Source organism: Dreissena polymorpha, chromosome 1 (assembly GCF_020536995.1).
Source record: "Dreissena polymorpha isolate Duluth1 chromosome 1, UMN_Dpol_1.0, whole genome shotgun sequence".
NCBI lineage: Eukaryota > Metazoa > Mollusca > Bivalvia > Myida > Dreissenidae > Dreissena > Dreissena polymorpha.
In genome coordinates this window covers 118,531,289-118,799,239 of record NC_068355.1, presented here as the reverse complement: position 1 = coordinate 118,799,239, position 267,951 = coordinate 118,531,289, and the positions used below count along the sequence as shown (strand labels likewise).

Genomic DNA, 267,951 nt, shown 5'->3' with positions numbered 1-267,951 from the left:
TTCTTAGCAATTCAACGCGGTAAAAAGAAATATATTGAGTGTACTTTAAAGGCAAATTACAACGCTCTTGTAGAGAAGAACAGAACAATTCTTGTAGGCATCGTGGACGAAAGGAGCGCCGTTTGGCTCTTTTATTTCTTGTGCAATGTAATGCATGTAATACAGGAGACTTTGCATTAATTAGAATGTATATTGTTTACGTGTATTGTTTTTAAAAGTATTTTGCTATAGGTAGAGAATACAAGACGAGATGTAAGTGACTAGAGTTATAGAGTAAATACGATAGACATAGTTGCTATCTAAAGGAGGGATATTTTGCTTTATTATGTCTCTTTTAATTGTGTTTTAACAATACACATTAAGCTTTAGTTACTTTAATCCAAAAGTATTATGTCCTATTTTATACCATACCATATCATGGTTTTATTTAGACATACAATAAATTTAATACCCCGACATATTTCTAGAAGATACATCTTAAAGGAAAATCACATGTTTTAAAATCGAAGATAAATGGTATCATATCCGAGTTTATCACGCCATATTTTGCACTATAATATTGTCTGAAACCTGAAATGCATCTACAGCTTTGTAGAGATAAAAAAAAAATCAGGGGAGAATGCCCCCAGACCCCGCTAGCATGCCGTTTGCGTACACTGAAAATCAGCCCAGCTACGCCCCTGAACTTAAGTCAATAAAGTGTGTTATTGTTGAATGTGTGTGCTTATGTATGGCTGATGTTAAAGTCAATAAAGTGTGTTATTGTTGTATTTGTATGCTTATGTATGGCTGATGTTAAATTCCTTCTATTTAATTCAGGTCATATTTAATGTTTCATTTTCAATATTAAGCGACATTTAAAACTCTGGCTTGGATTGTACCTCCTTTCTGATGACCATATCATTATCAGAGCTTGCTTGAATATGGTCAGGATATTTATTTTAACACTATTTAGGTTGAGTGTGTATCTAGGTTGCGTGCGTCCAAAATCAAGGTCAAACCGTAAAAAATAAGGGAAACAGTGTTACCACTCTAGAAACCACACTTATGAATCAATCTTGATGACATCGTGGTCAGTGTATCTTGACAATATCGAAGCCGGGTTTGAATCTGTGTCGCATGCATAAAATAACTGGACAACATGGTCGAATTGAAAACAAACTGTTTAACCTCTCTAAAGGCTTGATTTATAACTTAATCTTGGTGAAAATTGGTCAGAATGATTTTCTGGAAAGTATTTAGCCTCAGTTTAAATTTGTGTCACGTGATTCGAACATCTAGATCACCTGATAAAATCTCTTTTTTTTTAACTTGTCACCACCTTAGAAACCACATAAATCACACAATCTTAAAGATCCCAAACCGTTCACTATTCACAATGTCTGCAAAGATTGTTACGGAGTACATGAACCGCGCAAAGCCATGGTGCTGATCCATTAAACAGTATAAGTTACAGTTGTGGTAAGGTCAGACCATGTTGAAGACACGACGTTGGCCTGAGCAAACCAGTTGGGCGTCCGCAGGAATGATCCTAGGGGGAGTCAAGGGGGGTTCCCCCCCCCCCCCCCCTTTGCCGCCAGAGGCTTAGAAGAATAAGGCCAGATCATGCAGTGTTTTTTTCACCGTTTTGTGAGTGGGGCCGGGTTTCTTTGGATTGGGAAAATTCGCGGCGTTTTGACTAAAATTGGGAAATTAGTGTTGTTGTTGATTTGTTAAAAAATGCTTCAAAATCGAGGATACAAGCGTGTCCAGTATTATATTTACTAAGGTTGAACTTATATGGATGGGAGATGAACACAATATTGAGATCTAAAAAAAATAATTTTTTAAACCTTCCATTGTGAATTTCTAGCTCCCATTTTGGAAAAAAAATCCATTGGGAATGGGTCCGGTTACCGGACCCGATTATGAATGAAAAATAAACAACACACTGTCATGGTGCATCATGAAGTATATCTGGAAGGTTAAGAGTTAGGCTTTGGCATGTATAAATTGACTGTATCGGAGTGGATTACAAGTATACCTATTTTTCTCACCTTTGATAATAGTGACTGTTCTCATAAATACAGTTTCTGACGTTCGTTATACCATAGGAACTGTGAAAGCAATCATTTAAGTGATAGCCCTAAGAGGAGTCGGCTAGTTCCGAACACACCATTGTATTTAAAGCGAAACAAGGTGGACTGCAAAGTAAAAAAGCATACGAATCTTCGCTAACCATTTCATCGAAATATGCTGTCAGTTAGAATATTTAGCGCAAAATGAACAGAATACGAAAGGATGGCAGACCGCACATCAGCTATGGACGGCAAGTGGAAAGGTGACATTTGTGAAAAGCTCAATATAATAGCAAAATATTCATCCATTTTAGAGCCCATCACGCGAGCTCTGCAGGCTGTTCAATTAGAAATGATCGGTGTAAAAAAAAACACGTCGATAATCTGACATCGATGTTCAACGATCATCTAGAAAATGCGGATTCGATTTTTGCGGAGGATATATTCTGTTCTGCATTAAAAACAGCCACAGATATTGGTGTTTGTTACGATTGAACCAATTTCTATGTTATTTTACGTTAATTATCGGGCCTCATTTGTATAGAACTTTACATTTGTCAAGTTATGTAAGTTTGCAGATTTTTTTCTGTTTGGTGGTTATTATAGGGGTGTACCATAACACATACATAAACGTAGACAAAATCCATTTCTGATTACATTGCGTTTATTTCTGCTTATTAACACAACACAAGGTTTCCAATGTTCGCAAAATAATCTAAACTGTAAGTTCAATGTAATGGCCTTTTGGCCCCACGACGATAATAACTTGTGTGACCGAACTGACCGGCCGTCCCTTGCTCTCTAACTAACTTTTTTCTACTGACGAACCGTGTATTATATATAGATTGGAACACCCAATGCTGACGTGTCGACTTCCGACGGGATCTTGTGCACAACTACATGCCCAAATGTAGCGAAGTAACATGATATGCGAAAGACAAATACGGAAGGTAGTCCGCTATGATAATGAAATCATACAACATTCAATCTGCAGGTTGCATACCGCATACATGTTTAATTAACGTGATAAGCAATGATTAATTGATTTGGTGTGTTATTCGGGTCGGTTTTGACGTTATTTATAATTACCATCTGTGTTGGTCATATGATATCGTTCTGAAGCATGTATTCGCTAATTCATTAATTAGCTGGTCTCTTTGTATGTAAGATATTGCTTATAGTAGGAATTTAAGCCAATTGAATTGTTGTTGTTTACAATTTTCCAATGCGTATAATATTTTGTATACTAATATTTAATATATTATTTAACTTGTTACGTCACAAAGGGTTTAAAGCAAGTTTTTGTCATCCACATTATTCAATGTGCTAAAAGATACATTTTAAGCCAAACACGTTTAAATACGTTAAGTTTTAAGAAACTTCGATCTTCATATTTTTGTAAATTGTTATGTTTTTCTGTAAAGTTAGTCTTACGGGCCTCAGTAAATTACGCTTTTAGTCATTCGATATCGGGTGATGTGTACATGATCGATTTATGTCTAATTTTATTGGTCAGTGAATAAAAGTTGTTCATTTTGAGTTCATGGAGAGCATGTTCCTCGATTTTTCGGTAAACGCTGCTGGGAGGTTACACGTATAAATCGACAGGCTATTTGACATACACGGAGAGTTACAGCTTTGAGACTAGAGCACTAGCTGGGACGTAAGTGTCCATAACATACAGCATTTGGCCGTTTCAATGTGGGTAGTCGTTTGGTTGGTAGACGTCAGGTCGTCAACGCACCGTTAGCGTTACGCCAGTGCTACATGAGCATCCGCAAGTCTACAGGGCGTCATACTCGTTGACATTACCTACGACACCTCGTTATAAGGCGGAATACGGGGAACTGTTCGCACCGGTATACGGCCGGTCACGTAAACGTCATCATTACGTTCTACTTCCGGGCAAAGTCTGCTCGGCGTTTGACAACGTTCTACTTCCGGGCATCGTCTGCTCGGTGTTTGACAGAGCACATCTTCCGGGCTTGATACAGCTCGGGTGTCGCAGTCTTCTTCCGGGCATCGTCTGCTCGGGTATCTACAGACTACTTCCGGGCTCGATACAACTCGGGTATCTACAGTCTATTTCCGGGCTTGATACAGCTCGGGTTATATGCACTCTACTTTCGGGCTTGATACAGCTCGAAGTTTGCTACGTCGCAGAACACTTAACACCGGTACTCAGTTCCGGTTCTGATCATTGACGGCTGGACATAGGTTCAGGTCGTGACACTCGATAGTGCTCCACCACTACATCTAACATCTACAGTTGAACTACGTTAACTGGCCATTAACTTTGATACTTTGTTGGTTTATTTCTTTTGATAGTCATATCATATTGTAAATAGTTATTTTAATGTTGTAAATAAATTTATTTATTGTTCTTGTGTATTTGTATCTGGTTCTGGAGGGGTTATTGCACTGAGTTATCACAGCTTCTGCAATCCTGAAGGTTACAGTGTTACAATGACAATACCACTGCAATGTGGCCGTCAAGTACACCGAGCAAATGTTGGTTTAACCAGTAAAGAATACTATCGATGCACGATTTATATTCCATACATGGTAGGTGCGGATCCAGGATTTCTGGTTAGGGGGGGGGGGGGGGAGGATATTGAAAGATTTGCTGGGGGTCCAGGGGGGCGAAGCCCCCCGTAAGCTCCACGATTTTAGTGATTTTGAAGGCTTTGACAACCACTTCTCGAGCATGTAACGCATTATATACTTTCATCAAAGTACCTTCTTATAATGACAAAAAGTGCATGGTTTATCATTTAGGTGGTCCATGGGAGGGTGGGGGTGGCAAAGCCCCCCGGAAGCTTCTTATAATGCAAAAAGTGCATAGCTTATAGTTATGGGGGTCCAGGGGGCGAAGCCCTCCGTAAGCTCCGCGCTTTTAGTGATTTTGAAGGCTTTGACAAGTTTAAATTTGTGATTTTGATCTAATTAAGTGTAAAACATCAAATTAATTGACATTACTTTGGCTATTTTAGGAGGGGGGACGCCGCGTCAGCCCCCCTCCCCCCCCCCCCGTGGATCAAAAAACTTGGTCAAAAAACGGTTTTGTTTCCGGTCGTGCGTGAGGCGATGATCATATAACTAACCCTGCCCGCCACTACTTGTACGGTGGAACGATCATTTAGCACGCTGAGACCAGTCAAGACATGGCTAAGATCCAACATGTCCGACGACAACCTCTCAGTATTATACATGATGAGCGTTCACAGGGATCGGATCAACACCGACAAGAATATGTTTATTCAAAAAATCATTGAGAAATTCGAGAAAAACCAACGTCACCTTCACTTATTATATTCAGGGACTGCAAAAATGTTAATTGATTGACTTCTTCTCTCGATTTCGCACAAATGAATCTTGTTTAAAACAATGTTTTGAGAGTAAATAAATTGTGCAAAAACCGCATCAATGGCTTTCTGACCAAAATTGTTCAATTCAGGAATAATATTTGTACACGTTTAGATTTTTCCATATCCAACTATCATTTTCGCTCACTGATTTTCCAGTTGGGGTCAGCTGACTCTATTTGCCCCTATGCCTTAAATATTATATAGGCAACACACAGGCCGTTCATGTACGGTGCAAACTTGACATAGCGGTGATTTTGTGAGGTCCAGATGCTGTCTTGATTCTGTCGGCGGTAGTGGCTCGAGTAAGACCTCGACCTGTCTTTAGGTTAAGTGGTCGATGTGCCGGTCCCTGACACAAACAAAACATGCATTTGAATCAAGTAAAACTAGATAATCCGGTTTACGAATGGGAAAATTTTGTTTTAAGCTTGTTCTCATTTATATTTTAAACTCAGCAAACGACAAAAATACAGATCTTGGTCAAACTTGTTGTTCGTATATAACACAGAAAAATACTGTTTTCATCATACAGCTTATCAATGACTTACCAATTGTATACGCAGTATATGCGGTGTTACTAACGCAGGGCACTCACTAAAGACCAAATCCTAACCGCCACTCTCAAGTTCTCTGTGAGCGGTCTTTGTTCTGCTGGAATGGGACTGTACTATAAAATAAAATAATCACTTATTTCATGACATAAACTACATTTATATTGTGCATGTTTAAATTATGATAAAGTCATTGATTGTGAGGTCATTTGAAATAAATACATTCAGTATTTAAATTGACGCTTTAATTCATATTTGGCAAGTTTATCATGGAAGAATGGAAGATTGATGAACATACAGTTGGTGAAATATCTGGTAACCTGTATAATATACTACAAAAAATGGCCGTAAATCACATATATGCATGTGCATTTACAAAATTGTCTGCTCAACGCCTATTTATTGGCACGTTGTTTGAAGGGTTTGCCAGTTTAAATGAGGCATTCAGGATTCACAAAGCGATTCTTATAATCCAGCCAGAGCCAGAAAGATTTTTTTCTAAAAACTTACCTCTTCTAAAATTTCTTAACAATTATGTCTTTTTTTTTTAATACAAAGAATAGGTTGGTGAAAACGGGCCCAAACATTTGTTCTTCAAAAAAAAGAATGCGTGAAAATAACCTAAATGAATATGCACACGACCAATGAGGAATATACACTATATACCACTAAATAAAATATGATGTACAACGAAAGGTTTGGTCCGGCGTTGGGATCGACTGGCCACTTGATATTGGACGATCCACATTAAAGGTTTGCACAAAGATTTCTAGGCGCACAATTTTCTACATAAGTTTCCCCAGAAAGTCAGAATTCACATTTATGTCAAGAGTATTCACTGACCTTGAATGTTGTTCACTTGTTGGTAAGAAGAGGCTAGAGAGATTTATTACGCGCGTATCTGTGAAAGCAGGTCATTTATCTGAGCTTGATTGGCATTCGATGCGGCTTCTTTAACGTCAGTCAACTGAGCGTTTAGGGTGGCCAGTCCTGCATCAAAAGACGTCGCAGCATATTGGCATTATTCGAAGTGTCCTGAACATGAATGACTTGCGGTGGCTGCCGTGGCGGTGGAAGATCCATTGCTTCTTCATGCTGAGTTACACATATAGCGTCAATTATTTCGAATAAACTACCATGATTTCACTTTTTTCAGAGATGTTTATCTAACCCACGTAGTTCGAGAAATTCGTTGAGAAGTCAGGAATTGTATAACTGTTATACCCAAAATAAGTCTAGAGGTAGCCGACGGAAAGATGATGACATTCTATTGAACCGTAAACCATAAATCCTTAAAATTAACCACTAACATATTTTGTTTTCGTTTTTTGACTGAAGTATGACGTATATGTACCAGCCAATTAAATGTTATCGAAGCTATTAAACATAATTAAAAAAATTAACATAAAAACTACAGTAAAAAAAGCAAAATGTTTTATTAGGATAGAAATTTAGTCAAATTTATAGAGAATACATGGTTGGTGCCGAGATGGAGAAAGTTTAACTGGTGAGGCTTAGAAAAAGAAAATAAAGCGAGCTTTAGCGAGCCCTGTTTTCTTTTTCGGGCCGAACCCGATAAACTTTCTCCATCTCGGAACATACCATGAATTCGATTTATCCTGCTTCATCTTAAATTATGTCTTAAATGTATTTGATCGTTGAAGACAAACGATTAATTGACACACCAGAATAATTATTTAAGTCGGGCCTCCAACATGTACACAATATTCCTGACGACCGAATACCAATTGTGTCACACACAAAAATGTTCCACATTTAACTGTTCCTTTAAATGCTTTGAAAATATGAGAAGAAATAAAAAATGATTCGAAAATATGATAAGTTTAATGTTAGATATGGAAAAAATGCAACATCAAAATAAAAAAAAAATTTTGTTCAAGTTCAAGGTCGTGGACTGAAACGAGTGTCTGTGAAAACGGATGAAAAGTTAAAGGTCACACGATGAAATATTTCATAAAAATTGAGAATTTTTAAATATTAACAACTGCACCTGTAAATAATTATACGGATATTCATTCAAATATAATGTTATTTTTTCGATTTTATGATATTTCATAGAAAAATAAAATCAATTGCAGACGACCAAAAAATAAGTTTGTATTAGTGGAGTGTAACCCTTATTTTTATTTAAAGAACGCCGCATTCTATACATAAATGGTGACGTCACTACGTTATTGTCACCTCTATACTTAGACGCATCACGCACCTCCATTTGGAGGCATTTATGACTACGACACAAAGAAGTCCGCGGATGAATGAAGAATTTGCTTTATAAGTAAACTTTCATGTTATGATTTAAAAGTTAAGTATAATTTTGTTCAGTCTTACGGTCTTATGTTAGTATCAATTAAAATTTTCGTAAGTTTTCAACAATTTCGCTCTTTATTCATTTTTTTAAAACTGTACTTTCACTTCCGGTTGTATAACAACATGTATACTTTATTGACGAAAGTTTGCAATGAAATAGCGTTTTCAAAACCGCTTAAAAAGTTTCAGAAGGTGTATCTGGTGCATGTTATGAATAGACACAATGTCATAGCTATATTGCCGACTAGTATGGGAACAATTTGGTATTTCAAGTGGCTCCATTTGCATTACAAGAGAAGTTCAAATTGACTTGTTCAGTTTGTTAAATTTTGACACCCTAATTATATATTTTTTTATAAGTGCCTGATAGATTTTTTTCTTTAAATAATTGAGATCAATGAAAATTTTAGTAAAAGCACAGCATTGATGTTCTATGATGGTCATTTTTAGTGGAATAGTATGTTACAATAAAACAATTATAGCTATTGTATTAATGAATTTAGATTAGGTGTCATCTTTAAATGGGGTAGTAATTCATTATATGAGATTAGCACATTATATAGTTGAAAAATAAATAACATTTTAATGACTTACCATAGTAAAATAAAGCAGCATAGAATGTGTTGCAGGTCATAAAATGTAAAACTGAAATTGAAGAAGCTTTACAAATATTTTACACTGACAACACTGTTGGTTTTAAAAAAAAAATCCTTCCTATCTACCTGCCCTAGTTTTTTGGGGCAAATTTAAATATTATTAATATCATTGAGTTAAATTATTAAAATATCAATATGTTTTTATTACATTAGCTTATTTTATTATTAATAATAAATACTTTGCAAGGAAAGTCCAATTCTGTTTTAATTAGTCTTAATTAGGTACTAGTTAAATTGAAAATATCAGTGACATCCAAAACTTGGCTTAAATGCGTATGAATGCATATTTTCTTTGACGGTTACATAGTACCCTATTTAATTGGATTAAAAACAACAAATAACTATAGTTCCACAACCCAGCCCAAGTTGACTCAAACTGAATTAATTCATCAATTGATCATATTTAATTATATTAAAAACAACATGTGTAAGATTTTGAGAATATCCCATGTATTCCTCTAGTATTCCTCTAGTACACCAACATGCACGTCTTACTGATTTACATGCACTCCTTAAACAGTTTAACAAAAATAATGAATGATTAATCCAAAGAAAACAACAAACAAGCTGCTTCATATAAAAAGTTAATTACATAAGATTACATAAGCAAAAAAATCATTTTGATAATAAATCAAGATTTTACTTCAACCAAACCATTATAAATTTATTGTGAGGGGGGGGGGGGTAATGTAAGCACTAAAACTAAAATGGGGGAAATGTCTGGTGAGGGAACATCTTAGGGGGGGCGTCCGGAATTCCTGCTAAGGGCGACATTGTTGTTAATGTGTCTTTAGAGGAAATAACTGAAGGAAAGTACTCATTGGTGTATGCCCATCCAGAAGCATTTCTGAGCATATCAATTGGAACAGCAATATTGAGTGCATTTGAAAGAGATATAACTGTTTCATGCATTGCTTTTGATGAAGCCCACAAGTCATGGTCCTTTAATGGTAGCTTTCCTATTAGCGAATTTTATACTTATTTTTTACTCTACAATCTAGCTCTTTTGTCATAAAATGAGAAGTTTTATTATCCAACAGGTTTTGTGTTTGAACCTCACACATTTTATAATACCAAAGTCCCATCATACAATCATCATCACAATCAGCAGCAGCATTATCATATTCATCATCATCATTGTTAGCAGCAGCATCATTGTGTTGTATTATCAGAATTCAATACAAATACAAACACAACCATTACAACTCTTACTACTTCTACTACTAATTAATTAATTATCTACTACTACAACAAGAACAACAACTACGACTACTACTACTGATCTTACTTCTACTACTACTAGTCTACTACTATTACTACTACTACTACTACTACTACTACTACTACTTCTACTACTACTACTACTACTACTACTACTACTACTACTTCTACTACTACTACTACTACTACTACTACTACTACTACTACTACTACTACTACCACCACCACCACAACCACCACCACCACAACCACCACCACTACCACTACTACTACTACTACTACTACTTGGTACACCAGAACTTGTTGTCCATGGAGACGATAAGGAGAACTCCCAGAGTATTGATCGAACCCACGCCCAGCGGACATCATTCTCTACACCATAGCGACCATGAATTAATATTTGACGCCATGTACAACATAATTCACCTTATTACAAAAAACATGGAAATCACAAAGTGACTGAAAATGCTTTAAAATAAATGCAAATTTGAAATTTGAAACAAAACAACCTAAGCAATACATAATAAGAAACACTACATTATTGAAACACTGATACCATGAACAATTTAGGGTGTAACACCTTATGTACATGTACCAGACCTTTAATGTACTACCGGTACTTTGAAACTTTATGTACCACCTACATAAAATATAGGTGTTATTGTCCATTCATTCATAGCAGTCCTGATGAATTAAGGTCATTCTCTAAACATGATTAAAGTCTAAAGAAGGAAATAATTTTTATTTTTTTTACAGTTTGAACATTAAGGTCATTCTCTCTTCTCTTCAAAGTATCACATTTCAATTATACAATATAATACAAACATTTTAGACTTTATAGTCCTTAGTCAGGATAAGATAAGAGACAAATGAATTTTTATAATTTACTTCAATTTCAGGTAAGACTAATAAATCATTTATTAAGTACTACATGTACTTGGGCTAATAAATTAAACTAAGACACTCAGTGACACTTAGACAATCTGACAAAATATAAAATCTATGGCCAATATATAAGTCTAAAATCATAAATACTATCACACAAAATACATTTCATCAATAACACACATTCATATTAAATTAGTTATCTCTTTATATTATAAATATGGTACATAAAGTGTCAGATAGTGGTACATAAAGTGTCGGTATATAAACGGACTGGTACGTAATGTGTGACATTCAACATTTTAAAAATCAGTTAACAATATATGGACTTCATTGTTTTGCATATACGCAATCAAAGCATATTTATTAAAAATTAAAACACACTGTTCATGGCTGTATCGTTTTATTTATACATGTATAAACTATTCTGGTTATTAATACATTTTTAAAATTATATATAAACAAGAGCACCACAACGCCATGATGGAAAAAAGTCCGTTTCCCACAATGCTTAGCGCGCATTCACACAGGTCAGTAAGACCGGTGTGACACAATGAAGAACGCCGTATATTAAAGGTTATGAGTTAATAAATTTACTGGCAAAATTGATTACTAGATTGCCATATGTTTGCTTGAATTTAATACACATTTATAACTTTTACTATCATTTTTTTGACAAAACATTTGCCAGGAACTTCGCATGTATCTTTTGTTAAAGGCAAAATATTAGAACATGTTAATCGGCGCGTAGGAATTCGTACTTACGGTTGCCGGATATCAACTAGATTATTCGACCCTGCTTTATTTGGTCACTGTTTGCAACAGAGTCAGGATAACATTATTTATTTCACACAAATGCCTGTAATGAAACCTGCTCTCAATATCACTTAAGTTGGTCTTGATTTCATCATGTAGACGAATAAAATGTAATGCTACCTTTGTAATACATATCAAATTTAACGGGCGATCGGTCTATATAGAGGATATTAAAGGGGCCGTCCAACAGATTGGTTAATTGATAAAATTAAAAAAAAAGTTGTTTCAGATTGGCCAATTTGCGTGATATATATTTGAGGAAATAGTAATACTGACCATTTGCCATGCTCTTAAATATCAATTATATGCATCTTTTGATGATTTGAAAACCTGAAAATTATTAAGCGTCGTGTGACGCGAAATTATTGAATAATTTGGAAAGCTCTGTTGTTGTAGTTATATTTTGGGAATCTACGAGGATTTCTTATATATGTCAAAAATACATCCGCTCTAAGCATGAGCATGGATGGTCGGGTGGTCTAGGCGGGAGACTTTTTACTCCAGAACTCCAGGGGTCAGTGGTTCGAGCCCTGTTGAGGATGACTTTTTTCCTTTTTTAAAATTGTATTCTTGTGTTTTTTTTACTAGAGATTTTTAGGTCAAATGTTTAAATTTATCTATATAAAGCATTTAATGACATGCTTCAATACATGCCAAAATCTGTTGGGCGGCCCCTTTAAATGAGTGTGCTTTGGAGTTGTAAAACATATGAAGGATATTGAATGAGTGTAAGTTTCATACAAATTAATTGAATGAGTTTAATAAAATCATATTATGCGAGCCTCTTGCTATCAAAATATTATTTTATTCAACGAGTTAAATAAATTTAGTATGGAACACGAATTTAATGTTCTAAAACATTTGTTCATGATTATTAAATACATAATATGAGTTCTTGTTTGTTTGTTTAAAATAGTTGTTTGCTGATGTAAAGCTATTGACCGACAATATAATATCGGACATAGAGGATATTACATGATCGTCTTTTGATATTGAATTATAAATTGCTTATAAATACCCATACACAAAAAAACAAGGAATGAAGCACTACAACAAATCACTAATGTATCACAGTACTTTATTAATGAGCGATTATAGTGATACAAATAAGCTAATGGCTCACTATTAATGAATCACTAATGAATCACCCTTTCTGTGCTGGCTGTTAATAATTCACTAATGTATTACTATCAATGGAGTACTAATGGCTCACTCTGCTTTAATAAATCACTAATTTATCACTATCAATGGAGTACTAATGGCTCACTCTGCTTTAATAAATCACTAATGTATCACTATCAATGGAGTACTAATGGCTCACTCTGCTTTAATGACTAACTTATGTATCACTATCAATGGAGTACTAATGGCTCATTCTGCTTTAATAAATCACTAATGTATCGCTATCAATGGAGTACAAATGCCTCACTCTGCTTTAATAAATCACTTATGTATCACTGTCAAAGGAGTACTAATGCCTCACTCTGCTTTAATAAATCACTAATGTATCACTATCTATGTATTACTAATATACTTCTGCACTTTAAATTAACCACTAATGTGGGACTGAATTGTATAAAAAAAAATATGCAAAAAGGTTTACTATTTGTCAAGACGTTTTATCAATTGTTTCCTCGCATAGAAATTTCTCTCTGTTACTGCATTATTTAGGTCAACAATCGGAAATGTACGGAATACCGTTAAGGCCATCGTGGTTACACATTAAAATCCAGAGGACGAGAATGCGAAAACGGGAGAGTATCATGACGAGAATGCGACAATACGATGATGACAGTGCGATAATACGATGGCGAGAATGTGAGAATGCGATGGCGAGAATGCGAGAACGCGATAGTACGATGACGACAATGCGACAGTGCGACAATACGATGGCGACAGTGCGATAGTACGATTGCAAAGTTCTCGCAAACTTCATTTGCATACGGGACTTAGCGGTAACTTTGCAGCAAAGTTCTTGCAAAGTTGCCAAAACGTTCTTGCAAAGTTGCCAAAACGTTCTTGCAAAGTTGTCACATGGTGAATTTTCTGTAAATTAAATTGCAAGCATACACATATAGCCTTTCTTTTGTAAATGTTACAAATGTCATATAAATGCATGCAACAAACATAAAACTAAAATTCTCTGAAATTAATTATTAACAAGGAACGATTTCCAGCCTGCATGGAAAAAAAGCCTGGAACATTTTCGATGGTTTTCCAGATTACATGGAGTATTCGGATGGTATTTTTTCCATGCTACTTGATAAACTTCCAATTCTACATTCAACCTTATTACTTCCTTTCTCAAGCTGCAAACTGCTTTTAAACTAATATTTGTCATACTATTTCCTCAAGTATCACATAAAAAAAGGTCTGCAATGATGACATAAGAAGCATAAATTTAAAGGAATATTTAGAAATAATGAAAAGCACAAACCTTCAGTTCTTGTTCTTGTTCATTTGCTAGACAGACTGCTTAAACACTGTATGCATCATTACTCTTTAACAACACTTCATGTCACTTTCCAAATGATATCAATACATTATTATTTTAAGAAATTGTTGGTAATAGAAAAACTCATTAATTCTACTGTTTGTGAAATTACTTTAACTTCATTTTAACAACAAGTTTAACCTGTATATTTTCTACCATGTTTATAAATTACTCCAGTATTTTAATCTAAGAGGTAAACTGTCTGCATTTGAATTCAGCCAATCAAAAAAGGCTGTTATATGTTTATAACCATAGATTAGCAGCAGACCAAACCGGCCAACATCTAGCCTGGCGCGCAAACAAGGGGCTTATCAGATAATTTGTTAAATGGAAACCTGGACTGTAGTTTGATATTGAGAGAAATCAGAGTGTACTGTATACAACTTGAACAGGGTTAAGGAATTTCAACTTGTAGAAATTGCTTTGAAAGTTACTACTACTACTACTACTACTTCTACTACTACTACTACTACTACTACTACTACTACTACTACTACTACTACTACTACTACTACTACTACTACTACAACTACTACTACTACTACTACTACTACTACTTCTACTACTACAACTACTGCTACTACTACTACTACTACTACTCTTACTACTACACTACTACTACTACTACTACTACTACTACTACTACTACTACTACTACTACTACTACTACTACTACTACTACTACTACTACTACTACTACTACTACTTCTACTACTACTACAACTACTACTACGACTACTACTACTACTACTACTACTACTACTACTACTACTACTACTACTACTACTACTACTACTACTACTACTACTACTACTTCTACTACTACTACCACCACCACTACTACTACTACTACTACTACTATTACTACTACTACTACTACTACTACTACTACTACTACTACTACTACTACTACTACTACTACTACTACGACTACTACTACTACTACTACTACTACTCTACTACTACTACTACTACTACTACCACCACCACCACTACTACTACTACTACTACTACTATTATTACTACTACTACTACTACTACTACTACTACTACTACTACTACTACTACTACTACTACTACTACTACTACTTCTACTACTACTACTACTACTACTACTACTACTACTACTACTACTACTACTACTACTACTACTACTACTACTACTAACTACTACTAACTACTACTTACTACTACTACTACTATATACTACTACTACTACTACTACAACTAGTACTACTACTCCTACCTCTACTACTACAACTACTACTACTACTACTTACTACTACTGCTACTACTACTTCTACTTCTTCTACTACTACTACTACTTCTACTTCTACTACTACTACCACCACCACCACCACCGCAACTGATACAACAAAAACTACAACTGCTACTGCTACTACAACAACAACTACAACAACAGCTACTACTGAAACAACAACAATCACTACTACAAAAACTACTACTACTACTACTTCTACAGCTGCTGCTACTACTACTACTACTACTACTACTACTACTACTATACTACTACTACTACTACTACTACTACTACTACTACTACTACTACTACTACTACTACTACTACTACTTCTACGACAACTACTACTACTACTACTTCTACTACTACTTCTACTACTATTACCACTACTACTACTACTACTACTACTACTACTACTACTACTACTACTACTACTACTACTACTACTACTACTACTACTACAACTACTACTACTACTACTACTACTACTACTACTACTACTACTACTACTACTACTACTACTACTACTACTACTACTACTACTTCTACTACTAATACAACTTTCACTATCTATAACAGATCACTAATAAATCACTAAGTGAGAACGTTAAGTGTAATGAATCAATAATTGATCACTATCTGAGAATTGTAAGTGTAATGAAGCACTAATAGATCACTATCTAAAAGTGTAAGTATAATGGATCACTAATGTATCACTTTTACATGGGGAACAGAAGAGTGATTCATTAGTGATTCATTTAATGTACTACCAATGTACCACTGCAATGTGCTACTAAACAGTGATACATTGATGATACATTAGTGATTTATTAAATTTTTTTTTGCTTGGTATTGAAATTTCGTCTTTCTTTTCCCTTTATTAACGCGGAAATTGAATCGACGTCCGTACACTGAAAGCGACGTCATGTAAAAGTGTTATTACACTAGTGTATTATGAAAATAAACGTTATGACTTTATTATACTTCCACGACGTCAAACATGTGATAAAATATAATATCGGAGACGTAACGAAATGATGAAGGTTTATTTAGAATAAGATACTGTTTTATCAATAAAAAGATAAAAGCTAGCACCTTTTAATAAGATTTTAATTATTTTTTGCAGTGAAGACATGCTTCATTTCTTTTCACTACCGTAACAACCGGTCACTACCGTTACATTAACTTCACTACCGTAACAGCATCATTTTTCCTTAATAGTGACAAATGATTGCATAAAACACATCGACTTTAAAAAAAACATAGCCATATGTAAGTATATGCCAAAGTATGATCGGTGCTTGAAATATATGGAATTTTTAAGAAAAGTATACAGACAAACATTTTCACAAATTTTACATTGTTGTCATTAAATGGTTAGATTTTCCAGTTTTAATAATAATTTGGTTGAAGTTAGGTTTGACAAAAAAACTACTTTAGACGTTTATTCGACTGAAATCAAACATCGATATGAAAAATATTATTATTTTAAATTAATATGAATTTTAATTAATGTAACGGTAGTGAAAAAATGTTGAAAAAATGTAAAGATTAATGTGAATTTATTTGATAGCAATAAATATTGAAATGTTATTGTTGCAGTTGTTATTATCCACTAAAAAAGAGCATACGTATTTAATAACACAAATAAATGTATCACTTCTAAAACTTGGAGTTATCTTTTTTATGTTTTAAAAAAGAACATTTTCTGTAGAATGGCTCGTACAATGATATGTCAATTATTGCTTTTAGTTATGTATATATATATATATATATATATATATATATATATATATATATATATATATATATATATATATATATATATATATATCTATATATATATATATATATATATAATAAAAGTAAAAACACGTATATGGGATTTTAAATATATATTGATATAGCCAACGCGTTTTGCATAGCTCATCAGGGCATAATACAATATATTACAACGTCAAAATGTCATGGAGATAACGTCATATCAATTATGACGTCATAACGTCAATAAATATTAAATGAAATTTAATTTGGGTTTAAAAACATGTATAAAATGTTGTTCTTTTGCTAACCTAGCTGAAATATTGTTCGAAAATAGCTTATAAAATGGAAATATTTTAAATTTTGGTTCATTATGTGAACATTCATCTAAATGTTTACTTAAAGGCATCTGTCTTGTTGAGGGGTCTCGCATTTGTTGTTCATGGACAGATCGCCTATTTCTAAGTTTATCGCCAGTTTGGCCTATATAATATTGTTTGCATCCATTGCATACTAATACATAAATCACATTTTGTATATCACATGACATATTAGTTTTTATTTTGAACATTTTGCCATTAAAATCAAAAGAATTACCTTCAATAATAATCCCACACAGGGCGCATCTAGGGTCATTACATTTGGATACTCTTGGTTCTTGAGATGAAAAGTAAGATTTGGTTAACAGACGTTTTAAATTAGGTGGCTGTCGCTTACATTTTATTATCTTCTGGTTTGAAATTATTTTATTCATAACCGGGTCTGTTTGTAAATGTCAATGTTGTTTTTTAATACGCCAAACAGTTCTTTATTTTTTGGATTTTGTGTTGAAATAAATGGAATTATATTACTCTTGTCTTTTTGTGTTGATTTTGAAAGTAATTCATGTTTAGGGATGGAAAGTGCTTTTTTAATACCTGTATTTATAATAGATTGTGGATATTTTCTTTGAATAAGGGAATGCTTAAGTTCATTTAAACGTTTTAGTTTAAGTTTATCATTCGAAACTATGGTGCAGATCCGTTTCGCTAAAGTGAAAGGAATATTTATCTTTGTGTGTTTATTATGACACGAGGTAAAATTAAGATATTGTTTAGAATCAGTTTCTTTGTAATATATATCAGTATTAATTTCAGTATTGTTTTTTATAATCAATATATCAAGAAATGGTAACTCGAGTGTGCTTGTTTGCATTGTAAACTTGATATCCGAATGTAAGTTGTTTAAAATAGTATAAAAGTTTTGAAGTTCATGGGGAAATTTTGTCCAGAAAATAAAGCAATCGTCTAGAAATCTTTTCCATAATGTTTTTATAAAAGAAAGAAATTCATCATTATAAATTGATCCAATTCTTGCATATAGTTTTTGTTCTAAAAATCCCATTACCAATGTAGCGTATGTTGGCGCGAATTTAGTACCCATTGCAGTCCCTTTAGATTGGTTGTAGTACTTATCATCAAAATTGAAGTTATTATTTTCAAGTATTATATTTATGCCTTCTTTTATAAACCGTTGCGAAAACCTTTCATTAACCGAATCTGGATATTTTTGAAGTCAATAATCAATAGCTTCTAAACCAAGAGTATGCGGTATATTAGAATATAAATTAATTACATCAAATGATACTAATGTACTTGACTTTGGAACTTGTGAAGGTATATGTTTTAGGAAATCTATGTTATTTGTTATATTGCTATTGACATATTTTACAAACGGTTTTAACAAGATATCCAATAAAGAACTTAAACGACTTGTTTCACAGTTAGTTCCAGCGACTATTGGGCGAAACTTTAAATCGTCTGGATCCATTAACTCTATATATTCTGAATTGCTATGTTTAATTGCATCCTGAATGATTTTACTTTTATGAATTTTTGGAAGACCATAAAATAGACTTGTTTTCCATTCGAATTTTTCTAAGAAATCATTTTCCTGTTTAGTTAGTTTATTATTTTCCTTTAGTAAATTGCGTATTTTTGAAAGTGTTATTTGACTACCATTATCAGGGATTTGTTTATAATATTCAACGTCATTTAACATTGCTAATAATTTTCTTCTATAAAAATCTGTATTCATTATAACAATTCCGCCATCCTTATCTGCTTCTTTAATAGTTATGGATTTGTCTTCTGCTAATAAATCTATAGCTTTTCTTTCTTTTAATGATATGTTATGTTTAGTGTCATTTTCCATTTGAGAATGTTGAAGGCAAAGTGTTCGAGTAACATTTATATAATGGTCTAGTGTATTATTTCTATGTTTAGGTGGATAAAAGGACGTTTGATTTTTTACAATAGAATTGTTTGTATTATTATGATCACTATTATTAAAAAACTCTTTAAGTCTAAGGGATTTATGGAAATCATCCACATCTTTTATTTGATCATAAGAATCATTTTTATATTTAGGTGTTGGTGTAAATTTAAAACCCCTCAATAAGACGTCAATTTCAGTTTGAGATAATGATCTTTTTGAAAAATTGTAAATTTTTGTAAATAATTTTGAATTTTTAGCTAGGTTACCTAAAGTTTCTATGTCGGACTGCTCCACTCCCTGCCTCCTTCTAAAAAATCAACGTTAAATTCACTTGGTTTGTCGTCGTTATCTTGCAATATGTCGCTCGTATTGTTGTTGTTTCTATAGTTTCTTCTGTATGAAGACCTTGTGTTATCTCTTATATTGCTTCTGTTTGAAGTGAAATTGTTTCTTTGGAAATTGTTATGTAATTCGATGTTGGTATTATTAATTTTTAAAAGAACTTCTCTTACAATACTTTCCACATCTATATTTTGTAAACAGCTTTTTTGATTTTGTTGCAGGTTTCTTCTTTGCGAATGTTGTTTATTGGTGTTTCTTTCTTGACTGTTGTCATGGAGATCCATTTTGACGTTGTAATATATTGTATTATGCCCTGATGAGCTATGCGAAACGCGTTGGCTAAATCAATATATATTTAAAATCCAAGACACGTGTTTTTACTTTTATTATATAATATTCACAATCTGGATTATTACATTTTACTTATTTAACTATATAACTATATATATCCAGTTAGTGATATACTGGTCTCGCAATCTGTTTTTGAACAATGAGATAAATTGATCATAGCTTACTAGTTCAGGGAATAGCAATACTAATAATAATTAAAAAAAACAACAAAAAAACGGGTTTGTTAAGAATGTCCCGTACGTTCGATGGCCATTTGTTTGCATTATTTTAACGTCCAATTTTTAGCCTCTGTTATATTGCAACTTGTTAAACAACATTTCCCTGTTTTACATTATGTATTTTAAAAGAATATTTAACGATCTTGACATGGCTGTCTATATTAAAGGGTAATTGATCAACTTCGGCTTATAGCGATCATGAATTTGTTGACATTTTTGTGTTCAAAATGTAGGAAAAAAACAACAATTAAAAATCGAAACCATTTTTATCCTTTGATGAAAAATCCTCAGAAAAAAATATGTTCTGCAGATTGGACAATAAATTTGTCTTTTTGGGTGTTAACAACGTTTAATTATAGCTGCATAACTAAAACCGCCCCGCTCCGGGGCGGTCATGATTAGGACACACAAACGACGGACCCTTTTCCAACTCGGCAAATATCATTGTATCAAATGTTTTAACGACAAACAAAAGACGATCTCAAAAGATCACCAAGTGTACATTATGCTCAGTTGAGCTAAATAACTTGTAGCCAAATGAAAAACACTCAAACGCTTTGGAGTGTTTATTCTGTGTTGGTTCATTTTTGTGAGCTACCCCCGTTTAACAAAAGAATGAAGTATTTAAACACATGTCAAAATACATAATTCTTAAAGAATGATGTGAGCCTTTAAAACAGGCATTCCATAATGTATTGTCTACATGTACCTGGGTGTTGAAACATTTGCAACTAAAGCGGGAACCAAACCCGAGACTTTGAGCTCATCCCAAATTATGATGAAGTTTGATTCACTCACTGCGATCTACATGTTGTACACTAACATACCCTCCAGAACAGCGACACAGCATCCTCTCAAAGGGCAAGTGCACAACCAGATCGATTTCACACTGGCGCCGCATCTGTTTGAGTTAAGCATCAACAAGGCGAACGTTTGACAACTTTTAACAGTGACCACAACTTAGCACTCACCAACATAAAGCCAACGTTAAGCAAAATCATTTAGAATTATTAAAAACGCAGGGATCCATATATAAAAGAGGCTTTTCAAGCACAGACAAATAGCAAATGCGAAGCCCTGAACATCCTAAACAGTGATATCGATACAATCACCAACACCATTTAAAAAGTCCTGATTTCATCGGTCAAATAAGTTTTTGGGAGAAAGAGGAGGAAGAACATGCAATCGGTACGCCCGAAAAGAATACATCACTTTTAATGTACGTATATATTCGTAAAGTTCGATGTCAGTGTTTTGGTTATTATGTTTCCATGCGTTTTCTTGTAAATGAATGTTTATAAATGTTGTGAATATACTAAATACATTTATATGTTTATGCTAGAGGCTCCGCATGGACAGTTGATATTTGACAGATAAATAAGCCTACATATTTATGATAACCATTGTGTATATACCTTCGTAGTATGTGTTATATGATTGTACAAATCAAGAAATATGATTGATATAACTTAACGTTTGTTTGCATTCAATTTGTTATAATGCAGTTACAATCTATGTATATGCAATGTAGACAATGGTTTATAAATTGTTTGCCAATGGCTTTTTTTTTCGGGTGGCGACCATCGGGTATTAGTTCTCAAACTCAGACGATGTTACAGCAGGCGTTACCGAGGGCTCTGTCCTCAGATCACTCTTTTGGATATACAAAAATTACCTATAAGGCATTGTAACCTCATATCTTTGAGAAAACTTATGATCATGGAATTGTTTCAATGCATCGTATTTCTTTTTATAACTAAAATCATGTCTTTTTAAGGCAGCTGTGTTGCTGTCTTACTGACGTATCAGCTAAATCGGAAGCTAGTAGGGAATGTTTAAAATGCACACATGACATCTACGCGGAACACATTGAGAACAGCAATTATTTCTATTTGAGAATTCTATATTCAAATCATAAGATCCTCCAAAATAACAACATTGCCAAATTTACTTCCAATCAACATATTACGAAACGTCATAATTAAACAAAATCATTATTTTCAAATGTCTATGGGATTGTTCTCGACTTCAATATATATTTTGGGTATTGAACAGTTATGTTATTGAGAATTGTGGACTTTCAAATAATGTTAACGATTATAAGAACAAATATGCCATAAATATAATATCCCAAATAAGTTCATTATAAAGATATTTTGCATTACACTGACTGTTAATGTACGTTATGGAACGGAGTTGACCTTCTAGCAGTTCTAAATCTCCGCTATGATATGCGTTGTAACTTCGTCCGAATTTTTTGCCAACAATGTGTAGTTCAATGTGTGTATGCCATCCTTTGTAATTCTTGTTTTAGCAGTCACCAATAATTTCCATCTGAAAAATTGACACATTACAGTTACCTTTACTGGTAAGTTTCACAGTATACAAATACTTATTCGTCTGCATACTGTTTTTATATCATTTTAACTGGCATCATGTTCTACCACTTGTTCATGCTTGAGAGCCTTGTAGCGCCCAACAGTTATAGATGGTCGCATGATCTTCAGTCCGGCTGATTTTATTCTAAATATAAACAATTCTGTTATTAAGGCTGAGTAAAACGCGAAAAAAAAACAATTGTATTGTACATTTTCAACACTCAATTTACACTATATTTCTAATTGAAAAGATAAATTTTGCTTTATAGAAATATTTGTTGGTCTTAGTTTGTTGTTAAACAACAAACGACCGAAAGGTTGGGTATGTATGTGTTAAAATCATGAGCGAAAGAAGGACAGGTAATATGAAACTATGCATCTTAACTTGTGGCAGTGAGTGATTTCACATTAAACTATGATCTACGACTATTATTTCGAATCTACTTTTTTTCTCTACTTTTTTTCCAAATCACGCTCTTAAATTGTAATTATTATTTATTTTGAATCTCTGCCAATAATCGTCGCTATGGTAGTTCCAATGATGAATTGTACTCAATTGACAAATTGTACAGCAATACACAATCATTGATCTTCATCACAATGTAAAATGTATATGTCACGTGAAAATTAACGGGTTGTACGATATGTGCATATGTATCCTTAATGAAAACGATTTTTTTGACTGAATATCAAGATAAACTTTTGGCATTAATTTCGACCATACATTATATAGATATGATTAATAAATAAATTTCAAGTGTGGATAAGAAATACGTTGCTAATAATATTTACTATCTACTATTTACTATATTGAATTCCAATTTATGAAGCATATATATCATACAAACCTTATGTTCATATCATCGTCTTTCCCTCCCCAGCGAAAATAAACATTTGCGAAACCGTTCATTTTCAGAAAACTCTCCTTAGTCATTGCTAAAACACCACCAACGTAGTCGACATATGGTAATCTAAAAGGTGGATACAAACTTTAAGCATGTATGTTATATTACAAATAAATAATTACATACGGAAGCAATACAATGAAGTCCTTTGAAAGTTTAATGAAATAGATGTAAAGCAGAATTATAGATACATATTGCAATTTTGTCTTGACTGTTTAGTTTAAAATACACTTGGGGTATTAACATTTTATTTTTATTTAAGCATAATCTTATTTAGACACAGCCAAGATGAGATAAACGTATACTTCTCAATTTCCTTTCGGAGACAGGCAATACAACAAATGTAGTCACGAAATCAAACAATCCGATCTTTATATATTTTAATTAATCTGCAATGATATATTTTATTTGACATCTTAAACACACTAAGGTCTGAACGGATCTGTTGTCTGGTGTATGACAACATTTTGCATCAAAAAAGGTTTCCCTTTCATAATAGATATCAAGTATCTTGTATGATGTGTTGCATACGTGAAATTGTATTCTTCATTACCGACGGCCATGTGTTTTGGGTTACGTTCACAGCAACAGTAATTGTCTGCATATGCAGGGATAAGGTCAACATCGTGGAAAATGAAGCATTTAAAGTTGTCCACTGAATGCGGCTCGTTGTAACCAATATTGAGCAGCTTTGCGCGATTAAACGCTGCTTTTCGACTCTAAAACACGAGTTGAATGTTGCGACTACATGATGCATAGGTTGCAATGGAATCAAACATATAAATGTAAAACATTTAATAGGATCGATTGCAGTCTGGAGTAGTCTGTTAATTGCTACGGTAGAGATTTAACAAAAAAACACACACACAACAACACATAATACCTAGCAAACACTCCTAAAAATTAAAAAATTGCTTCTCTTTTAGAAATGCATGGTATGGTATCTATGGTTGAAAGCACTGTGTACCCTAATGCACATGCAAAATAATTTCAGAGAGGACAACATCCATCGCTTACAGAAGATCAACATGCTCAAATTAAACTTTAACTACAGTCTTCGTAAAGTTTGGAATATCGTTGCGTAATTAAAATATGCTAAACAATGCCCAAATTGTAAATGACCTCATGCAAAAAAGTCAAAACGACAATAAATATATTAATTGAAGATTCAACAATTACTCGATTGATTCGATTTCGATACGAATTATCGTAAAGTTAAATACTTCAATTTGATTGAATTACCTATGTACTTCCTGGCTTCAGTGCGTATTTATGCGTCATGACTGTGTTGTTGCATACTGTTATGTAAAATCATGTACATTTAAAATTATTTAAGTTCATTGTTTTTGGAAGCCGGTCAGCTAAGCTGGTAGATCGCTTGACTAGAAATTTCATGACCGTTTTTCCGACAAAATAACATATGAAGACATTTGTCATGATATTATAGGCATTTTTCACTGTTGAATACAATTGTGTCATTGTGTCGTATGAACAAATCTGCATGAATACTACATTATAGGCATTTTTTACTGTTGAATAAAATTGTGTCATTGTGTCGTATGAACAAATCTGCATGTAAACTACATTTGGACTCAAATCGTACATCAAATCATTTCTGTCTTCAGTTGTCAAAACATCTATATACTGTTTGATTCCAATAATGTCGCTTTAATGGAATTACCATTTTTATTCATTTGCTTCTTAATATTAAATCACCTAAACTTGTTTTATTAGTAGCACAGCCCCATTAATATTTTTATTTAGTACTGCCCTTGGAATTTGTTCACGTCATTATGTCATTATGGATTTTTGTGACGTCATACGACCGACTTTCCCAGTTGTAATCTACATGCATAGGTCATTGGGTTTATAACGTTCCATTTTATTTATATTTTCTCTCTGATAGGCGTTTCTTGTTTGATTTAATTATTTTTAATTTGTTTAGCAGTCACATAAACAACCAAGCTATGTAATATGGAATTTTTACACCCATTATTGCTGCTTCTTCCTGTATTTGCGCGATGATTATCTGAGATATTAACTATATGATTCTATATTCTCAAATCTTTTTTATAAAGAAGGAATGTAGTTGACAATTGTTAATAGTTTTATTTGATCGTTCGTCAAAAAGTTGTAATTCTGTTACTCTTGTATCTTCAATGCAATTGAGTAATTAAATAGTAATTAAATTGAATGCGTTTTATTTCCTTTTATTATTGTTTAATTTGAGTTACAATGCTATGACGTTAAATTTTATTTACACTTGCATGTATTATGAATATTGCTGGGCCAAGTGTGAGGTTGAGCGCTCTAAAACCAGGTTTAAACCCCCAATGCTTTGCATTGACCGTTCCAAGGCGGTGACCCCAGCTTTATTCATATTTTGTGTTTATGTTGGTTTGTATTGTGCTGTATTGTGCTGTTTTGTACTGTTTGGGCAATCGGTCACTTGCCTTAAATAAAGGACCAACTAATTGTTTTTAATGAAAATTCAATACTGCTCCAGCAGCTGGAGTTTCACTTCTTTATAATGAATTCTTTTCTACGGCCAAATTTCTACTCTCTACCAATTATTTAAGTGTGGCAGTATGGTATTTACATAATTATAGTTACTAGTTACTGAACAACTGTTTCAAAGAGCGACAAATTGAACTATTGAAAACACTAAATAAACATATGATTATAATACCAATATGAGTATGAAAACTAAAAATTGTCAATAACAAGCCGCTTCGTAAATCAACAAACATTATGTCATATAAAGTTACTATTACTAAATATATGTAAATGCAATAATAACATTCCTGTACATATATATTTATGAAAAGTATTTGGAGAACTTCATTATAATTTATGGTCATTAATATTCTGCTAATTTCTTGAAAATCAAATCACAATTTGCTTGTTTATTATCGATAACGAATTCAATTTCCCATAGAAGTAACAATCCACAACAATAGTGGTTACAATGTTTGCAAAGTAATACAGCCTAAGTATTCCAAAGGTTAACTTTCTAACCATGTTTCATCAAGTCTTGATTGAATAAACAAATGGCCTCTAGATTGGCAACGAGTTTTTTTTAAACGTTGATATTGTTTCGGAAACATGTGCCCAAGATTCGAAAACAACCAAAATAAGTCAAGATAAACATTTTAATGTTTAATTAAGTTTCATAAAGATAGAGTCATTAATTATTTTGAATGGTAACTATGTTGTTCAAAGATTTGACTTGGTGAATTAGTTGTCAAAGTATATATTCTGACCAATTTTCATCATGATAAATGTAGCCTCTAGAGTGATTACATAGACTTGACCTAGTTGTTTTACGCTTTTTACAAATATTCTTACTTGGCCTAGAAAGAGAAAGTCAAGGTAAACATTCCCGCCAGGTGTTATTAAGATTAAGTCATACATGTGGCCTCTATAATGGTTACAATGGTTTTCTAAGATCGTTGTAATATTTGACTTCGTGACATAGTTTATGGACGCACTTGATCTAAATTTGAATTCAACCTTTATTTAGTAAACATAAACATTCTAATAAAGTATCATTGTCAGAGATTGAGTCATTAAAGTGGCATCGAGAGTGGTTATAATGTTTTCCAAGATTTGACCCGGTGACCTTGATTTTTAAACGCACGTTACCCATATTCAAATTTGGCATAAAATTCTGTCTTAATAACCATAATGATCTAGCTTCATCATCAGGATTTAGTTAACAATGCGATCTCTAGAATGGTAACAAGGATTTTTTTTTATAAAATGACATCGGCTAAGATATTGTCTATAAACAATCTGATTAATTTTCATCAAGATTGGATTATAAATGTGTTCTTTATAGTGGAAGCTAGCTATTAGCTAGCTAGCTAGCAAACAATTGACGACGCAAGCCACATCCAGCACACCGTACACTGGACACAGCACACCGCATGACAACAGCCACCGGACCGTGCTAGGGTGAGCTACATAATTAAACATATTACTAAATATTTCACGCAAAGGAAATCTTCATTTAAGAAACAATATATTGGTTCATGATACAAAGTCGCATACCTGTTGAACAATGAAGATATGGAAAGATATATTCTGGAGTTGTATGAAAGGAACTATTTCTTTAATAAAACCCTCAAGTGCTCTTCTCTGTCCCTATATGGAACAACGATTGTCACACCTTCTTTGGAAAGACATGGTGACTAGTCTGAAAATATACAAATAAAAATGCTTATGAGCAACTATAACTGATTTGATTTGAATGTTTAACAAACGTAAATTATCATCCAAACCGAGAAGCGAATCGTATTGTGTGAAAAAATGCATGCAAATATAATTTCGAAAATTTGATTAATAAAAGTTATAAAATACTTTATACCATTTTATTCGTATTACCCAAACAAAGGATTATCAGAATGTTTTATTGTTTGTACATAATTTAAACGCAATGAACGTTATTGTTTATCAGACAGAAGGAATAATTATACCAATTCATAAAAAAGGGTCCATTAATGACGTCAATAACTATCAAGGCATTACTCTAGTAAGTTGTTTATAAAAAATATTTACAACATTATCAATAAGCGTATCGAGAAAGTCTGTAATGACAAAAACATTATTTCGGACGCACAATTCGGATTTCAGAAAGGGCGATCTCCTATAATCTAGTAATACAAAGGGGCAGGTAACCCAGATTAGATTTTCTATTGATGCGGCGTGTATTGTCATGTCTTTAATTCAACATTATTTGTAAAAAAACAACAACAAGCGCTTGTATGTTATTTTCGTCGATATGATGAAATGCTTCGATGCTATTTATAGAAACGGTCTGTGGCTTAAATTGTACAAATCTGGAATTTCCGGTTAAATTCTTAGAATTGTGCGCGATATGTATAGTAAAGTAAAATCGTGCGTAAAACATTGTTCCACATATTCTGATTTCTTTTCATATGCAGTAGGGCTTCGTCAAGGGGCGGTAATGTCACCTTTGGTATTTTCTATATTTGTGGAGGACCTAGAGCTGTTTCTACAACATGACATAGAATCTGGCATACAAATCGATGATTGTGCTTATACTTCTACTTTTTGCCGATGACATGGCTATTGTTGGTTTATTACAGAGTGAAATTCAGACTCAATTGGATAATTTATACGAGTATAGCAAAATGTGGGGTTAGAAGTTTTTCGTAAGAGAGGCGAACTGTTGCGCTCCGAAAAATGGACATATAACGGCATACCAATAGAAGCTGTAGATAACTTCAATTACCTTGGGCTGGTATTTAAATATACAGGAAACTTTAATCTAAATCAAGAGCGTCTAGCCGGCGAGGCCCTTAAAGCGATGAACCTTTTACTACACAAATGTAAAATGTATTACCTAAAACCAAAAGTGCTCTGTCAATTATTTGACGCATTCGTTGGCTCTATTTTAAGTTATGGGTCATAGATATGGGGCTACACAAAAAGTAAAGAAATTGAAAGGATACACTTGAAATTCTGTAAGCGTTTACTAAATGTCCCCACAAATACATGCACTGCCGCAGTCTATAGAGAACTGGGTAGATACCCTCTGTTTATAAATCGCTAAGTTCGCATTTTAAATTATTGGCTCAAGGTTATTTCGACTGATAATATTACCTTGAAGCGTATCTAGTCCCAGGCTGTAGCCGATTGTGACGATGATAACCGAAATTGGGTATACACTGTAAAAAATATGCTTAACGAATGCGGACTTACTGTCTTATTTGTTAATACACAGTATTTATATGTAAATTCATGTATATGTACATTTAAAAATAGGGTAATAGATAACTTTAAACAAGAATGGTCTCGTTCCCTTGAACGCAGCTCTGTGCTCGATATGTATAGGCAGTTCAAATCTACCTTAGAATATGAAACATATTTAAATGAAGTCCCTAGAAGCCTAAGATATAATTTTTGTAGCTTGAGAATGTCTGCCAACCCTTTACTAATCCAGACTGGGAGACACATTAATAAACCTAGAAATGAAAGATATTGCTTGTACTGTTTAAATAACAACACATTTGGTATATAGAAGACGAATACCACTTTGTATGTATATGTCCTTGTTTTTCCGATTTAAGAAAAAAGTATATAAATAAGAAGTACCGTATACAACCATCAGTGTTTAAATATATACAGTTATTGAAAAGTGTAAATAGAACTGAACTTATCAAATTATCTTCATTTATACAAGAAGCATTAGGTGTACGTCCTGCCTTTTATAACAACATTGTGTAATTGTTCATCTAATTAACTATTGTTACATGGATAATACTTACTTCTTTCATTCTGTTTATAAACTGTATGTTATATTAAATAACCATTGCTGTAATGTATTTCTTATACATCATTGTTTAAATGAAATGTTGTTAGTGTGTATAACTCACGTCGTCACTTTGTGAACTATTTCACGTGTTATTGACGATGTACCATGTACAAGTTTGAAGTCAACTGTCGGTCGGTCGGTCGGTCGGTCCGTCCGTCCGTCCGTCTCTTGCAATGACTTTGATTTAGATACTGAATGTTATGTTATATGACCTCTCATGTGAACCAGTATACTGATTTAGGAACACATATGTTAGCCTTAATTTTTGTTTATTTATTTCACAAGTTATTGATTTCATGTGAAAAAGTAGAAATTATGTTATGATTTTTTAATACATCAAAGAATTGATAGAACTGTGTTTTTGCTCTTTTTGTAACCCCAAGTCAGTAAGGGTACATGTTAAATGCTTTAAAACTGTCTTTAGTGACACATGATTCATCCCCGTCGTTGATGTGGGGGTTATCAAATGATTTCATGAAAACATTCGACAGAATGTGTGCTAAACAAAGTTATAGTGCAATGTAGTAGGTTCCTAGTAGAGGTTCTCTTTGTAAAGATTCTCTTAATACTGTATCAAATTTATATAACTCTAATTGTATAATAAATAGTGGTACCTTTTCCACTGATGAAACCAATTACTACTATATCTTATTGAATAACAGTTAAAACAACACCAACGCAGACACCACATGCAATGAAAAACCATCTTTGTACATTGATGCTCATTTTCAAACTAAGTTCGTACTTTGTAACACATCTTTATGCGTACAAGTATTCAGAGTATCAGAACACCATGGATATGATAGAGACGGTGCACTGGTTGGAAAAAGAAGGTGTACGATTGGAAAGTATGGCGTACCATTATAACAAATAATTGTTATAGAGGCCAAATAAGTGCTTTAACTGCTTAGATGTTCAAATATCTTACACGCACCAAGAACATCTATGGCGAAGAATTTATATAAGTGTTTAATAACTTGTTTCCTTATCCATTACTGTATGAATGTATTACACATGTGATGTTCAAAGTATCAGAAAAAAATCGTACTGTTTAAACCAAAGGGCGTTATAAACTTGTAAAATAAAAGCCGCTTGTAATATGATATGCGAGACATGATTTTTCTTAACAATATTCATATGAAGCTTTCAAGGTTTCAACAAAACTAAGTATTCACGGAGACGAAGATAGCTGACCACGCTATTTTAGTAACCAGAAGAGTTGAGATAGAAAGACAATCCTGATCTCTAACGACACTTGTGAAATTGTCATGAGTGAAAGTGTTTGACATTTGGATATCTTGTCAATGTTGTTTTTGCTATGTTTAAGACTCATTTATGCGTGAGCCAATGCGGTGAAGATAAAGATCATTACATACTCAAACAATATTGAACTTTACTTCCTATTTGTGTGCATTGCAAATGTGCAAACAAACAACTGTCTCAAGAAATCTTTTAAAAGTAACCAAAATTAATAGGTACTTGATCATGTTTTATTTAAACTGAAACATTCTGTACCAGTATATAATACAACTGTTTACATGCACATTTTTAAAACGTGAGTTGGTAATGTTTTAAGTATCGTATGTGTTGGTGGATTTGAAATTTGAAACTTGAAACTTTGTATTTGATTAAACGCCTATTTCTATGAAAATATTCAATGGCGTTGTACAATGACATATGATACAATACAGCACTTAATATTAATACTTACACTTATAAAACTTATTTCAACAACTGGCAATGTCAAGAAATAAACCAGGTTAAAATCATATGGAGCAAAGTAAAAGATCATAAGGATAATTAAAACAAAGTTCAACAGATACGAGTAGAACAAATAACCTAATCCAATAGATAACTATTACTAAAATCAATTGACAATGACTTAGATACAGAATATTTTACATAATCGTTTAGAATAGTGCATAGAAATCTTTTAAATACCATGTTTTCAGTTTCTGTTTTAAAAGTTCGGTTGTTTTTTATATTTCCGTATCTCCAGGGGAATTTCATTCCACAGGCGTGGCCCGACAGTGTTAAAACCTCTGTCACAAAATATTTTTCTCTTGTTGAATGGGACGTTGTATCACCCTTCCGATGACGAAGCTGAGCGCAGAGGTCGTTTGTTCTTGTTCTAAAAGAAGTTCTGTCAGATAAGGGAGCGCATTTCCAATTGAGAAGTTAAACATGAATGTTATAATTTTAAACGGTTGAGGACAAGTTTTGCACACATGTTTTGAATTCGTTGCATTTTCTGGATTTAATTTTGCGATATTCCATAAAGAATAATATTACAATAATCAATATGTGATATGACTATGGAAAGCACGAGAATTTCAGTTGCTTCTTTGGTGAGGTACTATCTGATGTTTTTGATTTTTGAATAATTTAGCATAGCTGTTCGGCATTTGCGCTTCACATGAAAGTTAATATCTCATGTAAGAATGCTCCTAGATATCTAATACAACTTTCCGCCTCGATGTAATCACTGGCTATACTGATTTTTTTGGTGTTACACTTGTCAAGTTGTTGTCTACTGCCAAACATGATAAATTCAGTCTTCGAAGTATTCATTTTCAATTTCTTTTTATTCATCCTTATGTTAATTGTATGTGCGCATTGCTCTTGTTCTTGAATAGCATTTAACTCTGAATTCGCTGATGTAGGTCGAAAATGTTTGTTTTCTGTATGATCGTCAGCGAAGCCGTAGACTGTGATTGTAGGTCGGATAACATCAAATATCGTCCCGGCATATGTCAGGTATAGCCAAGGACCGAAGCAACTACCCTTGGGAACATTCCACTGGACGTGCTGATGACAATGCTGAGTTTACGATTAATCGGCAGTGTCGTGGACGCAAGTACGTGTCGATCCAGCCGAGTGAAGTCGATGATAACCCATACTGTTTGTCAAGCACATCAGTTAAAATGACATGATCCACGGTATCGAAGGCGGCACTCAGATCAACGGCGATAAACGTCGTCACTTCATGTTTTTCCATACGTCCAATATATCATTCACTTGTCTTAACAACGCAGACTCACACGAGTGAAAACGTCTGTATGCGGATTGGTTTATCGGTAAAAGATTTTTTCGGCGTCAGCTGAATACGCCAGCTTTTCACCCTAGCCTGACCTTTGTTAGCGTCCAATAGAATTCAAATAAAACTTCCCGCGGCCAAGTACAGATGAATACACTTCATTGACTGCATTGGCTGATTTGATAATACCACTAGAACATTGGAAACATGTCCGCGTCTTTGTAACACTGTTTTACTGCGTGTTCAGCATGAAACAGTTTTATCTCTAATAAAAAGGCTTTATAGATAGAACAGTTTTACACTCAATCTCGACATCAATACAGTTTGTGCGTACATCTTTTATTTTCAGAGGATTTTCAGCGCGAGAACGTTGTGTACTTAAAGGCCATGTTCTCATATTTAGTACTGACTTCCATATTCCTGTCAACATGTTATATGTAAAAGTATAAAGAGCAGTGGAAGCGATGCCTCACTTTAATGTGTTGCATTTCAACCCGCGAGGTATAAGGGGTCAGTTCGCGGTTAGTGTGTTTGAATGTCAGAGTTTATATACAGGTCAGACCTTCTGTGCTGTTCGGAGTTCGCGGTCAGTTATATAATAGTTATATAATAAAGACGCTATAGCGTGAACTAGGTGAACCAGAATTTTCTTTACCACCAGAAAGATGTGAAATGAAGATATCCAGCGATATTATTTTATGGCATGTCAATAATAGATTCTTAATGTGTTTTCAACAATACCATGATAAATATTATTCTTAATTAATTAACAAGAATTATTCCATCATATTTACTAATGTATTATTGCAGCATATTGACTAATGTATTAAGTATGAGCGCGATGATTCTCGATACTGTTAATAATCGAATCAAATACACGTAGCAATTCCCGATAAACCACTCAAACAGGTTTGTTCGAAGAACGCGCGTATACATATTTAAAATATGTACGGAGACTTCGCGTGTGGCCGGTTGACTTTGGTTTTCTTTTTTGTATCTATAGGTTTATGACCAGCAATATGTAATAATGTAAAATAAGCCGCGAAAACTCCGCGTAACATCCCGTACTGCGTTTGATGCAGCTAAAAACTGCACAGAAAAAGATATTAGCTATCCTTGATCTCATTCATTTAAATCTTTACCTTCCATAAACTCCAACCACAATCAACGCCGTATATCTTTTTTTAAAGATATTTCTTGTTTCGTCTACATGGAAATTGAGTCGTAGTAGAACGGCATTTTCAATGACCTTTGACAGGAAACAAAGGTTACTTACAGGTCTGTAGTTTACAAAATTTAGTTTAAGTCCTTTCTTTCTTTAAAAGTGGTCTTACTTTACGGTAGCATTGTTAACACTTTCCTTTATTCAGCTGATGTCCGATTTGTGGTTGTTTTATATTTCAAATTTATGGTTTAAGCTTACAATTTGAAAAGAAAATTTAAATAATCGGGATATGGCACGCCTGAACCACAAAAATGAGAAAAACTAAGTTTAAGTTACTTAAACTAGGTTTTTCTCTACTTAAATTCAATTTAAGTTACTTAATTCGAATTAACGCTGCTTAAAATGAATTTAAGTAGTTTTTGTGGTTCCCGCGGCGTTAACGCTAATTAAAACACCGAAAATGCATTAACGGTGCTTAATGGTAATTTTCTTACTTAAGTTGAATTAATTCAACTTAACAAGGATTTTCTCTATCATTTGTACTATTTTCAATTAAGTTGCGTTAAAATAGGTTTTTCTACTTAAAATATGTTTTTAGTTACACGAATTCAACTTTAGTAAGGAATTTTACTTAAGTTGTAAAGTCGAATTGTTTTGATTGGTCAGTTAATGATCCGGAAGACCTAAGCCAATCAGAAACGTCGTAACAAACGTAAACAGGAAAGGATATTCTTCTACCGCCATTTACAATTTTGCAATGGATCGGTTACAACGCACGCATTTACCTACAGCTGACAGTGTTCTTGAAAGAGTTTCAATAACACTCAGAGATGTACAGAGAGGCAAACAGAACGGCAACCTTGACGTTTCTGCAGCTCGCACCCAGATCGCCAGTCTTCTTACAAACTTGCAGAGACTTGAGAATGACCACACCGTCCCAGATGATTTACTGAAGAGCACCATCCAGTCAGTAGTGTTAGTCAGAGATAGTCTCCCTGATTTGACTCAACATGCTCAACACAGCAGTCATTCAGTTGATCGTTATGGTGAGTAGAATGCTAAATATAACAAACTTTTTGGCCTGTCATGCATAAAGGGGGTAAGGAGGGAGTCCCATCCCGAAATCCTGTACCTATTATTTTGCTCCTTTGAGTCCTTTCCCGATTTCCTGGATTAAATTAAATTCATTCCCAAATTCCAGATAAAGGTATAAAAAAATGTTAGGCAAATTGTTTTAAATAGATCTAAACCGCAATGCATATCTTACAGTCCCAGCCAAACTCACAGGACCTCAGGACATGACTGGTAAAAAAATTGGAGGTCCAGTAAGGTGACCACACTTACAGGACCTCCTGACCAGTATAATATTTTCTGATGCAAAACATAAATAAAGGACCGTCCAGTAAAAATTTTTAAGGTCCTGTAAAAGTTTTGATATTACAGGACCTCCTGTCCAGTAAAAATAAATTGAGTTTGGCTGGGACTGATCTTAAGTTTTTATTCACATCAAATTTTCTGTTTTTAAATTCTCACAAGAAACTTGTGTGTTTATTTTATAATTCTGATGTAAAATTTGAAAAAATTTCCAAATTCTGGATAGGAATCCAGATTCTTGATAACATTTTTCCTTAATTCCTTAAGAAATTTAACGACATTCCCAATATCCCGGAGTTAAAATTGCTTCATCCTTGAGTCCCCATGAAAAGCCTTCCCCTCGCCATGGATATACTGTTTATGATATTTTCGTGCATGTTCATGTATAGTCTGTTTTCAAAGGCTGTCCAGGTAGGAATACATGGGGTCCTCTTGTATTATATATTAAAGCTGGAAAAAAACAATTTTTAACCAGGTGTTTCTCAGAAACCCCGTATTTTAATCAGTACAAACAGGTTGATCCACTCCCATTCACGTGTGGCCCGTCACGGATGAAGCCTGACTTGAAATGTTATTCTGGCACCACTATATTTCACAATATTATACCTCCCCATTTCCTGTCTTATCTAAGGCCAAAGAAAAATGATTGTTGGTTTCCCCTAACATGGACAAAAAAATCAGACCCGGCAGGCAGGAATTTTTTTTTTTTTTTTTAATTCTTAAATGGAATGTGTAATGCTTTATTTTTTTCTAAAGATGCAAATTAAACATGTGAAAGATATTGAATTGAAGTGTCAGTTTGCCCTTAAAGCTTAGTTTAAAACTAATATGACACAATTTTGTTTATGAAAACAACATAAATTACAACCTCAATGTGTAGAAAAGACCAGGCAGGTAAACTTTTATTTTTATTTTTTTCAAATAGCAAAAAAAAAGTTATGACCAGGCACCTAAAAATTGACCCGTCCGGGTTAGGGGAAACCAACAATCATTTTTTTTGGCCTAATAAAATATCTACTATATTATCATTTATGTAAAAAAAATTGACATGAATTTTATTTTCTGTTAATGTTTAACACAACAATCACATCTCAATATAATTATGATCATGTAAGTTTTGTTTTCACAACAACAAGCAAAGAGTATCAAATGTTTAATCAGTGACAATTAACAAATTTATAAAGAGTTCCATTCAAGGTGTTGATTATTGTTTAAAAACAATTGGGATTCATTCCTTAATTGTATAATCTTTTGATGTTAATAAATTTTCTTTGTCAATTGAAATATGATTGACTAATCAGGAGTTTGTTTGTTAAACAAAATGTCAAATGGAAATTTGTTTTCAAATTAGAGAGTTGGCCAAAGGTATCATTTCTTATTTCATTTACCACTTCTGTTTGTTTATTGAAAACAAATTAAGTGCCAAATGTATCATTTAACTATTTTTTTTATTGTAAAAAAAAATGTTTCTATAAAATAGTCTAGATTACCATACAAATAGTACCCCTCTGACAGGCTCTTTGTTCTGATATTGTTTGTCACTGATAAAACATCATTGGATAAATATTGGCAGATTATTCTTAGGCCAAAAAAAAAAATATGTGTGTTTCCGGTTTCCCGACCGACCCTATTTTTTGGCCCCGACCCTAACATTTTTTTCAGCTCGTCAAAAAAAAAATTGTGTTCATGTCCGACCCTACCTTATTTTAGCGCCAAAAGTTGTCAAACATCGAGATTTGTCTTTTACTAAGCATGTTTCACGATAAAAATCTGTCTGAATCGCGGTAAACTTGAGTTAAAACCACGTTTTGCAAACCAACATGAAAAATTTCACAACTTCCGGTTTGGAGAGTATGTAATACCGGACCGGACTCGGAGAAACCCCGAAAAATTTCCGGATTTTACCGATTTTCAAAAAATAAAAAAATAAAAAAACTTTTCCGACCTACCTACCCTATTTTTTTCAGGCATGAAACCGGAAACACACATATTTTTTTTTTTGGCCTTATTGTTAAAAATTGTAAAACAGAATAGAGCCAGAATAGCTTTCTCAATGTGGACCAAATAAACCTGTATCATTTTGCTATTTTTTTTCAACTCGCTGGTAAATTACGGATTTTTATGCCCCCGTCGTCAAAACGACGGGGGCATTAAGTTTCACTGATGTCTGTCCGTCCGTACGTCTCTAACTATTTCCGTCATGCATAACTCTGCAATGGCTAAAGAGAATCATTTGAAATATAGTATCCAGCTTCATCATGATGAGTTGGACGGTGTAAGGCATTTTCAGATTTATCGGATTACCACTTCCTGTTGACCGATGGACTTAAGTTGTTTTTAGCAATAACAACACTTATATTTCCGTCAAGCATATTTCTGCAGTGACAATAGGAAATCATTTGAAATTTAATATGCAGCTTTATCGTGACAAGTTGTAATGTGTATGGCATTTTCAGATTTATCGGGTCACCACTTCCTGTTTACAGATGGACTTGGGGTATTTAACATTTAGCGGGGGCATCTGTGTTCCATGGACACATTCTTCTCTAAGTTTTTCATCGTTTGCAGCCACAGTTTAGACTCACTGGAAGTTTATATTACTTAAGTTTTAAAAGCTAAATAGAACAACATTAGTAGTTATCGGCATGTTAAAATCAATTACAGATTTTTTTTATATGATATCATCTGATCATATACAACTATGATTCGTGCAATAAAAGACACATAATAAATTACTTTTTTCTGTTTTTTGGACAATATAGTTGCTTAGGCCACAATGACAGAAAATCAATGCATTAAGATATGCTTATGACAGTGGGAGTTATCGGCATCCCAAATTTCTTCTTTTATTCCTACCAAAATTAGTTAATGAAACCAAACCATACTACAAATGTAGATGGATAATAATAATCATATATTAGGACGAGTAAAAATGATTTGGTAAAGTGTCTATTGCACTACATAAAAAACCCCAAAAGTTATGGGTTTTTTTTTGGCGATTGGAAAAATAGAATTGCCTCTGCAGTTGGACATAGTTTTACATTGAACACTATGGGAAATTTTATAACATTCTTCTTGTCAGAAACTACAAGGTCAATTGAATTGATTTAATGCATGAATGATCATCGGATGGACCTCTACAGAAGCCATGTTTTTTGTGTTGATGATGATCGGTAAAACAAGATGGCTGCCATAGCTGGACATAGTTTAACATTAAATCCTATGGGAAATAAAATTCATCTTGTTAGATACTTGAAGGCCAATTGAATTTATGTGTGTGTGTGAATGATCATTTGATGGTCCTCTTCAGAAGTTTTTTAAAAAAAATTTGTGATTGGAAAATCAGCCAGCATTTGTTTGACTTTGAAACTTTGTTAAAATCCTATGATCCTGTGGGAAATTTTTGCCTAATAGATCTGTTGTCAGCCATATGCATTTAGATATATTTTGTAAGTAAATTCTGGTGGGTGATTACATGCTCCGGGGAGCCTCTGGTTTTATTATAGCATTAAAGTACCTATAATTTCATTTGTTTACGAAACCAAACCATCAGATAACATGGAAATAAATACATACATGTAGTACTATAGTTCATGGTAAAGTTACAGAGCAGACTGAACAAACTTTATGTGCGTCAGAGTAATTTCATTTTCTGCATGTTCAAAAAACATGTATAGTGCAGCTTTTTATACCATCATACCTAAAAGATAGAAAGCATCTTTGTTTGTGTTTTTGACATTTCTATGTGTATTTAAGACTGATTAATGTTGATTGTTCCTATTGAATCACAAGAAAAATCACACTGTTGCAAATCATGAAATTGATTCAGTTGCAATTTATGACTGGTTTCCTGCTTCCCTCTCGTGACTCAACCCTCTGACTGCATGAGTCTGTAGTTTACAAAAGCTACATATGTAAACTTTAAAATTACATGCCTATTTGTATAATATTATTTTAAACTTTTCTCTCTTGTAGAGGACACAGTACCAAACCCTCACGGACGTGGCAGAGATCTATGTGACATTGACATCAGCAAACTACAACAGCTAATTGATATGGGATATACAGTGAAAGAGATAGCAGAGAAAGGTTTACTAGGTGGTGTCCTTCATCCCAACACACTATATAGCAGATTGAGATCCAACAACATGCAGATCAGATCATCATACACAGATATTAGTGACGACGACTTGCATTCTATTGTTGCAGAATACAACAGAGACCACCCTAATTCAGGTAAATTCAAACACAGATTTAAGGTTTAATTCATATCTCCATTGCAAAATATCTGTATTTCTGATAAATTGAAAATTCTCTTTGTTATCTCCAGAGCTTAAAATGTTATTGCATACTCTGTATACAATGCAATGATAACTTGTGAAGTAAAGGGGTCATTTGGGTCATACCTAGGAATCTCTGCAAATTAAACAAAGTATTGATAAAAATGAAGATTTTCCTTAATTAAATCTCAATCGATCCAGATACAATGCACATAGATCTACAACACTTAAAGTCATATGAAAAGAACTGCTGTTAAAAAATCTTTGTAGATTTGAATCGACTACATTAAACTGGTGCTGAAATTAGCCCGCTCATTTATGCTTGAACTCACATTATCTGACATTGAATTAAATATGTGTCATTTTGCCTTTGTTTCTAATTTGTTTTGAGAGACTTAAAATTCAAGAGACATTCCAGAAAACAAAACTGGTTTACAAAAAGAAAATCCAGATAACAAAATTAATACAATATTTACATGTAGTCTAGAACCACTCACCCAATTTGGACCAAAATTTGATGGAATAGTCCTGGAGTTGCCGGCTTACAAAATTATATCCAATAGCCTCACCATGCAACCAAGACGGCCGCCAAAACGGAAATTAGATCTAAAGGACTCTTTTGCTAAAAAAAACTTTGGTGAAATGATCATTAGGTAGTAGTTGCCTTTTAGGATTTTATCTGATGACCATACAAACCAACCAAAAAAGGTGTCCACAGCAGAACTTAGTTTAACAAAGGTTAACGTTCCTACGAGAAATTCAGTATAAAAATGGTTTTGTCTACAGAACTTCTTGTTCATGCTGAACTAAGTTGCGAATGTACATGTACTTGGTTTTACAAATATCCTTTAGGAAATTATCATCCTTCTTCAATGTAACGTTCACTGATGTTGGAGTTAGTATAAAAATAGGAGATGTGGTATGATTGTCAATGAGACAGCCATCCACTAAATTTAAAGCAGCCAACAATTAAACTTCTACAGGTCAACACAAGGTCTTCAATGATAGGCATATATATATATATATATATATATATATATATATATATATATATATATATATATATAGCCCATACCATAAAGTAAGCTGTAAAAGGCCCCGAAATAAAAGATGTGAAATTAATTCATAAAGGACAAAAATCAACCTAATCTATTGAAAAAATTAAAATTAAGTATATATTGATTATATATATATTCAGATAATACATATAACCAGGGGCTCGTAGGAGCCTATAATCTCTCAACTGGATTACAAAGTTACAAGTTAAATTTATTCCAAAATTGGGTCTTATGTTAAATTTAGTTTGACAATTGTGGCTCTCTTGGCAAGAGGTTGCAGCTATTCAATTGGACATATTTTTAGGGGAAAAACCCAAGGACCATACCAAATATCATTTTGAAATTTTATTTTGTTATCAGATTTTGATGGGATATTTTTCATTGGATTCCTTTCAAAAGAGCTTTCAGTAGTATGACAACAGGTTTTTTCTATCTCTTAGGGTCTTTTGAGATAATTGGGGTCAAATATGAAAAAAAAATGCATTTTGGCCGATTATAATAATTTCAACTTTTTAAAATTTTAAATTTTTATCCTATTTGAATGGGGATTTTTTCATTTGATTCCATGTGAAAAATGCAACAAAAGTTACTCCAAGTATTTCCATGAATATTGTACTGCTAAACGCCAGAATGCTTTCGGACTTTAGTAGACTTAATTGCTTACAGAGGAGGGATCAACTTGTTTAACCCTGTCTCAATAACTGTAAAAGTACTATGGAAAACAGTTCTAATATAATGAAGATACTTATAATTTCATATATTACATACATACAAAACATTCAATATATTATTTAAATCCATCGTCATATTAATCTGAAGAATACATTTTTCAAATGCAACCTTCATAACACTTTTCAAGTAAACTTTTTCAAGAATACATATCTCAAAAATTCCACTGATGATAAGTTTAAATGAAAGTTTTGCTGAAAGATAAATACATTGGAATGATTTTGAACCAAAATTTAATAGCTGATTTCTGACTAATGTACCGGCAAACATACTTTAGGCCTATTGTAAGCTGTAGATCAACTATTCATAATCTGTTCTATTTTGGGTCAATGCATCATAAAAATGTTTGCATTTAACTGTTAAATATTTTTTCTTGTAATTTATGAAAAAAATGTGGACACAGAAATATGTCTCGACTGTGGGAGATGCATTGCCCGAGGATGCACTTTGATCGTAGAACTGCAGCAATTAATCAAATTTCAAAATTGTTGGTCCATGACTGAGGCGTCAGAGTTTAAGGATATGAGATGGGACATCATTTACACAATTGCATACCAAATATCATTGACCTAATATTAGCAGTTCCTATTAAACTGGCCTAATCACAAAATTGGACATGAGAATTTTCAAAGTCAATGGACCATGACTGAGGGGTCAGAGTTTTTCATGTTTTTTTCAAAAAATCAATGGATCTTTATTAATGTTAGAAGTACAACGATTCAAAATATCTATGGTTGCTAAGTAAAATTTCCAACCATGATAGTCTTTGAGAGTTTCAGGAAATTTCCCAAAATAGGAATCACATATTTTTGAATTTCAATGGATGTGTATTAATCTTAAAGTTACAACTGTTCAAAACATCTTCGGTTACTAAGTAAAATTTCCATATTTAATAGTCTTTAAGACTTTCAGGAAATTAACCAAAATTGGAATCACACATTTTTCAAATTCAATGGATCTACATTAATCTTAATGCTACAACAATTCAAAATATATATGGTATAGTTTCTGAATAAATAGATGGGCGTTACTCATGTCCCCCATCTGTCGGTAGCTTCGGTGCAAAATAAATGACTTCTGTCACATTTATTGTCAAATTTATATATTTTTTTTTCAATGTATTATAAATAACATAATTATCTGTAACTTTTGCTTACAGCAATAACTTTTTTTATTATATTTTTACTTTTCCAATACAATCATTCAGAACAATATACATGTAGACACCAAATTTGAAAAGAATTGGATTTGTAGGTGCTGAGAAAATTGTGACGAAACATTTCCATATAATTTCTATATAGGGAAAAATGGCTAAGTCCAGCATATCAGGAAGTTGATATCATACGGCAACAAAAATTGCTTAGGACATATGCCACATGTATATAAAGTGAGACACCAAATTTGAAAAGAATCAGATTTGTAGATGCTGAGAAAATTGTGATGGAAATTTCAATATACTTTCTATATCTAGGGAAAAAATGGTTAAGTCCATCAAAACAGAAAAATGATATCATACAGCGACAATGTATGCCACATATATATAAAGTAAAACGCCAAATTTGAAAAGAATTAGATTTGTGGGTGCAGAGAAAATTTTGAGGAAACTTACCGAGGGACGGACGGAAGGACAGATGGACGGACAATGGTATTCCAATATACCACCCACTCGCGAGTGGGGGTATAATATTGAAGAAAATCTCCTGTTGCCAAACAACTGGAAGCGTACACAATCTTCGGTGAAATGAAAGATAATTGATTAAACTTTATGACAAAAATAAAATTAATGTGATCAGGAGATAAATATTTCCCCAGTCCAAAATCCATAGGGTTGTAAAGTGTTGTCAAGGAATTAATGGGAGACAATCTTGGAAAACATTATAACTCATGAAAATATCATAGCGGGTATTTAATGAGATCATTCAAAACAATAGCTATCAAGTCAAGTAGACCCTACTGTTAATACAGGTGTGCTCAAATGAACTTAAAATTACCGTTGTGACGTCACAAAAATCGATTTGATTAGAGCAAAAGTGTTTCAAAATTGACCAACTTTGGAAATTTATTGTGGAACATTCCATGGAAGAGCGGAATCAAAATTTTTCACATGCTTTAATTGATCCTTGATAGACAAATTCAGCAAAATCCAAGCAAATCAGTGGATATATAATTTCAAGATCCCAGAATATCGCTTCCACCTATGCTCAACTTTGACCATGATCTATGCATTGATTGTACGCTCATCAATCCATCAATGTAATATTAACTTTATATCTATACTCTTATAATTTTAAAATTTGAAAAAAATATCCAAATTTTGTATGAGAAACAACTAAATATATCTGATTAGACCTTTTCTGTTCCGTTTAAAGATGAGTTCATTTTCCTGATTTCTGATGATGTTTATGAATTTTAGAGTCCTTTTACTACATACCCTACAAAATTCAATTTTCTTGAAATGAAGCATCTGTTTTTGGATAAGGCTACCCCAGCAAATGAGTGTGTCAATAGAGGCCGTTAAAGGTCTACTTTCCTTTTGAGTGAACGTAGGGATGGCAGGTATAATTCCGGACATAACAGGGCTGGGGCAGATTAAATTTACATGTTCAAATTTATATCTTTGATAAAGCACAATTTTAAAATTATTGAATCAGCACAGCTTGGGTTTTCTCTGAATCAGTTGATTCAGTTCAATTACGGGACCGATTTCACATCTTATTGAAGCTTGTCCTTTGAAAAAACAGTAGAATTTACTTTTATTTTTTACCAATTAGGATTTATAAAATTGAAGCAAGTGGATATTTTTTTTCCTTAATCTAAACTGGCGGAAGTGTTGTCAAATAACAGAGATAACTTAAGACTAGCAATTTAACTAGCAGTCTTTGATATATATGGTTTAATATGAAAAAGAAAAGATATGGAGCAAACACCAGATGGACCGCACTCTATCCACAAGAATAAAGAAATAAACAAATCTAGAGGTCCCCACAATGCCTTCAACAAGGGTGGAATCGCCCACTAAAATAAATCGTGTACACGTAAAATATGACTGCTCTCACCCGAATATTACAATAATGTACATTTAACAAGCATTAAACACAAAACCACCAAGACAAACCTATGACTACTATTCCTGACTTGGGACAGGCACATGATACATGTGGTGGGGTTAAACTAGTTTGGCGTGATCCCAACCCTCCCCCAATAAGTGGCCAAAGGAAAAATCAATAGAAACAAAAGCAGTAATCAACGAACTATAAAAATCACACAGAAATACACACAATCTGACCAGAGAGTATCCGAACCACACTAAAAGTACTGAACAAAAAGACAAGTAAAAAGAGGACACATCTCTAGTCAATGCCATGAGTTACTGAAAGCAAACTCAGGCCAACATTTTTTTATTTCCTGTTTAACGGGAATTTTCAACAAAATTTTGGGTCGGGAGGTCGAAATAAAAATAAAAATAAAAGCAAGGATTTTGTCTAGCGGAAAAAATAAAATTTTGAAGCCAACATTTATTTTTATTTTTTGAAAATGCTTTAATGTGCAATATTACTAAAATGAAGGAAGTATTTGCCTTACTTGTACAGAAATTTACTACGAAAAAGAAAAGTATATTATTTTTTCTACATTTATGTTTTTAAAGAATAATCTTCAGTTATCTTTAAAAAACACACTCTTATTGAATGATTTTGCATTGATTAAGCACATGATTTTATTTTTGATACATGGAAAAAATAGGGTAGGGTTTGAAAATGAAAATAAAATTAAAGATCATCACTTTTATTTTTATTTCATTTTCTCAAAAAATAGGGTCGGTCGGTCCCGTTAAACAGAAAATAAAAAAATGTATGAGATTCCTGGTGATGAGGCATCAGGTTTCTCAACACGCGATATATCAAACACAATACGTCCTAAGATTTAATACTGTGTTGTCACTAATCGTGAGGAAAAAACAAGATGGCTCCAATGCCAAATTAATATCTGTGTAAGGTGGCGATAAGTGTATCAATATCCGTAGCCACAAAAACCAGTTTTAAAGTCTTGACTACAATGTCGAACCTGTACCCTTTATGGATAAGTTTATTTTTGTCACATTTGGGGCTGTTTTATAGACTTTTTGTAGAGGCATTTGAATTGATGCTTGGTGCGGTTATTTTTTTTATATTTTGAAAGTTAAATTTGACAAGAAAATGTTGGGGGAACAAATGTAACAGAAGCTGCCTAAAGGAATCAAAAAACTTTGTGAAAATGGGAGCTGGAGAATCCAAGGAACTACAAATCAATTTGGTTTGGTCTTATGTCAAGGGAAACAATAAGCTTCTTAAAAATTTGATAAAATACTGAAAGCATTTTTCAGCAAAGAGGATGAAAATATCCCTTTTTCATAAATTGGAATGTCAACATTCAATTTCAATATTAAAAAGTTTATGTCCCTGAAAAAAACATTCCTGTAATTTCATGAAAATTGCTGAATTTTTCAATTAGAGTATAACTTTGCAACGGATGGATGGACATTTAAAGACTGTCGTATAAAAAAGGCACTTGTAATTCAAAGGACATGCAAATGACGTAACAACTACATGCATTGGAATTACCGAATAACAGTATAATGCTAGAAAAATTATAATTCCTGAAATAGCATACCAGAAGGCTTTTAGTTTATGTCAACGAAGCATTTTGAGAGTGCAGCACAGTTCTGTAAAAAAAAATTCACCAGCTCCTGTTTTACCAGGTTACAAAGCTGGTGGTTTGCCTTATACTAATGCTTATGCTAAACTATTCTTAGCCAAATTATCAAATTCAGATTTTGCCAGTATGAAATACTGTACTTTATCAATCATAATTACATGCATATCTGGATCAAAATGTACAAAAATGATCATTGTCAAATATAAAATAATAAATCCTATGCATAGATATATGTGCAATCAAGAGGTCCCTGACCTCAGTTCTATAGACTGTTAATGAAGGAGCCAAGTAATTTCAGGCCAAAGAAAAAAAATTGTGTGTTTCGGGTAACGCCTTGAAAAAAATTAGGTAGGGTAGGTAGGTAATTTTTTTTAATTTTAAATTTTTTTTTTACATAGACATAATGGAGCAGAGATGTTGACTTTAACAGTGCTTGTCCAAAAAAGCCAATAAAAAAGTTAGGTGGGGCTGGAAAAGCTAGGTAGGGTCGGGTTACCCTAAACACAGCTAATTTTTTTTTAGGCCTATTTGCAGATTTGTGTTAAGATTCAGTATTAGTTAAAAAAAAAAAGGATTCAGTATCATTTCTAATATTTGAAAATCCTCTTTATTATCATGTTTTCTGTAAAATAGTAATTGATAAATGTTTTCTTCAGTGTCATTATTTTTGCAATATAAAATGAAATGGTTTTCATCATCACTGATTCAACAAGATTATTTTTTACATTTAGTACAGTATCTAAAGCTTTGCAGTATTTTTCTATATCTTTACTAATTATTGTCAAAAAAGACACATATATATGGCCAGTCTTAAAAATATCCTTGTTTGTCCTTCCCCTACTCACCAGGTTTTAGTTGAGTAGGTAGGTAGGTTTATTATTATATTTTTTTTAAAGTCTCAATTTTTAATTTTAATTTGAAAGAAAACTGTTTAAAACATGAAAAAAATCAAAGAAATAAAATTTGTGTAAGAACTTTGCAATAAAATTTTATGAGTAGGGGGGCAATTTTGGTGGGTAGGTCGGAGGAGGGCAAACAAACTTAATTTTATTTTAGGCCTATACCAAAATTATTTTTCATGGAGGGGCAAATTCAAAGCAAAATGCATAAATCAACACAGGTATATTTTCTCTTGTATAAACTTAGTTGTTTTTAAAATAGGAATATTCACTGAAAACGTTGAGAGAATATGCAAGGCAGAAATTTTACATGAACATCTAACTATTCCCTCCCCCCCCCCCCCTTCCCCAGTTTTTTCTTTAATAGATAAAAGTGCAAAGTAACATCCATACAGGTCAAGGAAGTACAAAAATACATACAGCTTGTACAGCATAAAAGACATATTTTACAATATTGTGATATTTGTAAAATTTGGACTTGCATGGACCTATCACAGTTCTAACATAAATTGCTATAAAAATCAAATAAAAAATTGCTGTCAAAAGTTGAGATCCTGGAGATAAAATACATTTGAGTTGTAGAAACCTTTAAATTGACTCAAGTAAGGATGCAATATTGTCGTTTCCAAAAAATGATTTAGTCCTAAATTCAAGTTTTGTTTGCTATCAAGTATTAACTTGATTTTAACATCAATTTATCAAAATGTGCAAAATTTCCTGAATTGGTCCCCCCCCCCCCTGGAATATTCTTATACCTTCCAATGTGTGATCATTTATATGAAATTAAGCTATTTCCCGGGTCTTAAACTTCTCAAAAATTTTCTCCTACCTTTACTCCTGACTTAAGTTTTATGGAACTATCATTGATCATGTTTATTCTTCACTAATTCATTTATAAATTGAGTCTGATACCATATGATGGTAGTCGAGGGTGTTAAAACACTGTCTTTGCATAAATGTTTTTATTTTTTTTAATACGAATATGAATTTTCTATTTAAATTTATTTTATTTCATTAAAGGGATTGTCAGAAACTTCAAAGTCATTAATATTTGAATAAGTTTCTTCAACATTGTTGGCAACTATTAAAGGTCATGAAACTCACTGTATAAAAGCAATTTTGATCAAGATTCTATTTTCATTCAAAGGATTCCTTTAGGATTCCATTACAAAAAAAAACAACAACATGTGACTATGATTATCAAAAGCTCTCATGCAGGAAAATTACAAGCAGTGTTAACCCATAACCATATTACAGCATCTTTTAGCTGTTTTTTTCACACAAGGACTTGTTGGATGACTTGTGGAGACCACTATTTTTTGAAATTCCCTGTTTTTCTCTTGGATGGAGTGTGGTCTCTATGTAACTGATCCCATATAATATCTTTCCACTTGCATACTAACATAATATATATCTGTTTAATCATTTTATCGAAGCGTTATGGCTTAAGTGATGTTATTGACTAAATTTTGACAAAACTAAAACACCCAAAAAATAAAATTGCTACTTACCAACTGACATCTTGAATTCAGGATAATTATGATCAAGCAATTGAGTGGTGGTTTATTTATAAGAAAAAGATGAAGCCATACTATGACTTAGCTTGTGGAATGTCATATGGCCTTCTTTTTAAGAAAACAACCCATGTGTAATCAAGGGGTACCCTTCAATTAACTAGACAATTACCAATACTGTTAAAACAACAACAAAATGTTGGTTGTTTTTAAAAAGGGAACTGAAATAACAAATACAGGATATGAAAGACAATTAACGAGCAATCACTGATCCTCATGACATTTTTAATACTGTATTATGGATTCGTTTGTTACCATTGCAATATTTACACACTCATAAAAAAATATAAATTGTTAACTGCTGCACTAAAACAACAATTAAATTCTTAATTAGGTTTATTTTGAATCTCATCAAACAATATAGGATAATATTTCGGAAGAACGAATGACATTTAACAAATGCATACATTAGTTCTTTTAATTAATATCTAAACTGGGAATATATACTGAATATATGTCTCTGTCTAAACTATTTATTTCTAAAGGGGAAAAATCAGAACACTTAAGTTAGATATGTTTCTAAATAATATGTTAACAGTACATTTTTTTCTTTTTTTACATTTAAAATTATTTTAAAAGACAATAGTGCACTCAGACTTAAAATATCACCTGGGTAATTTCTGATATGTGTACTTTTTGGGATTGTTTACTTATAAGTTCACTGCCAATACTGAGATACTGGAGACTGTTTTTTTTCCATTTAAATACTAAAATCAAAGCCAAAATTTACATGTATAGAATATAATTAAGTTGGATTCGGTGACACGATATAATCTTTAATTTCTACCTGGGACATATAATATAGTCCCAGTTTCTACATACAAGCTGGTATGACTACTCGTATACAAGACAAGTTATTACTACAGGTAAATGCGATATGACCCGGAAATATATAGACGGGCGGATCGTTTTTGATGTTTATTGCATAGTTACTGACTGTCAGCAAAATTTGATGATGAAAGGGTGTTTTGAATGTTATTCCAGACTTAAACAAATTTTAGCTGACTTAAGATTCTAATCCAAATTTATAATATCTGTATTTTTTGCTCGTACCACATGGCAATCTTTTTCTTCCGACCTCGGGCCTGAATTTATTAACAAACCTGACAACCAATCAAAACGCTTGTTTCATATGCTTATTTTCGGACGCGAGTTTTGACTTAACGATAATTAATAATTCAACTTAAGTAAAAATTTTATTACTTAAGTAATAATTAAATACAATTAACGATGCGAAAGCACTTAAATTAATTTTAAGCAGCGTTAAATGCAATTTAAGTAACTTAACGGTAATTAAAATCAATTTTTGTTGTTCGGGCGCACTTAACGAGTTAAACTAAGTTTTTCTCTGCTTAATTCATTTTTCTCACATAAATAGAAAATAACTCTTCTTAACTACTTAATGCATTTAGTAGCGTTAATTCGAATTAAGTTACTTAAATTGAGTTTAAGTAGTGAAAAACTAAGTTTAAGTAACTTAAACTTAGTTTTTCTCATTTTTGTGGTTCAGGCGTGCCATATCGGGAATATGTTAAACTTTTAAACAGGGGAAATTCCCATAATATCTTGCAACAAAAATTGGGATGTGTCGATATCATCAACGTTAAACTAACAGTCGTTAAGGGGACATTTTCACGTTTTTATAAATTGGCAAACTTGAAAAAAAAGTGTTACAGATTTGCAAATTTCCGTTGTTGTTATGATATTTGCTGTGAAACAGTAATACTGAAGATTTACCATGCTACAAAATATCCACTAAAGGGGCATTTTCACGTTTGGTAAATCGACAATATTTTTTTTTCAGATTCGCAAATGTTCGTTATAGTTGTGATAATTTTGAGGAAACAGTAATACTGAACATTTACCGTGCTCTAAAATATCCATTATGCATTTTTTGACGATTTAAAAACCTTAACGTTATAAAGCGTTGCATAGCGGAACGATTTAATAATTTGGAAAGTTCTGTTGCTGTCGGTATGTTTTGTGATTCTACAAGGATTGCTTATATAAAGTACAAAATATATCACTCATTGAGCTAGGATGGCCGAGTGGTCTAAACGATATACTTTTACTCCAGGGGTCAGTGGTTCGAGACCAGTTGAGGGTTACTCTTTTTTGCCTTTTTTAAATTTTATTCTAGTTTTTATACTTGAGCTTTTTAGATCCAATTTTTACATTTATCAATATAAAGCATTTAATGACAAACTTCAATACATGCCAAAATCTGTGAAAATGCCCATTAAATATATGCATTTTTGACGATTTAAAAATCTGAAAATTATAAAGCGTTACAAACGCTAAACGATTGTATAATTAAGAAAGTTCTGTTGTTATTGTTATATTGTGTGACATAAGGAGGATTTTATAAATAATTCATCCAGTGTTATCTTAGTACGGATAAACGAGAGGATTTAGCGCTAGACTTGTACTTCAAAGGTCAGTGGTTCGAGCCCAGGTAACGATTATTGTTTTTTACTTGAGCTATTTAGTTCCGATGTGTTAATTTATCAAGGCGTTTCATGACAAACTTTAAACATTGCAAAATCTGTGATAAGATCCCTTTAATACCACAGTGACGTTACATTAACTGTATCGGGTGCCACACGCAGACTGAACTAAACTAAAAGTTAACGTGTTTTATTAGTAAAATACCACTCTCTTTGATAACAATACGCAATCAGCCTTACGAAAATGTAGGTTTCACATATTGCTAAGCATGACCATATTAAAATAAAAAATCTTTTACATATTTGGTGTGCTATATAATGCATGTTTATTTTTTATAAACGTATTGCATAAAGATAGTAATGCCACAAAGCTAATAAACATTTGATTTAAACACTATTTATTTAATTCAATGAACGTACATATAAGCAATACAATACAAACATACATATTATTTTCGAACAATTTATACTAGGCAGGTAAAATTGCAGTAATGCTTAGCATAAGGGCAGTAAAATACGATTGGACAGAATTGAGAAGGAAGCTCAAGGCTTCCTAAAACAATTACGATTTCTTATTAGGTAAAAACTGGCCTATAGTTAATAACAATCAGTTTCATTATAATACAACACAAAGTTCCATTTATAAAATATGTAACCAACAATCGATTTTTGTTTAAAGATGCGATAATATTAATATTTATTCTTATAGTATAACTAGTAAAATTATTGAAAACAAAAAAGTATAAATATGAAACCAATAAATAAATTATGTCAAGCAGTGACAATTACAAAGTAAAGAAGGTTTTCCAATGAGGTTTTGTTTTTTAAGGGATTTACATACTTGATCTTAATTACGCATTTATAAAAAAAAACGTCACTCGCTATGTCACGTATCACCAATCTATGTAAAATTTCCGTTCATTTTGCAGAAAGTGAGCTGACATTTTCAACTCTTTTCTGCAACAGTAAAATCTTTATAAGTAATCATCACAAATAATTTTACACAAACATATATCGTTAACTGAATCGATACAGCTTTGCAGCATAAGCATTTTACAGTAAATGACTAGTGTCAGTTAATTATACAGTGTTATGTAACCCCCTATGCGCAGTACCAGGATTTATCTGGATTTCGAAACGAACGCAGAATATGTGTCTGAAATGCGTTTGATATTAATATGTTTCATGCCTACAATAATTACATCTATAAAAAATGTGAACAATGTTAATAATCATTCGTTGGAATCTCAAGTCTTGGTCACCCCACGCGATTAGAACTTGTGTCTCAAGAATAATAGTATTTATTGTAAAGTAATTAAGTATTTATGTATTATTAATGCCTCAAGAATAATAGTAGTGATTGTAAAGTAATTTAGTATGTATGCATTAATAATGTCTCAAGAATACTAGAAGTGATTTTAAAGTAATTGAGTATCTATGCATATTTCTTGGTGTCACCATTATTTTCAGTGCCATCATTTCTACAAAAAGTAATACATCCGTAAAAGACCAATGTTATACGTACGTATATAATTGAGCAGTTGTTCATATACTAAGATTGAATTGCTGTATATGCTTGTATAATCATAAATGGTTGATGTGTCGCCTTGCGACCGGTAAATTACGGTTTCGATCCCCACCGCGAGAACGTTTTTTCTTTTTTAAATCTCCGCCAGTATACGTTCTACCCAGGAAATCGAGCATAAAAATCTAGGTGAAAAGTAAATGACAGAAGGTCCATTACCGGCTTCAGGCTCAACTGAACGATGTGCGCGAAGCAAGAAAGATCCTCCCATTTCCGACACACACGGCCAGTCAAGTTCATGTTCCTAGCATTGTTATTGACACGTACTCCACGTGTCCACAAAGACCGAACTTGCCCGCACAGTCCCTCAGGAGGAAAGCTCTGGCATGACACTGGTCATCAGAACTCGCGACACCATTCACCAGTCGTCCTGGATGTAGTAAGCTGTGGCCGTAAGGTATCGCTATATATGAAGCGTAAGGTATCCAGGAGCCTGTGGTTACGGCGACTGATGGGCATCCATGAACACTGAACAGCAGAGCTTTCTTTGCGCTGTCACTGCGCGCCTTGCTGGTCGTTTGAGACGCCACCTAGTACTGGGGATTCATGAAGTTGGAAACTCTCGTGCTCGACAAACGCCATGGGCATGCTTTACGGGACCTCTTGATCAACGATTTTAAGCACTTTATGTTGCCGAGAAATAAGTGTTTGGATATTGGTAAACAAAATATCAAAATAAGCAGACCAAATTCTAAACTGATTGATTGTTATCGCGAGTTAAATAAATATGTAATGTACGTCTACGATAAAGCCTCAATCCCCACAGATACCAATTTACTGTTCGCGAGTAAAACAAAACACTAGTGTCAACAATTAAAAGTTATCCCTAATTTGTAGCCAAACTGGTTTATTGTTTTATAACTGTGTTAAGTGATACGTTATTACTTCTCGTCATTTGTGTGACATATGTTGTTCTCAGTGGACGCCAGCGTACGTTTACAGTATATGTCACGCGCAAAAATTAAAATAGTACGATAATTCCCCGGAAATGCATAATTTTTAACAGAATGTCAGCTGAAAGCATGAAAACAAATATAAACGGTCAATCTGCTGCATTCAAATTCCACCATGCGATGTACACAATAATCAAGGTTAATCCTTTAAGACTGATTTTGACTGTATTGTCAAGGAAAATACATATTTCCCCAAATCGGCGTCTGTGTGTATTAATATCACATTTATTTTCTATTTAAAGCAAACTGACTTAAGGAAAAATAATACGCAGTATTGAGTTAAGACCTAAAAAAAGTATACAGTCATATACAAACGGGACACAGTTGGGTCTTAAACACCTAACCGTTCAAGAGAGAGATACTAAGCAAAATAAAGAAACAGTAATTCCAGCGAGAGGCATGGCAGCAGTTGTTTCTACATCTTCGAAAGCTACTTTGAACAATACCGGGAAATTGAAGTATTAGTAAGGTATATATGAGTCGCGTTCTGAGAAAACTGGGCATAATGAATGTGCGTAAATTGTCGTCCCAGATTAGCCTGTGTAGTCCGCACAGGCTAATCAGGGACGACACTTTCAGCCTAAAATTGATTTTCGGTAAGGAGGGACCTCTTTGAAACTAAAAATACCATAAAGCGGAATGTGTCGTCCCTGATAAGTTCGCTTGCACAGCAGCTAATCTGGGACGACACTTTACGCACATGCATTAAGCCCAGTTTTCTCAGAACAAGGCTCATATGATTATTATTGGTCCCACTTTTTTACCAAGTACGTTTTGCAAGGTTGTTGAATATTTGGTGTAATTTAGCCCTTTAAATATTTTCGTTTATTATGCGATTCTAAATGCAATTAACTTAGATACAACATGGCGGTACATGTAAACATCTTTCTCTAAATGTATGTATAACTAATTATATATGTGCTTGCTGTATTTTATTAAATTGTTTTCTGTTTTTAATTTAAAATGCATTTATTATATGCCCGGCGGAGTTGCAGATAATATGAAAAAACTAGCCTGCGACTTATTCAAGTTATTGTGGAATAGAGCACAGGCAGCAGTATTCCTATATTCCTCTATTCCTATAACTTCGTGCAGCCCTATAAGATCGTGTACACTTTTATGACGTAAACTTCTAAGCAACATTCGAACGCACGTGCCCGTAAAATGTTCAGTTTTTAACGCGAGAATTTCCACAGCCGATAAGTTATTAATCATGATGAAAAAACAATAAATATGATATAATGTTCGTTTTTCTGACCTCGTTCCAAAGAAATAGCCTAAAAAGATGTTTAAAATCTGCACATTTCCTTTACCAGACCGCTATGTTTGTCAATGTTTTGATCGTAAAATGTTGTAAGATACGGTTGTAAGATTACAATACGGTTAAAGTATGCTGTTTGCGGAAAACTTTACCCCCAAATGATGACACGAGTCCATACGTTAAGATCGTGACCGGCCTATTGCGATAAAGATTCTTGCTGCGTCAATTTGAGATTTTGTCACAAAACAACTGCCATTAGAAGGGGTGACAGCCTTTTATGCCCCCATTGTGAATAGAATTTTATTAAGCTATTTTCCGTTAGTAAATACACTTTATCTAGACCTCTGAATACAGTTATCACAGTTCATATTTCGTTTTTATGAAGACCAGTTTTGTTTCATCCATTATTTTCAATACAGTTTATTCACGAAATTCATCTAAAAAAACACATATTTAATACAAATAAACACATATTCACAAAAACATATGTCGGTTATTATAAACACATCCCAAAATTTGCCCAAGTCAAGTCACTGTCAAGTCAAGTCAAGTAATATTTATTTATAAAGTCGGTTATATAAACATATAAACACAAGCTCTGAAGAGCTTTTAAAACCGACTTATAAACTCAACATTTACATGATAACACAATAGCACATATAGTATACTGACAGGCCCGTACCCAGGCACTGGGCCCAGGGGCCCGGGCCCCCCCAGCTGGCTGTCGAGTTATGATTTTTTAATAATGGGCCTACTGCAAATTTTCTCACATGAAAGGGCCCACAGTACACTTCCCTGCAATACAAATGTGCAGATGTGTTTTATTGCCCCTGATACACAAGGGGATTAGCGCTAATTTACTCGCCAGTGGAGATAAGCCCCTAGGCATTGTTCTCTTATCACCTTTTACACACATCCCCGATCTGTCAATTACACATTGTGCTCAATGCTTCATCTTTTGATGGTGGGTGTAACACTTCTTTTGATTGGACAAGGAAAGAGAAACAGCGAAGGGATGGAACTGATACAGAAGGTCGTAGGTCTGAACGATAATAGTGTTTTCTCTTTTGAATTCAAACCTCCTCTAGAGTCATAGCTTATTAAACATTCTGTGAAAACTGTCTTGTAGATGATAAATATTTTATAATGAATTTACTTTGAAATTCCATATAGAGGAGGTTTGATTTCACAGAGAAAATACTAGTAGGTTATATGTCAGTTACTGACATATAACCATAGTAGTATTTTCTCGTTGAAATCAAACCTCCTCTACAGTCATACTTTATGATACATTTCATAATAAAGGTTTTTTAGTTTCAAAGGTTGCTTTTACTTCTTTATAAAGTGTAATACATTTTTGAAATCTAAAGCTTTAAATATGTGTGTGAATTTTACACCAAGGGGTCGTTGATAAAGCATGTCACGCTTTTTTTTACCATTTTTACCCCGGCATGTCACAAACTGTTACAAAATCTTGGACCCCCTTCCCCTTAAGTACGTCACAAACTCACACTTTCGAACATTTTTTTTAAAATTAATACCTAATTTAAATTTAATCTACAACTCAATTCACTTCTAAACCGTATTAAAATTTCACTTACCGGTAAAAGAACTTTCACATTACAGGCTTTTATAACTGTAGGGTTGTTACGATAAGCAGTATGAATATTTATCCACCTGTTAACCTCTAATAAAAACGAAATCATAATTTAGATTTCCTTTCAACCCTTTAGTAATTAAATATGGAACAGTCCAATTATTTCGTCATTAAATTCTGTGTGGAAGTTGTGCCTATTGAATAAGCCGGCCCAGCCAAGTTGCCTATTAAACATTCGAACAACAGAATCAGGAGATACGCAATTTGTCTTATTTTGACATAAAACTAATTCAAATGTTTCACAAATTTTTGAAAATTAATTTTTAAATTCTACTAAAGAAATAATAAATAAATTATACAATTTTTTTAAAATAAATGTGTGACATCACACATGGCCTGACTCCCCTCCCCCATGTCACAAACTGTCACTTTCTTACTCACCCTCCCCCCACCTGGAGCGTGACATTCCTTATGGACGGCCCGTAATGATTAAAGCTGTAGACTTCAGAAAGGTGCTGATTTACTTGTTATATATCCATAAATTTATAACACAACATAAAATATGTTTCTATATGCATTAAAATTCACCTGCAACAGTGCCTTATAAAAAAATATCTATTCGGGAGGGGCAACCCCTCCCGCACCCTCCACCTTTGGGCCCCCCCAGTCAACATTTCCTGGATACGGCCCTGATACAACTACCTAACGTAAGACATTTTATTTAAAAAAGTTAAAACTGTTTAGCATGACAAAATGAGCAATACATGGCAGCACAACATTGGATAACGAAATCGATTATTTATCAAACCAGTCAGTCTATTAATTATTTAGATAATTAGTCAAACAAAACAATCAATCGAGCAAACTGCTAAAAATTGAACCTTCTCAAGCATAGATGTCTGTAGATACAGATTTTTAAACAGCATAGTTATTTTATAGCATTAAAATATAATAAAATAATCTGACTAGAATCATTAATCATGAATATTCACATAGGTTTAGTACAATAAGGTTTAATATAACAAATTTCAGTGTGTATTCTATAACATGAATATAAAGCATTTGCACACATAGTATTTTATCATCCTCTGGAGAAGGAGGAGGCTAAAGTATAACAAGTTACATACATGCATATCACGTTATAGCATAAGTTTGAAAGAACTTGGTAAGAAATAAATTAAAATAAATAAAACAGAATATAGAACTTAACTTAAAACTTGTGGGGTATCTGCTGATCTTGACCATGAAGGCCTAAAAGGTGGTTAAATAAGACGCTGAGGATTGAAATAACCATAAAGTGTGATCAATAAAGAGATTTTAAAACATTTATCCCCCCAAAACGGATTTGGAGAAGACTGATCAGCAGCTACCTCACAGGAAACTCAAATATATGGTACTACAGCAAAGGATTGAGCAGAAACATTCTCTACATACATAATGCCAGACATGCATAAAAGTCCCGCAGGAGAAAACTAACTAAAGGGAAACTAGACTCGTAGATACAAGCAAGCAAAAAGTAGCAAAACTAAAGGCAAAACATATTGATACAAGCATGCGAAATAGTAGCAGACTAACGGCAAAACATATAGATACAAACAAGCAAATGATAGCAAACTTAAAGCAAAACATATAGATACTGCTAGCAAATAATAGTAGAAAACTAAGGCAAAACATATGGATACCAGCAAGCAAATACAGCAATGTCATGATATTCAATTGATGTTATTAGGCTGCATTCCACTAGTCTATAGTTCTTCTTGAATGCTCTGAGGTTTTATGTTTACATACGTACAGCTCAGAGTTCTTCCTGATTAAATCAAATTCAATGTAAAAAGAATAAGTCTCAAGTTTGTTTATAAAATCAAATTCAATCATCCAAAAACAGCATAACAAACAGAATACCCGGTACCATTGATATCAATTTGTGTGTTTTTGTGGATAAATGCTCAAAACAAAAAGTTGATAAAAAACGTTATCAAACCAAAAGCCAGAGTTTTTAATTGACTATTCCGTCTATCTTAGGGAGGTTCCAGAGAAATATGTGTTTCACCATTGGTTGATTGGACACGAGATCTATCTCGCGAGGTATTCCTGAGATAATAGATAGCGTATTTTAGAATTCAGAATACTTGCCTTTTTCCATTGCAAAAACTTACACATTTTCATGAGCCCTTGACGTGTTTGAAACGTTGGATTAATATCATTATTACGCGAGCACACCACATCACGTAAGTTGTTTTAATTTGCACATTAGTGATATATATATATAATCTGTTTGTTTTTATTTATGCCAGAAAATAGTTTATGTTGCTTATATTACCGATTAAAGTACTATCCAGATTCTGGGCGGGAGATGTGACATGAAATATGTGGCAACCAGTTGCAACTCCCAGCGACCCGGAGGTTCAATAGCTGGGAGTTGGATTATTGCAACTATACAATGCCTCTATAGCTAGCAATTAGCAACCCCTATCATAAAAACACCATGGTGTACATGCCGGATAAAATCAATAATTTGTTGATAGATCGCTGATAAGGTGTCAAAAACAATACTGGATTTCTCGACTAGTTGATAATGGTCTTTTAAAAGAGGGCAATAAAGGGATAAGCGATGGAAATTAAAGCTAGGCGGAACTTGAATACCGAATTTTATTGTGACCTTCTAGAACGTTTGTTTTCAATGATAATTTGTTGTGAGTGAATGCTTGAGTGTGGAAAACATGCTTAGCACATTGTTATGCATGAAAAGCTCAATTTCCACAAGGATTACACCCAGTTGCCATCATCAATCTCTCAAGTAACTCGCAGGAGTACACCATAAGGGTTCTCAATAACTTTTGAGCCAACAGGCCAAAATGTGAAACCAACAGGCCTTCTAGGGTGGTCCCCCGTAAAATTTTAAAATTGAGCACTTGATTTCCTTCATTTTGAGCCATTTTATGGCTATTTTTAAGGTCAACCAGGCACTTAAATTTGAGCATTTTGTGTGCACTTTATGAATTTTAGCTTTTTTAACTAACAAATTGTTGTTGTTGTTGTAATTCTAATATGCTGTCGAATGTAGCTATCAACTCTTAGTGCTAAAACGAGATTTATGACATTTTAAATACCGGGAATGCAATGTTAGACTGAACCGTGTCTAATGATACAAAGGTCATTATTATGTCTCTAAAATTCAAATCAGTAAAAAAAAGCGTTAAGGGAGATAATCAAGCGAAGTCTTTGCTTAATAGCAAAAAAGGTACAAAATTACAGAAAAGACACGCACATTTCGAAAAGTCAATTGCCGATTTTCCGAATCTGAGCGATTTTCAACCGGCCAAAATCTGATTTCAAATGGCCGATTTGGCCGGCGGCCGGCTCTTATTGAGAACCCTGCACCATGGGACAGATATAAAGTGTTACTTGTATTACATAGCAAACAAATTTACAATTTTGAGGATGCTTTCATAAAAAAGTGTATTTCATAATTTTTTCAAGTTTGTGTCTCGTTTTTACACAATTGTCAGACATTTGTGACACATTTTTTCACAATTTATAAAAATGTGTGATTCATTTTTTTCACAAAATGAGTGGTCCAGGGCCCCTTCACAAAGTCAGGACAAAAAGCCCTGTGATGAGAACATTTATGATTTGTTTTGGGCTGAGTTTGGAAGTAGCAACAAGCTTGAAATGTTACGGTTATTGTGGCTATATTCAGAAGGCATGAGTCAGTCATGTCAGCTCAAGGTCGAACTTCAAGGTCAAAAGTTCGGTCCATATCTCTAAGTATTCTTGTGGAAGGATTTTTATGAAATTTGGCTAAAATGTTTTGGTCATTTAAAAAATGTGTATAAGGCATAAGCCAGTGTGTGTCTGCCCAACATGTTCTAAACCCATGAATGATTTTTATAAAAGTTTACTAGGATGTTAAAGGTGATTGAGACCATGTGCAGAAGTCAGTTACTCTAGCTCAAGGTTTAACACTTTAAGGTCAATAGTTTTATATTTGCTTCTTATCCCCTTTACCCATTGAAATGTTTTCAAAAAGTTGAGCATCATTCAGACGATGTCCAGAAGTCATTAGTGAGTCATGTTGTCTCAAATTCAAGGTCACCACTTGCTTGAAGTTTACTAAAGTCTTGGCAGGGTACATACCGTTATTACTGTAAGTTTTCGGACACTTAAAAACATTGAATTTTTTCGTGTCTGAAAATTTAGATAAAAAAAACAAACAAGTTACAGGTGCCCGAAAATTTACAGACAAAAATTAAGGTGTCAGAAAAATGATTATTATATTGAAATATAAGCAATCAATCAATGTACAATAATGTCATCTATTTACTCTTCTTTTTCTGCATTGAAATAAACTTCACAGCTTTGCTTACTCTTGCCGAAAATGATAAAGAACAAAAAAATAAAAACAAAACATTCTGCTTTCTCAATAAATAATTGAACGAAACTGTTTCAAATGCTGTTGGGTGAATAAATTGTTTTCTACAGGTACAGTACAGGCACCTTGTACTTTCACAAACGCCACTCGCCGCGGTGTTCATCTGTGTTCGCTTACCAATATGAACCCAGCAATAGGTGTTTAGATCAAATGTCGCGGGGGCCATTGGCCATGAGGCAAACACCGAGAATCACCGCAGACCCATAATATCTACCGCGGTGTTCATCGTGTTCGCTAAAAATAAAATATTTGAACATAAACGTATTGTATTGATCCCTTTCATTTAAAAGTGATAATGAATAATGTATTTCACACCCATGCCCATGACAGTGTTTTCTGTCTTTTTAAACGCAGTGTATAAAAGAAAACCGTGTTTGCACCAAGCTGTAGGATACCATACCTGGAGGAGTGATAATTGCATGTTTGATTATGCAATTAACAGTTTGAAGCCATGGAGAAGTCTTCACTGATTGTAGTGATCGTATTATCCTGAGGTCTGGATTCCCCGATGCATACGTGTCATCTGTCTCAATCGCAGGTTTTTTTCCAGCCATTTTGGGAAAAGGAGTCTGGTTAAATTGGAATTTTTTAATCGATAAAAGTGGCAAATTTGGGAAATTTTTATAGACAAAAAGGACCAAAATTGGGATTTTTTATCAACAAATATTGACACAACAGGGGTTTTCCTGGCCATTTTGGATAAAAATCTTATAAATTATGGTTATATATTTTGTAGGTTGTTTAACAAATAAAATTGAGATGAGAGTCTAATAATTAAAAAAAAATTGGGGGGGGGGGGAATTGTTAATTTTTGATATAATTTCGGTTTGGGAACGGGTCCGTTTGCTTTGGGAATGCCTCCGTTTTACGGAAGCGCAGGCAGTGCTGAAAACCCCCTGAATCGCATATATGCAACTTTTCTCATCTTTATCCATTACTCAATAATCCCATATATGCCCGATTTGAATTTTTATACCCCCATTACCATTGGTAATGGGGGCTAAATAGGAGTCACTTTGTCGGTCGGTCGGTTGGTGGGTCTGTGGGTCTGTCCCGAAATTTCATCCGATCTTCACCAAACTTGGTCACAAGTTGTATCTGGATGATGTATAGATCAAGTTTGAATATGGGTCATGCGGGGTCAAAAACTAGGTCACGGGGTAACTTAATGTGTTTTAAACCGAAAGTTTGTTCGGACCATAACTATGTCATTTATCGTTAGATTTTAAAATAACTTGGTACATTTGTTCACCATCATGGGACGGTGTGTCTCGTGAAAAAAGTACGTCAATATCTCCAAGGTCAAGGTCACACTTGGAGTTTAAGGGTCAAATGCTTGTCCGGGCCATAACTTTATCATTTATTGTGAGATTTTAAAATCATTTGGCAAATTTGTTCACCATCATGGGACGGTGTGTCGCGTGAAAGAATTACGTCAATTGAATGTCAAGGTCACACTTTAAGTTCAAAGATTAAAAATGGCCATAAATGAGCTTGTCTGGGCAATAACTATGTGGTTCATTGTGAGATTTTAAAATCATTTGGCACAATTGTTCACCGTCAATGGACAGTGTGTCGCGCGAAAGAATAACGTCAATATCTCCAAGGTCAAGGTCACACTTTGAGTTCAAAGGTCAAAAATGGCCATAAATGAGCTTGTCCGGGCCATAACTATGTCATTGATTGTGAGATTTTAAAATCAATTGGCACATTTGTTCACCATTATTGGACGGTGTGTCGCGCGAAAGAATTACATCAATATCTGCAACGTCAAGGTCACACTGTGAGGTCAAAGGTAAAAAATGGCCATAAATGATCTTGTCCGGGCCATAACTATGTCATTTATTGTGAGAATTTAAAAATACTTGGTACATTTGTTCACAATCATTTGACGATGTGTCATGCGAAAGAATTATGTCGATAACTCCAAGGTCTAGGTCACACTCGGAGTTCAAAAGTTAAAAAATGGCCATAAATTTGGATGGCATGTCATGCGAAAGAATTCAAGAGTTCAAAGGTTGAAATGGCCATAAATGATAATGGCATTATAATTCTTTAAAATTGCCATAAATTTGATTCTCTTGTTTTGTGAAGACAGCATGCAAAATAGTCTGTGTCAATGTGGCACATGGGGGTATACGTCATGTCTGTGACAAAGCTCTAGTTAAAAGCAAATTATGGGTGGATAATATAGACGATAAGAGTTCTCAAGAATGTCATAAACTCAAACGTTTGCACTTTTCGAAAGTATCAAATAAATTTCGGCATATAATTCTATTCACAGATTTGATGAAATAAGCACCCAATCAGGACAGTTGTATTCCAACATACATAAATCACCTGACATGGTTTGCATGCGTCGTGTAGAGCTATTTTTGGTTACAACTTCTACATTAAATAAATTTCTTTGTTCTGAAAAAAAGTACGCGAAAATTGGCGTGGGTGTATTTATTTGTAAATAAAAATTTCAATGCGGGTGCAACATTGAGATCATTTAATTTCCATTAAAAGTTTCCTTGTGAAATTCAACTATAGTACCTCCAAATTATTTGGCATTGACATTTCCTCTAAATAAAATATAATTTAAACACTTTGTATTGTTACAGTTAACGCTGTTTCAGTTCCCTCATTATTGAAACAATTATTGTATTGTATATTGAGTGCACACAAGTGTCGTAGCATACTGATGCAGTACGTAAATTCGGACAGTGCTTAGAGTCGGACACAAGTAGATAAATGATTTAATACTCTCTTTATTTCTTTGAAACTCGATATTTGTTGTTAAAATGGGCAATTGCAATGATTAACACCATAAGAGTTCATAGTATTGATCATCTTAACTCTTTATTTAAATTTCCGACTTTACGTACTGTCCGAATTTAAGTACGCATGCATGTGCACATACATGTAATATCTACATGTAATATACGATTTTCTTTTGTACATGTACATTTAAAACGGGTGAATGACCCTCGCAGACAGGTGTTAACGGTGGCTGCGCAGCATAGCGGTGATAACGGGTGTTCCCGTTAATGATAGCGTGCAATCGCGGCGATTTTGGTTGTTCGCAGAACACTGCGGTCAGTAGCGTGTCCGTCCCCCGGGAAATGTCACCCATTGGGAAAAGGGAACACCGCGGACAGGCGTTTTTGTGTAAGTACACGTTGCCTGTACTGTATACATGGTTATTTACTCAATAACACAAATGTAGTGGTCCACTGCCCTCAGGCATCCATCCAACATGTTTTATGACCTTCATCTGGTTATAAAAATCCATGCTTGAAGTGTCACAAGATTAGCGAAAACAGGACCGAAGTCTGTAGAATAAAGCTGTGAAATGTACTGTCCAAAAATTTAAACACACTCATTATGGATTAAACCCAGAATGTCGGAAAATTAGAGTCACAAAAAATAATTATTTTTGCTAAAATAGAGGGTGTCCAAAAATTTAGTATGAGAATACTTAGAATTATTAGGGTAACTATCTCTGGGACTGTCTTGTAGTGATACATTAGGGTAACTATCTCTGGGACTGTCTTGTAGTGATACATTCAGATATTAGGGTAACTATCTCTGGGACTGTCTTGTAGTGATACATTCAGATGCAAAATCATGAACTCATCTGTTTAATGGATTAGATTTTTTTGTGAATTTTATAGTTCAAAATACAAGTGAATAACCTGGTTGTGTTTTTTTTATTTTACAAAACTATATGAAACTTGCTAAATGTAAACAAATACCGTACATTTTTACAATTTATATTTAGGTTATGGTAATTTGCCTTTCACCACAAGGTTTCTGTTGTCCAAGAGCTTTAATTGCAGTTATATTTAGATCCTTATGAAGAGCTTTTCTATAAACATGTTTGATCAAATTACAGCCTTATTATCGTCAATCAAAGTTGATTGTTTAAGTTACCTGTGGAATCAATACTTGTATCATTGATCAATGTTTTGCTAAAAATTCTGAAGGATTTAAATCAGGGCATGTTTTTTCTTAATAATTATTTTAAATAGTATATATAGAGGATATTTGTTTGATTCGGTGGAATATCGATTTTACCTCACAAGTGATCATACAAAATATATATTTAAAATAAAAATTCCACTGAATCAAACACATTTTCATTTTATTTTATGCTTTTTCACAGTTTATTTAGGTTGTAAAAGAGTTTTACTTGTGAGTTTCGCTGAAATAATGATGTCAGTTCGTAGAAAAAAATGACGTCATTTCACAGTAAAACAGTGAAAATTATCGATAATTTCACTGTTATATTTCACAGTTCGAAACAGTGAAATAACAGTTTTATTTCACTGATTTTTCTCTATAATCCACCAGAAAGCATTAAATAAATTATATTTATACCAGCATGCTGTTGATATTGCTGTACAGTTATGATAATAATAAAACAATCTTATTTGCGCCTATGATTATTGGTTTAGTGGACTCTAGTATAACTAAAGAACATATAGTAAAATAGATTGTTAACTTGTTTTTCTATTTAAATTAATGGTAGAAATATATTTTGTTACTTGTTTTATGGTAACAAGTGGTGAATGAAGTATTTTATGTCACGTTATTTAATTATATTATTTGTACAGGTGTTTATAACTTGTTATGCCTCTACTGATGCGAGGGGCATAGACTAAGAGTGATTGGGCTGTTGGTCTGTACATGTGTACAAGATTAACCCTAAACGACAGGTTTCGTATCACATACAATATTATTGCTTCAAAGCTTTGATAGTTGCATGAAAGTTTTCTTTGAATATCATCACCACACCCACTTCACCCTTACCTCATTTTGACATGGACATCATTGTGTGAGGTGGCTGACAAAGTTCCACTATTCTGACCTGCAATTTTGCAGAATTATTAACCTTTGAGTCAGACAATATGTTAAATTAAATTTGAAGTGGATAAGGTAAATCGACACATGTGTGTTGGTGGGTATTGCTTGTTGTCACAGACCAAGTTCGAAAACTCTGACCTGCAATTACATAGAATACCGTAATTACACTAAGTTTTCGAACTCTTAAATATTTTTTTCGTGACCGACAATTTAGATACGGAAAATATTTAAAAAATACAGGTGTCAGTAAATTAAGAGACAAAAATTCAATGCCCTAAAATTATAATTATATTGAAATAAAAGCAATAAATCAATGCACAATAGAGTTTCTACTTTAAAATAAAAACAACTTCACAACTTTGCTTTAACTTGTGCCTGAAATGATACAGAACAGAAGTAAAAACATTAATCATACTGTTTCCTTAATAGGAAGATATCAATTAAAATACTTTTTGGTGAAGCGATTGTTTTCTACTGGTATACATGGTTATTTACCCCATTACACAAATGTTATAGTCCATTGCCTTCAGGCATGCGTCTCCCAGGTTTTATGACCTTAATCTGTTTGTAAAACCCCATGATCAAAGTGTCACAACATAAGCGAATATAGTGCCAAAATCTGGTAAAATAACGCTGTAAAATATACTGTCCAAAAATTTAGAGTCATTTATGATAGACAGAAACCTGCACATCCGAAAATTAAGAGTCACAAAAAATTATTATTTTGGCCCAATAAGGGGCTGTCCGAAAACTTATAGTGTCCGAAAACTTAGAGTAATTACGGTAATACACCTTTTTTGCTACAAAAAATTCTGATTACCATTTGGATGCACAAACTCAATATCTCTACATCTATAACAGGTAACATCTGTGTTCAGGGTCTTTTTGAACATTTACTGACCAGAAAAGCATGACTCAAGACATGTACAATTGTAATCAGTTAATTTATGATCAATATTCGATTTATGGCTATAAATTCAGTATAAATTGTTATTGTTTTTATTGAAACTGCAGTGTTTTTTTTCATTCAAAATCGGGTCCGGTTACCGGACCCATTCCCAATGGAAAAAAGTATATTTTTTTCCAAATGGGAGCTAAAAATTCCCAATGGAAGTTTTTTTTTTAGATCTCAATATTTTGTTCATCTTCCATCCATATAAGGCCAGAATTTTTTAATGAAATGATTTTCGGACCCGCCGACTCCATTTTTAAAGAAACCAAAAAAAATAAAAATAAAATATCGATTTTTTTCGGATGCAAAAAGGTGGCTTTAAACACGAAATGCTTGCCGGGCTTTAGAAAAAGTTCAAATGAGTTATAAATCATCATAATAAACCTAGTTTTAATTACCCCCATTAATACGTGAACATCCTTCATCATGTACATGTGCTGGAATTTACCAAAAGCTACGCCATCATTGTTTGTTCAAGAACGATATACAACGCTGTCATCAGCAAAGTCTGCTAATTTGCCAATAATTATGCAACCGTCAAATGAAATCAAGAATGGAATCGTTTTGTAAGTAAATATTTTATTATTTCTTTACCATTTTATAAAATTGATAGTATTCAAATGACAAAAAAATATTATTAAAGCAATAAGAAAAGAACGATTTTAATTTAACAGGTGCTCGAAATGCGTAACCCATTTACGCCTATCAACTTTAAACCTTCCATATTTTACGCACAAATACGGTCATATTTTAGAGAATACATTTTTATGTGTTGTTTAATGCAGTTGTAGTGAAGAATTTGTGCATATAATATGTGTTTTTTCGTTATTTTCAATGGGTACGAAATGGATACAAAACTTCGGTTTTGTTCCGAACTGCTTCGTACCAAAACTTCAAAAATCAGAAATTCAACAGTTTTTATAACGATTTCAAGCCATGAATGCCCAAATAAAATAGTCAAGTTTATTGGGGTTATTATTGGATTAATGGCTCCTTTATGACATTGTACTATCAATTATGTTATCCTGGGATAAACTGTCACGAAGATCAATAATTATAACGATTATTAGGGGCGCTATTTCTTTAATCAATACCATGACAAAAACACATGTTAACTTGATTCAACAGGTATTTGTGAGCATTTATATTTAACAGTTCCATTATTATAATGTTCTGGGAACGATATATTTTAGTTAAGATACCAACTATTTCTAAGATATCAACTAGGTCTTTCCCTCGATGTACTATTTTTCGGATATGATAAAATTAGGACATATAAAGATAGTGATATTTATGTGTTGATTTGTTGTATATAGTTTGTAAAAATATGTTTTGTGTTATTTCAGACAACCAGAATGGATGGTGGCAATTATCCTGGGCCTTTCTGTCAAGAAATAGATGTGAAAAATATTCATTTAATTAATCCTGGAAATCGACCACCACAGCTAACAGAAAACCTTTTTACAATAGGTGTTGTTTTAGAATTTGTAAAATTTGATAATAAAAAGAAGTTGATGTATATCATTTCCAAATGGCCAAATGTAACTGTTTAACACTTTGAATTGAGATGCTTTATTTTCTGATGTTGGATTTATTTTTCCTTTCAAATGATGTATATTTGTGTGATTCTAGGTTGTAATAAATAATTCTGAAACATTTATGCAGCATACTATTACAGTATTGTTAACGTTATTATATAATGTTGGTTATCTGGTTTATCAAGTGGAAAAAAATCTTATTTATATAAAAATAAAGCTTATTAAGACTTATGAAGGTACTTTTTGTTATTTATGTATTAACATACTTCCCAAAGTAATTAAAATATATAGTCAATGCCATTATTCATTAATGTCGTAAGGTTCCTTAAATGATTGTCCTTATTAATAAAGTTGGAATTACCTGCGGTTTTCACACAGCGATAAAGTGGCGACACCTTTTTTGTGCCAGTTCCACTCACGAAGTCCGCAAAACGCTCAGGTACTATGACCAAAATGCTCAGCAAAAAAAATCACCAAAAAGTTTATTATGGACAAGTGAAAAAATTGCATACCTTTTGAACCAGTTAAGATATTTTTAAAATTCAAACTAATTTAAAAACTGCACATTAAGACCTACAGTCTGTTTATGATCATTTTGCACATCAACATGTTTGAAAACAATCAGTGCTATTGCTTATTAAAAAGAACTTCATACCATAACATTTTTAAAATGAGTGCATATTTGGTCACCCATCTTTTTTTTTTTTCCATCCTCTTACTCGACACTTTTAGAAAAAAAATCCGAAAATCATTTAATTAAAAAATTTTGGTCTAAGATCTTAGTAAATATAATACTGGACACACTTGTATCCTCAATTGGAAGAATTTGTTAGAAAAACAACAACACTAATTTCCCAATTTTAGTCAAAACGCCGCGAATTTTCCCAATCCAAAGGGAACCGGCCCCATTCCCAAAATGGTGAAAAAAACACTGAACTGGGTCTGGTGTGCACAATACAATGCCCTGAATGGTTTATAGGTGTACATTTATGCTGACATGATCCAATTTTAATCTGAACTTTGCCCGGTATCCAAAATTTAGGGGATTCCCGATTAAATGGATATTATTTGTAATTATGTATTGTAAAATATAATCAACTGGACGTATTGTCCGGTGTAGAAAGAATAAGAGGGTTCTCTTTGTAGTTTAAGTTACCATTTAGTGATTAGAATATTTGACAATTCAAATTTCATTAATACATGTAATCGTAATATGATTAATTTTTTCCATTTTCAGAATCACAGCAATGAGTGAGGCGGCATACTGATGTTAATAACATAGATAATGAATTTTACCCATTTGGTGGCAGCGGCTTACAACAGTGGGTGTAACATTGGTCAATGAAACAGTATCACGCTGAATGCCATCATGCCGAACATCAAGACATTTTGCCGCATCAAGCCCACAGAGGAGGCATACAACGAGATGGAAACAACGAAGACCACCCTGTACCTGCGTGTTTCAGAGGTCCTGAAAGACTTTGGGGCCAATCAGAAGGGATCAAGGTCATTCATTAATCATGAGTTCAATTTCGACCACATCTTCCAGCAAAATGCCTCACAACAGGACATCTTTGATGTTGCTGCATTAGACATAGTCAATGGTGGGTGAACATTTATTACAATAGTGTTTTTTCTGTTTTTTAATGCTTGAAGCTTCTGTGAAATGTTCAGTTTTAACAGTTCTGCGGTTGAACAATTAGAAAATCTTGTCTTGAATTTCATAAAGCTTCAATGATTTTTAGCTTGACTTTTCACAGAATTGTAGGAACAATACAACTCACCAAATGTTTGTGTCTTCGCCATTCTCTGGTTACGGTTAATGGGCAACATCTCCACATCACTGTTTCTACTACAGATATTCAATTGAAAATTCACAAATGTGTATTGGGCAATTGTGTGGGGTCATTGACAAAGTTCCCTAACTCTGACCTACCATTTGGCAAAATAATTCCCCCTTTTTGTACTTACACATTTGGTGAAGGTAAACATGCAAAGTCTCCATATAAATGTTTCAACTACAGGGAATCAATTGAAACTAAGATCGCCGTGGCGTAATGGATATGTTGTCCACCTGGTGATCTGGAGTTCACCGGTTCAATCCCCACTTGGGGAGTGTTCTCTAGATCTTCCCCATAGACACCATGTACTGGTTATAGGCCCAGGAAACGGACTCGAGAGCGTTTATATAAGCCTGAGGCTTTTGATGCAATCAAGCTTAAATAAATAGGTTTAAATTATTTAAAAGAAATTGAAACTTCACACCTGTGTTTGAAGTAATTGTGTTAGGTCACAGAGGAATTTTTCATAACATCTCTTTCAATTTAGCTAAAATATGCCCCTTTTTGCACTTAATTAAGGTAAATGTTTGCATACAACAACTCAATATCTTTTTACTTTCTATAGGCATTAATACAGCACGTTTATTTATGTTTAATTAGTTTTTATGAACAATTAAGCTATAACATTTATTCAACTTCAAATACTGCAAGATAATAATTATTTGTTATTATTCGTTTGCAATATTTTTTGTTGATTTTCTGGGTAGACCGATCCATGAATTTAACATCAAAACAAACAATTTTTCCGTAGTAAGTAATCCACACAAATCCCTCTTTGGTTTTGCAATCCAGATTGGACGCTTGACATTTCCTGTACAACCTGTTTTCAGCCACTTTACAAGTGACATTTTTTGTAAAATTTCTGTGGTTTACAAGATCACATTTTCACAAAAGAAAAGTTCATAAAGCTTTATTAAATTACATTACAGCTGACATGAGTTATTAATTATAATATTTGCACCTTCTCTAATTGGTGGCAATTAAGGTAAGAACAACTATGATTTTAATTGAATAAGACTAACTGAAAATTGACTTCGTCGCTTCAAACACTTATAGGCAGTCATTCAGTCTTGCTTACTTTCATGCAATAACAAAGGACTTGTTAATTTGTGTGCTATTAGCATGGCCTATTAATATCACATAATAATAATTGACTTGTTAATTGGCATAAATTAAACGCCTCCCCCCTTCCTATAAATGATTTCCTCTCCCCAGCATTCTCCATCAAGGACACCTCCCCCTTCCTATAAGTGACTTCCTCTCCCCAGCATTCTCCATCAAGGACAACCTCACCCTTCCTATAAGTGACTTCCTCTCCCCAGCGTTCTCCATCAAGGACAACCTCCCCCTTCCTATAAGTGACTTTCTCTCCCCAGCGTTCTCCATCAAGGACAACCTCCCCCTTCCTATAAGTGACTTTCTCTCCCCAGCTTTCTCCATCAAGGACAACCTCCCCCTTCCTATCAGTGACTTCCTCTTCCCTGCGTTCTCCATCAAGGACAACCTCCCCCTTCCTATAAGTGACTTCCTCTCCCCAGCCTTCTCCATCATGGACACCTCCCCCTTCCTATAAGTGACTTCCTCTCCCCAGCATTCTCCATCAAGGACACCTCCCCCTTCCTATAAGTGACTTTCTCTCCCCAGCTTTCTCCATCAAGGACACCTCCCCCTTCCTATAAGTGACTTCCTCTCCCCAGCATTCTCCATCAAGGACACCTCCCCCTTCCTATAAGTGACTTCCTCTCCCCAGCATTCTCTATCAAGGACACCTCCCCCTTCCTATAAGTGACTTCCTCTCCCCAGCATTCTCTATCAAGGACACCTCCCCCTTCCTATAAGTGACTTCCTCTCCCCAGCATTCTCCATCAAGGACACCTCCCCCTTCCTATAAGTGACTTCCTCTCCCCAGCATTCTCCATCAAGGACACATCCCCCTTCCTATAAGTGACTTTTCTCCCCAGCTTTCTCCATCAAGGACACCTCCCCCTTCCTATAAGTGACTTCCTCTCCCCAGCATTCTCCATCAAGGACACCTCCCCCTTCCTATAAGTGACTTCCTCTCCCCAGCATTCTCCATCAAGGAAAACCTCCCCCTTCCTATAAGTGACTTCCTCTCCCCAGCCTTCTCCATCAAGGACAACCTCCCCCTTCATATAAGTGACTTCCTCTCCCCAGCGTTCTCCATCAAGGACAACCTCCCCCTTCCTATAAGTGACTTTCTCTCCCCAGCGTTCTCCATCAAGGACAACCTCCCCCTTCCTATAAGTGACTTCCTCTCCCCAGCTTTCTCCATCAAGGACAACCTCCCCCTTCCTATAAGTGACTTCCTCTTCCCTGCTTTCTCCATCAAGGACAACCTCCCCCTTCCTATAAGTGACTTCCTCTCCCCAGCCTTCTCCATCAAGGACAACCTCCCCCTTCCTATAAGTGACTTCCTCTCCCCAGCATTCTCCATCAAGGACACATCCCCCTTCCTATAAGTGACTTTTCTCCCCAGCTTTCTCCATTAAGGACACCTCCCCCTTCCTATAAGTGACTTCCTCTCCCCAGCATTCTCTATCAAGGACACCTCCCCCTTCCTATAAGTGACTTCCTCTCCCCAGCATTCTCCATCAAGGACACCTCCCCCTTCCTATAAGTGACTTCCTCTCCCAAGCATTCTCCATCAAGGACACCTCCCCCTTCCTATAAGTGACTTCCTCTCCCCAGCATTCTCTATCAAGGACACCTCCCCCTTCCTATAAGTGACTTCCTCTCCCCAGCATTCTCCATCAAGGAAAACCTCCCCCTTCCTATAAGTGACTTCCTCTCCCCAGCATTCTCCATCAAGGACACCTCCCCCTTCCTATAAGTGACTTCCTCTCCCAAGCATTCTCCATCAAGGACACCTCCCCCTTCCTATAAGTGACTTCCTCTCCCCAGCATTCTCCATCAAGGACACCTCCCCCTTCCTATAAGTGACTTCCTCTCCCCAGCATTCTCTATCAAGGACACCTCCCCCTTCCTATAAGTGACTTCCTCTCCCCAGCATTCTCCATCAAGGACACCTCCCCCTTCCTATAAGTGACTTCCTCTCCCAAGCATTCTCCATCAAGGACACCTCCCCCTTCCTATAAGTGACTTCCTCTCCCAAGCATTCTCCATCAAGGACACATCCCCCTTCCTATAAGTGACTTCCTCTCCCCAGCGTTCTCCATCAAGGACAACCTCCCCCTTCCTATAAGTGACTTCCTCTCCCAAGCATTCTCCATCAAGGACACCTCCCCCTTCCTATAAGTGACTTCCTCTCCCAAGCATTCTCCATCAAGGACACATCCCCCTTCCTATAAGTGACTTCCTCTCCCCAGCGTTCTCCATCAAGGACAACCTCCCCCTTCCTATAAGTGACTTCCTCTCCCCAGCATTCTCCATCAAGGACACCTCCCCCTTCCTATAAGTGACTTCCTCTCCCAAGCATTCTCTATCAAGGACACCTCCCCCTTCCTATAAGTGACTTCCTCTCCCCAGCATTCTCCATCAAGGACACCTCCCCCTTCCTATAAGTGACTTCCTCTCCCCAGCGTTCTCCATCAAGGACACCTCCCCCTTCCTATAAGTGACTTCCTCTCCCAAGCATTCTCCATCAAGGACACCTCCCCCTTCCTATAAGTGACTTCCTCTCCCCAGCATTCTCTATCAAGGACACCTCCCCCTTCCTATAAGTGACTTCCTCTCCCCAGCATTCTCCATCAAGGACACCTCCCCCTTCCTATAAGTGACTTCCTCTCCCAAGCATTCTCCATCAAGGACACCTCCCCCTTCCTATAAGTGACTTCCTCTCCCCAGCGTTCTCCATCAAGGACACCTCCCCCTTCCTATAAGTGACTTCCTCTCCCCAGCATTCTCCATCAAGGACACCTCCCCCTTCCTATAAGTGACTTCCTCTCCCAAGCATTCTCTATCAAGGACACCTCCCCCTTCCTATAAGTGACTTCCTCTCCCCAGCATTCTCCATCAAGGACACCTCCCCCTTCCTATAAGTGACTTCCTCTCCCAAGCATTCTCCATCAAGGACACCTCCCCCTTCCTATAAGTGACTTCCTCTCCCCAGCGTTCTCCATCATGGACACCTCCCTCCCTACAAGTGACTTCCTCCCCCAAGCATTCTCCATCATGGACACCTCCCTTCCTATAAGTGACTTCCTCTTCCCAGCGTTCTTTATCAATGACATCTCCCCCTTCATATAAGTGACTTCCTCTCCCCTGCATTCTCCATCAAGGACATGCATCACAAACACATCAGAAAATTACTGATGCAAAGTCATAAGATCTTTAAGAAATCCATGAATTACATTTCAACAAAATTGTAAATTTAACAAAACAACACAATTTTACATCATCAATTATATATGAGTATGAAGCATGCCTTTGTGGTAATTATATCAAGTGACTGACAGAAAATATAAATTATATTATCAGAGCGGAAGAATAGTCAAGCCTGTCTTCTTGTTACAGCTTTATTTGAGATGTTTTGTTGACTTATTTGCATGTGTAATGTTTATGAATAAAATATGGTTGTCTAAAAACTGAATGAAAACATTGCTTTGCTATTTATGTTCACATATGTAATCTTCTTAATACTTTCAGGATTCTTGAACGGCTACAATGGCACGATATTTGCCTATGGTCAGACGGGAACTGGAAAAACATATACAATGGAAGGCAGTGCTAAGACGTACCATTCCCGGGGGCTGGAACCCAGGTGTGTCCTTTGGAAACTTTAGTGGATAGGGCAGTTTGAATGCGTGATTTAGCTAAGAGTTATAATGATATGAAAGATAGTAATGTTGCTATGGAGTATTTTTTAAATGCATGTAAGCCACTTTCAAAGTTTTATAAAATATTTGTATTGTTATGGTAAGCTTTTGGGTGTTGTCAACATTGCCTTGTAAACACTCCATAGTCCTCTTTTATCACCAAATCTTAATGAAATTTTGTCAAAACATTTAGCCCAATCAAATATATCTGTGTTGAGTTTGAAAGTGGGTCACACTGGGTCAAAAACTAGCTAACAAGATCAAATAAAAAAAACACATTGTGAACACTAATGACACAATTATTGCTCAAATCTTAAGGAATCTTTGTGAGAATATGTGTCCCAATGAGACCTCAGCAAAGTGTAAAACTGGCTCATGTGGAGCTGAAGTCAACATTTGTCCCAATTACATCTCAGATGATCGACTAGGCCCAGTGCAATAAAAAAGCTTTTGTGAATTGTTAAAGCTGCATTTATTGCCCATACTCCATGACGCTTGGTCCAAATGTTTGTTCTAATAATATCTCGATAAATATTAATTCTAAACAGGTTCACAAGGGATACAAAAACTTCTTCACTTGGTGAAATTAAAAAATTAAAGCAAAAGCTTCTGAACACTTTAGAGGCTTTTTTATTGCCCTATTGTCATGAAACTAAGTGAGAACTATTCTCCCATTAACCCTTTGCATGCTGGGAAATTTGTCGTCTGCTAAAATGTAGTCTGCTGAATTTCTAAAATTAGCATTTTCTTCGATTTTTTTTCAAAGAATACTATCAGAATAGCAAACAGTTTGGATCCAGATGAGACGCCACAGAACGTCTGGATCCAAACTGTTTGCAAAGGCCTTCAAAAGTCGGTTCCCGCACTGAAAGAGTTAAAATCTCAGATGATTCTGAATACTGGGTGTTGTGGGGTCAAAAACTTGATTACTTGGTCAATTAAAAGAAAAAGCTTGTAAACACTCTAGAAGTCACATTTGTGGGAACAAGCTTCATGATCTTTGCTCTGGACATGTGGTCGTATGATTTATCCAACAAGTGAGTTATGGTTCCTGTACAAAAACAAGACTGCCATGAGGTTGGTTGGTCAGTTTTTTTTATAAAAAAGCATTTGAACAGCTAGAAGTCACATTATTTGACCCACTCATTGAGGAACTTGCTCAGAACAGTTAAGATGCCTGGCGTCTCAGGTGATTGCCTTAGGGCTTTTGGCCCACGTGTTTTGTATAATTATCATGCAGTCAATGGAACTCTGAAACTTGTGATTTTTGTTTTTTATATATAGTGAACACCTTTTGATTTTAGATCTCTATAATTATCCTGACCCTGAAATTGATAATTATTTAAGATCTCTATCATTATCCTGACTCTGATATTGATTATTATTTAAGGTCTCTATCATTATCCTGACGCTGATATTGATTATTATTTGAGATCTCTATCATTATCCTGACTCTGAAATTGATTATTATTTGAGATCTCTATCATTATCCTGACTCTGATATTGATTATTATTTGAGATCTCTATCATTATCCTGACTCTGATATTGATTATTATTTGAGATCTCTATCATTATCCTCACTCTGATGATCATTATAATTTGAGATCTCTATCATTATCCTGACTCTGAAATTGGTTATTATTTGAGATCTCTATCATTATCCTTACTCTGAAATTGATTATTATTTGAGATCTCTATCATTATCCTGACTCAGAAATTGATTATTATTTGAGATCTCTATCATTATCCTGACTCTGAAATTGATTATTATTTGAGATCTCTATCATTATCCTCACTCTGATGATCATTATAATTTAAGATCTCTATAATTATCCTGACCCTGATAATGATTATTATTTCAGATCTCTATCATTATCCTGACCCTGAAATTGATTATTATTTGAGATCTCTATCATTATCCTGACTCTGAAATTGATTATTATTTGAGATCTCTATCATTATCCTCACTCTGATGATCATTATAATTTAAGATCTCTATAATTATCCTGACCCTGATAATGATTATTATTTCAGATCTCTATCATTATCCTGACTCTGAAATTGATTATTATTTCAGATCTCTATCATTATCCTGACTCTGATATTGATTTTTTTCGATCTCTATCATTACCCTGACCCTGTTATTGACTTTACTTTATATCTATCATTATCTTAACCCTGATATTGATTTTTATTTTATATCTGTATCATTATCCTGACCCTGATATTGATTTTAATTTTAGATCTCTATAATTATCGTGACCTTGATCTCTGTAATCCCCTTCATCCCCATGTGGTTTGTAGGGCCCTGTCCATGATCTACCAGGAGTTGGAGAAGCGTACCACAGAAGACCTGAGTGTCCACATCTCATACCTTGAGATATACCAAGATGTGGGATACGACCTTCTCAACCCAGGGGCCAGGACCCAGTCATTTGTAACACCTTTCCCAAAGGTAGCTCTCTCACCTCTTTTAATTCCCCTGTACATAATGTTTAAATAAGGAGTTTATAAAAATTGTTTTGTCGCTTGGTCTGTTAATTTACTCTGCACAAAATGTCAAAAGTTTGTGGAGCAAATTACTTTTACATTCTCTTTGTAGTGAATTTAAATTACAATATGTTATATTTATAAAGTCAACATGGGCAAGGGGCTTTTTTTTTAAGCCTCAGTGATTCTGAGTTATTTGACCTTTGAATATACAGTCAATCTTGTATTAAGAGACCACTCAAGGGAGTAATCAAAAGTGGTCTCTTAATAAAATGGTCTTTAAATAAAAAAAGGCCATTCTGGAAGAATGCTTACCCTCAATTTTAATCTATATGAAGGATAATCTCTTCTGTCAACAATGATTTTAACTTTTATAATAAAATGAATATAAACACAATACATAAACAATATTTTACTTATAATGTGTTTTATTGTTTCACTTATTATAAATTATCATTTGTTATAAATGAATTATGTGTACATATTTATTTGCAAAAACAACATAGACAAGGAAATATTTTTCACGTTTTTATTCACCTGACACATTATTTTCCACGTCTTCAAGCACCTCGGCTTTACGCTTAAGAATGTTCTGAATTTGAGTTTTACAGACTCCAAACTCATCTGCGATTTTACGTCCAAAACCCGAATTTTCTCGTTCAACATTAACACTTTTCGTTTTGACATTTTAATTTCTGCATGTACGCCTAAGAAAATCTGACTCGATTATGATACATAATGAGCTGAAAAAATTAAAACAAGTCAATTGAAAACAAACAAACAGACCTGATTGAAAAAATTATTAAGTAAATAACAATGTGATTGGCTAATAAATATCTACTAATTAGCATAATTACAAATTGGTAATGTACGGATTTCGACAGATGGTGCCGATTAATAGTTTATTTTCCGCATTTCTCAGGAAATGTTTGTCGCGTACAGTGCATTGTTTCTGCACCTGTTATCTATACTTGAGAAAAATCGGCGTTTTTTTTTACTCTTAACGTTCCACATAGTAAACTATTTAAGCTGTAGACTGTGCGTTATACGTTCCTCTATTATTCAACTCAATAAATTGATACGCAGTCTACAACAATACCGGTCAGAACCGGTCAACGAGACAAAGCATAAGAATAATGGTTGGTGTGAAAACAAAGCAGAGGTGTAACAGTACATCTTATCGGCTTAGATAAACAATTAACACGGATTTGTCCCTGAAAGATCAATAGATTAACCACTTTTACCTCCGAGTGGTCGCTTAATTCAAGATTTGGACATCAAAATACACAAAAATCAGCGGTCGCTGGTCGCGTAAGAGAAAAGTCGCTTAATACAATATCATTATATAGCGAAAAAGCTCCGTGGGATTTCAAAATGGTCGCATAAGACAAAGGTCGCTTAATACAAGTGGTCGCATCCACAAGATTGACTGTAGCTGACAAATGTATGCGGCAGTATAAATTACATGTTAGTGACAAAGGTCTAGTGAATGTTAAGTATCTTCTTTCGACAGGTGGTCGACATTTTACATTTATTAACTTCTCAATTCTCAACACTTATTATAATTCCGACAATAGAAGATGGTAGGGCATATTGGTTTTCTATAAATGTAAAATCTCTGTCAGTCTGTAGACCATCTTTGTTATTTATTATTTCCCATTCTCTGTCTGAAAATAAAAAGTAAAACAACAACCACAAAGAAAAACAACTTCTGTTCCCTCTTTTATTCTGCCTTTACCAGTAGTATTGTTTAAAGCCAAAGATAATGTCTCTTTTCTGTTTTTTAATGAAAATACAACAACAGCAATAACAACAACCATTATTTTTATCCCATGCTATTCTGGGATTTTCTGTGTATGTCAGGTGAATGTGATAGAGGGTCCAAATGGTTCCTGTGTCGTGCGCAACCAGACAAACCACCTGGCTGCCAGCGAGGACGTGGCCCAGAGTCTCTTGCTGCAAGGTCAGGCCAACCGAAAGGTCGCGGCAACTGCAGTGCATGACCGGTCATCACGGTCTCATGCTGTGCTTACTATACAACTCTCTGCCAAGAAGATGGACTCTGACACTGTTGTCAAGTATGTATATTGTAATGTACTTTAAGCTGTTTTGTTGAGTTATTGCGTTTAGAGATTAAAGATATCTGGAATCATACAATTGGTATGTGAAGAATGTATTATGCTTATACAATTAAATTACAAATCAAGAGCTTCTGTTACTTAATATATATTCCGGTATATATGACTTAAAAAATTGTTAAAAAATAAGCATATTATAATCTGCTGCAAATGTATGTGTATGTTATTTTCTGCTGCAAATTTACCTGCGTCTTATATTCTCCTGTTCCTTATTTATGAATACTCTTTGTAAATCATATTTGCTTTAATGCATTTAATCATTACCTGGCTTTCCCAGGAAAAAAGTGTTAGTTGATAAATGGACCTCCGCAATAAGACTAAAATACTGTTGGAAACAGCATAAATTCCTACTCATAAAACAAAACAAAATAATCAAATGCGATATGCTCAATATTGGTAAAAAGTGGAGACTAAGAGGTTGTAATATATCAGTTGAGGCTAAGAATACAATTTTCATGCCAATGCTGAGAGTTTAGAGCCAGTATTGTTTGTTAAACACTAGTTTTTGTTGATTTTTGTGGGTTCGCACACCTTCAAAGTCAAATGTTCAACAAAAGCTAATGTCCAAAGTATCATCACTGAAATAATATATCCAAGAATATGTGATGTCAGGCTTAAGGGTGGCAACCAGTTTTGACATGTTGGTATATGTGTAAGCACACTTGCTTCACATTTTGAAGACATTTGAGGTACTTTCTTACTAGAATCTGATGAAGAAACTCTTCAAGTGCAATTAGTAGGTTCAACTGTAAAGCCTCCTTGCAAAACCTGCGAGTTATGTCCTGGTTCAGGGATAGTAAAATGTGATTCTACAACAAGAATGCTTTTTGAAGTACATGTAATAACATGCATTATTAGTCTGTTACTTCTTGTCTTAGATTGTTGTGACGTACTGTTAATAGTCCTATAATGTGTTCTTCTCGAACAAACAGATAAAAATGAAAGAATATCTGAAAGGTTGATTGTTTCATTGTCAGCATGTTTCAATTGGCAATTATTTTCTTGCAATTTTCCATGCCTTAATGCAAATTGCATTTAAGTTTCGAAAAATACTCATGACTTCTATGTCGATTCAGATAGCAACTTGATGTTTGGCATGCAGTGTATCTCATGGAGCTACACATTTTGAGTGATGAAAGGTCAAGGTCATCCTTCAAGGTTAAAGGTCAAATATATGGCTTCAAAGCGGTGCAGAAGGGGGCATTGTGTTTCTGACAAACACATCTCTTGTTTTGTTAAATCTTCATAAAATGAAACTATACCAATGTTTGCATGAACACAGATAAAAAATAAAGTAAAAATGATAAAAAACATCAATGTCATTGTAAAAATTATTGAAAAGTGCTTAACTTTAAGTGTAGACAGAATATTACAAAAAAACATTCAGAACATAAAATTACACTTTTGTTTATGAAAAACACCAAAATTATGTCCATTCCAGTTTTAATGTATTATTCTAACTACACATAACACAGTGTTTGTAGATCATTAGAATTTTTTGTTTTTGCTTTGCCTTTATTCAACAGAAATATAAGCTGTTGTCAACTTAAGAATATAAAATATTTTTGCAACAACATCTCACAACCCTTTTCCCCATAAGAAGCAAAGTGAAGATGGCTATGTGCAAACAGCATGAAACCAGAACAGCCTGCGAGTAACTTGCAGTGTGTTCGGGTTTTATGCTGTTGGCTGCTCATCAGTATCTAAGGGTTGGAACTGATACCTTGAAAACTTGAATCTAGTAAGAAAGGTCTTCAATTAAATTTAACTTTCAAGTGATTACAAATGCGTCAAAATACGTTTCTAAAGTGTTAAATGCTTGGTAGATTTTGCTTTAACTTTCAGAGCTGAAAATCCTTTATTATCCCCCCGCTTTTTGAAAAGCGTGGGGATATTGTGGTTATCTCTGGCGTCTGTCAAAATATGTATCTAAGTGGTAAAGTGTTAAATTCTTGGTAGATTTTGCTTTAACTTTTAGAGCTGAAAATCCTTTATTATCCCCCCGCTTTTTGAAAAGCGTGTGGATATTGTGGTTATCTCCGGCGTCTGTCCGTCTGTCTCCGTCTGTCCTGGCCACTATCTCCTCCTACACTATAAGCACTAGAACCTTGAAACCTACACACATGGTAGCTATGAGCATATGTGCGACCCTGCACTAATTGGAATTTTGATCTGACCCCTGGGTCAAAAGTTATGGGGGTTGGGGTGGGGCCGGGTCAGAGATTTTCCTGCGACTGCGATTCGAAAAAGGCTCAGATATTGCTTTCATATTTGGTATGCATGTGTATCTAGACAACACCTATCCATGGGCATACAATTTTTTACCCCTGTGACCTTGACCTTGAACTTATGGTCAGTTTTCAGGTTTCGAAATCTGCGACCGCGATTCGAAAAAGGCTCATAACTACTGTGTCCCTTCTGATATTGCTTTCATATTTGGTATGCATGTGTATCTGGACAAGACCTTCCCATGCGCATACAATTTTTTACCCCTGTGTCCTTTACCTTGAACTCAGGCCAGTTTTCAGGTTTTGAAATCTGCGACCGCGATTCGAAAAAGGCTCATAACTACTGTGTCCCTTCAGATATTGCTTTCATATTTGGTATGCATGTGTATCTAGACAGCACCTTTCCATGCGCATACAATTTTTTACCCCTGTGACCTTGAACTTGGGGTCAGTTTTCAGGTTTCGAAATCTGCGACCGCGATTCGAAAAAGGCTCATAACTACTGTGTCCCATTAGATATTGCTTTCATATTTGGTATGCATGTGTATCCAGACAACACCTATCCATGCGCACAAATTTTTTTACCCTTATGACCTTGAACTTGGGGCCAGTTTTCAGGTTTGAAATCTGCGACCGCGATTCGAAAAAGGCTCATAACTTCTGTGTCCTTTCAGATATTGCTTTCATATTTGGTATGCATGTGTATCTGGACAACACCTTTCCATGCACATACAATTTTTGACCCCTGTGACCTTGACCTTGAACTTGAGGTCAGCGTTCAGGTTTTGAAATCTGTGACTGTGATTCGAAAAAGGCTCATACCTGCTGTGTCTCTTCAGATATTGCTTTCATATTTGGTATGCATGTGTATCGGGACAAGACCTTTCCATGCGCATGAAATTTTCAACCACTGTGACCTTGACCTTGAACTTAGGGTCCACGTTAAGATTTTGAAATCTATTATGAGGTTATCTCCGCCGTCTGTCTGTTCGTCCTGGCCACTATCTCCTACTACACTATTAGCACTAGAACCTTGAAACTTACAAGGGAATATGGATTGGTAAATATATATTATTATTTTTTTGTAATGCACATTTCAGAAACAAAACACAATTTATTTTTGATTTCTTTGATTGTAATTCTACTGTGTGATTGCATTGAATATGACAACGTTGTATGGTTCATCAACCAGAACGGATACTTGATAAAATTGTGAATGGATTTAGGGAAACTTCAAATACAACTTCGGTTATATTAATGTGATGAAATCAAAATATGGGCATGTGTAGATAAAAGGGGGCAGGGACGACTGGGACCTTGGTGTGACAGTGTTCTGCACCCATGTGTTAGGCCCAAGTCTGATAGCAATCAATGTATATAATACAAAGTTTATTTGATTGGGGGAGGTCTGATTTCTTATCTAATACCACACTGTGACTGCAATAATCAACTTGAGATACCCGGTATATCCAGTAATAAGACACATTACAACACCCAAATAGCAATAAACTACATGACACCATCTGGAATAATACACAGCACTGATAAAGTCAGTGTCAATTTGAGATTCATTTTTGCTGGATATTTGAGAAAATTAAGAAAAATAAGACAGCAAGCATTCTCTTTGTGACTTAAAATTTAATCCAGATAATTATAATACTAAAAATGCAAAACTGTTTAGTTTTTATAAAAAAAATACCAATAAGTATGATCCATGCACAAAACCATTAGCATATTATTAGCGAGGCTGTTTTCGGAGAAAACCTGAGCTATTGTCATAGCCTGCTCGTAGTCCGCCGTCTGCTGGCGTCGTGCTCAAACCTTAACATTGCCTCTTAAATCAAAGTGCTTCAACCTACAACTTTGAAACTTCATATGTAGATACACCTTGATGAGTTGATATCCGTGTAAATAAGTTTACATAGGGTTTTTTTTTCTATCCTAATTTCTAATAAGTTGAGAACATATAATTGATAAACACACATACTATTTGAAACACTTTTAATTTGTATGGTGACACAGATTATTACTTAAGTTATTTATGAGTTGAAAGGTATTTTGACGTTTTTATAGCTGTTTTGCTGATTCACCTATTATTTTTTAATGATTAGCAAAAGGGTTCAAATGTTAATGAAAAATAGAGTTATTTTAAATAATCCGTATATGTAATCTACTCAAAGGCATAACAATAATGCATTTCCATGTTTCTAGTAATATTAATACATTAAGAATATTGTCTTGAAATTTACAAAAATATAAAAAACATTTTAAGTTATGAAATCCGGTGCGTGTAGTTAAAAGTTTTGTCAGGACGCTACATGTACAGTAAGCAACACGTACACCTTGTCAAATAACGTTTGTCATGCAAAAAACAAATTTCAACAAATGCTTTAAATGAAACTTATCGAAAATTAACAAAATAACATGATATTGAATGTCAAATTTAACGTAAAGGGCAAAGTGTTAAAATGTTAAAGCTCCAATCCATAATAACAACTGACGATTGCCATGTCATGGGCGTAGTGTAAAAATGATGTCAACACCAAAGTCGGTGGCGTAAATACACAAGCGGTTTATTGAAAACAAGATCATAGTTTTTTAGTATGATAGTAGTTTTTGCCTTTGACCTTTAAATACAGGTTTTGATTGAAAGACTTAAACTTATTATTTCAAGAAGCAGCTCAATAATAATCAAGGGAATTCACTTGATACTGTTTTGATTGTTTTTCATTGATTACTGGATGATTTAATGCAGATGCAATCAAAAAGAGTAAATTAGCAATGTCCTTTAATATGTGTTTATTTAATTTGATATGACAGATAATGAGGCCTTTGAATGCACCTTATAGGATTGATTGAGACTGGTTTTGAAAAGCTTTTATTTTGTTGTGAGACTGTTTACATGATCAACACACAGACATGAGTTTGAATGGGGAGTCGGGATTCTATACGTATCTTGGGACTTCTGTATCAATATTTGACAATATCTCGTCACATCTGAAAGGAGCTTTTATGTAAACATGTTACCATTAATTGGGGTTTTGTATGGTTTTAAAATAAGACTGGATTTGATTATCATGAGTATGTACTAAATTTGATTTTTGCAACCAATTATTATAATTTATTTTTACAAAACAGTCTGTTAAAAGTGTTAATTATGGACAGAGTGTAATTTGGTGTGATTTATATATAAAAAACATCAACATTTAACACACAATTTTGTGCATTAGTATTTAAGGAAAATGCCTATGCATACACAAGGAAAAATACAATCCCCTGGATCATGCAGTGACAAACCTCTCAGCCAAAGTGGTTTAAAATTGATAAGGAACCTGATAAAATGGAAATATGGATTAACGTTTGACAGCTGTGAAACATATCAGATGCATATATTTTAAGCATGAGACCAAGTCTTTGAACCTTAATCCCACTGTAAATAAAAGACTAGTTAGTTTGGAATATTTATGTATTAGGCTTAAATGCTGACCCATCATGAAAGATACGAGGATTTGAAAAATGGAAAAAATACAAATGATTTAAAGATGGATAGCATTAAGAATAGCCTGTACCTGGTGTTTGTCATGATTACCAGTAGTTGTGTTCTTGTATACAATTTGTAGAGGTTGTGGAAAGCACTACAACATCTAAAATCTGTGTATGGAATACCATCAAATCTTTAAAAAAACAACTAAATATGTAACTGTGTGGAATTAATATTGTGAGTATTTTTTCAAGAGAATACATTTTTTTCTAAATAATATGATGGTTTACCATTCCCCATTTCTGACTGGTAACCCTGGCACAATTTTAAACATAATTTATTTATGTTGAAATCATATTTTATATTATTTTATTCAGTTAAGTTTATGCACAGATTTCATTACTGTTAGAAGAACATTCATTAAACATGTATATATATAAATTTATATAGCCTTTATACTACATTATTCCTACATAAAAGGTCATATTTGGTTTAATTTGTCCTATACACATTATTATTATACCATAAGCAATTAAGCATGTTTAATGCAAGTGACATTGTTTTGTTTATCTGCTTACAAGATTATCAAGAAACTTTTATTTCTTTGGTTGAGTATCAATTTTAAATTTAAAAAAAATGTGGACACTTTTCTGACAGTAAAAAATAATAAATAGAAATAATTGATGCAATTGTTGGTTTGTTCATTTTTAAATTTGCATATATTTTTATTGAAAAGTTTATATTCATTGAATATAAATTTGTATTTGTAAACGTATATTACTAGAATTAAAAATGAATTTTTTTATTGTACGGGTCTCTTTTGAATGCAAGATTATGTTAACCCCTCATGTTAACAGTTTAAGTGATCAAAATGTTGCATGTTATACATTCCGACATATAATCAGAGTAGTTTCAAATATTTATCTTAAAAAATATTTCTTGTACAATGTGTTTAAAATTTCCAAAATTCTAATTATTATGCCACTTATGAATTGAGGTTTCGATGAAAGATGTCAAAACAACCCCAGCTTCCAGTTAAACCAAAAATTGTAATGGCAGTTCACAATATAAATTTCAGTTCAAACCCTAAGATTTGATGTGGTTGACACCAAAAGGGTTTGTTAATTTTAATGTAAGAAATAGTTTTAGGATTTACTTATAATATTTAGAATATCTGAGAAATGTTAATTATTACATTACTGTTTTACAAAATATTGGGGGAATTAAATACTACTAATAAAATATATTTAGTACTAGTAAAATTGATAACATCAATGACATTTGTAAATCTTTTTAATGGAGTGAGAGTTAGTGTTAAAAATAAGATTTTTAGTAAAAAGGGACCATTCTACCACTCTGGGAAGGGTGTTTTTAAGACTGCTTTAAAGTCTAAAATGCTGATGTAAAAAATCTAAATGTCATAGCTGCGAATCCAATCAAATAAAAATGTTCATTTTAAGGAGTAGTGAATCAAAAGGGTTCACTAAATGAATAACTTTTCGTGGTTTTATGTTTTTTAGCTCACCTGAGCACAACGTGCTCATGGTGAGCTTTTGTGATAGCTTTTTGTCAGTCGTCCGTTGTGCGTTGTGCGGCGTCAACATTTGCCTTGTTAACTCTCTAGAGGCCACATTTATTGTCCAATCTTCATGAAATTTGGTCAGAAGATTGGTTTCAATGATATCTTGGATGAGTTCGAAAATGGTTATGTTTGCTTGAAAAACATGGCTGCCAATGGGGCGGGGCATTTTTCCTTATATGGCTATATATCAGACTATAGTAAAATCTTGTTAACACTCTAGAGGCCACATTTATTGTCTGATCTTCATAAAACTTGGTCAGAAGATTCATCCCAATAATATCTTGGATGAGTTAGAAAATGATGCCGGTTGGTTGAAAAACATGGCCGCCAGGGGGTGGGGCATTTTTCCTTATATGGCTATAGTAAAACCTTGTTAACACTCTAGAGGCCACATTTATTTTCCAATCTTCATGAAACTTGCTCAGAAGATTTGTCTCACTGATATCTTGGATGATTTAAAAAATAGTAACCTTTGCTTGAAAAACATGGCTGCCAAGGGGCGGGGCATTTTTCCTTATATGGCTTTATGAGGCTATAGTAAAAACTTGTTAACACTCTAGAGGCCACATTTACAGTCCGATCTTCATAAAAACTCGGTCAGAAGATTCATCCCAATAATATCTTTGATGAGTTCAAAATGATGCCGGTTGGTTGAAAAACATTGCCACCACGGGGCGGGGCTATTTTCCTTATATGGCTTTAGTCAAACCTTGTTAACACTCTAGAGGTCATTTATTTTCCGATCATCATGAAACTTGGTCAGAAGATTTGTCCCAATGATATCTTGAATGAGTTAGAAAATGTTTTGGTTGCCTTAAAAACATGGCAACCAGGGGCGGGGCATTTTTCCTTAAATGGCTATAAATGGCTATAGTAAAATCTTGTTACTCTAGAGGCAACATTTATTGTCTAATTTTCATGAAATTTGGTCAGAAGATTGGTCTCAATGATATCTTGGATGAGTTTGAAAACAATTATGTTTGCTTGAAAAAAATGGCTTCCAAGGGGCGGGGCATTTTTCCTTATATGGCTATAGTAAAATCTTGTTAACACTCTAGAGGCCACATTTACTGTCCAATCTTCATGAAACTTGGTCAGAAGATTCATCCCGATAATATCTTGGATGAGTTCAAAAATGATGCCGGTTGGTTGAAAAAATGGCTGCCAGGGGGCGGGGCATTTTTCCTTATATGGCTATAGTTAAACCTTGTTAACACTCTAGAGGCCACATTTATTTTCCGATCTTTGTGAAACTTGGTCAGAAGATTTGTCCCAATAATATCTTGTTATCTCAGGTGAGCGACTTTGGGCCTTTCAGGCCCTCTTGTTTTTTAATGTATTACCAGAATGCTCTTGTTTTTAGAACAATCCCTTCTTTTAAATGAAGACAAGCAGATATTCAAGCATTACTTGTCAGTGAACTAATAAAAATTATTATATTTCTACACTTCTGAGTTGCCATTTAAATAATTGTGCGCTCAATCAATTACCATGAAGATCAAAGCCTTATCATTTTTATTCCCCTGGAATCGAATGATCTGGGGTATATTGTTTTTGGCCGGTCTGTCTGTCTGTCATTGTGTGTGTCTGTTACCAAATTTTAAACTTGGTCATAACTTTTGCAATATTGAAGATAGCAACTTGATTTTGGCATGCATGTGTATCTCATGGAGCTGCACATTTTGAGTGGTGAAAGGTCACGGTCATCCTTCAAGGTCATAGGTCAAATATATGGCTTCAAAGCGGCGCAGTAGGGGGCATTGTGTTTCACAAACACAGCTCTTGTTTATTATGCCCCTGGTAGGGTGGCATATAGTAGTCGCACTGTCAATCTGTGCATCCTTCAGTCCATTGGACATTCCAATTTCCAAGACTTTTTACACAAAGCTTTTAGATATTGAGTTGATTTTTGGTATGTGAGTCTACCTATATGACCTTCAGATGAAATGTTAAATTTGTTCCCGTTCATTGATTTTGACAAAGAGGGCCTTTGACTGATCTTAATTTTTGCCAATGAAAGTATTAAGTTAAAGGGAGATAATTTTTATAATTGAAGAGCCAATATCATGGCTCATTCATGCTTGTTGGTTTAACCTTATATATCATAAGCAGTTCAACAAAAAAATCCATTATCTCTCATACTTAAACATCCAAGCTCCATCATTTTTCATCTTAAAATTAAAATAACATCCTTAATGAATGCCTTTTCTTGCTTACAGATCCAAGCTTCATTTGGTTGACCTTGCGGGTTCTGAGCGAGTTGCTAAGACGCGCGTGCTAGGTCAGCAGTTAACAGAGGCCAAGTCAATTAACCTATCCCTACACTACCTAGAGTCTGTGATAGTAGCCCTGCAGGAGGAGGCACTGAACAAGGAGAAGGTTGCACGCACTCGCACATCTGTTGGCAGTCGCAAGTACGTTTGCCAGTCTGTGTTACTATTTCATTTCCCCAAGGGTCAGAACTGTTTTTGCTAGGTGCCATTTATTATAAAGCCGATGTTATTTCATTTATTCATACCACTTAATATTATTGCTTTATTTAATGCTAAGAAATATGCATATTTTGTAGTGAGTCAGGGTCTCTGTTTTGTTTGTAATTATAAATATAAATTACATGCACAAGTTGTGTGTTTTCACAGTATTTACATAAGTTGATGAAGTGCTGGTAGTTTTGGCGAGGAATGGTTTTATCCGAAACAATGCTTTCTAGCATAATCCTGTAGAGATTCTTTCATTGCCTATTTCTTGTCTTTCAGTGCGAATGGCATTCACATCGATATTAGTCTGTTTACTTACATATTTCAGGTATTACTTCTCAAATCGCCCTACCTCTGCTGACGACATCCGCGGGCCCCGTCATGTCCCCTACAGGAACTCCCTGCTTACCATGCTCCTCAGGGACAGCCTGGGTAAGCACCAGCAGGCTTATGACACTTCAACTTCTGTGCAGAGAGCTTTGTCTGCTCATTGCTAAATGTTTAAAACCCTGATGAAGAGAAGTCCAGCCTTAACGCAGTCAAATCTCTTTGTGTTAAATCAAATCGTGGACAAGCACACCAACAAAATCATGGACAATGTAGAACTCTTGTGCTCTTTTGTAAACTAAATTTATTTTCTTAATAGATTGGTTGATTGATTCATATCCATAGTCATACTTGCAGTATTAATAAATTAATTAATTACAGTCAAAACCTGATGGCTCTAACTTAGAGGACCAGCAAGAAAAGTTTGAAAATTCCATGATGCAAGCCAACCAATTTTTCATATACTTTTGTTTACTTACATAAATCTGCAATAGATTTGCATCTCCAGTCAAAGAGTATTCACACTGCCTTAACTTGTTTCTACTTTTGAATTAATAGGAACCAAATATATATTAAATATGTTTATAAATCAATATTTTAAAACATTTGCACATACAATCACACAAATATCATATTATACAGGTATTTTGTAGCAGCACGTTTTTACGTAGAACATTATAACGGGCACATTTTAGAAACATGTTTTTATTTTAAAGAATAACATGTTGTCTGTCTGTGTTATGTTCATAAGTTGTCGCCAAGATACTAAGTTTTCTATTCCATCTTTTACTCAAATTAATTAAAGATTGAGTCAAATACAATCTTTGTGAAATAAATTATTGCGTGCTTTTGATCAAAGGCTCCGAGTCGATTAACACCTTTATTCAACTCAAAGAGAGTTTGAGCCAAACGAATATAAGAACGTGTGACATTTGTGACTGGGACAGTTCAAGCCATGCGATAATTTCACCCTCGCAAATTCGAGCCATCCGACACACATTAAAATGAATATATAGCACTAAAAAATCTTAGCTTAGAGGAGAGTTCAAGCCAACCAGAAATTCGAATCAAGCGAGTTTCAGCCATTTGGGTTGCATTATTTTGAAGATGGATTGTTTCTACTTATTGATAATGACTTGAACGTCAAAACTGTTGTAATGCGTGCCATACAAGCATTTTAGAGGAAATGACTTAGTTTGAAACTTTTACCAGCAAAATGCACTGCCAGATGGAATTGAGCTATTATTATGGCTAGCTTGATTAATGTTATTTTTTTTATTATGCTCCCTTTCAAAGAAGAGGGGGGTATATTGTTCTGCTTGATGGCGGTAGGTAGGCAGGTCGATCTGTTGGCAGACCAGTGCTTTTTTGATCAATAACGTGTGAACGGATTGACCAATCAATTTGATACTTCCCATGTGCATTGGCCTTAGCCAGTAGATGACCTCTATTGAAAATGGGGTCACTAGGTCAAAGGTCAAGGTCACTGTCACACTTAGAGTGAACATTGTTTCCGATTAATAACTTGTGAACTGATTGACCGATTGGCTTGATAATCTCTATGTGCATCGGCATCAACCAGTATCTGACACCTATTGAAATTGGGGTCACTAGGTCAAAGGTCAAGGTCACTGTCACACTAAGAATGAAAATAGTTTCAGATCAATAACTTGTGAACAGAGGCCTAATTGCCTTGATACTTCCTATGTGAATTGGCATTGCACAGTAGATGACCCCTATTGAAATTTAGGTCACTTGGTTAAAGGTCCAGATCACTCGCGCACTAAGTGTGAAATCGCTTCCAATCAAGGACTCGTCAACATATTCACCGATTTGCTTGCTACTTCCTGTATGCATTTGACATGGAAATTTAATGACCCCTATTAAAATTGGGGTCATAAGGTCAAAGGTCACTGTTACAATAAGTGTGAAAATTGTTTCATATCAATAACTTGTCAACAAATTGACCAATTACTACTTCACATGTGAATTGGCCTTGCACAGTAGATGACCCCTATTGAAATTGGGGTCACTAGTTCAAAGGTCAAGGTCACTGTGACATTAAGTGATAAATTGTTTCTGTTTGAACATCGAAGGATTGAGTGATGGGCCACATACTTTGCAGATTCATTGACCTTTAACATTAGATAATCCCTATTTAAGTTAAGGTCAATTATCAAACGAACACAGATGCGAACCACTGACTGCTGACTGAGTTTATCTCAATTGAAGTGTTTTCAATGATTATCTACTAAATCAGCTTCATCAATTTTCTTGAAAGAGAATCAATTATCGCCGACTTTCTCATTCAACAATGATTAATTGATTTTATTTGATCATTGTGACATCACTAGTTATAAAACTATAATATTCGCAATCCATTTACTATAACAATGTTTAGACATTGTTACAAACTTAAGGTAAACTAAAACATTAGTCATCTTATTAATATGTCACTAACATATAAGGAGGTGAAAATAAAAGTGAAATAATAATATGATAACCCTTTAAACCTTAAGTAAACACGTTCACATCGATTACAGCTTTATGACAACAACTCCTGCAGCATGAGTGTTTGCCTTTTTCAGGGGGCAATTGCATGACGTCCATGATTGCCACAATCTCTCTTGAAATATCCAACCTCGGTGAATCAATATCCACGTGCAGATTTGCTGGGAGAGTAGCCTGCATTGCCAACGCTGTATCGTAAGTGTAAATTGTATTTCTTATATTTAATGATGCTATTTACCTTATTATATCCTGTAACCTTAAGAATTTCAGATAACTTTCTTTAAACATTATTTGCAATATAATTTGGTGTATATTTAAACAAGTACATGTTATATTCAATTTAGTTAAAAAACAAACTAAAGAAGTGAAGATGTAAATATATAAATTATTGATTTTCAATTAAGAAATGAGGATCATACAAGTCATTTTAGTCTGTAGTTGTAGATGTTGGCAAGAACCTATAAATAGTTATTGTTAAATAAGGTCTAGTAATAAGTTCATTATTCGTAGATATGCATTAAATGGCACAGGTTAGAATTAACCATATCATTTAGTTGTTTGTTAATGTATTTATAACGCATCATAATAATTTTATTGCATTGATGCATTTATAACCAATCATAAAAATATGTTTAAAGATATGAAAATTTCAACTTGAAATTTAAGTTATCAGTTTTTATGCCCCCGGATCGATAGATCGGAGGTAAATTGTTTTTGTCCTGTCTGTCTGTCATTCTGTCCCAAAACTTTAACCTTGGTTAAAGTTTGATAACTTTTTTAATATTGAAGATAGCAACTTGATATTTGGCATGCATGTGTATCTCATGGAGCTGCACATTTTGAGTGGTGAAAAGTCAAGGTCAAGGTCATCCTTTAAGGTCAAATGTCAAATATCATTGTATTTTTCTTTCCTAAAACTTTAACCTTCGTTAAAGTTTTGTCATAACTTTTTGAATATTGAAGATAGAAACTTGATATTTGGCATGCATGTGTATCTCACGGAGCTGCACATTTTGAGTGGTGAAAGGTCAATGTCAAGGTCATCCTTTAAGGTCAAAAGTCAAATTTATGGCGTCAAAGCGGCGCAATAAGGGGCATTGTGTTTCTTACAAACACATCTCTTGTTTAGTTTTGTTGATAAATGTTTTAAATAACATTTTTCTGCATTTAATTGGTGTATGAACTGGAGGGAATAATATGCTTACTTAATAAATGCTGATAGTGTTTTTGCATAAATTAGGCATCATATTTTCCCTGGCAGTTCAAACGCCAGTGATTTGCAGAACAATTCTCTTCAATGCTTTGAATGACAACCAAAAAGACAATAATTACCAGTAATGTTAAGATTCTTAATACTACTATAGACTTCTATATGCTGGCGTATAACGTATGTAAGTTTTTATTTAATTTGCAAACAAATACAAAATGTTAGTTGCATCAAACTATGGAGTCATTCCATTATTGACAAATAAAAAACAATGTCAATCCGATTCATGCATAATGTCAACATAATTTTGCAACTTTTTTATGAAAGGCAGAAAAACGTGAATATTTAGGTTTAAATTTGAGCCTTGTTCTGAGAAAACTGGGCTTAATGCATGTGTGTAAAGTGTCATCCCAGATTAGCCTGTGCAATCCGCACAGGCTAATCAGGGACAACACTTTCCGCCTAACTTGGATTTTTGCTAAGAAGAGACTTCATTTGAATGAAATATGTCATAAAAGCGGAAAGTGTTGTCCCTGATTAGCCTGTGCAGACTGCACAGGCTAATCTGGGACGACACTTAACGCACATGCATTAAGCCCAGTTTTCTCAGAACGCGACACATTTGCATAAAGGAATGGGTTTATTCTGAAATAAAGAACAGGTCATGTTATTGGATTTTCTAATCAGAATACAGCCTTTTCATTAAAGCAACAGAATTTGAAATGATACTGCAACATTTGATGAGGTTGAAAACAAAATATTTTACAAAAGTAAGAAAGAATGTGGAATTAACAAATAGTAATGAGCTGATAGAAAGCATCACCAATTATTAGACTTATATATAGGTGAATTATAGCTTGATCTATTACTAAACCATTGGAATGCATATGAATGAAACAATTGTTAATTCAAATATGTCCTTAAATGAAGTTGTTTGTCTGGTGGAGTCTTACATAAGATATCACTTGAGACTGTTTTATGGGCATTATAAAAATGAATATAAGGGCTAGTAAACACATGTCTTTTTGTTTTAACATTGTCAAAAATTTATGAATTTACAAACAATATTGCACACATGTAAACATTGGAATTTAGATACCTATAAACTTAACTAGTTTGTCATCAAAGCATTTAGGGCCTTCCCCACGATTTTTTTTCAAGGTGCCGGAATCCTAAAAGAAAAATGACTATGAGTTGATATGGGTTATCCCTCCCTAAACCCATGTTAAATTTTTTTCATCAAATATGCCAAAAGGTGGTGTGTTGTCCTTTTGGGTTTTAAACATGTTCAGTATTACAATATTTTCCACTGCAAATTTACGTTTAACCTTATTCTTTGATTTTAATTGGTATTAATTTATTCCCTATGCATTTATTCCATCATGGCCTTTCATTTAATCAATAATTGTTCAGCATTATTTTTATGCTCCCCATATATATATATATATTGATATGTATATATATTGATATATATATATGGGGAGCATATAGTTGCCAGTTTGTAGTTCCTTCCTTCCTTCCTTCCTTCACACTTTTGTCACAGTTTCTCATAGCGCCTTCAATATTTTACCAATCTCTTACATATTTGGCATGTAGGTATCTTGCATGGACCTCTATCTTTTGATGAGGTTTGACGTCACTGGGGTCAAGGTCACCGAGGCTAATAATAGATTTTCCGTCACACTTTTATTACAGTTTCTCATAGCGCCTTCAATATTTTACCGATCTCTTACATATTTGGCATGTAAGTACCTTGCATGGACCTCTACCTTTTGATGAGATGTGCATCACTGGGGTCAAGGTCACCGAGGCTAATAATAGATTTTCTGTCCCACTTCTGTTACAGTTACTCATAGCACCTTCAATATTTTACAGATCTCTTACATATTTGGCATGTAGGTACCTTGCATTGACCTCTACCTATTGATGAGGTTTGACGTCACTGAGGTCAAGGTCACCGAGGCTAATAATAGATTTTCTGTCATTTGGTTACAGTTTCTCATAGCGCCTTTAATATTTGACCAATCTCTTATATATTTGGGATGTTGGTAACTTGCATGGACCTCTACTTTTTTGATGAGGTTTAAAATCACTGAGGTCAAGGTCAAGGTCACTGAGGCTTATAATAAATTTTCTCAAGGTCCAGATTTTTTTTTCACACATATATATCTACAAAGCATTTTTGGGCAGCATCCATCAGTTTTACTGATATCCTTGTTTGAATACAACCCCTACCTCCGGTCACCCCTCATCGCCGGTCGCACCGTGTAGGCGGCCGGTCTGTGCCGCGACTGTCGATAAACACTATATAATGCACCCCTCTTTAGCGGTAACCCCGTTTCTCTGGCCAGCGGCCAGCAATTTTGCATCCCAAATGTTAAATTCCCCCCATATGAGTGATTACGCGCAAGTAAGTCAGTCATGTACACTGGCCAAATTACACCGTCGCAACGGGGAAAAAATCGATACGTACTTCCAGTCTGCGGTTTAGGCACTGCAGTACTCAAGCGTGATGTGTGATAAACATTTTGACAGCCAGTTTGCAAATTGCAATTAATTAGCGGCAGATTATCGGGTTATCGGGTTAAAAGCAATATGCACATGCGAATACAAACTATTAGTACTGAAAAGAGATTCTTAATTTATAATTGATAATTTGTAGCTGTTGAATCATACTATTTCAAGCACACATTTATGACAATTATCGGCTAATTAAAAGTTAAAAAGAACAACGCAACTTTTAACCGAAATCAACTGCTCTACATGTTCTCTGTGCTACAAAGATTTTATCCAAAAATCAATACATGCACGCATGGGTATGACGTGACATTGTACATTGGTGCATAATTTTTTGCGCGCTTTTGTCGGGACAAATGAAATACATGAGGACTTTTTTGATGCTAGAATTTGTAAATGTCTCGTTAACATAAATCAATCGGGAGTGTGTTTCGGATTACAAATTATGATTCTCATTTGGGACTTTAACAAAACATTTAAATTTGTTTTATATTTACAATGATTTCAATATTAATTTTGATAAAACCATTTATGCAGCGAAATAAATGTTTTTAGCCGGATTTTTTTCGAAAAAATCTCGGCTTATAGATTGATGTTGTCGGGCGGGCGGGGGGGCGGGCGGGCGGGCGGGGTGGCGGCGTGCTCGAAAATGTTAAAGTTCTTATTTCATGGTATAACTTTGGTATGCTTGGACCTAGAGTCTTCAAACTTGACATGAAGGTTGGCCAGGATTAACAGATGACCACTGGTCATTTCAAGGTCATTCATTTGAAGGTCAAGGTCACTGTGACCTTCAATATAAAAAATGTTAAAGTTGTTATAACTTTGGTATGCTTGGACCTAGAGTCTTGAAACTTGACATGAAGGTTGGCCATAACTAGTTAGTAACCACTGGTCATTTCAAGGTCATTCATTTGAAGGTCAAGGTCACTGTGACCTTGAATGTAAAAATGTTAAAGTTCTTATTTCATGGTATAACTTTGGTATGCTTGGACCTAGAGTCTTCAAACTTGACATGAAGGTTGGCCAGGATTAACAGATGACCACTGGTCATTTCAAGGTCATTCATTTGAAGGTGAAGGTCACTGTGACCTTCAATATAAAAATGTTAAAGTTGTTATAACTTTGGTATGCTTGGACCTAGAGTCTTGAAACTTGACATGAAGGTTGGCCAGAACTAGTAAGTAACCACTGGACATTTCAAGGTCATTCATTTGAAGGTCAAGGTCACTGTGACCTTGAATGTAAAAATGTTAAAGTTGTTATAACTTTGGTATGCTTGGACCTAGAGTCTTGAAACTTGACATGAAGGTTGGCCAGAACTAGTAAGTAACCACTGGACATTTCAAGGTCATTCATTTGAAGGTCAAGGTCACTGTGACCTTGAATGTAAAAATGTTAAAGTTCTTATTTCATGTTATAACTTTGGTATGCTTGTACCTAGAGTCTTCAAACTTGAAATAAAGATTGGCCAGTACTAGAAGATGACCACTGGTCATTTCAATGTCATTCATTTGAAGGTCAAGGTCACTGTGACCTTAAATGTTAAAATGTTAAAATTGTTATAACTTTGGTATGCTTGGACATAGAGTCTTCAAACTTGACATGAAGGTTTGCAAGCACACTTAGATGACCACTGGTCATTTCAAGGTCATTCATTCTAAGGTCAAGGTCACTGTGACCTTGAATGTAAAAATGTTAAAGTTCTTATAACTTTGGTAGGTAAAAATGTTAAAGTTCTTATTCCATGTTATAACTTTGGTATGCTTGTACCTAGAGTCTTCAAACTTGACATAAAGGTTGGCCAGTACTAGAAGATCACCACTGCTCATTTCAATGTCATTCATTTGAAGGTCAAGGTCACTGTGACCTTCAATGTTAAAATGTTAAAATTGTTATAACTTTGGTATGCTTGGACCTAGAATCAAGCTTGGATCATATTTATGTGTCCAATCTATCTGCTAGAACTGGTGTGATAGAAACCTTTTGGAGTGATCATAAGGCTGTCTGGATTTCTGTGTAGGTATGTGAAAGCAAAACAATAAATAGTATTATTTCATCTAAGTTTATTTTCTTACATTTGATAATGAAATTGATGGAAACTTCAAACAATATGTTACTAATTTGCTAATAAAAAAATTGAGATCAAACTTTCCTAATTGTCAATTCAAGTTCATATTTGTGACCTTAAATGTTATTGTTGTTCATGTATATGCATGCATTCAAAACATAACACAAGGTTTGCTCATGCCTTGAAAAGTACTTACATTTCATTTTGACCTTTGAACAATATTTCAGTAATTTAAGTATTGCATTGACAAAAACACGAAAGGTACTTTCCTGTCATTTAAATCAAAAATCCGGCTTCAATGCGGTCATCTCCGACCGCGGAACTCTTGTTTATAATATTATGCATGAAAAGCACGATTACCAGTAGGATTACACCTGGTTGTTATTATCAGTCTCTTAAGAAACTGGCCACGATTTTATCGTGGAGGAGATCACTGTGGGGACCAATTTGTGCGGTAGGTATTACAAAGACATAAAACTGCAATAAACCAATTAAATTATTGATTGATTGATAGTGAAACGGGAGTTATTCACGCATAACTGATTCACAACTGTTCCCATCTTAAGTGCATTGGGGCCATACAACTTGCATTCTGTAAACAACGAATCATGAGAATGATTCTTTTTCATTGACTTGATTCTGATGAGGATGATATTGATGATGATTATTAGAAAAATGAATAGAATATTTTTTGAATGGAAATGTTGTTTTATAGCTGACTTTAGAAAAGAAGAAATAAAATTATTTTAAGTCTATACATTGTTTAGAACATGTACACATATTTACCATTTTGTTTTGTGTATACAAAAATTGAACAGTTGGCCATGCACTCATCAACTCTAGACTCCCTATGACCCAACCCCCTCTTAAAAGGCCACCCCGCTTAAGCAGCCAATTTGGCCGTTTCCCTTGACTGGCTGCTTAAGAGGGGTTGGACTGTATATACAAAGTTGGCACAGCTACATTTAGCTACAGAAAATGTTCTGTTGCTTCACACACGCTTTCCATTCCTAGAAGGTAAAGTTGCCAACAGCAAAACATTTTTCGCTATGTTTTTATATTTCTTATGTGTAAAAAGAACGCTGTTTGCGGTACACTACGTCTAGCGCGATTTCTGCCATCCACATCGCATCACTGTGATTCAGCCCAGAGTGGACAATTACTATCTCACCAAGATACACCGTTGAACATGGTGATTTTGCTGTGGCAAATTGCGGTGTCAGTCTCTGCGTTATCGGGAAATTGATCTCACGGTGGACCACCATGATCGCGGTGGACCACGGCGGCCTAGGTGGTTCGCTGTGAAATACAGGTAAATGTGAATGACCATGTATATTTCGATATTGCAGACCGTATATTTTTTGCAAAGTTCTAGAATGTTTTGTTATATTTGTATGTACATTTGTATACATTGTAACTTGATTGTGAACAATCGTCATTATTTTCTATTTTTAACCCTCGTTTCAGAATCATTTGATATGTCGTACATTGAGCGTGATGTACTTAATATTTTGTTTCTACAGTTTCTGCGTAAAGATTTATTTGTTGTTTATTTAAAGAGTTGTTTGTTTTTAGCTCACCTGAGCACAACGTGCTCATGGTGAGCTTTTGTGATCGCCTTTTGTCTGTCGTCCGTTGTCTGTTGCCCGTTGTGCTATGTCAACATTTGCCTTCTTCACTCTCTAGAGGCCACATTTATTTCCAATCTCCATGAAATTTGGTCAGAAGATTGGTTTTAATGATATCTTGGATGAGTTCAGAAATGGTTACATTTGCTTGAAAAACATGGCTGCCAAGGGGAGGGGCATTTTTCCTCATATGGCTATATATGGCTATAGTAAAATCTTGTTAACACTCTAGAGGCCACATTTATTGTCTGATCTTCATGAAACTTGGTCAAAAGATTCATCCCAACAATATCTTGGACGAGTTTGAAAATGATGCCGGTTGGTTGAAAAACATGGCCGCCAGGGGGCGAGGCATTTTTCCTGTTATGGCTATAGTAAAACCTTGTTAACACTCTTGAGGCCACATTTATTTCCAGATCTTCATGAAATTTGGTCAGAATATTGGTTTCAATGATATCTTGGATGAGTTCGAAAATGGTTACGTTTGCTTGAAAAACAAGGCTGCTAAGGGGCGGGGCAGGGGCGGGGCATTTTTCCTTATATGGCTATATATGGCTATAGTAAAATCTTGTTAACACTCTAGAGGCCACATGTATAGTCCGATCTTCATGAAACTCAGTCAGAAGATTCATCCCAATAATATCTTGGACGAGTTCAAAAATGATGCCGTTTGGTTGAAAAACTGGCCACCACAGGGGCGGGGCTATTTTCCTTATATGGCTATAGTAAAACCTTGTTAACACTCTAGAGGTCACATTTATTTTCCGATCATCATGAAACTTGGTCAGAAGTGTTGTCCAAATGATATCTTGGATGAGTTTGAAAATGGTTTTGGTTGCTTTAAAAACATGGCCACCAGGGGCGGGGCATTTTTCCTTATATGGCTATATATGGCTGTAGTAAAACCTTGTTAACACTCTAGAGGCCACATTTATTGTCCAATCTTCATGAAATTTGGTAAGAAGATTGGTCTCAATGATATCTTGGATGCGTTCCAAAATAATTATGTTTGCTTGAAAAATATGGCTTCCAAGGGGCGGGGCATTTTTCCTTATATGGCTATAGTAAAATCTTGTTAACACTCTAGAGACCACATTTACTGTCCGATCTTCATGAAACTTGGTCTGAAGATTCATCCCGATAATATCTTGGATGAGATCAAAAATGATGCCGGTTGGTTGAAAAACATTGCCGCCAGGGGTCGGGGCATTTTTCCTTATATGGCAATAGTAAAACCTTGTTAACACTCTAGAGGCCACATTTATTTCGATCTTCGTGAAACTTGGTCATAAGATTTAATATCTTGTTATCTCAGTAGAGCGACTTTGGGCCTTTCAGGCCCTCTTGTTGTTAAAATTTCAGAAAAGCTTTCTCGTTTTTGCACGTATAGCTTGCGGTATCCGGACAAACGGCACCCGGACAATCGGCACCCAGTGTTTTTTTGCATACGCGGACAGTCGGCACCCTGTAAATTTGTCGACCCGGACAATCGGCACCCGATTTAATTGTATACCCGGACCAACGGCATCGATTTCATTGTATACCTGTACAAACGGCACCCGATTAAATGTGATCGATAAAGCCTGTCAGCACCTTGTTGAACTAATTCGTCTAATCCACTAATTGCTTTGGTAAAAGAGATGATTAATAAATCCTGTCAACCAACTGTGTTATCAAACCAAGTCGAAGTCCAACATTTTATTGCAGAAACATAATAGAATGTTACAGCACAATAAATAATAGTGACATAATATAAGTGTGGATTGGTTAACGTTATCTGCTAATTGTTTAATAACACCTCTTAACAATTTACAAATATCAAAGACAATTGAGCTGAACAGAATTAACAGGTCATCTTGTTACCAGTTGTTTATAAAAAAAATATACACAATATTTTACCGAGCGGAACTGTCTTTTTTATTAAGATCGGATTTATTGTTCGTGTGTCGTATGAATAGATATCATAGCAGGAAATTAAAATGATCCGTTGTCAAACGAAAGTACGGTTGACATTAAATGCATTATTTTTCTCTTTACGCGATATTGTGTTAGTATGTTGATGTTGCATTAGCATTTCTTAAAATTGACTAGAAAAAATGGCGATTATTTTATCCGACGACATAAACAAAAGTTTGCCTCTACAAGTTTTCCAGAGAGTGCAAATCGCGTGCAAATCGGGCCATCAAGCAGGAAAAATCGGTATCGAGATTACTGTGTACACACTCGACCCTGTGTATTGTCATGCACACGTCAATTAAATTGTGCGATATTGTGGCCTAGAGCGTTTTTCTCAATCAGTGTCCGACAGAAGTGATACATTAAATATTTATTTTATCTCCCTGTGCTTTACCAATTATTGGTAACTGTTAGATCTTCATTATTTTTCGCAAATTATTTTTTAATCATCATTATTGAAAATCGCCGCGAATATTGTCGGCTGGTTTTGTTTTTCACGCTGTTTGTTTTCTGCAATTAGATTACGTTGAACATTGCTTAATGAAATAATTATGTAATCGCTATCAACTAATTATCCCCCGCCATAGGCGGTGGGATATTGTTTTGGCGTTGTCCGTCCGTCCGTCTTTCCGTCCGTCTGTCCGGCCGGCCGGCACTTTTGTGTCCGGAGCCATATCTTGGAAGTTTTTTGGCGGATTTCAATGAAACTTGGTATGAGTATATATATGGATAAGAGGATGTTGCACGCCTAATGGCATTGTACACCATCTGTTAATAAGAGAGTTATGACCCTTTGTATCTTGGAAAAATGCTTTTTTGTGTCCGGAGCCATATCTTGGAAGTGCTTTGGCGGATTTCATTGAAACTTGGTATGAGTATATATATGGATGAGAGAATGATGCACGCCAAATGGCATTGTACACCTTTGGATAATAAAGGAGTTATGGCCCTTTGTATCTTGAAAAAATGCTTTTTTGAGTGTCAGATATAGCACTTTTGTGTCCAGAAGCATATTGGAGGGGGTATCAATTCAACGAATTTGCTTGTTATCCCCGTAATTACCTCTATGTGTCGGCACAATTTACAAATACGTTTCGTTTCACCGATTTTTAAATGTTCTGAATGTGCATATTTTGTTAACAAAACGTTTAACCGTTGTTGCTCGTTTTAATCAATTACAAGCGTGATTCCATTTAAAATTAAAACCGGTGCATCCGATGTATTACTTCAAGCGCGGTCGATCAACCTCACCATTACCCAAACAAAATATATGAACATGTATACAATACATAATTTGAAAACACCACTATACACCGAGATGGTTCTTTTTATTGCAACGATTCTGTCCATATTTATAGCTATGACCGGGTACTTTAAATAGGGTGCCGATTGTTCGGGTGCCGTTTGTCTGGATTCCGCAAGCTATTCGTGTACAAACGAGAAAGCATTTCCGCAATTTAAACAAAAACAAACAATTCGTTAAATAAACAACAAGTACATCTTCACGCAGAAACTGTAGAAACAAAACATAAAGTACATCATGCTCGATGTACGACATGTCAAATGATTCTGGAACGAGGGTAAACAATAGAAAATAATGACGATTGTTAACAATCAAGTTACAATGTAAACAAATGTACATACAAATGTAATAAGATATTCTAGAACTTTGCAAAAATTATACGGTCTGCAATATCGAAATATACATGTTCATTCACATTTACCTGTATTTCACCGCGAACCACCGAGGCCGCGGTGGTCCACCGCGATCATGTTGGTCCACCGTGAGATCAATTTTCTGATAACGCAGAGATCGACACTGCAATTCGCCACGGCGAAATCACAGTGTTCAACGGTGTATCGTGGTGAGATAGTAATTGTCCACTCTGGGCTGAATCACGGTGATGCGATGCGGATGGCAGAAATCACGCAGGACGTAGTGTAGTTCATTCATCTATTTATGTGAAAGTATGTCACAATTTGTTTGCCTATTAATGGTAAAAGCTTGTTAAAGTTAAATTGAATGATGTGCTAGACTTGAAGTGAGGCAATTTGAGCATTGGCTTATAGTTCTTAAGAATTCAATTATTTTGCATTTTATATGTATTAAAATTCACAGAAATGCATTTTAACTTACCAACTCAAGTTAAGATTGTTTATGTTTGTTGTTTTTAGAACATATACATTTTCGTGACTTAAATACTGTTGAAAGCAGCAACACATCTTAGGCAAGCAAACAAAGAAACATAATTTCTAATTCCAGCATTTTATTTGTAAATAATTGTGAATGTTTCTGAAATTTGTTGTTTCTGAGGAACTTAACTTATGTATTATACATACTTGTGTACAAATATAATTTTGAAAGTTTTGCACTATTGAATTTACTAAAATCTTACATGAAGCAACAATGTGTGTAAGGGTCAAACTATATGTTAATGCATTTTGAGCTCAACATTAAAAAAACAACATTCTAAGACTGTTCACTGTTTTCTGGTGCCTACAGAGGTGACATTCTTTGGTAGGTAAAGCACTGCATGCTCTCTTGTTTTAACCGAATACTACAAGCTAGTTGAAATCTTTCTTCTGTATGTAACAGTCCATGCTAGTTGTGAGATGTTTTTTTTACTTTAGCTGCATGTCCATATTAATTGTAAGATGTTTTCTGACTTAAGCTGTCCATGATAATTGTTAGATGTTATCTGACTTAAGCTTTTTATGATAGTTGTTAGATGTTTTCTGACTTAAGCTTTTTATGATAGTTGTTAGATGTTTTCTGACTTAAGCTGTCCATGCTAGTTGTTAGATGTTTTCTGACTTAAGCTGTCCATGCTAGTTGTTAGATGTTTTCTGACTTAAGCTTTTTATGATAGTTGTTAGATGTTTTCTGACTTAAGCTGTCCATGCTAGTTGTTAGATGTTTTCTGACTTAAGCTGTCCGTGCTAGTTGTTAGATATTTTCTTACTTTAGCTTTTCATGATAGATGTTAGATGTTTTCTGACTTAAGTTGTCCATGCTAGTTGTAAGATGCCTTCTGACTTAAGCTTTCCGTGCTAGTTGTTAGATGTTATCTGACTAAAGCTTTTTATGATAGTTGTTAGATGTTTTCTGACTTAAGCTTTTTGTGATATCTGTTAAATGTTTTCTGACTTAAGCTGTCCATGCTAGTTGTTAGATGTTTTCTGACTTAAGCTACCCATGCTAGTTGTTAGATGTTTTCTGCCCATGCTAGTTGTTAGATGTTTTCTGACTTTAGCTGCCCATGCTAGTTGTTTGATGTTTTCTGACATAAGCTGTCCATGCTAGTTGTTAGATGCCTCCTGGGCCTAGGGGCCCATGCTAGTTGTTAGATGTTTTCTGACTTTAGCTATCCATGCTAGTTGTTAGATGTTTTCTGACGTTAGCTGCCCATGCTAGTTGTTAGATGTTTTCTGACATAAGCTGTCCATGCTAGTTGTTACATGCCTCCTTGGCCTAGGAGTCCCTGCTAGTTGTTACATGCTTCTTTGGCCTAGGAGTCCATGCTAGTTGTTACATGCCTCCTGAGCTTAGTAGTCCATGCTAGTTGCTAGATGCCTCCTGGACCAAAGAGACTTATGGTTTGCGCTCTGTGCGTCTGTCTGTGAGTCTGTCTCTCTGTCTGTCACACTTTTCTGGATCCTGCATTAGCTTTAAAAGTTCTTCATATTTTTTTCATGAAACGTGAAACGTGGATAGATGGCAATATTGACATTATGCACATCATTTCATTTTGTTCCTACATCAAAAATTCTGGTTGCTATGACAACAAATAGACTAGAAATACTGCTGAAAATGGTGGTTTTCTGGATCCTGCAATAACTTTAAAAGGTCTTCATATTTTTTCATGAAACTTGGAACATGGATAAATGGCAATATGGACATTATGCACATCATTTTGTACCTATGTCAAAAATTCTGGTTGCTATGGCAACAAATTTATAAAAAAAATCTGACAATGGTGGAGTTTTTGACAATGGTGGAGCCAGGTAGGGGACATATATTGCTTGGCAATAGTCTTGTTGTTACATGTTTTCTGACTTTAGCTGTCCATGCTAGTTAAAAGGTCTTCATATTTTTTCATGAAACTTGGAACATGGATAGATGGCAATATGGACATTATTCACGTCATTTTGTACCTATGTCAAAAATTCTGGTTGCTATGGCAACAAATTTATTTAAAAAATCTGACAATGGTGGAATTTTTTACAATGGTGGAGCCGGTAGGGGACATATATTGCGTGGCAATAGTCTTGTTGTTACATGTTTTCTGACTTTAGCTGTCCATGTTAGTTGTTAGATGTTTTCTGACTTAAGCTGTCCATGCTAGTTGTAAGATGCCTTCTGACATAAGCTTTCCGTGCTAGTTGTTAGATGTTTTCTGACTTAAGCTTTTTATGATAGTTGTTAAATGTTTTCTGACTTAAGCTGTCCATGCTAGTTGTTGGATGTTTTTTGACTTTAGCTGCCCATGCTAGTTGTTAGATGTTTTCTGTCCATGCTAGTTGTTAGATGTTTTCTGACTTAAGCTGCCCATGCTAGTTGTTTGATGTTTTCTGACATAAGCTGTCCATGCTAGTTGTTAGATGCCTCCTGGGCCTAGGGGCCCATGCTAGTTGTTAGATGTTTTCTGACTTAAGCTATCCATGCTAGTTGTTAGATGTTTTCTGACATTAGCTGCCCATGCTAGTTGTTAGATGTTTTCTGACATAAGCTGTCCATGCTAGTTGTTACATGCCTCCTTGGCCTAGGAGTCCCTGCTAGTTGTAAGATGCCTTTTTGGCCTAGGAGTCCATGCTAGTTGTTAGATGCCTCCTGGGCTTAGGAGTCCATGCTAGTTGCTAGATGCCTCCTGGGCCAAAGAGTCCATGCTAGTTGTTACATGTTTTCTGACTTTAGCTGTCCATGCTAGTTGTTAGATGCCTCCTGGGCTTAGGAGTCCATGCTAGTTGCTAGATGCCTCCTGGGCCAAAGAGTCCATGCTAGTTGTTACATGTTTTCTGACTTTAGCTGTCCATGCTAGTTGTTAGTTGCCTCCTGGGCCAAGGAGTCCATGCTAGTTGTCCCCTACCGGTTTCACCAGAGGGGACTTATGGTTTGCGCTCTGTGCGTCTGTCTGTGAGTCTGTCTCTCTGTCTGTCACACTTTTCTGGATCCTGCGATAACTTTAAAAGTTCTTCATATTTTTTTTCATGAAACTTGAAACATGGATAGATGGCAATATGGACATTATGCACGTCATTTCATTTTGTTCCTACGTCAAAAATTCTGGTTGCTATGACAACAAATAGACTAGAAATACTGCTGAAAATGGTGGTTTTCTGGATCCTGCAATAACTTTAAAAGGTTTTCATATTTTTTCATGAAACTCAGAACATGGATAGATGGCAATATGGACATTATTCACGTCATTTTGTACCTATGTCAAAAATTCTGGTTGCTATGGCAACAAATGTATTAAAAAAATCTGACAATGGTGGAATTTTTGACAATGGTGGAGCCGGTAGGGGACATATATTGCTTGGCAATAGTCTTGTTGTTACATGTTTTCTGACTTTAGCTGTCCATGCTAGTTGTTACATGTTTTCTGACTTAAGCTGTCCATGCTTGTTGTTACATGTTTTCTGACTTAAGCTGTCCATGCTAGTTGTTAGATGTTTTCTGACTTTAGTTGCCCATGCTAGTTGTTAGATGTTTTCAGACTTTAGCCGCCCATGCTAGTTGTTAGATGTTTTCTGACAAAAGCTGTCCATGCTAGTTGTAAGATGCGTCCAGGGCCTAGGAGTCCATGCTAGTTGTTAGATGTTTTCTGACTTTAGCTGTCAATGCTAGTTGTTAAATGCCTTCTATAGATTTTTATATAACATTTAAAATGGTACTTTAAAGGGAAAATGTTTAAAAGGAAATTGAACAGGTTTTGACAAACCAAGATGTGCCATTCAATAAAAAAAGTATTGAATCTTACAATATTTATTACTGAGTATCTCCCGAACTATATGTTAGTATGGCATTTAAAAGAAATAATACAGGTTTTTAAAGGCAGATATTAAAAAAAAAGTCTATCACAGCCTTAAATCTTTCAAAGCTTCGCATTTAATATCTCTGACACTATTTACACTAAAAACACAAAGTTTGCTTAAGACTTTAGAAACTGATATTGATATAATCTTTATAGTTATCATTAAATAATTAAGTTCCATAAAGAAAAAATGTAGGCAAAAGAATTGCTGAAAGGTGTGCTTAAACAAGCTAATTTAGCCTTAAACATTACGTGTTATCAATGAATATTATGTTATCAATGAATATTCTTGCAGAAACACATACTTTATTAATCTATGTGATACATATTTAAACTTTGTGTCTTGTGTCACATGATTGCCAATATGGTGAAGGTCAATTTATAGATTATTGGATTGTCTATAATCAGATACCAGCTTTTAAGCAGGGTTATGCCTAATAAAGGTTTGTGTGCAAGATGAAATGTAGGTTAGGATTAGCAGGCAACAAGGGCATATCTCTGTAGCTGTAGGTTAAGATTAGCAGGCAACAAGGGCATATCTCTGTAGCTGTAGGTTAGGATTAGCAGGCAACAAGGGCATATCTCTGTAGCTGTAGGTTAAAATTAGCAGGCAACAAGGGCATATCTCTGTAGCTGTAGGTTAGGATTAGCAGGCAACAAGGGCATATCTCTGTAGCTGTAGGTTAGGATTAGCAGGCAACAAGGGCATATCTCTGTAGCTGTAGGTTAAGATTAGCAGGCAACAAGGGCATATCTCTGTAGCTATGTAGGTTAAGATTAGCAGGCAACAAGGGCATATCTCTGTAGCTGTAGGTTAGGATTAGCAGGCAACAAGGGCATATCTCTGTAGCTGTAGGTTAAGATTAGCAGGCAACAAGGGCATATCTCTGTAGCTGTAGGTTAGGATTAGCAGGCAACAAGGGCATATCTCTGTAGCTGTAGGTTAAGATTAGCAGGCAACAAGGGCATATCTCTGTAGCTGTAGGTTAGGATTAGCAGGCAACAAGGGCATATCTCTGTAGCTGTAGGTTAGGATTAGCAGGCAACAAGGGCATATCTCTGTAGCTGTAGGTTTAGATTAGCAGGCAACAAGGGCATATCTCTGTAGCTGTAGGTTAGGATTAGCAGGCAACAAGGGCATATCTCTGTAGCTGTAGGTTAAGATTAGCAGGCAACAAGGGCATATCTCTGTAGCTGTAGGTTAAGATTAGCAGGCAACAAGGGCATATCTCTGTAGCTGTAGGTTAGGATTAGCAGGCAACAAGGGCATATCTCTGTAGCTGTAGGTTAGGATTAGCAGGCAACAAGGGCATATCTCTGTAGCTGTAGGTTAAGATTAGCAGGCAACAAGGGCACATCTCTGTAGCTGTAGGTTAAGATTAGCAGGCAACAAGGGCATATCTCTGTAGCTGTAGGTTAGGATTAGCAGGCAACAAGGGCATATCTCTGTAGCTGTAGGTTAAGATTAGCAGGCAACAAGGGCATATCTCTGTAGCTGTAGGTTAAGATTAGCAGGCAACAAGGGCATATCTCTGTAGCTGTAGGTTAGGATTAGCAGGCAACAAGGGCATATCTCTGTAGCTGTAGGTTAGGATTAGCAGGCAACAAGGGCATATCTCTGTAGCTGTAGGTTAAGATTAGCAGGCAACAAGGGCATATCTCTGTAGCTACTACAGATATTCATTTGGAACTTTGTACATGTTTTGGGGATCATATTACGATGATTGGTCATAGTCCATATGGTTGTTTAGCAATTGACCTGAGTTTATGTGGCAGCAAATCTGGTGGATGCATAAAAAGCACTGATATCCAAATGTTAAGATGTGTTTACATGTATTATAAAGCTCTCATGAGACTGCTGAGGTGCAAGTCAGCATTGTCTGGTGGACCCAACTGTCTGATCTTGACTTGAGCTTCAGGGTCAAGTAAAAAATATCAATCATTATGTTCTGATACACATTTAACACCTCTGGCAATAGCACAGTTATTTTTTTGTAAGTACCGGTATCTGTTTCTTAAATTAATATAAATTTCTTTCTGTCATTAAAGTAAAGCAAGTAATAACACATCACTGATATTTGCATTTTTAGCTCACCTAAGTACAACGTGCTCATGGTGAGCTTTTGTGATCGCTTTTTGTTCGTTGTGCGTTGTGCGCTGTGCGGCGTCAACATTTGCCTTGTTAACTCTCTAGAGGCCACATTTATTTCCAATCTTCATGAAATTGGTTTCAATGATATCTTGGATGAGTTTGAAAATGGTTACGTTTGCTTGAAAAACATGGCCGCCAAGGGGCGGGGCATTTTTTCTTATATGGCTATATAAGGCTATAGTAAAATCTTGTTAACACTCTAGAGGCCACATTTATAGTCAGATCTTCATGAAACTCGTTCAGAAGATTTATCCCAATAATATCTTAGACAAGTTCAAAAAATGATGCTGGTTGGTTGAAAAACATGGCCACCACGGGGCGGGGCTATTTTCCTTATACGGCTATAGTTAAACTTTGTTAACAGTCTAGAGGTCAGATTTATTTTCCGATCATCATGAAACTTGGTCAGAAGATTTGTCCCAATGATATCTTGGATGAGTTCGAAAATTGTTTTGGTTGCTTTAAAAACATGGCCACCAGGGGCGGGGCATTTTTCCTTATATGGCTATATTTGGCTATAGTAAAACCTTGTTAACACTCTAGAGGCCACATTTATTGTCCAATCTTCATGAAATTTGGTCAGAAGATTGGTCTCAATGATATCTTGGATGAGATCGAAAATAATTATGTTTGCTTGAAAAAAATGGCTTCCAAGGGGCGGGGCATTTTTCCTAATATGGCTATAGTAAAATCTTGTTAACACTCTAGAGGCCACATTTACTGTCCGATCTTCATGAGGTAATATCTTGTTCAAAAATGATGTTCGTTGGTTAAAAAACATGGCTGCCAGGGGGCGGGGCATTTTTCCTTATATGGCTATAGTAAAACCTTGTTAACACTCTAGAGGCCACATTTATTTTCCAATCTTCATGAAACTTGGTCATAAGATTTGTCCCAAAAATATCTTGTTATCTCAGGTGAGCGACTTTGGGCCTTTCAGGCCCTCTTGTTCTAAATATTTTAATTTCTTCTAATTGTCATTACTTTCTGCTGCTTTTCTATGACACCTCTGCATATTTCTTTTTTGTTCAGAACTAAACAATCGACAGTGCAAGACTTACTGTGCTATGAGCTTTTTTGAAACAATTATTAATTGTCAGGCATTAATTTTCGTGTATGACGTCAGAAGACCGATTGACGAATTCAAGGTCCTAACGAACAATCATGTCCCATATTTGAACAAAGTTAAGACTTAATTACCGAAGACATGAGGCGTTAAAATCCAACATAATCCACGCATATATACTCCGACTGTTACGTAGTCAAGATAATCCGGTTTTGACACAAAGGGGTCTAGATTACACAGTGTACTTAAGTGACACGTGACATTGCTTTAAAACGCGTGTGCAGTACAGCTGTATCGATTGCGTTGACTTCGTTTAGGTAGAATAGTAATGATTAGCGCTAATTGTTAACAACTTTATTACCCAGTGTGTGCATTGTGTTTTTAGCTCACCTGATTGCTCAGGTGAGCTTTTGTGACCGGTCTTTGTCCGTCGTCCATCTGTCCGTCGTCCGTCGGTCCACATTTGTTCGTAAACACTCTAGAGGCTGCATTTATTGTCCGATCTTCATGAAACTTGGTCAAAAGATTTGTCCCAATGATATCTTGATCAAGTTTGAAACTGGGTCATGCTGGGTAAAAAACTAGGTCACTAGGTCAAAAAAAAGAAAAACCTTGTAAGCACTGTAGAAGTCACATTTATTGGCCAATCTCCATGTAACTTTGTCAAAATGTTTGTCTTAATGATATGTTGGTTGAGTTCAAAAGTGGTTCCGGTCCGTTGAAAAACATGGCCACCAGTGGTTGGGTCAGTTTTCCTTATTTGGCTATAGAGAAGCCTTGTAAACACTCTAGGAGTCACAATTTTTGCCCGATCATCATGAAAGTTGGTCAAAACAGTGGTTTCATTGATATCTTGGTCCAGATCTGTGAAAAAACATGGCCGTCAGTGGGTTGAGCATTTTTCTCTATATGTATATACATGTGTAGTGAAAACATGTGAACACTCTAGAAGCCACATTTTTTGGCCCAATTTTCATGAAATTTGGTCAGAACATTTGTTTCCTTGATACAAGAGTTGAGTTTGAAAATGGCTTTGGTCAGTTGAATAACATGGAGGCCGGGGGGAGGGGGAGGCAGTTTTCTTATATTTATATAGTAAAAAAAGCTTGTGAACACTCTAGATGTCACATTTTTTGCCCAATCATCATGAAACTTGGTGAAAAGATTGGTTTTATATATATCTCAGATGAGTTTGCAAATGGTCCCAATCGGTAAAAAAACATGGCCGCCAGGGTGGTGGGGCAGTTTTCCTTATGTGACTATATAGAGAGAAACCTTGTGATCAAACACTATAGAAGTCACATATTTTGCCTAATCATCGTGAAACTCAGTCAATACATTGGTTTTATTGATTTCTTGGACAAGTTGGAAAATGGCTCAGATCGGTGAAACACACTTTTGAGCTAACCTGATTGCTCAGGTGAGGTTTTAGGATTGGTCGTTGTCCGCTGTCCGTCCGTCTACATTTGGTTTGTAAACACTCTAGCATTCACATTTCTCAAGCATTCTTTATCAAAGTTGCTGAAAGATCTCAGTCAAGTTTGATGATGAGCAAAATCACATAATGAATGCCATAATTATTGCCCTTAGATTGTCCTAATTTTCATTATATGATACAAAATCCTTGTAAACACTCTAGAGGTCACAATTTTGTTTCAGATTTTATAAATCTTGGTCATAATATTTATTTTTGTAAGAAAAGTTTGATGTTTGGTAAGGGGGGTCAACTCAAAATATAGGTCACCATTTTAAATCTTACAAAAACAAAAATACTCCATACGCCAGAGTTTTTGTTAAATAATGATGAAACTTGACCAGGATGTTTGTCTGGTCAAGATCTAGGTCAAGTTTGGCATTAGGTAAACATTGAATGAACCGACTCCTCTCAGGTGAGCGAACTAGGGCCCTCTTGGCCCAATTGTTCAGTGTTGTTGCAGATTATACAGCCTCCACGCTGCGGATCCGGATCATAGACAATAAACGAAATTAAAAGATGATGATGTGTGATCAACACCTGACTGACTGATAAACATTGATAACAAATTAATACAGAACATAATGATTTGTGTTTGGTTTTTAGCGTTTAACAGGTGTGAAAATAGCTTGTGTTTCGTTTATTGGCTATCGATCTTTTTAATCATTGACAACTTTGACAAATTTTACGATACATGTTTCAAATCATTGTTATTTGTAACAATTGAAACCGTAACAGGTGAAGAGAAATTAGCAATTATGACGATTAGTTCCATCCAAATGTAGGGTAATTATTTACAGAAATTCACTTTCATTTTCGCGCAATTTTCAAGAAATCCCTGGGAAGCACGTTTTTTGATTGACTGAGTATGAGGCAATAAAACATCGCTTTGTATCCTATTGCATTCAATCTAATTTTAACTCACTTGTCTCTCGGTTGTTACAATTAAATTTGAACTGTGCCCTATGAAACCGATGTCCCTTAATGCAGTGGTAATATTACATTTTCGAAAAATGTTTGTGTTTATGAAATTGATAAACACATTTGCATGACTTGGTCTCCGTCATTTGTGTTACATTGGAGTAAGTGTATTTATTTAAATTTGATAAATTCATTGACATTAATAAAAGCGACATGTCATACAAATTACTGTACTTAAGGTGATCAAATAATTACAATGCAAAACTCTTGAAACTTTATTGAAAACTGACTAAAAAGTTTGATAACACTAATTATAACCAATAATGTTCGCACCTTCTCTAATTTGCGCCGATAAAGGTAAGGTTGTTATCAGTTTGACAATGATAGTAAATGAATAAGACATATTGGCAATTGGCTTCACTGTTTCAAACACTCGTTAACGATTTTTCGGTCCCACTAATCCGGTAATCATAATACTGACTCATAATGAGGGCCCATTACAGATCACCTGATAAGAAAAGTCTAGTATATTGGTATGTGTCAAACCGGCCCCACCTCTTTCAAGTGTCTCTCAAGTGTCCTCCCTCTTTCCCCACTACAATTTATCGCAACCGCGATATATTTCGGACATGTTTGACAAACAAATCTGAAGATTTTTTTTTCAAAGGCAGGAATAGGGGAATTTAAGTGCTGACGAAAACGTCATTTTTTTTTAAATGACGAAATTTCGTGACAGCGAAAATAAATGGTTTCACAGTATTTATTTACATTAATTTCTGTGAGTGATGAAACAGTATTAATTTTCTGTTTTGTCACATATGGAATTATGATTGCCTCATGTCCAACCATGAATGTGAAAAAGTTATATTATGTTATTAATTTTTCAGGCGTAATGAAGAATTAGATGAGAAATCCTTGATTAGGAAATTAAGGAAAAGAATAGCAGAACTGGAGACTGAATTAGCTTGCATCAAACTGGATAAGGTAGTGTTGGTAAAGCTTATAATTAAATGTGTATAATGTTTATTATTTTGATTAACACAATTTGAAATCAGCTGTACAGTTTTCAGAGATTTTAGTTTAGAAAATGTATGCTGAAGTATTGGGATGTCTTTGTTATAACCATTTTTTTTCCTCTCACCTGAGCTTTTGTGATCGCCTTTTGTCTGTTGTGCGTTGTGCGCCGTCAACATTTGCCTTGTTAAATCTCTAGAGGCCATATTTATTGCCTCAATGATATCTTGGATGAGTTTGAAAATGGTAACCTCTACTTGAAAAACATGGCTGCCAAGTGGCGGGGCATTTTTCCTGATATGGCTATAGTAAAATCTTGTTAACACTCTAGAGGCCACATTTATTGTCTAATCTTCATGAAACTTGGTCAGAAGATTCATCCCCATAATATCTTGGATGAGGCTGAAAATGATGCTGGTTGGTTTAAAAAACATTGCCGCCAGGGGGAGGGGCATTTTTCCTTATATGGCTATAGTAAAACCTTGTTAACACTCTAGAGGCAACATTTATTTTCCGATCTTCATGAAACTTGCTCAGAAGATTTGTCCCAATGATATCTTGGATGAGTTTGAAAATGGTAACCTTTGCTTGAAAAACATGGCTGCCAAGGGGCGGGGCATTTTTCCTTATATGGCTATATATGGCTATAGTAAAATCTTGTTAACACTCTAGAAGTCACATTTATTGTCCAATCTTCATGAAACTTGGTCAGAAGATTCATCCCAATAATATCTTGGAAGAGTTCAAAAATGATGCCGGCTGGTTGAAAAACATGGCCGCCAGGGGGCTGGGCATTTTTCCTTATAGGCTATACTATTATTATTATATTAGTAAAACCTTGTTAACACTCTAGAGGCAACATTTATTTTCCAATCTTTATGAAATTTGGTCAGAAGATTTGTCCCAATGATATCTTGGATGAGTTTGAAAATGGTAACCTTTGCTTGAAAAACATGGCTGCCAAGGGGCAGGGCATTTTAATATTATAAATAATTACCTGTTATCTCTAGCTAATCCCTTTCCAGGGAGTTAATTATCCGGAAAACTTTAAGCGCTGGGAATCATCCACCTCTAATAAAGAAAACCAAGAAAGGTTAAACATAGTACAATGTAACCTAACCGGAAAACAAGAACAACAACTCATCTTTCGTTTCCGGATAACCACGAGTGCACGCTTATTTTGGCTAAGGACTTTTTCGTTCTTTTAATCGTGTTTATTGTCGGAGTTTTAGGGATAAATTTTATTGATCTTTTCTGTATATTATTCGGTTTACTTTTTTATACTTTTTATTGCAGTTTTTGTTATAATTCTGCTTTTGCTGGGTATTGTTGTTTATAGTGCTCATGTACATGAGCACGTGCACCACGAGGTTTCGTTCCATTTCCTTCTATAGGTAATCCACGAGGACTTCGTGCCTTTTTCCTCAATAAATAATTGAGGGCATTTGTACAGCGTTTGTTTATTTACATTGTGCTTTAGATTTAACAATTGGTTTTTGTCTGTTGTAGGCTCTTTCGGTTTTTATTTGTTTTCAGAAATGAACTTACAAAAGAGAGGTTCGTGTGGTCACATCAAGGCAAGGTGGGATTCTCACGACACTTGTCTGGCATGTACCGGTTGTACTCTTCTTAAAAAGTGTGCGGTGTGCGAATTATGGTCTTACGACATATGGACACAAGCTGGTCGCCGTCGGACGTCGATCAGCCGCAAACGCCACAAACCTCTAACGGACGTTGATTATCCGGTGACTTCACTGGTCACGGATGACCAGCTGACATTTCAGTTACCGGATACCGGGCACTATGGTGGTGTTGTCTGTCGGTCATCATCTGACCGTATGACTCCCACCATACATACCGGCGACATTGATCGTAGACCTACGGATCGATCAATGTCTGACCAAATGGCAGCCGCCATTCTACCGTCTTTTGCCGGTGACGTAACCAGTCATGATATGACCGGCCGGTCACCGGTCAGGTCCGGTCATGATATGACTGACTGGTCAACAGTCCGGTTCGGTCCGGTAATAATATGACCGGCCGGTCACAGGTCCGGTCCGGTCATGTTATGACCGGCCGGTCACCGGTCATCAGTGACCGGTCCGGTCCGGTCACCTTCACCGGTCCAGTCCAGTCCAGTCTGGTCCGGTCCGGTCACCGGTAAACAGTCAGAAGAAGGCATCGATCTTCATCATCAGTTTACTCTTCTTCCAACTCGTCATCGACAAATGAATCTTCGTCATCAAGGAGTAGACATCGGACACGCTCATCTTCGTCGAGTGATTCTCATTGCCGCTATGCGCGTAAGCGATCACGTTGTCGTTCACGGAGACGCTATTCCAGAAGATCCCGGTCTCATCACAAACTATCTACATCTTGACATCGCAGCGGACCCAGATCGCGACATAGCAGAAAACGAGCACGTCGACAAACCTCACGTAGACATCGTACCTACCATTCGGATAGTCGATCACCGTCTTATTCCTTTATGGAATCACATGTGTCAGCTCCCATGTTAACAGCCACACATGTTGGAACTTCAGGAGCCCAGCTAACAACTACTGCTACATTATCAGCACCATGAGTGTCTTCGACCATATCTAGTCGTATACCCCCTAATGCTACCCATTCGAATCCTGATGTTCTATGGGTACAGAATGCGTCTGGTCGTTTTGTACCGGTCAATGCTGATAAGCATTATCAAATTGCTGACGTTGTGGATGATCATTCATCTTTACCAGACAATCTGGCACAAGATAGTTTCATTCCTGTTCCTGCTGTTTCTCTACACACCTCTGTTCCTGTAGAGAGTGAAGCTGAATCGGATGCGGACATTGATACAGATAAATTTTTTGCTTCCAGTAATCAAATTTACGAGCTGATATTCCAGACTCTGGGTGAAGAGTTGTGTCCACGACCTGTGGAGACTTCTTCTAATGCGACAATCTCAATCACTGAACAAATCGTTCGTACGTTTGATCCCACCATGGTTACTAAGGCGCGTTCCCGCTTGGATACACGCCTTCCGATTGGTACTACTGTCTTATCTGTTTTTCAATCATTAAAATCAGTGAATAAAACGATTCCTAAACGAGGAGATATGTGGAAAGTACCGAAGGATTTTGCGGAGTCTAAACTTCAGGAACGTAACTACAAACCACCAGTACCCGATCCGACTTTCGGTTTAGATTGTTCTAAATTACCATCGCAGGATCCAGACATCAATAAGCTGTTGCTTACGATGCCTAGTTCATCTACTTCAGTGTCTGTCTCTTTTTCCATGATAGAACATTGGGAAAGTAGAGAGCGAAGATCGTTAGGTCTATCCAACCAGGTAGACTTAATGCTAGCAACATTGTTACACTTGGTTTGTGATTGGTCTGATTCAGTTCTGGAAGAACTTCGGGATTTATTGATCCACCTATCACGAACAGCATTATCCCTTTCACATAATGCTGCTGCTTCAATGTCTAAGATGTTAAGGATTCGTAGAGATTGTATCCTTTTATCTTTACCTAAAGATTTTCTCTTAGAACCAGAACTCGCTCAGAACGGCTCCTATCACATCAGGTTTCCTTTTTGGTGGAAGGATACAAGAAGCAATCACAGCTGACAAGGATGACCAACTTCATGCTTCTTTAGCTAGAAACAATTCTGCACAATGTCAAGGAGCCTTTAAGCAGCCTTCTTTTAGGCCACCAGCAGTTCCAGCACCCAAGAAGGCTAAGAGAAACAATCTTTTCTCTAAACGACCTGCTGTTAATCCACGGTCGGGTCCTAACAGGCCTTCTTCCTATAACAGACCTTCTTTTTGTAAGAAGTTTTCTGGTAGAGATTCTGGGAAAAAGAACAAACCCAAGCCGGATCAGAGGAATTTCAAACCTTCTGCTGGCAAGGGTGTACCGCCTCCTTATCAGCCCTAGGCCCCTACCCTTTCTACCTCCACAACTTCCGATGCCGGAAACACCAGTCGGGGCCAGACTTTTCCATTTTTCAAATTACTTCGGACGCATGGGTTCATTCTCTGGTTACAAAAGGCGTGACTTTTCAATTTGAAAAAAGGCCTTCACTTTCTCGCGTTCCGATAGAACTGGTATCTTAGCATCCACATATTGCACAGTCAATTCTCGGGCTCTTGGAAAAACAGGGGGTAGAAAGGGTTCAAGATCCTAATTCTTCAGGATTCTACAGTCGTCTTTTTCTTGTTCAAAAGAAAAATGGTTCCTGGAGACCAGTAATAGATTTAAAAGTGTTAAACATGTACCTTCTCAAACCAACTTTCAAAATGGAGACTCCTTCCTTCATACAGAACTCTATCAAACCCCTGCACTGGGGGGTGTCTTTGGATCTGGAAGATGCGTACTTCCATGTTCCTATACATCCCAACTTCCGGAAGTACCTTTGATTCGGCCTTTCATGGCCAAGTCTACCAGTTCCGGGCCATGCCATTTGGGTTGGCGACCGCCCCACGAGTTTTTACCAAACTAATGGCTGCAGTCGGAGATCACCTCCGAGTTCACGGGATTGTTCTTCTTCAGTATTTCGACGACTGGCTCTTACACCAGCTTGATCGTCATTTACTTCTGACCAACCTAGAATTCTCTTGGAAAGAACTCCTCTCTTTAGGACTCCTTCTCAATGCAGACAAATCAGATCTTATTCCTTCTCAGGACTTCACTTTCGTGGGAATGAATTTCTTGACACACATCAATCGGGTCAGAGTGTCTTGTCGACGTATATCAGACCTTCTGGTAAAGGTCAAGTTGGTTTTGTCCCAATCTCATATAACAGCTCAAGAATTCCTATCTCTCAACGGTATCCTGAGCTCAGTAGCAGACTTTGTGCAGTTGGGACGTCTATTCCTACGTCCTCTTCAGCATTATCTCTCAGCTTGTTGGAAATGGTCTCCGGGCAATCTGTTATAACACCTTTGTGGCCCAGGAGATCTTGGTTCAACGATCTTCTCAGTCTCCTGTACGATTATCCCAGGAAACTTCCTCACAGGTCAGATCTTCTATCTCAAAGCGGCAGACTACATGCGGATCCAGTAATGTTCCACTTACACGTCTGGCCGTTATCAGGCAATCTCTGCAGAAGAAACGTTTTTCTGTCAGGGCTTCAACCCTCGTTGCTTCTGCAAGGAGAAAATCGACCAGAGCAGTCTATGATGCTCGCTGGAAACTCTTCTCTAATTAGTGTATTCAAGGGAAAATTGATTCCCTCAATCCCTTTGCTAGACGCATAGCGGATTTTCTCATCTATCTTTTTGATGATAAGAAACTTTCTCTTAGCTCTATCAAAGGATACAGATCTATGATTTTGCATACATCGGCTTTTACTAAGTCATCACAAATCTGTGCTGATCCAGCGATTTCGGAACTGATTAGAGCTATGGAACTTAAACGTCCTGTATCTCGAACACTGGCTCCTAAATGGGAATTAGCTTGTGTACTTGGTTCGCTTACTAAGGCTCCCTATGAACCCTTGATCAGGCTTCTTTACAGTTCCTAACCTGGAAGACCGTTTTTCTTCTTACTATGGCTTCATCCAAAAGGAGAAGTGAAATTCATGCTCTTTCTATAGAAGATAACCATTTTCGTTTTGATGCTGTCGATGGATCTGTTACATTATTATGTCAGCCAGGATTTCTTGCTAAAAATCAACTTCCCTCTATGGCTTCCAAACCCTTCAAAGTTCCAAGTCTTTCTAGAACTTGTGGACATGAAGATGATGATAGACTCCTTTGCCCGGTATGGGCTTTGAAGTTCTACCTTAAGAGAGTAAAGTTTATTCGAGGTTTTTGTAAAAGACTTTTCATTCCATTAAAAGGGGGGGGGGGGGGGCGATGTGTCTGCGACTTCTATTTCCCATTGGATAGCCTCGACAATTAAGAAAGCTTATTCTTCTCTTTCATCTAGTGATTTATCCCTGTTTAAGATAAGACCGCATGAATTAAGAGCTCTTTCGGCTTCGTGGGCTTATATTAATTATACCCCACTGTCTGAAGTGCTTCAAGCTGCTTTCTGGAGGAATCCTACCACCTTCTCCTCTTTTTATCTTCGTTCTCTTGAGTGCCAACAAGACAATTTGTATATGTTGGGTCCTCTTGTTGTGGTTCAAACTATAATTTCTTCTATGGCGTAAGTACTCTAGGCCATCCGAGAATTAAGTACGTACAATATGGTACTAACGAAGATAATCTGAGGACATGATCTACTATCTCTGGCTGAAAAACCCTAAATATGGGTTCTGCTGTGATGGGAAAAAAGATGTAACCTTCCCGCCGCAGCTGCAAAATCAGCTAGAGATAACAGGTAATTATTTATGATATTGAAACAAATTTTTTAAGTAAAATTCATTTTAATTATTAAATACTTACCTGTTATCAGTAAGTCCCACCTCCCACCCCGCTCATCGACATTTTATGCTTTTGTAAAGGAAAGATGAGTTGTTGTTCTTGTTTTCCGGTTAGGTTACATTGTACTATGTTTAACCTGACTTGGTTTTCTTTATTAGAGGTGGATGATTCCCAGCGCTTAAAGTTTTCCGGATAATAAACTCCCTGGAAAGGGATTAGCTAGAGATAACAGGTAAGTATTTAATAATTAAAATGAATTTTACTTTACAAATTTGTTTTTCCTTATATGGCTATAGTAAAATCTTGTTAACACTCTAGAGGTCACATTTATTGTCCAATCTTCATGAAACTTGGTCAGAAGATTCATCCCAATAATATCTTGGAAGAGTTCAAAAATGATGCCGGCTGGTTTAAAAACATGGCCGCCAGAGGGCGGGGCATTTTTCCTTATATGGCTATAGTAAAACCTTGTTAACACTCTAGAGGCAACATTTATTTTCCGATCTTTATGAAACTTGGTCAGAAGATTTGTCCCAATGATATCTTGGATGAGTTTGAAAATGGTAACCTTTGCTTGCATTTTTCCTTATATGGCTATATATGGCTATTGAAAAATCTTGTTAACACTCTAGAGGCCACATTTACTGTCCGATCTTCATGAAACTTGGTCAGAAGATTTATCACGATAATATCTTTGAAGAGTTAACAAATGATGCCAGCTGGTTGAAAAACGTGGCTGCCAAGGGGCGGGTCATTTTTCCTTATATGGCTATAGTAAAACCTTGTTAACACTCTAGAGGCCACATTTATTGTCCGATCTTCATGAAACTTGGTCAGAAGATTTGTCCCAATAATATCTTGTTATCTCAGGTGAGCAACTTTGGGCCTTTCAAGCCCTTTTGTTAATTAGAGGTTATAAAGGGATAAACATGGGTTTCCATATCTATCCATGTTTATTTCCCACTCATAACTTATAACTTTTAGGTTTGTTTATGTCCATTAAAAAACTGTGACATTATTAAAGGGTAGTGGAGCTAAAGATCTTTATCCTACACAAAGTTTGTTTAGCATGGATATTTCAAATACATTTAAATAAATGTACAGAATAACTGATTATATTTGTTCCAAGGTCAAATATCAATTCACCGTTTAAATGCAAGAAAAATTAAAAGTGTTATTGTGACAATAGTAGGTCGGATCACACTACTTGATGTTATACATATTGATGTGGTCTGTAGGTGAAAGGGAACATTTTAAACAATATGGCAGACATGTATTTTACTCTTTGTATTCCAGGTGGGAGACTCCGACATCCGTATGCAGCTGACAGATGCAGACAAGGAGCTATGTGTGGAGGTGGTGAACCAGTACCTGTCTGGCAAGATAGCAGACCCCATTTCTGCAGGTGAGCGCAGTTGTATGATAACACTTTTTTTTATTCTAGGAATGTCTCTAGGTACATGTATTATAATAGTTTGTAAAACATTGGTTCAATTTGATGGTTGTTTTGGTTTGTCTATGACAATTATTAAGTGATTAACAAGAAGAAAATTTGCTAAGTATATGACACGCAACAAAATGAAAAATTATCGTCAAACTTTTCAGGCTTTGCTTTGTGCAGTAAATAACTATCATTCATGTCACTGTATTTTTCCTGATAAATTAATGTCGCGTTCTGAGAAAACAGGGCATAATGCATGTGCGTAAAGTGTCGTCCCAGATTAGCATGTGCAGTCTGCACAGGCTAATCAGGGAAGACACTTTCCGCCTTAATTGGATTTTTGCTTAGAAAGGAAATTAAGTTTAATGAATTATGTCATAAAAGCAAAAAATGTTGTCCCTGATTAGCCTGTGCAAACTGCACAGACTAATCTGGGACGACACTTTACGCACATGCATTATGCCCAGTTTTCTCAGAACACGACTCAATTTCTTGTTTCAAAGGTATTACTGATCCACACAAATTCCGTGAGTGCTTGAGGATCCTGAAGAAAGTGGTGTCCAGGGCTCACAAACTGGACCCCAATAACAACAGTCCCTACCGGTCGGGCGGAGAGCCGGAACTGGTTCCCATAGCAACCATAGAGCGCAACGACTCACAGAAGCTGAAGGAAGACCACGAGGCGCCCAGGTAGACACTGTGTGTGAATGGTGGAGACTGTTGCAAGGCTTCATGGCACGGTCTGAGGGAGGTCTTGTATTTGAGACTTTGTATTTGAAAATGGGACTTTGTGCATGTGCCTAAAGTGTAGTCCCAGATTAGCCTGTGCAGTCAGCTTGTGCATGGGCCTAAAGTGTAGTCCCAGATTAGCCTATGCAGTCAGCTTGTGCATGTGCCTAAAGTGTAGTCCCAGATTAGCCTATGCAGTCAGCTTGTGCATGGGCCTAAAGTGTAGTCCCAGATTAGCCTGTGCAGTCAGCCTGTGCATGGGCCTAAAGTGTAGTCCCAGATTAGCCTATGCAGTCAGCTTGTGCATGTGCCTAAAGTGTAGTCCCAGATTAGCCTGTGCAGTCAGCTTGTGCATGTGCCTAAAGTGTAGTCCCAGATTAGCCTATGCAGTCAGCTTGTGCATGTGCCTAAAGTGTAGTCCCAGATTAGCCTGTGCAGTCAGCCTGTGCATGTGCCTAAAGTGTAGTCCCAGATTAGCCTATGCAGTCAGCTTGTGCATGTGCCTAAAGTGTAGTCCCAGATTAGCCTGTGCAGTCAGCCTGTGCATGTGCCTAAAGTGTAGTCCCAGATTAGCCTATGCAGTCAGCCTGTGCATGTGCCTAAAGTGTAGTCCCAGATTAGCCTGTGCAGTCAGCCTGTGCATGGGCCTAAAGTGTAGTCCCAGATTAGCCTATGCAGTCAGCCTGTGCATGTGCCTAAAGTGTAGTCCCAGATTAGCCTGTGCAGTCAGCCTGTGCATGTGCCTAAAGTGTAGTCCCAGATTAGCCTATGCAGTCAGCCTGTGCATGTGCCTAAAGTGTAGTCCCAGATTAGCCTGTGCAGTCAGCCTGTGCATGTGCCTAAAGTGTAGTCCCAGATTAGCCTGTGCAGTCAGCCTGTGCATGGGCCTAAAGTGTAGTCCCAGATTAGCCTATGCAGTCAGCCTGTGCATGTGCCTAAAGTGTAGTCCCAGATTAGCCTGTGCAGTCAGCCTGTGCATGTGCCTAAAGTGTAGTCCCAGATTAGCCTATGCAGTCAGCCTGTGCATGTGCCTAAAGTGTAGTCCCAGATTAGCCTATGCAGTCAGCTTGTGCATGGGCCTAAAGTGTAGTCCCAGATTAGCCTGTGCAGTCAGCCTGTGCATGGGCATTCATTTTCTCTAAAGGAAGTCTCTTCTAAAGCAAATTTAAGGCGGAAATTGTTGTCCGTAATTAATCTGTGGAGACACTTTAAGCACATGCATTAAGCATAATTGTTTTCCGTCATTTGCAAGGCTCATATGCATGTGCTGATGGAGACTGTCACTGGTGGTTTACTTCCTTATTTATAACTATCCCTTCAAAGTTTTCTCATAAAATAACAATATCAATACAAATATATGAGATGCTATTCTGTAATTTGAGCACTGTGATAAAGTAGCATCCTTACGTAAACATGCAACATTTCAGCGTCATATGTTTATATGTCTTTTAACTTTATGGACTATAATGCACTCAGCGAACAAATCCCCCCCCCCTCCAAGTAAAAACAGTAAAAAGATTTATATTTAAAACATGTACATGCCCAGAAAAATGGCTGTTGACACGTTCCATCTAACATAATGTTTTTACATAGTTTAAATGGTGGTAGGTTGTAAGCATTGGATATTACAATTGTTAATGCAGAATCCAAGTTCTTTTTTGTTGTATTTATATTATAGTTTTGTTATTGATATTAAAACATTAATTGAATGGAAAATAAAAGCTGAAACTGTTGTATGACCATATGGCATGTATGGTTTAAAACTTTTTTTAAGAATTGAATCTTATGGTATACTTTATTTTTTATGTTTTAATATTTAATTAACATTATAAAATGCGTGATTGAGATCTTTTATTTTTTGTCATAAGCCGAGCAAAACTACCTAAACCAAAGTCTATGTTACCAAAGTAAGAGAGTGTATTTTTACTTATTTAGATGGCACTGTTGTTTATTCCCAATCACAAACCGCAGGTAACAAGATGCACACTTTTGTGCTAGATAAGCACTGGTTTAAACATTGTTTTGTGTGAGTATCACTGGATGAGTGTGTGAAATCAGGATTTTTTTGCACTGCTAAATGTTGATTACCACTATGACAAGACTGTGTTTACCTTGTGATTTATCATTATATGTATTGTTTTAAATTAAATACCAAATTTTGATATACAAATCAAGTTTGAAAAAATATTAAGGACCCCAATATTAAGATTTACAGTTTTATTTATGAGTTCAAACCAGAACTTGTTATAGAAAGAACACTATTGGTTGTGATAGAGAGTTGTATTTATGGTTCAACTTGTAGAACCAAGCCTATACCAAAGCCACGCAACAAAGCAGGCATCCAGAGGTCCGTGTCTTTTGAAGGGCCTTCACCTTGTGTGGCACAAGGTGTGGACTTACCCGCACCAATGCGGGAGACCCGCAGACAGAACACACAGGCATGGGTCGATGAATCTCCGCCTGCACACAAGGTTTCGACCACACAGTCTGGCGGTAGGTCCATACATCCCTTTAACAAATAATTGGTTTGGAATGTGGTCATATAGAGAATACAAGATGAGTTTGTCCGAACCAAGTTATGTGTTGGAGATAACATATTTAGCAAGACTGAACAAATATGGACCAGGTTCCTTTATGACTGTGGTTTAGACATTATTCCAATTTGCATCACAGGTTATCTTTTCCCAAAATCTTTGTTTCTATGTTGTGCACTTTGTGTCAAAAGCTGCTTTCTTGCCTTCTATAAATTAAATTGAGGCATGTTATTTCAAAAAAGCACCTTGACATTTTATCTAAAGCCCAAATCTATGTTACTATTTTTTGTCTTTTAATTCAAATTTTGCTGGTTCAATTCATGTTCTCCGTGACATTTTCTATCTATTTTTCTGGTTAAATTCATGTTCTCCATGACATTTTCTATCTATTTTGCTGGTTAAATTCATGTTCTCCATGACATTTTCTATCTATTTTGCTGGTTAAATTCATGTTCTCCATGACATTTTCTATCTATAAAAATAAAAGGTCATAATAAAAAAAATACAGTTAATATTTTTTGGAATCTTTACTATCTATGTTACTTTGATGAAATTTCTGCTTTCCAACCAGCACTTTCTATCCCATCTTACTCTGTGTGTAGAGAAGACATGGACTGCCAACAGTAAGAGGGAGCCGGAGACGCTTTCCCAGCTTCTACAAGAGGTAGACAAGCCCCTGACACCTTACGAACAGAAGAGAGTCCAGGACATCAAGAAACTCAACTCAAAGGTATCATATAGGTCCTTATTATAGCCATTTTCCATTTATCTGGTGCTCAACATTTTTGCAGACAAGAGTGCGAACAATAATATTTGTATTCAACTTAAGTTTATTGTTATATATTCATGTTTGTTGTTTGCAAAATCTCCCTCTTTTTAGCTCACCTGAGCACATCATGCTCATGGTGAGCTTTTGTGATCGCCTTTTGTCCGTCGTCCATCGTTCGTCGTCAACATTTTGCCTTGTGAACATTCTAGAGGCCACATTTATTGTCCGATCTTCATGAAACTTGGTCAGAACATTTGTCCCAATGATACCTTGACTGAGTTCGAAACTGGGTCATGCTGTGTCAAAAACTAGGTCACAAGGTCAAAAAAAAGAAAAACCTTGTGAACACTGTAGAAGTCACACTAAATGCCCAATCTAAATGTAACTTTGTCAAAATGTTTGTCTTAGTAATATGTTGGTTAAGTTCAAGAATGGTTACGGTCCATTGAAAAATATGGCGGGGGGGGGGGAATTTTCTTATATTTATATAGTAAAAAAAACTTGTGAACACTCTAGAAATCACATTTTTTGCCCAATCATCATGAAACTTGGTATAAAAATTTGTTTAATATATATCACATAATTAATGCCATAATTATTGCCCTTAGATTGTCCAAATTTTCATTATATTATACAAAATCCTTGTTAACACTCTAGAGGTCACAATTTTGTTTCAGATTTTATGAATCTTGGTCATAATATTTATTTTTGTAAGCAAAGTTTGATGTTTGGTAAGGGGGGGTCAACTCAAAATATAGGTCACCAGGTCAAATCTTACAAAAACAAAAACACTCCATATGCCAGAGTTTTGGTTCAATAATGATGAAACTTGACCAGGATGTTTGTCTGGACAATATCTAGGTCAAGTTTGACGTTTGGTAAAGATTGAATGAACCGACTCCTCTCAGGTGAGCGAACTAGGGCCATCTTGGCCCTCTTGTTTAGATCTTATTTTTAAATTTATAAAGCATTATATGATGGTATTTAAGAACTTATTGTTTTTCGTCAATCTGGTTGACTGTTCCTTTAAAAATGGCTCCAATCCGTGTAAAATATTATTGTCTGGGGGTGTGATAGTGTTCCCTTTGTCACTGTATAAAAACATTCAGAACAAGCAAGAAATCACATCATATTTACATATCAACATGAATTACTTGCTTGGAACTTTTGTGTTTATGTTCTCATAAATTAATTGAAAAAGTTAGTAAATTCTGCAATAAAATACCTGGCTGTCATAAGGTGATGAGGTTTTCTAATATTGACATAATAGTATAAGTACAAAAATTAATTTCATAATTTCAAAATGATCCACCAACCAGAAAGCATTCTTCTTTGTTTAATTTTCAACTTTATTTTTATATTTGTTCAAGTAATGTACCTGCAAATTTAATCTGTACCAGAAGTTGTAAAACAAGCTGGGCCAGAAATGAAAAATACACAAATGTCACAAAAGCAGATAAGATCAATACATGTTGTTTGGGTTTCATTTGAGCCTTCTTGTTGAACTTGTACCACAATCTCTAGTAGGTTTTGTAAGAGGCGGAGAAGCTGGCTGCTTTCTGAGTGTTGATAAAAATGCAAACTATTTATTAACTATTGTTTGATAAATAACTTTTAAAAGATAATATTAGTATTTTAATCATTAGAATGATTGGATTAGCTGTTGATATTTCCCTTGATTTCATTGTTCCATGATTAGAGTGTGCTCACTGCTCCAGGTGGAGAGGCTGGCAGCAGAGCGTACTGAGCAGGAGCAACAGGTGATAGAGATGAAGATTCAGGTGGCTGAGAAAGAGCTCGACCTCATGGACAGGCATATGAGGTGAGCACTAGAGAAGTTAATGTTCATAAAGTGTTGCATACATTCATGTAGAGGTGGGCACTAGAGCAGCATGCGTTCATGAAGTGTCACATAAGATCATGAAGTGTTGTATAAGTTCATGTAGTGTCACATGTATTCATGTAGTGTCACATATATTAATGTAGTGTCACATATGTTAATGTAGTGTCATATACATTCATGAAGTGTCACATATGTTTATGAAGTGTCACATATGTTCATGAAATGTCACACACATTCAGGAAGTGTCACATATGATCATGTTCTGTCACATTCATTAATGAAGTGTCACATACATCCATGTAGGTCACATAAACTCATGAAGTGTCAAATATGTTGATTGCAGTATCACATACATTCATGAAGTGTCACATACATTCATGCAGTATCACATACATTCATGTAGTGTCACATACATTCATGCAGTATCACATATGTTCATGCAGTATCACATACGTTCATGAAGTGTCACATACATTCATGAAGTGTCACATACATTCATGCAGTATCACATACATTCATGTAGTGTCACATACATTCATGTAGTGTCACATACATTCATGTAGTGTCACACACATTCATGTAGTGTCACATACATTCATGTAGTGTCACATATGTTCATGTAGTGTCACATTCATGTAGTGTCACATACATTCATGCAGTATCACATACATTCATGAAGTGTCACATACATTCATGCAGTATTACATACGTGCATGCAGTATCACATACATTCATGAAGTGTCACATACATTCATGTAGTGTCACATACATTCATGTAGTGTCACACACATTCATGCAGTATCACATATGTTCATGAAGTGTCACATACATTCATGCAGTATTACATACATGCATGCAGTATCACATACATTCATGAAGTGTCACATACATTCATGTAGTGTCACATACATTCATGTAGTGTCACACACATTAATGCAGTATCACATATGTTCATGAAGTGTCATATACATTCATGTAGTGTCACATACATTCATGTAGTATCACATATATTCATGTAGTGTCATATATGTTCATGTAGTGTCACATTCATGTAGTGTCACATTCATCATGTACTGTCACATTAATGTAGTGTCATATACATTTATGTAGTGTCACATACGTTCATGAAGTGTCACATACGTTCATGTAGTGTCACATATGTTCATGTAGTGTCACATACGTTGTTGTGTTGTTTCACATTCATGTAGTGTCACACACATTCATGAAGTTTCACATATGATCATGTAGTGTCACATTCGTTCATGTAGTGTAACACACATTCATGTAATGTCACATAAATTCATGAAGTGTCACATATGTTCATGCAGTATCACATACATTCATGAAGTGTCACATATGTTCATGTAGTGTCACATACATTCATGTAGTGTCACTTAAATTCATGTAGTGTCACATATGATCATGAAAAGTGTCACATTTATTCAAGAAGTGTCGCATATGTTCATGTAGTGTCACTAACGTTCATGTAGTGTCACATACGTTCATGAAAAATATCACATACATTCATGAAGTGTCACATATTTTCATGTAGTGTCACAAACGTTTATGAAAAATGTCACATACATTCATGAAGTGTCACATACATTCAAGTAGTGTCACATACATTCATGAAGTATCACATACATTAATGTAGTGACACATACGTTCATGAAGTGTTGCATACTTAAATGTAGACATGGGTGTTAGAGTAGTATACCTTTGCATTGAGGTCAGCTTTTGAGTCACATACATTCGTGAAGTGTTGTTTTTTTGTATGCAACAGCAAACAAAGTTTTAGAGGATGTACATCGGTGTCTCTCTGTTGTTCAGTTTGTCAGTCATTTAATCTGTCTGAATAACTGTCTGCGACTTTCTTCTGGCAATTAAATTGATTCTTCCAATATGTCCTAAACTTGAAGTGTAGATTTTTAAGACACTTTTCATGCCAAATGTCAATGTAGTTTTTTCAAGTGTCACCTCTTTCTCTCATATACCTGCCAGCATAAAACAATTTTACAGATACCGTAATTACTCTATGTTTTCGGACACTAAGTTTTCGGACACCCCTTTTTTTAGCAAAAATTATTTTTTTTCGTGACTTAATTTTCGGACACACGAGTTTTCATCCATAATTAATGTCTCTTAGTTTTCGGAAAGTATATTTTACAGTGCTATTTAACCGAATTTCGGTCCTGTTTTCGATATCTAATACACTTGGATCATGGGGTTTTACAACCAGATTAACATCATAAGACATGGCAGCTGCATGCCTGAGGGCAACGGACCATTCCATTTGCGTTATTGGGTAAATAACCTTGTAAAGCGGTATTAAACAATGGTTTCAACTGATAGGGGTAGTTTCAATTAACAGTTCAATTATCTACCGCAATAGTACAACCCCTTCTCAGTAAAATAACTGTGACAAATACTAATCGCTTCAAAGCGTGATGCACCCTATTGCAAGTTTAACTAACAATGGAAGGTGTTAGAAAACAACTATCTGAAATGAACAAACAAAGAATTCATAGTGTGTTTTTTATTGCGTTAATTACCGGTTGATACTAGCGAGTATCAGTACATCACATGCTCATCTTTGAACTCGTTGGTCAAAGTACAACCTTGTAGTAACTTTCTGTCAGATAAATTAAGCATTTAAAATGATTTAAAATGCAGTGCAAACGTATATAACTGTAAATTATACTATACGGCATGGTTTTTACAAGCGCGTGCTATTACAGGTTGTCGTTGATACAATTGACGCTATTTTTGGACACTTCAATTTTCGACTCTTAGTTTTCGGACACCTGTATTTTGTGAATATTTTTCGTATCTAAGTGTTCGGACACGAAAAAAATTATTATTTTTAAGTGTCCGAAAACATAGAGTTTTTACGGTAAACATCTTTATGCACAAATTCTGTCCTTTATGCTGTGTTATTTGCAGGAAGGCATTTGGTTTCCCTCCATCTTAAGTTTGGGCAACGGGCCATTATCAAGACCAGCCCCAAATGCCGCTCAAACCTTTTACATTGCTTCATAGGTATAAAGCACTAAAACAAATGCAACAGAGATGGTCTTCTTTTTTTCCTCCAAAATATAATAAAGCATGACAAATGTTCACATTTTCGGTGTTTAGCCGATAGTTAAAGCGATTTTATTTTGGAGTTAAATGCTAAAAAAATATTAAAATCAGCTAAGACATGTCAAAAGTTATGGGCATTTTTGTGACGTCCTGGGTATAACTATGACATTAGTTTATAAGGGTTTTGCCACAAACGTCATCAATGTCATTCAGGCAGGTTTTGTTGCGCGGGGGCTCATATATAGTTTGGGACTAGTTATTTGCAGATTCTTTTGAGCAGATGATGGTGGCTTTCAAACTGCATTTTGTTATCAAGACTTGTGAAAATGATCAGCATTAGTTCTTATATTTCAGAAAAAGTGTTTTTCAGCACATGTACAAGGAATTGGTTTGCAATAAACATACATAATTATTAACCCTTTCCCACTAAGAAGCTTAGTGAAAATGGCAAGGTGCAAACAGGGTAAAACCAGAACAGCATGCAAGTAAGTTTGTTCAGGTTTTATGCTGTTTGCTGCTCATCATTATCTATGGTTTGGAAATGTAGCCTTTAAAACTTGAATCTAATTTAATTAAATTTAACTTTCTAAGAGAGTACACATGTGTAAATATATGTATCTAAGTGGTAAAGGGTTCAATTATCTCTGAACAGAATAATCTATGCTGGTTATGTTTGCCCCAGGACAAAGCTGATAGTGGCCTCAGCTCAGGTTCAGGACCAGGTGGCGTACATCAAGCAGCTGCTGAGCACAGAGGCCGACCCAGCGCTGGTAGAGCAGGAGAGGCTGGTTGAGAAACAGCTCAGACGCAGGAAGGTAGGCACATAGGAATTCGGGTCACCTGTAAGCGAATGCTGCTTCAGCTTATAAATTTAATATGGAGATTATAACGGGCCACGAACGCTGCTCCCACAGTTGTGATTGAACGTGTGATCTCTGGCCCGGTTGCCAGGCGGACACCATATCCATTATGCCATGGCAACCATGCATTCTTGAAATAGACATGACTAAGTATGTTACCTATCAAATTATACATACTCTTAATAACTTTAGAGAGTTTGTTACGGCACCCTTAAAAAGAAGACAGCATATAGCAGTCTCACTTTGCTCTCCCTATATAAAAGGGACAGGGAATATTTATAGGTAAAAATTCTCAAATTTTCCATAAAATAGTTTGAACAATACTGTTTTATGTATACCTTTGACACATATTGATTGATTTTGAAATAAAGTTCCTCAAATGACCATCATCACAAGGCTACATTGAGGGCTGAACGGAAAACTGTCGTATCTCCTTCTTTATTTAATATGAGTTACAACAGTCTTCCGTTCACCCCTCGAATTATTACCTATGTCCTGTGAAACATACGTCGTCCTCCCTAAAAATCATTGTCACCTACAGGTCAAAGGTCAAATTTGGCCATGAAAATTATTTCCTCAGCCATAACTTTGCTTTAAGCATGGTGGTCTTGTAGTAGTGGATAAGGTGTTTGCCTAGCAACCTAGTTATCACAGATACAATAATCTTTTTGTGAGCATTCTTAAGTCTAATGAATAGTCTAATAGATATCCCCTAAAGACACTAAAGTACGGGTTCTTCCAAAGAAGCTGACTCAAGAGCATTTCTATAAGCCTTGGGCTTGCAACGCAATCAAGGTGAAATAACTATGTATAAAATAACTAACTTTAATATATATAGATGGATTGAAAAAAAAATCGGGCAGACATGTCAACCAATCATAATATGATGTGTAGCTTGTAACATGCATCTCTGTAATTCCAAGGTCAAAGTAAGAGTTAGAGGTCAAAGTAAAAATTTGACCATAAAACAGGTTGGTTTAACATAAGTGGAATTTTTAGATAACAGTGGAATGTGAGAACATCTGTGCCCAATGGACACATGGCGTGTTAGAAATTGTTAGTGTACCATTCTTGACAGCAGAAGACTTATTTTGATTGCTTTTTGTTATCAGGAAAGGTTTGAAGACACGTTGAACAAAATACAAACTAAGCGAGTAAGTTCTACACAGGACATCATGCATTTGCACTGACAGTTCATATTCTAAATTTTCTAGTTGCTCACTGGTTTGGGATGTGACTTTCTGTAATAATGGTGTGTTTTTTCACTTCTTTATATGCAATAGACATTACTATCAAATTATTTTTTCCACTTTTTGTAGGTGTTAGAGAATCGAAATAATATAAGCCTCCGGCTCAGAGATCTCATTATCAAATGACAGAAAAGATTTTTATCTACATCTATGTATGGGTGTCTTAAGTACCATCATAACTGACTGTAATTTTAAGATATCTAATAAAAACACATCAATGATCCTTTCTGTTATAATCTTAAAACATGAATTTGGTTTGCTGTCATTGCTGCCATGTCATTATGTCATGGTGTGGTTTCCGTCGTCCGTCTGTGTGTGCGTTAGACTTTTTCTTGTTTGCGCGATAAAGTCCACAGTTTTCATTCGATTACTTTCAAACTTGTTCAGTGTCTTTATATTAATGACGACTCGAACCCTATTGAAAATGGGTTACATCAGAGTAAAAAGTCCAGAATTATCTCCCCTTGAATTTGAGAAAATTGTGAAATAAGGCTTGTTTACGCAATAAAGTCCACAGTTTTCATCCAATCATTTCCCAACTTGCACAGTGTCTTTATCTGAATGATGAGTCAAACCCTATTGAAAAAGAGCAATATAGGAGTTATAAGTCCAGAATTATCTCCCCTTGAATTTGAGAAAAAAATGAAAATTCAGTTTTTTTATGTGATAAAGTCCATAATTTTCATCCAATTCTTGGCAAACTTGCACAGTGTCTTTGTATCAATGAGAACTCAAACCCTTTTTTAAAAAGAGCAATATCAAATCAATAAGTCCAGAATGACTTCCCCTTGAATCTGAGAAAATTTTGAAATCCCGCTTGTTTACGCAATTAATTACACAGTTTTCATCCAATTATTTCCAAATTTGCTCAGTATCTTTATATCAATGAGGACTTGAACCCTATTGAATATGAGCAGTATCGGAGAAATAAGTACACAAAAATCTCCCCTTGAATTTGAGAAAATTCTCCTTGTTTGCGCGATTAAGTACACAGTTTCCATCTTATTCTTTCCAAACTTGCAGTGTTTATAGCAATAGAGCGATTCAGGCCCTCATGGGCCTCTTGTTTAAAAAGAGCTATATCGATGCAATAAGTCCAGAATGACTTCCCCTTGAATATGAGAAAATTTTGAAATCCCGCTTGTTTACGCAATTAATTCCACAGTTTTCATCCAATTATCTGTTTCCATCTTATTCTTTCCAAACTTGAACAGTGTTTATAGCAGTAGAGCGATTCAGGCCCTCATGGGCCTCTTGTTTAAATTATCACAAATAAGAGTATTTATTTATTTATATATCTTGTAATGAGATTTTATACAATTTTTGCAATGAATTATAAACAAGAAATATCTTTGAAAAAAGATATACGGCGTTGATTGTGGTTGAAGTTTATGGAAGGTAAAGATTTAAATGAATGAGATCAAGTTTAGCTAATATCTTTTTCTGTGCAGTTTTTAGCTGCATCAAACGCAGTACGGGATGTTACGCGGAGTTTTCGCGGCTTATTTTACATTATTACGTATTGCTGGTCATAAACCTATAGATACAAAAAAGAAAACCAAAGTCAACCGGCCACACGCGAAGTCTCCGTACATATTTTAAATATGTATACGCGCGTTCTTCGAACAAACCTGTTTGAGTGGTTTATCGGGAATTGCTACGTGTATTTGATTCGATTATTAACAGTATCGAGAATCATCGCGCTCATACTTAATACATTAGTCAATATGCTGCAATAATACATTAGTAAATATGATGGAATAATTCTTGTTAATTAATTAAAAATAATATTTATCATGGTATTGTTGAAAACACATTAAGAATCTATTATTGACATGCCATAAAATAATATCGCTGGATATCTTCATTTCACATCTTTCTGGTGGTAAAGAAAATTCCGGTTCACCTAGTTCATGCTATAGCGTCTTTATTATATAACTATTATATAACTGACCGCGAACTCCGAACAGCACAGAAGGTCTGACCTGTATATTAACTCTGACATTCAAACACACTAACCGCGAACTGACCCCTTATACCTCGCGGGTTGAAATGCAACACATTAAAGTGAGGCATCGCTTCCACTGCTCTTTATACTTTTACATATAACATGTTGACAGGAATATGGAAGTCAGTACTAAATATGAGAACATGGCCTTTAAGTACACAACGTTCTCGCGCTGAAAATCCTCTGAAAATAAAAGATGTACGCACAAACTGTATTGATGTCGAGATTGAGTGTAAAACTGTTCTATCTATAAAGCCTTTTTATTAGAGATAAAACTGTTTCATGCTGAACACGCAGTAAAACAGTGTTACAAAGACGCGGACATGTTTCCAATGTTCTAGTGGTATTATCAAATCAGCCAATGCAGTCAATGAAGTGTATTCATCTGTACTTGGCCGCGGGAAGTTTTATTTGAATTCTATTGGACGCTAACAAAGGTCAGGCTAAGGTGAAAAGCTGGCGTATACAGCTGACGCCGAAAAAATGTGCTATCATAATTTTTCCTTATTTTTACTTCTCTGTCCTTCTCTTTATTTTCCTCTGTACTACAATGATGGTCACTTTTTTAGCTCACCTGTCAAGAAGTGACATGGTGAGCTTATGTGACCGTAAGATGTCCGGCGTCTGTTGTGCGTGTGTGCGTGCATGCGTGCGTGCGTGTGTCCGTCAACAGTTTGTTTGTGTAGACAGTAGAGGTCACAGTTTTCATCCAATCTTTATGAAATTTGGTCAGAATGTTTATCTTGATGAAATTTGGGTTGGGATTGTATTTGGGTCATCTGGGGTCAAAAACTAGGTCACTAGGTCAAATAATAGAAAAACCTTGTGTAGACAATAGAGGTCACAGTTTTCATCCAATCTTTATGAAATTTGGTCAGAATGTTTATCTTGATGAAATCTGGGTTGGGATAGTATTTGGGTCATCTGGGGTCAAAAACTAGGTCACTAGGTCAAAAAATAGAAAAAACCTTGTGTAGACAATAGAGGTCACAGTTTTCATCAGATCTTAATGAAATATGGTCAGAATGTTTGTCTTGTTAAAGTCTGGATTGGGATAGTATTTGGGTCATCTGGGGTCACAAAATAGGTCACTAGGTCAAATTTTAAAAAAACTTTGTAGACAGTAGAGGTTACAGTTTTCATCCAATCTTTATTATGTTTGGCCAGAATGTTAATCTTGATGAAATCTGGGTTGGGATTGTACTTGAGTCATTTGGGGTCAAAAACTAGGTCACTAGGTCAAATCATAGAAAAACCTTGTGTAGACAATAGAGGTCATAGTTTTCATCTGATCTTAATGAAATATAGTCAGAATGTTTATCTTGATAATATCTGATTTTGGATTGTATATGGGTCATCTGGGGTCAAAAATTAGGTCACCATGGCCAATTCTAGTAAAACCTTGTGTAGATGGAAGAGGTCACAGTTTTCAGCACATCTTAATGAAATTTTGTCAGAATGTATTAATTAATGAAATCTGACTCCGGATTGTATATGGGTCTGATAGAATTTAAGTTGATGTAGCAAGGTTAGTCAGGTGAGCGATTCAGGGCCATCATGGCCATCTTGTGTCATGGGCATTTTTAGTAACATTGAAGCTTTCATTTTTCAAAGCAAATCACTTGAATGCTTGTTTACTAATGCAACTATAATATCTTAGTATATTAAATTTACCTTGTAAGCAAATTTATATAAGGCAACAATATGAATTTACTACCCTAAAACAGTGGTACAAATTTATCTTACTGAGTATCATTCTTTCTCCAGCATCAATGTTGAAACAGATAAAAGTAAGCTATTTATAGTTTACGTATGTATCATCATTAAGTGTTACTCACCTTATATGAAAAGCTACTGACCTAATATGGAAAAATACACTGTCAGCATGTGAGACATTAGTGGATTAGCCTATGAATCAAAGTACTAACAGTACTGGTGTGACGATGCTTTTGAAGAGGATTGATATAAAAGCATCTATTTAAGTTTATCTACATCATCACAATTGTGTATGTGGGTACAAACATTTTGGGTAGGAAAAAAAATGGGTACAAACATTCTGGGTACAAAAATTATGCCAAAAAAACAACTTGGGTACGACAAAAGATTTGGTTATGTAACAAAATATGGGTAGGAAAAAAAAATTGGGTACGAACAAAAAATTTGGGTACGAGCAAAAATTTGGGTACGAAAAATGTAGGGTACGAAAAAAAAATTGGGGGTACGAGGAAGTAGTACCCGTGGGGAACTTGATTCATTCAGCGAAACTGGGAGGCAGGTTACATTCTTGATAAAATATATAACCTCAATGATAATCAGCGAGGTATGCAGATTAGAAAAATCTCAATCGGACTGGCTCGATCTTTTACATTGTGAAGAATTTTAATGCCCCCGGTAGGAGGGCATATAGTGATCGGACTGTCTGTCTGTCCGTCTTTCTGTCACACTTTGTTTTTAGGTTTCGAAAAATGCTCATAACTTCTATGTCCCTTGAGATATAACCTTCATTATTGGTATGCATGTGTTTATGGACAAGGCATTTCCATATGCACAAAAATGTTGACCCCTGTGACCTTGACGTTGAACATAGGGTCCGCGTTTAGGTTTCGAAATCTGCGTTTAGGTTTTGACAAATGCTCATTACTTCTATGTCCCTTGAGATATAACCTTCATATTTGGTATGCATGTGTATATGGACAAGGCCTTTCCATTCGCACAAAAATGTTGACCCCTGTGACCTTGACGTTGAACTTAGGGTCCGTGTTTAGGTTTTAAAATCTGTGTTTAGGTTTTGAAAAAAGCTCATAACTTCTATCAAGCGTTTATAGGTGGCATAAGTCATCCTATGGTGACAGCTCTTGTTTCATGGTATGATAACTTAGACGAGCTTCTTTGCAGCATCGTCAAAACTAGAAATCTAAAATATACCGATATGTCATTTTCTTTAATTACAAAAATACCATTTTATCATGCAATTAATTATTTTCGATGGACAAGGGCTTTAATCTTTAGTTTCGTCTTGCTTGTTGTTATTCATATTTGCCATAATAATATTTGGTAAGTTAAACCAATGCATGTGCATGCATGACTATGCATAACACTTGTATCTTATACAACACAAATTGTTTTCATCTTTGTGATAATATTTATACAAAACTTGAAATGTAGCAATAACTATACTTTTATAATTGTACAGTAGAACTTGAACAAATACAATTAACTGGTAGTCATGTTGTTATTCAGATTTTGGGTTATGTCAATCTTCCTGATTAAAAAGCAATACATAAATAATTATATAATATGCATGGTATAATGATCAATGTTTTGTACTAAATCTGCACACATTCAATATTCAAATAATATAGATAAACACATGTAGTTTGATGTTGTTGTCTTGTGAACGTTCTCTGTAGCCATTTTTATGCTCCCCATATATACATAGTATATATATATATGGGGAGCATATAGTTGCCAGTTTGTACTTCCGTGCTTCCTTTTGTCACACTTTTGTTACAGTTTCTCATAGCGCCTCCAATATTTTACCAATCTCTTACATATTTGGCATGTAGGTACCTTGCATGGACCTCTACCTTTTGATGAGGTTTGACGTCACCGGGGTCAAGGTCACCATGGCTAATAATAGATTTTCCGCCACTTTTTTGTTACATTTTCTCATAGCGCCTTCAATAGTTGACCAATCTCATACATATTTGGCATGTAGGTACCTTGCATGGACCTCTACCTTTTGATTAGGTTTGAGGTCACTGGGGTCAACGTCACCGAGGCTTATAATAGATTTTCAGCCACACTTTTGTTATAGTTTCTCATAGCGCCTTCAATATTTTTCAGATCTCTTACATATTTGGCATGTAGGTACCTTGCATGGACCTCTACCTTTTGATGAGGTTTGAGGTTACTGGCATCAAGGTCAAGGTCACCGAGGCAAGTAATAGATTTTCTCAAGGTCACACTTTGGTTACAGTTTCTCATAGCGCCTTCAATACTTGACCGATCTCTTATATATTTGGCATGTAGGTACCTTGCATGGACCCCTACCTTTTGATGAGGTTTGAGGTCACTGGGGTCAAGACAAGGTTACCGAAGCTAATAATAGATTTTCTCAAGATCACACTTTTTTCCACACAATTTACCCATATATCGACAAAGCATCATCGGGGAGCATCCATCAGTTTTACTGATATCCTTGTTTAATAATTATTCATTATTTTTCTTCCATTTATTTTCAAAATAATGCACGTAATAATATACTAGGTAAACATAGGATTAAAGTCAAATTAGTGTGGATATTATACTTAAAAAGCATTGGATATAAAATAAAGTTATGTATATTGTGCTAGGTAAGAATTGGATAAAATAAGTTAAGACAAAGAAATCTAGAGAGGCATTGAACAAAAAATATGTTTATTCTGTCAGCAAAAAAATATGAACCATTTGCAAATAGGTGGTGCTGGTTTTCTAAGCCTTAATGTTACCATGTTGTTTTACATGAACACATTTGGCCAAAGCATGTGTGGGCCTTCACTAAATAGAATTACACAAGAATTTGCTAGATTTTTACCATTACCCACTAATATGGTGGTACAAACCGAGCTTACAGATTTTAAATTCATTCAAAATCTCATACTTTATTTATAAACACCATATTTATTAAATACAATTATGTGAGTGAAACTACCATCTGTTTATGAAATGGGTCAGCATTGTTCATACCTTTGGATGGATAACTTCTTTTTTTCCAAACATGTGGAGATCTTAATAACTCTTTCTCCATCAGAAGCAAAGTGAAAATGACTGTAAGCAACCCGCAGAAAACAATACTGACTGTAAGCAACCCGCAGAAAACAATACTGACTGTAAGCAACCCGCAGAAAACAATACTGACTGTAAGCAACCCGCAGAAAACAATACTGACTGTAAGCAACCCGCAGAAAACAATACTGACTGTAAGCAACCCGCAGAAAACAATACTGACTGTAAGCAACCCGCAGAAAACCAGAACAACCTGGAAGTTACTGGCAGTCTATTCAGGATTTCTGCTGTCAGAATCTAAGTGTGGAAAATTACGCCCTTAAAACTGAAATCTAATAAAAAGGTCTTTAATTGTCACCGGAGGGGACTTATGGTTTGCGCTCTGTCTGACTGTTTGTCAGTCACACTTTCTGGATCCTGTGATAACTTTAAAAGTTCTAAATATTTTTTCATGAAACTTGAATCATGGCTAGATGGCAATATGGACATTATGCATGTTATTTCATTTTGTTCCTACGTTAAAATTCTGGTTGCTATGGCAACAAATAGACTAGAAATACTGCTGAAAATGGTGGTTTTCTGGATCCTGCGATAACTTTAAAAGTTCTTCATATTTTTTCATGAAACTTTAAATATGGATAGATGGCAATATGGACATTATGCACGTCATTTCATTTTGTTCCTACGTCAAAAATTCTGGTTGCTAACAAATTAAAAAAATAAAAAAATAAAAATTCTGACAATTGTGGAATTTCTGACAATGGTGGAGCTGGTAGGGGACATATATTGCTTGGCAACAGTCTTGCTTTTATTATTTGATTTTCTAATGGACTACTAAAACGTAAAAGTACATATCTAAGTGGTAAAGGGATTAATAGACCAAGCACATTTTGTACCCCACTCAGGACAGATACGAGCGCCAGCTGGAGTACATAGCGGCAAGGCGTGAGCAGATGAAGCAGCACGTGGAGGGAAAGACGACCATGACGGAGGCCCAGCTCACATCCATGCAGGACAAGTTTGGACAGTTCCGCAAACGAGACGGCTCCCTGAACACACGCCAGGTCTTCCAGATGTTGAAGTCAGAGGAACGCAAACAGACAAAGGTGTGCTTTGGCACTTTTTTTCTGTATATTTTTATTGGCTTGTTTAATGGTTTTCATAAACAGTTTTTAAATTGACTGCACCATTTTAAGTTCTAAGTAATCTCCAAAAAGACACATGGTCAATGTACAGTTGCACTTCAATAACTCTAAGACATGAGCTCAGAATTGAGTAACATAGTCATAGTCTTGAGCAAGTCTGAGATAACAAAATTCAACTGCATGTGCATAAACAGTATGTGTACAAGTAACTAGTTACCTTTTATCACTCTTGAAGTAGTTTGTTGCAATTCATATAGAGGGGTGTTGGATATATTCTAATGTTATAGCTTTTTTTTGCAAAATTGATTTTACTTAGGCTTTTATCTGGTTTTAAGTAATTTGTGTTTAATTGATGTGTTTTTTTTGCAATGGCAAATTCTTCAGTAAAATAATTATAATTCATTGCTTTTTAATATCCTTCAGTATATGTAGAATGTAACAGAAAATGATTATGTCAGGAATTTTGGGAAATAACAACAAATAATGGAACAAAACCTGTGCTTGTGAAACTCAAGGCATCCCTACTGCCCTTTGAAGCCACATGGCAGCTATTTTAGAGACAATTGTGCAGTACAAGGCCCATAACTTTGCCAAAAATCAATGGCCTGAAAAAAACATCTGTAAGTCATGTATGTAGACTCACTTACAAGCTACATATCTGAAAGCATTTCCTCAATCAAACTTAAGAAAAAAGTTATAGAGAAATTTTATTTGTTCATGGCCCATACCTTTGCCAAAATCAATGGACCCGAACCATACACACACTTCATCTGTAAGTCATATAGGTGAACGCACACACCAAAAATCAGCTACATACCTAAATATTTTTTGTAAGAAACCTCCGAAATAAAAATAAATTTCCAAGTTCAAGGCCCATAACTTCGCAAAAAATCAATGGACCTGAACAAAGCTCACACTTCATATGTAAGTAATGTAGGTAGACAAAAATAAGCTCTTTATCTGAATGTGTTGCATTAAAAAAAAACTCCGGAAAATGTTTATTATAGAGACTTTTTTTAGTCCACGCCCATAACTTTGCCAAGAATCAATGGACTGGAACTCACACTTCATTTGTAAGTCATGTAGGTAGACTAACATACCAAAAATAAGCTCAGTATCAGAAAGCGTTACGTAAATGCCCTCCAGAGAATGGAAAATGCCTAAGTCCAAGGCCACGTAAATGCCCTTCAGAGAATGGAAAATGCCTAAGTCCAAGGCCCATAACTTAACCAAAAATCAATGGAACAGAATGAAACTCAAACTTCATCTCTAGGTAATGTAGGAAGACTCAAATACCAAAAATCAACTATATATCTGAGAGCGTTTTGTAAAAATCCCTCCAGAAAAAAAACCTGAAAGTCCAATGCTCATAACTTTGCCAAAAATCAATGGACCAGAACAAAACACATCGGGAAACGGTTAGTATAGAGAAAATTATGAAGTCCAGGGCCCAAAACTTTGCCATAAATCAATGGAACAAAACAAAACTCACACTTTATATGTAGGTCATCAACGTGTACTCATATACCAAAAATCAGCTCAATATCTGGAAGCAAAATTTTAATAAATTATACGAATTTGTTTATTTATCACACTTTTAACTCATAATGTATTATAAGGCAAGCTTCTGGAAATACGATCTTAGTGCATGTACATGAAACATTGTTTGACACTAGTCTTGGTTAATCATTAATAATTTTTTATTGATTCACCATAATAGGGCTAGTTATTGTTTTGTTACTTAAACTGCCATTTTCTGCATTATTTCTTGTTAATCTTTAGTTATGTATAAAGTTTATTTTAAACATGGCAAATGTATTACTTGCCAGATATTGCAGACCCTTCTTTAGACTAAATGAGTTGATTTTATATGTTTGAAAGCTTATTAAATAAGAGGTATAACGGTATAAATGATAATTGGAAAATATTGGACGGTACACACATATCCGACACCACTCTTGGTCCCAAAACAATGATACCTATGCCAAGTTCAAATATGGGTCATGCCTGGTCAAAAACTAGGTCATGAGGTCCTTTGTGCACTTCAAGGATTTAGCATGGTGTCCCCTCTCTAATTGAAGTAGTTTTCATCCGATCTTCACCAAATTTGGTCAGAATTTGTATCTAGACAAAATTAGGTCAAGTTCGAATATGGGTCATGCCGGGTTAAAAACTAGGTCACAAGGTCATTTAGTGCATTTCATGCATTTAGCATGGTGTCCGCTCTCTAATTGAAGTAGCTTTCATCCGATCTTCATCAAATTTGGTCAGAAGTTGTATCTAGACAATATCTAGGTCAAGTGTGAATATGGGTCATGCTGGGTCAAAAACAAGGTCACGGGGTCACTTAGTGCATTTCACGGATTTAGCATGGTGTGCGCTCAGTAATTGAAGTAGTTTTCATCCGATCTTCACTCAACTTGGTCAGAAGTTGTATTGAGACAATATCTAGGTCAAGTTCGAATATGGGTCATGCCGGGTCAAAAACTAGGTCATGAGGTCACTCAATGCATTTCAAGGATATAGCATGATGTCCGCTCTCTAATTGAAGTAGTTTTCATCCGAACTTTACCAAATTTGGTCAGAAGAAATCTTCAAACGGGCGTATCTTGTGACAGTTTGGCACTCTTGTTAAATATATTTTTGTGTTGTTTTTTTTGTGTATAAAATTATCATTTTAAAATTGATATAAACACCTTTTAATATGCTCTGCATTAAGAAAGTACCTTTTACATAGTAGATATGGCTTGGTGGTTAGTTGGTCTAGCATTGACATGGCTTATTAGATGATGTGTCGCAGGGTATTTGATGACGTGTTTGGTTTGTAAACAACTGACAAATTACAGAAATTTCAAACAAACATTTTTTTCAAAGTTCACATTCAGTACATCTGGAATAGAAGACATTTGAGTGTTTTAGAAAATCTAGAGGCACAACGCACATTTTAGGGGCCCAGTGCTTGTGGACTCTTTGCATTTTTTCTGTATCCCTGTTCACTGCAGTATCACTTTTAAACTGCTGTCATAACATATTTTTATTAACCAGGTTTTCCGAAGGAAAAAAATGGTTATTAGATTGGCGACTGTCGGCGGGCAGGCGGTCTGGCTGGCTGGCGGGTGGGGGGAACAAGCTTGCCCGGGCCAAAACTTTGTCGTTCATTGTGAGATTTTAAAATCATTTGGCACACTTGTTCACCATCATTAGACGGTGTGTCGCGCTAAAGAATTACGTCAATATCTCCAAGGTCACACTTTGCGTTCAAAGGTCAAAAATGGCCATAAATGAGCTTGTCCTGGCCATAACTATGTCATTCATTGTGAGATTTTAAAATCATTTGGCACATTTATTCACCATCATTGGACGGTGTGTCGCACAAAAGAATTACGTCAATATCTTTTAGGTTAAGGTCGCCACGACTAAAAATAGATTTAATTTGAAACAAGGGGGGGTAATTATAAACAATCAGTTTAGTTTGAGTTGTTTGTCTTTATCAGACTTTTTTTCACATGGAAAACCTGGTTTTCTGACAATTTTGTGCCTTGTGTTTTATTATCATAATTGTAGGCTATAAAAGTAACTTATTTTCCCAAAAATTATTTCAGGCCAAGCTTCAGGTAGAGCAGCAAAAGATCATTGCCAATGCCAACCTGAACATATTTTTATTAACCAGGTTTTCCGAAGGAAAAAAATGGTTATTAGATTGGCGACTGTCGGCGGGCAGGCGGTCTGGCTGGCTGGCGGGTGGGGGGAAAGGCCAAAACTTTGTCGTTCATTGTGAGATTTAAAATCATTTGGCACACTTGTTCACCATCATTAGACGGTGTGTCGCGCTAAAGAATTACGTCAATATCTCCAAGGTCACACTTTGAGTTCAAAGGTCAAAAATGGCCATAAATGAGCTTGTCCGGGCCATAACTATGTCATTCATTGTGAGATTTTAAAATCATTTGGCACATTTGTTCACCATCATTGGACGGTGTGTCGCACAAAAGAATTACGTCAATATCTCTAAGGTTAAGGTCGCCACGACTAAAAATAGATTTAATTTGAAACAAAGGGGGGTAATTATAAACAATCAGTTTAGTTTGAGTTGTTTGTCTTTATCAGACTTTTTTTTCACATGGAAAACCTGGTTTTCTGACAATTTTGTGCCTTGTGTTTTATTATCATAATTGTAGGCTATAAAAGTAACTTATTTTCCCAAAAATGATTTCAGGCCAAGCTTCAGGTAGAGCAGCAAAAGATCATTGCCAATGCCAACCTGATGGAAATGAAGGAGTTAGCAACGCGCCAGAAACTCCGTGAGCTCAAGGAAGCCATGTCGTCTGGCAAGTCCTTCCTTAATGTGAGTGCACAGAATGGAGACGAAATTGGTGAGAGCAACCATTCTCGCCAAAAGCAAGAAAACCTTGAAAATAAAAGTGGCACCAGTGACCTTCATTTTAAGAAAAACAATTTAAATGGGGGGCAGTTGCTCAATTTAAGTGTTTCTGAACAGTCAGAATTGAATATATCTAGTGCTAGTGTTCCCAGCAAGGAGTTTTATGCGCCAAGAAAGACTGAGAAAGATCCTACAAACAAATGGGAGGCAAACTATTCAAGGCCAACAACGCCTTCGAATTTGTCTTTCCAGAATCAGAACGGTGATGTGAACACTAGTCATGTGGACCAGAATGAAAGTGCTGTGAGTAAAAGTGAGGTAGAGGAGTTAAGGTTTGTGAATCCTGGAAAGAAGACGGTTTTAACGGAAGATGACATGCTTGAAATTCAAAGCAAGAGATTTGAGAAAGAATTGAACACTAGTAAAATTCAGCGAAACAATGAAAGGAAAAACAATGACCAAAGAACTTATATGCCTAGTGAGTATGTAAATGGAATATCAAACGGTGATCAGTTTGATGCAAGAAAAATGAACCTGTCTTCCAAAAACTTTGATTCAGCATTGAGCTCCATGTTAGGGCAAGAGAACAACAAACTTCTTCCGGATGACAAGGACTACGAGCAGTATGCCCGCACCTCCAAGTACAGGCCTAACCCCTACCTGGAATCTCAGAAGGCCACCTCACCACTGCGAGGGGTCAAAGGTCAGGGCCAGAGATCATTAAAGGTCAAGGACTCCAGATCTACAGAGTCTTTCAAGCAGGAGCCAGACTATGGGGTATGTATAGCAGAATGTCAGAACGTTAAATTGTATCAAGATTTTTGGTATTTCACATTTATAGCAAACTATATACCTTTTCAGCTTGCATTTCACTTTGTGTATGAACTTGTTCATGTTAACAAATTTATATCAAGTTCATAACATCATATGAGAAATGCATTGTCCCTTGGTTGTTTGCCAGATTGTTCTTAAAAGACATCATATATAAAAAACGTTTGATATTATATTCACTTTGCACATTATTTTCACCATTGCACCATATGACTTCTTTGGTAGATTTTGCTTATTAAGTTGTCAATAGTGTTGGTCAGAGCTTTATGATCAGAGTTAGATTCAAGAAAATTGTTTGAGGTCGCAGTGGTGTAATGGATAAGGTGTCTGCTTAGCGACCGGGTGGTCACAGGATCAATCCCCACTGGTAAAGTTCTTTAGATTTCTCCTAAAGACACCAAGTACTGGTTCTAGGCCCAGGAAACGGTCTCAAGAGCGTTTTGATAAGCCTGAGGCTTACCATGCAATCAAGCTAAAATAAATAGGTTTAAACTAAAATTGTTTGAAGCAGATCTGCAGTGATTTTCTCACAATAGCATTTGAACCACCCCCTTTATATAGATAACAGTGTATATTGACAAGATTTACATCTCCTACATATGGATAACAGTTTGTATTAAAACATTTATCCTTAAGGATGACTCAACTGTTTTGCCAAAGAAGTTTCGCAATTTCCGTGATGCCCAGCCTCCAAGAAGACGAGACCCCAAACCAAGACCTAGACCCTCGTCTGCAGGTATGAAGATTCCCCCTGCAAAATTGTGTAGCATGATCCTTTATTAATCATGTTGAAGGTTTATGATAGCATATATATGTGTGCCTATGTTCAACTGAAAGACATGCCTTAATAACTTTTGTTTTAATACATATTTTAAGAGAAGTGAAAAATTTCTTTTGGAAAATATTTGAAACTTAAACTTTGGAAAAATTTGATAACTAGTATTCATGTTAAAGAAGCACAATCAAACACAATCATGCTTTGATTTGATTTTGAATACTAAAATATTTGTAAATATAGAATACACGAAAATATATAATGATGTTACTTTCAGTTGAACATAAAATATTGAAATTGAGAGACAACCTTTGTCTATGAAAAGTGCCAGCTTGAATGTCAGTTGGATAGTTTGTGCAATGTAAGCTCCTAATATTGGGACCTATATTCACCAACCCATTCTTAGACTAAATAATAGTCTTACACTAAAAAAATACCTGAGAATTTGAATGTATGTGGGCTAAAAATGGTGTGTATATCATTAACATATCGTTCTTAACAGAGAATACTATAATTATATATGTACATGTAAATTGCCATGCTTTACTTTATTTTCATGTACTTTAAGTACAATCAAGATATAAGAAAATTCTTTATATTATAAGACTTAAGTCTAAGATTTGTTGATGAATACAACTCCTTGTATGGTAGTCTTATATTTTGGATTATTTAACAATCAATTTGTTTTCAATATATAGGCATGTCATTCCTCAAAAAAAACTGTCAGAAATTGATTTCGTGTCAAATGGATTCTTTATAACAATTGTGTTTTGTGTAAGATGTATAAGATGAATATAATCATCAAATTGAAGCCTGAATCCCTGCCTTATCTAGATAAAATATTTTGCAAAGTAAAGTTAGAACATCACATATAGTCAACTGACCCAAGTCTGATCAAGACCAGAAACTTGTTTGTTAACACCGGGCCAGACTACCTTTTTGTATGTTATTCATGTCGGGGCAATTTATTTTGTAATGGCTCATTTTAAGCCTTATGGTTGATCAGCAAATCAATTCAGCCAAATTATATTCTCTGAATAATTTTAAATGGACAAGATTTTATCAGACCGAGTGCTACAATGATGCCTCTAGAAATTTAAGCATGCGCCGATATGTTTCCTATCTATGTCTCCGTGCAGTGGACAGGTTTGATAGGTACGAGACCGAGGCGCCATGGCGGGAGTTTGGGCTCGTGCCCCGGGGGCAAAGTACGTCTAGACGCTAACCAAAATGCCTAGGTTTGATGTAGATGTGTGCTGTTTGTTTAGCTCATGTGTATAATATATGCTTAGCTTAATAGTGTCGATGACATTATTCAGGACCCATAATAATTTAATTTACTTTTTGATGCCTTACGAATTGTTGTCGTGTGCATTTGGCTGATGTGCATAATTTATGCTAGGTTTTTATAATCTCAATCTTGGCCCATAAATCAATTGTATGTATGTATCAATAAAGTGAAAAAGATGTCTCTTTTGTACACTTAATTTGACAGCTTGTCCAAGTTCATGTGTATTGGTTGCACATACATTCAAGTTAATTGATTGCATTTTGATTGAATGAATTTTGTGTACCGTGGTGCATCTAATGAGGTCATTATGCCCTAAAATACTTCGAAATCATCATCGAAGGAATCCATGGAATATATAAGAAGTGTCTCAGAATAGTGTCTACTAAACTACCTACATACTAAGATCTATTATTATAAATGCAATTGATTGTGTACAGTTAAATAAATAGACTATTAAATAATAGTAGATTGCATGCACAATTTCAACAATATCATGATAGAATAACCAGTATAAGTAAATTTTTAAAGAGACTACCATTTTACTTGCTTCTGCAAACACCACGTTACACTCCCAGCATTAGAGACAGAATGTTTGAAGGAAGAATCATGGTGATGAATTAATGTCTGATGGTTTGACTCCCTTAATTGCCACTGTATTAACCCTTTCCCACTCAGAAGCCAATTGAAATGGCAAACAGCATAAAACCAGAACAGCCTGCAAAAAACTCTCAGTCTGTTCAGGTTTTATGCTGTTTGCTTCTCATCTGTATCTAAGGGTTGGAAATGAAGCCTTTAAAACTTGAATTTTGTAAGAAAGGTCTTCAATTGAATTTACTTTTCTAAGGGGCGTCAAAATACGTATCCAAGTGGTGAAGGGTTAATTGTGGAATTAAGTCATGGGAAATAAAATATATTGCCAATTAGCCTTGACCATATGTATCAGTGCTGAACTAACTGAGTAAACACAGATAGTCGTTGATGATGATATTGTTGTCAATAATTGTTAATGAACTTAAGTCTCTGTCAGTTCATTGGTCTGAGAATTGTGTTTTTTCACTTGCTCAAATGCCCTTGAGATTAATTTATATTAAGGTGTTCCTTTCATTAAATATGACAAATATGAATACATCACTTTTTTTTGTGCCCAAATAATTATCTGTGCCATTCTTTTTAACATTTGGTGACAGTCTGGCGGGAAGAGGTTTTTAATCAACCTTCAGTTCAAAACACTTTTGTAAACTTTTAGTGAAATATCAATGCTTGTGATATGTGATATTAATGGTACTGCATGTGATATAGATGCAACACTTTTTAAGTAATTGGGCTGTTATCTAACTTATGATCTAAACTATACAGAAGTTCATGAACTCTTTGTTTACTTGCTTGATCTTTCATAACTGCATTGATTTAATACCTATGGATTTCTTAATGAACATGTGTTGTAGTTAATATTTTATTTCCAAATGCCATGATTTAAAAAGACATTTCTGAAAATTGTATTGTTGAATACAAATATTCCATATGTCGATGATATTCTTTGACACACCTCATGTTTTGCTACAACATTATCACAAAGCGTTGCAGAGTTAGGTGACTTTGTGTTCCCACTTTGCCCAACCCTGTCTAGGCTACCTTACAAAATTGTGTGGCTATCATTTTTTTTATTTCTGAACTAGCTCCGAATATTATATGGGACATGTTTATGTGAAAAGGGGGTTAAATGAATGTGCATAAAATGTAGTCCCAGATTAGCCTGTTCTGTCCACAGGCTAATCAGGGATGACACTTTCGGCTTTTATGGTATTTTCCATTTACAGAAAGTCTCTTCCTCGCAAAAATCCAGTTTAGGCGGAAAGTGTTGTCTTGTTGGATGGCTTTTTTTGCACATGCATTTAACCCCCTTTTCACATAGTGAGGCTTATATTAATGCAGTACATACGTGTCACATGACATGTCATTTTATATGGTTGAGATTGTTAGCAAACCATTTACTTTCAGCTCAATTCCTATTTGAATAATTTTCACTTAATTTGTGTATGTTCATATTTTATTAGCCTCTAGATTTTATTACCATCAATAAGATCCCTTATTTTTTAGCCTCGTTAGACTACAACTTTTTATGCTCCCCCAAAAATTTTGGGGGGGAGCATATAGTCGCCGCTTCCTCTGTCCGTGTGTGTGTCCGTGTGTCTTTCTGTGCACAATTTTTGTCCAGGCTATTTCTCAGCAACTAATGACCGGAATTCAATTAAACTTTATGGGAAGCTTCACTACCAAGAGGAGATGTGCATATTATCAGCCGGTTCTGCTCGTATGATTTTTCACAGAGTTATGGCCCTTTGAAATTTTCCATTAACTGTACATATAGTGCAATTCTTGTCCTGGCTATTTCTCAGCAACTAATGACCGGAATTCAATGAAACTTTATGGGAAGCTTCACTACTAAGAGGACATGTGCATATTATCAGCGGGTTCTATTCAGATGATTTTTCACAGAGTTATGGCCCTTTGAAATTTTTAAGTTGCTAAAACATCCATTGTATTATGTTGTCCAAAGTTATGCCCCTCAAGACGTTTCCTTCTATCTGAATATATAGTGCAATATTGTGACAAAAAAACCTTTGGGGAGCATCACCAGTCTCCGACGGTTTCTTGTTTATTTTTATTGTAGCTGAATTATTTGTTTGCTGTGACACTTCAGTTCAGTCATTTGATCTAGTTTTCATCTTGTACATTAGTGTAAGTGATTACAGTATCTGTGATCTTTTCAGTACTGAATGAATAGCTTAAATATATATAATATATTTAGATTGACTTTGTGTAGAAGCTATTTGAGCATAAGTAATAATAGTGCTTTTGAAATCAGCATAACTTTGCCATAGGCTTTCAATCAGAAATTTAGTCCCAATTTTCCAACACACTTATTTTGTCTCTCCTCTGTTGCTTTATTATCACTTGAGTTTTAATACGGGAAAAATTTAAAATTGCATAACTGCTAAATTTGAAATCATCTAATTAAAATATTAATATTAATTTTTGCCAGCCAATTTAATTAACTGTCATAAACAGCATGTAATCATGTAACATCTGTTTTGTGGATTGAGTGGGCAGTGTGAAGGTTTAACCATTTGCATGCTGAGAAATTTGTCGTCTGCTTAAATGTCGTCTGCTGAATTTCTAAAATTGACATTTTCTTTGATTTTTTTCAAAGAATACTATCAGAATAGCAAACAGTTTGGATCCTGATGAGACGACACGTTCTGTGGCATTTCATCTGGATCCAAACTGTTTGCAAAGGCCTTCAAAATTCGGTTCCAGCACTGAAAGAGTTAACTGTAACAAAATTTCACAAGTATCCGTCAGGCCTTTGACATGTATGTCAGAAAGAATGTGATGTTTTAGTGTAATAATTCATCAATGCTATATTTTTTGCATCAGTTTATTATTGGCCTCTCATAGTTTCAGCTGTTCTGACATCTAGTTCTTGAATTTATTCCATATTCAGCTTATTTTAATGCAGTTACACATTCATCTGGAATTTATTCATAAAAAAGTTTGATGTGAAAGTAATGAAATAAATCATATTGCACCACTTTAAAAAAAATCATTTGTTTGATCCTATTAATTTGACGAATAATATACAAATATTATGTCAAAATTGTTTGTGTATTTTTATGGCTTAGAAGTTATTTATTTTTTAGAGAATTAGTTGCAAGTATTATTTCAGGCAGCATGGCAACACTAGGTCATCCTGATAACATACCAATCAATACCAATTAATATAAAACCAAATTATACTTCAACTTCCAGAGGAAGGCTTTGACATGCAGAGATTCCTGATGAGCTCAACGTTGAACACAACTCAGAACTCAACCATCGTCGTTGACGACGAAGATGACCGACCAAAGAGGGTGGTCGCAATGGACGACCAAGAGCGAGAGAAAACGTACATGAGCAAGGCCATGGTGGAGCGTAACCGCGTGAACAGAATACGCAAGGCTCGCATGTCTGCCGAAATCATACAGCGTGCCTGGCGGCGCTACAAAGCTAGGAGAGAGTTGCAGAGACTGAGACGAACCAAACGATAGACTCACTTAAAATGCAGATTGCCAGCTAGCAAAAATATACAACTTTGTGTGATTTTTTTAGGCAAAATATGTAAGGAATTTTATGGTAAAAAAATACAATTTTTACAAGTATTAAATTTGATCATACTGTAGTTGGATAAGTCTTAAAACTGGCGTTTGAGTGAACAAAACATGAACATAACTTTCATGTTTAAACTATCACATGACACATCAATACTACGCTCAGTTAAGAAAATATAAGTTTTTCAGTGTGAGGCAGCCTGCTTTAATGTGCTTCTTTCACATATCAGAATAGGTCTCATTGGGTATCTGTATGTATACTATTATGAACTGAATTCTGATACTGGCAGATAATGTGCTGTGATATTAGAAACAAATGTGTGATATTACATGATACGCTTTATGTGTCAAAAATTGCATTTTACATGTATGTAAGTGGGTTTAATTCACTTTCATCAAATACACAATGTTAATTTTATTTATTATATTTCTTTAATGTATTATATTAAAATTTATTATAAATTGTTAATAATTTTTATGCATTGTATTGTTGGCATTTTTTTATCATGTTTTATGTCTCATTCATGTTTTGCAAAAGATTATGTAGTATTTACTGGTCTTTAGCAAGACAAAATATTGCTGAACATTTATTTTTATAACACCTGATCACAAAGCACTCAGAAGTGAGCAATTTAGATCAGTAACCCTCCGTCATGAACAATTTACTTTGAAGAAATGTTTATACATGTTTCTTGGATGGTTCCCTACCAAAATAATGTGTAAATTCAAATTTATTTGATTAAAAAAAACATGGCCTAGAAGGTGTGAGGCCTTTTTTGCAGTTATTAATATATGGGAAACTTTGCAAAAATGTTATCAGACTCTGCTGAACTGGTTTTAAAGTTATTGAACACAAATTGTTCTTGAGTGGTCTTTAATCAAATTTGCGCTGTAAGGCCTAGAGTCATTGAAATTGTATGTGAAGTTTTTTAGTAAAAGAAGAAAATGAAATATTTAATGCAAGTTTATTCTGCATCAATATTTGTACTTAAGTAGTTTTACTATGTAGAGTTAAACAGTTGTTAACCTAATATTTGATCTTATCCACCAAGACTTGTTGATTTTATCACTGTTAAACTTTATAGATATGTTTTTGTAAATGTGCAAGACATTCTTTTTGTACATATATTACAGTATTCTGAAAGAATTATGTTCCCTTGAACTTTTAGAAACTTACATTGTTGTAAATGTGTACTTTGTGTCAACAACAGATTCTGTGCATCAAACAAAACTTCTTAGGAGTGTTGTTTATACTCTGTAGCGTTGCAGAACGTTATTTTTGTGCATGTCATGCGATTTCTTGCAGTGGTATTGACCCTTCCACTGATTAAATCGATTCCAAAAATTAACATGAAGCCTTTTGTCTTTTGGGTGTGATAAATGTGAAGTAGCAAACAACTTTAGATAAATCTTACTGGTCCAAAAGTATTGCAACTGCTTAAAATGAGCGAATAAGGGTATGTTTCATCTTCAGTATTTGTTATATTTATAATTTTATAACTTTATTTCAAACATATGTGAACTAGATTAAGCATTAAAACATGTTATTATGGTGCCTTAAACTCAGGTGAGCCACCTACCGATATCATAACCATCTTGTTTCATTGTTTCATACTAGGAAAGCGGAAGTTGATATTGCATTTCATTATAAAAAAATCTTTGACATTTTCACCCAACAGTCAAGTATAAACAATCACACCACAATCAGTATTTATTTATTCTTGCCAAATTGTAAACATTGCATTTAGATAAATATATTTGTTTGTTATCCCCCGCCATAGGCGGAGGGATATTGTTTTGGCGTTGTCCGTCCATCTGTCCGTCCGTCTTTTCGTCCGTTTGTCCGGCACTTTTGTGTCCGGAGCCATATCTTGTAAGTGCTTTGGCGGATTTCATTGAAACTTGGTATGAGTATATATATATGAATAAGAGGATGATGCACGCCAAATGGCATTGTACACCATCTGTTAATAACGGAGTTATTGCCCTTTGTATCTTGAAAAAATGCTTTTTTGAGTGTCAAATCACACTTGTGTGTCCAGAAGCATATATACAGGATCAATTCAACGAATTTGCTTGTTGTAAATGATTTTTGTGTTAATGATATTTAAGCAAATTAACTATAGTTTGGAATAACATGTATTGTGTATGCATTAGCTGAATGACATTGATAAACCGCAAATTATTGTGATTATAAAATGATCATACAAATATTTATCAAAATGAAGTGATTAACCATTTATTATTGCAGTTGTCAGGTCAGGATTTCTTGTTTGTATTTGTTCATTTGAAAGGTTGACAATGGCTCCCTAATTAAGAAAGTTTTTCTCCAGAAAGGTTTGCAAGAATCATTTTAGAACTGTGTTTACCGTAATTAATCTAAGTTTTCGGACTCCCCTTTTTTTGGCAAAAATAATTATTTTTCGTGACTCTACGCTTATCTTGTGACATTTTGATCAACGGGTATTACAAAAGGATAAAGGTTTTAAAACCTGGGAGACGCATGCCTGAGGGCAACTGACCATAACATTTGCTTAAACATAAAAATAACCAGTGTATTTTAGAAAACAATCGCTTCACCCAACAGCATTTTAAATATCTTCATCTTTAGGAAGCAGTATTTTGTATGTTTTTACTTTTTGTTTTTTATCATTTCAGGCAAGTGTAAGCAAATCTGTGAAGTTGTTTAAATTTAAATAAAGTAGAAACACTATTGTGCATTGATTTATTGCTTTTATTTCAATATAATTATAATTTTTGGACATTAAATTTTTGTCTCTAAAATTTCAGACACCTGTTTAAAAAAAAAAAAATCTGTATCTAAATTTTGGATACGAAAAAAATAAAAAATTTAGTGTCAGAAAACTGAGAGTAATTACGACACGTACCGTTTTTTTGTCTAAACTTAATAAATGTATACAAGCTGGCTTTCGGTAATGATTAGATTGTTGGTTTTGTAGTAATGCAGGAATTAACTATATTTTTATTAAAATGATAACAGTGTAAGATGTTGGTTTGTTTTTTGTGTGCAAAAATCTTGACGTATGTACAGTAACAATATACATTTCTGCTCAAAGTGGTGAGTTCTTGTATGTCGATGCTGTTAATGATAGTATCTTTGACTCAGACAAATAAAGGTAAACTTGTTGAAAGAATAAATAAAATTAAATAGCAACCAATATACCATTAACTAACTTTTTAGCTCACCTGAGCACAACGTGCTCATGGATGGTGAGCTTTTGTGATCGCCTTTTTCCGGCATGCGGCGTGCAGCGTCAACATTTTGCCTTGTGAGCACTCTAGAGGCCACATTAATTGTCCGATCTTCATGAAACTTGGTCAGAAGATTCATCTTAATAATATCTTGGACAAGTTCGAAAAATGATGCCAGTTGGTTGAAAAACATCGCCGCCAGGGGGCGGGGCATTTTTCCTAATATGGCTATAGTAAAACCTTGTTAACACTCTAGAGGCCACATTAACTTTCCGATCATTATGAAACTTGCTCAGAAGATTTATCCCAATGATATCTTGGATGAGTTCAAAAATGGCAACATTTGCTTGAAAAACATTGCTGCCAAGGGGCAGGGCATTTTTCCTTATGTGGCTATATATGGCTTTAGTAAAATCTTGTTAACACTCTAGAGGCCACATTTATAGTCCAAACTTCATGAAACTCAGAAGATTCATCCCAAAAATATCTTGGATGAGTTCGAAAATGATGCCGGTTGATTGAAAAACATGGCCACCACGGGGGCGGGGCATTTTTCCTTATATGGCTATAGTAAAACCTTGTAAACACTGTAGAGGTCACATCTATTTTCCGATCATCATGAAACTTGGTCAGAAAATTTGTCCCAATGATATCTTGGATGAGTTTGAAAATGGTTTTGGTTGCTTTAAAAACATGGCCACCAGGGCGGGGCATTTTTCCTTATATGGCTATACGTGGCTATAGTAAAACCTTGTTAACACTCTAGAGGCCACATTTATTGCCTAATCTTCATGAAATTTGGTCAGAAGATTGGTCTCAATGATATTTTGGATGAGTTCGAAAATAATTATGTTTGAAAAACGGCTTCCAAGGGGCAGGACATTTTTCCTTATATAGCTTTAGTAAAATCTTGTTAACACTCTAGAGGCCACATTTACTGTCCGATCTTCATGAAATTTAGTCAGAAGATTTATCCCAATAAACGAGTTAAAAAATGATGTTGGTTGGTTGAAAAACATGGCTGCCAGGGGGCGGGGCATTTTTCCTTATATGGCTATAGTAAAACCTTGTTAACACTCTAGAGGCAATTATAGTTGCTTAGGACCATGCTTATACCTTGCCTATGCTGGTACTCTATTTGATGTCATCCCAGAAAATATCTCAGTATATGGGTTTGCTGATGATCACATTGCCAAGACAACTTTTAAGCCGTCCACTTCAAATGAAAAGAACGCAATCACTGAACTTGAAAAATGTGCATTTACTTTTAACCACTGGATGAATTCAAATAAATTAAAAATGAACACATCAAAAACTGAGTTTATTCTCTTTGGCAGTCGAAAACAACTCCAGAAAATCCATACAAAGGAAGTAAACATTGCAAGAGACATAATCCAGCGAGAGCCAACAATTCGGTTCCTTGGTGCATTCCTTGATGAATCCCTAAGTTTCAAAAAACATGTATCAATGAAATGTCGTTCTGCCATGTTAAACTACTTAAGGATCAAAAGCATAAGAAAGTATCTTACAAGACAGTCCGCAGAAATTCTCATTGTCTCCCTTGTTCTATCACACCTTGACTATTGTAACGTTATTCTGTATAGTGTGGCAGAGTGCGAAATCAACAAAATGCAACGAATTCAGAATATGTGCGCCATATTGGTTTTACAACGAAGCAAGTTTGACAGTTCGAAACAAGCGTTATATGAGTTGAACTGGTTGCCGATCAAAGCAAGGATTCTATTCAAACTACTTACATTCATGTACAAGTGCTCAAATGATGAGGCCCCGAATTACCTCACTGAACTGCTCACGAAACATATTCCAAATAGACAAGGTCTGCGGTCATGCGGCTCTAACACGGACCCATATGACGTTCCGTTCAATAAGCGAAAGACATTCAGTGACAAGAGCTTCAGTACCGCTGGACCGAGACTTTGGAATTCCTTGCCTCAGCATCTTAGACAATCGAACTCTTTAGAATCTTTTAAGAAGAATTTAAAAACATACCTTTTCCATGATTTTTATGCATTTTTCTGAGATTATGTATTTTAATCGAAATACCGTATGTGGTTCAATGTTTTAAATATCCCCGAATTTATCTCTTTTACCAGGTTTATCATTGGATTATTATTTATATGTTGTTTAACTTGCTTTATTTTCAGCTTTTTGTAAAACGCCATAATTGAATACTTTTACCAGGTTTATCATTGGTTTATTACTTATTTTTATATTGTTTAACTCGTTTTATTTTCAGCTTATTGTTAAACGCCATTGAATATGTATTTTCATAGTAATTGGCGTTTAAGCAAATAAACAAGTTTCAAGTTTCAAAACAGCGCATCATTATGTAAACAACAGCTGCATAACTGTATGCGAACAGTATATTATGTCGACAATTAACTTGCGTAGTAACGTCAGAAATATGCAACATCCGACTTGTATGTCAATATTTCAAATTCAACATATAATGACAACCGGACATATTTACTTAAAAAACAACAGTTAAACAATTTCTTTTATGAAAATGAAACAAATCAAACTGAATACTTATCATTTTATCGGCAAAACAACTAATTATCCAAACATTACACATTGAATCGCACATTCCAATACAATTATGCCGCTTAAACGTTAATGCATATTGATATAACGAATTCGTTAACTGTTATCAAACATTAGTTATTTGAATTACATTGGATATTAAGAACACAAAAAATGTATGGATGTTAATCAAACCCCGTTGTTGTTTATTTGTCAAGCTAAGTTTGTAAGAAATAAATAGGTTTATTAAATTTATTGCGTGGTTATAGTATACAAAATTTAACTAGTCAGACAAAATTAAGTACACAATGATACTTACATGGTTCGGTCGTATCTTTTGGAACAACCATCCGCTGCACAAAATACAGTTCTCAACTTCTGTCGTATCTTTTGCAACAACCATTCGCTGCACAAAATACAGTCATTTGTATTGATGCTTTTTAAGCAGAACAATTTCTTCTTTGTATATTGAATTAATAACGCGTAACTTATTTTCTTTGTTTCACCACATATGGAAGCTAGCCTAACCTCTTTTCATGACTTAACGTCACAATGTTTATGTTCGCGCGTGATCTTTCCCATGACAAATATTTAAACACAAAATACTAGAAAACTATATTTTTCCAAGATAATTTTTGATAATAGACTTGTTTTTTTCCTCAATTATTAATAGCGATAGCTGTTTTTGCACAAATTAGAGGAATTCGCGATGCAAATGGTCAGTATTTTAAAAAGTGTGCAACTCATTTATTCACATTTCTCAACAGTTAGCGACTATTTTTTTCACAAATTTGAACAGTTAGGACTCATATTTTCACGAATTTGAACCATGCTTAAGTAATTATTTTCACAATTTTCAACAGTCACAAATCGTTTGTTCACAATTTTGCAAAGTGTGCAACTTATTTTTCCATAATTGTCAAGATTGCGAGGGTCGTTTTTTAAAATCTTCAACATTGCGCGACTCACATTTCACAATTGTCAACATTGTGAGACACTGTTTTCACAAATTTTAAAAGTTTGCGACTGATATTTTAAGAATTTTAAACAATGCGCAACTCATTTTTTTACAATGTTGAATAGTCACCACCCATTTTTAGATGGTCGCTTTAGCGACCGTCTAAAGTGCTTAGTGTGAAATTCAGGTCGATACGGCCTAGGTATGATTAACCCAATACCCGCTTGCGTATCCGCGCAAGAAAGAGTTGTATAATTTATGCAAGAGGTTTGAGTTCTCCAATTATGTGTATTCACAAATGGAAACATTATATTAATATCGTGTTACATTCAATATTTTCGAACGGTGTTTTATAGAAAAGAATCGATAAACAATGATCGTATTGTACGTGTCGCGGAGGAGATTGTTTATGAATGATTAAAATAGTCCACTTTCTGCTGCGTGTGCGTGACGTAGTATTTTCGCTTAGCTCATTCATAAATCTGAGGCTGGCGATAAACAAAGGGGAGTCCGTGTGAGAATAACGCAATAGTATAAGGTTACGCTTGTTTATATTCACAGGTCTCAATTAATAATACGTTGACCACGAGTTCAACAATTATTACAGGGATACGATAAAAAAATGTTTCATTATCGCTGAAACTGTTAAAAAAAACATTTAAATATAACAATAATATTCTCTAAAAAATGAAGTCTTGCTGTTTTGAAATAAGGTTTGGAATTTTGTTTTCTAAATAACTTAATTCAAAACAAAAGTTTAATTATAGTGTTCTTTACTTGTTAGTCGCATATTTACCGCATTATAATGTGTGTTCTAATAGGCAAACCAAACATTAGTAAAATTCAATCTGCCTTCGCACATAGAATGAACTGCGTTTCCTTTGCTTACTTCAGTTAGAGGTCAATTATTTACGTAATAGCAATCACAAGGCTCCGGCTTCAAAGGAATTGCGGAGCGTTCTTACATAATAAAAGTCGTAGTCGCATGGTATTTGCGTTTTGCGTCCTATTTGGTCACGTGGTTCTTTTTCGCGGGTGTTTTGGCATTCATGATATGAGGCTATTAATAGATCCGCCTGTCGATAAACAAAGGAAAGTTTACGGGTTATAACAACGCAATAGGTTACGCTCTCGCATACAACTCGTTGACGTAGTACGTCAGGTCGTTAATTGAGAGATTCGGGAAAAAGTTGACGCTTATTTATATTCTCAATTTATAAAACGTTGAACATAAGTTCAACAATAACTTCAGCGATACGATAGACAAAAAAAGTTTCATAATTGCTAAACCCGAATCTAACAAACAATTTATAATAATAATACGAATGCAGTAGTAGAAGGTTAGTAGAAGGTTAAGCTTGTTTATATTCACAGTTCCCAATACATAGACAGTTGGATATGAGTTCATCAATTACTACAGGCATACTATAGGCAACCACGAAAATGCTTTTTAATCGCTAAAACCGAAAACAACTTAATATATTATATTAAATATAGTTTTAACAATACATGTCTTTTAAAAATGTAGTCGGCGTATACGCTGACTTTGAAATAAAGTTAGCAATTTACTTTTCTAAATAATTAAATACAATTAAACAAAAGTTAAACTATTGTGTTGTGTTTTTCACTTGTAAGCTGCATATTCACCGCATGAAATGTGTGTTAGCATTGTCAAACCACACATTAGTGTGAGTAAATAAAAAATATACAACGGGAGAGCACTTCATGTGTCCTCATATGCCTTGTTATGTGTATCTTTCTTCACTATCGAAATATATCGTATGTTTATATTTGATTTAAACGCAGTTTTCTTTCGACACATTTAAATCACACGTCAATAGCGCCGTCATGCGAAAATGGGTCTTATGCGTTTCGGCAAGCGTTTGTTAAACCCAACATGTGCTTTTGCGCAGTCAGGCCATAGGCGATGCTGTTCGCTTTAAAATCACTCAATATGTTATGTTTCTCCTTACCAGAAGGAGGGATAGCTGAGTGGGCTATTTATATGATGGGCGCATATGTAATAAGACCCATTTTCGCATGACGAGGGTCATTACAAATCTCATTGCGAATTGAAAATGCCACATTTAAGAACAATGCATTTTGATACAAAATTGAATTGAAAATAGCAAACTTGTTAATAATGGCAGCCTATCCACACATTAAGGAATGATTTCCAGACGTGCTGACCAAGTACGGCAAACATTGTGGTATGATAATTAAACGATTTTCTCTTATCGTGACACTATACTATTTCGCTAATGATTGTTTTCTCATCTTGGAGGCGAAAGTGAAATTCTGCGAGATGGATTGTAACGCGTAATTGTAACAGGGCCACAATTTGTGTCGTTTGAGCATACAGAGGGTAGTCCGGAATTCCTTACACTGAACAGTGCTACATCCTTTGAATTGAGCACATACGCAGTGATGTAGCAAAAATTCAGAGGTTGTATCTCGAATCAGCTTATTAAATATTCGAAAATATTCATGCGTGTCTGTTGGCGTTATGTAAAAGTCACTAAGATGAAAAATGAAACAGCTACGCCTAAAAGCGCATTAGTGCTCTATACCTATGTTTATGTTAGCGTTGTTGACACCGTGTGAACTGCTCGGGTAACAAGTAAAGCATAAACAGCAATGTTTATATACTTTTATTCCTCCATATACAAGATACGAAGATTATTGTATATTTTGAATTTGTATATGGTGTCAAAAATCAAAAGTTTTGTACACGGAACTTTCATTATGAATTTATATTCTTGGTGAGATAGTCATTTGATATTAGAAAAAAATATTCCTTTAATATGTTGGTGACTGCAAATTTTCTTTATATTAAGTTATCATTACCATTTCCATCATACTTTCTATGCTTTCAGAACTTCCAAGAAGCATGTTGTTTTTATTTTGTCTTATTTATTTCTATGAAATAATAAGGATGATAAAAAGTGCACACAAAACTCGACCCGTGCGCTATGACACACACTTTATAAAGTTGAATGGCGTGTGTTCATTTCAAACTTGCGATTGATTTTCAAAAATGAATTGCGTGTTAAATTATGCAATAGCGAATATCTTCAGTGCCTTCAGCGCTTTGATTCTCACTGTGAACAGTGCGCAACTCATTTTTCAACAATATGAACAGTGTGTGAGTAATGTTTTCACAAAATGAGGCGGCAGAGGTTGCTGCACAAAGATAAAAAAAGCCCACTGCAAGAAATTTTATCAAAAAAAAAATAGCCAAATGGCCTATTGGAGCTAAACTACTTTCTTCTTTCAACAAACAAACAGACCAATGACAGTAGTACTATGGCACTGACCGTTGGTTCATCAGCACGAAAAATTGGTGTCAAAAATAGCACAAAATGTAACATATATAACGATGAAACTTACCAACCACTCGACCTGGAAACATATGGTGCAGATCTACATCTACATCGGTACGTTTGCCAGTCAAACTTGACAATTAGGCCTACTCAACGGATCATTGGTCACAACAGCGTACACAACATCATTAATCTCAGCAATATATATCCCCGACTTCAAAAACACAGCTTGCAAAATCGCTGAATCTTGCACAAAAGATACAGGCAGCAGTATCATAAATTTGCTGCCTGTGACAAAAGCAGCTTCCTTAGAAAGTTCCAGCAACTCGAAATCCACAAGAAGTCACGTTCCCGAAAAACACCGACCCCAAGTGTAAAAGAGACATTAAATGTGACAACCATATATTCAGATTATTAAAAAAGGACATTATTATTATTATTTTTACTTATAAACTTCTTATAAAATACTGATCATATTACATCCTTCATCTATTTCTAAATATTTTTTCGAGGCGTGCGAGTTGACTTCGAAAAGTGTGAGTTGACCAGAAATGCCGTGCGAGTTGACCAAAAAACGTGCGAGTTGACTACCGTGCGAGTTGACTTAGGTACGAGTTGACCGGCACTTTGACTTCGCAGCGAAGGCCTGTTTTGGGGGGAAACCGTTAACATCTCACAACTAAACGTATACTACGGAGATGAAAAAGTTGAAAAATAAATTACTCTTATCACTTCCAAATTGCGCACTACGTTAAAATCCAGTTCCATTTGGTTATTGTCTTTATTGTTTGAAATGTTTACTCTACACATTGAAAATAGCGGTAGGCGTGTACTTGGAAGTATGTCGAATGTGTTATTGTAAAAAATATTGATTTTGCGTTTTTAGTGCAGAAATTGTAATTTTAAGTATAGATTTCTAACTTATTTTTTTCTATTTTGTTAAATTGTTTGCGTTTAAATTTGATTTTTTGTTGCTTACGTGCGAAAAAAAAATTATGTGTAAAAATGCATAGACGCTAGTGGATATGTAATTAGGCTACCGTATATACATCAATGAAATTTAACGCTTGTTTGTTTTTGTTTGGTTTGTTAATATATTTTTACGGGTTCAGCTTCGCATGTTAAACGCAATATGAACTTATTTATTAATTTGGGAATAAAATCGCAATATATATATTTTTTTAATCAAATCTGATTTGTCTAGCACGTGAATTGTCTCCTGGGGGTGAATTGTCTTGGGGTTGCTATTAACGCTATTAACGCTTCCGGCGAGAGCTCATTTTATAGCGATTGCGCAATGAAAAACACCACTTTTTCGCGATTTAATCAAAAATTAGATTTTTCCCAGACATAACGAATACGCCATCAAGTAGAACGCGTTCTGGTACATATTCATGTCAAATTTCAGCAGAGTGTTGGGCCAGTTTCCAAGAGACCCAAATCGCGGCTAGACTATGGAGCTTAATGAATTTTAGTCGCCATTAACATTCGTTCAATTGAACGTCATCAAATGATGACGTCAATATAGCACTAATTCCATAATAGAGTTGCAACACCTTGAGGGTTTCGCGGGATGGAATGAGTGGGGAGATCAAATCAAATTCAAAACCGATTATTTCGAAAAAAAATGGGTACGAAAAAATTTAGTTACGAAAAAAAATTGGGTACGAAAAACTATTTGGGTACGAAAAAAAATGGGTACGAATACAAATTTTGGTACGAAAAAATTTGGGTACAAAAAAATGGGTACGAAAAACAATTGGGTACGAAAAAAATGGGTACGAATTTTTTTTGGGTACGAACAAATTTGGGTATGAAAAACATTTGTTACTAAAAAACTAGGTACGAAAAAAATTATTTGGGTACGAAACAAAAAAGGGTACGAACAAAAATTGGGTACGAACAAATTTGGGTACGAATTTTTTTTGGGTACGAACAAAAAATGGGTACAAGTAAAAATTTGGGCACGAAAAGAATTAAGGTACGAAAAATATGGGAACGAAAAAAATTGGGGTACGAAAAACATGTGGGTACGAAAGAATGGTTGCGAAAAAACAAATTTGGTACGAACAAATTTGGGTATGAAAAACATTTGGTACGAAAAAAATAGGTACGAAAAAATTGGAAACGAAAAAAAATGGGTACGAAAAAAATTGGTACGAAAAAAATGAGTATGAAACAAAAATTGGGTACGAAAAAAATTAAGTACGACAAACATTTGGGTACGAATACAAATTTGGGTACGAACTAATTTGGGTACGAAAAACATTTTGGTACGAAAAAAATGGGTACGAACAATAAATGAGTACGAAAAAAATTGGGTAAAAAAAATGGGTACGAAAAAAATTGGGTACGAAAAAATAAGGGTACGAAATATTTTGGGTACGAAATATTTTGGGTACGAACAAATTTATTTAAACTCAAATTTGAATTGTCTAGCGCGTGAATTGTCTCCTGGGGTTGAATTGTCTAGGGGTTGCTATTAACGCTACATGTACTTCCGGCCAAGCCAAGTGTTTATAGCGATTGCGCAATAAAAAACACCACTTTTTCGTCATTTTATCAAAAACTGGATTTTTCCCAGATATGAAGAAAACGCCATCGTGTAGATCGCATTCTGGTCCATATACATTTCAAATTTGAGCAAACGTGTTGGGCCAGTTTTCAAGATATCATTGGTTCAATTGAACGTCATCAAAAGATGACGTCAATATAGCACTCATTCCATACGAAATGTTCCGCCCGGAATTGAGACGGAATTTTATTGACAGTTCCGCCTGGAAAATTGTTGATTCCGCCCGGAATATAGTGGTTACAAGAAAGAATGTTTTCCAGGCGAAAATGGGGCGGAATTTTGGGCGAAATATGGTAATGAGGCGGAAAAGATTTTCGGGCGGAAATTATTTTTGCATGCTGACACGGGGCGGAATTTGGGGCGGAATATGCTAATGAGGCGGAAAAGATTTTCGGACCTCTTATGGAGCTTAAACACTTGGTTTCGATTTCACAAATGACAAAAATCTTGATTATATGGCAAAAAACATTCTATAAGATATACCGTAATTACTCAATGTTTTCGGACATTTAAAAATAATTATTTTTATTCGTGTCCAAAAACTTAGATACGAAAAATATTCTCAAAATACAGATGTCCGAAATCTTAGAGTCGAAAATTGAAGTGTCCGAAAATAGCGTCCATTGTATCAACGACTACCGGTCATAGCACGCGCTTGTAAACTACCATATAGAATAAATAACAGTTATGTTTGCATTGCATTTTAAATAATTTTAAATGCTTAATATATTTGACAGAAAGTTACTACAAGGTTGTACTTTGGCAAACGAGTTCAAAGAAGAGCATGTGATGTACCGATACTCGCTAGTATGAACCTGAAATTAACGCAATAAAAAAGCAAACTATGAATTATTTGTTTGTTTGTTTCCGATAGTTGTTGTCTTACACCTTCTATTGGTCGTAAAACTTGCAATACGGTTCATCACACTTTGAAGCGTTTATTATTTGTAACAGCTATTTTACTGAGAATCGGCAATACCATTGCGGTAGATAATTGAACTTGTTAATTGGCACTACCTCTGATAATTGTCATAACGCTTATGCTATCGGGCGAAACCAATGTTTAATACCGGTTTACAAGGTTATTTACCCAATAATGCAAATGTAATGGTCCGTTGCCCTCAGGCATGCACCTGCCACATTTTATGATGTTAATCCGGTTGTAAAACCCCATGATCGAAGTGTCATTAGATATCAAAAACAGGACCGAAATTTGGTAAAATAGCGCAGTAAAATATACTGTCCGAAAACTTAGAGATATTAATTATGGACGAAAACTCGTGTGTCCGAAAATTAAGTCACGAAAAATAATTGTTTTTGCTAAAAAAAGGGGTGTCCGAAAACTTAGAGTGTCCGAAAACATAGAGTAATTACGGTAGACACCTTTGACTGCATCATGTCTTTTATATAATGTGAAATTACTGCAAAGATTATTAACTGGCTTGAGCATTCATTTTAAATGTTATAGATATTAACCAACTGCCAAAACAGATATTACTGTAAATCAATATAACTATAATAAACACAGCATAATATAAGAAAACAATACAAAGTAAATATTCTAAGAAACAAACCTGTTTAGTAGTTTGGAGCATTTAAAATAGTTCCATCATAACTCACTGAATCGCTCTATTCAGCCTTTTTTACACACTGAATGTTGACTCCCACATTTTACTTAATTATTTCAGAATGTTCATCAAAGTTAGATTAATTTATCATATTATTAAAACTTCAAATTAAAAAAGTCCAATCATTGCTTTGAAACTGCATTTCAAATTTTCAAGCCTGAGTAACATGTCTTGCAAAAACCGCGCTGTTATTTTCAAATTTCTGACTCACTCTGTCCTCCTATCGGGCTGTTAAGCATCTCATATTACCACATATTGTAACCCATGCATTCTTTGTTTACAATTAACTGTCTCTTGTATGAATATTTCATTTAATTTGTTCAAAAAATAAACATAAGTGTTGCAAAACATAACATTTCTTGTAAATGTAGTGTCGCGAATACAGATGACAGAGTCGTCTGCTGCTAAGCTGGCGCATACAGGAGGGTTCATCATAACAGAAAGAGGCACAGTGGAAGTTGAGGTACATTGTTTTAATCTGAGGCATGGTGAGGCGAGCAGCCAGCATTTAAACACCATAAAACGAAGCAGCCATTGTGAAAGTCCGAGCAAGTGTTTTTTCAATTTATGAAATTCAAGCTTGATGAGTTTCGAAATCAACAATAAAAGTTATACTAGAAATCACATGGAAATAAAAGAGTGAATATTTTTTAATTATGAAATTTAATAAGATATTTCATATGATACCAACCTTTATAAACTACAACAAGTAACTTATATCGACTGGAATAATCCTTAAAATACAAGATCATTACTTACGCCAAAAGGAAAGTTCCAGAAAGTTGTGGACATATAGGCTTCTTTCGAGTTGATCGCCAACGTTTGCTAGACAATGTCAAATTTCATTACCTTAAAGGGATCTTTTCACGGTTTGGTTAAGTGACAAAATTGAAAAAAAGTTGTTTCAGATTTGCAAATTTTCGGTTTAGTTATGATATTTGTGAGGAAACAGTATCACTGAACATTTGCCATGGTCTAATATAGCCATTATATGCATCTTTTGACAATTTAAAAACCTAAAAATTATAAAGCGTTGCAACGCGAAACGATTTAATAATTTGGAGAGTTCTGTTGTCGTTTAAATTTGTGAAACTACGAAGATTGCTTATATAACGTATACAATACGCATCTTATGTAAGCTTGGCAGGATAGCTCAGTTGGCTAATGCGTTTTTACTTCAGGATTCCGGGGGTCACTGGTTCGAGCCCTACTGCGGGCTTTTTTTTTCCTTTTTAAAATTTTATTTTTATTTTTTTACTGGAGCTTTTAAAAGTTAATGTTTACATTTATCAATATAAAGTATTTAATGACAAACTTCAAAACATGCCAAAATCTGTGAAAAGGCCCCTTTAAGTTTTTGCACCGGAAGTCACCCGCGAAAACAGTGTCATTATTTCAGATGAAAAACAAACGAAATACCGGCAATATCCATTCTATACATAGATGGTGACGTCACTTCGTTATTGTCAGTAAGACCGGTGTGTACACAATGGGCAATATCTGATACATATAACAGCAATATTGGGCAATTCAGCTTTTTATTTCTATTTATAAGAAGCAATCGTGAAAATGGGAACAAAGGTATGAGTATTCTTTGTATTTATTGCCCATTGCCAAGCCTTCTCTCTACCTTTTTTAAAATTAATTTGCGACAGGTAGGAAATCATATAGGCTGATTCGGTAAAATTCTCAAGGTGTTCAAAACGCCGGAAAATGTAAGCACTGCTAAATCTTACAATAATGATAAACGAAAATGATAATAAAAAATATATACCTGATACATTTTAATGTTTGTTTACGTATTATGGTAAAGCTTTTTTTCCATATAATCATAAATGTCTGATCTGAGCCATATTTTTTATGCCGAATACGGCCAATTTTCTATTTTCAAAGGAAATACTTAACTTGAATTAATCCTTAAAATGTTGCCTAATGTCGTATTTTAAAACATGTGTTGAAGGGGCCTTTTCATAGAATTCGGCAGATATTGAAGTTTGTCATTAAATGCTTTATATTTATAAATGTACACATTGGATCTAAAATGCACCAGTAAAAATCAAGAATAACATTTTATAAAAGAAAAAAAGTAACCCTCAACAGCTCGAGCCACTGACCCTGGAATCCTGGTGAAAAAGTCTACTATTTAGACCACTCGGCCATCCATGCTCATACTTTGAACGATGTATTTTATACTTTATATAAGCAATCCTCGTAGTTTCACAAAATATAACGACAACAAATCCAAATTATGCAATCGTTTCGTGTTGCAACGCGTTATAATTTTCAGGTTTTTAAATCGTCAAAAGATGCATATAATGGTTATTTTTGGATTATTGACGCAAAGCGGCAATAATACACAGTAGCCAATCTTCAGCCTAATTTGCATATTACTGCAAACTTCGGAGCACTTCTGTCTACGCCGCAGAACTAACTCTCTGTTAACGCAATTTGACGATAAAAGCCGTTACCGAGAAAAAGTATCCGAATGTACTATAATCGATTCACACAGGCGATATTTTGCTTGTATATCTCTTTTTAATACTTTCCTATTGTTGTGAAAATGTTTAGTACATGCGCATTGAAAATGCACGGAAATAGCCGATATGAAAATGCACGGAAATAGCCGATCATATCGGCTATTTCCGTTATTTAACGGTGAATAGGTTGTCAAATAGTGCGGGGTTAACATGTACACAATGTCTTGCTAAGCTTTTCTTTTTCAGGATATGTAGTAACAAAATGACAAACCCAATTATTTTTTAACGTTCAGTCTATCTAACGGTCACCGGGTCAAATCTTAGAAAATCCTAACAACCACAGAGGCACAATTTTAATCCAATCTTTATGAAACTTGGTCAAAATGTTTGTCTATGAAATCTGTGTTATATGAGGTAAAAAAAAACTAGGCCTAAGAGTCAAATCTTAAAAAATATTATAACCCACTGTAAATGCCACAAGTTTGATCCAATCTTCATGATACTTGGTCAATTTGCCTCATATGATACTTTGAACTAGTTCGAATCTGGGTCTTGTGGGGTCAAAAACTAGCTCACATGGTCAAATCAAAATAAAGATTTACATGAGCGTGCCACAAAAGCCTCTTCTGTGTATGCAGCAGCACGCAAACGCGCGTAAGTAAAATACGTGTTCTTCACCAGCTGGTCCGAGACTAGTAACACACTAAACATCGCAGTGGCGAAGACAGGGTTCAGAAACTTGAATGTTTTTCTAAATGAACTTAGTTTCCTTTTGAATCAGGGCCAAGTTGTGAGATTTCATGTCAATAATCCACCAGTACTTTCAGTGCTTTGATTAGAGCAGAGGTTAATATTCAGCATTACTGTTTCCTCACAAATATCATAACTAAAACGAAAATTTTCGAATCTGAAACAATTTTTTTTTTTTTAATTTTGTCAATATACAGAAATGTGAAAAGACCCCTTACATATACGGACTTAATAATACTATCTGAATGTTTTAAAGATGTTCGGCAAGATCATACAAACTTATATCTGGTTTAATGATAAATGTTGAATTCTTATGTTGTGGGTTTCAGTAATAATTGTCGATGAAATGTTCTAAGCAGTAATTTATGTTTTATTCTAAAACAAAATATCGGTATTGAAACCACTTTGCATATTTTGTTATTTAAAAGGATTGCTCAAATATGCAATCCATTTATTATCATTAATTATAAACCATTTTTCTCTAACTGGTAGTTGTGCATTATTTGTTTCTGATTGGTGTTTGGTCTTTTACTCTTTTTGCACAATTTTTTTTTCTTCAGTTAAAATACTAGTATATAATATTGGGGGCTAAAGTTTGATAATTTGTTGATTAGGGAAAGATATACATTTTTTCAAATGTATCTATTTATCCTGTCACTCATGTATAATCAATAAAATGTATGTTATGGACACACGTTTTTGTTAAATTTCAAATGCATATGGAATATAAAAATCACAAAACATGATTTTTACTTAAATAAGTAGAATATTTTACTACACGGTTGAATACGAGTTGGTTGCATATAGAGCGACATGTGTTTTTAAACCGCAGTCTGTACACAAGTCCCATTTATGTTTGAGTCGCGTTCTGAGAAAACTGGGCATAATACATGTGCGTAAAGTGTCGTCCAGATTAGCCTGAGCAGTCCGCACAGGCTAATCAGGGACGACACTTTCCGCCTCAACTTGATTTTCAGTAAAGAGGGACTTCCTTGAAACTAAAAATACCATAAAGCGGAAAGTGTCGTCTCTGATTAGCCTGTGCGGACTGCACATGCATTAAGCCCAGTTTACTCAGAACACGACTCGTTTATTTTTCACAGGAATCGGGCGCCACGACGACGTTTTGGTTTGATGGCATCTGTGCTCAGCCGGTCGCTAACTGGCTTGATGGCATCTCTGCTCAGCCGGTCGCCAACTGGCTTGATGTCATCTGTGCTCAGCCGGTCGCCAACTGGCTTGATGGCATTTCTGCTCAGCCGGTCGCCAACGGGGAAATTGATGCATGCGCGAGCATGGAAGTCCTACCGCTGGTTTCCACGAACATTACTTTGATTTCAGTAAAAAAACACCAAGCTACACGAAAGAGCTATTACCGAAGTACTAAACTAAATCTACGGGAAAGCAACGTGCTTGTATGTGGTATATTGAAACCATGATATGGTTCGAACCTTCCCATGTACATGCAAAGCAATTAGGCCATTGAAAACACTGCAGATTTCTGCCGCATAAACACTTCAGATTTCTGTCGGACAAAAACGGTTTATGCCACAAGTAAATAGAATATACATGAGCATACAGGATTATAACATAAATTGTAAAGTTGTTCACCACTAAGTTGTATATCGACCAAGTGTATATTACGAATTTGAGCAAACTATCCTGATAATAGATATTTTACATGGGTTCTAAATCCAGACCCTTGTACATCAACCCATTCCTAGGCGAACGTATAAAAAATAGACATTGACGACCCAAGAAACATAACTTCAAAACTGATTTTATTCGTCATAAGCACATTGTTTAATATGAATAATTAGGTAATTTTTATGTGCCATATATCAAGAGAGACACATAAACAAGAAATATTTAAAACATAACCCTTTTGAGAAATGTATTTATTCTTATACTTAAGTCTAAAATTTCTAGAACTCGTTCAAATAGCGATTACCCTTGATAATACACAAAGGCAGAATGATCTATTTCTTTCAACATCAGTCAAACGTGCAACCATAAAAAGCACTGAAATATATATCAAAATTTATTTGGAAGACGAAGGCATGCTAACCTGTAAAACCAATTCATTTTATTTCAAGCTATACTTCCAATGAGTGTTAACATTTAACGTTCTTGTCATCAACATTTTTGTCAGTATCAGTGTCGTCGGTTCCAGTAACGTATTCTTTACTTACATATTGTAGTGAAACATAGTTTATTTCAAGACGAAAAACAATTTTACAATATGTTACCTTAATTTGTGCTATATAATTTTTTACATGTTGCAATTTTTGCGATCTTTACATTCGTCGACGGTATAAGGATAGTTTTAATTAATTATCTCCTCTAGCATGAAGAGCAGTAAATACTTCGGATGTCGTACAATTCTATTTATCCAGTGGAATTTTATTTTCATGTATATATACAATATTTACGCAGTACATGTTTTAAACTCTTCGATATTATCATAAGCATAAAAAACACAGTCACATTTATAAAACCGAAACAAAACACGTTCATGAAATATAAACAACCGACAGAACGTTGCGTTGATTAACATCAGGGGATCCTAGACATATCATATTATAATACAGCGGCGATATTCTCCCGGCGTCCAGATTGTCAAACAAATGTATAACTAAAACTAATTTCATGAAATAGTGTTCAATATATTGAAAAGCCCGTCGTAACTAGTAATACCTATTTAGGTAATTTTTATTCAATTACTTCTCATATATATTATTGACATGTTTTCATTTTAGGGTTTGTTTACTCTTGTTATGTTTTATTGATTATGGATTTATGGTTGATAAAATAATGCATTCGTTTTGTAATATTCATGATTACAGTACTTATTTTTAGATTGAATAATCATACAATATAAGAGCTGCAGATATTCATAAGCATTACTGTAATTAAACTTATACTTAATTATCATATCATGAAAACCGAATGGTAAAGTGGTAGCGCATTCGAATTTGTTTCCAAAATACACGCGCAAAAACCGTCGATGGCATTTTCTTAATTTGTTTCTTGAGTTTTAATTAATTTCATATAACTATAGATTTTTATGAAAAAACAACAACACAAAACCAAACATTTAAGGACATTTGTGCAATAACATAAGTATATGAGACATATGCCGGTAATACGTAATGCAGTGCAGTTTAAATAATAATATAATTAAATAGGTTTGATTACACTGTCATTATACCGCTAAGAATGAGCTTTCTTAATTATCAAAGTACATACACATATTTTCATTTATCGTAGACAACATTTTTACATCATGGTCGGTAACTTTTACATTAGTTTAAATGATTTTCATTGAAGATTCCTAGATGGGGTTTTTCGTTACGTTTAACCGTGGTCATATTCATTTTGGTTTCGTGTTTGCTTTGTGATGCTTTTGTGCTTTGTCGGCTATTTATCAATATTTGAAAATAAAGAACCGTTGGTAACGCTGATGTTTCCCTTAAGATAGAAACACTTCAATCGTAGATTTAAATGGACGGAATAGTTTTAGATACATATACTTACGATGAAAAAATGCGTTCTTATTCGAAAATGGTACACTAAAAAATCTTCCATAAAGCATAATAGAAGTAAAACAAAACCCTGTATTGTCTTAATTTAACACGAAGCGAAATGCATGTTATATACTTGAGTGAATCACAAGTTTAAACGATTTTATTATTTTCTTGGTCAATCAAAACACGTTTTTTTATGCAATTTCTTATGGATTAATAAGCTGCTTTTTCTAGTTCCGCGTTTGGTTTATGCATGAATGCTATAGGTTTTCATCCTTAAAATATCGGCTATATAAACTGCTATTAACACGATTCATGTAAATTTGATGAATGCTGAATTTTTCGTTATTGATTTGAGTAAGGACTATTGTTTAGCCCAACATGTAGTGGACATTGGTGGATATCGAATGGTTTCCTTCACGTATATAATGTAACTCCAATCAAACGTTATATAGTATTTACGGAAGCATATGTGCGCTCTTTTTATTGGAAACATCTACGCTGATGGCTAGCTTTATATAATTATTTTTTTTTAAGATTTAGTATAAACATTATGTGTGCAACAGTTGTGGACTTAATATTGGCAATTAACTACTTATTGTATGACCCAGTAAGCAAATGTACATCCTTCTCGGGCATGATATAAAAATGCACGTTTTTTTCACGTTTTAAATCCGTTGATAGAATGAGAATTGTTATTCAAATAACTTTTGGCCTTAAAATAAATACACATGCCATGATGGATTACATGTCATGTACTCGTGTCTTACTAATTGTATTTAAGTACAGGATGCGTACTATGGTTATTTTGACGTATTACGATGTGCATATATGATCCCGTGTTATTGTGATGTAACTCTGTTGTTGATTATTTAGTAATTAAAGTATTATTCACTAGATTATATTATTTTATCTTTTTCTCGACAGTCTTACATTTACATCATGGCTGGTATTCAGCCACATATTGGAAATGATATTTTTGTTGGTTGGCCCCTCATTTTTCCTTATTATTTAAAGAGAGTAAAAACCGTGAACTACAAATAAAGAGCGAATACACTTTGCACGAATACATGGCACTTACTCTTGGTTTATAAGTGCTTACGTTTTTCGCTGTTCGTCATTATAATTTAGTCACATAAGGGAGGTGAAATAACCAACTCGCACTCAGTGGGCAAGCGGTTTACTAGTACTAAGTGCAAATACTTTTGCCAGTAACTGACAACTGTCCTACTTGCATCCGAGATAGGGAGAGAATGGTCGTAGAACGGATTGCATTACCAATCATTACGTAAAGTATATGGCTAGGTTTTGTAATCAATTGCTCTTCCTACTGAACTTGAAGACACTGTTCCCATAACACGTTCCATTAAAATACGGGCACATATAAAGCTGGTCAAAGTTAAAGGAATGCTCAGTGAATGTTCAAAAGGCATGAACATATCAATACCCTTTGTAGATATAGAGAAAGCGGAGCGGAGTCGGTTCATTCAATCTTTGTCAAAAATATAACCTAGTGATCAAGTGTTTGAGCCAGATGAGTCAGATACGATTATTACTTTGATTTGCATCAAGAAAATCATTCTCTTATGACCTTGACCTTTCACCACTCAAAATGTGCAGCTCCATGAGATACACATGCATGCCAAATATCAAGTTGCGATCTTCAATATTGCAAAAGTGATGGCCAATGTAAAAGTTTGATGCAAACCAACCAACAACTTGTACCTTGAAGGATAACCTTGACCTTTCACCACTCAAAATGTGCAGCTCCACGAGATACTAGTGCATGCCAAATATCAAGTTGCTATCTTCAATATTGCAAAAGTGACGGCCAATGGTAGAGTTTGACGCAAACCAACAGACATGGCAAAAACAATATGTCCCCCAGTATAGACTTCTGTCTTCTTCTAGAGTGTTCACAAGCTTTTTTAAATATCTAAATGTAAGGAAAATGCGCCATCCCCTCCCCTGGAAGCCATGTTTTTCAACGGCCCGGAACAATTTTCGAACTCAACTCTCGTAACTCTAGTAAACAAATGTTCTGACCAAATTTCATGAAAATTGGACAAAAAATGTGACTTCTAGAGTGTTCACATGTTTTCACTATACATATATTATATAGGGACTAATATATTATATTGAGAAAACTGCCCCGCCCACTGACGGCCATGTTTTTTCACCGATCTGGACCATTTTCGAAGTCGTACGAGATATCAATAAAACCAATGTTTTTACCAAGTTTCATGCTGATTGGACAAACAATGTAACTTCTTGACTGTACTGCCCAGTCCCCATGGCAGCCATGTTTTTCAATGGACCGGAACCATTTTCAAACTTAACTCGCGTATCTAGGAAACAATGTTCTGACCAAATTTCATATAGATTGGACCAAACATGTGACTTCTAGAGTGTTCACATGTTTTAACTATATACATATAGAGAAAACTGCCCCGCCTCTTGGTGGTCACGTTTTTTCACTGATCTGGAAAATTTTCGAACTCGTACGAGATATCAATAAAACCAATGTTTTGACCAAGTTCCATGATGTGTTTCTCTATAGCCCAATAAGGAAAACTGCCCGCCCACTGGCGGCCATGTTTATCACCGGACCTGAACCACTTTTGAACTCAACCAACATATAATTAAGACAAACATTTTGACAAAGTTACAAAGAGATGTTGCGCAGGTACCTAAACCAGACCACATCTTCAAGTCATGTCAAACACAAAAGAAGAACATACAATAACTGTGAAGTCACATTTTTTCGAATATTTACTATGAATTTTTACATGATGATGATAAGAATGCATATTTAAGGATTAAAAAACATTTAAATGCTCCATTAGACTTATCGTTATCTGTTAAGAGCCCAATTGTAAATCATGTCATGAAAGAAAAGCAACACACAACATCTTCACAGGTTTGTAGTTACATTAAGATACATCCATACACAATCTTCCACGTATAGACTGCGCTGATCCTTCAGAGATGACACACAATCGCTCTCTTGTATGGGCAAGGCGAATTCATGTCTGCTATGATGAGAACCCACTGTTGATGGTCGAGACTCAACCATGAAGGTGAAACTTGATCAATGATGACATGCTGCCAGTCAGTCCAGAGTTTGAGGGTACTATGCTTACACATAACAACTTGCTAGGAACTATACACTATGATCCACATTCTGTACCTACAAAGAATGAAAAAGTTTGCAATGTTACAAATATTAGAAAAGTCTTACGAGTTTGATATCCATGTTCCTATTAGAGTTATTTTAAGGGTTTCAAGAAGACTTGTTTCACCAAGTCATGTTTATATAACTTAACAAACTAATCACTGTGAGAATCCTTGAAAAGCAATCATTTAAATTTAATAATGTGTTGTAGCCAATTTCAAATTGATCCATCTTATTATAACTAAATTTGCATGATTCCTCTACACTTATGTTGGCAAAAAAACAATGAAAACGTCCGTTCATAGGCTTGCCAGAATATTAAATGTAGTTAAATTCTTCCGGTAAGAAAGGAATGGATATCAAACCAAAAATATCTAACAGGCAGTTTACAAAGAACATAACAAAACTAAAACAAGAAACCGTCTGACACGGGTGATGCTCCCCAAAGTTTTTTTGTGTCACAATATTCAGATAAAAGGAAACGTCTTGAGGGCACAGTAGTTGGGGGGACAAGAATTTTATAGAAAATTTCAAAGGGCCATAACTCTGTGAAAAATCATCCGACCAGAACTGGCTGATAATATGCACATCTCCTCTTGGTAATGAGGCTTCCCATAAAGTTTCATTGAATTCCGGTCATTAGTTGCTGAGAAATAGCCCGGACAAAAATTGTGCACGGACAGACAGATGCACACATGGACAGACGAAGCGGCGACTATATGCTCCCCCCAAAATAAATTTTTGGGGAGCATAACAATTAATTGAACGTGTTTTATAACACTAAACAAACACTTAAACTTCAGTCTACTTCAAATATACATGTAAATGCCATCATAAAGGGACCTGTTCACACAGTGATTAAACATGATGCTTAGATCTCTCAAGTTAAGACACACATCATAATGGCAACTGATAACTCATATATATGAACAAGCCCCTTTAAAATGTTGCGACAATTTAATATCTATCACAAGTATATATTTATCATGCTAAATGTTATGAGTGTCTTCTTTAAAAGAGAACAACATTCATCTAGGCAATAAAACAATAGTTGGTTTAACACAGAATAGCTCTTACAGCCACAAGACCTCAGTATGCACTAGTTTCAAATCATCACAATAGGCAACTACGTGCATTGACCTTGAAAATACACTGTATAGATATTTGTTCTTTTATTTAGCTTTGATTTGCTCATGAGTTTTCATATGCCAATGGAGGTACAATCACCTATTTTTAACTTGCGTATAAAACCATTTATAATTGGTATTTGAACTATGTTTGGTGTTTTACTTGGGCAGCCAGTGACAGAGAAAAACAGACAACAAACCGACATGAACCAGATCAAATGTTAACCCTGCGCTGTCTTCATTAGTTTATGAAGGAAGAAAACAGGTTTCATTAGATTTCATGAGCTTGAATGTGCAAGTTTACTCTAAAAAAGGCCATTTTAATGTATTTGCTTAATCTGGCATTCGCGTCAACATTAGGATGTGAATTTAAAAAGACCTTGTTACCTTGGCCTAAATTCGAACATTCTTATAATTTAATATATACATTTCATAACAAAATAGTGTTGCAATTTGCATGTCATTACCAGAAGACTTAGCTTGAAAAACAGAAAAGTCCATTCACAAAAGACTGTTTTAACACATCATATGCACCTGTTCATGATAACATTGATCATAACAAATTTAAACTTGTTACCCTAAAACACATGATTGGGCAGACACATGACACTAGCACATATCGATTGTAAGATCAAAGACATGTTGATTTGTGCTTGTTTTGAACGCGAAACAAAATCATTAATATTTGCGAAAATAAAACAAATCCAGTTTTCCAGTATTACAATCTATATGAAAGTACTTTCAATAACCATAGGGAGGCTAAAAAAGGAGAACATTTGAAGAATACAATCCCTTTAATTTCTGTTTTTATTTATTTATTTGGAACTAAATTTCAAGCACACAGCTAACCTAGATATCAACTCTGAATAACATTTTAATACTTATGAAAAAAACAGACGATCATGATTACATTATGCAGCAAAACAAAAGTGAACTATAATACCCTCATCATATATAAGTATACTACACGGCAATGAAACTGAAAAATATAGGGTCAGAACGTTGTCAAAACTATTATTGTACGATAAGTTATTCATATCAAATTTGATTATGACTTTGAATAAAAAGGAGAATTACTGCTTAGGTAAACTGCAAGTTAAACTTTGTATGGACAGTACATCTGAAATACTCCTTTAACAGTCCATACATCATCCTGAGATGAAAATCTACCTTGGATCCTTAAAGAGTTTCACATATTTTAAGGAACTGACAATAACAATATATGTGAATGTATTCTTATTCACTAAAACATATACTTACTGTTGAACACACAATTTTGAACACATTGCAATACTAATAAATAGTTAAGAAACATGGAGTTCTACATGAACAGTCGAATATGAAAAATTGGAAAACATCAATGAGCCCTAAAATCCAACTTTAGTCCTAAACAATTAAATAAATCACAGTTTGAACTTAAATGAAATATTATTATACATGACACATAATGAAACTAAGTAAACAAAAAAAAAGGTTTTGAATTTAATCAAAAGCTTTGAACAGAATGCACCATAACTACAAACCTAATTAGTCTAAAACTTTGTCTAAACTTAAATAGAGCTCAGATGAAGACTAAGATGGAGTAGTTAGGGGATTCGTGTGCGGTGCACATGTCAAATGTGATTCAGACCATAATGAATTTGAAAGTTTGTCCATCCATAAACCATCCAAGTAAAATATTGCAGAGGTGTTCTTTTCATTGCTCAATTGAAACGAACACCCATTATAACACTATTGAAGATAATGCATTACAGTTTGAATACAAAGATTTCAAATATTTTAACAATAAATATTGTTTATAAAGCTGTGAGTTTATTAGTGTTCTTGTTGCACCTTGCTAGAACAAGAACAAATTACTGTTAAATAAACTAGCTGTAACCTTAAGCAGGGTTCTCCCTGGCTCAAAATTTTCTTCAGCTAAATTTACAGTAGAACACAGAATTTTGTCATATTTGATTAGTTTTACCAGTTTTATGAATAAAAAGTTTTCTTATGCCAAATTTTCTAATTTGTAGCCATTTGCTTACTTGGTGAATGGCAGAGCAGGCCCTGCTTAAGTCACATAACATATTTAAATAAAACTAACACGAAAGGAGCATTCTTTAGTATAAATTAAGTCATGAATCCTACATACGTTTATCAAATTATTTATGAGCGGAGCTAACACATTCCAAGCACGCACAAAAAAGAGGCGACAATTTGTTTACACCGAATGTGTAAATCAATAAATAAAAGTAACGCCAAACAGTATTTTGCACAAAAATATGCAGCATCTTCTAAGGCATTATTTATTTCTTGACAATGAATAAAAACATTTACAAGGGCTGTTTGTAAAACATGCATGCCCCCCATATGGGCTCTCCGTTGTAGTGACAGCCATTGTGTGAATATGTTTTTTGTCACTGTGACCTTGACCTTTGACCTAGTGACCTCAAAATCAATAGGGGTCATCTGCCAGTCATGATCAATGTACAAATAAGTTTCATGATCCTAGCCATAAGCGTTCTTGAGTTATAATCCGGACACCATTTTACTATTTTGGGTCACCGTGACCTTGACCTTTGATCTAGTGACCTGAAAATCAATAGGGGTCATCTGCGAGTCATGATCAATCTACCTATCAAGTTTCCTGATCCTAGGAATAAGCGTTCTTCAGTTATCATCCAGAAACCGTTTTACTATTTTGGGTCACCGTGAACTTGACCTTTGACCTAGTGACCTCAAAATCGATAGGGGTCATCTGCGAGTCATTATCAATGTACCTATGAAGTTTCATGATCCTAGGCATAAGCGTTCTTGAGTTATCATCCGGAAACCATTTTACTATTTCGGGTCACCATGACCTTGACCTTTGACCTAGTGACCTCAAAATCAATAGGGGTCATCTGCAAGTCATGATCAATGTACCTATTAAGTTTCATGATCGCAGCCATTAGCGTTCTTGAGTTATCATACGGAAACCATTTTACTATTTCAGGTCACCGTGACCTTTGATATACTGACCTGAAAATCAATAGGGGTCAACTGCGAGTCATAATCAATCTACCTATCAAGTTTCATGATCCTAGGCATAAGCATTCTTGAGTTATCATCCGGACACCATTTTACTATTTCGGGTCACCGTGACCTTGACCTTTGACCTAGTAATCTGAAAATCAATAGGGGTCATCTGCGAGTCATGATCAATGTACCTATGAAGTTTCATGATCCTAGGCATAAGCGTTCTTGAGTTATCATCCGGAAACCATTTTACTATTTCGGGTCAGCGTGACCTTGACCTAGTGACCTAAAAATCAATAGGGGTCATCTGCCAGCCATCATCAATCTACCTACGAAGTTTCATGATCCTAGGCATAAGCGTTCTTGAGTTATCATCCGGAAACCATTAACCTATTTCGGGTCACTGTGACCTTGACCTAGTGACCTGAAAATCAATAGGGGTCATCTGCAAGTCATGATCAATCTACCTATCAAGTTTCATGATCCTAGGCCTAAGCGTTCTTGAGTTATCATCCGGAAACCATTTTACTATTTCGGGTCACTGTGACCTTGACCTTTGATCTAGTGACCTGAAAATCAATAGGGGTCATCTGCGAGTCATGATCAATCTACCTATCAAGTTTCATGATCCTAGGCCTAAGCGTTCTTGAGTTATCATCCGGAAACCATTTTACTATTTCAGGTCACCGTGACCTTTGACCTAGTGACTTCAAAATCAATAGGGTCATCTGCGAGTCATGATCAATGTACCTATGAAGTTTCATGATCCTAGGCCCAGGCGTTCTTGAGTTATCATCCGGAAACCACCTGGTGGACGGACCGACAGACCGACATGTGCAAAGCAATATACCCCCTCTTCTTCGAAGGAGGGCATAAAAACTAAGAGATGTGTTTGTCAGAAACACAATGCCCCCCATCTGCGCCGCTTTGAAGCCATATATTTGACCCTTGACCTTTCACAACTCAAAATGTGCAGCTCCATGTGATACACATGCATGCAAAATATCAAGTTGCTAGCTGAAGCAACATAGAAGTTATGAGCATTTTTCAAAACCTAAACGCAGTGTGACGGAAGGACAGACGGACGGACGGACAGACGGTCCGATCACTATATGCCCTCCTTTGGGGGCATAAAAATACGAAATATGAACACACAGTTCAACACTTGGTGTGTTCTATTTGAAGAGGTAACAATAGCTCCATCTAGTACAAATATAATTATGCAAGTTTGTATTATTTGTGGTAATCAGATATGCATTGATAAAATAATGCACTGTTTACTTAATATACTTGTTGTTGCTAATGTTTTATTTTAAGTTCTAAATAGTGTTTGCATTATATTTATGCATTAATTTGCATGTTTTTGATAAGTATTCCTTAACAGTTAGTTAAGTAGTATAGTTTTAGTTTCATGAAAATTAGTGAAACAAGAGATTTCTCCATAGGATGACATACAAGAGATTTCTCCATAGGATGACATACAAGAGATTTCTCCATAGGATGACATACAAGAGATTTCTCCATAGGATGACATATGAGATTTCTCCATAGGATGACATATGCCCCTGAAAAATGCTTTGATTGAAGTTATGAGTATTGTTCGAAACCTAAACGCAGATTTCAAAACCTAAATGTGTACCCTAAGTTCTAGGTCAAAATTTGTGTGCGTATGGAAAGGCCTTGTCCATATACACATGCATACCAAATATGACAGTTACATCTGAAGCAACATAGAAGTTATGAGCATTTTTCGAAACCTAAACGCAAAGTGTGGCGGACGGACAGTGCGATCACTATATGCCCTCCTTCGGGGGCATAATTAAGCGACCTTACAGTAATAGCTGACAATTACGGGCGCAGCTTCCTAAGGAATAGTGGGTACATTTTTAGACACATTTGGATAAATTGTCAGTTGAAAGTCGTGTCAGAATTGAAATAATACTTGTAGGTTAAAGTTTGCTTTCATATCACCCAACACCTGAATTTCAGATGCGTGATATCATATCAATCATGCTTCATACTCATGGTTTAACCACTGCGCAGGTAAACTTTTGGCAGTGGAGTATTTGACCATAAATTATATTGAAAGCATTATTTCTTATACAAAATATAAACGAACCTATGTATACACTAACATTAAGTGTTTTTTAACTGTGATGCTTGCAAATCTTGTTAAATTGCATTTCGACATTTTGCCCCTAATTTATTAAAATTCCTCATTTATCAATGTAGTTTTTGGTAATCTTAAGGTGAAATCGATTAAAAGATATTATGTCATACATCTGTGTAACTTCATGACAATTGTGTCAAATTACAATGTGAATAAGAAAGTAAGAGTTGTGATATGTAAAGTTGTAACAAAACACAAACCCTACTTTACAAAGATAACATAATGTCAAAAAGTATCAATACTTTTATACCCTAATACAAACACAACTTAAAACAGGTTTTCGATCACCTAATTCAAGTACATGAAATTGGTGATTGGAAATCTGTTTAAACCCTGTGTTTGAAATTCAAAGACCTTTTTACCTTAATTCCAAGGTAAAGTCAAGCAATTGATTTTCAAGGTCTCTATACAAATACTGAAGCTATTTTGACATAATATTTTGACATGTTTACACAAGAACTGTGCTTAATCTAACAGTACATAAGTTACATAAAGGGACAACCATTAAAAGAATATCCAAAATAGATAAAGAAACGTTGTTCATCATTGATAATACATGTATACTGTACAATCTGCCAAGCAAATTGTGTCTCTTTGTACCACAGAATTCAACTGTGATAGAAAGACCATCACCACTAAAACATGGTGATGTATATAAATAAATAAAACAAAAAGTTTAACAAACAATACAGTTTCATGCAATGAGAATGTCAATAAATATGAGATTCAGCTGCCTGCTTACATCTACCCTGTAAAGAATTATTTCCATTAGTCTTCATGCATGTTAAACAACATTATATAAACATAAACACATAGAAATATGTTACAAACCCTTTAAGTAAGTACAGTTCAAACCCTTTACGCAGATGCAGTATGAACACACTTTGCAATATAAACCATGTATCAAAGTCAACAAGGGACGCCCAAAAAGTGTAAGGGGCTTAATGGGGTCAGTCAAAAGTAAACATAAACAGACTAAACACATCTTTTGTGCTACTTTGTGAGCAATAAACTAACATATAAGTGCGTACAGTTGTATATAAATACTGAATTTCAACTATAAAACCAGACTTAAAGATCAATGTAGGCAATTAGCACAATAGAATAGTAATACAATGCACAGGGATTGTAACAGACTATGCAATTTTTTTTTTCCCAAGCAATTTTTTTTCTTTGCCACATTATGAAGCACTATCATTACCAGTGGTTCAGCATCAGTAATACACATCATGAGTACCATGGTATGACCGAGGAATGTTAAATATTGATATCACCTATGGGTTTTTGATATAACAAAATAAAAGCAATTAAATACAGCACTAACACTTTTAACACATGGTGTTACCTCTACTTGTAACTATTTTTTAGCTGCTTATAAAATGACCCATGCAATTGTAAGTTTGACTCATTCATATTTTATACCAGGGGTCATTTGATTCCTGTTTTTTTTAAATCTAATGAAATTTCATCACAATATTTGATTTTTATGGCCAATAAAATAAGTCAATTTATACAAATTTTCAACTTAAAGACAAAATTGTTCCAACAACATTGAGACATCATATCCTTTTAACATTACTCAATATGAACAAAATAAGACACATTTTATTGAAATGATTCAAATCAGTTGCTGCAGCAAGAATTTAGTCCAATGTTAAATTAAAGACCACAAATTTCATATCAAAAGAGCTTGCATAAGCATTGCATCAATCAAGATACTGTGGAGCATTTAAGACCCAGTTGCCCTTTGTAGTGATCATGACAATTGTGAAATTTAATGTTTTAATTTGTCCACACTGAAATATGTATGTGTCAAAATCATTCTATCCAAAATTGAAAACATGTGTCTGATAATTGCTGACTACGCGCTATAGATGTTATTATCACATACAAATAGCATGAAGCCATCCATCTTTGACCACCATTTTATAAATAATTTTGTTACCAGACAGGTCTGTCAAGCAATAAAATCTCTTCAAGTTTAATTACACAATGAATGTGCAGCATTTTGAGTTGCAGGAACATTTTTGTCAAATACTTAACTTTTTTAACTTAAAATTTCAAGACTTGCCCAATCAACAGAAATGCTCCAAACAATCATTCATGGCAAGTTAAACACAACATACTTTTAGCTTGAGCTAACTAAAATATAATTTTGTAAATATCACATATCAGTTATTGCACATAAAAAATATCACAGTTAATTTGGCCACCATAGACATGTAAAAATAAGAAACTGAAAATTGACCATTAAAATATAAATTTTGGCACAAATGCCCAATCTTTATAATATAGACAGAAATCGACCCATTCACCTTATAAAACAACATCCATAACATATGGGGGACATTTATCTACAATTTATACAAAAACAAAAAGTAAACTAATCTATACAGTTGGTGTTTAGGGATATAACATGGCACATTATGAAAGTATCAGTGGAAATAGGGTGGTGTCCAACACTCAAAACATAGATTTAAATTCACATACTTAAGACGTATGCAAAATTCAGGATCAGTCCATTAAAAAGTCTGTATGTATGTTTGCACCACTTTTGCCAATACCTCAACATGATTACATTAAACGCAGGCATCCATTGATTTGTTTTGACTAGTTGAAATGCATAGGAAACCATCAAGATGTTAAAACAGACAATTATTAAGATAATGTGAAAGTTATTACAATACAGAACCTTAATTTTATTTAAACATTCCATTTTCATTAGAATAACTGTAAAATGTTTTCAAATCTAATTTATATCTCAATTTTAAATAACTTTCCTCCATTTTTTTGTTTCTGGATAACACTTGATTCTTCCAAGATACATTTCATTTCATGGTCAATTCCCTCATAAAAACACACATCTAGCTTGGTTGCTCTGTCAATGACTATGAAATTAAGTTGAAATATGAATGTTACAGCATTTTCATATATTAATGTTACCCTTATTGTCTCACTTCACTCACATACAACATTCAGACGTCTGTCCATAGAAATATATGGCTCTCATATTCTTTATTCTACAGCAAATTAAGTACCTGCAAGGATGTTTGAATAACATCTAGATTCCGGTCAAAATCAGACTCCTACTTAATAAACATTTTAGCTACAAAACAGTGCAAACACAACCCTTTTAAAATAGTTCCTGAAAAAAAAACCCACAAAGGTCTAAACAATCACAAAATGTTTACAAAAAATGTTTAAACAAGATATATAAAATTATAATATTCCATTTGTAATAGTTAAGTAAGTTCTAAACAATCTTAACAGAAGACACGTGTACCTATTATACGGCTTTCTCCCAATATTCCTCAAAGATATGTTTTGTACAAGTTAACAATCAACATTTTTGTTTCATTTAAAGAAAACAACAGCATCTAAGAAGCAGGTAGTTTCAATTTACAAGCTGTTGTTAAGTCCAGAGTCTCTTAACCCATTTAAGCCTAGTGGACTCTGCCATCCTTCTAAATGGGATTAATTGCCATCCTTCTAAATTGGATTAATTTATTTCCAAAATTAGCGACGTCTCGTATATTTATTTCTATATTTAGAATATTTCTTACAGAAATTTCTTTAAGCAAACAGCGCAGACCCTGATGAGACGCCGCATCATGCCGCGTCTCATCTGGGTCAACGCTGTTTGCCAAGGCCTTTTTTTCTAGACGCTAGGCATAAATGGGTTAAACTACTTAAACAGGTATGTTCTTTTGATGTTATATGGTAAAAACAATACACACATTTCAGAGAAAAGTATACTGCCAATTATTTATTACAGACGGCATGTGATTATAGCTATCACTAGTATTATGACATTCATCGATGAATTACTACAAACTATAACAGTTAAAACATAATTTAGAAAACAATTACTCTTTGAGAAATCAGCAAAACAAACACATGTACCGTTGGATTGTCATAAAGTTCATAATGTGATTTTCACAATCTCATATTTGTTTAAATTAGTTTTCTATTGATCTGCATATAATCTATTATGATAAAATATAGATTCAAAAGCAATCAGGTTTATTTTGTCACACAATATGTATACCCTTTTTTACACAGGTTTTGCTGTTGTTAAACATAGTTACATATTTTATAATGTAATAGACTTATTTTTTCAAACACACATACACACACACATACATACATACGGATGAAACTAGAGATAGACATAAGTGATGTATGTGAATTGTTTGAACAGAGCAACCCAGCTAATATGCAGCTATGCGTGACAATGAAATCATAAGTACAACAAATGAAAGCAACTGAAACAATCTGCGAGACTGTGAGTCCGTTCAGCACCTTGATTTTCAATGAGATCAAATATCTAGGAAGCACCATAAGAGAGCACCTCCCTTTCAGGCTGAAAGAGACAATGAATACCATTATCAAGGGCCACAACATTATGTAAATATACTTTCCTTAGCGCATCCTAAGTATCAGTGGGTTAATGAACATACCTATGATAACAGAACCCCTAACTATGGTATGCAATATAACACTTACCTTAGGCATGTTTATGGAATTCTGTAAGCATGTGTATTCAGGAAGTCTTGTTATAGTATCACAGAAGTCCCATAATTATAAATAAAATACATTCAAGAAGAATGTAATCACAACAGTAGTCAGGTCTTTGCAATCAACACAGAGAAAGGAGAACAAAATGAAAATTACATTAATGTACATGTAGGAATGTACTAGTATAGATGCACACTAGGAGATGAAATAGACAAAAACCTGTCTAAAATTGTGACTGCATGTCATATATATCCAACACAACAACAGGCTAACAATACAGCATACTCAGTACTTACATAAAACAATATATAAAGACGGAGAGTTTAGTGTCGGCTACTCCTGTATTCCCTCTCACGCTCCCGTTCACGTTCACTGTCCCTTCTACTATCGCTGCGTGGCTCCCTAGCGTGACGTTCGTCGTACTCTCGTCTTGGTTCCCTTTCCCGACTCCGCTCACGATACTCTCGCTCACGACTACGGGACCGATGTCGACTCCTCTTTTCCCGTTCCCTGTCGCGATCACGAGAGCGTGACCTTCTCTCTCGAGACCTGGCATCAGATATCTCGGTTTTAGAATGCCTGAAGTTGTCATTAATGAAATAGTACCATGCCTGTGAAACATTTCTGCCATCTTGGCTCTAAAAAAATAATACATGGTACACAAATCAATATCAAACTTTTGTCCATAACTCTACTTTGATGGAACTTTCCATGAAAATGTATAAGTGTTTCCTTCTATTTTATAACAACAATGAAGTATGGCTTTATGTTTACATTGAAACAAATGTAACACAAGAATATCAGTGAAACTGATGGATGCTCCCCGATGATGCGCTTTGTCAATCTATGTGTAAATAACCACCTAAAAAATCTTTTATTAGCCTCGGTGATCTTGACCCCAGTGACCTCAGACCTCATCAAAAGGTAGAGGCCCATGCAAGGTACCTACATGCCAAATATGAAAGAGGTCGGTAAAGTATTGAAGGTGCTATGAGAAACTGTTACAAAAGCTTGACGGAAAATATATTAAAAGCCTCGGTGACCTTGAGCCCAGTGACCTCAAACCTCATCAAAGGTAGAGGTCCATGCAAGGTACCTACATGCCAAATATGAAAGAGATCGGTAAAGTATTGAAGGTGCTATGAGAAACTGTAACAAAAGTGTGACAGAAAAATCTATTATAAGCCTCGGTGACCTTGACCCCAGTGACCACAAACCTCATCAAAAGGTAGAGGTCCATGCAAGGTACCTACAGGCCAAATATGAAAGAGATCGGTAAAGTATTGAAGGTGGTATGAAAAACTGTAACAAAAGTGTGACGGAAAAATCTATTTTTATCCTCGGTGACCTTGACCCCAGTGACCTCAAACCCCATCAAAAGGTAGAGGTCCATGCAAAGTACCTACATGCCAAATATGAAATTAATCGGTAAAGTATTGAAGGTGCTATGAGAAACTGTAACAAAAGCATGACGGAAAAATCTATTATTAGCCTCGGTGACCCATACCCCAGTGACCTCAAACCTCATCAAAAGGTAAAAGTCCATGCAAGGTACCTACATGCCAAATATGAAAGAGATCGGTAAAGTATTGAAGGTGGTATGAGAATCTGTAACAAAAGTGTGACGGAAAAATCTATTATTAGCCTCGGTGACCTTGACCCCGGTGCCCTCAAACCTCATCAAAAGGTAGTGGTCCATGCAAGGTACCTACATGCCAAATATGAAAGAGATCGGTAAAGTATTGAAGGTGCTATGAGAAACTGTAACAATAGTGTGACGGAAAAATCTATTATTAGCCTCTGTGACCTTGACCTTGACCCCAGTGACCTCAAACCTCATCAAAAGGTAAAGGTCCATGCAAAGGTCCATGCAAGGTACCTCCATGCCAAATATGAATAAAAATCGGTAAAGTATTGAAGGTGCTATGAGAAACTGTAACAAAAGTGTGACGGAAGTAAGGAAGGACAAACTTGCAACCCACCAACTGGCAAAAGCTCCAGGAATTATATAGTGTAGTGTTGCATTAAACAAATCAGACCAAAGGTCTGTTTGAGTTATTAACAACACATTAATGTGGCATTTCTGCTTGACTGAGTGCAGTCACTGACCACGACAGCTCAAAAGAAATGCACTTGACTGTATCGATACATTGCATTAAACCTCGCTTAATCCATTTAATCTTATTTTAATTGTACAGAGTTAAATTAAAACGTAATGAACAACACATTAATTCAGTAAATATGCTTCACAGACTGCAGTCACTGACCAAAGCAGCTCAAAAGAAACAAGAGCTCCTCAGCTGGAGACATGTGCCGCCCTCCCCCAAAACAGGGCTTTGAACAGGGCTTAGTGACCCCAAGTTCATTAGGGGTTATCTTCTGTCCAAGGCCAATGCACATTTGAAGTCTCAAGCCAATCGGTCAATTCGTTGACGAGTTATTGATCAGAAACAATTTTCACTTATTGTGATATAAACATGACCTTTGATCTAGTGACCCCAATATAAATAAGGGTCATCTACTGTCCAAGGCCAATGCACATGGGAAGAATCAAGCCAATCAGGCAATCAGTTGACAAGTTTATGATCGGATATGATCTAACACTAAGTGTGACAGTGACCTTTGAATTATTGTTATCCCAATTTCAATAGGAGCCATCTACTGTCAAACGCCAATGTACATGAGAATTTACAAGCCAATCAGTTCCTCTGTTCACAAGTTATTGATCTTAAACAATTAAACCTAGTGACCCCAATTTCAAAAGGGATCATCTACTTGCAATGACTAATGTAAATCAAGCCAATTGGTCAATCCATTCAAAAGTTATTGATTGGAAACAGTTTTCACCCTTAGTGTGAAAATGACCTAAACCATCTACCTAGTGACCCAAAGTTCAATAGAGGTCATCTACTGGCAAAGGCCAGTGCATATGGGAAATATCAAGCCAATTAGTCAATCTGCTCAAAAGTTATTCATCGGCAACGTACTGGTCTACCAAAAAAACACAATACAGCAAAACAATATACCCCGTCTTCTTTGAAGAGGGGCATACTAAAGAAATGTTGTAACAAAAGCTCTTGGAATTATATCAGTGTAGTGTTGCATTAAACAAATCAGACCATAAGCCTATTCGAGTTATGAACAACACATTAATTTAGCATTTCTGCTTGACTGAGTGCAGTCACTGACCACGACAGCTCAAAAGAAATGCACTTGACTGTGTTCCATGTCAATACATTGCATTAAACCTCCTTAATCCATTTAAATCTTATTTTAATAATGTAGTGCTTTATCAAACAAACCAGATCTTAAGCCTGCCTGAGTTTTGAGCCACTCATTAATTTAGAAAATCAGCTTAACAGAATGTAGTCACCCACCAAAGCAGCTCAAAGTTCTGACTCTTGATTAGTTACACTCATTCCAATTGTTCCACTCCACTGAACTCTGAGACGCTGGAGTGCACAGGGATTTTCTACAAAAATCCATGGGCCTTATACAAACAATCTTAGGAGGCCATTGGGCATGGGTGCCTGTTGATTTATATCCCTGTAATTTTCGCTCACGTGAACAACCATTAGTATTCACGTTTCCCTTAAACCTACTTGGATCCATAAGACTTCTCCTCGATGCCATGAAGGGTGTCCTGGAGGGAGCTGATGAGGATTTTACATCGGTCATCATTGGCTATCTTGGACTGCTTGATCAGAGAGATGGCAGTCACCAGTGTCTCTATAGCACTTGCAAAGTCTCCTGGAAAACCAAATATCAATAAGCGCGATGGCTGATTGTCAGTCAGAGACTGGAAATGTGTCACAAACACTGGTGCCCCCACAAAATGTGCTTGGACACAGACTAATCCACTGTACATTCAACAGTGGACAAAAGACATAGGGCTATTACTTATCCCAAAAACTGTTTACAGTCAAAACTAGAGCTTTGTCACAGACGTGACGAATACCCCAACATGCCGCATGGACACAGAATATTTTGCATGTTGTCTTCACAAAAAACAGCGGACACGATACTCAATGTTTAAACGCACAAAGTGACCCCTTGACCTGGTTTTTTACCCTGCATGGCCCATGTTCGAACTTGACCTACATATCATCTAGATACAACTTTTGACCAAGTGTGGTGAAGATCAGATGAAAACTACTTGAATTAGAGAGCATACACTATGCTAAATGTGTAAAACGTACTAAGTGTCCCAGTGACCACGTTTTTGATCCGGCGTGACCCATATTTGAACTTGACTTAGACATCATCTAGATACAACTTCTGACCAAGTTTGATGAAGATCGGATGAAAATTACTTGAATTAGAGAGCGGACACCAATGCTCAATGTTTACAACGCACTAAGTGACCCCGTGACCTAGTTTGTGACCTGCCATGACCCATGTTCGAAACTTCTGACCAAGTTTGGTGAAGCTCTGATGAAAACTTCTTGAATAAGAGAGCGGACACGGACCGACCGACAGACAAGCTCACTCCTATATACCCCCCTAAACTTTGTTTAGTGGGGGTATAAACCGCCCTAAACTTTGTTTAGTGGGGGTATAATTAATTCCTTTATGATCATATAAGTATTTAGTTGAAAAAACAATTAACAAATCAGAAAGATTCAACTAGTAGCAGGGATTTCAATAGACGCAGAATCCTGCGTTTTGACGCGAGCAAATTAAAAACGACTCGCTTTTGACGCAACCCTTTTTTTCTGCCGTGCGTCATTTTGACGCATAGAAAATTTGACCCGTGCGTCAGTCAGTTAACATCTCGAGTTCCATGTTAATAAATCCCATTGTGCTCCTAATGGACATTAATGTTTCAGTATTTGAAACTGGGTCTATAATCGAAGGAATACCCCGGGCGTTGTTTATCTTATCTAATCTCTTCCAATACACATGTCACCGTCTAAATAGTGCGTGCGCACTGACTGGGTAATTAGCAGCAGTGATTACGTGATAATCTATTGACAATCCGATAATTGCAGGGTTTTTGCAGACTTTGCAGACGGCACGGTAAAAGAAAGTCGGCAAAAATAATAAAAGAAAAAACAAAATTGATCAAAGGTCCATTAATTACGTAGATCCATTATTTAGTCCAGTGAGTTTTGTCAGTTTGTTAATCCACCGATAATTACGAGTGACACCTATCTTATATAAACTGGAATCACAGTTCATTTATTATACTAACAAGTCATAATATTACACATAAACATTGAGAAAACACATTTCCTTGATTAGATATAAATTATCCGAGTAGAATTAAATTGCTACGTCAAGACCTTCGACATTGTAAATGCCGGATTATTGTAAATTAACATTCAACCCACGTTCAATTCAAAGCTGGTGATTCAACAACAACAGATTCAAATTACAAGAAATGGTTATTCAATAATGGAGAAAGCATTAACTGGATTTAACAAACATTTGATTAGGTTTGTTAAACCAGATAACAACATGGAAAATTTGGATTATTAAAGTTAAACTACTACAGGTAAGGTATTCTTAAGTGTACATATTTCGGACATGTATAGTATTCGGATAAACAGTAATAGATATACTACATGTTCCATGCAGTTAGATTGAGTATCTTTTTATCTAAAAAAAATGAATAATACAGACAAAAACACAATTTACGCACTTCAAAATTGACCCCAGCATTTTTCAATTTGAATCCTCAAAATTTCAATCCAGGGGTCATTGACTCCTGGTTTCTAAAATCTATTGAAATCCCTGTAGTAGTCATCGAGGATTTTAAAACAATGGTTTTGGGACTTTTTTTTCGCTTTATATTTTACAGCCTGTGCCTTTTCAGAGGGGATAATCACATGATAGTCAAGGTGGCGAAGTCCATGCCGAGACAGTTATTTTTTGCCGTTGTATACCCTTTATTACTTTTGTTACTTTTTTAAATGACGCTCACTTTCCAGACATATCAGTGATAAGCGTTAATTTTGTATTTAAATTCTCCTTGAATTTTGACTTTACTCTCCGCAAATTTTCTTAGTGGAGCCTTAATAAGGTCATCCTGCTAAGAAATTTTGCAGCGAGTTAAGTCAAGATATAGAGCGCATATTACTATGAAATAAACGTCAGTTACTTTGTTGCTAATATAGTTGGAAAGTGAGTGGAATTTAAAATATCAATACAAGTAATAATGGGCATTAAACGGCGAAAAAACCTGCCTTGCCATCTTAATAGTCACGTGATTACCCCCTCTGCTTTTTTATTGTGAAAAATAACCGTGAAATTGGGAAAAATTAAACATTAAAACGATAATTATAAATAACAGTCTCCAAATTGTTTATAAAAGCATGTGCTTTCTAAAATGATAATGTATATTATAAAGTGCTGAGGAATGCAATTGCTGTATAATAAACTCATAAAGTTTATTGGAAAAGTTTGACATATATTTTGGGAAATTTGGGTCAGATTTTGTGGAAAAAATGTAACTTTTTGCCTTAGAAACATCCTTTTTTACGGTTTGCAATTGGGAAACCGCCTGCCAGAGGATGTCATTTTGCGCAAAAAAATCGCTAAGACTATATATTTAACTATCGACAAACTTCAATAATTCAGTTAAAACTGGTAGCAGTCAATATTTACAACTTATCTATTAAATAGAGGGCATTGAAATATGGAAATTTGAGCAAATTCACAATGAAGTAAAAGAAACATTTAAAACACAAAATTGTGGCACTATAATTATATTCTATAGTTGGAAAACAGACAAAGCGCTATAATACTGTCAAAAGTATTTTCAGTCAAAGTTCCAGTCTTACCAATCATCTTAACATTAATGTCCTTAAACTGTGACAGTTTGGGTCTGATCTCAGTTAATGAGGCGTTGGTTGAAACCAATTTTTAGGCAATAAAGTGTTAAAACAGACAAACAGACATAATTCTGCAGAAACTTGTAAAAGCCAGAATTCCTTTTTAACCATCATGTACACATGAAAGTCATTCAAAAGTAAAAGTTTGAGCAAGATGCACCCAGTTGTAATAAAGGAGTTGAAAACACAGGCTTCAGGTACTTAAATATTCTCTAGTGAAAAACAGACGATGGGGCCCTGAGCAACTCTAGCCCCTGTATGTGAGCATAAGGCTATTTACCTGCGCTGGCGTCCTGCACGGCACGCGAGATGGCACTGCTGGATACTGTCTTGTTGCGCTGGAATATCTCCTCAAACTCCTGCTCTGTCAAAGCAGGCGCCACAGGCTCGGGCCTGAAACATGTATATGGGCAAATCAATGTTGGCTAGGGAGATTGAATATGGACAAATCAATGTTGGCTAGGGAGATTGAATATAACATGGATATGGGCAAATCAATATTGGCTAGGGAGATTGAATATGGGGAAATCAATGTTGGCTAGGGAGATTGAATATGGGGAAATCAATGTTGGCTAGGGAGATTGAATATGGGCAAATCAATATTGGCTAGGGAGATTGAATATGGGGAAATCAATGTTGGCTAGGGAGATTGAATATGGGCAAATCAATGTTGGCTAGGGAGATTGAATATGGGCAAATCAATGTTGGCTAGAGAGATTGAATATAACTTTAGTTCAGCGTCGCTCTGGGAAATACAGGCATAATGCATGTGTAAAAAGTGACATCCCTGATTACCCTGTGCAGTCAGAACAGGAGAATCAGAGGGGAAATACAGGCATAATGCATGTGTAACAAGATGTGTTTGTGAAACACAATGTCCCCCTATATGATGTTTGACCTTGAAGGATGACCTTGACCTTGTGAAGGATGACCTTGACCTTTCACCACTCAAAATGTGCAACTCTATGAGATACACATGCATGCCAAATATCAAGTTGCTATCTTCAATATTGCAAAAGTATTCATAAAATAAGCGATTTGGGCCACATATATTTGACCTCTGACCTTGACCTTTCACCACTCAAAATGTGCAGCTCCATGAGATGCACATGTGTGTCAAATATCAAGTTGCTATCTTCAATATTGCAAAAGTATTTATAAAATAGGCGATTTGGGCCACATATATTTGACCTCTGACCTTGAAGGATGACCTTGACCTTTCACCACTCAAAATGTGCAGCTCCATGAGATACACATGCATGCCAAATATCAAGTTGCTATCTTCAATATTGCAAAAGTATTCATAAAATGAGTGATTTTGGCCACATATATTTGACCTCTGACCTTGAAGGATGACCTTGACCTTTCACCACTCAAAATGTGCAGCTTCATGAGATACACATGCATGCCAAATATGAAGTTGCTATCTTCAATATAGCAAAAGTTATTTCAAAATGTTAAAGTTTGCGCAAACAGACCAACAGACCAACGGACCAACAGACAGGGCAAAAACAATATGTCCCCCACTACTATAGTGGGGGACATAAAAAGTGACATCCCTAATTACCCTGTGCAGTCAGAACAGGCATAATGCATGTGTAACAAGTGACATCCCTGATTACCCGGTGCAGTCAGAACAGGAGAATCAGAGGGGAAATACAAGCATAATGCATGTGTAAAAAGTGACATCCCTGATTACCCTGTGCAGTCAGAACAGGCATAATGCATGTGTAACAAGTGACATCCCTGATTACCCGGTGCAGTCAGAACAGGAGAATCAGAGGGGAAATACAAGCATAATGCATGTGTAAAAAGTGACATCCCTGATTACCCTGTGCAGTCAGAACAGGAGAATCAGAGGGGAAATACAGGCATAATGCATGTGTAAAAAGTGACATCCCTGATTACCCTGTGCAGTCAGAACAGGCATAATGCATGTGTAAAAAGTGACATCCCTGATTACCCTGTGCAGTCAGAACAGGAGAATCAGAGGGGAAATACAGGCATAATGCATGTGTAAAAAGTGACATCCCTGATTACCCTGTGCAGTCAGAACAGGCATAATGCATGTGTAAAAAGTGACATCCCTGATTACCCTGTGCAGTCAGAACAGGAAAATCAAAGACAACAGTTTAGGTTTTTATGGTACATTTTGTACAAAGGAAGTCTCTTTTTAGCAAAAATCCAGTTACGGGCGGAAAATGTCTTCTCTGATTAGAGTTACGGGCGGAAAATGTCTTCTCTGATTAGCCTATGTTGATAGTACAGGCTTATCTGGCACTACACTTTACAAATATGCATTAAGACACATGCATTTAACGCTAAAATATTAATTTCATCCTTGTTAGCAGTACTTACAACTGAACAGGCTTTATATAGTACAACACCTTAATACACTGCTTTACATTATACTATTATATATCATTAAGTGCGTATTTATAAGTGTCCTGCATACCGTGGACTGCAACTTAATAATATATACAATTGCTAATAACATCATTTATTTGAAGACACAAGTCTCTGTAGGGTCACTTGCCATGGCTTTATTTTAGAATATTTCTTAATGTGGTAGGGAAAACATTGCTTTTTAGTAAAAAATCACTCTTTTGCTTGAAGGTTGTAGACAACATAAGACTTTGACAGATGGCAGGAAACCCTCATGAACTAGAGAAAAGCCAGTAAATAGATGGCCATAAAACAGTGACCTATGACTTGTGTAAAATTCTTCCTTACATATTGCATGACCTTTTTTTATTGTTTAAATCAATTTGGCTTGGAAAGCTCTTCAAAAAAAGGTATGGTTATGAGGGTCTCAGTGCCAAAAGTTTGTTTTTATTTCTTGTTAACGTAATTGCTTTTATGTTCAATTTGTTAAGGAAATCTTTAAGTAATGTATATTGTGACCTAAATGTAACAAAACTATGCACAGGCCTTCTATTTGATGCAACACACTAACTATTAAACCTCTTATAAATTACCTGTGAACCTTGTGATAACAGTAACTTTGCTATTAGTTTATATTTATAATCATAAAGACATAGAAGTTGAGAAAGATGCTTACGTTTTTGTAATTAGTTTAGTAGTAAGATTAAAATCAAGAAGATATGTGTTTGTCAGAAACACTCTGTCCCCTTTTGCGTCGCTTTGAAGCTACATATTTGACCTTTGACCTTGAAGGATGACCTTGACCTTTCACCACTCAAAATGTGCAGCTCCATGAGATACACATGCATGCCAAATATCAAGTTGCTATCTTCAATATTGCAAAAGTTATTGCAAATGTTAAAGTTGGCACAAACAAACAAATAAACAAACGAACAAAGCAACAAACCAACAGACAGGGCAAAAACAATATGTCACCACTATAGTGGTGGTGGACATAAAAATCATTAATAACAACACCTGCAGCTTTGAAGGATGAACGTTGCAAAGATTAACAAAAAGTCTGCAGACAAGTTGGACAGATGGACATCCATGGTAATAACATTATACTTTCATTTACTTCATAACAGAGGATAAAACAACAGCACCGCATAACAGGTGCGAACGCTAGGCTGCAGGTGCAGTTTTGAATAACAAAAAGAAAGATTGTCAGAATGTTTTTGTTTTTTTTAGAGATCACAGTGACCTTGACCTTTGACCTAGTGACCCCAAAAATGGGTGTGGCATGTACAACTCTTCAAGGTGCACCTACATATGAAGTTTCAAAGTTGTAGGTGGAAGCACTTGTATTTAAGAGACAAATGTCAAGGTCTTAGCACGACGCGGACGGCGAGCTGGCTATGACAATACCTCGGGTTTTCTCTGAAAACAGCCGAGCTAAAAAACACCTTTTTTTCAAGACGTTTTGCATCAGGTAAGAAGACACAACTCACCTCCTCTCCTGCCTGTATGGATCGGGGGCTGGATAGCCGGCCACTGGAGGGGGTCGTCCATAGGGGTCAGATGTGGGAGGAGCATGTGATACCTGACCAGGGACCAGACAAGGGTGTTAAGTAACCAGCAGCTTGATATACATGTCTGTAAGCTGGGAGAATAAGTTAATCGCTGGCTCTTCTAGAAAAAGACCTGTACAAGGTAACAGTCGCCAATAACGAATCCTTATTGTATTTATATTATAAATGAACTGATCAATTTCTGTTAATTGTAAAAGGCTCCTTATTACAAGTCATTGTTATATTAATTGACCCATTTTCAATCATTCTATCAAGCCTATTTTCTTATACTAGTTTGTAAAAGCTAAAAATATAACTTAACTCATATCATGCTAAAGAAGCCTCTTTCAACCATTAACATAACTCGGCAACAACCTGTGGATGACGTACCGGTGGTGGCTGCAGCACGGCAGGGTGTGTGCCAGGGAAGAATGCAGGATTCACATGAGGGGCAGGGGCCACCACAGGGTGTCCTGGGGGAGGCATCCCTGGGGGAGGCTGGCCTGGCATGCCTGCAGAAAACATACATGTCAGAAATGTGGTCAAAGGAAATACAAAACATGCTTAAGCTTCTCTTAAAGTATTCTTGTAAGCATTTCTGCATGAAAGAATGTACCTAAAATGAAACTAGAGCTTTGTCACAGATGTAACGAATACCTTCACATGCCGCATTGACACAGAATATTTAGCATGTTGTCTTCACAAAAAACAGTGGACACCATGCTCAATGTTTAAAACGCACTAAGTGACCCCGTGACCTAGTTTTTGACCCGGCATAGCCCATGTTTCAACTTGGCCTTCAGATCATCTACATAAAACGTCTGACCAAGTTTGGTGAAGATCGGATAAAAACTACTTGAATTAGAGAGCGGACACCGTGCTGAATGTTTAAAAATGCACTAAGTGACCCCGTGACCTAGTTTTTGGCCAGGCATGGCCCATGTTCGAACTTGGCCTAGAGATCATCTGGATAAAACTTCTGACCAAGTTTGGTGAAGCTCTGATTAAAACTACTTGAATCAGAGAGCGGACAACGTGCTGAATGTTTAAAACGCACTAAGTGACCCCGTGACCTAGTTTTTGACCCGGCAAGGCCCATGTTTGAACTTGGCCTAGACATCATCTGGATACAACTTCTGTCCAAGTTTGGTGAGGATCGGATGAAAACTACTTGAATTAGAGAGCAGAGACGGACCGACCGACAGACCAACAAGTTCACTCCTATATACCCTTGGCTCCTTACACTTCGTTTGTGGGGGTATACAAAATTATTATCACTAAATTTCTAGAGATGAATTTGATTAATGGGCTTAATGCCTCTTTTAAGCTCTGAACAATGAATTTTAAAGCATTGCTGATTGACTGAATGTAGGCTCTTGCCACAGCAGATCAAAAGTAATGCACTTAAACATTGACATCTGACAATTGCCTTTTATTATCCCCACGCTTTTTGAAAAAAAGGTGGGGATATTGTGGTTATCTCCGCCGTCCGTCCGTCCGACTGTCCGTCCGTCCGTCCTGGCCACTATCTCCTCCTACACTAAAAGCACTAGAACCTTGAAACTTACACACATGGTAGCTATGAGCATATGTGCGACCCTGCACTATTTGGAATTTTGATCTGACCCCTGGGTCAAAAGTTATAGCGGTTGGGGTGGGGCCGCGTCAGAAATTATCACTCATTTTTTTAGGTTATTTTACATTTACTTCTTTATTTCTACACCGATTCACTTCAAATTGATACTGGACCTCTCTTATGACAATACGGTCAATCTCAACCATGCATGGCCCCATTCCCAACCCTGGGGCGCCCCGCCCACATAGGCCACACCCACCAAAAATTTCCATTTACTATAATTTTTTCATTTCTACACGGATTCACTTCAAATTGATACTGAACTTTTGTTATGACATTAGGGTCAATCTCAACTATGCATGGCCCCAATCCCAACCCTGGGGCGCCCGCCCACATAGGCCACACCCACCAAAAAATTCCATTTACTTTAACTTTTTTATTTCTACACGGATTCACTTCAAATTGATACTGAACTTCCCTTATGACATTAGGGTCAATCTCAACTATGCATGGCCCCATAACCAACCCTGGGGCCCCGCCCACATAGACCACACCCACCCAAAATTGCCTTTACTATAATTTCTTCATTTCTACACCGATTCACTTCAAATTGATATTGAACTTCTCTTATGACAATACAGTCAATCTCAACTATGCATGGCCCCATTACCAACCCTGGGGCGCCCCGCCCACATAGACCACACCCACCCAAAATTGCCTTTTACTATAATTTCTTCATTTCTACACCGATTCACTTCAAATTGATACTGAACCTCTCTTATGACAATACGGTCAATCTCAACTATGCATGGCCCCATTACCAACCCTGGGGCCCCGCCCACATAGACCACACCCGCCCAAAATTGCCTTTTACTATAATTTCTTCATTTCTACACCGATTCACTTCAAATTGATACTGAACTTCTCTTATGACAATACGGTCAATCTCAACTATGCATGGCACAATTACCAACCCTGGGGCGCCCTGCCCACATATGTCACACCCACCCAAAATTACCTTTTACTATAACTTCTTCATTTCTACACCAATTCACTTCTAATTGATGATGAACTTCTCTTATGACAATACGGTCAATCTCAGCTATGCATGGCCCCATTACCAACCCTGGGGCACACCTAGGTCAAACATTCGGCGTGGGGATACGCGTCGGCCTCTGCCGCGCCATTTCTAGTTCTAACTTAATCTCATTATATAGTGTTGAATGAAACAAATCAGACCATTAGTCTGTTTGAGTTATGAACAACACATTAATGTGGCATTTCTGCTTGACTGAGTGCAGTCACTGACCACGACAGCTCAAAAGAAATGCAAAAGATTATGTGAAATGTTCGTGTACTTCTTGATCCTTAAGCAGATTTTAACAAGAGTGCCAAACTGTCACAAGATATGCCGTTTGAAGGTTTTGGACACAATGCTTGAAATTAACTTAGTGACCTTGTGACCTAGTTTTTGACACGGCATGACCCATATTTGAACTTGACCTACATATCATTTAGACACAACTTCTGACCAAATTTGGTGAAGATCAGATGAAAACTACTATAATTAGAGAGCAGACACCATGCTAAATCCTTGAAATGCACTAAGTGACCCCATGACCTAGTTTTTAACCCAGCATGACCCATATTAGAACTTGACCTTGATGTTGTCTAGATACAACTTCTGACCAAGTTTGGTGAAGATCGGATGAAAACTATTTGAATTAGAGAGCGGAAACTGCTGTGGACGCCGCCGCCCGCCCACCCGCCAAGGGTTTAACTATAATACGTCGCGTTATGAAAAAAAATCAATAATCTAACTCTCTTACAATAATGATATTTTTTTAAATTTACAATTCAGGTATTATTTTAGATTATGCATTATTTATTTGTCCATTTACAATAATGTGGAGTTCTTATGTGTATGATAAACTACATGATTGTATTAATTGTTTGTGACTTAAATCCTATTAAATCAGTTTGTGGACTAATTTCCGCACTGTATGGACTAGTAGTTTGGTTCTTGTCATCAATATCTTAATATCTTAAATGCAAATGAAATAATGGAAATACAACAAAAAATTTGCTGCACAAAATTATCACAAGCACATAATAAAAGAGCCCAATTTTCATGTGAAACATAATTGTGAAATTTGTGAAAGTAGATTTTCAGAACTTAAAGCAAAAGTAGGTAATAAACGTTGACAAACCTGGCATGAATCCTGGCCTACCTTGGATAATAGGGACCATGCCCCGAATGCCTGGTGGGGGGACAGGCTGAGGAGGGAGCTGGCCTCGCACTGGGTATAGGGCTGAAAAGGGGTCACAAGCACATCAGTATAATGACTCAAACACTGAACAAATGATTTACAATAAAAAAAACTTATCCTGTAGACCTATTCTAGACCATTCCTTATTAGTTAGGTGTTGATGTGTATTAATAATGAATACTTCAATGATTTAATCTGTTTTTATGTAATTTGATAAGGTTACAAATACATAAGTTAATATGGAAATGAGCTGTGCCAATATTTGATTTTTTACATATGGATAGTAAACACTTGCACCAAACCTCTACCCATGCACAGGATAAACATACAATAGGAATGGACCATCACCAATAACAAGTATATACCATTACTAGAATCAAATGTATACACTCTGACCATTAATTGATATCTTAATTTAACAAAAACAGTTTAGGGGAAATGTGATGTTAATCACGTTCTTCACCACAACTACATGTATTTGGACGCGACAGGGACTTTTCCATTTCTGAGGACCAATCTCCATGTGAATTCCACAAATCTTTTCAAACATTTTGACAGACTGAAGTCATGAGGAGAAAACAAAGACATACTGCCAGGTGGAGGAGGCTGCTCAAACCCTGTATTCTCTAATTAAAAATAAGCCTCTTGTAAGCAATCAGAAAATAATGTTACATACCTACCTAGAGTAAACAACATTAACAACAAAAACAATGAAGCAATATTCGTTGAGTGAATTTACACATTCCTTATTAAATCAATCTGCTATATGAACAATTTTACTTAAGTAAATTTTTGAAATATTTATGCCTGCTTTAAGTGGATTCCTATTGTACAAGCATGCTACCAGATTACACCGACATCCTTGATGCTACCAGATTACACCGACATCCTTGTGCAAAAAAAGAATACACGAGCTCACTTACTGCCTGGTGGCGGAGGGTCAAACAAAGTCCTATCTAAAGCAAATACTAGTGAACTAGATACAAGATAGTAACACTAATTGATATAGACACTGCCATTATAAAACTGAACAGAAAGATGCATATGGAAATAATATTATATAATTAACGTACAGAATTTTAATCTGCAAAATATTTCACAACTACTAACAGAACGAAGTTTCTTCATGTAAATTATTCTTATTTATGCAAAATATGTTTACACTGAAAGCACAGTAACTTTAGTTTATTAGGACAGAAATACAAAAGATCATCATAAGCACAAAATACTTTACAAGCAGCAAATGTTTTGCACAGGAAAAAGAGTAACAAATATGATTTGTTATTAAACAAGAGCTGTGTTTGTGAAACACAATGCCCCCTGCTGCCCTGCTTGAAGCCATAAATTTGAACTTTGACCTTGAAGGATGACCTTGACCTTTCACCAATCAAAATGTGCAGCTCCATAAGATACACATGCATGCCAAATAACAAGTTGCGATCATCAATATTGCAATAGTTATACCCAAGGTTAAAGTTTTGGTAAAGAATGACAGACAGGCCAAAAACAATATACACCCAATCATTCGATCCGGGGGCATAAACATAAACTAACCAAAAATGCAATTTTACAACCATTTACTACTGTTTTACATCATACCCCATAGGTTACCTGGTGCGGGTGGCATGCCTGGTCTCATGCCTGGTGGTGGCAGGCGAGGGTCTGGTATGCCACGTGGGGGCATGCCCGGCGGTGGTCCACCCATGGGTCTGGGCTGTCCGGGAAGCCCTGGCCCCATGCTCATCTGGGGCATCGACACTGGGGGCATGCCTGGACGAGGAGGACCTAGTGGTTAATAACTTGCAGTACAAACAATACACAGCAGGGCCGCCATAACATCATCCGCATACATCAGCTGAGAAACCATTAGTTACCGGTACTTTATTTAATATTTGGAAGATCAAATGTACATCTTAAAATCTGCTTTCAAATTACCTTATCTCATTGAGAAAAAAATTAACAATTTTTCAGATGTTAGAGTGCCACAAGAATGGCCACCCTGATGGTAATGATATTCAATCACACATCAGATGTAAGGCTTTTATATAATAGTTATAACTGTATTGTGTTTGCTTGTCTGCTAAACCTGATTCAGAATTCAAAATTCATATCAGGAATCCAGCATGCCTACCTCCAGGGAAGAAGTTGGGTGGCGGGCCTGATTGAGGTGGCGGCCCCTGAGTGGGTGGGGGTCGGCTCATGTTCGGGACGGGGCCAGAAGACTGAGGGGCAAAGGGGGCCTGGGGCCTGATCGCTGGCTGTGGTGGCCGCACTGCGGGAGGGGCAGTAGGAGGGGCTGCAGCCCTCTGGTTGTCTCCCCTACTGTCTGTTCTCTGTCGACCTAATTTAGGAAAACTGTGTGAACTGACGAGACTTATTTTGGCATGATATTTAAAACTTTAATTCATAATGCATTTAACTTAGTTTTCTTCAAACATGACAAGTCATTAAATCAGATCGTTTGAGGGAACAAGAGTGAAAACTTGTCACAAAATACATTCGTTTGAAAGTCTTAGCACACTGACCTGTGACTGATGTATAAATGTATTGTAGAAATGATGGCACAAAACATAAATTCAGACAACAAGTGAAGAAACATGGCAAAAGCACAAAACCTGCTTTTTCTTTTGACTAATTCATCTTTTTTAATAAAAATAATTGTGCTGATCTCAGGTGAAGTCAGCAAGTATGCTACCCTCACACAAAATGTCAGTGCAACACATCCAACCAAACTTAAGTTTCTTTTTAAAGTAATAGAAACCTTTACCTTGGCCCTTCAGACTAAAAATGTGCTAGCCCTGCATGATATTAAGCAACCTAGGAACATTATTTCAGAACAGTAGCGCCCCCCCCCCACCTTAGAAAAACACAACAACAAAAACAAACAAAACCAAACTAGAGCTTTGTCACAGACGTGACGAATACCCCCACATGACAAGAATATTTTGCATGTTGTCTTCAGAAAATAACAACGGCCACCATGTTCAATGTTTAAAACGCACTAAGTGACCCCGTGACCTGGTTTTAAACCCTGCATGGCCCATGTTTGAACTTTCCCTACACATCATCTAGATACAACTTCTGACCAAGTGTGGTGAAGATCAGATGAAAACTACTTGAATTAGAGAGCAGACACCATGATGAATGTGTAAAATGTACTAAGTGACTCAGTGACTTAGTTTTTGACCCGGCATGACCCATATTCGAACTTGACCTAGACATCATCTAGATACAAGTTCTGACCAAGTTTGGTGAAGATCGGATGAAAACTACTTGAATCAGAGAGCGGACACCATGCTCAATGTTTAAAACGCACTAAGTGACCCCGTGACCTAGTATTTGACTTGCCATGACCCATGCTAAAACTTGGCCTAGACATCATCTAGATACAACTTCTGACCAAGTTTGGTGAAGCTCTGATGAAAACTACTTGAATCAAAGAGCAGACAACATGCTGAATGTTTAAAACGCACTAAGTGACCCCGTGACCTTTGTTTTGACCCGGCAATGTTATAACTTGGCCTAGACATCATGTAGATACAACTTCTGACCAAGTTTGGTGAGGATTGGATGAAAACTACTTGAATTAGAGAGCAGACACGGACCACCCGACCGACAGACAAGCTCACTCCTATATACCACCCTAAACTTTGTTTAGTGGGGGTATAACAAAACACACACCAAAAAACAAAACTTAATAGAGTGAAAAACAATGTTCTATTAATTATATGTCCGTCATCTTGACCCACAAATCTCCATAGGGAATTCCAACCCAGGTAAAGTCTCATCAAGATTGGTAAATGCAATCAATAGACATAAGACACAAAACATTTAAAAGAAAGCAGACACAATTAATTTGGAAAATTAGGGACAATATAAGAGCCATAATTTCAAATGCTATCATGTTATTTGGCTGGTTATTGAACTTGGTCGAGAAATTATGCCAAAAAACATTGTCAACAAGTTTAAAGATGTTACAACAAGAGATGTGTTTGTCAGAAACAAAATGCCCCCTATTAGGCCGCTTTGAAATAAAATTTTAATGCATCATTTGGCAGGTTTAGAAATTATCTCCCTTTCAAAGCTTATTACTTCCCTTTGATTGTATTTTTTCATTTTGACCTTGAAGGATGACCTTGAACTTTCACCAATCAAAATGTGCAGCTTCACGAGATACAACATGCATGCCAAATATCAAGTTGCTATCTTCAATTTCAACTGCTATATGCTATTAAAATTAATGAGAGAACAAGATTCATTTTGCACATTTTGTTTTTAAATTCAAGTGCATTAATTCTGAAAAGCTTCATGTGATCTGACGCATTGTTGAATTTGGACTAGATAGTATACCTACAGGCCATAAACAAAATTTTGTGATGAATCAATAACGACTTTTAAGAAAAAGGCAGTTCTATCAGACTCTATCAATGACACCCATCTGCTGCAGTTTTTTTTTATTATGGGTGTACAATAATTATAATCATTTTGAGCACCAATAATAAAATACTGTACAACTTCTCTGTATCTGTGACAGCAGAAATACCATTCTGTTGCGGAGGTGGTTCCCCTTTCCTTGCTTGGGCCTCAAAATTGTTAAGTGCCTGTTTGTTACAGTGTGTCACCATGGGCACTTGGCCATGCAGCTCCTTCCTGGGCAGTTTGTCAAAGATGGCGCGTGATGACATCTCTGACTTCACAATCACTATCGCAAACCTACAATTACATTCAAATTAACCATTAACTGAAGTGATACAATATAGCACAATCAATAAAAAAAATGCACAGAAAAAAAAAGAACAGCGAATATCTTGACTAATTTATTTACATGGATATCATTTTTTTGCAGTACATTTTTTTGACATTATTGGATCTAAAAAACAGAAGAAGCGCTTCGGTTAGTGGACGCCCGGGCAAAAATAAAACCCATAAACGGCAGTTGTACGTCCATTTTACAAATAGTGGAAGTCCCTATGACGTCCAATAATCTACATGTACACTGTTTTCTAATACACAGCACATGTAAATCTTAACAGTAAATCTGGTCATTCACTCTGTTAACTCCGCCTAGGAGCTTCTGCATCTCATGAATTTCTCACCGAGAAACCAATATTGATTTTTTTCAAGCTGTCAATCAAATTCTTGTTGGTAATCGCATCAGCCATTTATTGCTCAGGCAGCTGAATACACGCCAACCCATGTGAGGGTGTATACAATAACTGTAAATGTCTCGGATCAATACTGACCTATCTCAACAACTGTAGTGCTGTAGATACAGCTCACACAACATGTTTTTAGGTTGAGAAAGATAAACAATTTTGAGTTAAAACAAGAGTGCCAAACTGTCACAAGATACGCCCGTTCGGTGGTTTTGGACACCATGCTTAATGCTTGAAATGCACTAAGTGACCTCGAGACCTAGTTATTGACCCGGCATGACCCATATTTGAACTTGACCTAGATATCATTTAGATGTAACATCTGACTAAATTTGGTGAAGATCAAATGAAAACTACTTCAATTAGAGAGCGGGCACCATGCTAAATGCTTGAAATTCATTATGTGTCCGATCGTGACCTCGTTTTTGACCCGGCATGACCCATATTCGAATTTGATCTACATATCATCTAGACTCAACTTCTGACCAAATTAGGTGATGATCAGATGCAAACTACTTCAATTAGAGAGCGGACACCATGCTAAATGCTTGAAATGCACTAAGTAACCTTGTGACCTAGTTTTTGACCCGGCATGACCCATATTCGAACTTGACCTAGATATCAACTAGATGCAACTACTGACCAAGTTTGGTGAAGATCGGATGAATACAATTTGAATTAGAGTCCGGACAAAGTGGCGCCGTTGAAAATGCACTAATTGACCCTATGACCTAGTTTTTGACCCAGCATGACCCATATTCGAACTTGGCCTATATATCAACTAGATGCAACTGCTGACCAAGTTTGGTGAAGATCGGATGAATACAATTTGAAATAGAGTCCGGACAAAGTGGCCCCTTTGAAAATGCACTTATTGACCCTATGACCTAGTTTTTGACCCGGCATGACCCATATTCGAACTTGGCCTAGATATCAACTAGATGCAACTGCTGACCAAGTTTGGTGAAGATCGGATGAATACAATTTGAATTAGAGTCCGGACAAAGTGATGCCTTCCGCCCGCCGCCCGCCGCCAAGGGGTTTCACATAATACGTCCCGTATTTTATACGGGCGTATAAAAATTAACTACGATTTTTTTACCAAAAGAAATGATTAAGTTCTCTGCGCTACAAAGTTTTTATGCAGCAATCAAATATTTCCACACTTTCCCCCGAGCAAGAAGGAGTTGATGTCATAAATTTAATTTATAACATGACCTATGCTACAGGAGTGAAATAACGTAATGCTCAATTTTGTTTATAACACGGATGTTATTACACTAGTTATATAACTGTGAAATGACATCATTATTTTGACTAAATAACGTCATTATTCCAGCAAATTTCTTCAGTTAAACTCATTTACAATGTGAATAAACCGTGAAAAGAGCATATTAAAATAAAAAGAATATTTGTTGGTCATCTTATAAATAGAATCTTAGATTTACACAAATCCCTGGTTGAGTTTATTTTTGTATCAATATATATTTATACAAACCCTACCCTTTGCTTTGTCCATTAGCCCTGTTTTCATAGAATTTGATCTCCAACAAATCGTTGACACCAATGGATGCCAGAGCATCTGTCAAATCCTGGTCAGTAGTCCACTTAAATATATAAACAAGTTTTATCTCATAATTAATCTGCAACATCTTGCAAGCAACAGCATTCTATATAGTAAATATAATACTTACATGTAGTTCATGCTTTTCTCTTAACATGCAATGTCACCAGGAATTTGTTACATCAACTCAGTACAAAAATTACATAACTCAATGTTATCAGACAAACATTATATCTCACGGTTAAATGTTAAAAATCTTTGTTAAAAATCTATTTTCCTCTATATATGTTGATACCCGAAAACAGTACCATACACAATCTTATTTTATAACAATGTTCCCCAAGATAAACTCACGTTGTGAATTCTTCTTATTGGGAAATTGATGTATTTGGTTTTTGCTCCCAGACCCAAATACTTTAGAATTGATAACTTAAGTGTTTTCTAGTTGTTGTACTTATCAGTGGTATCCACTACAAACTCAGCAAGCTGGTCCCCTGTTGTACTTATCAGTCAAGTCCTCTACCAACTCAGAAAGCTGGTCCCCTGACATACTTATCAGTCAAGTCCTGTACCAACTCAGCAAGCTGGTCCCCTGACATACTTATCAGTCAAGTCCTGTACCAACTCAGCAAGCTTGTCCCTTTTGTACTTATCAGTCAAGTCCTCTACCAACTCAGCAAGCTGGTCCCTATGTGGTAATTATCAGTCAAGTCCTCTACCAACTCAGCAAGCTGGTCCCCTGTCGTACTTTTCACAGCAATTAACTCACCCACTGTAGATTTCCCACATAGACACTGTATCTTCGCCCTGTGTATCCTGCTGGTACAGATGTGGGTGGAATTGTGTTCTTCTTGGGCTCATCAGACTACAGAATAAAAATTTACATGAATATTTGTTGACTGCAAAAAAAAACAGTACCAAACTCATGAATATTTCTTTAATAATCATTGTAACTCTTAAAAGAAGTTTCCCACCTTATATTAACAGAGTCTGAGATAAATTAAAGTCCTTTTCCCAACGATTATTTTGATGCAGTTTTACCTTATTTAGAACTAACAACAACCTCTTCATTCTCTCACATCAGCTTCTTAAGCGATATTTCTTACAAAAATCAATAGGCTTTTGTCTTAAGCGAAAAGGTACGGGTGTTACCGTGTTAACAAAAACCAAGGTCAATAATATCAATAGCAGTAAATACTATTTCTTAACAGCATTATTTAATACCACTACTGCTTCAATTTAAAACAATGTCTGCAGCGCCCTCACACTACTTTGGGGGAAGGGGTCCGCAGCCCTTAGGAGGGGGAATTTTTTGTAAATGAGGGAATGTTTATAAAAAACAACAACAACTGTGTTTAACTGTTATAAACATATATTTCTATACATGTGACTGTCTATAGGACAGAAAGGTGGACTTAAACTCAATCTAATGACTATATAACAGTAATCTAATTTAAATGTGGGTTGGTTGGTAGGCTTTTTTTTCTTACCACAACACTTAATTGAATATGAAACTCAATGAGAATGTCATTATTTACAGGTATCAGCAGTGTGAAATGCATGACGACATAGCATCTTACTTTCAGATATAGTTCTTAATAAGAAAATGTTTGATCCAGATTGTCTTTCTTTGTAAATTATTGTACAAATAAATATTCTTTGAAAACTAAAGACTGCATCTTGAATAAAGCATTTATCGACTAGAATAAATGTGAATGAAACAAAATATTAACAAAAATAACAGTTCTGAACGATTCAGACGCTTTTCGCAGTTGCGTAAATTTCGGACATAAAATTCGGACGCAAATTTTGTAACAGAAAAAGCTTTTGTCTATATCTGTAAATTACTGTACAAATAAATATTCTTTGAAAACTGAAGACTGCAGTTTGAATAAAGCATTTATTGATTAGAATAAATGTCAATGAAACAAAACATTAACAAAAATAACAGTTCTGAACGATTCAGACGCTTTCCGCAGTTGCATAAATTTCGAACATAAAATTCTGACGCGGATTTTATAACGGAAAAAACTTTTAAATCTGTGGTTAAAAAACAGGGTCGGTCAGGTAACCGGAACCATTACTTTTTTTTTCGTTAGGACTATATTTGAGTCAATTTTCAACCATAAATCAGCAATGTTTAAAATATTTTTTTTACATTTTCTGAGGGGAAAAAAATCAGTTTTGGGGGAAAAAATTCTTCTCAGGTGGGGGACTGCAGCCGAAATTCGGCGGCAGATTTGATAGAATATGGGCCCTGGTCTGCTACTATTTTAGTGCCTGACTTAAGTTGGTTTTATTAGAACTTGACCTATGCTCCACAGCCTAAATAAGTTATTTTCAGTGTGGATATGCAGATTTCAGTGAGTCATAATACTCGTACTTTTTACCATTAGCTACATTTTTTATTCCATTGTGATACATGTATAATATTAAATTCACTACTAACCCCCTCTTTTTCATCATCTCCACTGGGTTGTGATATGATCACATCATTATATAAATCAGCATCAGTCTCAAACTCGCCATCCTATAAAATAACAAAATACATCCTGTCACATGCAAACACTTATAATGTAAACAAATTCATATTCCGGGGTAAGATCTTTAATAAAACAGCAGCATTCTGTGCCTTGTCACTCTTTTTTTCCCAAATCTCCAGCAGCCATGAAAGCAAAATATTTAAAAAACATCTCAAACCAGTAGTAGGAATAATTCAACTCTAAGCTTTGTAACCCAAAGTGTTGCTTCGAATTGCCATGTGCGATCTATTTTCCAAAGGTAAAAAGCTTGATAAGTTACCAATGCGAGGGCTAATGGACACTGAAACAGCAAAATCAACATTTACCTGTCTAAACCACAAACCTGTGTAAATGGTACCATTAAAGCACAACATAATTCATTTTTATTTATTTACTTTGTTTTTCTTTTGTACCTCTACCCACCTCTAATTAAACAAATCTGTCGCAATGTTCAATGGTTTTTTTCCAGCTTTTTGGGAAATTAGCCCATGGCTTTGAAATTGGGATTTTGTGGGCATTTTCAAGATATTGGGAAAATAAATTGGGATTTCAAACTACATAAAAGAGATCAACAACTGTTATCACAAACACCATCATGATAAACAGTTTTCCACATAATAGGCCGCATTTTATTAGGAGGCGCTTTATCTTCTGATGAACTGCTTTCAACATGTTGAATATCAGTAAGCACTTTGCTTTCAGAAATCAACCATCACAATGCAAAAGAGTCACTTGTTATTAAATTACTATCATAAACAATGGAAGGAGTTTCAATGGGAGGACTTGTACTTGGTGACAATGTTTATTTATTTAATGACACTTGCTAAAAAAATTCAACAGTTTTCATTTGGCCAGGTTTTTGCTTAGAAATCTTTTACAGGTAAATTGTAATATTTTGAATTGTGCAACATATTTGTTTGCCACTCAGCCGAATCACAAAACGCTTGAATATCATCGCAAATATAATAAGCGCATGAACTACACAGAGAAAATTGGACACACATATAATGCAGACATTATACAAATCGGGGTATAGTCTAAAACCCGTATAAGACCGAATCAGACTACGCTTTGTTAAAAATGTCAGAAGTGTTTTTTTCCTGACTGGGATTTTTCAGGTATGTGTACATGTATACGAGGTATTCGCAACTCGATTTTAAGCCAAACATGCTGTCGCGCAATGCTCGCGCATGCGCACCCGTCTGAAGCCGAAAACAAAAATAGTGCATCAGACGTCTATCGTTATGTAAAAAAAATTGTTTAAATTACCGTTATTAAACGTGCATCAAGACCAAATGGACATAGTATAATGACAGGTATGTTTTCAAAATCAGTTACGCATGTTTATTTATGTTAGATTAAGCTGATTAAATCATTAATTCGGGTTGAAAATATTTGCCTTCGGTAGAGGATAGATTTCAAAATGGCGGAAATGTATGTTAAACAAGCCGACATGTACCAATTTATAAGAATCATCACGTTTATGTTAGATTATACTGATTGTTAAAATTTATATAAACCGATGGATAATGTATCGTATGTTGTCTTGGAAATATTTAAAAGGAAGATACAATATTAATTATGTTGGCTTTCTTGATTGGAATTTGAGGGAAAATGGCGGAATTGTAGGGGTAACAATAAGTTTATGGTATATTTTGGACGAAGCATCAAATGTTTTTAAACATCTTTAAAATATAAATGGAAGCTGCAAATTTACTTAACTGATGTTGCTTAATGGTTTGCAAACAAAATTGTGAGTTTCTACCTAGTAATTTTAAAGCAATTTAAGTTGGAATGAGGATTTTTTTTTATCCAAATGCACATTTTACAATTTACAACAAAATTATGTTTACATAAATTAACAAGGGACAAAATTGTCACAAAACCAGGTTTTCATTGTGAACAAAAATCTGATTAAGGGAGACAACTCAAACTGAACTTTTGAAATGAACAAACAAAATTAACCCCCTTTGAAAGTTTGTTTCAAAATAAATCTATTTTAAGTTGTGGTGACCTTGACGTTGGAGATATTGACGTGATTCTTTTGTGCGACACACCGTCCCATGATGGTGAACAAATGTGCCAAATAATTGTAAAATCTCACAATGAATGACAAAGTTATGGCCCAGACAAGCTCATTTATTGCCAATTTTGACCTTTGAACTCAAAGTGTGACCTTGACCTTGGAGATATCGACGTAATTATTTTGCGCGACACACCGTCCAATTATGGTGAACAAATGTGCCAAATGATTTTAAAAAATGACAATGAACGACATAGTTATGGCCCGGACAAGCTTGTTCCGCCCGCCCGCCAGCCAGCCAGCCCGCCCGCATTCGCCAATCTAATAACCAGTTTTTTCCTTCGGAAAACCTGGTTAAAAACCTGGTAAAAAATCTGTTTCATGATTTACTACAAGTTTATTCTTTTCAAGTTGCATTTATGGATATTTTGTGAACCTTTTCTTAAGATAGAAGATGATTATGTTATCTTACATTTCAGGTTGATGTTCACTTAACCATGCAGTGTTGACTTTACTGGAAGAATATTCAAAATGCTTTGTGCGAAGATAACCACGCATCCAAGAAATTGAAGCATAAGACCTGTCACATTCATCACATTGATACAATGTCTTCTTATGTGTCTTTGTATCATTTATCTCTGTATTCCTACTAGACTTGATAGATTAAGATTTTGGTTCCTGTTCTACTTCAAAGTCACTATCACTAAAACAGTATTATTTGATGATCTCAATTGAAGATCGCGTCTCGCAGCCGCTTAACTCGACCGCAGCTGCTAGTACTGTTGGTTTTAACTCGGCGCAATAAATTGAATACATGTAGTTCAAATAAACAATTGAAAATAACAGAAAAAAACGCCAATGTATAAGCTTTCTAATAAATGTTATTTGTTAAATTTCTGACTAGAAAAGACAGAGCAGTAATCAGGGAATAATCTAGAATTTACTATCTACTAGTCCCTTGAACTCGCAGATTTTAGACAAATGAGTCCCAGGCCAAAATTAATGAGTCCACCTTGAAAAAGAATGGGTCCCAAATTTTGAAATATACCAAGTTATGAAGAAAACGAGTCTTAATCACACTAGCTCAATAACTATATTTTGCATGAAACTTTAAAAAATCTCAAAACAAAAAATTCAGGTTGATCACTATCTTGTTTGCCTTCACATAGGCTATAACATTATCTGTTACATAAAAGTAACCTGTTACAACATTTCAACTTGATGCAAGTCAATTATAATATTATTGTTAACATCCGAATTTTGAACCTGATAATAGTATTGTTAATGTCCGAATTGTGAGCCATTGACTTGTTTGTTTTGGATTTAGCTTCAACACCTTATTTCGGAGGCATTTTTCTGTATTATTTAAGACTAAGTTACAAAAAGTGAAGGCAGGTTTTTATCCGGGGACTCTAGAAAATATCATAACACACTCTATTTAAAAGGTCGATTCTGATTGGTTTGTATTATACAGCAGCTGCTCGACGACTAAAGCCAATCAAAAGTATTGTTGCCGTCTTTAAGCCTCATTCGGTTAAACTCAGCGTTCATCGCTACACTTTGACTCATACCCAAGATGGTTCGTACTTATTGTGATTCGCGTATGTACTTATCTTGATTTGTGTATGCATTAACGGATTCGTTTCAGCAATGCGTGCTAGTGGACGCACATATTTCAAAACTATGCGTCTATTTCGATATTTGTGCGTCATAGACGTGGGACGCGCATGTAGATTATTCCCTGAATAATATATATTTACAGTCAGGGTTTTTTTGGCCCGATTTTATAGCCGAAATTCAGCTATGTTCCCAATCCCAAAAAGTATACTTTTTTCCCAAAATGTGGCAAAAAATTCCCAATTTCCAAAAAAAATAAAAAAAACTTTTTTTTTTAGAAAGAAGTGTCTTATGCGTATTTTACCTCAATTTTAATTCAATTACATCTAACAAAGTATTTTATGATTTTGTTCTTTTAGTTTTAATGATTATAAAGTGTTATATCAAATTTAGTATTTCCCTAATTAGTGGACTTTTCGTGTGGAAAAAAAAGCTAATGAATTAATTTTCCCAATTTCATGAAAATGCCGATAAAATTCCCAATTCCAAAGCCATGGGCTATCTTCCCAAAAAGTGGAAAAAAAACCCTGACAGTGAAGGTGACAATATTTTTTACCCGAAACTCAGCTGCAGTTGGAAGAGAAACAGTAATTACGTTGTGTTTAACTTATCATATCTTTTTTAAAATGTTATGCATTGACATATAAATTAGATATTTAGAAAGAGCAACATTTCAGCTTTCTAAAATGGGTAACATTTTAAATAACGAATAACAAATGACGTGACCAGCGGAATTTAAATTACCAAGGTAAACTATCATCTCGGTTAACAATGTGAAGCTATTACGCATTATCGATAAAATCAATAATTATCGCCTTCTCTGAATGGATATCAGCCACGTCAGCAATTTTCACCGTTATTGGATTTATGCATGGAGTTGCGGACACCGTTAATACACATACCTGGGATTTTTTAGCAAATTTGGGGAAAAAAAGTGTCATAAAAAACCCTGATATCGCTGACTTAAGTGGCGCTATCGATTAGGTAGGTGCGTATGGACTCTAAGAGCCTTCAAGGCCTACATTATCAAAGGCTTTGGGTCTGTTCATATTGACAACTCACACCAGAAGAGTAGTTTCCCTTTGTCCGGGCTTTGATAATGTGGCTCTGAATCTGACCAGAAACAATACCATCATTTTTGATACATTAAAGAGAGTTACATGTTCTAGAGTATTTTAGTAACTTCTTCTGTTACAATTGTTAAAGCAGTAAAAAAGCTTCCTTTGAGAATGCTCATTGAATCGAAACACAACAAGTCACAATCGAAAATAGTCACTGCACTATGCTTATTGTGAGCATATTTTGGAGGTATTACAATACGCTTCCATTAACAAGTTGACGTATTTTTATGTACGGAGACAGTAAGTTTCGAAAATATAGAGAAAAACTTGGAACAAAATTATCTAACCTGATCAAAGCCTTCTTCAATATTTTCATACAAATCAATATCCACGCTGTCCGCCATTTTTCTACCTGATTGCCCGTATGTGAAGCCGTCATAAAAGGCTACAATACACATTGAAGATAAACGACTTTATTTAAGTTGCTGCAGTTTTGCCGATTTTTTTCCACCAATTAGATTTTGTTCAAAATTTCTATTCAAGTACTATAAACAAATACTATATGAAAATGAAATAAAAATATAGGGTCACCGGCCTTTTTTTGATTTTATTCACCATTTTATAACATGTGCTTTTTCATTTAAAATGGAAAATCTCTAATTCACGATGATAGGGCGAATACCACAACTTTTCCGCTCACCGTCGAAATTTTATACCTTTGACAAGAGCACCGTATCCTTCTGTCAAAAACATGGCCGCAAACTTTTTGGCGAGTCAAGAAATGAAAGAAAAAAGCAAGAAAATAAGGTAAGTTGGTAATAAAAAGATATTCCACCGAACGAAGTATATACTTTACATATTATTGCCGTTTACCGCATCAAAATTGCGTCGCTATTTACTGCAAAATAGTGTAAACAACTTGAGCATATCGTGAAAGAAGTGACTTTCATGACGCGTAAAATCGTATTTTTTTGCAGATTTAAACATTTTAAATTAAAGATTTTTTTGTTAAACGGTATGGTAGAAGAATCAATTTACAACACATAATGGCATGCTTTATTGAATATAACTGTGATTTTTACATTTACACGTGCTAGCAAGTATGCACCGCTCAACACTGACATTATAGAAATATGAACACCGCTAAACAATGTCCGTAAAAGCACCGCATCCTTATGATTTTTTGGCACCGCTTTATTCTGATATATTTTCTTTCAGGAGGAAGAGACGTTCAAATTTATGTTTGAACAAACCACTAAACAAGACAAGGAGCCTTTTTTCCTCCGGGTGCTGAATATTACGATGTACTTTGAAAATATTTGGTTTTCTATTGTTTTTTGTTTATACTTGACGGAAATAACTATATATGATTCGAACCCTTTACATCTCGTTAGAACAAACCGCGCTGTAATGTCTTATATATGGAGACAAGCACTCACAAGCTTCTATAGACAGTCTTAAAAAAATATTTTTAATAATTTTTACACCTTTGTTTCTGATATAAGTAGTCGAGAGAATCGTTGGTGTATATCTTTGGTTTTGGCCACAAACATCAAATTCATATTTCAGTAAATTTAACCAATGCAACATCACTTTGTACACTCTATACATAACTAAATTTATTATTTCCTTCGGTTAGTTTTACACCAACATTTGCTTATACCTTTCCATAATAGTAGATGGACATCTTTTTACTGATTATGAATCTGAAATCAATAAATAATTACTATCAATAATGATTGTATTTTACCACAACAATATAGATAAATTAAAACACGAGACTTAAAAATGTGCCCTCCACGTACTGGAAAGCAAGACAATCGATCCCGGTGAACCTTTTAGGTGCAAGCATGCCATCATTTTCAAGATCAGTTATGGGACACGTAACTTTTATAAATGGAAGATTATCGTAAATAAATTCACCTCACGATGGCTCGTTCAAGCTGATCATTTAAAACCATGTGCAGAAGTTAGCGGTGCCACGAATTTCAGTGACACGGAATATAAATACGTGTTTAAACAAAAATTGTTATTTTTCATAAAGGCAGATTAAAAAAAGGCTATAGATGGGTGTACAACAATAATCCAATTGAAATCGTGAACAATTTTAATTATCTAGGAATAGTAGTTTCAAGCAGCGGCTCGTTTATACAAGCCACAAATACTTTATCAGCCAAAGCGCTTAGAGCGATGAACGCATTATTTACTGTTACAAAATCATTGAATGTATCTGTTAAAATAATGTTAAATCTGTTTGATGCATATTTTGCCTCGATTCTAAATTATGGAAGCGAGGTATGGGGGTTTACTAAAGCCGAAAATATTGAGCGTGTCCAACGCAAATTCTGTAAATGGCTTTTAAGTGTAAAAGCTTTTACTAATTCAAATGCTTTGTATGCCGAAGTAGGGAGATACCCGATGTATATATGTCGATATTTGCGAGTAGTTAAATATTTCTTAAAATTGTTCAACGAAAAATCTTCTAACTGTATTTTAAGTAATATTATTCATAAACAATTTAAAGAAGCATGTGATAATCCTCACTCCAAGTCATGGACATCAAACGTTCGGAAACTCTTGCAAGAGTCAGGTTTTAATGACGTATGGTTATATCCAGAATCTGTTAATGTTAACAGCTTTATTATAATGTTTCGCAATAGATTAAAAGATTTGTTTATTTCAAAATGGCGAATTGATGTAAATGACTCTCCATCACTATATTTGTACAAAGAATTGAAACCCATTTTTGAAAGATCCATTTATTTAGACAAAATTGAAAATTCGAAATTTAGAAACATAATCGCAAAATTGAGATTGTCTTCCCATGTTCTATTTATAGAAACTGGTAGGCACCAAAATATTTAAAGAAATGAAAGAACATGTACATTTTGTTCAATGAATGAAATTGAAGATGAGTACCATTTTGTTCTTATATGTCCTTTATATGATAATATTAGAAATACATGTATACCTGTTTTGTACAAAAGAAGACCAAGTATGTTTAAATTTGTACAATTGTTGAATGAGACTAGAAAATCTGTATTGATACGTCTAGCTAATTTTTGTATAAAAGCATTTAAACTTAGAGCCGAAAATTTATAGTCTTATGAGAGAATAGTTTTTTCCTCAAAATTGTGATTTTGTAAATAATTTATAACTGCATAATGTCTATATTTATTTTTCTCAATCACTTACGGATCATAATCATTTACTTAACTTTGTTTAACATTTAAGAGCCGTCTCTTTCATATTGCATTATCACAAAAATCATCCATGTGTAAAAATGCATAAACATTTGTTGTTAGTTTGACGCATGTGTATGTATATGTATTTATGATTGATTTCTTGTTTTTGACGATGAGCTGTATATGCTTAAGTCGCAAATAAACTATCTGTTCTGTTCTATAATCAGTGTTTCGCGGTGCAATGATATTTATGTAAGTGATGCATGTTTTCACCAAAAAATATGCCTTCAACAGATATTGAAACAAACAGGTTCGTATGGCATGTTCTTTTTATATATATATACAATGTTTAAGTCTGTCACACAGGCCTGACACATCGACAATCATCTGATTATAACATTTTTCTCACAAGTATGAATGGTGTCGAGCACGACACGACTTTTTGTAAACACTATTTCAAGGTTATTTTAAATATTTCACGACTGGTAATCTTTTAAATAGACGACATATTGGTTCAGAAATTCGATGGAGTGCTTCGCAAGTGGCAATCATTTTGCAGTGTCTTATAATAAAACATTTTGTCACCCGGTTACCTGATATTGCTTCGTCCGCCATGTTTCTTTTCGTCAGAAGGATACGGTGCTCTTGTCAGAAGTATAAAATTTTGACGGTGAGCGAAATACTTGTGGTATTCGCCTTATCACCGTGAGTCTTTAATATAAGGAAAGTCTCTATTAGCCTTTTACAAAACAAACCAATACATACAAGACGAAATAAAACATTAAATTAATAAGACTGTGACACACGCATCGGAACTATCAATGAAAACTATTGGGGTTTTAACCGGTTCGATGACGGGTCGAGAATACTTATTCGATTTAATTCAATTTTATTATTTTATGTTTAATATGCACAAGAGCAACATAATAACCAATTTCTGAGACACGATGAAATGAAACGAATACAAACATCAACTTAATTCCTTCTTGCTTCCAATATTTTAGAAATACACATCATGTATTATACTACTCCAGATCATCGTCATCCGGGATCGTCATCTATCTCAGGAAGAAACAGTCATGCAGATCGTGAAACGCTTAATTACATGCAAGTAGTTAGGACGATATATGAATATACTACATTGTATTGTTTTACATTCATCAAGTTATGGTAAAATGCAATAAATCATCATGGTTGACAAGGAAAACGCTTTGCTATCAATGTCCTCTCAGTAAGGCACCATATGTTGACCTGTAGTTTTAGTGGCCGTGTGTCGTATGAGTAGCCGTTGTATAAGGCGTAGTTGCAGATATTGTACAGATTTGTCCGTACGTCACAATTTTTAGCTAATCTGTACGTCACAATTTTTAGCCAATCAACGAACACGAATAAATAACGAAATTATTACTGCTATCGGACGATACAGTGTTTGGAAACTTAAATTGTTACTTATTATGAATAAAGCAATACAAAACAATTGCGCAAGTTATTGGTGTGATATGAATTTGCGGTCGTTACGCAATAAGATAATAAAGTTTGATACGGAAAATCGATCGAACAGAAAAATAAACTCACTAGGACTCGAAAGTTATAGAATTTGAATAACGTAAATTATGGAGTTCAAGTTTGTTTGAGATATTGTCACACTCAATCAACATCTGATTTTGATTATTTGCAGCCTCGTAGTCATATAGTTTTTTATTTACCGTCTCGTTTATAATTGGTTGCAAACGCAAATATAAATCTAGCCATAAATCGTTAAACGTACAGTAACTATTCCATATCATGATTTTTTTTAGGTATGGTTGCTACTACAATAGTTGTGTTTAATGGTATAAAGTGTATTTATATCGTTCAAAAAATTCATGTATCGCGTAGCAAAAATCGGAAATCATGGGTGATCCCTTTTCTCGATTATCTACAGTCCTCCATAGAATGTGCACTTATTTGCGGTTATTGTAGTTATGTAACTGTGTTACTTCTCAATCTTTGGAACAAACTTCGAACGCGATGCATGAAGCTACTGTTTATCCACAAATTAATAAGGGGATTGGCAAAGTTGTTTGTGAAAAACAGGTTGGAGATGACAAAAATGAAAGTGTTCATAGAGACGCCGACAATATGGTTTGAGGCGTTTAAAATTGTTACCACGATGACAGGAGCCGCTGTAGATAAGAAAAACGGCACGGAAACCAATGCCAAACATACTGAAACTTTCACTGCAGCCTGTCGCGTTCTTAGGAAAGCGTCGTTTGTATTATTCAAGTCCGTAGGTGCAACACGCATAGGATTGAAGATCTTCGGGATGATGTTCAGAGAACAGACGCACGTTATCGCATTTGACATCAGGGTTATTTTCAGGTGCACCACATTGACTATTGTGTGTAACTGAGTCTTTTGTTTGTCGAAGTAAAAAGAACTCCTGATGGCGTGTTCTTGTTCAGAACTATGGAGGGCGACCCGAGGCCGATTGACAAAAATATCACAAATGCTCCAAATAATTTTTTTTTTTTGGGGGGGGGGGGTCATTGGTTCCCGATTGGTGATCATTACGGACCGACGGACGACGCCGGATACAGTTATTAGGAAAGTTGAGGCTATGACGCATATGCACAAAATCATTGCCTGAAAACTGCAGAGACTCGATGGCATGAAGTTATTCCAAAGTTTCGTGAACATGAGAATAAATGACGGACCGCACACTACCAACGAGCAAAGGTCACAGACTGCTGGATAGAAAACCAACCAGATGTCAGGTTCTTGTCATGGCCATTTTCGTTTGTTTCGTTGGCCTTACTTGTCGCAATTAACGAACCCATTTCCATATTTATGGTCAAGTTATTTCGCGTTTTCACAACAGTGGTGTTAGCTGTTCTATTCTTAAATTATGAGAATTATTAGACCACCAAATAAACGTAAGGAGGACACTCAACTAGTTAATAGAGTATCGCACACTATGGACTTGTGGCACTTTGTAATAAGCGAGAAAAAAAACCGTCAACTATATAGCATGATTCCCACCATTAGCCTTTCATTTATTGGCTATAAACTAATAGCAACAACATAGATCATTGTTAAGCATGCGACAGCTCGTTTTGTAAGCGGTGTTTTAAAAAGCTACAAGCTGGTCTTCCTATAAATGTATATCAAAGTTTCCCTGATTATAATTCACATAAGCAACGAAAATGAACGTACAAGTGCGAACATGTACACACTAATGTAACTTACTTCCAAACATTATTATCCTTCGCACAGTCATATTATTCTGTATAACTAGCTGATAAAAGATACACGAATTATTTCACTGTAAATAACGATTCTACTAATAAAAATAAAATAGCCTTTTGTACCGCCATGTATGAACTTTATTGTTCAATTTTAAATGATGGATTATCAACTTGGGTTGAAAATAACAATACATTAGCTGATGAACAGAATGGTTTTAGAAGACATAGAAATACTGTTGACCATATTCACTTTCTTACAAATATTATTGATACCAGAAAGAAGTTAAACAGTCTACCTTTTGTGCTTTTATAGATGTTAAGAAGGCATATGATTTTATTGACATAAGAATTGCATGGCAAAAATTATCAGAGTCAAATATTGGTATTAATTGAAAAACAGCAGTCAAATCTTTGTACCATAATGTATCTTCGAGAGTAAGAATCAATGGACTTTTAAATGATTGATTTTTCTGTACACAGCGGTTTGCGTCAAGGTTGCTCACTGTCTCCTCTATTCTTTTATCTATTTGTAAGTGACTTAGCTGTCGTTATTAAAACTGCTGATAAAGGTATTACATAAGAGGGTGAGAAGGTTTATATATTACCCAATGCTGATGATATTGTTTTATTAGCAGGTGATGAAGAAGACCTTCAGTTCATGTTAATATTTTAAATGATTTGTGTTATAATAATGGTATGACTGTTAATCCTTCAAAAAGTAATGTTGTACATTTTAGACAAAACTCGGCTAACAGAACTTTATAAACTTTCATTGTGGTGTTCATTTCCTAATAGTAGTAGATACATATACTTACCTAGGAAAACTGTTGGATAAGTTTTTGGATTATGAGAAAACAGCTAAGTGTGTTGCCGGAAGAGCTCTGGGACTGCTCATTGCTAAAAGTAAAGCTATGGGAGGTATGCCATATAATGTGTTCAAACGGTTGTACGAATCTACAATTTGGCCCATTATCGCATATGGTACAGCTATTTGGGGGAACAAGGTCATACTCTTGCATTAATGCAGTTGAACATATTGCCCTTAGATTCTTTTTGGTGACTGGTAAATGCACACCCATCAATTCTCTTTATGGCGAGTGTGGTTGGCATCCGCCACAAGGCAACATCGCTGACCAGAGAGGAGCAATGCACACATTATGATCTTTGCACATGAGGATGAATATTGCATCCATCTGGTTGACTGTCTTGCATTGTGTTAAACGCGAAAATGATTCCATGAGTAGTGTCATTAGATATTTTGGTGTCGTCTTCACAAATGTCTTTGCCGCACGAAGAAGGTGCGTAAAAGGTGCCATAACTTTTGCAATATTGAATATAGCAACTTGATATTTGGCATGCATGTGTATCTCATGAAGCTGCACATTTTGAATGGTGAAAGGTCAATGTCATCCTTCAAGGTCAAAAGTGTAAAAATACAATCCAAGGGAAGTAATAAGCTTTTAAAGGGAGATAATTTCTAAACCTGCCAAATGATATATTGAAATTTTATTTCAAAGCGGCACAATATGGGGCATTGTGTTCCTGACAAACACATCTCATGTTCTATGCACACATTAGTGGAAAATATGTTAAAATAATGTCAAACCGAATGAATTTGCGCCCAACTAAAATCTACCTCAACTATTTGTGGAGTATTGAACTTTTGTGACATTTTCTGCGCAGCATATTGAAATCTACTTAAAAAGTTAGAGATGTCTGGCCTAGTATGTCTGTTGGATATGAATTCTGCCACTGGTATGGGGTGTTTCATGCTCCCTCAATTACAACCGTGTAATGCAGCACACGCGATGGCTGGTCAGGAACCTTTGCAATGACAGATCCCGTTGCATCCAAATTCAGACGGATATTTCCCGATTTCACAGCATCTGTATACATTTTTATTTGCGTATTAGTAAACAGAATACTGTTCAAAGGTTTCTTCGCAAAGCATTGAACATACCCTCCAGGCATCACATGTGTCATTGATCACATCCACTTCTCGAAAAAGATCCCTTTCAAAAAGTTCACTATTGATAAGTTCATGCAACATCCTTCGAAGGGCTAGTTTGCTAGGAACATTATTGAAGTTTCCCTTCGCCAGTGACATTCTATCGGCATTTCCAATATTTTCATAGAAAGTTTCTGCCGGTCCATTCTTTTTTAGAAGCTCTTTCAAGTCATTTCTCAGTTGTCCTAAAATATGTCTACGATGAATAACATGTTCTGGATGTTTGATTTTTGAATTTTCCGGATACTCTTATTTTCATTTTTACCCTTTTTTACCGTTTTGTCTGCTTTGGATAAAAACTGTATTTTGTGCACCCCTTAAGTTTACACTCGGCTTTGCTGGTGAAATAGTTTTTTCGGCGTAAGCTGTATTAAGCCAGCTTTTCACCCTGACTTGACCTTTGTAAGTGTCCAATAATACTCAAATAAAATTTCCCGCGGCTAGGTACGAATGAATACACTTCATTTATTCCATTGGCTGATTTGAGTATAACACCAGAACATTGGAAACATATCCGCGTCTTTGTAACACTGTTTTACTGCATGAAACAATTTTATCTCTAATGAAAAGGCTCAATAGATAGAACATTTTTACAATCAATTTTCGACATAAATACAGTTTGTGCGTTCACCTTTTATTTTCAGAGAATTACCAGCGCAAAAGCGTTTATACTAAAGGCTATGTTGTTATATTTAGTACTTACTTGCATTGCATTTCAATTCCCGAGGTTTCGGGTCAATTCGCGGCCATTTGTGAAAGTCAGAGTTTATATACAGTTCATCAACGGAGTTCGCAGAAGGGGTTGCGATCATTGTGTTACACCGGTCTTACTGACAATAACGTAGTGACGCTCGATTGGTCATTGTCGGCTCGGGTACTACTTACATGTACCCCGGGTACTCTTAAGTATACTTACATGTACCCCGGGTACGGTAAATATACTTAATTGTACCCGGGAAAATTAACGCTAAATCGATCGTTGTCGGCTATTTTTTGGAAATAATTATATTTACATATATGTCATTTTTCTGTAAAATGGCATCTATATTATCGAAACTCATACCCAAAAAGCATGTTGATGCAGATTTTTTAAAAATAGAAGTTTTATTTAAGATAATCGGTAGCGTTTTACGACATCGGATTTGGGGCGGAAATACTTGGGTACAGTCTAATATCGACCGGGTACGATTAAGTATATTTATCGTACCCGGGGTACATGTAAGTATACTTAAGAGTACCCGGGGTACATGTAAGTAGTACCCGAGCCGACAATGACCAATCGAGCCGTAGTGACTGTAATGCATTGCATTCCAATCCGCAAGGAATCAAGGTCAGTTTGCGGTCAGTTGCAGAAATCTTTATATAAACGCCGTCTCGTAAACTTTGTGCACTTGAAGTCTGTTTTGATCAGAAAGATACTAAATAAAGATATTCGGCGATATTATTGTGGTATGTCATTCATCGATTTTTAATATGGTTTCAACATTTGCATGATAAGGACCAATTTTGATAAAATTAATTAGAAATATTTATCCATTTAGACCAGTTTATTAAGCATGAGCACAATAATTCGCTAGACTATAATTATGCAATTAAATAAGATTCGAGTATTGCCGGCTGACCTATATGCACTCGTTTATTTTCATGTTTCTTGTGTTTTTCTATTCTGTAAATATAGATATCTGAGTAATAATATCACATAAAGCAAAATAAGCCACGAAATCTGGCGCAACACCCCGTAATTGATTTGCTTATGATGTAGCTAAGAACTGCGCAGAAAAAAGGCATCCGCTACTTTTTATCTCATAGAGATAACTTTTGATCGTTCATAAACATCGACCACAATCAACGCCGTATATCTTTTTAAAAGATATTTCTTGTTTCTACTGCCTTGCTTTCTAACTCTGTTGTGACTAAACACATGGGCACAATATGGATTTTATTCCTTAATTTTGTTGGTCATTAATAGAATGTGCCCCTTTTGTGACTCGTTTTATTTCGTTTGGTGCACAGATAGTTCTTTCCATTCCTCAGGATTGAAACGGAGGGTATTTTGTTTCTCTAACAAGTGGAATTTCTGAAATAAACATAAACAACACATTTAATAAAAATAGAAAAAAATGTTGTGGGTCGCTACTTTTTCACACATGTTTAACTCTTTCTCCAATAAGAAGCGAAGTGAAAATGGCTTTTGTTTCTTGTTTGTACATGTATATTGTTTGTTTTTTAGTGATATAAAATTTAAAAAAAGGCTTTTGCAACCAGCATAAAACCAGAACAGTCTGCGTGTCACTCGTAGTCTGTTCAGGTTTTATGCTTTTTGCGGCTTATCAGTATCTAAGGCTTGGAAATAAAGCCTTTACAAGTTGAATCTTGTGGACAGGTCTTTGTAAGGGTTATGTAAATAGAATGAAAACAACAGCAATCATTCCAAAAAAGTACAAACATTGTTGGAACCCTTAATACATTTTCCAAAGCAACAACATTATATACTATGGAGGATCTGGGTGAAACATATTTCGTTTTCATAAATATCAATGAGCAAACTACTGAACAATGAAAGTACATTTCCCTTTTATATACTTGCCGAATGAAGTAGCATAATTATTTGATTTGATACAAGGAAATACGACAAAATTGAACGGATAACAATATTAATTTGCGAACCTTGCATATCATACTTAATACGTAGTACGAAATGTTTCTAACCTTATCTCCCACAGTCACTTAAGGAGCATCTTGCTTCTTTGTTTGTGTCTGATGTTTGCTAAATGTAAAAATGATTGCACAAAAACTTCATGTCATAGGTATTTGTTTAAAAAAAATAAATAAGTATATCAAGTAAAGAATTGGCTAAGGTAGATAATTGGTAGACAAGGCAGACAGTATTTGACAAAGACGTTGATGTGTTTTTATATTCGCTAGGCTTGTCAAAACTAGCTCTGGCAACTATAAATTTGTATGGAATGATCATAATTATTTGTAATATTTTGGTGCAGAAATGCTTTAAGTATAGTCATAAGTATCTTGATTATACCACGCTTTTTGAGTCACAATAAATTGTTGGCAAATGCAGACGATGGATTACCAATTTGAATGTCAAGACAAGCTTGGTTTGAATTTTTAAGCTAACCTGTCATGAAGTGACATGGTGAGCTTATGTGACCGTGTGATGACCGGCGTCGTGCGTGTGTGTGTGCGTGCGTGTGTCCGACAACAATTTGTTTGTGTAGACAGTAGAGGTCACAGTTTTCATCCAATCTTTATGAAATTTGGTCAGAATGTTTATATTGATGATATCTGGGTTGGGATTGTATTTGGGTCATCTTGTGTCAAAAACTAGGTCACTAGGTCAAATAATAGAGAAACCTTGTGTAGACAATAGCGGTCACATTTTTCATTCAATCTTTATGAAATTTGGTCAGAATGTTTATCTTAATGATATCTGGGTTGGGACAGTATTTGGATTATCTGGGGTCAAAAACTAGGTCACTAGATCAAATAATAGAAAAACCTTGTGTAGACAATAGAGGTCACAGTTGTCATCCAATCTTTATGAAATTTGGTCAACATGTTTATCTTGATGAAATCTGGGTTGGGATTGTATTGGGGTCATCTGGGGTCAAATAATAGAAAAACCTTGTGTAGACAATAGAGGCCACAGTTTTCATCCAATCTTTATGAAATTTGGTCAGATTGTTTATCTTGATGAAATCTGGATTTGGATTGTATGTGGGTCATCTGGGGTCAAAAACTAGGTCACTAGGTCAAATAATAGAAAAACCTTGTGTAGACAATACAGTTTATAGTTTTAATCTGATCTGTCTGTCATTCATTGCGTGTTCTAAAACTTTACCGTTGGTTAAATGTTTTGCAATAACTTTTGCATTATTGAAGATAGCAACTTGATATTTGGCATATATGTGTAACTCTTGCAACGCAGCAGATCTTATCTTATCAGTGGAAGATCTAAGAAAATCAGCTAATCTGCATAGTGGTTCAATTACAAGTTATGTTAATAAAACATCTTCATTAAAATCAAATTAATATAAATGCAGATTGAAAGAAAAATAAATACTCTTTAATATGGTATAAATTTTAATAATCTTCTATTTATATTCGCTGCTAAACAATCTTTATTGGATTCAAGTACAACGTCTGTGTTCCATTTTCTTTGTTTACAGCATTTTCGAGTATCTGCGCTGACCCCTTATTGGTTGCAAAACATTTGCGACCTGACAAAGTTATTTGAATATTAATGATGTTGATATGTTCATGTTCACCAATGAAAAACGTTTCCGATGATATTCGCGAAATTGTGCTATGTTAAGTCTACGCGACGAAAAGTAGTGCAAAAGTCTATGAAAGTTTCTTCAAAAAGTAATGTTATTATTTTTTTTATTACGCATAAAAATCACAAAATATAAGCTCTGATCTTTCTTTTGGTACCAAAATTATAAATCGGAAACGATATTAAGTACGTCGCATTTATCATTAAACACCACGTGTTGGGGAATTTTCAACAGAGGTCGAAATAGCGGCGCCATATTGGACAATTTGATTAAACTGATAGCATGATCGATAAGCGTGATTTCTTCAAAAATTACTTTATATAAACCTAGACAAACGATAGCAATCAAACGGTAAGTTATTTTTTATTTTAATTATATCAGTTTTTATGTTGAATTCCCTTTATTCATTACAAAACAGACGATCAAATTTCATTTAGATTGGTCGTGTGGATATTCGTACCGAGTTTCAACAGTCTGCTGTCAAAATGCCTCTATTTATTGCATTTATGTTGCAAAATACGTAAAACCTAATGCAAATAAACACAACCGAAGTATTTTAATGTGTTTCTACGTATATATTTAATGTCAAATGATCTATAGCTGTAATGTTTAATGCGTATGAAATATTTGATTTAATTTTTTATTTCGAACTCAGTACGTTCATACCATTGACTGGTATTGTGTTTTTGTTCTCATTAATTTTTTTATGGTTTAATTTGTTGACTCTCGAACTTTTTTTTATTTTAGAAAATAATTAAAAAAAACAACAACAACAACGTTTATCGTTATTTTAAATAATGAATAATGCCTTGTTACAGTTTAATTTAATTGTTGTTGTTTTTTAATACATTCAGAATCGGTACTGACTACAGTGTTTTGTATGTTCAAAGTATTTGTTACTGATAATTGGTGGCTAAGGAATTTAGACAAATAATGGTTTACATTAAAGGATTTATTTTTAACAAATCCTAGAATTTTATAGTTATATTACATTAAACCACATGAGTTTGAAATTCTATCCATTAAGCCAATCTAATGGCTAAATAAAAAAACAAATATACCCCTATATAGTATAGTATATATATTAGATAGGGGTATATATTTTTTAGCCATAAGATAAGCTTTATGGATAGAATTTTAAACTCCTGTGATTAAACATTGAAAACTTAAACTATATTTATTTTAGCACAATTTCATTGTTCTTTCAGGATCAGCTGAGGATATTACACAATGGCCGAGTTCCCCGGACCATGCTGTGAACAGCAAACATAACCAATTGTGATCTGCAGTTTAGTTTTTTTTTATATAAGTGACTTGTTGTGTTGTTTTGTTGTATTTTGTGATGTCTTTATTTAAGAAAAAAAGTCAAAAAAAAATTGTGATATTAATGTATTTTCATTATAGTTTATACTATGCAGAAAACTAAGTAAAGAAATGAAAAGAGCATGAAAAAATACATAAAACTGCCAAATTTGAACCCTCTATCTTCTTTAGAACAAAAGTTATGTCAATTTCTCTGTATTAACATAAGACGAAGGTGCTGTGATTTAACGCATTTACTTTGTAGTAATAAGTACCAACATTTTCCAATAAATTGACAAAATTTCCATGACAAAAATTGTCATATCTTCTCTTCCGGTGGGGATATTTTAAAAATTAACAGGGGTTGCTAGTAACTCATGGAGCTGCACATTTTGAGTGGTGAAAGGTCAAGGTCAAATATATGGCTTCAAAGCGGCGCAATAGGGGGCATTGCGTTTTTGACAAACACATCCTTTGTTAATCTTGAATAACAAACATAGAGGTCACATTTTTCATCACGTCTTAATGAAATTTGGTCAGAATGTATTAATTAAATCACTCTGGGCCAGTGGCTTGGGATTGTATACGGGTCTGATAGAATATAAGTTGATGCGGCAAGGTTAGTCAGGTGAGCGATTCAGGGCCATCCTGGCCCTCTTGTTTAAAGACATTTTCACACATGTGAAAAAAGTATCTTTACCACTCAATGTCTTATTCTTGATAATGTGTGGGCATTTTGTTGTGATTTAACATTTTAATAATGCGAAAATATTTTTATTATCAGAGATATAGTATTGGTTACGGTAGATTAAGAAATTTAATTCACGATATATCAGATAAATTGTTATTGAATAATGGGAACAAATCAATTATCTACAGAAATCCATTAATACCCTTTATTTGCTTTATACTTTCCCACTGTTTAAAAACTTTTTAAAAAGGATAAACTAAATATTCATAAATTAATGATGTAAACGTCATTTCAATGTGAGACTGAACATTCTTGCTAATTTTCACTGCTATAATTATCTGTTTGAAACAGTGGATAATCTTTTTTTTAATCACATATATTAATTAAACGACAGAAAGAATTGAGTAAGAAATTGCCTTTGTATCAAATAAACAATTTTATCTTTCCGTTGGACTATTAGGTCTATCCCTCGATCTGTTGATATGCCCATCAGTACGCTTTGTTATGAAGGGAACGTTACTGGCTAATAATGTTGCTGCTGATAATGATGGTCGTGATAAAGATGATGCTTATAAAGATGATAATGGTTTCTTTAAAATGTCATTTAAAATTTCATTTTAACATTAGCCATATAATGTGATATATAATCTGACGTTTATATGAACATTTAAATGGTGCTCAAGTTCTTCTGCATATTATATCCTTATGAAAATAATTCCTTTCAACAAACAAGACAAGTGACAAGTGGCAAAGATGGCCCCTCATTCCTCTTTTATATCAAATCTCTGCTAATTTAAAAAACATTTTTTGGAAACAATCTGGAAAATTGTAATTTGAAAGCAAATTACTAAGTCCAAGGCAATAGGGAATTAATAAACTCAAACTTAATCTTCCAGCCATGTTGGTAGACTTACACACCAAAATCAATTCAATATCTGAACGCATTTACCGAAAATAATCTGGAAACTGTTCTGGAAATTGTTAACTTCGAGAGAAATAAAATAATTTGCTACGGCAGGATTACGATTTTGTAAATCGGGTTTTGGGTCAGAGTGGTTATCATTCAATGCAAACGCTATCAAAAAATAGTGTGGTTTAAAATACATTTCGATAATAGGGATTTAAAAACAGAAAATGGAATTCGACAAAGGGATGGAAGAACGGAAAATCGGTGTGTATATCGTTGTAAATTTATTGTTATAAGAAATGGATTAAAGTTGTCATTAAGTTAATCAAATTAAGTTTTTGTTTTGCTGCGGATTTTTTTTCTTTTTTTTTACGAAGAAAAGTATCGCATTCTCGATTCGTTTTTTATATATATTTCTTCTCATATTTTCAATAGGAAAGTATTATCATGAACAGTTAAAAGTGGAACTATATTTTACGTGACACAATCGGTAGTTATTCGGTCGTGAGGAATGTTGTGTACATGTATGAGGCCCGATAAGAATAATTATATTGTTATGTAAATTATTCATTTGTCTTTGATAAAATGTGTCAACGGCATGAAGCAGGATAAATAGAATACATGGTTGGTGCCGAGATGGAGAAAGTTTATCCGGTTCGCCATATTTTCTTTTTCTAAGCCTCACCGGATAAACTTTCTCCATCTCGGCACCAACCATGTATTATCTATATAGTGGCCAAGTCATTTGTTCATTTTATAGTTTGGTCACTAGTTATAATGTATTCATAATTAATAAAAAACATAAATCATAGGGTTTTATAAAGTCAACTTTACATCAAACCTCCATCGTTATTTTTTTCAGGTATTAAATTTGCTCGACAGTTTGTAAATAGCTCAATTCGATCTTTTTCTAAGTGTACCATAACGCATACATAAACGTAGACAGAGTCTAATTCTGATTTCTTTGCGTTTTATTTCTGCTTATTAACACAACGAAACGTTTTCAAAATGTTTGTGAAATACAAGATCATGCGAAGTCCGCAACGGGCCGAGCCCGCGAAAGCAAGCAAAAATGCGCCTTCAATGTTCGACTGCTCAAGTAAGCTGTTTTTTTAACATAGATATAAACAACGAAAGCTTTGATAATTGTTACGTGTATAATTCTGATTGGCCGTGTGTAAAGCCACGTGTCTATGACGAATGCAACGGACACATTACGGCTACATACGGCATTGACCGAATGTTGACACGTAAGGTAAACAAATATTCGTGTCCGGTAATTATTGACGTTTGCTAACCCGAGGCTTCTAATATGTTGATCCAGGTGGTCGCCTATCCAATACCGAATGAAATCTGGTACACATTTCGACTATCATATTAATCCAACAATGCCCCAACTGTGCGTTTTGTGTGCGTTATGTTACGCGAAACTAAGGGCGAACGAGAGTTGTCTCCCATTCGGGTAGGTCTCGCGTAAAATGTAAACAAACCAAACGAAAACAGGATCTGCATCTCAGATCTCTGAAATCGTAATATTTACTGTTAATTTCAATTAAAATTTACGTATACAGTTATTTCTTTATTGACTGATATACTTATAGTTCTAGTGTGTTTACATTAGTATTTTAATGCTGTATTGCCATATACAAATTTCGCGACCCAGAACTTTTCCTCAGTAAAAGTTAACACACACTGCTAATAGCTTTCTGCTTTTAAACTTTGCCTGTAGTATTATGCAATTGACCTTTCGACAGCCGATTGATTGACAGGCTTATTAACCAATCAGATTACTGCATAGATTAGGCCCGTTTCTATCCGCCATTTTGTCCGTCAAACTCGCCGTTGTTCGTCACATAAGCTTATACGTAATGCTGTGTTTTAAACAAAGAAAATGGTTAAAAGGTGCTGTTATGGCACTTGTTATTCAGACACAATGTATCCAGAACGGTTAAAAGATGGAACTACGTTTTTTCCGTTCCATTAACCGGGTACTAATCTTAAAAAATGCAAACGTTGGATTCGTCTTTGTAGTCGTCTCAACGAACAGCTTAATCTCAACATATTAAGCTATCGCCCGAAAGCAAAACACCTCGACGTTTGTTCTAAGGTCGTCATAATAAGATACTACGCGAAAATAGAATATGTAAGTTTTGCACCGGACACGCTATAGAAAACGAGTATCACTTTTTACTTGTTTTTCCTCTATATAGAGAAATTAGAAAGGAACATTTAAAACCATATTTTCAAAGGTGGCTAACGTTAAATAAATTTGACAGTCTAATGCAGTCGGCTAATAAAAAAATATTCTAAACTTTGCTAACTAGATTATTAATGCTAATGAAATGCGTAATAATAAAGACAATCAGTTATAATTTTTAATAATATCACATAAAATAGAGCATTTTTATTTCTTTCGGTTTAAATCTTCCGAATTTAATGTAGCTAGTTGTATATCGTTAAAAGTTAAGAAACTATTTTAAAATGCGCATGTAATTATCAATAGTTGCCAATAAATGTCATTTTACACCATATGTGGGCTTTCTACTAATCCGTTATCAAAACAGATGCCGCAAACTGTGAATGACCCTTGACACTTTGATAGCCAGTCTGATTAGCGAGTTTTTTTTTGTACATGAAAATTCTTTCAACTTCTTATATTTTAAACATTGCAAAAAATAGTTTAAGAGGAAATTAATAATATATTGTGTATGTTACTTTTTTGACGACATTGAATTATGTTACACGATTATAACAATGCTCATGGGTCATTTTGACCAAACGCATTATAGATATGTGTTATATCGGATTTCAATATAACGTTCTTTGTCTTCTTATATAATAAATTTACTTACCTTTGCCACATTTGCAATATTGCCATCGGTTGCAAAATTAACGGCTTTTAATTAAAAAACTGAAACATCTATTACTCAATGAAAAGTATTGTGACAAACGACAATGCATACTGTATGTGATAATTTGCGATAATTGGCCGACTTTGACTATAGATTAACGACTTTTAAGTAGACTTATAAAAAAGTTATGACTATTTCATAGATATGATAATTATATTCAGCATAACTATGCAATGATAATAAAAATATTGTATGGCCTTTCTGGTATACCATGAGGCGTTTTTGGTTCACTGATGCGGACTTTTTGGGAAGCCTTTTTGGTAAACGGCCTTTTTGGTACTATATCTTTGAGGGGAGCTAAACACCTATTTAATACATTACATTTAACACATTTTAAATAAAACATGATAGCAATAGAAACATTTCATGTAATTTGGACCGAAATCTTTGTGAATATCTTCCAACGTACCGATTCGCGTAGCCAGTTTTATGACGGACTTCGGCGGAGTGACCTCCCTTGAAATCGGGGGGCGTGGCTTCACTCTCGCTGTCGAAAGGTCAATTGATACCCAACATTTATTAAAACGTTTCTGTAAGGTATTTAATTGATTCATTCACTTCATTAATGTGGGTTTATTTTAAATATTGATTAATCTTCTTCTGTCATTGTTACACTTGACTATCAGTTTCTGGAAACATATTTGTTTCACTGTCCACTGACAAACTTAATTGACAGTCAGTTAGGGCCGTCGTGGGCCGTCGGCCGGTCAGGCTATAGCCTGACCACTGTTTGACAAAAAAAGAAAATAGAAGGCTGAGCTAGGAGATGAATTACTTAATCTCCTCTGGATCAGACATATTTTATCATTCTTCCTTATTTAAAAAAAAAACACGCTGATTTTTAATACAAAACTGATGCTATTGCAAAAGTGATAATATTCCGGTAATTCTATCCGTTTTCTAACTTCGTTGTTTTCCGATGGTACAAACAAGCCACTGTACACTCCATTTTTCCCGGATGTTTATACCGGAAGTTGCAGACAATTTTTTTTCCAAGAAACGAGGAATTTCATCAAAGTGAGTAAAATGATAACCATCGCTATGTTGAAATAATATAAATACACGAAATATGTTATTTGCTCTTTGTTCACATATTGCAGGAAATGAATAGTCCAAGAAACCCCTACTTATACTATAAGTTATAGCTGAACCTAAGAAATGCAATATTGTAACGTAACTAGGATGGCAATTCTTGTGCAGATGTTGATTTCTGCCTGACGGTCAATTGAAGGTATGAGACAGATCGTCTTGTATCAAAATCCTTTGACACTGTCTTTTCAAATTAAAAACAAAAACGAAAAAAATGCTATATCATGATGTCCCTGCACAAACTATAAAACTACGGAAGCCCATTCGAGGCATACTTATCTTTTTTTAAATCAAATCTGCTCATTTCAACTTAGCATTAATCTTATATTATAGTGCAATAAATGAATCTCAACATTGGCAGTTATTTCCACAGATGGTGCCAACCGATATTTGGCCAACGTTGGCCCAACGTTAGCATGCAAACGCCAACATTATGCCAACGTGATGCCGACGTTGGGCCAACGTCGGTCTGCTATCATCTAGTGAAATTCGTTTCCATTACAGCGTAGGGAGCCCGGAGACAGGGGTGTACGGTCAATCTTTAGTACACTTTGCCCCCCTTTCTCAACATTAGTGGCAGAAATTGTCGTCCCTCTATGCAAATTCTTTGTCAAAGTTTTTCCCTCGGAATATTGAAGCTTACAACCATGCAAATGGCGGCATATTTTGTCTCAAACTAGACTCAACAACCTTACACGTTCATAAGCAAGAACGGACGCTCTCGACTCAACTTAAATTGCAGAGGAGTTCGTTGCTCGAGGTGAAAGGCGTAGCTGTGTATTTGGAAAATTTCAAAGGTGTTACAGCACTGCAACTTAGCAAATTAACAAACTATTTTCAAACTATTCACCCTAGTTTATCGCATTTGCATATACTATGGAGCCTGGTGCGGCGCCGTGTAACTTAGTAATATCCTGCACTTTGGCATCAAAACCTCCCAGATGTCACGATTTAGCCTTAATGTTTCAAAAAATTGTCCGGGGGCGGGGGCATGCCACTGGATCCTGCTAGCAGATTCACGCCTTCGGCCTTCGCAGGCCTCCGGAACATAGAGCCTGACCACTTTGAAAAGTCCGACGACGGCCCTGTCAGACTGGGTTCTTCTTCGGATACAGCACTCCTTCTAGATCAAAGATTTAGTGCCCCAATAATAGAGTTGATTAATTGAGCAAGCGCCTTGTCCGTCTGCTTGCTTTAAGATTCTGATTTCATTTCCAGTCGGTTAATATTAAGGCATTTTACTGTTCATGATTTAATCACATGAAATTAAATTGCTTGCATCATTTTGAATGGTATCATACATTCATATGACGACATCTGCTTTAATCACAGATGCGACCGTCTTGAACAGCAGTTGACAGACGTATCCACCAAATTTCTTGATTATTTCAAATAAAAAATGACGCCCCAGTTTAAGTGATATTATAGGAATTTTTAACTGTTGAATTGAGCTGAAAAGAATTAACAGATCAAAAGAGTAAGTTAAAATGTAGTTACTTGCCAATTATCTGCAACTCATCTTGCTACCAGTTGTTTATAAAAATATATATTATATTCGATATTTTACATGACTCACCCAATCCTCTAAGCCGAAATGATCCGTAAAACAAAATTGTGTCTTTGTGTCGTATGAACGAATCTGCACTAAAACTAAATTTAGATTCACATCGTACATCGAATCATTTCTGTCGTCAGTTGTCAAAGCGAAAGTACGCATGATATTCAGATGCATTATTGTTTCTCTTTCCGGGATATTGTTTTAATATGTTGATTCTGCATTAACAAATATAAGTGTATATGAAGTGAAAACACCAAAAATAAATAACGGTTGCGATATACGCCTATAAATATACTGTTAGATGCCCATAATATCACTTTAAGAGAGTTTGTTAAAGCGAGATTAAACGATTTGTATATATGTTAAATTGTAATATATTGACAAAATATGTTATAACATAACGCAAATAGGCAAGAAGAAGTATACGTTGAAGACGAATTTCATAAAATGCTGCAAAGACAAATTAGTGCCCCGAGCCGATTGTAACGAAAATATTTCGTACATATTTTCCTACATTAACCGAATCATTCGTCTTTTTAGTTAGCGTTCGTCAATCTCCACGCAGAGTTGTCGTTCCTTGCTCTCACATTCAACTCTACGAAATGCTCAGCTTGCCATTTTGTGCCTATAAAATTGTTAAAACCGAACAAACGCATTCAATGTATATTTGATTGGATATTTAAGATCGCATAAATTCAATTAAGGAATATGACTTTTAAATGTACGATAAATCGTGCAAAAACTTGCGAGTTTTAATGCAACTCTTTGGAACTATTGTATTGATCATTTACGCAGACGGAATCATTCCACGCACTTCACAAATGTAAACAATTGAACATAATTTTTATTGAGTGACGTTAGGAATTGCTTCTACGTGTGTATGTATGTTGGTTTCTTTACATAAAAAAACCATATCAATTTTAAAATAATGAATTAAGACTGATATAAGATATCATGGTATGAGATGGTTTTCTTTAATGCAGTGAATGCAATGTAACCGTCGTGCAAGATAATGTTTATTATACTGTAACCTCAATGATGAACGCTTGGAATGATCATCACATGAATGAGACGCTTTCATAACAATAGTCCGTTCTGAGCCCAACACAGAGGTGAATGTAATGTAACCGTCGTGCAAGAGATTGAGCGTTCGTGTGTCGTATAAATAGGTATCGTTGCAGGAATTTAAAATGAACCGTTAAACTTAATTAAGATTCCCATCGTACATGCATGATTTACATGCTGGCGAATTCGACTGTACAGATATTTTCGATTTCAGAATTAAATATCTGGTTTATTTCGCATTTTTCGACACATGTTCTTCTTAACTTTAATTTTAATTTATATTTAAATGTATGTTTAATAAGTTGTTTGCACATTTTATATAAATTAATGAATATTTGACAAAATCGTATAATCTCGCTTTAATAGACCTAGCCGATTGGACTTGGAGGATGACAACTGTGAGTCCATAAATCACGTTCTGAAACAGTCAATTGACAGGTAGAAAAAGCCATTGACTGAACAAGTGGATACGCTTCGATCCCTTGTTAACCGACACTATCGGGACTTAAAGAGTGCACTGTTGGGAACTTGGAATACAGAACAGAAAACAGAAAAAAATGCGTTTGTTTCTGATATATTTGGCCTAAATAAGCCTGTTCAAAGTTGTTTCTAAAATTGACAAAATTTTCCTCATGTTATTAACAAAACAATTATACACTGACGTCAAAACCACGAGCAATTGTCATAGTACCAAATAAGCATGAATATAGAATGTAGAAGTTCATCCTGTTATATAGATGTGATAACTTATGACCCATACTTGTATGATCCTGTTGTATTAATTGTTTTATGTATGCATATATATATATATATATATATATATATATATATATATATATATATATATATATATATATATATATATATATATATATATATATAACACAAAATTAAAGTTTACGTGAATAAAATATGTTCTGTTCATATATTTATTTCATTTAGAAAAGCTTCCCCGATGGCCTTTGTCTTGTCGCTGTTAATAAATGAAAATGGTTAAAATTATTGATACACATTTGTTTTTTTGCATAATTCTTTAACTGAAACTAATTGACGTACTTTTGAACCTACCGATACGTCAATATAACTAGTATTCAAACATCAACTTCAAAGTAACCAAAAGTTATATATTTTCAGTGATATAGCTGTGCAGGAGGAAAATGAGACCCACCCGATTATGGACTCAAATTAAACCAAGAAAAAGCTAGGGACCTGAGTGCTCTTGTGTAAATGTGTGCAATGTCGCAACAATATATAATATTATAGGTGGCTATAACTCAACCTCATGAATCTTAGAATGATCTTTGACTGTGATGGTAAGGATGGTCTCAGGGACATTTTCGTAATTAAGAACTCAGACAGTAAACCCAGGTCACCAATACCAAGCTGGTTTTGGAGACACTTATTCCAGCCTGGTGGAGTTCTTAAAAAAACAACCATGAAAATCATGTATTTGTTCTGTATCATAATAAGTTAAATGCTGTCACTATTCACGGATACATGTATTTTCCTTTAAACGTGTATGATTGAATAATTTATTGTGCCTGAATACTTAATTATGTAGTGTCTTATTGCCCTGTTACATGTTCAAGTCATATATAGAATAACGCATTTCATGTGCAATTTTAAACTAGGTTAGCAAATCTTACTGCACTGAATAGGTTCCAGGTCACAGATGATATGAAATGTTTGTATGTATGTATGTTTTAATGAATTTTTAATATGCTTTTCCTCATGTTGTATCTATTTTTGAGCCTTTGAACTCATCTATATGCTCACGTGTAAGAGTCTAAAAATCAGTATGGCGTTTCTGACAAATGGGGTTACCCTTGAATGTAAAGCATGAACTTTTCATTTTCACTGGCGACACCGATTTTATTTTATTTTTTGTTCAAACATACATTGTAGATGATTTCTATGTCCATAGATTGTAATTGTAACTTGTTTGTTCATATGTGCTTTATTTCCTTTCCTCAAACCTTATAAACTATCGCTTTTGTATATAGAGTGAAACGCGTAAATATATGGTTCAGAAAAAAATGTGGTCGACAATTTAAAATGTCAACAACAACAAAATTGTACTTAGTATAAATGCAGAAAACAACAACTAAAAACAATTTGAATCACTTTTAACTCCGGAGAAATATTTAACGATAGGTGTATCCCTCTAAGTCACGTTGCGCATTTGCTCGTTTTAGGTTTCTAATGATAAATTGAACATTCAACTTGGCAGGCATTTTAACGTACAGGGCAAAAACCGAACATGCTTAATTTATTTAACAAGATTTGACGTAAATGTATTGGAGAACGAATTTCATGCGTTCTTTGAGTGTCCCCAGTACACTGTTATATAAACAAGTTATTTTTTAATTGGTATAACGGCCAAAGAAACGAAACGTCATTTAATATCCTAATGAGCAGCGCTGATACTTCTGTTATAAAACAATTAACATTCTATGTTACGAAATTAATGAATGTCATTGGGAATATAAATTTACCTTGATTACAAACTTTGTTATGTAATATTTTCCTTTGTATAATAGTTTGTATTTGTCAAAAAAAAGTGTAAAACCACAATTTATACACGGTGGCATTTATCAGGTTATAATGTATCTGTAAATGCAGTCTTGGCCGTAACCCGCTCGACCGTCGACCGGGTCGAGTGATTTTTGTGTCGGTCAAGTGAAAATTCTAAGCCGGTAGCCCGATGGGTCGAGTGATTTTTTCGTGTCCGAACTTAGTAACGAGTCCGAAATAGCTTCATATAGACGCTTATTCAAGACTGCATTGGTTATTTCCCTTGAGCACTTATTGATTAGACGCTTATTGAACAGTGTTGTAAGTCGATCTCGCGAGACGCTATAACAATTATTATTACTTGGTGGAGAACTTGCGGCGATACATTTATCAACCGTAAAATGAGAATGAAGGAAGCAACACAAAATATGAACAACAAAACGAAAATTCCAAATGTCATGGAAAAATAATCAGTCTTGGCTTCGTTTTGATGTCTCCAAGAATTAAAAAAATTGATTATGCGCCTGCATTGCTGACTTGCTAGTATGTGCATGTCATACATAATGTAAAAAAATATGCAATTAAATATCATGCACTAACTTACAAGTATAGTTTTTTACAGATAAAGTTTATCTGTCGAGGAACAAATCCTGACAGTAAATTCAAAGATTTATTATACTGCATTTTAGATGATGGTACAATCGGCAAATCGGCGACAAACCATATGTGGCTTAGGCAATAGAACTACTGCTATAAATGTGGTTTTAGATTTAGAATACTCAGAAGTTTGGGCAGGAAAGTTTCTTTGTGCTACGTCTTATGCACAGGTATTATTGCTAGTTTGACATTTTATTTACTTTATTCAGATGTGTATTTGGAAAATTTATATCATGTTGTACAATTGGTTTTTTTCAGGTCACCTTAAGGAGCATACATGATATGTCAGACCTGGATGTCGGAGACTCAGACAATGACCATGATGGAATGGAGATGTCAGGAGACCTTGTGTAATTTTCTTTTGTAAAATATTAACTGTGAATAAAAACAGAATCAAGTGTTGATTTGTTTAATCTTTATTGTTCTATGTTTCATCAATACAAACATAGTTACAAATGTAACAGAATTATAACTTTTAATTCGGGCTAGTTAAAATTGATTCGGGCTAGTGAAATTTCAAAGCTGGTAGCCCAATCGGGCTAGTGCCTAAAAAAAAAATGCCAAGATTGTAAATGAATGCAGTATTTTGGGTCGGAGGTCTTAATTTACATGATATCTAAAAAATATTGAAATCTTGAATTACACATAAGAAATATGCGAAGAAAGAAGAGCAAATCATGTCCTTTAAGGGTGCTAATACATTAAATCACGTGGTAGGAAATGTTCTTAATTAAGTTCTCACGTTCGACCCTGGATAACGAGGGTGTTTTGGCAGTAATTTGGAGAATATGCCTGTGGTAAGGAAGTGATACTCCAAAAACTAATAATTATTACATCTTCTTCGTATAACAGCCTTTAGAAGAATGTTTGTTTGACACACAAGTAACGTCGTTGGTCTTAGTTTGCGGAAGCTTAAAGCGGGGTATATACGATTTTTATATGTGCTGAATTGTAAAATATTGATACAAATATGTTATAATAACACACAATATGCAAGAAAAATGATACATTTAAGACGAATTTCATAAAATACAGCAAATACAAATTAGCGCCCCGAGCCGATTGTGACGAAGATAATTCGTAATTATTTTCCTACAATAACCGATGCATTCGTCTTTTTAGTAAGTGTATGTGTGTCGTATGAATCGATATCGCTGCAGGAATTTCAAATGAACCGTTAAACTAAATTTAGATTCACATCGTACATGCATGATATACATGCTGGCGAATTCGGCTGTACAGCCTTTTTCGATTTCAGAATTAAATATCTGGCTTATTTAGCATTTTTCGACACATGTTCTTCATAACTTTTATTTTAGTTTATATTGAAATATGTGTATAATAAGTTTTTACACATTTATATTAATACATAAATATTTGACAAGATCGTATATACCCGCTTTAAATGCATGTTTGCACACGAGACAGTATTGGACATTGGATTAGTCAGACAGACAGACAGTGTATTTTGGCTTGTACAATGTACATTGTCAACAACACATAATGAAAACAGTACAATGTCAATTGTGATAGGAACAAAGTTTGACACATATTTACAAATCATTCACCTAGCTAACAAAGTGATGTGAGTACAAATTAAATATAAAAAAAAAAAGAAAATGAAAATGAGGATGAAAATTATTGCCTTAATAATAGATGTTCGCAATTTTAAGTGATTCTTTTACAAAAAGGCATAATTTTATAAGTTCTATTTTATTATTTGATTTCAGTAAACTTAAATATTTATATATAGATGGCCTTTTGTAATAACATATTATTTTTTTCTTATGTTTCTAAACGCCGGGCAAATGCAAATAAAATGAAATTCATCTTCAATGTCGGTCGAATTGCAACACATGCAGTATCGCTGATTTCTAGCAACGTTTCTTGCATAACGACCGGTTTGAATATGTAGTGGATGGGCTGACAATCTTAATCCGGTAAAAAAGTATCTCAAACTTCTTGGTAAAATGTCTAAGTAGGACTCATATTCAAAATTGATTTTAAAATTTCGATAAACATCTAACATCGAACTGTTATTTAACGTTCTATACCAGTCCTGTGTAAAGTTATCATATAATATGCGTTTAAATTCCTCTACAAATGAGTTAATCTCAATATTAATAGTTTATGTATATCCTCAAATGCATAACTAAAACCATAGTAATCAAACATTTTTTTAACATTTAATATCCAATTTTGACAGCCTGTATGATAATCTGAGACGGCCAAGTTATATATGGTTTTAATAATGATATTTTCAGATCTACATATCTTAAACCAATAATCAATGACACGGACATATCTATGTATCAACATGGGATATCTACCCAGTTCACCATAAACACACGCATTTCATGTGTTGAGTTTAACCTTAAATAATCGTTTGCAAAATTTCAAATGGATTCTTTCAAGCTTCTTAGATTTAGTAAAGCCCCAGACTTCCGAAGCATAGTTTAAAATGGAACCAACAAATGCGTCAAATAATTGACAAAGTATCGTTTGCTTTAAATATAAATCATAGTTATTACATTAAGATAATAAAATATTCATTGCTTTTAATCCTTTACCCGTTATGTGTTCCTGATTCAATGTGAAACTCCCAGTATAATTAAAAACAAACTCAAGATGGTTAAGATCATTCACAACTTGAATGAAATGACCATTGTAGGTCCATTTTTCATTCGGCAATAATCCGCCTCTTTTCCGAAATACTGTAAATTTTTGTTTTCTCTGTATTTACTTTCAATCCCCATAAGTTACAATTATAATGTAGATTATTTAAATGGTTTTAATTTTCATCGGGTGATTAACCTACCATAGCCATATCATCAGCAAATAACAATAAAATCAATTCAATGTCGTCAATATGCAATCCGAATTGTAAATCATTTTGTAAAAACAACTAGAGATCTTCTACAAACAAAGAAAATAATAAGGGGGACATAACTTCGCCCAGTCGGAGCCCCATTGCGTAAGAAAAATAGTCAAAATATGAAGACAATGACTTAACACAAGATTTGACTTTTGATACATATCCCGAACAATCCTAAGAAGTTTACCCTGTATGCCACATTAATACATTTTAACCATAATGCATTTCTATATATCGTATCATAACATTTCATAATGTCCACAAATATAACATATAATCTATTATTTTCAAATAAATAGTTTTGAACAAGAGAATGTAGAATCAATATTGCATCCGTCGTAGACCGCCCTTTCCGAAATCCGCATTGAGCGTCCGAAATAGTATTATTTTCATAAAATATATTTTCAATTTGATTGTTTAAAATGGCTGTAAATAGCTTAGATAAACAGCTAACTAAAGTAATGCCTCTATAATTATTAACATCTTCTTAAGAACCTTTCTTGTGTAGAGGTACAATTATTCCCTCTGTCCATTTTTCATGATAATATCCACAGTTCAATACACAATTAAATAAGTCACATATATGCAAAGCTAATATATCAACACTTTCAATAAAATATTCATTCAAACGATTATAACTTCCGCACGATTTGTTCCGCTACAATAGCTGAACAGCAATTATTATCTCTCCCACTGTAATTGGGTCATCAAACTCAGGATAAACATTATTAGGATTATCAAAATCATTATGAGTATTAAAATATTCAGCATCATTATTCTTGTCAGTCGAAATGTCTGTGCTTAAATTTTCAAAATAATGTTTAAACTCTTGGAGAGTAATCTTGGAAGATGTTTTTGCAGATTTATATTTAAAGTGTTTCCGAAAGTCTCTTGGCCTACTTTTGCGTAAATTTGCTGAATCGGACATACGTTTATTATAATCGGCGTGTTTTTTCTTTCTAACAATATTTTTGTAATAAGTCTTTGCATCACACAAAATAGACCTGTTTGTATTACTTTTGTCGACATTAAACAATCTGAGCGCTTCTACATACATATTACGAGCAACAATACAATCATGGTCAAACCAATCTTTATCTCTTTTACTGTAACCCTCAAAATAAACATCATGTGAATAAAAACAATCTTTGGTAAACATTGGATCTGCAACATCGCGGATAGTATTTGAAAACTTGTCAATCAAAACATTAATTGATTCCCTGTCAGGGATATTGGTATTATGCACAATATCATTAAAAGTTGGTAAAATTCGAATAATCCCTGATCGAAATTGCTCCCTCAGGGAGTCATTCCATTTATATTTAATACCTGATTGGCTTTCTTCGCTATGAAATCTGTTATTACATAACAACGAAAAACATAGAGGTGCATGGTCGCTCCATTCATTAAAACTGTATATACAATTGTTGTATCTGTGAAAAGTAACTTTCTTTTGTTAAAAGATAGTCGATCACTGAACAACCGTTATTTGACAAAAATGTGTACTGATCACTATTACCAAAGCGACCATTTACAATACGAAAAGACGAGCCTTTACAAATATCGAGCAATTTTACCCCGTGGCTGTTTAGTGATTTATCTAAGGAGGCCCTGTCAGAGATACAATCTACAACTTTGAAGTTGAATTGGAAAAGAAACTCTCAAACAAAATATCAACAAGGGACAAAATTGTCACAAAACCAGGTTTTCAATTTCAAACAGCTTCTCTGCTGACTAATTTTTACGGGTGTTGAAGTGTAGTTTAAATTACTTCATTTAACTATAAAATTATTATGTTTTATGTTATTGAAGAAGTGCAAATGTTTTACTCATCAAGTGTAAATGTTAACATAGCAACAAGTAATGGTTAGGAACCAAGTACAATGTACTGTTGGATGTGTATGTGAAAGTGAACAACAAGTCCAGGTAAAAAATTGCAGAACAGGAATAATGTATTTGCCACAAACACAATCACCAATAGTCATCCAAAAGAGTGAAAGGGTTAACCAATTACCAAACAGTGACGAGTTTACGAGTTTGTTGCAAAATACTATAGAAACATTGAGATAAAAGGAAAAATTGCTAAATTTCTACCCTACCAAATCAATTTCTTTATATACTATTACAATTGTTATTGTCATCTGCAACCTCTGTCAATTTGGGACAGTCCAAAATTTGCTGTTTGTTAAAGGGTTAAATAATTACTATTTTACTATTTAACTTTAACTATTTTTAGAGTGCAACTCCAACATATTTATTAGCGGTAAATCCTTAAATAAATAATGAAATCCATGTCATTTTATGGTCACTCCAGTAAGCTTCTAGAACACCGGTGTTATAGCTGATCTCTGTTGTGTAGATGTGATCTAGCGCGGAATGGTAGTCGGTGGTTTCTTCACACAGAGCTGGCACAGCATTCATTCTCTTCTGTAAAAATGCATACAGTTTCAAGCATTTTGACGGCTGTATTTGATCAATGTTCATGTCTCCAACGATTACATGAGGTATGTTCTCTTTGTACAGGTTTTCAATAACAGTACATATTTTGTTGGTATTTCCAGGAGGATGGCAGTAGAGAGAGATTACTTGATAGTGTCTATTGGACTTACAAATTACTAGACAAGAACCTTTAATACCATGGTCTGTCTTGTGATGGATTGAAACAATTTGTAATCCCTTTTTAACATAGATAAATGTTCCAGAATGTGGCCTATACTGCTTTTTATCAGTGTACAAGCAAACTGGGTCCTGAAAGTCTTCCAAATAGTAGTGTGCCTTAGAATCAGCTGTCTTGGCCCATGTTTCTTGCACTACTATAACATCAGCATTAACAAGCCTTTCATCCTTTCGAAAGTGTTCAATTTTCTTATGAAGTGATTGTGCATTATGGCACATTACAGAAAATTCTGAGACAGGAATACTTGTTGTTTTGCTGACCAACTTCTTGCTTGTTCTCAGTCTTGTCATTTCTTGCTCTACTAAGGGGTCTATTTTAATCTTGCTTGTTTCGAAATCAAGGAGGTAAAGCCCTTCAAGGGATCGACCCCTACTGAGAGCAACATACATCATATGTTTTCCCATCCTGCCCTGGAATGACTCAGCAACTTTATCAAGTGTAGATGCCTGTGACTTATGAATTGTCATAGCTTCAGCTGCTTTCAATGGAAACTGTTTACGAGCAACTCTCAACTTGTTTGTTTTTCCAACCTGAAATTGTTTCTCAACTTTCAAAATAGGTGTCCAAGAGTTGTCTATTTCTTTATTTGACATGTATAAATGTCTGTTTTCTGTCCTTGTTTCCGCTCCAATATCTGGATCTTGGAATGAAACCCAAACAAGAGAAGGTATGTTATTAGAACACTGAATATATCTTATTTTACAGTCAGCACCATTTGTGAGCCCATCACTAGTATTAAGATTGTGGGTTATCATGTAGTTTCCGCCTTGTTTAAGAAAGAGCTGATAGGGTAAACTCTGAGTTTGTTGGGGCTCAAGATTTCTAGCAATTGTTAAGACTGACCTACGGCTACTTGCTGGAACATTTCCTATTACATAATCCATAGCTACAGCCGTGTAACTTTTTCCAACTTTTCTAGATAGAGCATTACTATTGTGCTCATCTACCAAACGGTTTGAGCTAAATAAGTGAATGTGCTCATTTCTGTCCATGTTACCTTTCTTTTCAAGTCTTCCTGCTAACAAGTTAGTATCTTGCTGTGTTTGCTTTCCTTCCCTTATTCTGTTCAAGCACTCAGCAAACTTAGCATCATCCCTTTGCCTCATCACTGTTGATAACTCATAGAGTTCAATGAGATCTTGCCAATTATAACTTGCAAGTGGACCATACTGTTGACGACTGTATTCAAAGACCCATGAGTCACGCACAGGTCTCAGCTGGTAAAGGTCACCGACTGCAATAAGTGATATGCCACTAAATGGCAAAGGTGAATCAAATATCTGCTGGAGCCGGCTACACACAAAGTTAAACATATTTACACCCACCATAGAGATTTCGTCTATGATCAAGACTTTCAACTTGTTGAATCTACACCTCACCGTATTCAGTGTACTATGGTCCAGTGGTATATAGGATGCTAAACTTTGGTTACAGGGTATACTAAACAAAGCATGGAGTGTATTTCAACGGACATTATAGGCAGCCTTTCCATTAGGGGCAGCTATTATAACTTTTAGGTAATCTGGATTTTCTCCAGGTATCTTGTCAAAATACCTCACCAGTGCCTGGTAAAGAGTTTTAAGGACATGAGATTTTCCAACCCCAGCCCCTCCCGAAAGGAAAAAGTAGAATGGATTATTATCTGTCTTTGTTCTATGAAGTACTTCATAATGGAACAACCTTTGTTTTTGATTCATTGACAGAGATGATTTTATGAATTCTTCATCTGAAACCCTCTTTTGAATAATAGTCTCATGTTTGTCAGATGGTGCTCCAAATTCCAAGCCAATGTCATAGAATCGAGACCTTTCATTTGGCGGCTGTAGAATAGAAATTTGGTCTTCTTTTGCTAATTCAGCATCTTCTTCAGTTTGCCTTGAATTAGGTGCAATCTCATCTAGTTCATCTTCGACCTGCTCTTCTCTTACAGCATTCATAGCTTCTTGTATTTCTTCGGCTGTTGATTGGAATAGTGTGCGTACTTTTCAAATATCCGTTTCTATTCGTTTGTACTGATTTTCATATGTTGACTCTGAACTCATTAGCTTGCTTTCATCTCGCCAAGGACGAAACAACATAATTTGTTCCCTGTAAAATAGTTCTGTGTCTTTTTTAAAGCTGTATTTTACGTAACGAAGAACTTTAGGAAATTTTCTTTGTACAAGTCGATATCGATTTGGTAGTTTTATTTCAATTCCTGGTCTAACATTTTCTACATTATTATCTGTGTAGTCATGAGCGTCATTGTATGTTTCCTTTGGGGTATTTTTTTCTGAGCTTTATGTTCGAAAGAAGTTGCAAATTCAGCTAAACACAGTTTTTCCAGTTGTATTGGCCTTTCAGCATATCTTCCTATCAAACCAGGACATGTAACTTCAGTAGAATCATCAGGTAATTGTTTCAGTTGAGAAATGGGCTTGATAATTTCAACACGTTTCTCTGGTGGAGATGTATTTACAAATATCACATCACGGGAACTTTGGGTAAGTGGCAACTGAAGCAACAGATAAATGGCTTCTTGAGCAGAGATCTCACAGTGATTCAAAAACTTGTTTGAGATGAGCCGTAATTTGTCTCGGAGTTTCACATTGCCCCTTTTTGCCTCTTCAGCAGCTGTTTGAAGGAGTACACTCATCCCTCTCTGTGATTTCATCATTTAGCTTGCTATATACACACATACAGCCCAAGGGTCCAACACATACTGGAGGTCTGTATTGGCTTACCATATCCTCAGAATATGAAAGTTATGTGCATTTATCCTGGTGTCTTTTACTGCTCTCTTTAGGAGGATCTGTTTTTTCTTCAGAGACGATCTAACTGAATTGATGTACTGATCATAAGTAAGTCCACATTTTTCCAGAAATTGGTCAAAATCTGTATCTTCATCTTTAGGTGAGCTGCTTATCACTTTCAAGACTTTTTCATAATTTTGTTTGTGTACTTTTTGCTCTTTCTTGTCAGTTTGTGTGTCATATGGTTCCAAGATTAGAGTCTCTTTCATTGGAGGAAGAGGAAAACCAAACCGGCATATTTCTTTACCCTTTTTTTACAGGATTTAGAATGTCTGTGCACTTGCAACTGTACAAACTGCTTACTCTCTTCATCAACATCCGAACTGGTACTGATGTGTGAGTCTATGAATTCTATGACTTTCTTGTCATCTTCATGTCCATATACTGGGGCATCCTGAATCCAGAATAAGCAGTGAAGGTGGGGTGATCCTCTTTGTTGAAATTCTACACGGATATAGTAGTCTTGTAACTTACCAATGGGTGATTTATCACTCCTCAGTATATTGTTTAGGAACAGTTGTGACCTATAGTGGAAATGTCTGGCACAAGCAGTGGGGTTTTTCCGGATCAACTCGCATCTTTCCATCCAGTTTAGGTTTGTGGCATTACCTTTTTTTCAGATTTGTTACACAGTAACTGCAGTAAATCTGTCCATTTGGTCTCAGCAGCAGAGAATGTTGCAAAAAATGTTGGTAATCCCAACTGGTTGATCATTGCAAACAACTCCTTCTGCTTGGTTTGATAGTATGGTGGTGATGATCGTAAATTCTTCAGGAATCTGAAACCGTCATCATGTTGGAAAATGTATTGTACATTTGCTAATGATTTTAGCTCTCCAGCTGTTAAAGACACATTCTTTGACTTTCTGATTGCAGTGGTGGCCATGTCCTTCACCTGAAGCGCCTGTAGTTTCTTCAACTTGAAGAAGATGTTTGGAACTGAGTTGGCAAACCTACAATCCACATTTCTTAGTTCTGCTTTACATATAGTACTGTATGTTACTGGAGCAAAACGATCATCATTCTCAGTCCTCTTTTTGCCAGGAAAGATAACAGGAAAAGACTTTTCTTCAGAGTATGGGTCCATAAACAGACTAATTGGATGATTTTTTCTCCTGGTGCTATATGAAGGGCATGGAGACCATCATCTGTGAAATCTATATTCTGTAACATCGTATCTTTGTTGCCTGCTCCAGTCTGTTCTTGTTCGGTTAGTTCATTCCATGTATCTTTGTCATTGTCTGTTTCGGTATCGTTTTTTCTTTCTTGACTGTTAATATTTTCTAAATTCTCAGAAGATACAAAGTTTATGTCAGAATGCTGCAGACTATTTTCAAAGCATTCACTATCTGTTTCGGTATCGTTTTTTTGTCTTGATTGTTAATATTTTCTAAATTCTCAGAAGAGACAAAGTTTATGTCAGAATGCTGCGTACTAGATTTAAACCATTCACTATCTAATGAAATGCCTTCTTCTTTATACAAATCACTGTTGTCTACAAGATATTTAGTTATGTCATAACTTTTGGTCTAACTGTTTCATGTAATAAAGAAGTTTTGAATTGTAGTCTTCTTTTAAAGTGTAGGTGAATAGTTTCTGTGTCCTCAAATCTTCTAGGCAGAACATTTACAACACTTGATGGGTTCATTGGGACATTTACTGTATTTCCATAGATTCCAAGTTGTTTGCCGACACCTTATTGCTTTAACTGCATGAATGGTATCCTTAGAGCTGTACACCGTTCCTCTGTCTCTGTAGGATGTAGCACAGATAAGTGTTCAGGTAAGAATAGCATTGCGAAACCATTGGCAACTGACATTGGCGGTACCTTACTGCAGGAGATGTATCTGTAACAGGCTTTACAAATCCATTCTTGTTCCAGCATGCTTTTATAATCTGTGAGCACAGTATCCAAGAACTGTGGTGATATACCTTTATTGATAAGATTTGTACGACCTACTGTGTAGATACTGTGCTGGTAGAATGTTTGTTGGCAGCTAGTGCAAACAAATGTGTCTCCTCTTTGAAGCAGATCATTATAAAGATGAACCTGCTTTTCAAGTGTGACTGTTCTTGAGTGTCTCTTTTGCCTATGCTTGTTTTCAATTTGCCTATATCTGTGATCACATCTTAAATTTTTTCTAGTACTATTTCTCTTTTGATTCTCTTTCTCCTTAACTATACTGTCAGTTCTCCACTTTTTCCTTCTCATGTTTCTTTTCAGATTCTCTTTCTCCTTAACTACACTGTCAGTTAACAACTTTTTCCTTCTCATGTTTCTTTTCAGATTCTCTTTCTCCTTAACTAAACTGTCAGTTAACAACTTTTTCCTTCTCATGTTTCTTTTCAGATTCTCTTTCTCCTTAACTACACTGTCAGTTAACAACTTTTTCCTTGTCATGTTTCTTTGCCGACTCTCTTTCTCCTTAACTATACTGTCAGTTCTTCACTTTTTCCTTCTCATGTTTCTTTTCAGATTCTCTTTCTCCCGAACTACACTGTCAGTTAACAACTCTTTCCTTGTCATGTTTCTTTGCCGATTCTCTTTCTTCTTAACTATACTGTCAGTTCTCCACTTTTTCCTTCTCATGTTTCTTTTCAGATTCTCTTTCTCCTTAACTACACTGTCAGTTAACAACTTTTTCCTTCGCATTTTTCTTTTCACTTTCTCTTTAACTAAACTGTCAGTTAACAACTTTTTCCTTCTCATGTTTCTTTTCAGATTCTCTTTCTCCTTAACTACACTGTCAGTTAACAACTTTTTCCTTGTCATGTTTCTTTGCCGACTCTCTTTCTCCTTAACTATACTGTCAGTTCTCCACTTTTTCCTTCTCATGTTTCTTTTCAGATTCTCTTTCTCCCGAACTACACTGTCAGTTAACAACTCTTTCCTTGTCATGTTTCTTTGCCGATTCTCTTTCTCCTTAACTATACTGTCAGTTCTCAACTTTTTCCTTGTTATGTTTTTTTGGCGATTCTCTTTCTCTTTAAATGTATTTTCAGTTCTCAACTCTTTCCTTTTCATATTTCTTTGCTGATTCTCTTTCTCTTTAGCAATGCTATCAGTTCTCCTAAGTTTTTTATTTGTATTTAACAGTTGGTATTCTGTTCTAGAAGCTTGTCTCAGCAGTTCACTCCACAAAATACTGTTTTCTTTAGCACCTTGCTCAATACTTTTTACTGGACCAACCGTCAAAACTACATTAAAATGACATCCTGAAGAATGATCCAAATATATACATTTATCAAAAACTTGCAATGATGGTTCAATCAAAACTGGTGAATGCTTCAACCATTGCAGTTGGCTGCCATGCTTGGCATAAGTATATATTTCAGTTTTCAATAGGTGTGTCATAGCCATTATTTCCACTTCGGTAGCCCATACTTGATTAAAGGACATCCTTGACTGTCTGATATATCCAGCCATTCCAATATTTGTTGGAAGGAAAGAATTAAGTAAATCTGAGAATGTACACATATGTAGTAGCAGTGCTTGTCGTATTTGAACATAGTAGTTCTGATCACCACACAGGAGGAATGATATACACCGAAAGAAGCAGTTCCCATCACCAACTATCTTTTCACATTTTCCTGGAACATCAATAGGTGATTGTTGTGTCTGCTGTAGGTTGTGCACAATGTTTAATCCAGCATTATAAGTTTGGTTGATTTCAGTCACCTTGTTTATCTGCCAGTTAAGATCAATAGGCTTGAATGAAGCAGGCTGCACCTAAAAAAGAATGACATAATAAATATCTGTGTCATTACAAAATCAATTTTTCACATGAACTAGATGCATTATGCCTACTGGTATGTGATAGCCGGAGGCTTTTGTGGGATCAAAGTGTAGTGGAGGAAATATGTATGCAGTCTGCAATACTAGTCCATGTGTATCTCCATTAAAGAGGGAAGTATAAAAAAGAGTTGTGTTTCACTAATTGAACATTTTTGGTAACATTCAAATTCAAACTGAAGGCGTGTGCAATTGAATTACTTCATATTTTGAATAATTTTATGATAAACTGTTGTGTTGTTTATACAATCAACAGCACATAAAATAAACAAGATGAGAGGGTAAATAGATCAAGAAGTAAATTATTATATGTATTATTCAACAGAAAGTATAATACATAATGCTTATAGCTTAAGTAAACAATTTACCTGTAGTAGTCGACTTCTTCTCTTTCGTTCTTTTTCTCTTTCTCTGTTCCTTCTATCCATAGTGTATTTTTAATACGTCTTTAGTCTATAACGTAATTTTTTTTTTATTTAATAACATACAAAACAAGAAATGTGTCCACAGGACACGGATGCCCCCAAAAATAAGGCTGAAACAAATATTCTCGGCATGTGCCAATACTAAAATATAGGCTATATTTAAGCTCATGTTCACTTTTGTAACCCCCTGGGCTGGGTCAAATTTAACCCCAGGGGCATAATTTGAACAAACTTGGTAGAGAACTATAAGATGTCACTACATACCAAATTTGGTAGCCCTCAACCCAATGGTTATGGACAAGAAGATTTTTTAAAGTTTTCACAAAATAGGCCCTTTATAAGCATATGTTCTATTTTGTGACCCCCCCCCTGGCATGGGGATGTGGTAATTTATAAGATGTTTTAAAAAAAAAATTGGGGGTGGGGTGGGGGGTAGGGGTGTGGGGGTGAGAGTGGGGGTATAATGTGGGGTGTGGTAATTTATTCGATGTTTAAAAAGAAAAAAAAAATGGGGGGGTGGGGGAGTAGGGGGGCTGGCGGGTGAGAGGGGGGTATAATGTGGGATGTGGTAATTTATTAGATGTTTTAAAAAAAGTGGGGGGGGGGGTGGGGGTAGGGGGTGGGGGGTGAGAGGGGTTAAGGTGGGGTGTAAGTAATTGATAAGATGTTTAAAAAATGGCGGGGGTGGGGGGAGGGGGAGTGAGAGGGGGGATAATGTGGTGTGTGGTAATTTATTAGATGTTTCAAAACATAATAAACAAATGGTGGGTGGGGGTGGGGAGAGGGGGGGTAGGGGTGGGTGAGAGGGGGTGTAAATGCAGGGCGTGTGGTCATTTATAAGATGTTAAAAAAAACAATATAGGGGGGTGGGGGTAGGGGGGGTATAATGTGTGGTGTGGTAATTTATTAGATGTTTTTTGTTTTTTTTTTGTAATGGGGGGGGGTGGGGGAGGGTAGGGGGGGTGGGGGTGAGAGGGGGGTATAATGTGGGGTGTGGTAATTTATTAGATGATGTTTAAAAAAAACAACAATGGGGGGTGAGGTTGGGGGGGAGGAAGGGATTCTGGTGGCGTGGGGTATTGTTTGGGTGGAATCCATTGATAAATTTTTTACTGATCCACTTTATTTTACTCAAATAATGATGTTTCATTGGGCTGATAATTATAGATTTAGGATTACAGACCAGTTGCTTCAGTTATATTGTTCAGAGTTCGCCTGTTGGCCGCGTATGCGTTCTTGAGTTATCATCCAAAAACCATTTTACCATTTCGAGTCACCGTGACCTTGACCTTTGACCTAGTGACATCAAAATCAATAGGGGTCATCTGCGAATGATGATCAATGTTCCTATTAAGTTTCATGATCCTAGGCCCAAGTGTTCTTGAGTTATCATCCGGAAACCACCTGGTGGACGGACCGACCGACAGACCGACCGACATGAGCAAAGCAATATACCCCCTCTTCTTTGAAGGGGGGCATAATTATATGACAAGGGTATATATTAAAAGCTTTAAATGTATTTAAATCATTGCCGATTATAAATTATATGTTAAAATAAATAAATAAATTAAATTAATAAATAAATTAATTAATTAATTAAATTGAAGTTAAACTATTTGTTTATATATAGAGTGCATCATAAGTTATCAAACACCAAATATGTTGTAGAAAAGACTAACAACCTTTAAAATATAAACCATTGAACACGTACCGGATGCTTGTTTTCCAATTTAAAATCGGCGATGTTATTCCAAAATGAACAAGTGAACCAATATTGCAAGGTGTCATCTACTGTCCAAGGCTTATGCACACGTGAAGTATAAAACCGAATGAAGCTTTTCTATCCTTGGTAGCAGTATATTTTGATGTACATGAAATAATTGGGCATGTGTTCCTCATGGACTTCATGATGTTTACCGGTCAACACTCAGAGGCCCATACATGTATTAAATTTGGTGTTAAGAGTATGGTGTAAAAGTGTGATCATGTGTTTTAATGTATAAAGTTAGGCAGGGCCTCTATTTTACTTTTAATACATGAAATTCTCATGGGATCCATTGTTTAAAACAGTATAAAAGCCACTGTGTAGGCTCAAAACTGTGTCTCACTTGATTTTCTGGCCAAAGAACACAAAAGGCAAGAAGTTAATGTACTACACACACAAGTGGCCAGCTTACAGCAGGAGATTAAAAAAAAGAAATATAAAGCACAAGTTTCTGACCATTCGGATGTTGAGAAGGCCATGATGGAATCGGATGATGTATTCAGTGATGAAGAAGGTAAATTACCGAAAAAGGCCAATCTACAAGCAGTAGATGATCAATCAACATGTGTATCATGCTTCTGTTACATTCACTGTGAAAAAAAATCAAAAAAATCTTAAACAGTAATTGTTTTAAATGTTAACATCACCACTAGATGTATTGAAATCTGTACCTTGGATAAATATGTTTCTGTCGAAAGACAGATGTGAAAATAGTTTTATAACTATACTTTAAATCAACTAGCATAAAAATGAGAACTTTGTAAGTAGAGGTTTCTTGTAGCCTTTGACAGACTGGTAATTTGATGGTGAAAAGAAAAAAAAAGACCTTTGACCTTGAAGGATGACCTTGACCTTTCACCACTCAAAATGTGCAGCTCCATGAGATGCACATGATTTTTTTTTACCTTTGACCATGAAGGATGACCTTGACCTTGACCTTTCACCACTCAAAATGTGCAGCTTCATAAGATACACATGCATGGCAAATATCAAGTTGCTATCTTCAATATTGCAAAAGTTACGACCAACGTTAAAGTTTTCGGACGGACACACAGACGGACGGTCAAAATTTGTGTGCGTATGGAAAGGCGTTGTCCATATACACATGCATACCAAATATGAAGGTTATATCTCAAGGGACATTTATGGCCATTTTTGACCTTTGAACTCAAAGTGTGACCTTGACCTTGGAGATATCGACGTAATTATTTCGCGCGTCATACCGTCCAATGATGATGAACAAATGTGCCAAATGATTTTAAAATCTGACAATGAACGACATAGTAATGGCTCGGACAAGCTCATTTATGGCCATGTTTGACCTTTGAACTCAAAGTGTGACCTTGACCTTGGAGATATCGACGTAATTATTTCGCGCGACACACCGTCCAATGATGGTGAACAAATGTGCCAAATGATTTTAAAATCTGACAATGAACGACATAGTTATGGCCCAGACTAGCTTGTTCCGCCCGCCCGCCAGCCCGCCAGCCAGCCAGCCCGCCCGCATTCGCCAATCTAATAACCAGTTTTTTCCTTCGGAAAACCTGGTTAAATATCGTTGACGAACGTATCACCAGTGAAATGAAAAAAGTGAATCTTTCCATCGATGAAAGGGTTGATACACTTAGAGCAGATATATCTTCAGATATTCATTAACTTTCTGGTAGAGTAAACAGTCTTAGTCAGTGATATTGTAAACACTTTAAACCCAGGTACCCATGTTGCTAAAGAAGTGCGTAAATAGAATTTGATTTTCAGGAAAGTACCAGAATCAGTGAACGAACATTTAGAGGAGAAGGTGAACATGATCATACCGGAACATATGCGTGTCAATGATATAAAGGTAACAGCCGTGCGTATAGTTAAAAAATAACAATGACAATTCTCAGACACCATGTGTCTACATGCATAGGTCATTGGGTTTATAACGTTCCATTTTATTTATATTTTCTCTCTGATAGGCGTTTCTTGTTTGATTTAATTATTTTTAATTTGTTTAGCAGTCACATAAACAACCAAGCTATGTAATATGGAATTTTTACACCCATTATTGCTGCTTCTTCCTGTATTTGCGCGATGATTATCTGAGATATTAACTCTATGATTCTACATTCTCAAATCTTTTCTATAAAGAAGGAATGTAGTTGACAATTGTTAATAGTTTTATTTGATCGTTCGTCAAAAAGTTGTAATTCTGTTACTCTTGTATCTTCAATGCAATTGAGTAATTAAATAGTAATTAAATTGAATGCGTTTTAATTCCCTTTTATTATTGTTTAATTTGAGTTACAATGCTATGACGTTAAATTTTATTTACACTTGAATGTATTATGAATATTGCTGGGCCAAGTGTGAGGTTGAGCGCTCTATAACCAGGTTTAAACCCCCAATGCTTTGCATTGACCGTTCCAAGGCGGTGACCCCAGCTTTATTCATATTTTGTGTTTATGTTGGTTTGTATTGTGCTGTATTGTGCTGTTTTGTACTGTTTGGGCAATCGGTCACTTGCCTTAAATAAAGGACCAACTAATTGTTTTTAATGAAAATTCAATACTGCTCCAGCAGCTGGAGTTTCACTTCTTTATATTGTGGTAGCGTCTTTCCAGACAGAAGATGAAGTCAAAACAATTTTGAAAAATAGGTCTCACTTAAACAAGTATGTTTACAGAGATATCTTTGTTCATCCCGACCAGTCGAAAGAGAAACGAGTGACAGCCAGCAATTTGAGGATGATCGCCAATGCTATTAACAAGGGAGGTCGTGTAGCTGTAGCTGTACATGGTAGCAAAATTGTAAATTGTGATAAATTTGGGCATAAAAATCCCAATAGTGCTAGTAGCAATACTAATCAAGTGCCTTTTTTCAGCGTATTAGTCAGCAGGATCAGTAAGGTCGTGGTCAAGGTCAGCGAGGTCGTGGGCAAGGTCATCGAGGACGTGGGCAATGCCAGCGGACTAGGTTACAGAGGCACACAGAGGGGCCAAGGTGCTTGGAACAATGAACAAGGGTGTCAATAGGTTGCTATCGGGTTTTGAAACGTCAATGGGTGGAGTTCGTTTAAAAACAGTGACAATTTTATTCTGAGAGAACAATGTTTTAATTCACTTAATTTCGACATTTTAGGTGTTTCAGAGACTCATTTAATTGCTGACAATGTCATAAATATAGATAACTATGTATGGTACGGTAACAATAGAAAATAATTGCATGTTAATGCAAGAGCAGGGTCTGGAGGAGTTGGTTTTCTAGTTTAAAAAATGTTTACTAGATATTTTTGATATTGATGTTTTAAACAATAATTTTGATGGTATTTTGTGGCTAAAATTTAAAGATAAATTTTCAGACTTTATATGTTGTACTTGTGTTTGTTATTTGCCACCTAATAATTCATCTAGGCAGGTAGACGTCTGTGATTTTTATGACACTTTATTGACCGATGTATATTCTTATCAAAACTTTGATCCAATAGAAATATGTGGTGATTTTAAAAGTAAAATTGGAGAGATAAACGATTATATTGTTGGAGTGAATGATCTCCCAGAGAGAGATGTGATTGATTTTAAGAGTAATTTGTATGGTGATAAACTGATAGACTTTTTAATAGATAGTAATATGTGTGTATTAAATGGATTATACATCTGTTTCAGTAAAAGGCTGTTTGGTGGTTGATTATTGTCTGGTACAACATGAATATTCACCCCTGTTTACAGATTTTACTGTTAAAAGAAGTGTTGAGTTAGTTTTACATATTCATTCTGTGAATGGTTTTTTACCTTCATCTATACCTGATTATTCTATATTATCTTGGGTGTTTGATTTTTCAAGTTTATGTAACACAGTAAATATTGAATGCGATGTAACTCAGTTATCAGATGAGATATCTTCTAGTTATACTAAGTTTGATGTTGATAATATCCCTTCAAATTTTTTTGAGACGGATAATGTTGTACAATCACTTCATAATACTGTTTATTTATTATAACATAGTTTGCGACGCCAGACTAATATTGATGAAGCTTACAGTAATTTATGTTCTATAATAAATATTGAAATGTTAGATAAACTGAAATACAAACATATTGTAGTTAAAAACTCTGTTAATATAAAAAAGAGAAAGTTTAGTAAACCGTGGTGGTGCAACACTCTTTATCTGTCCTCTGGAATTCAGTATGTGTTGCAGAAAGTAATTGGCTGAAATGTAAAGAAATTCTCAGAAAAGAAGTACTTTTTGATAGAGAAGTTCAAAAACGCAAAAGGGCTCACTGGGTGTCTTTTCAAAATGAGTTGATGTCTCAATGTGAAAATGATCAACATGAGTTTTGGAAAACCATTGGAAGGATAGGTGTTGCACAATCAAGGAAAAATACTATACAAATGAAAATTGTACATGATGATGGTTCTGTTTCTTATAATGTTGATTGTATTCTCGCTAAGTGGAGAAAAGATTAAGTGATTTATTTCTAGATAAAAATAATAATATTATTGTTTATCAGTCAAATAGGAGGACAAATGCTCATACTGACTTTCAAGTTCTTAATGAAAATATATCTACTTTTAAAGTTGAAAAGGCTGTTAAGAAGGCTAAATTAGGATAAAGCATGTGGAAATGATGGTATTCCAACCGATATTTTTAAGAATGAATGTAGTATTTCATGTTTGCATGCTCTGTTTAATGTTTGTTTCGAAACGGCAGTGTTCAATCCAGCTTTTCACCAAAGGGGGCCCTTTGGGCCCACAGACATTTTTGGTGGGGGCCCTTGATCAAAGTTGGGGGTCATTAGCAGACAAATCAAAATACATATATAAAACCGACATGAAACACATGATATGGTGTTATTGATTAGCTTGAAATGAACATTTCTACACTTGCTCCCCTGACACTGAGAAAGTCACGTGCTACTGACCCCCCCCCTCCATACTCCCACAGCCCTCTCATAGTCAAAGTCAGCAACACTAGCCTTGTTCATGGCTATTCTCATTAATGTATTCGGTCTATCTGCCGACAACCTGTTCCTATCAGAGGTTTTGATGTCGTTTTGAGTTGAAAAACCTCTCTCACAGTCTGCTGTTTGTAGAGGAACAATGAGGGCCAACTCAGCTAGTTTCAACATATTTGGAACTAAGTCCTTGTGGTGGGTGTGGAGTATTTTCTAAAGAGTGTAGATATTGTCTGTGGGATACTTCTGCTGAATCACCAGGTGCTTCAGTATCTCCCACTCCATTTTCACCTCTGCCTCATCAACATAGGGGACACACTGAGACCCCTGTTGACCATATTTCTCACACAAAATCTGAATTTCTTCCTTGCCATGAGCAAGTAGTTTGTCTTTTTCTACAAAGGTAATGCCTCTCATGCCAAGAATTGCCAATGCTCTTATGACTGATGTGTCATGTTCAGGAAACCTCCTGTGTAGTTGAGATATCACCTGCTGGATGAATTCTGCTCTGATGGACTTGAAGTGTGTCGCCTTGTTCTTGGTCATATAAATTGTGTTGTTCTTGATTTCCAAGTGATTCTCAGTAATTGCAGAATTTAACATGGTCATGTAGGGGCCATCATTTTCAGTCAAGTATTCCAGCTGTGATATTGTGGACTGTATTAGAGATTGCACCACTGCAATGTCTATGTTCTTCTTCTGGAAGGAGAGACTGAGTTTTGTCAGAATTGGCAAAATGTCCATCAATAAGTAAGTGACAGCAACAAACTCAAACTGTGTCGGCTGGGAATGTATTCCCTTTGCTGCTCCACCACTTTCTGACTGCTTTTCCTGCTCAAAGTAGGTTATAAGTGATCCCCAGGTATGGAAAACAGCTTCCAAGGCACTGTAAAAGGCAAACCATCTCACTGCGTGAAGCCCTTTTATTTTCAATTTCTTATCATCTAATACAACTACAATCTTTGACAGATTGGCAGTTCGAAGAGAAGAGTTCTTGAAATGATAAAAAATGTTAGTGAGGATCTCCCTGTGCTTTTTCAGGTAATCAACACTGTCTGCTGCATGACTAGTACATAAGGCTAGCTTGTGAGCCATGCAATGAATGTTCACTAGGAAGGGCTGATCTCCGGAAAGCCGTGCACTCATTCCAGATATCCGGCCTGTCATCGTCGATGCCCCATCAGTTCCCCAAAACATAATCTTTTTAACATCTATACCCTTGTCAATAGCAGTAGCTTTCAAATGTATGTAAATAGTCTCAGCATCACCCTTTTCAATTGTAACATTGTCAAGAAAATACGTCTCTGGCTCAAAGGAACTTTCTTTTTGAATTAATCTCACATAGACTACAAGCTTTTTCTGGACTGAAATATCATCACTTTCATCACACATCAGGGATACAACATTGGCAGATGCTATCTTTTGCTTTAAATCAGTCTCAATTACCTGACAAATGGCATCTTGAAAATCTTCAGCAGTCCGCCCCGACTGGTAAGTGGCATTATCTCCTGAATACAACGACTCAATATCAGGACTGTAGTGATTTAAGGTCACTTCCAACAGCCTTGCTGTTGAGCTAGCTTTTCAGCGACGCGGTTAGAGTGTCTGACTACCACTCTGGAGGTCGTGGGTTCGATCCCCCATTGAAGCTCCGTATTTTTACAATAATGGCGACGAGGCAAACACGAACTGTGATTCAGAACGTGGGTGTGAGCTTTCTAATAGCTTCAAAGGGCCGCTTGTGAAGCGGTCGACACTATAATATAGCAAAAAGTGTCATATGACATGCTGTAGCAGGCATGTCTGGCCTTGAAACATTTCTAATGGCTTCAAGGAGCCGCTTGTGAAGCGGTCGACACTATAATATAGCAAAAAGTGTCATATGACAAGCTGTAGCCGGCATGTCTGGCCTTGTCACATTAAGATGGGGAGGAGTGTAGTGATTTAAGGTCACGTATAACAGGCTTGCTGTTGAGCTAGCTTTTCAGCGACGTGGTTAGAGTGTCTGACTACCACTCTAGAGGTCGTGGGTTCGATCCCCCATTGAAGCTCCGTATTTTTACAATAGGACAGCCTTGCAGCTTGAATAGGTCTAGCAATGAGCTGTACTTTACAGTAGCGATTTGCTCTTTGCATAACCAATAAACAGTTCTCATGGCACAAATACCAGAGTTTTTCTTTTTGTCATACAATGAATTCATGGCGGCTTTCATACGAGACTGCTTCTTTTTTTTTTATCAGTCAACGAATTCACGTGATCAGCCGATGCCATGTGACGGCCCAGTGTTGAAGTTCGGAAATTTGAACACCCCGAGACAAATGGATTTAATTTCCCCATGGATACACACAAAGTGCATTTCATTTGGTTGTCTTCTTCATCGTAAGATAGCCACGATTTAAAGCGCTCGTTCGTAAGCCATATCCGCTGAAAACCTCTCTTTTTATCACTATAAGTTGAAGTTTCCGGGGCAGTTTTCAGTTCATTTGAGGGTTGATGACTATTATCATTGTAAGGCGGGGGCTCGTCTTGGGTCGTCGGCTTTTTGGTCGCCGCTGTCGGCGCAAAATACTCCGAAATTGTCTTTATTTTCTTGTTTATTGACGCGGAAACATGTGATGCGAGTACCGGATGTAAATACCATAGTAACCGATCGGTTATCGATCGATTAGGTTAAGCGCAATACACACTAGCAGTTTACTACACCTACGTCGGGTAGCGGTCTGCAAGGTACTCGCTTAATTAGCGGAAATGAACAAAATAAGCAGAAACAAAGAATTTGACGGAGTTGGATTTTCGGCCGCGAGTGCGCCCGGTGGGCCCGGAAACGTCTCAGATATGCGCCCGAGCCGAGCCAAAGCGGCCCCGGGCGCAAGGGCGCACCTCTAGATTGAACACTGAAACGGGAGTCATTCCTTCAGAGTGGAACAAAATAATTATAAATTCAATTCCAAAGTCACGTAGCCTAGATGCTAGAGACCCTTTATCATACCGAGGTATTTCTTTATCTTGTGCCATGTATAAACTTTATTGTTCGATTTTAAATGATAGATTATCAACTTGGGTTGAAAATAACAATACATTAGTTGATGAACAGAATGGTTTCAGAAAACATAGAAATACTGTTGACCATATTCAATCTCTTTGAAATATTATTGATACCAGAAAGAAGTTAAAACAGTCTACCTTTTGTGCTTTTATAGATTTTAAGAAGGTGTATGACCTTATTGACATAAGTATTTTATGGCAAAAATTATCAGAGTCAAATATGTATTGGTATTACTGGTAAAATGCTAACAGCAGTCAAATCTTTGTACCATAATGTATCTTCGAGAGTGATAATCAATGGACTTTTACTGATTTGTTTTCTGTACACAGCGGTTTGCGCCAAGGTTCCTCACTGTCTCCTCTGCTGTTTAATTTATTTGTAAATGACTTAGCTTTCAGTATTAAAACTGCTGATAAAGGTATTACATTAGAGGGTGAGAAGATATATATATATTACTCTATGCTGATGATATTGTCTAATTATCAAGTAATGAAGAAGACCTTCAGTTCATGTTAAATATTTTACATGATTGGTGTTATAATAATAGTATGACTGTTAATCCTTCAAAAAGTAATGTGGTACATTTAAGACCAAACTCTGTTACCAGAACTTCATATACTTTCACTTGTGGTGTTCATTCCCTAAACGTAGTAGATAAATATACTTACCTAGGAATACTGTTGGATGAGTTTATGGATTATGAGAAAACAGCTAAGTGTGTTGCCCAAAGCGCCGGAAGAGCTCTGGGACTACTCATTGTTAAACGTTAAGCTATGGGAGGTATGCAATATAATGTGTTCAAACGGTTGTACGAATCTACAATTTGGCACATTTTCGCATATGATGCACCTGTTTGGGGAACAAGGTCATACTCCTGCATTAATGCAGTTGGACATAGGGCCCTTAGATTCTTTTTGGGGACTGGTAAATACACACCCATCAATGCTCTTTATGGCGAGTTTGGTTGGCAGCCGCCACAAGTGAAAGAATGGAGGTCTGTTTCACATATTTTACATAGACTAACGTATATGGATAATAGTAGATTGAATTATAGAGTTAACAAATTTTGTTACACTAAAAGTAATAGAAGTTGTAAAAACTGGAATTACCGAGTTCATAGACATTTTGAAGATGCTCAATTTGTAGACTATGAGAATGCTATTATGAATATGTCATCTAGAAGTTTCTGTGATTATATTGTTAAACTGGCTATGGATAAATGTATTGTTACATGGAAAGATAGTGTACACAATCCAGTTGGATCATCAGGAAGAGGAAGAAATAAATTAAGAACATATGCTTTTCTTAAGACAGATTATGAGACTGAACATAACCTCAGATTGTCATTATCATATAAATATAGATCTGCTATAGCTAAATTCAGATGTGGAGTTGCTCCCATAAGATTGGAACTGGGAGATATGAAAATATACAATAAAATTGCACAAGATACTATTGTAAAAAGCAATACAAAATTTTACATTACAACTCAATGAAATTAGAGAGAGAGGAGTCTGTCAGTAAATAACCATTGTTAAAGGTCAACCAATAACCGAAAGAGCGTTCTCACCCTTATATTATTATAAATAGAGTACATTAAAACTTACAGATTGAACATCAACAACAGAGCCATTTTTCGGACAGACCTCATTCACTCCCTACCAAATAATAGTATTTCAAATCATTAAGTTCATATCCCTGCAATTTGCAGAGACCCAAACACAGTGTATATTTAGTAAATACTTTATTGTATACATAGTTATTTCGATTTTTTAACATATCATTGTATGTTTTGGCAGTGTACTTAACAATTTCAATATTGGATAACAAGAAAATCATTTTATCAATATCTTAGAGATTACTGAACTCGCTATTACTATCATTAGTTTTTTCATAAAGTTCATTTCTTGTATTTAAGAAAGCTTGACAGTGCAATAAAAAACATGTTCTTCATTTTCAACAGACTCTTTACATAATGGCCAAAGTCTCAAATCTTTGTTTCGATTCTTTTATAATCAACGGTGTTTATAGCAGAGTTTAAAACTTATTATCACGAGACAAGTGTAATGCTGCAAATTGATTTTCGGAGGACAGTAAAAACTTTTAAAAAGGTCACCGAAAGCGCTTAAACATTATGATGCAAAAACCACTTTTCTATGATTTGCTAATGTTTTATAGGATAATGTTTTACATTGAGGAAAACGCCCTATCAAATTATTATATAAAAGTAGTAGTTGTTGTAGTGGTAGTAGCTGTAGCAACAGTAGTAGTTATAGTAGTAACAGGGGCAGTGGTAAAATATTGTAGTAGTAGAAGTAGAAGTAGTAGTAGTAGTAGTAGTAGTAGTAGTAGTAGTAGTAGTAGTAGTAGTAGTAGTAGTAGTAGTAGTAGTAGTAGAAGTAGAAGTAGTAGTAGGATTTATGAGATGTAAGTATGTATGTTTGTATGTTTTATGAGTTTATAATAAGCTTTTTCTCATTTTGTATCTATTTTTGAACATTTGAAACTATCTATATGCTCACGTGTAACAGTCTTAAAATCAGTATGGCGTTTCTGACAAAATGTGATACCCTTGAATGTAAAGCATGAACTTTTCATTTTCACTGGTGACACCCATTTTTTCTATTTTTCGTTCAAGCTAACATTATTGATGATTTATTTGTCCAAAGATTGTAATTGTAATTTGTTTGTTTATATAGTCTTTATTCCTTTCCTCAAACCTTATAAACTATCGCTTTTGTATATAGTATGCATTTATCTATTTATACAGACGAAACAATATTGTTTGATTATTATTTAAATGAATAAGAGTGAAACTTGTAAATATATGGTTAAAAAATGAAAAAAAATGTGGTCGACAACTTCAAATGTCAACAACAAACAAATTGTACGTAGTATTAATGCAGAATACTACAAACAGTTTGAATCTCTTTTAACCCCGGAGAAATATTTAACGATATATGTATCATTTAAGTCACGTTGCGCATTTGCTCGTTTTAGATGTTCTAATCATAAATTGAACTTGGCATGCATTTAACGTACAGCGCAAAAACCGAACATGCTTAGTTTGTTTAACAAGGTTGGACGTAAATGTATTGGAGAACGAATATCATGCGTTCTTTGAGTGTCCCAAGTACACTGATATACGAACAAATTGTTTGTTTAATTGGTATAACGGCCGAAGAAAAAAAAGTTATTTAATATCCTAACGAGCAGCACTGATATTTCTGTTTTAAAACAATTAACATTATAGGTTACGAAATTAATGAATGTCATTGGTAATATAAATTTACCTTGATTACAAACTTTGTTATGTACTATTTTTTTGTTGTATAATAGTGTGTATTTGTCAAAACTAAAATGTAAAACCACAATTTATGCAAAGTGGCATTTATCAGTTTTTAATGTATCTGTAAATGAATGCTGTATTTTAGGTCTTTCTTTACATGATATCTAATAAATCTTGAAATCTTGAATAACACATAAGAAAGAACAGTAAATCATTTCCTATAAGGGTGTAAATATCTTAAATCACGTGGTTGGAAATGCTCTAAATTAAGTTCTCACGTTCGACCCTCGATAACGAGGATTTTTTGACAGAAATTTTGAAAATATGCCTGTGGTAAGGAAGTGATACTCCAAAAACTAATATTGTTTACATCTTTTTTGTATAACAGCATTTAAAAGAATGTTTGTTTGACACTTAAGTAACGTCGTTGGTCTTAAACGCAATAAAATATGCGAAGAAACGTATAAATATTTGCGTTTTCTTTCTTATGATTTACAAAATATTTAAATAAAAAATGTATTATTTTTTATCCTATTATATTCCTCATAAGAAACATCAATAAATAATGTAAAAATGCAAGTATTCTATTTACATAATTTTGGCTGTTGTGATAACAGTTTTATTTATAGTTTTCAAAATTAATTTTTAAATTTATACAATG

General features: G+C 35.2%; 4 protein-coding genes across 18 annotated transcripts in view; 2 read left to right on the top strand and 2 right to left on the bottom strand.

Moving 5' to 3' along the window:
* The first annotated feature begins 34,940 nt into the window (after positions 1–34,940).
* Positions 34,941–40,432, top strand: LOC127846704 (uncharacterized). The gene is made up of 2 exons (XM_052378204.1): positions 34,941–35,436; positions 39,740–40,432. The coding sequence occupies exons 1-2, from the start codon at positions 35,148–35,150 to the stop codon at positions 40,027–40,029; spliced, it is 579 nt and encodes a 192-aa protein (XP_052234164.1). The 5' UTR covers positions 34,941–35,147; the 3' UTR covers positions 40,030–40,432.
* Positions 40,433–54,823: 14,391 nt separating this feature from the next.
* On the top strand, positions 54,824–155,915 carry LOC127846320 (kinesin-like protein KIF3A). Of its 3 annotated transcripts, none has more exons than XM_052377497.1 (20): positions 54,824–54,877; positions 69,850–70,216; positions 75,080–75,194; positions 77,555–77,705; positions 79,604–79,818; positions 89,389–89,583; positions 89,975–90,078; positions 92,562–92,679; positions 114,399–114,495; positions 122,180–122,288; positions 122,828–123,014; positions 125,356–125,546; positions 126,190–126,317; positions 128,075–128,178; positions 131,963–132,095; positions 141,071–141,271; positions 145,527–146,468; positions 147,159–147,258; positions 148,437–148,505; positions 152,399–155,915. In XM_052377497.1, exons 2-20 carry the CDS (start codon positions 69,982–69,984, stop codon positions 152,674–152,676), a joined length of 3,672 nt encoding a protein of 1,223 aa, XP_052233457.1. In that variant the 5' UTR covers positions 54,824–54,877; positions 69,850–69,981; the 3' UTR covers positions 152,677–155,915. The 3 variants fall into 3 exon arrangements, with proteins under 3 accessions (XP_052233457.1, XP_052233449.1, XP_052233464.1); XM_052377489.1 differs by lacking the exon at positions 54,824–54,877 and adding an exon at positions 58,828–59,067; XM_052377504.1 differs by lacking the exons at positions 54,824–54,877; positions 148,437–148,505 and adding an exon at positions 58,834–59,067.
* Positions 155,916–176,485: 20,570 nt separating this feature from the next.
* On the bottom strand, positions 176,486–216,711 carry LOC127846483 (cleavage and polyadenylation specificity factor subunit 6-like). 12 transcript variants are annotated; one of them, XM_052377766.1, is made up of 15 exons: positions 216,629–216,711; positions 211,508–211,588; positions 209,828–209,923; positions 208,998–209,101; positions 206,882–207,051; positions 204,470–204,679; positions 203,950–204,123; positions 202,929–202,964; positions 202,279–202,380; positions 198,868–199,004; positions 198,433–198,524; positions 194,838–194,950; positions 191,324–191,471; positions 188,018–188,300; positions 176,486–187,566 (listed from the first exon to the last, which is right to left on the bottom strand). In XM_052377766.1, exons 1-14 carry the CDS (start codon positions 216,683–216,685, stop codon positions 188,045–188,047), a joined length of 1,776 nt encoding a protein of 591 aa, XP_052233726.1. In that variant the 5' UTR covers positions 216,686–216,711; the 3' UTR covers positions 176,486–187,566; positions 188,018–188,044. The 12 variants fall into 12 exon arrangements, with proteins under 12 accessions (XP_052233726.1, XP_052233716.1, XP_052233764.1 ...); XM_052377756.1 differs by having other exon boundaries at positions 176,486–176,921; XM_052377804.1 differs by having other exon boundaries at positions 176,486–176,921; positions 188,018–188,270.
* Positions 176,486–267,951, bottom strand: part of LOC127846669 (uncharacterized) — a 337,381-nt gene continuing 245,915 nt past the window's right edge. For both annotated transcript variants that reach the window (XM_052378152.1, XM_052378160.1), the window contains one exon: positions 176,486–181,079. The gene's annotated coding sequence lies outside the window, so the exon portion shown is untranslated. The remainder of the gene's footprint in view (positions 181,080–267,951) is intronic.

Coding starts and splice junctions, on each gene's coding strand:
- LOC127846320 (XM_052377497.1), top strand. CDS start 69,982: ATGCCGAACATCAAGACATTTTGCCGCATCAAGCCCACAGAGGAGGCA. Junction 79,819..89,388: donor GACTCTGACACTGTTGTCAA/GTATGTATATTG, acceptor TCTTGCTTACAG/ATCCAAGCTTCATTTGGTTG. Junction 89,584..89,974: donor ACATCTGTTGGCAGTCGCAA/GTACGTTTGCCA, acceptor TACATATTTCAG/GTATTACTTCTCAAATCGCC.
- LOC127846704 (XM_052378204.1), top strand. CDS start 35,148: ATGGATCGGTTACAACGCACGCATTTACCTACAGCTGACAGTGTTCTT. Junction 35,437..39,739: donor TCATTCAGTTGATCGTTATG/GTGAGTAGAATG, acceptor TCTCTCTTGTAG/AGGACACAGTACCAAACCCT.
- LOC127846483 (XM_052377766.1), bottom strand. CDS start 216,685: ATGGCGGACAGCGTGGATATTGATTTGTATGAAAATATTGAAGAAGGC. Junction 209,102..209,827: donor ATGTGGGAAATCTACAGTGG/GTGAGTTAATTG, acceptor TATATATTTAAG/TGGACTACTGACCAGGATTT. Junction 202,965..203,949: donor AGGCATGCCACCCGCACCAG/GTAACCTATGGG, acceptor ATTTTTAATTAG/AGAATACAGGGTTTGAGCAG.